At 40.7% G+C, this 269,370-nt stretch overlaps 11 protein-coding genes across 20 annotated transcripts; 7 read left to right on the top strand and 4 right to left on the bottom strand.

Moving 5' to 3' along the window:
- Positions 1 to 27,506: 27,506 nt before the first annotated feature.
- On the top strand, positions 27,507 to 50,019 carry calcr (calcitonin receptor). Its single transcript, XM_034545467.1, is given in 19 exon segments — positions 27,507 to 27,551; positions 29,455 to 29,602; positions 29,922 to 30,029; positions 32,956 to 33,068; positions 33,767 to 33,839; positions 33,957 to 34,067; positions 34,293 to 34,405; positions 35,323 to 35,488; positions 35,569 to 35,679; positions 35,884 to 35,996; positions 37,227 to 37,318; positions 40,013 to 40,139; positions 44,193 to 44,346; positions 45,193 to 45,253; positions 45,432 to 45,498; positions 45,650 to 45,868; positions 46,299 to 46,340; positions 49,803 to 49,979; positions 49,981 to 50,019. Coding segments are annotated over 19 exon segments (2,079 nt in total).
- Positions 50,020 to 64,075: 14,056 nt separating this feature from the next.
- Positions 64,076 to 145,818, bottom strand: vps50 (VPS50 EARP/GARPII complex subunit). Its single transcript, XM_034544669.1, is given in 30 exon segments — positions 64,076 to 65,615; positions 66,107 to 66,296; positions 69,822 to 69,915; positions 69,918 to 69,942; positions 74,885 to 75,043; positions 75,679 to 75,775; positions 77,795 to 77,943; positions 90,922 to 91,002; positions 91,463 to 91,540; positions 94,539 to 94,660; positions 95,743 to 95,849; positions 97,282 to 97,400; positions 99,823 to 100,008; positions 101,609 to 101,699; positions 103,133 to 103,231; positions 104,116 to 104,210; positions 104,454 to 104,545; positions 108,155 to 108,287; positions 115,848 to 115,988; positions 118,747 to 118,845; positions 120,235 to 120,277; positions 123,128 to 123,210; positions 123,864 to 123,899; positions 124,257 to 124,374; positions 124,982 to 125,052; positions 129,761 to 129,814; positions 135,307 to 135,378; positions 137,175 to 137,297; positions 145,091 to 145,159; positions 145,668 to 145,818. Coding segments are annotated over 30 exon segments (2,979 nt in total). The 5' UTR covers positions 145,701 to 145,818; the 3' UTR covers positions 64,076 to 65,495.
- A 2,279-nt stretch (positions 145,819 to 148,097) lies between these two features.
- hepacam2 (HEPACAM family member 2) lies at positions 148,098 to 157,315 on the bottom strand. Of its 2 annotated transcripts, none has more exons than XM_034546046.1 (9): positions 157,032 to 157,313; positions 153,825 to 154,184; positions 153,460 to 153,747; positions 151,640 to 151,939; positions 149,988 to 150,110; positions 149,669 to 149,690; positions 149,550 to 149,584; positions 149,091 to 149,164; positions 148,098 to 148,963 (listed from the first exon to the last, which is right to left on the bottom strand). In XM_034546046.1, exons 1-9 carry the CDS (start codon positions 157,087 to 157,089, stop codon positions 148,853 to 148,855), a joined length of 1,371 nt encoding a protein of 456 aa, XP_034401937.1. In that variant the 5' UTR covers positions 157,090 to 157,313; the 3' UTR covers positions 148,098 to 148,852. The 2 variants fall into 2 exon arrangements, with proteins under 2 accessions (XP_034401937.1, XP_034401936.1); XM_034546045.1 differs by having other exon boundaries at positions 148,104 to 148,963; positions 149,091 to 149,179; positions 157,032 to 157,315.
- A 14,791-nt stretch (positions 157,316 to 172,106) lies between these two features.
- cdk6 (cyclin-dependent kinase 6) lies at positions 172,107 to 205,684 on the top strand. The gene is made up of 8 exons (XM_034544498.1): positions 172,107 to 172,630; positions 173,464 to 173,821; positions 176,540 to 176,675; positions 181,500 to 181,667; positions 193,393 to 193,502; positions 201,604 to 201,654; positions 202,094 to 202,229; positions 202,356 to 205,684. Exons 2-8 carry the CDS (start codon positions 173,598 to 173,600, stop codon positions 202,506 to 202,508), a joined length of 978 nt encoding a protein of 325 aa, XP_034400389.1. The 5' UTR covers positions 172,107 to 172,630; positions 173,464 to 173,597; the 3' UTR covers positions 202,509 to 205,684.
- Positions 205,685 to 206,287: 603 nt separating this feature from the next.
- fam133b (family with sequence similarity 133 member B) lies at positions 206,288 to 213,128 on the top strand. 3 transcript variants are annotated; one of them, XM_034545136.1, is made up of 11 exons: positions 206,288 to 206,432; positions 207,280 to 207,377; positions 208,260 to 208,338; positions 208,759 to 208,923; positions 209,009 to 209,041; positions 209,254 to 209,325; positions 209,670 to 209,768; positions 209,946 to 209,987; positions 210,616 to 210,705; positions 211,991 to 212,041; positions 212,337 to 213,128. In XM_034545136.1, exons 1-11 carry the CDS (start codon positions 206,409 to 206,411, stop codon positions 212,430 to 212,432), a joined length of 849 nt encoding a protein of 282 aa, XP_034401027.1. In that variant the 5' UTR covers positions 206,288 to 206,408; the 3' UTR covers positions 212,433 to 213,128. The 3 variants fall into 3 exon arrangements, with proteins under 3 accessions (XP_034401027.1, XP_034401026.1, XP_034401025.1); XM_034545135.1 differs by having other exon boundaries at positions 206,310 to 206,432; positions 209,949 to 209,987; positions 210,616 to 210,708; XM_034545134.1 differs by having other exon boundaries at positions 206,310 to 206,432; positions 210,616 to 210,708.
- Positions 213,129 to 213,879: 751 nt separating this feature from the next.
- Positions 213,880 to 216,677, top strand: LOC117738941 (progranulin-like). The gene is made up of 6 exons (XM_034545133.1): positions 213,880 to 214,204; positions 214,483 to 214,626; positions 214,730 to 215,026; positions 215,116 to 215,289; positions 215,692 to 215,835; positions 216,130 to 216,677. The coding sequence occupies exons 2-6, from the start codon at positions 214,483 to 214,485 to the stop codon at positions 216,256 to 216,258; spliced, it is 888 nt and encodes a 295-aa protein (XP_034401024.1). The 5' UTR covers positions 213,880 to 214,204; the 3' UTR covers positions 216,259 to 216,677.
- A 121-nt stretch (positions 216,678 to 216,798) lies between these two features.
- Positions 216,799 to 222,393, top strand: LOC117738940 (zinc finger protein 564-like). 3 transcript variants are annotated; one of them, XM_034545129.1, is made up of 7 exons: positions 216,799 to 217,118; positions 219,256 to 219,360; positions 219,750 to 219,902; positions 220,035 to 220,160; positions 220,352 to 220,384; positions 220,899 to 221,063; positions 221,156 to 222,393. In XM_034545129.1, exons 1-7 carry the CDS (start codon positions 216,926 to 216,928, stop codon positions 221,779 to 221,781), a joined length of 1,401 nt encoding a protein of 466 aa, XP_034401020.1. In that variant the 5' UTR covers positions 216,799 to 216,925; the 3' UTR covers positions 221,782 to 222,393. The 3 variants fall into 3 exon arrangements, with proteins under 3 accessions (XP_034401020.1, XP_034401022.1, XP_034401023.1); XM_034545131.1 differs by lacking the exon at positions 219,256 to 219,360; XM_034545132.1 differs by lacking the exon at positions 220,035 to 220,160.
- A 321-nt stretch (positions 222,394 to 222,714) lies between these two features.
- On the top strand, positions 222,715 to 240,907 carry LOC117738937 (serine/threonine-protein phosphatase 6 regulatory ankyrin repeat subunit A). Of its 4 annotated transcripts, none has more exons than XM_034545125.1 (29): positions 222,715 to 222,858; positions 229,289 to 229,372; positions 230,525 to 230,603; positions 231,468 to 231,538; positions 232,451 to 232,651; positions 232,736 to 232,823; positions 232,996 to 233,138; positions 233,326 to 233,433; positions 233,535 to 233,639; positions 234,207 to 234,285; positions 234,382 to 234,496; positions 234,680 to 234,762; positions 234,844 to 234,907; positions 235,075 to 235,143; positions 235,264 to 235,404; positions 235,522 to 235,633; positions 235,799 to 235,825; positions 236,143 to 236,217; positions 236,358 to 236,559; positions 236,716 to 236,803; positions 236,933 to 237,050; positions 237,154 to 237,373; positions 237,461 to 237,548; positions 237,633 to 237,716; positions 237,819 to 237,967; positions 238,056 to 238,138; positions 238,377 to 238,459; positions 238,564 to 238,655; positions 239,511 to 240,907. In XM_034545125.1, exons 1-29 carry the CDS (start codon positions 222,832 to 222,834, stop codon positions 239,807 to 239,809), a joined length of 3,177 nt encoding a protein of 1,058 aa, XP_034401016.1. In that variant the 5' UTR covers positions 222,715 to 222,831; the 3' UTR covers positions 239,810 to 240,907. The 4 variants fall into 4 exon arrangements, with proteins under 4 accessions (XP_034401016.1, XP_034401017.1, XP_034401015.1 ...); XM_034545124.1 differs by lacking the exon at positions 222,715 to 222,858 and adding an exon at positions 225,772 to 227,460; XM_034545126.1 differs by lacking the exon at positions 231,468 to 231,538 and having other exon boundaries at positions 222,744 to 222,858.
- Positions 239,357 to 244,162, bottom strand: btd (biotinidase). Its single transcript, XM_034545128.1, has 6 exons — positions 243,733 to 244,162; positions 242,953 to 243,102; positions 242,315 to 242,463; positions 242,037 to 242,214; positions 241,378 to 241,944; positions 239,357 to 241,302 (listed from the first exon to the last, which is right to left on the bottom strand). The coding sequence occupies exons 1-6, from the start codon at positions 243,949 to 243,951 to the stop codon at positions 241,030 to 241,032; spliced, it is 1,536 nt and encodes a 511-aa protein (XP_034401019.1). The 5' UTR covers positions 243,952 to 244,162; the 3' UTR covers positions 239,357 to 241,029.
- Positions 244,163 to 244,609: 447 nt separating this feature from the next.
- On the top strand, positions 244,610 to 245,317 carry dmac1 (distal membrane arm assembly complex 1). The gene is made up of 2 exons (XM_034544970.1): positions 244,610 to 245,021; positions 245,099 to 245,317. The coding sequence occupies exons 1-2, from the start codon at positions 244,814 to 244,816 to the stop codon at positions 245,161 to 245,163; spliced, it is 273 nt and encodes a 90-aa protein (XP_034400861.1). The 5' UTR covers positions 244,610 to 244,813; the 3' UTR covers positions 245,164 to 245,317.
- A 489-nt stretch (positions 245,318 to 245,806) lies between these two features.
- On the bottom strand, positions 245,807 to 268,360 carry snx13 (sorting nexin 13). Of its 2 annotated transcripts, none has more exons than XM_034544969.1 (25): positions 268,191 to 268,360; positions 257,749 to 257,861; positions 257,531 to 257,633; positions 257,294 to 257,383; positions 255,692 to 255,813; positions 255,476 to 255,594; positions 254,619 to 254,723; positions 254,410 to 254,498; positions 254,004 to 254,087; positions 253,773 to 253,911; positions 253,052 to 253,140; positions 252,761 to 252,860; positions 252,073 to 252,266; positions 251,832 to 251,936; positions 251,470 to 251,640; positions 251,237 to 251,306; positions 250,685 to 250,827; positions 250,439 to 250,546; positions 250,216 to 250,326; positions 249,916 to 250,077; positions 249,461 to 249,532; positions 249,217 to 249,362; positions 248,938 to 249,006; positions 248,744 to 248,856; positions 245,807 to 248,373 (listed from the first exon to the last, which is right to left on the bottom strand). In XM_034544969.1, exons 1-25 carry the CDS (start codon positions 268,200 to 268,202, stop codon positions 248,138 to 248,140), a joined length of 2,865 nt encoding a protein of 954 aa, XP_034400860.1. In that variant the 5' UTR covers positions 268,203 to 268,360; the 3' UTR covers positions 245,807 to 248,137. The 2 variants fall into 2 exon arrangements, with proteins under 2 accessions (XP_034400860.1, XP_034400859.1); XM_034544968.1 differs by lacking the exon at positions 268,191 to 268,360 and adding an exon at positions 267,010 to 267,274.
- Positions 268,361 to 269,370: the final 1,010 nt, after the last annotated feature.

The following is a 269,370-nucleotide window of genomic DNA, read 5'->3' as shown; positions in this document are numbered from 1 at the left end:
TGAGATTTAAATTGAAACAACATACTCTTACGGTCTATTTTAATCACCAAAAGACATGACACGTGTGTGAGATGGTACAGATGGACACAGCTGGTTAACTTTTAAACATAACAAAGCTCTTTCTTGGACCATTAATGGGTTGCAATATAATACTGACTGTAACAGATCTGATGTAGTCCAGAAGGGATGAATTGATCCTGCTCAGGTTATTTCATTAGCTAAAGTGCATTGGGCATGCTAATTTCTTCTCTCATTCTCAATGGTGATTAATGGACGTTTACAAATAAGCATACTTTGCATTTAAAATGAGGTCAATTAAATTCAGTAAGCTTTAACTTTTTGTCAGACTGTAACATTGTTTATTTGTGATTTTAAGAGTTGTTATCAAAGCAAAACACTGACTTTAAAGTGTATAATGTTGTTGTTGTTTTTTATTGGAGATAAAGCATTGGTATGCTAATTTAACATTCAACATTATACCAAATGTACATTAAGCACACTGCTTCTAAGATGTCTCAACATACTTATGTGGTGCCCCCTGGTGGCATATTCATATTTCTAACAAGCTAAAAAAGTCAACTTTGACAATTACCTTGGGGTACAAGTGTAAATATCCTCTCTTTAAAATACAAACACAAACACAAGTTCAGTGTCAAACCTTGCAGTGGATAAGCTAGTTTTCTGACTGCTCTAATTGAAGTACTAAACTGCAGATACGACAGATTTTGCAGCCACCTGTAGTTACTTAGTGCTTCGGACTCTTGGAGCAACCCACACCACGCACCTCAGGTGCTGACTCGGCAGCATTTATTCTCCCACAATCTGTTTCCGTGGGTGGATCAGGTTTGCTGAATTGAGTTATGCAGAGTTTTTCTCACATAATGGGAGCATAAAAAAAGACCAGGTGGAGATCCGTACATGTTTTACAAGTTTCCTCTTTTTGTTGGCTAAGAACCAACTCATGTTTCTCATCTAAGAAAACTTGAATGGGAAAGTGGTCAAGCAGTAATTGAATATGTTAAAGACAGTTCCTCAGAGGAATACAATAACACAATCTTGTATAGTATTGGTTTTGCTTGAGACAAATCAATGTTGTCCAAGGTACCAGTGTCCCCAATGCCACAACAAGGACATACATTCAAACGTTTTGTGATATAATCAGCAAAAAAAACAGCCCTGTTTTTAGATTGATGGGTAACTTTGTTACTGCTCTTGAAAACGTCTTAACATAACACAATGTGAGTATAATGTTTTTAAATGTTGGTGCTGAATGGAACAAACCTCATTAGACTTTCACACTATTTGTCATAGGAATTTATGGCAAATCAAATTTCACAGGATTTAGTGATTAGTTTTAATCTCTTGCCCAAATGTGTTGGGAGGACCTAGCCCGCTCATATAAATTGAACAGGAGAAACATTCTTCATGCAAATTTCGGGGAGCTTCTATTTTAATTAACATACCATTCGTCTCCGTCAGAGTTTGGTCTTTTTAAACTGAAGACCAAACATGTTATGCCCCGACATGGCATCCGTTTGCCCGACATCCATCACCCTCTTTCGGGTGAAATAGGACACCTCACTCCACTGCCTCTTCCCATCACACACCTATTTTGATGCATCTGATGATATGAATCTGGGTTGTTCTTCACCGTCCATCTGGTTGCCAAACCCACGGTCACAGCCCCAGACTTCTGCTTCTGAGATGTTTAGGAAGCCATCGCAGAGTAATGCACACAGAAGGAGATTCATTTGTCAAAGTGAGTGTTGCCTGTTCACTTTCATGTAGAAGAGGTTTACGAACTTAAAAAGTCCTAAAGTCATTTCACCCTGCTGTGGCTCCCGTAGTGGTGCAGTAATGGATTTTTGGAGGGGAGTTCTACAATCCCTGTGACCATCTTTTTTCTAACCTATTGTATAAGAGTTAGACATTTATACACCAACTATTGACCAAATCCTACCCTCTGTCCACAAGTCTTTGCTGTAACAACATACTGTGCTTTTGTTGTTAGACAAAACCACCGCACCACAGCAGATGGCTCATAGCTGTGAATAAACATACTGCTTTCCCCCTCATGCAAATGTGCCAGAACCCTTTTCCATCAGGGTTTGGATGATTAAAAGTGATTTGAGCAAAACAAACAACAGATTCCTCTTTTTCCCTCATCCCAATAATATTTTTTTTCTTCTTCCGGAACAGTTGAAAAGAGCTGAAATAAAATAAATTTAAATGAATATTTAAATTTCTTCCTCTTTCTCTGCACCTGTAAGCTTCAATACCCAGCTTCCCAGATACATCATCCTCTCGTTCAGCAGTTCTCAGGCACATTGGCACAATTGGATTTATGGCCTGATAATGGGTTTTTAATATATATTAGCCTAGATTTAGTAAAGCTGACCCAGCGCATGCTGCCCACGTTGAACAGGAGAGCTGAACATTTCCTGAATAGGCATGTTTTAGGCAAACTGGAGGTGAAGAACTAATACTCTGTCTTTTGTGAAACCTGCTGCAAACTAAATTGTTTTTGGTGACTGATCGAGGATATGAGCTTACTTGACTAGTTGCAATACAGATGTATGAGAATAATAATAACCAACTGGCCACAATGTTAAGGCATTAACCTAGATGTTTTACAAAGTCCCACTATCTTCATCACTTTGTCCATCTGCTGATTGGTGCTGAGCATGTTTATGGTGTACAGGTTGTTGTTGTTGATTATTTTAGATTTTTTGCTGAAAACAGGTGTCCTTCAGGCCCCGGGGAAGACCGAGGACACGCTGGAGGGATTATATCTCCCGGCTGGCCTTGGAACGCCTCGGGATCCCCCAGAATGAGCTGGAAAGTGTTGCGGGTGAGAGGGAAGCCTGGGTCGGCCTGCTGAACCTGCTGCCACCGCGACCCGACCCCGGATAAGCGGGTGATAATGGATGGATGGATGGAGGTGTCCTTCATGGCTGGAACTGGAATTAAAAGCAGTGAAAGTGAATCAAAACAGTAGACTTGTTAACATTAAAACAAATATTGACTACAGCAGCTTTAATTTCCAAAGATATTACCCTGCTATTGACATTCAAATATGGCTTCAATAAAGTTGCACAGCATAATCTCTCAACAAAGACAAAAAGTGATTATGTCACCTATTGACTATATTGTGGAGCTGCTCCACAGGAACCACGCAGCTTTTACTGAGTCATGGGCACCTTTCCTGATTCACCGCTAACTGCAAACATTTATGAATTAAATGTCACCGACAAACACTCCTGTGTTTCAGCCCTGAATTCAACTCCCGATGACATCACCCATTCATTCATCATCCAATAAACAGTGTGTTGATTCACAATACGGTTTCTTTTTATTTGATCCCTGGTGAACAATCAAAGATAAGAAACTGCATCATGATCTCTCTTTTGTCAAGATTAAATAGAGCCACCGTCTTTCATCTTCAGTGCTAACAATCATTCCAGCCTCATTTGTTGTTCCTGAATTCTCCCTCACCCTAACCCAAAAATCGCATTCCTTCATGCCAGAATGTGCTGCAATTAACTCTAGACTGTGCCCAGACAGCCAACACTGGCACAACACTTGCATGGCCCTTTTCTCCGGCATCATTATCTTCTAGTTTCACGTCACAGCATGTCCCACAACACAGGCAGCCCTCCAGCTCCATTTTCCTCATTCCCCTTCCATAGTCACCACAACTGACCATAATGAGGGGTTCAGTGAGGGGATTGCTTTTTCGTGGAAGTGTCCTCTAACCGCAATGCCATCTGCAGCACAACTTCAAAGTGGGTGGACTTGTTACGACGGTTCACAGTAACTTCTAACCAGGTGTGAATTACCTGTCGCATCGATTATCTTTCCCTGCCCAGAAAACACTGCTGTAAAATCACGCTCTTCATTATATGGCATGATTTAGAGTTAATCTAATTAGTGTGCAGATGTGCATGTCAAATGTAGCTGACATGGGCAATGTTGTTTTCCTCTTGAGAAGATGACTAACATTTTTCTAAGTAGATTGTGTTGGTCCACTCCTCTCTTCCTCCCACGTGGGTGTTCTGTCTTTTCTACTAGTTTGTTTGCAGATCTCCTAGCTTTAAAGAAGACAGCCTCATAATGCCTTTCACTGTTATAATGTCTTGTGAGTATGCAGCAACATGTACTGATTGTTCTCTCTCTCTCATAAAAAAGACAACAATTAGGAACACTTCCTGTTTTTTGGTACTCCCAAAGGTGTTCGTTCCCAATGATGTTCTGTTTGAAACACAACCAGCTATTCTAGTTGGCAGGTTTGACTACCAGGCATCCAAATACCAGGCCTCTAATAAGGAAATAAGCTGCTCGGTGAGTGCCTTGTGATCCACAATAATATTCCTACTTCAGGACTAAATTAAAGACTAAATAACGACATGTCATCTCAAATGTGCAGAAACCCCTATACAGATAACAACTTGCATCAACAGTCGGTTGTCAAGAGGAAATCTTAATCTGAAGCTTTGCTAAATAAATAATGAGCATGGGTGTTTAATTTCCAATGCTAATATGAGTTATGATAAAAAGCTGTAGCCTACTGAGTAAAGGGTGATGAGGTCTTGTCAAACCTTAGTTATCAATTATTGTCACAGCGATTAAGAAATACTTGTGTAAAGGCTTTCCTGTGTTTCCATCTCACCTGCATTATGGTCACTTTCATTTTGGAGGGACAACTGCTGATTATCAAATATGACCTTAAATATTCAGGATCTTGTTTAGAATGACTCTTGTGTTGAGGTCAATCCCTCCCCACTCACAGACACACATTATCTGTACTCATCTTAAAGGTGCAACACAAATATTGTAAACAGAAAAAAAGGTTATGTTGACATTCAATATGACTCAGGCATTATGTGCATCATCGAAGTCTTACAAATGTGTCTTCCTTACCCATAAAACATGAACAATATTTCAGATTGTTTACGTCGGTGTTTACTAGCTTGGAGTCTTCTTCCTTCAGGTCTTTGCTGGTGCATTGCAGCGTATCTTGTCATATTACTGCCACCTGGTGGTCAGCGGGAAGTGGGACTCCATTGGTAGGACTGCGAATCAGCCCCGGAGCAGTACCAGAGGTCTGCTTCTCCACAGGGAGCCGTTACAATATAAACGCGTAATGTTGGGAGACATCTTATGTCCAGCAGTTTAAATTCTAAAACGCAAACTATTCATGTAATTGTAGATGTTGTAGTTGTTTTCAATGAGCGAAAAGGATTGAATATAATATTACCTTTTGATCATATAATTCATGCATCAGCGACAAGTTGCACTTCTAGCATACTGTTTCATATGATTGAAAACATGAACATCGTTAAGGTTATCTGCAGAGAGTATAAACCGACACAATCTATTCATCACCCGATTGTGTGTCTGTGAGTGTGATGTGATTTGTGTATGATGATAAGAACATCTGTGTGATTTGTCTCAAATCCTTTGCCCATTACTCATTTTAGGGATTTTATTTATATATCTTTTTTTTATTTTTTTTATTTAAGATATTTATAGAAGAAACAATATGCCAATCAAAACCACGGTCACTTTAAAGTCACCAATGACTTTCACAGAACAACCCAGTGTAAATATAGTACAGTATATATAAACTCAATGTGTTGTTTGTTTGAATGCCGCTGTGTCCAAACGGAGCGCGCGCACACACACACACACACACACACACACACACACACACACACACACACACACACACACACACACACACGCCGCGTTGTCTGAAACACGCAGACTGAGATGAGGCGAGGAGGAGCTCCACCGCCTCGCGCCCGTCTCGCGTAAACCAGAGGCAGTTAGACGCACTTGGATTACCGGGCAGCCAACTGTCACCGCTCATAACGGCTCCGGACCGGCGTCCTGCCCTGCGCTCCTCTCCCGTGCGCATCGCCAGCCATTAAATAACCTCATAAAAAAGACAGACACCTGGGTGAAGCCGCGTCACCAGCAGCATTTGATAGATTTTTTTATTAGGGTTTATATCTCCGTGGATGCAAAGAAAAAAGAAAAAAAAGTTTTTATTGACGCTGCGTTAAAATAAGAGCGCAGAAGTCTCCGAGGACAGACACCAGCGGGCTCCTCTGGACCTCCTCAGCATCGGTGTCTTTCACCGGGGCTGCTGCTCCCAAAATCTGTTGCAGGAAGGTAAGTCACTGCGGTGTTCCTCCTTAACTTATTGAAGTCACTGCTGGTGTCAAGATTAGTCACCGATGAGGGGGGATCAGCACCTTCATTCATAATATTCTTTATTGTGTTTCACATTTTTGGGACTGATAGAGGATAATGAGAACGTTACGACCATGACTGTTGAACCAATTTCAATTGGATTTTCATTTTCTTGTGTTTACGCTGTAAATTGATTACTTGTATGTCGCCTGTAGAAATTGTGTTTAAATCTAAATTCCAGTTTAGCTCAAGATTATTTTTCGGCAAGTGAGAAAATGCTACATGTGACTCATACTCATGTGCACATTTGTCTACGATACTATGAAAAAACTAGTAATGGCTGAGAAGAGTCTTCCGGTAGATTTAGAGTTGCATGGTGCATCCACACACAGTTAAGCCTATTGGAGGAATACTGGGATACGATGCAGTGATCCACAGGGAATCTAAATTACACTTATGCTCAGGAATAACACAACGTGTGCAGGTTGGATACATCTTAGTAAATTAATGCAAATATATATATTTATATTGGTGGAGAACAAACTACCCATATAGCTTGGCTTCTTCTAAACCTGTGCTCCTTCTTCCAAAGAGATGCAAAGGGATCTGTGATGGATGAATCTTTTACGTCACACACACACATAGGCTGAACACACTCACGACTTACATTTTGACACACAAACATACATACACACACACACACACACACACACACACACACACACACACACACACACGGTTGTGTTTTATCCACACAGGAGAAAGTAACAGAACTAAAATGGAGAGCCATCTGTTAAGTACAATTTTAGAAGCTGATAAACACATTGAGACACACACACACGCACACACACACACACAAACAATCACGCAGCACACAATGCACAAAGGTATGAGACAGATTAAAGGTTAATGCATGCAACCTTTCTGCACTCGCTGTATTAATCATAATGGCCCACTTAGAGGACACGGCATCCGTGTAGAAGGCTTAAAGCTGCTTCTTGCTTTACTCTCAGAAGGAACTGTTGACTGTTGAGTTATATTCACGAGCCAAATCCACGCAGGACTTCCACTCTCTTCAGCTCTCCGTGCACATTTTTGACACCATGCACTTTAAACCACCCTCATTCATCCTCATATTGATTATATCAGCTAATTCGTGGAAAGGGGGAAAATAAGCATTCCCTCATGGACCCAACGGCTCGCGAGCAGGAAACCAAAGAAGCCAAAATCATCGCCGAACGCTGCATGCCTCAGATCAGTCTCCGTTTGTGGGAGAAACAAAGCAAAAAAGCTGAAGCGCCTGGAAGACGTCTGTGGCTAAATTGGGATTCTTCTTTTGGGGATTCCTTTGCTTTCACATAACCGTGTTTAGAGTAATGGTGAATGTCATCTGGCAGGTTTATTAGAGGCAAAGAGAATGAAGCTGATATGACTGCGAGGAACGAGATCTTCTCAGCACATACTGACATACAACCTACTGCGCAATACAGACGGAGACCAGAATAGCAACAGACACACAGTGAGGCTGTCAAAGAAGGAGAGAGACAGGAAAAAGGCAAAGAGGGAGACGGACAGCGATGATGAGATACATGCAGACAGACCGGCTGAGATGTGTGCAGAGCCCTGCAGTCAGCTGCGTGTCTGGCTGCTTTCTGAGTCCCAGAGATAAGTTAGTCATTCATCATCCCGCATGCTGTCGGTCTGGTCAGAGAGGTCTGCGTGAAAGGATGGAAAAGGGAAAGTCAGGCCTTAGATATATATATATATATATATATATATATATATATATATATATATATATATATATATATATGCAGCATCGTTGTGCTTTTGTATCTCATTTTGGGTTTGGACTACAATACTCCTGTGATTATGTGGCACTGAGGTCAATTGCTACATTGCATACGCACACACACACACACACACACACACACACACACACACAGACCCATCACTCAGTCAGCAGACACTGCTTGTTTTTATTCCTCAATATTAATAAAGCTAATGCTTCATGTTTTATTCATAGGTACATGCAATGACCCTAAATGTCACTGTTTCTGTCTGCCTGGGCTTCGTAATCATCGGGTTCATGAACAAGACGCTCTATTTAAACTAACACTGACACTTATCCTGCTGTGTGATGCTCCCTTAGAGGAACTAAGAATAATATAAATTCACATGATTGGCCCAGAGTGGCCAATGTGCAAAAGCCCTCTTCTTTGACCCCGGCTGTCTTAAGCTTTGGAGGATGATGTGAACAATTTATCTGTCACAGAGTTAACTACTTACATTGGCTGTGTAGCAAACCTTGAATGAGGAGAAACTGTATAATTTGGACTAACACTGAAATGTCACACATTGGGTGTCCCATGCTAGCAGGCCATTCATCAGGCTCAGACAGAGCCAACCTTTTCCATTACATAATAAATAGGACTGTGTTTTCAGAGCCAGAGGTCGGCCATTACTTCTTTATTTCCCGCTACTATCGACGTACAGCAGCAGCTGGGTCTGCGTAAAATGACATTTGAAGAGTAGCAAGAAATGCTCAAATTGACTTTGCTCAAACTATTGAGCAAGCTAGACTGGTTATAGGGTGCGATTACAGCTAAGTGTTGCAATATGTACAGCACAGCTGGAGCCGTCCTCCACAACTCTGTCCATCGTTCATGCGTGGATCTCTGCGTGAGTCAGATATGAACTCTATTCAGGCAAACGCTCCTGCTCGTGATTTTCCATAAAGACAAGGGGATCCGCTGTGGTAAAATTCAATTTCACAGTCATCTGTTGAAGTTATCTCTGCGCCGTTACGCTGTTTACCAAGTGCAGGCTGGATGAGCAGCTTTAGAGTAATAGAAGCTTGCAACATTAAAATGAACTCACTGAGGACTCCTGGAAAGAGAAGCACTTGCTATTAATGAAACAAAAATGACATCTGTATGTATTTTATGCAGCGATACATCCCCAGTAAATAGTGCTGCATCTACAGCCCTTCATGCAGCATCAATAGGTCGTGCTAGAATAGAGTAAATGGCCGATGGCTGAGTGAGTGTGTGCGTTTGACGAAGACAGAGATGCACACAGGCGCATTTCTGATTCTTCTTTGTGCATCAGAAAATCCCCTCATCTAATTCTTGAATTGAATGTGCAGCAATGCTACTCAAGACGCTGCAGCTGCACAGCTAATGGCAACACATGCTCCCTTGCGTCCGCGATCGGTCGGATGCTCCCGATCAGAAATTCTGGGTATTTGTTAGCAGAGCCCAGGAACGTGCATTCCTACATCAAACTTTTATTATTCCTACCATGTTCCAAAATTACGTTAGTGGTTGTGACACATAAAAAGCAGAAAGGTTAAAAAACATTTCTGAGGGTGTGATTCTAACTCAATGGACTGCTGCTGTGTTTGAGTGTGTGTGTGTGTGTGTGTGTGTGTGTGTGTGTGTGTGTGTGTGTGTGTGTGTGTGTGTGTGTGTGTGTGTGTGAAAGACAGATCCTCACAGCTGGTACATTGTGCTTTTAATGCAAATTCAGAGAATGTTTTCTGAAGGGGCTGATGAAGCTGTTAACCCTCTTCAGAAATCTAAAATATTCTATTCAGGCTTCCTTTTACAGGTGACTTCCTGAAAACAACAATAAACAATTACTCTGCTAAATGTTTGATGCTGATATTGAACTCATTTGCTTTAGAAATGACTGTTAATAGTGTGAAAGCAGGGTTGCTTCACATCCCCCCCATCTTTAAACACAACTTTGACAGTGAGTTGGAAAAACATTTTGGTAAAAAGTATCCAATTAGCATGCAAATGTCCAGCGCCACAAGAAATAAAGCACACACGTCTATTTTTCTATCTTCAGCTGGTTGGTATTTGCTGTGCATTCATTTCTTCTTTGTTTGCATCGTCCTTTTCTCCAATGTCTACTTTGCTCTTCTGTGTTTGTGCAAGCAATTTTTGTTCTCTGGCGCTTCTTTCTCCCTTCATCTTCATATTGTCAGCGGTCTCATTTCTTTGTTCTTTTTTCACCTGTTTCTCCTATTTATGAGCAGCCAGACCGATACACCAGCATGTCATCTTTATTTTTTATTTTCTCTGTCTCCGTCTGTCCTCTTGTCTCCTCATCTTTGTCCTCTGTTGTTGTCCTTTAACGTTGTCCTTCACAATTAATTGCATTCTCCATCTCTCCTGTTTTTTTTTGTGCTTGTTTCTCTTTTCCTTCCGTCCTTCCACTTTTGCACCGAATATTTTCACCTTCTCCCTCCTGTGATGTGATGGAAAACACTTTGGGTTATTTTCCATGCCAAAGTGTCAACCAACCCCTGACAGCTTTCTGTCGCTATAGGGGTGACACACAGTCACAGAGTCCACATAATTCGGAGCCACTGACATATATGGCGTGTCTTGAAAAAGTTCCTTTTTAATAGTTGAATAATAATAATAGTTAAATAGTTTTTTTCCCCAGCGTTTCAAGCTCACGGTTAAATTTTAGAGCAACAAAAAAGAGGATTCAACCTTTATAATGTCCTTAATGTCCATTGAGATAGCCAGGTATCACTCCAGATATGTACCTACATTTTTTTTTCATAAACACTGACATTTAGGATGATGCACTAAAATATTCTTGGCTCAGATTCTCTGGATTTGGTGCTCTCACACATCGCTGATGCGTCTGTCCGTGGACGTGCCTGCACAGTCTGTCAAGACGATGGCATTGACTGTGATCTTTTCATTAATGAGAACCTGCCAATGAATAGCTTTGCTGTTCTTTTTTTTTTTTTTTACATTTCAGTGTCTGTACAGATCAAATAAACAAGATGTAACATGGTAATTAGTGAAGTTTAGAGGAGCTAGCAGACATATGCCGACATAAGGGAGTAGATGCTTCTGAAATCCTTTGGAAGCCCATGCATATCTATCAAGAGCATGAGCAGCCCATCCGGCCTCTCTAGAAGACCCCTGCTGTTCAACATGGAAGCCTCACTCTCCAAGGAGCAAAGCCCAGTGTGGTTTGCAGTAATTAAAGTAGCTTACCCTTTTCCCTCACTGTGTGTGTGCTGGGAGACATGAGTGATCCTGATTTATTACAATATCCCCAGACTACCACACCACTCATTGATTTCCTTTGCCGTTGGGCTCTTTTTCCTCCTCATTTTGGCTCACACTTTAAGCCTCTCTATGACTCACAGGGTTATTTATACATACCGGGTGTAATCACCCCCTGTTAAGGTTTCTGTGATTGATTGGTGGCACCCTGGGAAGCCGTTACGCGGACTATGGAGGCTGTGTTTTGATTTTCTCCTCTTTCAAACTCATTCACTTTTGTTTTTCTGGACATTTAGAGGTGCATTTACAAGTTTGATGCGATGTTGACGCTGTTAAAAATGCACCAAAATGTTTCAATGTATTGCCATGTTATTTATCATCACATAAGTGTTTGCACAAAACATGCTCGCTGCATAATGTCTGTGAAACTTCAAATGCTGCTTCTTTTTCTTTTTTACAGCCTCAGCAATGACCACTATGATCTTGGCTATTATTACACAGTGGCGTACCCTCTTTTTCCTATATGCTATACTGGATTCTTCTTCTTAAAAAAAAAAAACGGTACATATCTGACGTCCACAAACTCCATATTGAAATAAAACACTTAAGGACCCTCATGTTCCAGTAACAGTGAGTCAGAGCAGTCGAGAGGCCCGGCTGGACTCTTTTTGATTCAGGGGCTTCAGAATGAGGCTTCAGGGGCTTGTTGTGCAAAGAGAGAATGATTTGCAGCATAACTACTCTGTTCTTGAAACACTCTCTTTTCACACTTTACTCCTTTTCTTCTTTGTCACTGGCTTCTTTTTTAAATTGAAAATTAAAATTAAATTCCCCAAAATCTTCTCTTTCCACTCCTGAAGTTAATTACATTTTTTATGTTGTTTATTTTCTTCCTCTTTAATTTCTTGGAATCTTCCAGTTACCCTTTTAGTGTTCCTGCTGGCTACCGTGCATCCCTGTGATAACGGCACCCATCTCTCTCTGCCTGCCTCTCTGTTGGTCTGTTTACAGCTTGCAGCCCACTCCCTGACCCAACAGACCGTACCAGGAACACTGTGCCCAAAGGGGAATTGTAGTTAATGCCCTTCAGCTGAAGTCCAGCTACAAAATACTTTTTTAATTGCTTTCCCATAGCCCTCCGTGCCTCTTCAATTGCCAACTGGGAGTGAGCAATGTAGGACAAAAGGCAGAATCCTAATGGGATCTGTATCGCATGCAGATATTCATCTTTTTAGACAAGTTTGTTGGGATCTTTAGGTTCTAACATTTATAGATCTAGGCAGATTCTATTATTATATCATGGTCCGTTATTACCATCCCGTACATTTTTTTCCCCTCTTTAATTTGAAAGGAATACTCACACTTTAGGAAAGTAAAACCCACAATGCAAAAACCATCAGCCTCCAGTTCGATAAAGGATGTTGTGTCTTGTGTGCCCACATGTTTGTGGATACGTTGATTGGTTCTTAATTTTTTTTCCTGACTAGCTCGGCTCGTCTCAGTGGCTGATAGAAGATTTAAATTCTTTTGAGAAACATATTTAATGTAGAAAGAACAGCGAAGCTTCAGAGGGGAGAAAGGTCCTCCCTCACAGTGATAATTTAGAGGATACTGTGGAAGAATGTGCACATTTATTTATTTTTACTTCTCTGGAGTTGAAAAGTAAGGTTATCTTTAAGATGTAAATTATGATCTGCAGATGGAGAGGAGGGATGGAGCATGCCGTACAGTAAGTCCCTTCGATGACAGGCAGCGGCCTTAGCTCTCAGCCCATCTGTCACCCTCTTTTCTTCACTCTGAAAAGGCTTTTAAGCTCTTGAATGGGGATATTTTCCAAATTCAGAATAGTTCGAAAAAGGGACATATGAAAATGGTCATGAGTTATCACACCTTGAAAATATTATCTTTGACTAACTGGAACAACTTTAGAATTCACAAAAATACTCAACAATTTTGAAAATAACAATTTTAGCCTGTGAATATGTGTATCGTATCGTGTCACAGAACAACAATAATGATTTTTACAAGTTTTGACCCAGTTGTGAGCTTTGTTAAGATCTATTCATGTAACTTTGTTTGTCTGAAATATCTGCTACTATGAGTTTTATAAAGCTTTATAAATGTCTGCTTTGCTTTAAACTTGTTTTTGGGGGCAGATTCAATTACAATGCAGCCATCATTTGCGTAACACCAACAATGGTAGATGTTGATAAGTTAATATATTTGATTATATATTGGTTATAAAGAGAACAGTTTTAATTTGCATTTTAATTGACTATTTTATAATAGTTAATTATAATTAACTATAATTTAATAATAATAAGTTGTAAGTCTTATACATCATAACTAATGACAAGTCTGTAATATATATTAGTAGACAGTAAATTGTGCAAGACAAAACTGCTTATATTGAGTTGTTATTCAGTTGTCAATTATGAATGTCAATTACTAAATGAATGTTTTGTAACTCATTCAGGGAAATGTTCACGAAGCAGTGTGGTAGTGGAAACAATTTGCATGAGAATTTTGTCATGCTGAAACTTATGACACTTTTGATACTAAAATTACTATGAGGCAGACTGTGATGGTGCAAAACATCCGGCCCATCAGTGAACATCTATCCACTGATTAGTTAATATGGTGCAATTTGCAGTGTACCTCTCTGGCCAAACTCTTCCTGGGCTCTAAATGGTCGCCATGAGCATGTCATAGATAATGGTAATGGTATCAGACAGAGAGGTAATGGGAGACTCTTTTCACCTCTGAATATATGTGACCTTGTGTGTGTGTGTGTGTGTGTGTGTGTGTGTGTGTGTGTGTGTGTGTGTGTGTGTGTGTGCGCGTGTGGATTGGCATGAAGCCAGCACCACACATTTCCTTTCTAGCCAACCCACATGTGCCAAAGCTATACCTTTTGGCCAGAGCAGATAAGGAGTTGAGATAATCCACTTTGACCTCATCAACGAAATGAGTGCACATGCAGATCAAGCATCCGGTGAAAGCTATTTAACAGATCCTTTACTTTCTATTGTATTCCAAAAGTCTTGAATAGAACATTCAAAGACAGATTATTGAAATCCGAGCCTGAAATAAAGCGTGATTATCTCATTTGGAAATATTTTTAGAGCAGTGACGTCAAGTTAGCCTGAGCAGACATTTTAATTAATTAACTTTGCATTATATTGCATGACAATGACTTTTAATCTCTATGCTGCTGTTTTTCCAAACAGTCCATCCATCATTTTGAAGAAATGATCCTCAAAGCATCTTTAAGTCATTGGCTGATACTGTGAGCCTGACAAAATGTCCTAAAAGCAACATGATTGATATATGTGGACTGTAGCAGACATGCCTGCACGTACCCACACAAGTCCTCTCTCGTTAACCACCATAGCAATCTGAGAAGTCCAAGCTTTGCACGCAGCCTATTGTATGTACCACACCAAATGTATAAGTGGTGTGGTGATGCGTTTCTTTGTATGGAGTCTAGTATTATCTGCCGCTACAAAAATGTGATCGTCAAAATATGTTATTTTCCATTAAATTGAAATGAATAGTTTGACATTTTGGTAAATAGAGTTAGATGACAAGAGCTATACGCTCCTATGTGACGTTTCAATTTGAAGCGACAGCCGGGAGATGGTTAGCTTAGCTTAGCAGAAAGCAGGGTAACAGCTAAAAAATAAGAATGCTTATAAACTTTGGCTTTTGTATTAAATAAATAAAATAACAATATTATATATGTTGATATATGTAATCTTCTGATGACAGTGAGACAGAAGAGCAGAGGATGTTCAGTGGGCCTCGTCAGTCAAGAGGGCTGTTTCACGTCTTACAGATAAGCGCTGCGATAGCACCACACTGCCGATATAAAACCACGAGCAGTGCTCCACCGTCTGAATTTGTCTGAATATGTCTGAATATGAATCAATGTGTCATTGTCAAGGCTGTTGATGCTTGCTCTTTCTGACAGAACCTTGTCAGTACGCTAACGGTTAGCTGCCAATGCCGAAGAGAAAGTTGGTCTTTTCTAAAGAGATCCAGGAGACTTCCATGTATGAAATGTGGTACACTTAAGTCCCAGTTTCGGAATCGATAAAATATGGTCACCCCTTACAAGACTACATTTCTAAAACATTTTGCGGTTTTGGCTAAATACCTCGGGACTGTGCACTAGGCTATATCTCTTAGAATCATGCCATTAAAATGAATTTCTGCCACTGAAATCGGTGCTGGAGAGTGAAGGACTCGGCTACTTGCACATGGAATAGAGTTTTGCTATCACCTCTGCTTTGAATTGCAGTCAATAATCCATACTATGCCAAACCCATCTTAATGTGGTTTTACTGTAGGTGCCAGGGCATGACCAATCACAGGGTGGGAAGGAAATTACCCCCCAATCTGACATTACATTTAGCAGCAGCCACCAGGGATGTAGGACTGCTAATACAGCGGGAAAGTATTGCAATATAATAGGTAGAATGGTGTAAATAAAATATGTACATTTAATCAATGTTATAGAGCCCATACACTTTGCAAACAGCTCTCAACATGAAGATGGAAGAATGAAGAAAACCTAGCACAGGGCTACAGCTGCTGGAGCAGATTATTTTTTTTCCAATGATAAAATGTGTGTCCTTGTGTAGTGTCCAACTGGGCTTAGTTTCGGCACTCAGGCCAGTCATTATTGTTTGCCTCGAATCAAAGTTATTTTCTTTTCACCATTTCTGGTTTTAGGACTTTTTGAGCTTTTTTGACAGACGATGACAATCTCACAAATCAAGTCAGAAATATCTAATTGAAATGCTTGTTATTATGGGAGATATTATATACCTGGTTTAAAGTGTGTGTGTGTGTGTGTGTGTGTGTGTGTGTGTGTGTGTGTGTGTGTGTGTGTGGGGGGGGGGGGGGGGGGTCGAGTAGTACTGCTCTGTCTGAACGACATGCAGAAGAAGAAAGCCTTGTTTTAACGTTATTTGCGGTCACCATTTTGAATCTGTGAAGGTTTGCATCAAGCAGGACGTCATGTTTGGATTGTATAGACTTGATAATTATCTTGAAAGGACGAATGATGAATAGTTGAATAATGATCTGCTTGTCACTACAAAATATGAACTAAAATATTTTCTGTCATGAAAATAGCCCTAAATATAATAGGGCTATTATTGCTGTTCAATAACAAGACTTGACATTTTATGATGACACTCTGCATCAATATGAGCATAATGGGATTGGTCATTTATTCAGCACACAATAAAATGAACAATCAGAGTTCAAGGTAAGAGCAGAACATAAAGCAGTGAATGCAGTAGCACAAAGTACAAGTTAAGAACATTTGAAAGCAAAAAGTTGTTCATATGAGGTCACTTTTCCAAGTTCTATGAACCTCTCCCAAAAGAATGTTCTGTCTTTTTCCATCTCCTCAATAAAGTTTTGTCTCCCCACCATTATTTTCTTTAAATAATTGTAGACCTGTCCCCAAAAGTTGCCAGAGAGTGTATTCTGAATTCTGACTTTTTAAATTGAATGATTCATACTTGTATGTCCCTTGACAACTTTGTTTCATGTTGTCTTGGATGCATTTTCTAAAAACAGACTCAAAACATGTGTTATAAGATGCAATGTAGCAACTCTTAAAAGAACGAACAAAGAGGTCACAGTTTAGAATTTAATGACAATTTTAAATGTTTTTTGCTTTTTTTTTTAATGAGGGATCGTCATTGTGACGGGATTATTGCATCATACAACAATTTATTTGTTCACATAAAATATGCATTAGAAAAGAAATTGATTTGTTAATCTGTACAAACATTTTAAGTACCCTTTGTATTTTTGCATTACATTAATATGTCTTTATTATTGTTTAAAATGAACAGCAATGTTGTTTTCATACATGATGTCTTCCATAAGCTTAAGTGAGAGAAATGCTTCCTGAGATGTGATGAGACATAAGATAACAGCTATAGGACTCTTTTTTTCTCTCTCTCTCTCTCGCTCTCACACACACACGCACACACTCACACACGCACACACACACACACACACACACACACACACACATACACACACCTACATACACTGGCACCACCTCTGAGTGATATGTAGGTGGTTACACTTCAGCATTTACTCACACACAACTGCAGCCACACACACACACACACACACACAGCGAGAGAGACACTAATTCCTCTCATTCACACTCGCTCTCACACAGCCTGAGGAAGAAATACTCGCTAACGCTCCATCCTCCTTCTCTCTCCTCTTTTTCTGCTGCTTCTCCGTAACTTGCATATAGTTTATTGATTTACACCATCTGCAAATAGGCTACTGTGCATTAGTCAGCTGAAGACATGAGCGATGCAATTAGCTTTTGTTTGAGTGTTTTGGACTTTTTCCGATGGATGCCCTTGGCATCGCGTATTGTTTTCCTGACAGACTGTCATGGTGATATTTACAATACAGTAGATGTTTTGTGTGGAGGTTGAACTGTCTTTTAGTTTAGGGAAATGCTTCCTGGGTTTCTTGGAAATATGTTTCCATAGCTGCTAATAATTTTCCTACATGGAAATACGGTTGTAAAAAGGTTACAGAGAGAACCAGGATTATATATCCATTAAATGGGATTTCTTTCAGAGAGTCTATGTGCATGTGTCATTATTTTGGAGTCTTATTGGATGAAGAAGGAATTAAATGCCTTCTGAGCCTCGACTGAAATGACTGTGTTGTGCGTCTAATGTGCTTTTGCGGTGCCTGCTGACAAAACTATTTCTGTCAACCTATTTCCTCTCACCTCGCCTGATACATTGTCGCCTGATCCATTCACATCGCAGAGCATTCAGTTGTTCCAATACGTTGTGATCCTTTTCCAGCCTCATTATATTCTTTTTGAACTCTTTTCTTTTCTTTGAGCTTGAGATTGAGTAGCATGATAAGGTTTGATCTCTGCCCTGGGGCCTCTGATCTCATCCTCGGGGTCCATTTTTTTTCTGATTGCACCTCTTAATTCGGAGGGGCTTATTGTTCATGTTTGATTTGAAGCACCTCTTTTCTACTTAATGGTTCTGGAAGCGGCTCTTTACAGTCATATTGTTCACAGTGTCCACCTTCTTCCATTCAGCTCTCTGCACTCACAGTTGCATTTTGATCCCTTTCATCATTTAGTAATACTGTCAATGTTGCGCTTTAGAGTAAAGATACAACCTTTGATCTTGCAGACAAAAAAGACCTCTAGAGGGCTCGACTTGCGAAGCCAGGCGTGGGATTATAATGTCTGCAATGGGAAGGGAAACAAATATAACATTGCCAAGAATCTCCAGATGAACATCAAGAGGAACATCCAGTCGGTATACATGTTGATAGAATTCTCAGTTCTCCTGAAGTAACTTTGCATTTATAACATTTAAATACGGCTATTCCCTGTCCGGTACCACTTTGAGTGTTCGGTTGATGTGAAGCCACAGCCAGCGTGTGTAGCTTGTCATGAAGACTGGGGAAACAGCTCAATAATCAACACATGCACAATTCAATCTATTTTTTTTTTGAAAAAGAACATGGTTAAACATACTTTCCAAAATGTTATCACAATGTTTTTGAGGATTCAGTTTTAGGTATTTTGTTGAAATGAACCTAGGAGAGGTCATATGGCACTCGCCATCTATTCTCTGCTTTTGGGCGATGAGACAAACAAACGTCGTTGGTCAGTTGACAGATGAGATGTATGAATGTCAAGAGGAAATGAAGGCTGGGGAAAGGAAAAGTTTGCCAGATGAAAGGACTTTGATCCCCTGAAAATACCCTCCATTCAGTGGCAGATGTCCGTAAGCATCTGAAGCTGTCCACACTGCTTCTGAGCGGCTGAGAGTGACTTAATCGGTTCAGGAAGTAAACAAAAACGTAGTGGGAAGATGTCAATGTCAAGGAGGACGCTACTTCTTTGACAGAACAAAGCCTTGACTTGTAAACAGACTCCTTTGTTTACCAGTTTCAGGAGGAGAAATGGTATTCAGGAGATTATTCTAAGTGGATATAGTCAATAAAACTGACAACACAGCTGATTGGAAATGTTGCGACTGGGATTGTGAATGTGTATATTAATGCTCTTAAAATATGCATTTTAACAGTGCAGGACAATTGTTTGTACGTTCTGACTGCCTCAGATTCCCATTTGGAAAGTATGGAGGAAATGAAACCTTGTAAATGCAGATGGGCATTTTAATGAAAGGAACAGCTGTCCTCAAGATTGCCTATTGTTAAATGATGATATGAAACAAAAAACTAAGACTTCAATATGTGATACATGTCAGAAAGTTCCCTAATACCCTACAGGGTGATTATATTACTATGAAACTAGGTCTTTAGCCAAACATCATCTCAGAAGAATTAATCACTTGTATGCAAATCAGCTGAAGTTTTGAAAGCAGCAATCACACCAGTATTGTTCTTTTGTTTGCCAGGCTGGTTGCATGGCTCACACTGTTTAACATCTGCTGGGTGTTTTCGTCTTTAATGATGTAGTTATGTTCATTGGCAGAGTTGCCGCTTTGGAGAAATCAATGCGGGAGATTGTGATGCAGTTTTGCTGTTGCCGAACAGCACGAGTAGAAACGCGCTTTTCCAAAACCTTTTAAGAGAAAGAAGTAAATATAAAGCTACAAAATATAATACATCTCTAGATAGTGGTGTAAACAACAGCATCAATGTGCAGATGAGCTTGAAAGTATTAAGTCAGACACAGTTGTGAAATGATTTAGATTTTTTATGGTGGAGATTGATTCTGGAGGTTGATTAAATTATATATTATAATATTAAAATTATATATATATATATATATATATATATATATATATATATATATATATATACACACACACATATATAAAGTCTATTTGTAAGGCTCTGTCGCAGAGTTGTATTGGTTCACACTGCATTGTAAGATCTCAGAGACACTGTGTTAGTCCTGCACTTCCATAAACTTGGGACAGACTTTTTGAGCAACAGATGAGAGTTAAAGCACATCAGCGCTGCAACGATTACATTATTAATTGATTAGCTGATTATTAGCTCAACAATTATTGTGATATTTACTTCTCATGCAAAAATGCAAACATTTGTTTGATCAAACTTCTCAGATGTGAGGATTTTTGACTTTTGGTTGGTCAAAACAAGCAATTTGAAAGGAAGGGTCTATTTTACAAACAAAACAATAAATTGAGAAGAAAATGGTAAATTAATCATTAATAGCAGCCCTGCAACAGATTACACACAGAAAAGTATTTCGAAGCTACAGATGCCAAGATATTCTGTATTTTAGGTTTATAGTATAGATCAGGCTCCGATAATGCATCTTCAGAGTATCTTTTCTTTGGACCCTCCCTGCCGCCTACTGTAAACGCAAACTCCTATGAAAGTATCAAACCCCCCCAGAGATAGCTGGTGACAGCATCAGGCTGAGGACTAAACTGAACCCCATGAGTGTTCTTTTAAGTTGTATTCTCCAACGCCGACTAGAAATGCATTTCTGTGATTCTACTTGTGCCATTTATTATATGAAGCTTTCATTATCTTTCAATTGTCTTATTGTCATGGGGCAAAGACTATTACTTCATGGCATTTGAGAACAGAAAACGCTTGTGTTAATAAACAATAGCCAGTCAAACAATGGCTTGGGTCAAACAGTCAGTTGGTTCAGCTGTAAATTGGTCTGAAACTAATGGGGAACACTCTGGATCTTGTGGCTTTAGAGTACTGGTGGTCCCTCTGCAGGTTAATGCAAAGGCCACCATGACTGTGACCTTGAGAGACAGATAGAGAGGAGGAGTACAGTAGATAGAGAAAGATAAGTAGGAATAAGGAGTGGATGAAGTTTGGGAATAGCAGAGCATAAAGGGTGCAGGTCCTGCTAGGATGCCTTTGAAGCATGTAATTGAATGCGGGGAGAACTTCCCTGTCTGCGATCTAACTGCTGACTTCATGTATTACAGCTCAATTTGAAGCAGCTTTTATCACTATTTTTTGTATCAACAATGGAGCTCATGACTACTTGTATGTGATGAATCTACAGAAATGATCACCAGATTGCAGTTCCTCACAGTTTTCTTTAGCATCTATCAGTGCATTGTTTTTTGTTTTTAGGGCTATTTTCCTGTGTTGTCCTTTAGCAGCTGGCAGAAGGGCGTGAGGCAGAGTTAGCCCCATTCAGCTGGAAACCAACCTGCTGAATGGGGATGTAATGAATCTACTCGTATTCTATTTCTAAAAAATAAAATGTTGTATAATTTGTTGGGGGTTAAAGCTGACCTTTTTGTTTGGATTGTAACCAACCAGTTTCCATGATCAAGCCAGTGAATCTCTGCTATCTTCCGATCTGCTGCTCATTGTTTTCTGTCCTACACGGTCTTGTTTCTTAGACTTGAACAGGGGCTGGATTTAAATAATGTGTTATGCTTTAGAAGTCATACAGCACAGAATGAGAGAGATGCACACTATATTTTATTCATGCCAGGCAATATATAAAACAATACAACTTTTCCAGACATGTTCCAAACAGTTTGCCAAAATAACTGTAATGCCCAATTTAGACTAATTTAGGGATGTTACAGAAATGGAAAAAGCATGTTCACTTTGTGATGTTTTCTAACGGTAAAAATGAAATGGAGTTATCCTAAGATGCATGGGCACACGTAAGGCTGTTAACTGCAGTTGAATTATTAGCTGTTGGAGTGCAACCGGTTCCATGTAGTCATAAGTGGAGAGAAGGAAACGGTCAGACGGCTTCCATCAGTCTGCCTGGCAAACGCTGAGTAACACTAATTTAAATATGATATATGTTTTTAAGTACTTGAAAGGAGTCCATGCCAGCGAGAAGAATAACGAGATTAATGTATCTGGATGAAGTCTAGACGACGACAAGATGATTTCCACAAGAGTCTTGCTGTCCATGATCCCCGTCCCTCCCCTGTCTGCCCGTTCGGTTTCTTTCTGGTCGAGCGGAGGAAGTGTGTGGGATGTCATGGCGTTAGAGAGCAGGTATAAATCAAGTGTTTACACAGAGTCTGGGACAGTCCTCTTATTACAGCTAGCCCACAGGTCTTGCTTCAGCGCCCCTAACCATATTCCTGCCTCATGACTGGTGAATAACAGGCTGGTGCTTGAGCTTGAATGCTGGAAGGCAATATAGCTCCTTAAGGGTGAGTTACTGCACTGAATGTCTCTTCTGGGGCAGAGCTTTTAATAAAGGGTCTGGGAGCTGCTGTCTTCCACCGCAACTTTAAAAAAATCGATTTCACTTGAGGCTATTCATTGTTTAAAATTTTGAGAATTAAATGGCTTAAGAATGCACGACATGCACGTTTGTATTTACAATTAAATATGCTCACATCCTGAAGATGAATCACATTGTGCTGGAGGAGATAACGGTCCAATCAATCCAGACTATGAAGGCTTTGTGTACTCAGATGCATCTTAATTTGTTTACTCATCATGGAGATGAATTTCCCTGTCAAAATGTCTCTGGTCCTCCGCTGGTCAACCATCACCACATTCTTGGAGTGTTTGGGATACTAAGACTAAATCAGGCTAAGTCAATCCTTTACTGCAGGGAACCTCATTGTAGTCACCAGTGATCAATCCACTGCCATTGTTTTGAGCTAAAACACTATTAATTGCAACATATATTAGCAGAAGTTGACACATTTTCTAAATCCCTATTATTACCAGCGTGGGCCTGTAGCTATGCTGAAAGACGTGTGGTGCGCTAAAAGACACCTCTGATTATTTAAGAAATGTAGCCCTCTTTTGCTCAAACAGGACAATGTATGAGGCTGGACATGTTTTATGTGAAGGAGGTGCAGGTTCAGCTGGGCCTTCAGGTCTTCTCAAACACTAAATGAATCGTAACAATTGCAGATTCTTTTGATTTTCTGTTACGCTGCTTTTCGTTAAGTTATTTAAACATTTTTGCAGTTTGGTGTCTTGTCTGATTGCTTGGTCAGTAGATACAGTCAGCAGGACTATGACTCTGGAGCACAGACAGCTGAGTTGAAAATAGGATGTGTCACCATAATGGAAACCTGTTTTAAAGGATGTGCTAGCTGATGAATCTGTTGGATCTTCCCAGAGAGTCAGAGAGAAAGCTTTAAAAATGTAGCCGGAAAAGTTGAGAAAGAGACGACTGGAGAGGGACAATGAAGAAGGAGAAGGAAGGGAGAGACGTGGGAGGGGGAGTTGGAGCGAAGACAGGGGGATGGGGGATGGGAGAGAGAGAAAGAAAGATAGAGAAACAAGGTGAGAAGGGGACATAGATTAAAAGGGCAGACGATATATGGAAGTGAAAAAGAAATGAGGCCTGAGAGGAAATGAGAAAGCAGAGAAAAGTGTGATATGAGTGAGCATGGGGAGGGAAATACATGCTAGGCAACAGACGCAAACTTCTTATTGTGTACCTTAATTGGAGAGACTGGCATTCGGTATATTTTTAGATGCACGACAAGGCCAAACGACACGAAACTGCAGAGCTTTCACCCGTTTCGCCGTTCACCTGTTTCACCTCAAACGAGCTCGACTCAAACACAGAAATATGCTTGCGGGCTGACAAGAGAACCGGAGCAGAGTGTTATAACAGACGGATCAGTCCCTGTGAGCTTGGCAATGTAAGAGTCTTACTCCTTTGAATGGTACTTTATCACAATGGGTCTCTTTTTATGCCTCGGCAACGGCGACAGCCGTGGCAGGAGGCAGGATGTTTTCCGGTTGTACGTCTATCCGTCAGGTCCATCCTCGTGAACACGATGTCTCAGAAACGCCTGCAGGGAATTACTTCAAAACTTGGCAAAAACATCCACCAATGATGGACTGATTCAATTTTGAAGATCAGAGGTCACCGTGATCTCCTGTACTTCTCATTCATGTGAACGCGGCATCTCGGTAACGACTTGAGCACATTTCTTGATATTTGGAACCAAAATCCACTCACGGGTGAACTAATTCGATTTTTTCAATTTTCTGGTGTTATTTATATATCATATTTTAGCCCATATACCTCCATACTGCATGTAATAGCCTACAGAACATACTATTCATTTTCAGGTAACTGTGTTGCCACTTATTTCAGTATTGTTTGAAAATCAACTTGTAGAGACTTGAAACTATTTAGTGATATACAGTTTGTGATTATCACATGATGTTGCTGGTTATCTGAGAACACATTCACAAATATCTCCTACCTCTTGGCGCTCTGACATCCAAGTTTCAAAAATCAACCAACATAGTTCAGTTCAATTAGAAATATGCGTGAGTTTTACCAAATTACATTTCTTTGGACATTTCAAAAATACATTGAACAAAGATAAGAATTGTTTGTTAGCCCCATGCCTCTTTATACATATTCCTTCATTGTGTATATTTCCAGAAGGCCAAAGAGACCTAATAGATGTGTTGTTGTAGAGTTGTTAAACCTTTGTTGGAGTAAGCAGTATAGTAGTAAGGAGTCCTTCAATATAAAATATCATGTAGCTTGTAGGTCAGTGAAAGTATTTTCGATTTTAGACAAGACTTGTGCGAAAGCTGTGTGCATAAAGCCCACAATCTGTCTATTTGTCAAACTAATCCACATGAGCTTGCATTGTAGTACAGCTCATTTGTCGTGGCCCGGGGAATGGGACACCAAATCACGTTCGTGTGGCTGCTCCTTTCAGACTGAGTGATGGGCTTCAAAGTGGTGAGATGTCTGAAGCGTGAGGAGGGGGGGGGGAATCGAGCTGCTACATCCTCCATCACTCATCGTGATGTCAGCACAGATCTGTGTTGTCTGATGACTTAATGAGAGAGAGAAGAGAGGATTCCCATTTGAACTGGTTGACTTCTCACTTGATCTACAGAAGACTTAATGCTGAGCAGCATTCTTGGAGAGGATCGAGTGCTTTGCATGTATACTACGTACTATGCACTCATCCCAGTAAAGTGCTTTCCCTTGTCTCCCTTTATGTGGGGTCTCTTAAATTACACATGCTTCAAGCATTGCAGATCATATCACATTGGACCTAATGGCTCTGGGGACTGTGTTTAGAGAAGTATGAAGAGCTAATGGGTAGGACAGAAAGACACAGTAGAAAGAAGCCAAACCTGTTAGTCAAATACAGACTTTAAATAAACGTATCACATGTGCATCAGAGATATTCAAAAGTTAAACTTGCTTTTGTCCAATGCATTATTGATGGACTGAGAGTGTGTTATAATGTTGAAATGTTCCCGATATTATTGGTGTCTCAGACACAGTTGCTACCCCAACTACCCGCACAGACAGCTGAGATGTTTTATTTTACTTTTGGAAAGAGGCTGGATAGCTGTTTCTACCTGTTTCCAGTCTTTATGCTAAGCTAAGCTAACCATCTGCTGGCTACAGCTTAACATGTACTGTACAGACATCAGAGTGATATCAATCTTCAACAAGAAAGAGAAAAGGTGCACTTCATAAGATATTGAGCTATTGAGTGTTAACAAATGGCCAGTGCTTTTTGTGTCTTTGGTGTGGAAACCTTTTACATGTTAGTCCTCCCTGTCCTCAACAGTTAGTGAGGAAATCTCTCAACTGACATATTGAAGTGATCACTATCAGAGAATATCACACTTTTAGACAAATCACAAATCACATGCTGGTACACGCCCATAGGCGATTAGCTGATAATTGACTGGTGTGAATTCTCTGCCTTGGCCTTTCCTAGAGGCCAATTTAGGATCCATTCTCTTCCTCCAGTTTTTCCCTTTGTCTTTGATTGGTGTCTTTGTGCACTTCTTCTCACACCAGAGATACTGACTGAGCTTTCCAGCATGCTGGATTCACATGTGTATATTGTATCTTCTTTTCTTATAGTGGAAATATTGAGCGGTGTTTAGGAACGGGCTGAACATGATTGAATAGACAGAGTTTTGGATTCAGGCTGAGGATGAGGTTTACAATGATAGGCAATAAAATTAAATATCAACAGTTTTTGTTTTATGTTTCTGTCGATACATCTTGTTATGGAAATATAATCACTACCAGCCGTAAAAAATATATTTTCAGTTTTATATTGTTTTGCTGCAACAAACGAAAGAAAAGAAGAATATTATTTTTAGATTATTATTTAATCTGCCGATTATTTTCTCAAATAATCGTAGGTCTATGCAATTTCCGAAAACAGTAGAAAATGCCAACAAAACAAGAGGATTTCATCAGATTGCTTTTTTTGTCCTATATAATCAGTTTACTGTCACATATTACAAATATAAGCAATTTAGAAGCAAGAACAATGTATTCTCCCCCTAAAAAATGACAAACAATGAATACATTTTCTAAATCAATTGACTGATAGATTAATAATCTAATAGTTTTAGCTCTACTCTATTGTCTGCATAATGAAGCAGATGTTAGGTCTATATCTAGGCCTGGGACAGATCATTAGAAGCAGTCTTATTCTGAGGGTGGATTTAAGAAAGAGGGATGACTCGGGCTGCCATTACTATCGATTAGAAATGAGAAATTTGAGAGAAATTTGAGGGGTCAGAGGTCATCACTCCGAGACTTAAATTCTTGGCAGATTTATATCCAGGTTTATTTGTCATCCTAATGCTAAATAGCCCACCACATCAGTGTGTGTCTGAAAGCCAAAACAAATGCTATCAATCCTGCGAAGCTTTCACAGTGATTTATCGCACTTGCTCATGGATGTCTATCTGTTAAAAAGTCTGCCCCCCGGGCCGCTGCGGGGTGTAGACACCTGTAGGCGGTTCTAACTGTTCAAACTGCAGAGTGATGGGCTTACAACAGGGACTCTGAAAGCCAAAGAAAATAGTTTTTTTTATCTCACATGCACTCGGTTACTAAACAGTGCAGATCGCTGCTGCCGTCCTGCAGGAGCTCAGCACAAGATGATTAATGACCATCAACTATTTTTGTCTGACTGTTTTTCTTCTTCCTCCTTTTGCTCACACAATATAACATTACTCTCCCATGAGATTGTTTCACATTTTGACGGGTACAATTTCTCTCTGTCACTCAGACACAAACACACAAACACATAGATAGAGGAACCAAGTGAAACGCCATAAACTGCAGCGCCTTTGTTTCAGTGTTTTGCATTTCAGATTAATGACTCCTATTTCCTGCTGAGGCCATAATCCTGATTTGAAACAGCCATCGGTTTGTTCAGCCACTTTTACCGGTTACAATTTTCCATTAGTTGTAACGTGTTGTTCTCTTCTCTCTCTTTAGAGATTTGCCTTTGACAAGAAGATATGAAGTTAGCAGGCCCCAGTTGGATCCTTTGGTTTCTCCTGGTGGTAAGCTTTACATTTTTTAATTCAAGGAATGCTGTAAGGTAAACCTTCCCTTCTTTTTTTACCCATTATGTATGCTGCACATGTGTGTTTAAAGATTGAACTTTCATTAGAGGGACATGTAATATGATGGGGTCTAGTGGGTCTTTCTTCTCAGAAAAAAATCTCATGATTACATTTTCACTCACCATTTATAATTGATAATTATAGTCTATAGTTAGCTCAGCGTGTTCTTTACAAACTGGATGACCCAAAAGAGAGTATGTGATCCATGACTGCACATTTCTGCATGTTCTTACTATATCTCATCCTTTTATGCAGATCATGTACAGTCTACATTGTTTGGCATTTTTCTTACATTTAAACTTGGTTTGGATAAAGAGTATAATTGTATACCTGTAATACCTCATTGTGCATTGGAAGTGGGTCTATAACTCTGCATTGTGTTGTATTGTGGACACTTCCTGGTACCAGACATGGCAGCAGCATAACCTCCCTGCACCTGCAGAGGAACAAAGCATTCACAGGCTCTTTCTTTGTAAACGGGTGATATATAGATGACTTTGGCCCAAAGCTGAACCTATTTTAGGACGCGAATTGGGAAAATTGTATGTCACTCATTTATAGCTTTAATCAGTAATTGGCTAAACTGCTTCTTAGACCCGTCTCTTCTGGGCCAAAACGATTCGGCCCCAGCTCAGCTGAGACATGCAGACAGGTGGAGAGGACGTGCAGGAAGTACAGGAAAAGCATTAATTTTGTGCAGATATCCTATTTTACAAATATCACTGGGTATATTCCATACATCCAAAACACAAATATTGACAATTTGTATAATTTATGAATATAATTATTATAATTGTTGTATACTTTTATTTTTTTATTTTTTTTGTGGCTCAAGGTGGGTGGGGCCAGGCCCCGTGGCCCTCTATTGGCCAGCCGCCACTGATCATGTCAAATGTTTTAAACCTGTTGTATCTACACTGTTTACCTTTATGTGTCTGTGCTTTCTTTTTTGAGTGGTCTTGTCATTAATTCCAGAAGATGAATGAATTTTAGTAGGCGAGGAGAAGCCGTAACATCTTTTTTCTCATCTGTTGATATTGGTGGTGGCCTAGTGGTCGTATGTATGACGTCATTTACTTCAATGTTTGGAGTGACATCATATGTACGGCTGCTAAACTGCTACATGGGACATCGGCATTCTCACACAATTTTCTTTTTTTAAATGTTTTGCAAGAGTTTATGAGACAGGTAAGAATGGTATTTTTTATCAAAGAGACGTTGATAGGAAGTTTGAATCTCAATTATGATAAAGCTTGTGGTGAGAATATCACACGAAATGTATTAACATTCCTTAAAAGATTCATTAAATGCAAGTGCATGAGCCTGACACTCTAAGAGGCTTAAGTTTTAGCCCAAAAAATTTGCGAGACAAGTCACACAAAAATGGGCTCTTTATCATTCATTAAACACTATCAAAATCAACATTTTACACTCCAGGCTTCTTCATTACTAATGTTACCTCCAAATACAAACAATCGAGCAGAGATAACATTCATTTGGAGGAAATAGGCTGCTTAACTTTTATTGTGAGCTCCAAAACACACTTTAATGACTTACATGAACAGTCAGTGACTAGAATTTCAAAGCAGAGTTAAATCCTCATCAGATCAGCTTTGCATGCGTCTTCTTCTTCTTTTATCTTACATGTGTGTGTCTTTATCTAAGCATGATGAAACTGTGAACTATTGCAAATTTCGATACAATCATCAACCAAGATAATATGTACGCTTTATCTTTCACCGAAATGTCGATCAGAGCAGAAACCACCAGCTCCCTGTTTACACTCCATAATGGTTTCTTCCCCCTTTCTCTCACTTCTTATGTCATGTTGTCTCCACAGCGCAGGGTGGTGGGAGGCGCAGAGTCAATCTCAGATCCATCACTCAGGCCTGGACATAGCATGACAGATGGACCTGGCCAGATGCTGAGCAACGGTCAATATAAATGTCTTGAGCTGTCCCACAAAGAACATCAAGATAACAGAACCGGTGAGAGGCCCAACTCATTTCAAGGCTCCTTAAGACCAAATAGATTACCTTTTATGATTCCTTTGGCAGAGCATCACAAGTGTAATGGTGTTGTAAGGTGATGCATTGGGAGCAGAATGCAGTTGATATTCTTGTTCAAGGTAATGGTAGTGTTGCCAGCAGGGGTTCAACTGAGCTGTTGTAGTGGAAGCTGTAGCTGTTGGTAATTTATGTTACTCTGACATATACTTACATGACATAAAAAACTAAAGACACAGAAAAATGGGTGTTTGTAATAACACAGAATAGGCTTTACAATTGTTTCCTTTTTCTTTCCAAGGTACCTTCTGTAGACGCATGTGGGATGGCTTATTGTGCTGGGATGAGACACCAGCTGGGACGTCTGTAACACAAAACTGTCCAGATCACCCTGACCTGGACCCGACTCGTAAGAAAGATGAGCCCTTCTCACACATATACACAATAACAAGCTCCATGAAGTTTTTAATTTCAGTACAGCAGGCAACGGAAGTCAAAGGTCATTGGGCTGACTGTATGAAAAAAAGGCCCACTGGCACAGCATTGGGCTTCAGGAAGCGATGAGGATTTTATTTTGTATTTGATGTATAATGAATGGGTCAGGTGAGAGATGGTTTTGAGATTGTAGCAACTCATACTGCAAGAACTGCAGGTGAATGCCAACTGGTAACATAATATAATATAGTTTTTAAAATGTAATTAAACTAAGTTGGTTTTAGCTGTGTTATACATGCTTAACAATCACTGGCTCATTCGTCTGCTGTGTGCCAACCAGCTGACCAGTAATTCCCAATAAAATCTATTAATTATTACTCTGCTGATCCACTACCCCAACCTCCTCCTTATATTTAGGTAATGTTGATTTAAATAAGATTTAATGTTCACATGTGTATTAAAGAGGATTTAGTTCTGGAAGTAGAAATTGTGTTGCTGCTCAGATTCTTTAGATTTGTTCTGCTCCCTCAAAAAGCACTAAATCTAATAACCACAGTATATAACCATTTACTATGCATGGTCAATTCCTTAATACACGTGTCTCTAACTAAAGTGCATAATGTAATTGCATTTTATGCATCATGTTCAAAGCAGATAAAGATTTATGTTGAGCTGTAAGTGTATATTTTCTAATTTAAAGGAAGATTTTGTGATCAATCATTACAAAAAACGATAACCTACCAACTTCTCTGCTGTAGTGATTTTTGTCTGACATTAAAATAACAAGGCCAGTACTGTGACATATTTGTGGGTGTTTTCTGTTCTGTTCTGTAGGTCATACTCATGTGTTGATTGTTGTCCTTTTTAGTTATTTTATTTTTTAGCAGCCACACAAATGTTTGCACGATGTCTGTTGATCAGTCCATCACTTTGGTCCTGACTCAAATATCTCTTTAACTATTTGTTGACTGTCAAATGTGGTCCAGATATCCATTGTGCAGAGAAGGATGAATCCTAATAACATTTTCACTTATGCAGTGAAATAGCCTACCTCAATACCTACTGGATGGATTGGCACCACATTTTGTACAGGCAATCATAGACAATCACGGTTCCAGAAGATGTAACTTATTCAATGATCTCGGCTTTTTCTTTAGTGCCACCAAGTGTGCATTTTGGTTTTTGAGGTAAATGTAAAGTTGAGATTTGATTCTGATATTATTTTGGTGTAGGCCTATGACCAAATACCTGCAGAACTACGACATCCCCATTAGCCTCAGCTGTGTTAAGTGTGTAATATGCTAAATTAAGATTGTGAACATGGTAAATATTTCATCTGCAACCTCAGCCCGTTAGCATTGTCTTTGTCAGCATGCTAGCAAGCTAACCTTAGCATTTAGCTCAAAACACTGCTGCTGGCATGGCTGACTCTTCATCTTCTTAACAAGGAGGAAGACTTACACAACAACAGTGAGTGCAAAGGACAGCTAGAAGATTGTGTGATATCGGATTTCGGTATACTATGAGAAGTTTTTTACATTGTGAGGAATGCATGGCTCAATAATGTCGTTGAAGAAATCCAGAGTCGAGTCATGTCTGATTTAGGAGAAGCAATATGATGGGGGGGGGGGGGGCCAGAGACAGACTCAAGGGTATATAAAGAGAAAAGGCAAAGCAAAGAGAAGAAGGCTTACAAAAAAAAAACAGAGGAGTCAGAGTCAGAGAGATGGATGGGGGGAGAGAACATGCATGGAAGAGTGAGGTGTTTTTGTAATACTGGGCTCATAAAGGATGAAACTGCATGTGATGTTAGGAGTCCCCTCATGGCTCCTTATTTGAAAGCGGATGCTGCTGAGATGAGGCTTCAGGGGGAATGCCGAACAGTTGATGAGCTGTCGAAGAAGACGAGGCAGTCAGGCTGCGGATGCTGTTGTCAGGACGAATATGATGGCATTCTTAGCCCAGTCATGTATCATGTACAGTAGGCCTACATGTGCACTAAGCCCAACATCTGAGAATTTGCCAGAAGATTTCTCCAAAGAGGGTATTTTCTGTTTGACATAATGTTTGATGATGTGTGCCAAGTTAAATCAATCACAGTTATTCAGTAATGCTAAGATTCATGTTGCAATATTTCTGTTTGGATGATGCTGAAAAATGAGAATGGAGAAAAGAACATATAACATATAACCTAAAACAGAACAAATAATGTGCCAATAAGTAATTTAATATATGGAGCTTTCAGGATAACCGTTGATGAATTATTCTGTTGTCAATCTGCCATGAAATAATTCCATGTTTTGTTATTCTTTCCATGTTACGCCCGGCCTAGGGGAGCTGGAGCGTAGCGTACGGATGGGTCTCCCCACCTCCCAAATTAGGACCAATGCTGCAGTTTGTAATGAACAATGGTTGTTTATTGTGCACTCGGTGTCATAAATTCTTCAGGGTGAGCATGGCCCAAAATAACAAACAAAACAATCTGAGCAAGTAACCTAACTTCCCTGGACCACAAAAGTAACATAAGAAAGTACAGATGTCTTACCTATCTACCCGAAAACAGGAGAAAACAGGGTTAAACTAAAAGGCCTTCTCACCCTATCTAACCCCACCACCCAATAATCAGTGCTGTGCAGCAGGGCCTGGTTGGAAGATGGAGAGAGAGCGCCACCCCCACAGGTTCCCTCTTAAGTACCGCCGTCCAATCACCTGCAATGAAAAGAAGGCACAACATATCATAGCACCCCCCCTCAGGCAGGGGGGTGAACAGCATTAAGGGGAGCCATAACATTCCAGAAAAAGCAACCAAATAGTAACACTCACATTTAGAATTCCCCTTTAATCCTCTGTTGACTGTATTTAAAGTAACTGGACTTTAATCACATAATTGTTCTTTCCAGAAAAGGCGACCAAGTACTGTGAAGCAGATGGTGAGTGGTTTTACCACCCAGAGTCCAAAAGGATTTGGACCAACTATACACTCTGCGCAACCACCCATGAGAAGAGACTCAGGGTAATGTATTTTTGATGAAATAAACTTTAGATTGTGCATTTATTATACAGATATACTCTGCAGTAGTAGATTAGTAGGTACATGGTTTCCAATGCTCAGACCATATGCAGGATAATGATTAGCCTTTCAGGGGGTCAGCCATACACACAGCAGTGGTACAGTAAATCACAACAGAAATACAGGTCATGGAAAGGTTTGTTCTGAAGGCATGTAATGGGAGCAGTCATTTTTGATCCATTATAATGGTACCAAGTAGTTTTAGGATACAACATTGCATCACTTATGTAGTTTCTAAAGTGAGAAACATAAAGTGGCATACTAATTGTGAAAAGAATATGTGTCTGCTTTAGTATGAACATTTGTCTCCTGTATTAAAGAACCCCAATTTTGCAGGGCTAAAATAAAATGATGCTACTTGTGCCTTTTAAATAAAGGTAGTACTGCTATTTTCTATCTAAATAATCCATAATAATTATACCATCGTCTGACATCACCCCTACCTACTGAGATATTATTGGATTATACTAACGCAGTCCGCTATCTCTCCCCGAATCAAAACGATTATTGTAGTATAATTCATCCAAACAGTTTGATCTGCAGCTCTGGCCACAAGAGATTGTTGTTGATCAGGAATTGAGTCACACTTTTGGTTAATTCTATTTTTTTCTGTATATATATATTTTGTTTTTTGTTTGCAGAAACTGAAAATGCTTGAAAATGAATACACTTGCCTCCAAAAAATTATTCGAGACCCACCTTTTAACAAATCAGGTACTGATACCGTTTGATTTAACTACCGTACTGTGTTTATCTGTTTGAGAGGTGGCATGCTGGTACGACCAAGAGGCCGGTAAACATTTGTGTTTGTGTGGGTTTGTTGACATGCAGAGCTGCACTGCAGTCGTTCCTGGGATGGCCTGCTGTGCTGGGACGACACTCCAGCGGGAACCTTCGCCTCCCAAAATTGTCCAGATTATCTTTTTGACTTTGACCCCACAGGTGAGCAGTTTGTCTCAATAATGTTGCTTTTGTTTTAAAGGTCTGCGGATAGCTTGTTAATTTCTTCACACCATTTTGTCCTGTTTTTGGAGAAGATTGACTATAAAGTTGCTGTGAGGATTGATTAGTAAATATAATGGGAACACAGCTAGACAGATTTGTAGTAGTAGGAATGTATAGAATTTGTAACATACAGTATATGTATCACATATTTGTTCCTTTTAGAAAAGGCCACTAAGTACTGTGGGGAAGACGGGCAGTGGTTTCACCATCCAAGGAGCAATACGACTTGGACTAATTATACACTCTGTGCTGTCAACACGAAGGAGAGATTGAAGGTAATGTATCCTGATGTACTATCATAATTATGCATCCAGGATTTATTGTACAGATTAGGATTCTTGGTAATTAAACTTGCCAATACATTACATTACATTACATGTCATTTAGCTGACGCTTTTATCCAAAGCGACTTACAATAAGTGCATTAAACCATGAGTCCAAACTCAGAACAACAAGAATCGAGAAAGTACAATTTCTTCAATAAAGTTAAACTACAAAGTGCTATCAGTAAGAGCCATTTAAGTGCTACTAAAGTGTTACCACGGTGCTACCTTCCCTATTCAAGGTATAGTCAAAAAAGATGTGTTTTTAGTTTGCAACGGAAGATGTAGAGACTTTCTGCTGTCCTGATGTCAATGGGGAGCTCATTCCACCAATGAGGAGCCAGCACAATACCACTGTGGTTTTCTGCAAGTTGGTTACAAAATCATACAAATGTAGTATAAACATATATAGTACCTAGTTCCTTCATAGGGTTACCATACATAGAGTAATTAAAGATGTAAATTCCATAGCCTGAAAGGAAGATGTGCAAATACTCCCAAGGAGGCGAAAAGGCATACTGCATTGTTTTTTGTGTAAATAATAATTGTATTTATATTGTCTGTCATTGAAACTTAAAATGATTTAACTAGGAGGAGTTAATTAACAAAACTGATTGACAATCAAAATGATTAATATCAGTATAATGTGATTCGCAGAATTAGCACTCACATAGTTTATTTTGTTCTTTCTGTCACTGTCAACCAAAGAGATACAGGGCAAGCATATTATTGTACCTAAAGTAAAATGCCTTCAATTTTGTGTGTCGTGATTTTTTGCTCGATCCTGACTGATCATGATTTTGTCCATGTGCGTGTGTGTGTGTGTGTGTGTGTGTGTGTGTGTGTGTGTGCGCGTCACTATAATGAAGACAGCCACGCAGCTCTCAGGACTCACCGATGTAGAGTCCGCTGACGAGGCCACAGTCAGCCCCGTCGTTAACACAGAACAACAGGAAATTGTGAGAAAGAAAATCCTTGACAGCCAGTACAAATGCTTTGAGAAAATGAATCGGGATGTACCTTATAACAAATCAGGTAGAGATATTTTCTGCTCATTGTCATCATGGTCACTTCTCCTCACACAATGTATAACTGTTGCTATGTTGGTGTTGCAGGGCTGCACTGCAGTCGTAACTGGGACGGCTGGCTGTGCTGGGACGACACTGCAGCGGGAATTTACACCTCTCAAAACTGCCCCAATTATTTTGTTGACTTTGACCCCACAGGTGAGCAGCACGACTCAAGAGTGTCGCTTTTTTAAAGGTCTGCTGATGCAAAATGAATCCCTCTTTGTTGACAGTTTTTCAAGAACTATTAAATAGGAATTGCTTTGAGAATGAATCATTCACCAAGGCCAACATAACCTGAATGCATGGACACAACTGTATGATTTGGATAGTATCCATTTATTAATGAATTGTTACTTTCAGAAAAAGCTACTAAGTACTGTGGAGAGGACGGGCAGTGGTTCCGTCACCCGGATACCAACAGGACTTGGTCCAACTACACACTCTGCAACGAAAACACTCAAGCAAAGTTGAAGGTAATTTATTTAAGATAGAGTAGCCTGATATCATAGATCTACTGCATGATGGTTGCAATGGGATGTCTCAGCATTATCTTTTCTTTTTCTGCATGGTGTCCTCGGGTATTTGGAACATTAGGCAGATGGGAGAAAATGTGGAAACTGGAAAATACTGTATGTAGTCTGACGAAGTTGCCCATAAATATTGTATGGCACAGCAACATTAACATGCATTTTATTCCAGAAACACATTATTTACATATACTGAGCTCCCCAGGTTTGGAGCTGGAAAGCAACTCGTAAGCCCTCTGTTCCTGCAGCTATATAGTAATCATAAAACAGAGACCTGGCATCGGAGTCTCCCTACAAATAGTCTTGTGTTGACACCATCACATATTCACAGCCTTCTTATCACCAACAGCACCAGGCTTCTTTACCAAGTCATTAACGATGTTTCCTACATGGAAACCAGAACAGGAAACCATAGAAAAACCATTGTTTCGCTAGTAGGGACATCAGAGACACACTGATGTGCACTTACTCACATGACTCTTATTCAGCACTCCATTTATACACTTCTTCACAGATTAGTTATACAATTGAATCAATATAATCTTTTCTATGTCCTATTGTTTGTGATGAGAGAAAATGGTTCCTAGAGGTTGGCGTGGCCATCATTATTCTATATTAATCTTGTGTGTTATGTAATCATTACCTTTACATCCATCATCATTATTTGTTTAACTTTCCAGTATTTTAACCAACAACTTTCAGCTGTGATGCCAGAGGTCATGAATAGATGGTCAGCCGCTCCATCTGTCATCACAGAAACTTCATCTTTGCTGACTCAGCCTCCAAGCTTCAGGAAATGTCTAGAATAAACAGCCCCAGCAGTAGGATCCCAAAGAGAAATAAGCCAAACTGTCCACGGCTTTAACTCTCTACTGAGATGTGAAACCATTTGTGTAGTTTTATTCTTTGCAACAGTCTGCCTAATCGCTCTGGGTTTATCAAAACTGAGTCTTTGTGATCTCATGTTACTATCATCAACAGCAGATTATCGTTTATTTATTGAGAGTTGAGCCCACCTTAACACATTGAACTATTGGTGCATTTGAGGCCTTCATTGGGGAGTTCATATCGGCCCAACATGCTGATGTTTCACAAAATACAACAAGTTACATCTCATGGACTTATTTTTCCAAGTAGTGATGCAACTGTTTTTTTCTATCTTGTTTGTTTTTACAGTCAGCGTACATCTTGTTTTACATGGCAATCGTGGGTCACGCTTTATCCATAGCCTCCCTGCTCATCTCTCTGGCCATCTTCTTCTACTTCAGGTAATGGATTCATTGGTAATTTAGCTGCAAATGCAGGGCCTGGTTTGATTATGCACATGGCAATGAATGTAATACATATTCAGGACGGTTGTACCAAGATGAAAGCTGATTCATAATTATGGGATGATTAATCAGTGATAGCTTTTCAGTCAATCACATAGTCACCATTATCAATGGATCTGACAGACCCAGATGATATTAGGCTTTCTCCAACCATGTCATTACTCATCAGAGGCAGTAATTTAGTTTCATCTTATGTGCAGTCGGCGACATCAATTCTTTGTCCACACCAGAGTTGTGTTGATATCACTTTTTAAAATATATTTAAAAGGGCTGATTACTCGTAGAGCTGTTCAGGGTTGAGTAACATGATTAATGAAATTAATGAAATTAATACAACTGTAATAAATTATAACTGAAATAAGTAATAAGACCATTATTACCATCTAAGCTTCAGTCACAAATTAGTGCAAACTTTCAATTTGAAAACATTTAATACCGACTGTAAATTATACAGAACTTAACTGTCGCTAATTTCATGCCAACTTGGTTTTCTTGTGCTACACATTTATTTCATGGATATTTAGGATTCAAAACTGGACAGCTGTGACATCTATTAAATGTGTCAGCGCTTTGCTTTTGTTACAAACCTGCACCTGAGCGCATTGCTCATTAAGGCTGTTCATCCCGATGAGCTGCTTAATCCCAAAGGGAAAAGGTGTCACAGTTCAGCTCCACACTCCTCTATTTTTCAGTCACCTCTTCAGTCTAACTCCCTTCACCTGTTCACTCACCTGCCTCTGATCACTAAGCAAGTCCCTATTTAGGCTCCTGCATTCCAGACACACCTTGCCAGATTGTTCTTCGTTTTTTTCATGCCAGACTCACTTATTCTCAGACCGATCTTGCGTTGCCTACCCTGCCTGTGCCTGTTTAACCCGCTAGCCCGACTCCCAGTGAACCTACCAGCCTTCTTTTTGATCGTTACTCTGCCTGCTGTTTCCGGAGCTTTAAATAAAAGGTCAAAGATCCCTGGAAGTCGTGTGATTGCATTTGGGTCCAGATACGAACCGTTACAAAAGGTGCACAATTAAAGGAGATACTTCTGGTGAAAGAAGGGTATCCTATTCAGTTAATGTTTGTGAAATTTGGAAGTGAGAAAGCCTGAGAAAAACAACGTATAGTTTAGTAAGGAAGGAAGGAAGGAACTCAGCATTGTTTTTAATGATGCAGTAATGGAGTTAGTTCTACAGATATATGTGAAGAAACCTGAATATGGAGCCAAGGGGGAAACTTAGATTTATGTTCGTTAACAATATTTAGAAAAGTGTCTTTGTTGGCACGGTGGTCCATGAACACTGCAGTTGTAAAATGTGACAGGGTTTTGACCTCCAACACAGCTGTTATCCAAAACCGATCTTGTTCGAGAACCTCAGTTCTGCATAGTTTCATACACACTCGTAAATCTAACGGCCGTGTTTAGAGCAGGTGCATTACTGCAAAATCTCATAACCCGCTGAGAGTCAAACTCTTAAATAGGCTACACAGAGACTCAGCGGGAGCACAATTCATCAAATTCAAAGTCCCGACAATTAAGATCTCAATAGAGTAATAAAGTTATTTGCTCAGAAATTCATTTATATTTTGTTTCTTTTGAACAATGACCTAGTTATAGCTGAAACGCTTGAAATATTGGAGGCTTATGTTATATTATAAGATCCAGATGGGAAGATTATAGTGGTATGCAATGGTGTACAGCTGCACGACTGTTATTTACAACTCGACATCAACACTGTCAGGGTTCACAGATAAAAATACTCCAGTTTGCCGTGGAAAAAACGACTTGGTTGAGCGGCGCTGAAGATGTTAGGACTGTCCGAAATCGCTGCCATAAGGTTCAGCCTGTGTTTTGACATAACATTTTAGATAAAACCCTGAATATATAAACTTTCAGCAGCTCCTGCCTTTCCTTTTATGCCTGGAGCTAAAACTAAACTGTTCTTTGTCTGCCTCTGAATAAATCAGTGAAAATGTGAAGTTGTTTAAGCTGTTTTCTCCTGGCTTGAGGAAATGTAGCAACCATGAGTCTCTGGGTTTTGTTATGGCTCAACAAAGATAACATTGTCCATGAGCAATACAAGGATATACCTCCCTAAACTGTAGAGGGCGTTCTGAGCTACAGAACATTTGATTGCTACGCTGAAATTAGAAAAACATTATTTAACCATTACCAACAATAAAGCTACTGGATATTAATCACTTGACCATTTTGATTCCAATACATAGTTTCACTTTGAATGTCAAGCATGTCATTGTGCTATAAGGTAATTAGAAGCACCCTTGGGATCCATTATGCATTGGTTAACAGCGTTTTCTGGCATGTTCGGTATAGAGCATTTAGAGGCAGCTCATTGATCTTTTTTTGTTCCCAACTACAAAAGATTCTGTGATGATCATCAATCAATCAATCAATGATTGATTGATGATATACAATAATTTACAGACTGGAGCAACATTTAACAACATCGTTAAACTATTAGCCTGCCAGTAACTTTTTCTCCTGTTTATTTCATCAGTTGTTTGTCCGATTTAAATGTTGTGTTATATATTCTCAATTTGTAGATTGTCTTTTTTTGATAATCACATCATGTCCTGTATGTAACAAAGTCAAACATGGCATCACTCTTCACACAGGAGTCTGAGCTGCCAAAGGATCACCCTGCACAAGAACCTGTTCTGCTCCTATGTGCTCAATTCAGCCCTCACCATCATCTACCTGGTAGCAGTGGTCAATAATCCTAAAGTGGTGGCCAGAAACCCGGTGAGTACAGCCTCTGTTGAGTATCTACCAAATTATTAATATTAGCATTGCCATACATACATACATTAATTTAGGAGAAACAAGACCAAGAATCCCAGTCTATTCGACTAGCTAAAAGCTAACATGCTCACAACATGAATGCTAACATGCTTGTGTTCAGCAGGTATATTTACCTGCATATTAGCCTGTTAGCATGCTGATATTTGCTAATTAGCATAACACATATAGTACAGTGGAGGCTGACTGGAATATCCTTAGTTTTGCAGGTATTTGCTCATAATCCCAAGTATTGTACCTGCTAATGGCACAAGAGAAGTGATTATAATAATAGTATTACAAATCATACATGACTGTCTTTATAATATGTTATAATACAATATTTGTAGAGTGCCTACCAAGCCACACACTGCACAATGAGACGAAGATTGAATACAGGTATTCAAAAAGACAGTTTGAGAACTAATTTGTTTTTTGAACATTAAAGCATGTAAACATGTTCTTTTAGAAACTCAAAAAGTATAAACCTGAAAATGAGCATGATATGTCCCATTTAATGTGTCCTATTAAGAAGATATTGAGCTGGGAAACACTGGACCCTGCGAACATAGAAACGCTCCCCCAAAAATGCTTTTTAGCAGAATATAGTGTGAGCAGGAGAATTAGTTCCACTGTCTTGAAATGAGATACAAATGCATTCATAATTTATGCTAAACCGTAAAAAATGCTAATGTAAAAAACTGCAAGGAAGAATTTCGCTGAACTTTTAAAAATTAATTTGCAAACCAATGTCTTTACGTAATTTGCAGTTGCTCTATAGTTTAAATATTTTTAAAGTTTGTACAACAGGCTTTTAAGTAAAGTATAATTAGGATTAATCTCACTATGGCATATCTTGGCAGTGTTAATAAGTCAACAGACAGTTTTTGCTCTCTTCCACATTCTCTTGTCAAGAGTTTTGGAGCCACACTGAATGCATTATGTGAATTCTTTGAAACCCCGAGATCTGCTTTGGTAGAGATGATAAATCTGTCTCGTAGGAATGCCTCAGTATCAGACCTGAACATAAATTCATGTGCTACTTTTCAAGAACCACTCCTTTTTGGAAATAAAAATAAAGAAAATCAGTTGACTCTGTGTTTGCTGCTTCTTAAAAGTTGTTATTGGAGAGTCTTTCCAGAAAAGTATCACATCTTTCCTTTTTATGGAGAACTCCATCAAATTAAACAGGTTACAGAAGTTCAAGTTGAAAGTGCACAGAATATTAATGTGCAAAAACTAAATATAATAAGAGAACTACCGATGATCAAAGTGCCCTACAGAAACAACATATAGGCTTTTAGAAGTTGTCTGGCAGTAAATACAATCCCATCAGACCCCAGACAGTTAGCTGGAGTATCTCTGGCACGACAAAGTACTAGAAACATCCAGGAGACAGTAGAGGCTTCAGCTGGGTTTGGGTTTTAGTCTACGTCCTGCTGCTGCTTCTTTTTCATGTATTCACCAAATCGGTCATCCCATCTCTGAACGTATCCAAGAAGCAGCCTGACAGCCATCACCCTCGGTGTCAAAATATGTTTGGTGCAATGGCTCGCTTTCAAATCTTTCCTCCTCGCCATTTATCAAAGAGGTTTGTGTCAAAACTATTACAATCCGACGTAGAAATGCTTATGCTAACTTGCTGCAGCATTTCAAAACACAATTGGTCACCGTGGCCCCGATTTTCAAGAGGATGCAGAGAAAGAAATCAAAAGCCTTATTGGTTGGGCATGCATGTCAGTTCAAATGTACAGCTCCCAAAATGCGACTTATGTCTACGTTGGTGATTTAGAAAAGGTGGATTGTAGTGGAGATTTGCTCTCACAGAGTTTACGAGCAATGTTGGGGGAGTGAAACCCCAAAGCTTATGTCAAACCAGGGAGGAGGCAGAAAACATGAGAAACATCTACATGATGTATAGCAGCTTGATTTGTAAACCCGAGCTGTCCACAACCAACCAGAACAATGTCGGTAACTTTAGACAAACCTCAGTTAGCTGCGATAAAAAACCTTTGTGAAGTAGAAAAGTGCATTTGGTAGACTGTCTGCAACGACCACCGCTGTAATGTGTGATTAAGTGAATAGAAACCACAATTGGCCCGTGCCTGGACAACAACCATATTAGACTCACAACACATAAGCCCTCATTTACATCTATAGCTGCAGGTCACTGCGTAGCGCTCATGTTGACTGTTCAGCGTTTCCTCTTGAGAGAAACTTTTAGTCTGGCTGTGTTAATTTCGTTAGCTATTAGTTCTGTTAGCTCTGTTGGCCAAACACATGGCAGGACTGCCAATACCTAACTAGCGAGTCTTACTGTTGTCAGCGCTTTGTTACTTTTGCCATTTGCTAATCAATAGTTATGCATACAGACATACATACACACATGTGAATACATACATACATACATACATATACTGTACATATACAAGCTCCTTACCCTGGTGTGCAATTCAGGAGAGGAAAAATTCAGAAATAAGATTCCAAACTGAAGCAATTGTTGATCACTGATTTTAAAATTGTGAATCAGTTGAACCACGAGGGGACCGTAAGCAAGCATAAATCAGCAATAACAATACGTATATTAGGGCGATCGGTCCAGCTGTATGCAAGATTAGCAGTAGATAGACAGACAGAAGCACACATAACACATAATCAGGCTACGTCAGGCAGAGAGAATTAGTAAAAAGTGATTGAGTCCATGTCTGTTATAGTGTAGATTCCTCGAGTGGAAAGAGAAACATAGGAAACTGAGGGAGAGACACATGGCTAAAGGATTAGAAGTGAATAATTGTTGTGTTGTTTTGAGTGAAGACCCCTGAGAGGAGCTGTTCATAGCAATGCCAGCATCTTCACTAAAAACCAGAAATCCGGATGCGAATATAAATATTTATTCATTCCTTTTGCAAGAGAGACCTGACAACAAATATTCAAGATCATTTTACATTTCAACTACATACAGAGACATACAAATTAAAACAATCTTTACAAATATCAACACGCATAACTTTGTGTCTAACTTTAATTAGTTTTGTAGTACATTTCAGTAGTGGGGAGCATATTACATGAAACCAGTCTTCCCCATTTGAGTTGCCATGAGGAGCTTTGATATTTAAAACTCCTGCTTCTTCACGTCACACTCAACAATATTGACTAATATTGATCCTTGTGGAACAACTTTGTCAACTGATTTGAAACCATCTGCATCAATCAGATGTAAGCAGAATCAGCAAAACATGAAAAGTAGCTTATTTAACATAATTTTGTAATCCATGGTATCAAAAGGGAATATAAAAAAGTCCAGTATGATGTTGTGCTCAAGAGTATAATAATGTGTTTTTAAAATAATTACCGTAGACTCAAGACAAACATTGGTGTAGCAATGTACTTACAATATTCACATAACTGATTTGGTTGTACCACTTTCAGCCATCTTGGCTTTTATTGCATAATCCAAATTTGCGGGAGATCATCTGAGTTGGGACGAGCAAGCTGAAGCCAACAAATAGAGACAAGTTTAAAAACATGTCTCCTTAACCAATCTCCTAATAATGGATTACTTAAAAGACCAGAACACATAATGGGATATGTTGTCATGTTGTCATGTTGCCGCACTTTGCTGAAGGCATAAATAGAAAATTGGGTAGGGTAGTAGGGTAATAATAGGGTAGTAATAGTAGGGGAATAATATGCACTTACAGAGCAAGTCCTTGTGAGACACACATTAAAAAAAAGAGCACTCCTTTCTTTGTATTTGGTGTGCTACTTTTTGTGTTTGGCTTACTTCCCATCTCAAATCATCTCCAGAGAGGGAGAATTAATACACTTCCTCTCTGCAGAGGATAATACTGGCTACTGGTTTTGTGCCATGAGTGCAGAAACATCAATTGTAATAATTGAATGCATACCGTATGCAACAGTACGTACTACTTTGTAAGGGCAGCTGGAGCACTAAATGTACTAAAAGTAAAGAGGATACAAAACAAATAAACAGTCTGGTTTTGTCTCTCTTTGCAGGTTGGCTGTAAGGTGTTGCACTTCTTCCACATGTACATGCTGGGCTGCAATTATTTATGGATGCTGTGTGAAGGCATCTACCTACACACGCTCATTGTGGTGGCTGTGTTTGCAGAGGAGCAGCATCTGCACTGGTACTACCTCCTGGGCTGGGGTGAGTCCGTCCAAATTTGTAGTGATCTTTCTATTTATTTATTTATTGTATTCTAGATTGTGTGTCTTTGAAAATAATGTGTAGTCCTTCAATGGACTCTCACAGCTTAAAGACTTACTGAAAACAATTCAACAAGACAGAACACAATCTCGAAGCCAGAATTGACTCGCATTAAGCCGTCTTTCAACCCGGACATGCTGACAGCTGAATTGGCTGTCCTGTCGCTTAGTGCTGTCTTTTTTTTCACCTTGTTCAAAGCAAGAATAATGGGTGCTGTCTGTCAAACAAGAAGGCGATGACGCCAAATGGATGGTCATCAATAAAATTGGGAGACAAATCTTGAGGCCGCTGTGCGTGTGTGTGTTTGTGTGTGTGTTTGTGTGTGTGTGTATGTGTGTGTGTGTGTGTGTGTGTGTGTGTGTGTGTGTGTGTGTGTGTGTGTGTGGGCAACTTAGGTCCACCTGTGGTCGATATGCTGCAGTGCCTCAATGGTGTCTGAAAATGGACCACATTGATTCATGTGTTTATATCCAGATGAAAAATAAAAAAACTGGTCTGAGCTCAAACTCTTGATTTTGACATAATGTTAAATTTCACTGGACTGTTACAAGAAATGTACCATGTGGTGTTGTTTTTCAAGCTGGAACAATTGCAATAGGAAAGTCCATCCACTTTGTTTCTGCCTTTCCAAGAATGTATACAGTATTTGTGAAGAAATAATGTATCTGATGAGGAATTCTAAGACCAGGAAAAAAACTGTTGATTTCTACTGTTGCATAAATGACAAATGAATTTCCCTAAATTCACTCAAGACCTCACATGGCCACCATCTTTTTCCCATCCAAGGCTTTCCTCTAGTGCCTGCATCCATCCATGCCGTGGCAAGGAAAAAGTATTTTGATGACAAGTGAGTAATGTTCCAGAAACTTCTGCAAATAAACAGTAGGTGTTTACATACGTGCTCGTCTGTGTGTGGCAGAGAGCGAAAGCGTGCAGATCCCTACACGTGCATGTTTTTGTATGTCTGCGTGCATGTGTATTTTGGGCCACAGACATCACTGACTGATGTGTTTTTCCTTCTGTAGCTGTTGGATGAGTGTGGAAACCCATCTGCTCTACGCCGTCCATGGTCCCATAGTGGCAGCGCTTCTTGTAAGTCGGCTTTTCCACTCTTCCAGAGAAATACATTTATATTGTTGGTCCGTTATTCTGGTAGTAGTTCTAAATTCTATTAGCAAACAAATGTCCAAATGTTTGTTTTTATTCTTTTAATATATATATATATTTTTTTAACTTTCTGCAGGTGAACCTCTTCTTCTTACTAAATATTATTAGAGTTTTGGTGACCAAGTTGAGAGACACACACCGGGCAGAGTCCAATATGTACATGAAGGCAGTGAGAGCCACCTTGATCCTGGTGCCCCTGCTGGGAATACAGTTTGTCATTTTTCCCTGGAGGCCAGAGAACCGCCTGGCTGGCGAGGTCTACGAGTACATCATGCACATCCTCATGCACTACCAGGTAGGTACTGAGCTGACAGCAAAGGGCTGCATTCATCAGAACTTCTGTTAAAGCAAGCTAAGTTCAAACAAGAAAGAAATGAAGAAGAAAGAAATCAGTATCAGGATGCAAGCAGAAAGGATGCTGAACTCCCACAGAGTCAGGCTTGAGATTTAGAAGTTAGACACTTGAAGGTTTCCACCCATAAATGCCTTGTTTTATGACTCGTTGTTGCGATTGATTGATTTGAGGCACTGCTGAATTTCATTTTAAAGAACCAATTAGACGCTCCATTTATGTTATTTAACTACCAGTTAGGCACTTAATTAAACAGGAAGGCAGTCCATGAAATTCCCAGGTGGGCAATCAGTTCATTCACTTACATTAGGGATTTAATTGCTCCACCAGATATGTTTACCAGAATGTTTACTAATTGTGTTTTTATTTTAAGGGATTACTGGTGGCAACAATATTCTGCTTTTTCAACGGAGAGGTAAGCCTTCATCATTCATTTATATGTATTAGATGTGTGGCTTACCTGCAGTGCGCTGCTACAGCACAATGTTGTGTAAAGGTAACGGAAGAGTTTGACATTTTGGTACTTGTGCGCTTTTTTGTCAACAGTTAGATGAGAGGAGCCAGTTGACAGTTAGCTTATCTTAGCATAAGACTAGAAGCAGGAGCAAACAGATAGACTTTGGTCAGAGCCGAGCTCGCTGTTTATCCCGGGTTTCCTCCAGTTTTTGTGCTAAACTAATAAACTAAGCTAACCAAGCTTTATATTTAGCAGACAGACATGAGTGGTACAGTATATATCATTTCATGTAAGTCTCAGCAATAAAGTGAATAAATGTATGATTCTCTAAATGTTAAATCTTTCCTTTAAGAATATTGTATTCTGAAAAAGTTAAATTTTTGGTGCCATGTAGGATGAAATAACGCTGAACCTTTGATTGAGCAATTGCCCTTTTATGGACGTCAACCTGCACATGTTACTCTTGAAGCTGTTCAGCCATGATGCAATAAAACCGCTCATTACTTATGTCATCAAGTTTGAGACATCAGACTCCATCAGGCAAAACATTTGTATATTTGTTTTTTCCAGGTCAGGTCTCTGGCATCTTACATTTGTGCCTGATGACATATCAAGAAGTGACCCATACTCTGACTCAAAGTTGGGTTTTGGCATTGAGTACTCAAGTAAAACAGTTGTAACTTCACAAAGATGGTATATCTGCCAGAAGTTCAGATGTAACGTAACAGATTATAAAGCATTGCGTTGCTTGTCTGTTCTGATCTAGTGCTGCCGCAGTAAAAGTTGAAGGGTCATATCAGGTGAAGAGTAAGACAGTTTATAAATGATTGTGTGGTTTTCAAGCCCAGCTGGAAATTGACTCTCCTTTCAAGTCCTCCCGTCAGCCTTTTTAAGTCTGTCAGCAGCTGTCTGACAGAGAGCATCCTTAACTTGGAAGCTAGATTCCCATTAAAGCCCAGATCTAAGGTTAATTATGTTGTGGAGGCCTTGCAGCTCCAAAGGCTAATTGTGTGACAGATGCTTTCAAACCCAACAGTCTTGGCAAAATAAAGCACCAACAGTACATGCTGTAAGGTTAAATTTGACATTTGTAGCCGGTCCCCATGGTGATGTGAATTTCTACAGACAGATCAGGCAATTATAGCCAACCTTTCTGTGTTTAAAACTAATATGTGTTAAAATAACAAATGAAATTCACTGTCATTCAAAGAGACAATGAGGTTGTTTGGATGGACAGAGACAGGGTAGAGATGCATAAACTGACAGAGCAGCACATTTAAATTCTCGCCATGGGGTGTCTGGAACCGAGGTACAAGCAGTGGAATTCAGCCTGGAATACAGGTCAGGTATTAGCTCATCCATGAGCGGAGGACGCTTCAGCTTATTCGTAAACAATGCTAACAATGTGTAGAGCATGTGTTTAAAGGTCAGTCTACTTTCAGGGTGATGTGGGGTCAACTAACACAAACTATCAAAAGGGAATGAGAGGGTTTGCTTGCTTCACCCGCATAATGACCAATTTAGCTCCCTTAATCAGGACACGGGTTTCTGGGGCAGGTTTCAATTCAGTTCTTTGATGTAAAGGCCAAACTGCACAGACCTGCCTTGTTCCCCCAATGGGCCCATTGTGATATCAGGTCAGTGAGACAAACAGTTTGCATGCTGTTTTTGTGACATCAAGCAAGATGTTCTACATGCGAGCTGTGAGCCCATACTGCTCTTTTGTCTCATTAGAACAATTACTGTCATAATTCACATCATTAGATCATTAATATACCCACAGTAATTATAGTAGTATGTGGGAGTTACAGAATAAAATGATTGACGTCGCATTGCTGGAGGATTGAAGCTGTGGTTTCCCTCCTAGGAATTCAACACACAGTTCTTCAATCAGTCAATAAGCACATTCTGTTGAATTGATTGAGATATTTCCCCTACCCATAATGTCAATTAATCAACTAGTATTTCATACTTCCCTGTCGCAGGTTTTCTCTATGTCATTGTATTAACTGAAATATTGAAGATTTAAAAATGTTTGACACTATGTAAAAAAGGAAAAGAAGATTTGGTAAAAATGCAGGACTCCCCTTCTGGCATTTACCATTTCAGTTTTTAAATAAAGTAATTGCAACATTATTTATTGAATGCTCAGCATGAGCAGTTGGAGTTCTCTCAGGCCTTTCAGCTTCTGGAGGGTGAAAGGTTTGTTGTTGTCATTCTGACATTTACTAATGTCTGAAAAGGTAATCACGTTACAGGGGATTAATTAAAGGGACTCTATTAAGCATTCAGTGCATTAATAAAGCAGCAAACAACTATTAGCTATGTACAGATGGAATGTCTACCTGAGTAGAGAATGAAGTCACTCTTCCTTTGTGTGTGTGCAAGCTTCTCCTTGCTTTGTTGACGTAGCCAGACAGGTTGCACATGCCTTTAGTGCATGATAGTGCATGTGAGCGTGCCCGACTGGTTAGCTCGCATGGCACGGCTCTCTAATGATGGTTACAGCTGATGACGTCATCCCTACAGAAAGCGTTGTCACGAAAGCCTAGAGCCTACCCTCCAGTTCCCCCTCAGGTGCACTGGTGCACTGTTAGCACAGTTAGCACTGTTAGAACCGTTAGCGCTGTTAGCACCGTTAGCACCGTCACCAGCTCAGTCGTCTCCTAGTTGAGAGCTGTTTAAAGGCAAAAACAATGCTCCCAATCTCGCATTATGCACTCTTAAGAAATAGAGTTTGTCCCAACTACAATTCTTTCTTTAAAAAAAATACAAGCATGGGCAGGTATGTCACATTTGGTTGGTCCATTTGACTTATATATATCTTGATGCCTTTGAATGGCTAATGAGAATGTTCCTCATACACCCCATGAGCAGTTGTAGATGACAGATGTACTGTGGGGGAGAATTTCTACGTAATTACATGATTAAATAATGAATAAATAGCTAAATATAAATTGCCTTGACTTCCCTTCTAAAACATGATGATCTGGTCATGTGCACAACTTTTCTAACTGGCTTATGTTAATGTGACTGAAAGCTGAGAGATCTACATATGCTGCAGCAATTATCATTGCATCAGTTAAGATCACCGTCAGTTGGATTAATATTGTCAAAAGAGGGTGTTTACATGGGCTCCGGCTTACGCACATTTACCTGTTGCCGTGTTTTGATTTGCACTTAAATCCTTCTGGTGGAATCATTTTGTGGTCAAAGTAGATCAGAAAAGCAAAACAAAATGGAAGTTTGGAGAAATGTTTGTGATGCGTAAACAAAACGTAGCTCAAGGTGACAGCACTGAGATGTGATCTTATGAAGTATGCAGAGACAAACATTTCCACAGTTATATGAGAGATGATGAAACTACTACTATAAGGACTTTTTCATCCTCTCTTTTCCCCGTGTTTGTGTGTCGCTCAGGTGCAAGCAGCTCTAAAGAGACAGTGGATGCAGTACAAAACCCAGTGGGGTCAGAGACGAAAGGACCACTGCTCTACGTCCTACACAGCCACCTCCATCTCCGAGGTACCCTCCTTCATTTACCACCCTGACTGTACCAGTGAACACTTGAACGGCCGCCACGCTGAGGACTCAGCGTGAACTGGTGGCACTAAAGGCAGGAGAGACGTACGCTTGAGCCACTGAGCCACAACGGAGGATAAAGAGTGTGGTGTTGGGAACAGCTGACGAAGAGCAACTGAGCAACAGAGATGTACAGTAAGAAAGGAAAATCCAGTTTGCCCGCCATCTCAGTGATTCTCAGAGACTGATGCTCAGGACGATGACGGAGGTGCTGATAGAAAGAGCTCATTGAGATGGTGATGGATTAGCTTCGAGGCTGACTTTTCATTTGACTTTACTTTGTTGTTGCGACGGTTTTCTGAGAACTTTGATGTCAAGAACTTGTTTTATGAGACAAGAGCTGCTTCTGACATGTGTCACTACCTAAAGCTGTGATGAAGGTGGCAGTGAGGATGGTCTTTGCTCTGATTTACATGCGGTAGAGGTGAATAGTGCGTTTGATGGCATCATGGTGATGATATTTAAGGTGAAGTAAAAGAAACAATCATTCCAGCTGAGCACAGATGAGGTAACCTGAAGCTAAAGACACACATAATAAAACAAATGTCCCAAACATGATCATATGTTCCCTATAGAGGTCAAATGAAAAACAAACTCTGTTTAAAGCTCTGGAATGGTGAACATAATGTATGTTTTATTTGAAGAAAAAAAAAGTGTTTAAATGTTTTTAAAGGATTTTATTTTTGTTTCTATTAATATTCTATTCTTGCCAATTACTAAGTATGTGCTAAGTGTGTGTCCTGTGACGCTGCACTACCAACTGCTTTGTTGTTTTTGCAGTTGCTGTATTTGTGCCAATTATCACAGGGCTAAGAAGCAAAAAAAAAGCTAAATGCACATAACAAATATATGAATAAAAACATTTATTTTTAGGTTGAACAGCCACAAGAGTTGTTTCACTGGATATGACTTAAGTGTGCTATCAGTTGTGCCAATGGTTCTGACAAACAAGCAGTTTCTCTGCAGTGTGGAAGCTGCACCGATCTTACTCACGATCGTCCTTTGTCATGCTCACGAGGCCTTTGATCTATCCCCCTTTGCTTTCTTTTTTTATATTCTGTCGTCCATGCATATTTATCCATGAATATGGTAGCATTTTCAGGAATAAGAATCCGGAGCAAAGTGAAAGGCTTGCTCAAGATGAAATGATGAAAAGATCACATCATACTGAAAGAGTCAACACATTCATTACTTATAGAAATGTTCACATCTTGCTCACAATTTCTGCACAGACAGCAAACATGAATAATTTACTATTTGTCCTAAATACATTCATATAAATCTATTGTAAATGTGTTGTTGCTTTGTCAGAATTGTGCCATAGGATTTGGGAGGATGAAAGTTTTTTTTAAATCACCAGTTGAACTGAATTCAGTGTCTTGCATATACTGTATCTATAACATTTACTTAGAAGCCCAATGAGCTTCTAAAACTGCACATTTAATAGCTGTCATTTAAATTCAGCCGGGTAAAAACATGTATTATCCTTAAGGCTACAGTCAATAAAGCCTCTAGCTGATCATCTTTGAGGGTACGGCTGGGGATATTCTATTTTTCTGTATTTAACAACCAAGTAATTTTCTGTAAGAGCTGTGCATTGTAGTTTCTAGCAAATGTCACACGCAAACAAAATCAAAGAGTGTGTTACGTTTTTCATTAATACACATTGGTTTCTCTAGTGAGTATTTACAGCAGCAGGACAGTGTATACGAATGAACCCTGGGTCAACTAATAACGAAAAAGAAATTACAAGACGGCTTGAGTTGCAGAAATTGGTTGAGATGCTTTTTTTCACAAAAATAGTGAAGAACAAAAACTTTGACCACAGAAAGACCAAAATGATGAATGCAGTTTACAATAGACCAGTATAGTTATGTAGGATTAACTCAAAGATATTTTACAGTGCACAGATAATAATTCATTGTTGGGTTTTTATTAGATTTGCTGACATAAACAAAGATAAAGATACAACTATCACCAGACTTTTAGAGGTAATTTTCAACCTAATCTGAGATGACGTGTTTTGTTGTGATCACATTCTCTGTCTACATTGATGCTACTGTGTTGCTATCAGTTGAATGTCTGGTCATCATATACGTGATTATCTCTATTCATCATCATTGTCAACTGGAATAACAAGATTTGTGTGGGACATTAGAGAGTTATTATGAAGTACAGTTTAAAATGTTTTCTTTCCATGGACCTAAAGAGTGAAGCTGGTACAATTTGCACATTTAGTCAGAATGAGGCTCTGAAGTTGATCTTTAACGTATTTAAGTAACTCCACGTTGTAATAATTGGCTTATTAATCACTATTAATATATAATCAACTATAATTAAAGATACATTCTGCTTTCTGCTTTGACAATATAACCAGAAAAAATAGAGCCATACAAAAAAATCAGCATTACATATCCAATGGAGGTGAACACCAATAACATTGAATTGGTCTAATTAGATTATCAAATACAATCATATCAATCCATTTATCAAGAATGCAGCTCTTTACACAATGTCAATGCTCATTTACCAACAGGAAATACATTAGCCTCACAAGCTGAAAGCAGTCAATTCTTATTTTGTATCTTAATTTAGCAATCCCCCTGATCTCCTCCTGATGGAAACAGAAAGGAGACCAATTGCAATATTATGTTTTAATAGCTTTTTTGTTGCGAGCCAGGTATAAGGAAGAGACGGAGAGAGACAATCAATATGAGAGACTGACATCAATGTACTATGATGGAAGAGTTTGGTTTCCCTTTTCCTCATTTTAAAGTATCTTAGTTCTTTTGTATGAATTTCATCTTTATCACGGTGATTTGTCACACTGTAAGACATAATGTACTATTAATCTTTTGGCTTTGGGGAAGACAGATTCTGTATATTTTGTATGTAATGCCATGTAAATACGAGCAGACACTGTGTTTATGATAGATTTTTGCACTGTGAAATACTCTAATTGCTATTTTTGTTATGTTCCTTTCAATTATTTTGGCTTGTGTTGACCTCCTCCCTCTCAGCTCGGGCCTGCATCATCTCAAAGCTGATAAAAAAAAATGCATTTTGTAAAACCAAATGATTAATGTGTTTTTTAAAAATACTATTTAGTGCAAGAATACAGACATAAAAGACTCTTTGGTGTTACTCTTTATTTTCTGAGCAAAGAACAATCAGAGACACAAGCTGCAACATGTGTTTGTAGAGAATAAAAGATGAAAGAATTCAGACAACAATGGACAATTTGCACCACTTATTTGATGATAAATGGTACTTTTCATTTTTTAGGTTTGAAGTGATTTAATGAGATTATGGACTCTAAGTGTAGTAATAAGTTGTTCTTTTTGTAAAACCACCACGACACAAACGTAGTTTTTAAGCATTTCTGCAACATTATCTGATGCAGCAGCTTATTCCTCGCCAACACTATTTTTTTCAATGTTTCAGGGTTGAGCGATTTTGTATAATGAGTGTGCAGGGAAAACAAAGGAATTCTTACTCCATTTGGGTGTCTTTGTTATCCCTCGGTCTTGGCAATGTCACACGGCCCCTTTTAATTCTAGAAGTCCAGCTCAAATCACATACCAGCACCAGATGTGTGGAACAAGACAGAATCGACTGACACAAATGTCTCAAAGATGGATCGCCGCTCTTTCCCTTCGACAAATGGAAGTTGTTATCACACTAACAAGGCAAAGTTATCCTCTTTACATCAAGATACTTTAGCTTTTCTATAGGCAGCTCTAATATGCAATGTCAGGCTCCGCTGAAGGAGACGTAATGTCCTCCTGCATATTCTGAGTCCATGATGTTATAATAATATGATGATCAAGTTAGATGTGAATGCAGCCATTTTGTAATTCTTCTGGTAAATATTGTCCCCTGCCAACTGCATAACACCAAATCCATCAAAGGGAATCTTGAAATGAAAATAGTCAATACAAAGTCTGAAATTGGATGCAAACTGTATTGCATATGAAGGCAGAGATGGAGGAGTCATGCAATAATGAAGATACAATGAGCGGGAAATCTCCATAATTGCCATAAATCCTCCTGTTATGGGATTTTCCTCAGCACATTTGAGCAGGAAGTTAAAGGAAGAAGCCGTAAATCGCATTGAACGGCCTCCACCTTGAGAGCACGTTTTCCTGGGAAACTTGAGGAAAATGTCAGCGGCTGGCTATTTCAGCCATTTGAGAAAAGTTCCCTGACGGCGACAGTCTCACAGGACACTGGACAAACCAAGAATGTGTCATGTGTGCTCAGAAATCGGCTTGTGCTTGGTTTTTTATATTATATATCTCCATCCATAATGAAAATGAGTCCTAAGGCCGGACCAATTCCCAGATTAGAGAAGGCACCTGTTGCCATGGCCTCGTTCTTTTGGCCCCTGTCCTCTGTCTCTGTGGCTCGGAGTGTTACAGGTTTGTATTTGAAATTATCAGTGAGCATGACAACCTTTTTTAAATGCACCCTTAGTTTACAGCCTCCTTTTCCATCTCTGGTCGGACATGCCGGCTGGAAATATTGTATTCTGTATATTCTCTCCTCCCCGGCAGCTCTTCCCCTGCATATTTTTTTTATTTTTGGTTCCTAAAATAAAACCTTTGGTTCATTTACAAAACACCTCTTTCTTATATCGTTAACAAATATGTGTGAAGCATCAATTTTCAAAACAATATATCAGGTTCTTCAGTCCGTATTTCCTGGGGTGTAATTCCCGGGGCCGATTGTCGGTTCCCTCTCCTTCTCCCTGTAAGGCCTTGCCCACGTAAACAAATCTGTATAAACTAACACCCAAGTAGCTAATCTACATTAGATTATCTTCAGACAGAAAACGTTCACGTTTTGTTTTGAACTGCATTATGTGTGAACCTAAACAACGATATCCAAAGACGGTATTGCTGAAAAAACATCCAATGAGGTATCAATTCAATTCAGTTTATTTTGTATAGCCCAAAATCACAAATTGCAAATTTTCCTCAGAGGGCTTTACAATCTGTACACATACGACATCCCTGTCCCAGGACCTCACATCGAATCAGGAAAAACTCCCCAAATAATAGAAAAAAAACCTTTCACAGGGAAAAAGGGAAGAAACCTTCAGGAGAGCAACAGAGGAGGATCCCTCTCCCCGGATGGACAGAAGCAATAGACCCCTTTTTAATTAAGAGTTTGAAACCCTTATCGAAAGCAGCCGACTGTATGAATGTGGGGATGCATTTGCCGGTATGTGTGAGCCAGCTACAGTATTTTGAGCATAATGTGAGAGTAAAGAACCCCTACTGTGTTCAGTGCGGCTGTCTTAAAGGAAATAAATCAAACCATCAAAATCTCTTCTCTCTCAGAGAGTAATCTGCAGCATCGTCTGTCTGCTCAGATATGGTGGCTCCGTTCAGGCATTGAAAATTGCAACTTTTGCAGGGGGGCAGAGCAGTGCAGGAAAGAAAGGATGAAGAGGAAATTTCACAGGAGAAAAAAAATATGCGCTCTCGACACAATCCAACATTTTAAAGTGCAATTCAATTTAATCACAAACAATCCAGGTTTTTATTGAATTTTTAAATTGCAGCTTCAGGAAATTGGCATCCCACCGGAAGTCTACGTCATGGATAGATAACTCCAATGCAACACATTCATAAATTACTATTTTTAAATGAGCCTTGTGTTTTCAAACCCTTTGATGTATTATTGGAAGACAATGCTTTCTGCGTGATGATTATCAAGGCCCTCCTAATTTAAACCCTTTGATATTAACAACATAAGCGCAAAAACAAGGCCTGAAGCAGATCACAGATCCACATGCGTCATAATATTTCCTGGCACATTCATCTTATTATCTCGTTTTTATCAAAGCAGGGGAATGAGAGACCTGAGGCAATGTGGTGGCCATGATCTGTAGAGTTGCAGATATGAGAGAGATATTTATGCATATTTCCCATACGTTCAAGGAATGAAGGATTCATCCATGTGCGTGCTGATGGCTGCTGTGCATTTTTCCACTCATAATGCAGCTTCTGACCCCACTGAACTGAGGGATGTAGTCTGAAAAGAAACCCTGAAAGAAACCAGTGTGTATCTGTTTAATCGCCCAACACAACCTGATTACATCAAGGAACACAGAATGTTTGTCAGTCTTCCCGGGGCTTAAAATATGTCTTAGACAATAACCGTCTCACTAATATCCCTTGTTTCCTAATTGTACACTAATGCGATTTGTGAAGCACATTATTAATTATCAGCACCCTTGATAGAGTTCATGCTGTGGTAGTGGAGAGGCTTTCCATTAAACAATTTATTTCTGCCCATCCTTTGTTTAAACTTACATTTTGCTCAAAAGCTTTACCGTGTTTCTGTGCAGGTTCATTTCTGCCAGATGTTTTAGCACTCCTCCGTACGTATACAATGATTCACAATGTCAGAATAATTACTCAAACAATGCAATTTTCTAGATATTAGGAAGGCAAGGCACATCTTTTTTTTTGGGACTTTCTTTTTTGTAGAACAAATGAACATGTTTATTCTTTTGGCATTGCTCAAAGTCTGGTTCATCCACATATTTTTCTCTATCCTCAAATGGTCTTAAAAGAGGTTTTACTCCGTCATGTGAAACACAGTTTAAACATTCAGTGTACATTTACACAAACCAGGAATACAGATTGTTATGATCTTTTGTTTGGTTTTAAGAGTCTATAAAGTGAATTTTTCAAGGATGTTCCCATGTGGCTAAAATACAAGCATCCAACCTTTGAGCCACACAATTTCAACATCTACTCTGCAGTAATACGGATATTCATCAGTGTTGTAATTCTCTGTAAAGCGACACAGGCGAAAACCAAAGTGCTTAAAGTTAAGGGACCACGGAGCCTCGTTAAACGCAGGGTTAACAGCCAAAGTTTCTCTTCCATCCAAAAGCTGTGTGCTCGGATTTTCCACGGTGCTCGAAGCGTTTTATGAGGGGTCCCACCACAGCGGGTGAAGCACTGACTTATTACAGTTGTACAAAAACAGATATGGGATTTCAGCATTAATTAAAATGCTAAAATACTTATTTAAAAAGTGAGTGAAAGCAACCTAGCTTTGTTCCAACAGTTACATGTAGGTTTTATTTGCGCTGTTTTGGTCTGGTAAGCAAAGCTATGTGGGAGTGACAGGAAGTAACCCTTCACTGCAACACAAAACTGAAACACTGTCCCTAGAAACTCAAAAAGGACATTTTGAAATATTGATAATACCATGTTAATCAGCAAAACTTGTTCTTTTTACTTTTTGCTATTTTGTTTTTTTGATTCCCATACTAAACAGAGTGTATCTCCTCTACCACAAGGGCTATTTTAATAATTTTGGTTATAATAAAAAGGAAAAACTTGTAAGAATAGTTCAGATGTTCAAATATATATATATGTTACTGGTTAAGATTAAATGAAGATGGCACACGGCATAAATAAAAAAAGTTTCAGGTTCGCCTCGTAAAAAGCACATAGCACAATATATGAACAGTAACTCTGCAAAGTTTGACTTTGAAAAAGTGAAGCAGAACAGAATTAGAGCGTTGTAAGTAAAGACAGTTTAGGCGAGGTCTCCAAAATGGCCCTTCGGGCACAATCTGTGCCATTTGAGTTTTCTCATGTACAAGACTATATATCTCACTTTTATATTACTAATGAAGTTCAATACATGCAAATACAACATAAAAATAAGTTATTAATGTTTTATTATTTTTTATTATTTTAGTATTGTGTGAGTTTTATTTTTTATTTGTGCCTTCGCCCTATGTCAGCTGGGATAGGCTCTAGCACCCCCGCGACCCTAATGAGGATAAGCGGTATTGAAAATGGATGGATGGATGGATGAGTTTTATTTGTACAATTTTAAAACGGCTTACTAATTATTGTAGATCATGTTGTGCTGTTTAATTTGATGTGAAACATCATTATATTATTTTGTGATTATTTTCCTGGTTATACCTGGTTAAAGCGTGCGGCAGCAGGGGTGCTAATAATGCTGAGCTAAGATAATCAGCTGCTGGCTCTAGCTTTATCAGAAATACTGGGGTCGAATTTGGTTAGTTGCTCCATTATAGAATAATAAAAAGTATCTATACATGTGTATATATATACATATGTATACATATATATACAATATATATATATATAAATATATATATATAACACACCATAGAGAAGTTATAATACTATGTCACACACCTAAAAGGAAGTGTGTGTTTCCCCCTCAGGGTAATATGCCTCAGCAGGTTGTGAGGGGACAGCCAGCCACTTTCCAACCACAGATAAGGCCTCGTTTACTGTCATTCAAACCTGCCTGTGGCGCTCTAGCCGGTATACCTAGCAAGCTTAAATCAAGCCCAGATAGCGCCAATCTGTCTCACTCCAAAGGTGTCTCACTCCAAAATATCTGCCGTAGTGGTAAATAAGCATCAGCTGACCCTAACCCCCCCCCCCCCCCCCCCAATCACAACACACAGACATGACCATTGAAACTGAGACATAGTAGACCAGAGCATCCCATTGTTCCCTAAACCCTCAGGATTGCCAACATCGTGATCAATAATGGTTAATCAAGAGGGGTTCTGGTCATCTTGTTTAAAGGGCTTCAAGGCAGGTGTGAGGTAGGAGGATGGAGTGGTAGAGCCTCCAAATCTGTCCATATTTGTCGGGATCTTGTTTTTTTCCAAAAGCAATGTCAACAGACTGAACTCAATAAGATTGTGTGTATCTTCCGGGGTGCCACTGGGTGGGTGTTTCTAATATAACCGTTCCATAGTCTATTAATAAAGGATACATATGTTTTATTACGTCTTTATTACTATCATATTTTCATACTTAAAGCCCTCAAATATACTTCATAGTGGTGAGGATTAGTGGAAACCTTGAACATCTACAGTTCCTTGACAATCTAGAAAGCTGTATTTATCTAGGATCAAGCATTTCCAGCCAAAATGTATGCAGTTGAATGTGACTGAAAAAACGTTGCTTTTTGAGGGCGCTCTCAAGGAATCTGAGCAGCAATGCAATTTCCGACGGGAGAAATAATAAACACACATGAAAAGCGGGTTCTTCTTTTGCCCCATCGGACTTCACTGTACCAATGTCGCCCCACTCCCAGATCTCTGCTTGATGACTTTGGTGACCATGATGGCAATAACTACGAAATTTATTTATTATCTTTCACTTAAATCTTTAACGTCCCTTCTTTCACCCAGCGAAGAGAAAGGCACACTGCAGGGGAATATACACATTAGTATGTCATATGCTTTAATTTAAGAATATAGTATATACTTTGTATTAGCTCTCCCCCTCTCAATCTCTTTAACACACACACACTTACACACTGTGAGTATGGAAGCAAAGCACAGGCGGTGTGTAATTGCTGTTCAAAGAAAAGCTGTCACGGTATCAGGCGAGCTCTGGACCTGTTAAACCTTCATTTGCGTCGCCTTCAGTCTGACGTCTCTAAATTCCCTGATGTGCCGGCCATGACTTGCCTCTAATGAGGAACAGGGAACGCAAAGAGGAGCACGCAGGGCCTTATGATAAGCCAGTGATTGAAATGGAAGGTACAGTGCACAGATTGTATTACTAAAAGCAAGGGGGGGGGGGGGGGGCTTTGACAAATCGGTAGGTGAAATATTGTTTTATATGGTAAAAGTGGGTGTGAAACGCATTTCCCACAGAAGATGAAGAATGTGAGCAGGTCTACTTTCCCTTGAAAGTAGACCTGCTCACAAGATGAATTGCTTTCATTATTTTGCCATCAAGTAAAGATGAAAATACTGTAAATATTTCTGGGTCACTGTTTGGAGGCTCTATTGTCAGCTTCAAGTGTGAAAAGTGAAGAAGTGGCCTCTTCCTTGTAATGTGATCATGTTTGTTGTTTTAAATGTATTACAGTGGAGGTTGTAGACATTCATTTCAGCCATTGAGTTGTCACTTTAAAAAAAAAAGGTCAAAACATGTACTCGAAACAAAAGAGACATAATCTAATCAAATACAACATTAGTGACCTTTTGCGGGGACATTACAGTTTGTTGTGCTCCGTTCTGTCTGTACGCACGTTACCTGAAGGGAAAAATGTGATTACAGTACATGGATAAAAATTCTTGTTGCATCTTTTCCTCTGAGCTCAGGATCTAAAAGGTCACAGTTAATGTCATTTAAACGTGCAGTCATGCTGAGTCTGTGTGTTTCAACCTTGGTCAACCCTGCAGATTGTCAATATTGACCCATATTGTATCTTAATTTAACCTCACAATACATCACAAACATGTAAAGAGCTCTGAGGACAGGGCAAAGATAACACGGCCCTTTTACTTTATACTTTAAGTCAACAATACATTGGAATACACATGACATATTTGCATATTGTGAATCCATGACTAAACCGGAAACACAATTAGATTTATGAGATTCTGTGGCGGATGGCATACAAATACTCTCATTTGTTATCTGTCTCACAACTCAATAGTCATCGCTGTTTGCGGTGTTGTGAAAGAGAGGACACGAGTGGGTGAGACCCGTGAAATTACGTTCATGGCTCACTTATTAGGCATACAGTAGAGTATGTGAGTCATTTGTTATCAGGGAATTATGCCAATGTAAGAGTATTAAAATCTAATAAATCTTCTGTGTTTTGAAAAGAGGCCTCAGGACACCGATGTTTTAATTGTAAAGCCATGCATGTCATAAATGCCATGAAGAGGTGGGATTCAAGGATCATTTGTTGTCGTTGTACAGAAATCCATTCAAACGTGTCAGAAAATGTTGATTTGTAGTATGTTGTAAAAAAATTCAATGAAAATGTCAACGGAAGGTATGCATCAGAAATGTCATAAAAACCTCATAGTCTGCCATTACAGTCTCTTATTGTTGCTAAATGTAGCACATAAAGCAGTTTAGAATATTCTGAAGTTATTGGAGGTAGTTATGGACCAATTCTTCAGCTTAATCAATGTCATGTAATGGTACTAGATTTCTTAAAGATTTGCCTGAATAAAGAACCTACATCCTCAAAGCTTTTCTTCACAATTGTGCCAAATAAATACATATTTTTGATAATTCTTCTCAGATTCAAAGATATTATATTCTTATGATCTTCTCTCCATACTAAATCCTACAAAAGAAGCTAAAATGAAGAAAGACTTTAGATTGAGTTTTCGCGACATGTATTCAATAAACACTTGATCACAACAGGAGTGTTACAGCATGAAATTAATGTATCACAGTTTTCATTTCAGAGTTCAGTTGAACAAGAAATGTTTATGGACCACCTTTATTGTTTTTGTATAAAGTTTCGTAATCAATGAATGGGCCTAAACTGTGCCAACATATCATCATATATAACCCTGAGTAAAACTAATTTCTGTAGAAAATGTCTGTATAGGCTCTAGATCTTTTTTTTTTTTAATTATTATTATTTGAATCCATGCACCTACGGGACATGTTGAGTCTTTGGACTGTGGGAGGAAACCGAAGAACCCAGAGAGAACCCGCGCTGACACAGGGAGAACATGAACACACCGTCCAACCCGTCATCACGTCTTACTTATTTTTCGTGTACAGAGCTTATCTATCCATAAAACTCCCCTATTCTATTTTCCCATACTTTAACAGACAGCCAATGACCTTGAACTCTGAATGGACCGCCCCTTCCTCTGCTGTATGAGGAGCCCTGGTGTTTCTTGAAAGGTTTTCTCGCCCTGCTCATGTTTACGACCAGTCACAACATTATTTTCCGCTCAAGCACAGCAAGTCAAGCAACAAATTAGCAGCGACTAGTGGAACAATATCCTCAGAGGGCGGTCGTGAAAGTTCATGCAGCGAAGTCTGACATCCAATTAGCTGCTTCAAACCGTAATACCAGTCAATATGAAGGTAAATACTGGCATTATGTTCATTAAATAGAGAAAAATAACAGTTTGTATTGAATGGATTTGATTTGAATGAATAATGACCTCTTTCCTAACATTAAAAACCCCATATTTGCAAATGACCCGATGTAATTGTATTTTTAGCAAGCAGAACAAGTTTGTTAACATCACCAACTTGCACAATGCAATATATAGCTTACTCGTTTTGAACCACATGCCATGAAGATGTCTGAACTCCTTTCTGGGCACAGTGAGATGTGTGTGGCCAGAATCAATAAGAGTGCTTTAATAAAAAGCTGCGTGAATACACCGTGCTCTCATTATGACGGCCCCAATAAACCGTGCATATGTCCCTAGTTACAGTGTTTGATTCTGCTCTTACAGAGTGAGACACTGATATTAAAAGGTATTCTTTTGTGTGTCTTTGTTCCAGTTACTCTGACACCCCAAATGTGTTGTTCTACCCCCTGATGAACCCTCTCTTTCCTCTCTTCTTCTTCTTTTTCTTCTTCTCTTTTCTAGATAAGTGACAGCTGAGCTGACACAGGGGTGGTCGAAGCTATTCAGCCTTTCATTATATTTTTACTCTTATCATTTACATTTTACAAGTGAGGGAGTTGAACGAATAAAACGAGAATAGAACTAAGAATAAAGAATTAAAGAGTCAGGTAAAGCTAATGTCTATGAAGACGTAATATTTTTGGAGCAGAAGTAAGAAATACTGTCAAATGTACTTAAATAAAAGTAAAAAAGTAGATATACTCTGAGTTAACGTTAATGCATTACATTTTGGTGGCGAGGGATATGTACTACTGTTAAATTAAGGAACATATTTAGGCTTTAATTGCATTGAAAGTCAATGTAAGTGGAATAAAAATATTTTACAACACTTTACAGCATGTTTATCAACTAAATAAATATACAACACACTTCTTCAGTAATGAACCAGAATGGAGACAAAACTCAGACACTTGTGGATCAATACATAAAGTGTAGGACACCACGGTGGGCACAACATGCGATATTAAGTGACTAAACTGAATCAGCCCAACACATACATTAGAATAATAGACAGTAGAATAAGGTGTATACAGAGCTGTATAAACAATATACTACTGCAATCCATAAAAGCAAAAGGAGAGTCTGCTGTTTCTATACACCATGTAGCGCACTCACAAAGCGGTAGTTAATGACGTTCTCATCAGAAAAGAGAATAGCCGATACTGAAAAATTCATTGCTTCTTTAGCAAGTAGCCTAACAAAAAAAATCAACTTTGGTTAAAGTTTCGGGACATTTTTAATCAGGTGATTAAAGATAAGTGATTATCAGAGACTGTCCTATTCCTGAGAAAATATACAACTTTTTTGTCCTAGATGATGACGGTTGTTATAAAATAAAGCAGCATTCACTGAACTAGAACTTTTCTGGAGAATTCATGATCTAAATTCATCTGGTCATCTCCTCCTCAAGTATCAACTTTCTCTTTCATGTACAACCGGCACGTCATCAGCATCTCCTCTGGTTGCCACACTCACTTTGACTCTCCACCCTCGCACTGTCGCATCTCATCTTGTCAATCATCATGCAAAGTAAACATCACAGGAGGGGTACAATCCAGCTGGGCATGTGTCAACATGTGTCGGGCAAGGACAGCGGGAGCAGCGGTGAAGGTCATGAATGAAGTGTTGGAGAGTGGAAGGGGGAAGAAAGCTCTGGCACACTAGGTTAAAACGGTGAAATACTGCCACACAAACTGGCACTAGATCCACACAGGAGCCCCGATTTGAACTCAGTTGACAATCTTTGACTAGTTTGGTTCAGGCTTATCTGATGATTAAATGAAAATCTGTACGTGACAAATTAGGTTATTTTGCTCATCCGTGTGGATGGTAATCCACTTTAGGAAGAATAGCTTAAGCTTGACCACATAGTTGGTAGAAAAGTCGTATTACAGTGAGTCCTTGAAAGCTATTTCAGTTCAACCTGATCAGCAGGCTGCTCCTGAACAGGGAGGCCGAGTAACCACATGAATTAATCTGGCAGCGTCCTGCTCCTGGATGAGGAAGGCATCATTAGGATGGACAGCAGCACTGCTGGAAGGTAACGCTCGTATTCTGATGGACAACGGACTCTTTTAAAGCTGCTGCAGCTGACATTTTAAAGGTTGGATATGACTTTATTAAGTTTATTAATGACACTAAGTATTAATGGGTCAGAAAAACAGAGTCCATTGTTAGTGTGTTTATTATGTCAGAATCATTTTTTGCTTCAACCTACAGCTCTTACACTGATTACTGATTTTCACTATAGTGTACTTGACCCTGGTCAAGATTTTAAATATTTGTATTAGCTTCAGTTGATAAGTTACACGATAGGTGATAAATGACAAAATACATAATACATATCCAACAAATATCATATAAAAACTCAAACAAGACACAAAGCAAGAAATAAATACAGACATTGTTCCAAACATTCACATTTACAGTATTTTTCTTGGAATAGTTGCAAACAAAATTTTTAGCCATATCAAAAACTGTTTGCCCCGCCTCCTCCACTTTTGACAGTCAATCAATCTGCTCTCTTGGCAGGTCTGGTCAAGTTAAAATAATAGAGATGACTGGAGCAGGGGAGCCTTGTAGTTCACACGGTTCAACTACTAACTCGTGAGAAATCACATCATCAGCACCTGACCGCACAAACCCACAACACAGATTTCACTGCTCATCAAGAAGGCCGGAGAGAAGCTCTTTCACAAAGACTTTCAGAAACTCCTCCTAAGATATGACAAATGGCACACAAACAAATGCAGCTAGTGCAGATTTAGTCTAGTTTAACGCTCATTACAGCAATTCAGAATCATCATTATATTAGATTTATGTAACTCAGTCAAAATTAAACAAAGCAAAGAAGCGGAGCATCCAATCACGCACAACAAATACCCTGAAGGGAAATAAGATACAGCAAACTAATCACTAATAATGAATGATTAAAGTTAACAATAACCTTGATTTACTGTATCTATCCATCAGAGATTCAATCAAGCTTTATATTTGATAGTGGCGGTTTATTACCACTTCAGACTCCTATTGGGTCTGCACTTTGGATTAAACACAAATCTTTACAATATTACAAAACTATCAAATTTAGCAACTCATAAATCACCTTTAATCTCAAGATCATGGTTATTGAGCACTTTTGGTGAAAACGGATGGAATGCCACACGCGGTCACATTGCACTGGTTTTGTCGTCCTTATGGTCATTGAAGAGATTAAAATTTATGGCGCGGGAGACAATTTGCAGGAAAACTTGAGTGGCTGAAAAATGTAAGGGCATGCATTATGGAACGTCTACTGTAAGCTGTAACTGCACCACGCTGGAGAGTGAAGGTGTTCGGCATGTGTTTTGACCACATCAGGGCTGGATACTAAGAGGCAACTAGCATTTGGCTAACATTGGAGCTTTGCTGTGTACGGTAGCTCGACATCTGTATGTGCTGTACAGCTTGATGAACACACCACAACATTTATGCCCTAAACAGAATATGAAAACATTCAACGCTGGGCTCCACGGTGGGAGTTCCTCTTCTGGAGTGTCCGTCTCTGTGGCTGGTTGATGCGTTCAGGGTCCGCTCCGTTCAGCAAACTATCTCTTGGGTCTGTCAATGTCATCGATGGCCGCCAGGAGTTTCTGGCGAGCCTTCTTGTTTATATGTGAACCCAGACAAACGTTCACCAAGTTGGCGAGCTGCTTCATGGAGTACTCCTGCACAGAATCAAAAGATGTGTCAGCAAAACAGACACGCTGCCTGTTAGCATGAGGCTAAATGCCAGTTAGAATGAGGCTTTCAGAGACATGCAGGGGTTCACATTTTGCAGGAAAACAAAGCAACTACTTAAAGGAACAGTGCGTTGCATTTAGGAGGAGCTATTGGTAGAAATGTAATATATTTCTTTAGTGTATCATCACATGAAAATAAGTGTTTGTTACCTTAGCATGAGCCGTTTATATCTGTCCTTTTCACGCAGCCAACCACCAAGTTTCTACCGTAGCTCAGCACGGACTAAACAAGCACTTGCCCTAGATCGACACTAGTTCTCCTACACACCTGGCACTCTTTCGGTTGGTTGCTGTTGCAATCTGCAACCTCACAGCTAGATGCCGCCAAATCCTACACACTGCACCTTTAACTTTATATTAAGTGTTGCAAAGGAGCGAACGCTACAATCCTCCATCCACCATCTCTGCCTTCTCACCCTGTGATTCTTGATGAACTGCTCCATGTCATTCTCAGTGAGGTAATAGGCTTTGATGTAGGTCTCAACAAACTCTTTATCGGGAATGGGTCGCAGGTCAGTCAACTTCTCCAGCTTCATGAGGAACTGTTGGAAGTCCAGCTGCATCAGGGCCCGGCCCTCATTGCTGCACTTCTTCACATTAGCGTAGCTAGAGGACGAAAAGAGGAGATTAGCATTGTTCACAGTATTCAGGTAGAGGTAGGAAATGACTCGAGAGCTAAAGCAAGTTAAATTTTTCTTTTGATTCATGAAAGTCACAGGTCTTTTTTTTTTTTTTAACAATTTCCACCCTCAAATGCAATGCCTTCATTTGCCAGCAAACTTGTCTGTGTCTGTATATTGACGAGAAAGTCGTGAGGAAATGTTTTTAAATTCTTGGGCTCCCTACTGTGAATTTATTATGCATTAAAAAATGTCTAGTCAGATGACAATTTGAATCAAAATGAAAATACTGTTAAAGCTTCAGCAGCAACGTAAACAAAGAAATGTGGAGTCATTTAAGTCGTGGGAGCGCTCTGAATCCATTAAAGCTTGGAAAAGTAAGTTTTAAAATGTAATAATGGAAATAAAAAGAGGAGTGATGCCTGAATGTACTTAATATTTTGGTAAAAGTGCTATTCTTATGAGGAATAATGACATCTGCATGTCACACATGTCAGTGAAGTCTGTATTAGAGCAGTCTACATTTACTTTTGTAGTTTTTAAATGCTTAAATTGTATGCACACCAACTTTGTGTTACATGTTATTCATAATTTGTTTCATTTGATATGTTTTGTCTTTGCATGTGTTGGATTGAATCAGTGTTTTTTGTTTGGTTTTCTTATTTTTGTTTTTATCTTGTTTCTTGAATATTTGGACAAGCAGGTATGTTTAAGACCGTATCAACTCAATAATAATAAAAGGTTCAAAATAAAAAGTAGATCCTTATATTACATTTCAAGACTTGCAAATGCAGTGTGTATGTATTGAAAGACCACCATAATCCAATTACATATCTGGCTGTAATGGGGTTATGTCTGTCTCTGCATTTGTCAGGTTGTTCCACACAGCTGTGTGTGTGGGCTTGATTACATATGTATTTTAGTGTGTGTGTGCGCGTTTCTGTTTGTGTTTCAGGTGTTTGGCCGAGCGGACTGTTGGCAGGTCAGTGTCTGTGACATTAGTACATTAACACACCACACAGACAGGTCTGCTCTGTCTCACACTTCAGCTTTTCTCTTTCCATTTTCAGTCTCTCCCTCTCTCTCTGTCATCCTCTCTCTCTCTCTCTCTCTCTCTCGCTGTCATCCTCGCTCTCTCTCGCTCGCTGTAGCTTGTCAAACCTTGCTGCTGAGTGTTGAAGCTTCAGCTCAGAATGCGAACAGAGCCATTTCTGAGAGTCTAAGGGGAGACGAGCGCTGGACAAAGAAATTGAATAACAGGCTGAGCGAGTCGGAGTACAAACAAACAAATATGAATACTCGGCCTCGGTGTGCCAGGAGTGGGAGACATGCGTGTGTGGAAGGAATACACTGGTAGGATCAGGCAGACAGCAGAAGTCTGCAAAAGCAGCTTAAATGTGCTGCGCATTGCAGTCGTAATGGACCATTTGTTCACTGGAAATGGTTTAAAAGTTCTTTAATGCAACAGGAATAAAAGTGCTCAGCAAATGTGCTGAGAGGTAAACATATTTCATATTCTCAGTGGTGAGGTCCAGTCCTCCACCTCCAATGTTCTCTCTCCTTCTGTGTACACTTTGCCAGCACTTAACAAGCATTTGTTTTCACCCCACACAAACCCACCAACACGATCCCAGTAACGCAAACACATTAGCAGATCAGAATGACTTCAGTTTCAAATAAAATGTGTGTAACCTCATGATAATTGTCAGCTGTTAGCGACTTGCTTCGTCACCATCCAGCTAGTCTGACTGGTTTTCTTCAATCTAAAAATCTACTTCGCACATTCACTCAACACACTCTGAGGATACAGGTGCAGAGGAAAGACACACTGGGGTTCTGTCACTTGTCATAATCCGTATGTCTCCCTAGCGAGGGAGAAAGTGGTGAAATGCATTACAAGGGATGTGTCAAGAGCATTTTACAGTTTGTGTGAGTGGCCTGTGTCATGTCCCTGATGCATGCTGAGTCAGGCAAGATGTCTGACTGGCACGAGGAGTGAAGGTGGCAGAAGGAATTTAGAGTGGTTTTCTTTGGGGATTACTCCATGTTTCTTATGTAGTGTAGGTCATTTCCCCCGGTCCTTATGGTGCTTCACTACATGCTTTGGAAATATTTTTTTAATTTATGATGTGCAGATGTTCAAACAGAGGGATAAACAAAGACAGACTTAAAGAGAAGAGAAAAATTCCACTTCCCCTCGGTCATTATCACTGCAATGCAATGACTCACACATGATGCTATCAGCTCAGGGACTGAGACATTTTAACTCATAATAACACTCGACGATGGATTTTAAATTTCCCATGGTTGCGAGAAATAAAACACTATTATACTGTATTTAGCTTAGTTACGTTGTTCCTTCTGTACACATCGGTTGCACTTCTGTCCGTCCTGGGAGAGAGATCCCTCCTCTGTTGCTCTCCCTAAGAATTCTTCCTTTTTTTCCCCCATTAAAAAAGGTGATTTGTTGGGGGGGGGGGGGGGGGGGGGGGGGTGGGGGGTCCTTGTACAAAATAAATTGAATTGAAAATTGAATTGAAATAATACATAATGCTACAATGGGGGTTGAGCGACCTTTGTGTTTTGTGCACATTTATTTCCTCCCTACAGCACAATTTCCGTCCAACTTGAATAGCACCGAATTGCTTTTTGAAGAGCTGCTGATATTTTCTAAATAAAGATTGAATAGACAAACCGTACTGCTGACTGAGGCTTTTACTATCCTGTTAAACTACCTATAATTATGCTATTCAATGGATTTAGGAGGCTGACTTTTAATATAATTGTATTATTATTAAATCATAAATAAATCCATGTATTCAGCTGAGTAAGAACTGCAAACAGGCATCATTTCAACAAAGCACCACAATTTAAAAACATTTGGGCAGGACTACATCACGAATGTGCATTCATAGCATGAGGGATGTTTACCCCTACATTGAGCTTTTTCGCCTTAAATTTGTTGGGTAGAAGTCGACTGTCCTACTCAAGTCAAACTTGGATTGCACATGTTATTTGTAGATATAGAAATGACTGTTACTTGTGTGGAGGCGTAACAAAATCAATGGAGGACAACTGTAGTCGGCTTGTGCTCTTACTCTACAGAGGAGCCATCATGCTGTGGTTAAGTTACAGGGACTCAACTCCATGCCTATGAATGCGAATAAATGCTCTTCGTGGCTACAAAGCTCTATCCAATCACTAAGCGATATCAAGTCAATTGTCTTTTCATCAGATATTAAATATTGATATTGACGCACATACAGAACTTCATTTAAACTTACTTCAATTATTTATTTTCCGGATAAATATACAACCATTGTACAATTGAAGTGTCAAACTGCTCCTCTGAGACATTGACAGATGGAAAATATTAAACTGTGTTTTTCTACAGAGGTTTTAACAATAATTCATAGTGACAAAAAAAGAGCGTTGGCTGCAACTTCACCAGAATGACGCCAGACTGCACAAACAGCCCGTTGATGCTGATGAAGTGTTTTATGATCCTTACCCTTCGACCAGAGTCCTGTTGGCCAGGCGGATGCAGTGCTCCCACAGCACGTGGACACCGGCAGCGGGGATGCGTACATGTCTGGAAACGTCCTGCAACGCTTGTTAAATTGCTCAAACTCCTGGAAAGGTAGAGGAGAAAGCACAGGTGAACAAACACCTTCAAGAGTTGACTAGAAGCAGAATAAAAAGGAGCAATAAACAATAAACAATAAATGATGTCCGAAATTGGATAACAGATTTATTGGATAACAGAGGCTAGCGTTAGCCTCTGTTAGCTGTCCCCCGGCAGCCCCGAGCAGCCGGATGGCTGGGTGACTGTTCGAAGGGGTTTTAAGTCTAAACAGAAGCCCACTGAGCACCGCCAACCTCTTCACGTTTCGAACCAGTTTTCCCCACTCAGCGACGCACCCGCTGAGAAACCCACTCTGGTTATAGGTAGCTCCATAGTCAGAAACGTGAAGATAGGGAAGCCAGGGACCAAAGTCATATGCACACCGGGGGCCAGAGCGGGCGACATTGAATCTTGTTTAAAACTGCTGGCTAAAGATGAGCGTAGTTACAGTAAGATTATAATACACGCCGGCGGTAATGACTCCCGACTGCGGCGGTCGGAGGTCACTAAAATGAATGTGGAATCGGTGTGTGCTTATGCCAAGACAATATCGGACACCGTAGTTTTCTCTGGCCCTCTCCCCAATCTGATCAATGATGACATGTATAGCCGCATGTCGTCATTCAACCGCTGGTTGTCCGTTAATCACGGAGTTCCACAAGTTAATCACGGAGTTCCACAAGGTTCTGTGCTTGGACCAATTTTATTTACCTTATATATGCTTCCTTTGGGCAACATTATCAGGAAACACTCCATAAACTTTCATTGTTATGCAGACAATACTCAATTATATCTATCGATCAAACCAGAGGAGACCAACCAGCTCGCTAAAATTCAAGAATGTCTTAAAGACATAAAAACATGGATGATCTGCAACTTCCTGATGTTAAACTCAGACAAAACTTAAGTTATTTTACTGGGCCCTGAACACCTCAGAGATCAATTATCTGGTGATGTGGTTTCTGTAGATGGCATTGCCCTGACATCCAACACCACTGTAAAGAATCTCGGCGTTATCTTTGACCGAGACTTGTCCTTTAACTCCCACGTTAAGCAAATCTCAAGGACTGCATTTTTTCATCTACGTAACATTTAAAAAATCAGGCACATCTTGTCCCAAAAAGATGCAGAAAAGCTGGTTCACGCGTTTGTTACTTCCAGACTAGATTACTGCAACTCCTTATTATGCGCCCCGCCCCTCTTCCTCTCTACCTCCTGTTTCATGGATTGGAGTTCCATTCATACATTGTCATATTCATGTAATGTGTTTATGTAACTCTGTAATACTGTTCATTCTGTACACATGACATCTATTGCATCTGTCCATCCGGGGAGAGGGATCCTCCTCTGTTGCTCTCCTGAAGGTTTCTTCCCTTTTTTCCCTGTGAAAGGTTATTTTTGGGGAGTTTTTCCTGATCCGATGTGAGGTCCTGGGACAGGGATGTCGTATGTGAGCCCTCTGAGGCAAATTTGTAATTTGTGATATTGGGCTATACAAAATAAACTGAATTGAAAACTGAATTGAATATAACAGATTTATAACATCTATCGTATTGGTAAAAAAATAAATCTAATCTAATCTTGTATCGGATTAGATTAAACTTGTAATATGAAGACATCAATATTATTGTAAGATAAAACATGTTAGTAGCTTGTGCAAAACACAAAGCTATGTACTATACAAGACATGTATTAGTACTAATATGGTTTCCCAGCTGGAAGTCATGAACGAAATACATGTATTTATGAACAGCAATACACATGTTTTCCCTCTGACTCTCTCAGCCAACAGCAGCTCCCCAAACCCACCTCAGAGAAGTGGAACAGTGTTATGAAACTGCCTCATGCTGTGCATTGCACAACATACTTATTTACAGTCTGTAAAGAATAAACTGTATATGGGGCTGTACTGTATCTTTTTATTTATGAAGCCATTTTTTCTGTATGTATGAGTACATCAAATCAATCACGGATAAATCATATTTCCCCAGCCTACAGTACATCTGCTTTATTGTACAGCTGCTCTACTTTTGCTAAGCATATCGAATTATTTTACAGTCTGAACGGATGAACACAACATCTGAAGAACTGAGCAGATTGGGACAGGAAGTATGAATCCACCAAGCCACAAATCATGCGTAAAAAAGAATACAATAATTTGTGTGCTGCTGAGCCCTGTACCTGGTTTTGCATCACAACTGGACGCATTCATTAACGTTTTGATGTGCATAAAGGCTCACACCGTCAGGACTTGGGGCTTTTAAAATTCATATCTTGTAATACAGTCACTCAAAAACTGGTTTGGGACCCACACACGGGTTGCAGGAGACTTTATTACGGTCACCAAATAAATTAGCTGAATTTCCTCCAGTCTTTAATTGAACATTTATATCTGCAGGACTCCTTTGAGTCACATGAAGGTACCTGAATGTTCGTATGGTGAAGATACTTGTAGCCTACTTTCAGAATCTAATCGAATATCTAAAGGATAGCAAACATTTCGTTAGCTTTACTGATGATAGGCAATGAAAAGAATGCATTCATTTAGTCTCATGTGTAAAGTATTTAACGCGTGTATATATTTAATAACATATTCATGAAACAAAGTTGTGATGTATCTCTTTGAAATGGCTGGTTTACCTATTCATAGTTACAACAGGCCTCTAATTGTTCTTTCTTTTATGTTTCAACACAAAGAAAAATGGGAAATATCTCAGAGGAAGGTCAGAGGACACAAAGATGTACGACACAGTTTTGGTCAGAAGTGGCCTACGGCTACCATGTTTTGATGCTTCTTGTTTGTTGCCATAAACACGACACGTTCCATTATGGATGTTATCATATAATTATGATATTATTTTGCCATTTACAGGGAACAAATTGCAGTTGCATAAATATGATGGCTATGTCTCAGGAGAAGTATGTGGTTTTCCAATTTCTTTACTACTTTAATTCAAACTGCGTCATATAAAAAAAAAATGAGGCTGAATTTTAGGCATATATAATAACTGCCATTAATTTTGCATCCAATGATGAAATGTTATTCATTCACAAACAGCTCCACAATAGTTTCTGGCTTTTGTCAATGAAGTCATTCTGCGGCTGGCGCATTTCCTCTCCACTTTATATGCAAATCACTGCCATTGTTGAACATTAGTGATCAACCTGAATTCATGAATAAAATATTCTCCTGTATGCAGTTGAACAAAATGTAGCACACCCTTTTCAATCAAAGCACATAACGATGTCTATGCATTATGAGCGTCTGACAAGTTGGCAGAGAGGGCTATTAGCAGCTGATGAGGAAAGTACATACGAGGTGTAATGTGCACCGTGTCATTTAAACCAGGGCAGTGACACTGAGTTTTAATATGTTTATTCGCTCATTAGTTCCACTTAAGTGCAGCAGAGCCAAAGATCTTCGAGCCATTCAGGAATTCAAAAGGTGAGTGTGAGCAGATGACTAAACGGTAATTGAAAGTGTATATATTTATGTATCCATGTCAACAACATCTCTGTTTTGAACTGTTATTTAATCAACAGCTTTCAAAGACGTGCTGATGCATATGTGGGGATTGGTCTTGGTTTGGTGCTCATCTGTTCCGGATTTCAGACTGCAGAGAGACATTCAGACCTTTGAGTCTCTGAACGTCAGAGGTGAGAAAACCAGTGGTGTGTGTCCTTACATCTCATGCAACATTTATAATGGGAAGTGGCCAGCATGCATAAAGACACAGATTTAGTGGAACACGTCCAATTCCAAAGCTACGTCAGGAACTAAACTGAGATCTGCATTCAACTCTCAACAGCTCCCCCACCATGTCTTAAATTATTCACCCCGTCCCAAAGAATACATTTTAAAAGTTCTTGAATTGAAGTGGAATAAAGAATTATACTTTATGTAAATGGAACAGATGTTAAAAGGATAAACCCAGATTGTATTTCTCAAGTACAACGAAAACATTGTGAGGAAAATCCCGGCTAGATAAAAGCAAATCTATTACAGCTGCCTTCTGTGTGTTCTACTTCTCGTTATTGTAGATAGCGCCAGACACTGAGAGGGCCGCAATGGACAGCATTAGTTTGAGGTAGATGAATAAAAATTGAGACAATTCAGTACATTACTCAATAAATAATACACTACAACAAAAATAAAATATTTCAACAAGGATACCAGTCGTCTTAGTATGATCACTCATACTCAGCCTACAAAGAGTGTTTGAGGCAAACATTGTGCAGCAATCTTAATGTGTTTGAAAATGATCTCCATGAAATGTGAGAAATGTTTCCATTAAGTCTCTATTCCTGTCTTTGAACATAATCTCAATGCACACAAGGGATTAAAATGCACTGTGACTAATCAATATCTTAATATTGACAACAGATGAAATGACTACATGTAATGTGAAACGGGTCAATTATAGTAACAGATGTAAAGATAAGCATGAACTGATTCACGTTAATGTTTTAGGGGTTTTCAGCTCCTTGTTTTGGTTTTCCAAGAAGCAACTTTACTGTTTCGGTTCACTCTCACCAAGTTCATCACCTTTCAGCTGGCTGTACGCTACCTGCCGAGCACCACGTGTCAGACAAAGTTAGCGACTAAACTAAGTGGAATGATATTATGAATATATGAATATGAATGATGATACTAAATACTACTGGTATCCTTGTTGAAAGATTAAGATATGTTCCTTATGGAGTTGCTGAGACCAAAATAGGAGCTAAAAAGAGAGTGTGAATATTGAACGTACATTTGTTTGGAAGTGTAAATTAACCACTATTTGCCATGACCATTTTAAAACATGATCATGCCACATTTACAGCTTGTTCCAATGCCCCCAAGTGGCAAAACAAACTAAACAAATAAATAAATAATGCTGCTTTAATGATTCAGCACATCAAAGATCACTTCAATGGTAACCTATACATTTCTTGTGCAACATTACCTGCAACAGGACGTCCACATACACATTATGCTGCGACATTATCTCCCTAATGTCCCATTTCACGCCAGCCATCAGGAGCAACATTTGTTCGTAGTCGATGGCCTTTGCTGCAACAATCCAGTATATTGGTTTCCGAAGTTCACTGGCTGTAGACACCGTCTGGGAGAAGGAGGGAGAATACACGTAAGTCAGTTATATTCAACATGTTTTTGAGTGTTATGTGGGCATTACGAGGCAAAGACAAAGTAAAGGTCTCTTTGATTTTGCTTCAATCATCATCAATTCCAAGAGTGAAATGATAGGACATGACATTTCATTTGCTAAATAAAGACAGGGAAGGTGCCGGCGAGGTCATGAGTGATAGACAAGTGTCTCCTTTGTTGAATAAGAACACCACTCAGCGCTGGGTTGCAGTTAAATGGACACTTATCTTTACACAGAAATATGTTTTTTACCAAAAAAAAAATTAAATAGTAAATTGGAATACTGTTCTTTTTTGTTGCAATTATCAAATCAACGACACTATGCATATGTGACACTATGTTTTAACGAATGCACAATGAGTTAAAAGATGTGTGTCTCTTAGTATCGTATGATAGTATTATTCATCATGTAAGAAAATAGACGGAAACAGATTTTTTTTTAACGCTTTTCAAGCCCCAGAGAGGCAGGTACATGATAAAAGGTCAAATGAAAAAAAAGGGCTTGCTTCCGCTGTAGTCAACATGATCAGCGACAACATGATTGACAATTATTGTAATTTCACACACTTTAGAGAGCAGGTGCAAGTATACCTGGGAATAAAACTGTTGCAGGAAGGGCTTCTTCGCTGCAGGCATCATTGTGTCCAGGTGGGACTGGAGGGATTCAAACTGTTCGGCCAGAAACACACTGAGCGAAAAGAAAGAAAGCCATTTAATTTGATGCAGTGGTGTCATAATGTGGGCTGAAAAATGTTCAGGCACATAAAAAGAAAATTAGTACAAGTTGTTATGGTGCTACCCAAAAGAGACAGAACTAAAGCGGATATTACTTTTGATTTAATTTTGGTTTGAGGACATGCAAATTTATTTACCTGTTAATACAATGGTGTAAATAGTTAAGAAATGCTCATCTGCACGACTATTTCTGTACAAATGTTATCTCTGCTTACCTTTGCTGATGCTAACCTGTACCAAGATGTTGCACTTCTCCGAGTGGAATTACTTGCAGCAATTTAATTTATCCCCTGTGATCATTACAATTGAATGTGATAAATAATTAAGCTTAACAGACTCCAGTGTTGTCACAACATAAACTGTGACTAAGTGAAGTAGCAGAAAAACAATTACAGGACAAAACAAAATCAATGAGGACAGAAGTAATACCCCCATATTCCACTGTGACTAAATAAAGACCTTTTGGCTCACGCTGATCGATGGTCTTATAGTTTTACATTAAATGAAAATCGAAAGAGTTTGGAGTCTGGAGGTTAATGAGTCGAGCGCACCTCACACAGAGATGTCTTTAGAGCTACAACAACACAACAGATTGAACGGTGCAATTTTAGAGACTTGAGCCTCCACATGCCGTCCTGCCCCTTGAACCAAGTTCACCCTGAACATCTATCCGCCTGTGCCTTAATCAATTAATATGCAATCTGAGCCACAGGATTGTTTCAGTTTTTATACCAACCAGAAAATGTATCTCCTTCTTCTTTCTTTATAACTAGAACCTCAACACAAATCTTTATATTTAAAGCAATAATATAAATAAGTACCGTCTGGTTAACGCTGAATCTGAAAGCACTACATTAAACACGGTCAGTACCCCATAAATGAGGACAGTGGACATTTATTTTCTTCATGGGGCAGAGAAAATCGAATTAAGGTTCACTGGAACAGCTTGTGTTTACCTCGGGAACATGCAGTCTGGGAAAGAAAAAGCCCACCCTGCAGTTCACACGTATCTGATCACACTCGTATAAATAAGACACCTGAACAACAGCAAGGTGGGCAACTAACCAAGCTCTTATCTTTACTTTCTGTTCATTGGTCTGTCCACAGTTTAAAATGGCACATGCTTAAGATGCCAGAAGTGCTCACAATACACACTACGGTTGGCTTCCTTTTTAAATAACACTATTTCAGACTGAAAAAAAAAATACTTTCCATGCCGTTCTGCCCAGAATAAGTCTAAATCCTTTCACACCAGGGGACCTTTTCCTTTCATACTTTACCCAAGAAAGACATTTCTTCACCTCTGCACTTTTACTTTCATTATTCTTCTGAGATTGTTGGCTGCCTCCGACACATGAAGAGCTGTGTGGGCCTATTCAGCATTTCTACGGTGGTGTCATCTGGGCTCTTGGTTTACAGACTTTCATTATAAAGCACTTGTTCACAGCAGACTTCTCAGGGTCCAAGAGTTGTTTCACTGACAATAGTTTAACCTCATTATGTACGAGTTTGTAAGACCAAGATACAGAGGGAGAGTAACTACACAGGCGTAGCAAGAGGGGAAAGAAATAATTTGTAAGTGAGCCACTGATTGCAAGAGTCAGACAAACCCATGGCAGATTATAGGGAACGCACTAAGAATTATAATTAGGGGTAAAAGAAGTCTCTCTGCCTTTCTTTCTACTTCAATAATCTTTTTAGGTAATGCAAATATTTGATGGGTGGCTTTATAATGAGCTTCTTTGACTTGAAAAGAGAAAATGCTTTGATGAAAATAACTGACAGATTACATCACACGGCCTGGACACACAAGTAATGACATGAAACAAGCCGTCATAACCTTCTCCGCCATACCTGAGCAATAACGACCAAAAATGCTGTGTGCTGTCTCAGAGTGTAACTGCATAATGTATTTTTTAAATCATGTACAGTGTTGCATGGTTTACTGGAGTGTTGTGCAGAGAGTACTCACAGAGACTCAGTGGCCACCACTCTCTGAGCTAGCCCATAAAGAGTCCCACTGTTAGTGAGGACCACCAGTTGGCTGAGATGGGGGCTAGGCACCTTCTCCTTTCTGTCCTCTGCTGCACTGTGGACTGGTGCATTCTCCCCCACTGCCTCCTGGAAGACACACACATGTATATTCATCATATTATTGCCATTTTATTGTTTCCATAGACCAAAGAGACACTTTATAACTTGTGAACGAAGCAATAAATGGTTCAACGTCTGCTTAAATGTGTGGGTTGCTTGCATGCTGTCATATTTCCACTGAAAGTCTAGTTATCGTAATTAGAAACAGTATTGACATGTGCAATAACCAGGGAACCAAGTTAGCATTGGATAAAATACTGAGAAATAATGTAAATGATTTGTAACCATCGCTGGAAATCTGTTATGGTTTCCGAGGAAGAGCATTGGTTCACTGTTACTTTAACAGTTAACCTGGCATAACAAATGGTGGTTCACTTGCAAAAATGAAGACCAAATGTAGATGTATGCTTGTAAGCATAATCTGAAATTCAATCAACCTTGTGGAACTCAGTTACATCCAAAGCACACACACTCAGAAATTCTGCTGACCGAACACAACTCAACAGCAAGCATTTATCTTCCTTTTGATATATTCCTCCACACCTCTCATCCAGAAAGCCCTTTATCCCTTCATTTTAAAAACAATTGAAATGAAAAAAAGATTTCAACCTAAATCACAATTCCCATCAATCACAATAATCTATATCTGCATTCTAAGCCATTGAGATTCCATACAGGAGGTTAGGTTATAATATTTTATATAACGCCATGATGAATCACATTGGCATGTAGCTGCAAAGGCCCCTGAAACCGCATCTGAGGAATCAATAGCAATCACACAGGTAACGAAGGAATGGGAGCTGTGAATGCTGTGCCATATGACCACATACATACTGTACTTTGCAATCTGGGTATAATATTGTGTAAAAGCACCATTATTCCAGACAACCAGTGAATCAGCTTGTATTACTGAGGCTGCACAAAGCGCAGACTAACGCAGTGTGTAAATGAAAGCATAATGTACAAATACATGGTTAAAAGCAGAATAAAAAGCAGAAGGGAGGTAGAATATCTGTGCTGAAGACAAAGCAGTGATGTAAAACACGCAGTGATGTGCACCGCTTTAAGAATATGTCATCTCATCTAAGTGTAGTCCTGGCAACGGGGACGCTGGCGTAACTTAACGCCGCTCCGTCTAGGACTGTTTTTATTTGTTGTTTTTCTACAATTTAACATTAATTTAAAATTGTATTTAACTGTGTAGCCATTCTTCTGACTTAATTATTCTGCAAATCTTGGATTATTTTTTATTTTGTGATTGCCGTTGGCTCCTGCTCTCCACCACTGCGATCTGGTCAACTGGCATTGGCTGGCTAGCCGACAGTCTCTTGCTGGCTGGCCGACGGTCTCTTGCTGGCCGGTGGCTGCGGGCGAGCCGGCCGACTCCCTGCTCCATGCTGTTGCTCTGAGGCTGGTCGCCTCAGGGGTCCTGGTGCTCCGGTGGTCCGGTCCGTGGTTGGCGATTGCATCCTCCCCGGCATGGTTCTGCAGTGTTCCACCTCGCAGCTCCTCGGGCTCAACAGCTTCTCTGCTCCTCCGTTTGTCTCGGCCATCGGGGCGCTCAGACTCCTTCGTCGGCCCCGTTGCATCCACAGAGCCTCCCGCGGAGGGTTTGTTTGCTCGTGGCCTGATCGCTCCACGCTTTCCATTCCCTCCCTCTGGTCGGCCGAGCGCATCGCTGCAGCTCGTCATCACAACAACAGTCTCCAAGAGCGAGATGGTGGCAACGAAATTAGGAACTGTTACAGCTCCCCCAGCACCCTCTACTCTTCCTGCTGACTCCACTCCCCAAAACCGGACTGGTACACTCCAAGATGTCATCCTTTTATGCAGTTCTTTGGTTCCCCTATTTTAGTTTGTCTGTTCTGCTTTATTTTGTATTTGTAATTTTCTATTCCTCTATTGTGTTCATTGCCTATATGGCATTGTCTCCTTTGCCTCATGTATTTTCTGAAATGTTTACTTGTATTGATGTTATGTTTTTACCTTGCTTCTATGTAGAGCACTTTGTAAACCCTGTTTTTAAAAGGTGCTATATAAATAAATGTATTATTATTATTATTATTATTATCTTATGTTTCTCTGACAGCAATATGTTCACTTAAATAAGATATAAGACAGACCAGCATACAGAACAAACATGCACAGTATACGCAACCTTTCCACAACCTCAATCTCTCTGCATTCCATCAAATCAATGTCGCAAAAAACATTATCAGTCTGAAATAATATGTCATCACATTTAGATTAACACTTACGGGATACTTTTAGAGTTTAGGGAATCTATAGCTTCCCTACGGAGGAAGGGCAACTTTCTGCAAATAGACAACTTACTATTTAAAAGCCAGGAAAGTGACTGATATAAGACACTGAATATTACAAGCCTTAAATAATAAGTGAATTATAAAAGAGTTACTCAGTGAATGAGATATCAAGAGCATTCACAGCACAGCCTCATATCCACACCGTGACCTTTGTACAGCGGAAAGTGTATTTATTCTGAGAGAGAAAGAGTTTTGTTCTGAATAGTAATGCTATCCTTTGAAGCCTGTAACACGTTTAATTAATTAATTAATTGGTTTTACTCCATTCAACAACTTTACAATTAAGTGTATTCCATTTTCTCCAGTTATTCTTAATAAATGTGTTACTATCTTTTAATAAACTAAATGACTAGCAGGGCAGTGGTTATGAAGTTAATCCAGAAAAGCCAATAGTACCCACTTTCAATTATGATTTGCACCACGATAAAAGCTTGAGCAGCAGCAGCAGCCGGTGTCATCATTTGTATGGATGACGTATCAGTATTTTTAAAATAAATACTACATTCGACATATTAGAAGAGTGGATTCAACCCTGTGACCAAACATGGTCTTTTCTCTTTCTGCTGGGGACACAAACACAATGCACTCCGGGGAAGAAAGCAAAATATATGAGTTTTAATACGGTTTCTATGTACACGGTTGCTTTAAGTGTTTTGTATTTTAACTCAGATTACAATTTATGCAACATCCTTCTTCAGGTTAAATAAATAGTTTTTTTTCCCTTTTCTCATCTTCAATCTTTCTTCTCTTTCTAACATTGCAGTGTGCTACCAGTAATTAACATTACACTGACTTCAAACCTTAGCTTAATATAAAGTCCCTGATATATTAGTATTTTAAATCAGCCAAATCAATTTCACGTTGGTTGCATTAGTCTGACATCACAGCAAAGTCTAGTCTATTTTTAATCCCTCCACATGAGCCTTGACCTTTCAATGACTGCGCCCCTGCAGCGTAAACACTTTGTGCAAAAAAGGAAAAGAAATCTTCTAAAAAGAGTGGAGAAATATCGGCTTTCTTTTCCAACAGAATTTAACTCTGCAGGGATTCTTCAGGTAAAATCAAAGACTAGACTGAATACAAAAGGTATGAAGCCAAACAACATCCACGCATTTGCTTTCTTCATGTTTATTAAATGCATCATCTACTATAATTATATGCTCAAAATGGACAACATTACATTATGGAAAAGCTTAACATAATTTCCCATTGCCCTTCAATGACCCTGAAAATTATTTCATTTTGAATAAACATGCAACATCTCATCGGATACTGAAACATCTACCAAGTTACGGTAATATAATAGAACAATTTGAATGCGTCTGACTGTTTTAATCTGCAAATAAATGTAAGTGATGCTGAGATGAGGAAGCTTGTTTCTTCCCATGAATTTCAATGAATTCCTACAAATGAGCAATGAAACTTTTTTTCTTAACTGTCTTCTTAATTATGGCTCACCGTTATCTTCGTGGTTGTTGGCAGATATGCAACAACATGAAGCTGCTGAAATCCTCATTTTTTTTAATCAGAAAACAGGTACAAATGTAATTTAATGATTCATACAAAAAGCTTCATGTATAAAGATGACTGCTAACTCGATTAAAAAGACAGTTTACTTCTTGCTCAAGTCATTTATGTCCGACCGTCTAATATGTTGCCAAGTACGTGCAAAACAATGCCATATTGTTCAAATTAAATGTCTGTGATAGATTTTTCAAAGTCATACGAGGGCCAGAAAAAGATCGGGGACGAGGCAAATCTTTCCATATAGAAAGACTTATAGTGAAGAGGTCATACGTCATTTGATTTACACTCTGCAGCTGTTTAAAAAGGAGTTTCTCTGCTATCCCCCTGAGAGAAATATGGCTTTTTCATTGTGAAGTGTAGTATGTTACGTAGCCAATACAGGCTGATGAATGTTGTTCCGTGGGGATTTAATGCAGCATGCAAAATCTTAAAAAGTCTGCATGTGTGTACAGTATCTATATGGGGCTATTGTATATAGTGTAGTTCTGTATAGAAAATGTTCTCCCAAAAAAAAGCAGGATAATGCAAATAATCATTTTTGTTGCTCGAAAGTGTGAACGAGTAAATGTCACACATTGAATCTTTCATACACAACCTGCAATCATGCTGAATACTTAGTTTAAAATGAACAAGTTGAAATTCTAGTCATTCGCATGTGACATTAGACAAAAAAAGAAAATGGAAGACAATAAATAAAAGTTTTGACCAAGCGTTACGTTAACATGAATCCAGTATAAGCGGTTGCGAGACGCTGCATTGACTTTATTATCACAACCATATGAATTATTTCCTCTGGGAAAAAAAACAAACACATAATGTGTGCCCAAGCATGTTAAAACAATTCTACAATGAAATGCTCTCAAATGGCATTCGTTGCTCTTCCCGGAGCGGTCTCTGATAGTCGGAGCCAACGGCTGAGCACACACTCGTCACTCAGCAGATACTCACACAACACTTTTCAAAGGAATTTTACAAAAAACATTTCGCAGCTTTATTTATGTACAACTATATATCACTCTGGCAGATTATGGAAGGGAAAATATGCCTGTTTTGTCACTGTGAAGATGATCACCTGAGTGCAGTGATATAAACTATCATCAACTATTGACCAAGTTCAATGGCACTGAGTGACCTTTGCAAAAACAAAATAAATAATTATTCATCAGTGTACCGAGCCTTGGCAAACAATAAGAGAAGAGAGTACAGAAACTACAAATATTTTCCGAATAGAATCTACTTTTTGGCTCACCGAACTGAAGAGGTACTGATATGGTATGAGTAGCACGTCATATTAAATAACTACTTACTCTAAAGACCAACAGCCACATAAACAAGTCAGGCCAAAACTACATTTAAAGCCTTGCGGGTGATAATCGAGGTTAGCAACCTATCAACACAGTTACGTACATTATTTAATCAGGTCGGAGGCAGGAGGAGGTCTTCACTGATGACACAATAATCATGGTTTCACATGCAAAACCACCTGAAGCCAATTCACCCTAATTTAAATTGTTTGTTTGAGACAAAAGTCATGACAGAAAATATTAAAGAGTCGACCAAGATCAAAACAAATGTTCAGCATATGAGAAGTTGAAACTAAATGACAGCACTGTCAAATATATTGAAACAGTGTTTCTCTCTTTAAAGATGAACATTTACTCATCCTTGTAGAAAATACAACGTATGCTTTATTTTGTCTTGCAGAACTTGTCACAGCATGGCTGATTCATCAATTAATTAATTACAGTGCCTTAGCCTCCTGCTAGGCTAGCCATCAGTACTTTGCTGTCATGGTTATGCAGCAGCTGATGAGCCTCACGTGCCGAGGAACAGCTAAGATCTTTGTAAGATTGCAAGCAGGTCCACATCAGAGCACTTTTTTCATCCATATCAACAGCCAAGTCCTCCATTTCGTTACACTTTGAATACTTCACATGAAAAATAATCGAAGTTCACAGATAACATTGGAATAAAAGCTGTACTTCTGCCCATTGTATTGGATAACATTAGATATCTGTGTGGGTGTGTGAATCCTCAGTATAATCTGAATTGATATCACAAACTGGGGGCCAAAAAGCAGGACTCCAGGAGAAGAACAATACTTTTCTTTGTGAGCTCGCCATTTCTTAATTATATGTCTGGCGCTCAGACAGAAGTGGACCTTGAGTTAATGAACCATTTTAGGACCTTTGCTAAACGATGAGGACAAAAGAGACTCAAACTCTCCTGTGACAGACAGAAAATGTCAGTCTTTTGTTAGTTTTTTTTTTATTAAAAGAGCTGTGATCCTGGATAACACTTACATGACAACATTATTCTTTGGTGTACGTGACAGGATGAGTTAAATTATCAACACAGAAATGTTACAATTAGGATTTACAAGATGTTACCAAAGAAAATTATATTTTTGAAGAAAAGAGGACAATTAATGGAAAACACATGAATCACATCAACAGATCCAGAATGTTCTTTCTTTATCACTTTTTTGGACTCTGCTCTGTATTATTTAAGCATAATTCACTGGACACACACACTCAATACACTTAACACAAAGTTGGCCTTCAATGTTATTATTCATGGCGAGACCATTATTGAAAACCAAATGTCTCCGGCTTGATACAAAATAAGTTTATTTTAGCTTCTGTTCCATTTCTAACCAAAAACCTCTTCCTTTCTTTGGTTAAGGTCAAACTATTATGTTGCACTCTGTGTTCCCTCTGTAGTGTTTGTGTCCTTACCATCAGGCACTAATACAAACTTCATTGATAATCAATAATAACTGTGACTTTCAGAGAGAGTTTCTATATAAAAAGATATACAAACCCATTCATGCCAAAAGACAAAAACAAATGGGAATATCAGCGCACTGCATTTATTCAAAGCAGGAGCAAAATTGTATTAGGAATTTTGGAGAGCAGCACCACCCCAACGCTTTCGGGAAGAATTTCCTAACTTGATTCTGTCAGCTTTGCTAACATCCAGTAGTTGAGAAACAACAGCTTGCCTAAGAGTGCTAACATCAACTTAAATGTCCTTCAGGGCTTTTGTATAGTGTGGACAGGCGAAAGGGAAAACACCTTTTGTTTGTCTGTGAGGTACATCTGCCCAAATAGTTTCCCCATGTGGACCAACAGCATTGTTAATCATGAAGACATCAAGCATCAAAGCCAGGGAGCTTATCTACACTTGTGTAATGATTAGAAATAAAGCCCTGGAATTCCCATTGAACAGAAAACATACACAAATGATCATCCACAGAGGGATTTGAAAACAGATAAGAGCAAAGCTTTGAATATAAGACTAAAAACAGGGATAAAGCAGGAACTTGATGACTATCAATCCCTGCTGATTTTCCTCCAACAGATCAAAGACGAGAGGCTTAGATATTTAGCGAGCTGAAAGTTATTCTTAATGAGGATGAAAACAGATGTATGAGTGTGGGTAAATGTACAATAATTGTGTGTGGTAGGACTAATGAGATGCTGCTGCGCTTTATGGTATTCATATGGGACATGTAATCTATTTCGCATAATGCCTTGGGGAGAAAGTGGCACTGAAGCTTTGTATCAATCAGTGTGAAGAGTGCAAGATTTCAGACCCACAGGGAAAATCCACCCAACCTCTGAAGGATATTTCAGATTTTATACAGACCTGACTTTCCAACAAAACGTCCTTGCAATTTTGTTGAAAACAAAACCACCCAAAAGCTTGGTTCTAGCATTTCTGATACAACACTACTGCAAGTAGCGACTGGCCCCCTCATTACTTAGCCACAGTCTTATGCATGCCATGGGTTTTATCTTGGCTTGGACAAATACTGGTTTTCTAAAGTGCTAAGTCAGGCCCACCTCTGCTGGAGCATCTATTTTCTTATTGGATTTTCTCTGCACGACTACTGGGTGATTTGTAGTGGGCGGCTACATTTTGAGTAGGAGGAGTTTTGGAGGTGGGGATGGGGATGAGGCCCTATCAGTCCTCAGCAGTAGGCACCTGAGGAGGGACAGGAGCTCCCTCTCAGTATCAAACTTTAAAAGTAATGCAACTTTTAAATGTTATTCCCCAGCAAATAAAAAATAAACATCCTTAAATTGAAAGGTTCGGTGAACACTAAGAGCTTGATAATTCTGTAATCGCCCTGGCCATGAAGGGAGCTTCCAGCAGGGGAGTTGAAAAGTGATCTCTGAATTGAAGTGTTGCACTCTGTCGTGATTGACTGCTTATTCCTCTCAAATCCATTCCATAAGGATTTATGGGCAAATCGAGTAGTCTGCCTGCCAGGCAATTACTGTCAAGTGGATCCAATTGCACCTCTTTGTCACTCTAATACTAGAAATTTGGTTCTCATTAGATGAATGTCAAATAGAATTAAGGCCTTCATTTATTTTACAAGACACCGTCCGCCACCTTTGGCAACTTCTTTTCCCATCGCTGCTGGTCCAACCACCTGCTTTGGGATGACAACAGTCAAGGAGTACAGGGAGAACTCTAGAAATACAGGCAACCAATTTGTGTTTTTGCATCCATGACTGTCCAAAATGTCACGACTTCATAATTTGACCCTATTAGACATCTGTGTGAAATCTTCAAAATGAAGATGATGAATTATCGAGTTAACACCTCGGTTGTCCTCATGAATTCTCCTTCCCAACTTTCCTTGACCCTGTGACGTTTTCCACAGGAGGTCAATGAAAAGTGGTTAGGGTTAGACGTTAGGAGGTCATTTTTGGGACTATTTGACCGCAGTCTGAGTTATGGCTAAAAATGCGTTTATTTAGGTCACACTGACCTTTGACTAGCAGGTGGACATTTAGGCCAAATTTGTAGAACTTTCTTCAAAGGCTTCTTAAGATATCTTGTTCACTAGAACGGGACGGACAGACGGACAACCTAAAAACATATTCACTTGCTTTAAATAATTGAGTTAAGAATAGGAATGAACCAAACTGAAGTGTATGGAGAATACAGAATACAAATGAAAGGCTTTGTATTAAAGTGTGTTACTCTGCTCATCACACTAGATGTAACACAGGAAGCTGAGTTACAGTACCCAGGGGGATCAACTGTCTGCTCATCACAGAAGAGGAGCATGACCTACAGCTGGGCCTTTCAATGAAGTGTGTTTGAGCCTCCCACTGAAACCCCCGACAAAATGTCAATACTTGTGATATCCTGACAACTACAGTATAAACAGTCACACCATGGAGCTTAATTGTGATCTATAATCCCTGTCAAATGACAATCCCCTCTGGTGGGTCGCACCATTCACAGCGAGAGACAGCAGGCCACACCTGAGAGGCCAGTCTGGACAGTGATGTGCCCTTGTGAGACGTCGAACTAATGACTAATAGGTACACCGTGCCATGTGTGTGTGTGTGTGTGTGTCATTAGCCAGTATCCATGGGTGTGTTAGCTGTACAAAGACAGAGTAGCAAACCACAACCACAACATATGCTTCCGGATTGTCACTCTGCTGCTAACAGGAAGAGAGCGTGAAAATGGTTTTCGAGTTAAGTGCTCAATGCCGTAGAAACCAACAGTAGGACTGCATGTCTGTCTGTGTGTTTGTCTGTTAAAGTTCCCATTCTCTTTATACATGTGTCTGTGTGTGTGTTCTTGTCTGGGAGCGCGTGTGTGTTTTGTGTGCAAGCACCCTCACTGCCAGATGGCTGCTGCCAGCATAGAAATTACCCGGCTTCTCATTCCTGTTTCAGTGCCAGGCATGAAAAAGGCTGAACAAGTCCCATTCTGAAGCTGAAGTGGAGTACCAAGGAGCGGATGTCAGCAATTAAGACTCAATCAAAACATGGAAGAAAAGCATGATCTTATCTTCATGCATGGGCCGATGATGAACACTGAAATAAATACACATACTCCATTGTATATTCAGTCAGAAGCACCAATAAACTGGGAGCAACAATACAAGCAGAGCTGAGAGGTGTGTAATCACTGGAACACCGCTGGTGAGATAGGACAAACAGATAGCAATGGAAGGAGGAAACGTAAGGGAAGAAATGAGAGAGAAAAACAAGTGAGAAAAATAGAGCGACTGATTGAAAGAGTAAATACTGGTGGTTTGCATATTGAGAGAAGGAAAGGGATGGTGAACCAGAGGTGGACTTCATTGCACATGCTGTGTCAGCTCTTGCCTGCAGCAATGGCTCGCAACAGCTGCCGCAGCTGAACTTTGTGGAGGTGTCAATATGGCCGCAGACGGGATTCCTAGCACCGTCGTCATCCGACACTGTCATCTAACTTGCCCCAAGCAACATCACCAACGAATTTGAATTATGTCTTCAAAGCAAGGATTGGAAGTAAATCATTATTTTATGCGACAGCTGATTCTTCTCTTGTAAAACAATTCAGTTTTTGAGCTTCACATTGACGTTAAGATTTGACATTTGAAATAGAAAATAGTGTTGATGTCAGCACAAGTGTTTTGTGGTAAATGAATATGTGAACAAGGCAATTACGTCCCTGCCACTCTCAGAAGTTTCTTCCTAACCTCACAACCTTCCAAACACTCTCAATAAAATATTCAAAGTCAAAAGGGAGTGAACTCGAAATGAAAACTGTCAAACCCGGAGAAGCGACGGGGTTTCAGAGAGGTAATCAAGAATAACACAGGCAGAGACAGCGAACATAAACGGAGGGATGATCTTTTACTGTTCCCCCGTGGAGCTCCCAATTTAAGCTGAAGCTCCTCTGTACCTGAGACGCGATGAGAAAGAATCTCGCTGACGTTCACGTGGGACTCGAGAGTCATTACTAGCACGTTTGTTTTGGACTCAAACAGTTGCGATGGCAAATCAGGGAAACAAAACCTCAAGGATTCGGCTGCTCAATTGAAATGCAGTGTGCAATTAACTTTAGAATCTGTTTACAAATGAGGTCTACCCTGCCTCAATCTCTGGAGTGTGTGTGGGGGGGGGGGTGTATTTGTATGCAGGGGAGTCTCAACGTGAATATATTCTCACTTTGAGTGAAGACACCTATATTAAAAATGAGATTTATAGTCCACATTGTTATAAATGACAATATACATTAGCTGTGGAGCTGTGTGTGTGTGTGTGTGTGTGTGTGTGTGTGTGTGTGTGTGCGTGTGATTTATGTGAGCAGATTATGATGTGAAACAGAGAAGAGAAGTGAGAGAATGAGGTGAAGATCAACAAAAAAAAGGGAGTGCTCTATAAGTTTGGAAAATAGGGCATTTTCTCCAAATGTGAATGATTTATCGAGATGAGCTAAAATAGTTTGTATATGCGAAAGGAGAGACTAAAAGCATTTGCCAATACATTAGATGGAATGGGTGTAATTACAAAGCGTCAGTGTCCTCCGTCTGATGTGGTCTTAAATAGATCTAATATCACGCAGCCTGTGATGGCCACAAAGTGATATGATTATTCTCATCTGAGATGCGTGTGTGCACGCACGCGTTAAAAGGTTTAACATTGTTTTGTCTCTTGAGAGAACAAACGCACGTCTCTGTTCTCGTTCTCCACCCAGTCCGTCCATCTGTTAGTCGAACAGCTCAGATGATAAACATTTTCTCCTCAGCTGAGCACCGAGCTCTGCTGAATGGCCAGGAAATAATTGGGGTGTAAATAGTGGCTCTATTGCCCTGAGGGAAGACAACTTGATGCTGTAAATCACCGCTTACTGCATTTTAAAGTTTTGATAATTGATGATTCTTTTCTGACTTTTATCTATTTTCTCACCTCCGCCTTACGGCTTTATTTCGTTTTAGCTTTCTCCTTCTCGTCAACTCTACCCCGACCTGACACATCACAGCAAAATGCCAATATGCTGCGCTGTCAAATGAATGCTTTGTTCTAATAAGGTGCTTTGGATGCTGTGCACTCCCTACTGTGGAAAACTCCTCCACTTGAAGAGTAACGGATGACATTAATATTAAAAAGGGTAAATACAAGAGAAAGTTATGCTAATTGGAGAAAACTAAAAATCACTCTGTTCCCCTTTCGAGATTGGTGTTAATGGTTGCCACTGACAGTCACCTGACTGCTAATTACAGTCAAAATTGGTGATCAAGTTACTGGCGGCTGTTTCAGAGTCAAAAAGAAAAACTGTTCATGTCACATTTAATAATTTGTCCTGTAGCATGGAATGTGGTGTTACGTGAACAGATGAAATTAGAAAGGATATTTGAGAGGGATAGAAAGCCCCAAAGGTTCTCAGAAAATGAAAAATAAAAACAACATTATACAGGACTTCACCATGGGAAAATACTATGTATTGTGAGTCACAATTTGTGACAAATGATAAATTCTAATTGAACTATGCATAAGTAATATTGTCCTCTTTGTTTTTCTTATAACGGCTCTGGTTTCCGGAGCTTCTGAATAATAATATACATTACAGACACATAAATAACTAAACACGTTTTTAAATAAATAAAAGCTGACTTTTTAGAATACTGATTTGAATTCAAGGCAGAAAGACTACAATATGAGTTCAGTGAACCATTCCCTCACATATCTACCATAATTAGACTCAAGTGACACAACTCATTGTTTTTTCTCATTAAAAACAAAAGACAAACAAACACAAAACATCAACATAATTATATGTTTGCCTCCATAGGAGTAACACTGTGGTATTGCAGATTGGGGCCAGACTAAAGTCCAAGTATGGTTCTTTAAACACAGGCAAAAAGCCTGACTGATATGGAGACAAATGAAAGCCGGGAGTGGGAGATGACACATGCGTCATCATGTAATGGAGGAGAAAGAATGGAGAAAGATACGCGATCAGACACAAGTGTAGAAAGTGTTGACTGCACCAGACTAATTGTCACTATGTAGTTTTACAGAGGGGAGTAGTGATTGAGAGCCCTAATGGAGTAACATACACATCCACACTGGTGCAGCCACTTTAACAGAGAGGTGTGTGTCTGTGTGAGTTACCACGGGCCAGTTAATGATGACCCATAATGCATTTTGTGGCGATACGAGCTGTGAGATCAGACATGTGTTCAGGGTGGATCGAGAGGATGAGCAAAAAAAATAAATGGCAGAAATAGGGGCGAGTGGAGAGAGCATGTTTGTGTCAGACAGACGATGAGGTAACGTTGGTAAAGGTGAAAGAAAGAGAGTGATTAGAAGAGAAAGTGAGACAGGGAGTAGAGTTTCAGTCTTACCATGTCTATGAGGCTCTCCTGGATCCGGTTCAGAGTGGTTCTCAGCCTGCTGCTGATAAGGCCCAGACCCGATGACTCATACTGTAGAATACACAAACACACACTATATATATATATATACTGTATATATACACATACACATACACGATTAGTTTCTGCACCGTGCACAAACACCTTCCTCTATAAGAGCACACTTCAGCAGTGTGAAAGCGGACGCACGCACACACGCACACACACACACACACACACATCTGCGTTCATCTCACGTAGTCACAGACAAGAAAATCTTTACTTTCTGCTTCTAGCTGTGTCATATCCAAAAGAGGGAGGAGTAAACTGGAGGAGCAGACATCAAAATCAATCTCAGTGTGGGGAGGGAGAAAGCACAGCAAACTTAACATCTAACTGCAACTGAAATCCCTCTCAGATGCGTCTGATGTCACGTCAACCACACCACAAGTGTTGACCAGCATTTTGGAGTCGCAAGGCATGGGGATAACGTTGTGTATTAGTCATAATGCTTCCAGAGATCTCCTCTTACCAAGCAAGCAGGGCCCACCACCCTGGCAGGACCCGCGTCTCTGCCACCGTGAGTTGGCAGAGACGGGCTTGGGACAGGCTATGGATGACGAATGGGCAGCAGACAGGAAAAACAAGAAGCAAAGTCTCACATTAAAAAAATAAAACATGTGGATGAAGTATTATAGAATTGAAGAAGAAGAAAAAAATACAGAGGTAAACGCAAACAAAGAAACATAACTAGATTAATGAAGTAATCATTAACACTTTCTTGCCCCACATTAAATATTACACATCTCTGAACATGATACAAAGTGTGGTGATGATTGAGAATGTCTTGACACGTCACTAATACAACAGTTGTATAGTGACTTCTGTGTCTCTGCAGGAAGCTTTCGGAGGTTTGAGAAACATGTTTTTTTTTCCATCTCTGTATCTTCAACAGAAGGCTTATATTATATATATTATATTGGGGTTTGAAGAAGGTGGGCACAGGGTGCATCAAATGAAAGACGCTATTGAGCTGCCTAATGGGGAACCAAACATTTTTGTATTTTTAATGTTGTTTTTGTGCAGTAAAATAGCCTTGTTCAGCCTGATTCACAGATATCTGAAGAAGATGTGCAAAAATTGTGAGGAACTTTCTGTGGGTCAGGAGACCGAGACCAAATCTCTCTCTCTCTCAAAATCTTCACTCCATCTCTCTGCCTTCTCTGCTTTTTCTTACTATGTCTGTCTTTCTTCTGTCTCTTATTAGGAAATCCAGGTTAATCCATTGAGGCTAACTTTCCATAATTCTGAAGCATTAATCACTTTTTCAAAAATAGTTTATGCTCTCTCAGTCTGAGAAGTTAAAAGTTGGGTTATTAATGGCAATGAATCTGTGAGCATGGCACATAATGCATCTTTCGCATGCGAGACAAAGTCAATGGTGCAGCTTGACTTGACAGGGTCAATATACACAGATAATGGGGTATTTACCCTTTTTAATATTAATGTCATCCGTTACTCTTCAAGTGGAGGAGTCAAGCAGGTCCATCTCGATTCCAGTGTAACGAGAGCAAAGCCTAGGTCAAATACCAGCATATGTGCATAGCAATTTTCCATAATCTTTTGAAAGATTCATGGGGGCATTTGCATTTTACTGTAGGTGCCTCTTTGAATAAGACTATTATTGAAATGGGCCTGTTCATGATATCACATTTAATGAGGACTTGAGGTACACGGGATGAAGAGTCAGAGTTTCAGAGAGATGCAGGCAGAGAGATAACAAGTGGAATGGGAGCAGTACGAGGGGGAAAAAAAGAAGACGAACGCTGCTATGGAAAAGGAGCCGTGCATGCAAGATTAAGGACACTGTGGCACAAAAAATGTTTAAAAAAAGAAGGGGGTGCGGGGAGTCAGAAAATATGACTTATAGTCCATGTGTGAAGAAGGAAAAGAGAATTTAAGATGAGGTAGCCAGTAATACACAGAAAGAGTGAAGTAAATAAAAGCATGGTGACAGAGGTACACACACACACACACACACACACTGTACATTAACCGTTAGTGGTCAGATTACGAACTCCCAAGCGCTTGACAAGTTGTCAATTCACAACCAGTGTGTCACCTTCCCTCATCTCCCCATCTCACACACACACACACACACACACACACACACACACACACACACATCAATAATGTGTAGTGGAGCGGCCCCTGCGGAGCGTTCGTCTTCTTTATCTATTCCACCTCGATGGGACAGAAGTCATTTTGTTGCTATCATTATCACTTCCCCCGAGGGCGATACTGACACAAATGCTGTTTTCTTTCTTTGTGAGGCACGATAAATGACATAATAGTCTCTCCATGGAGCGAGGGAAAGTAGGTTCGCAGACTGCAGCCTATCGTTCAACTTAAATTTGTACTGAGACAGAGAGCAATGCCAAAAGACGGTGATTATGTATGTACTGTATATTATCCAATAAACATAAGAATTCAAAATTCTTAGAAATAAATGAAGGCAATTTTCTTAAAGCACGGTACAACTGATGTAGCACAAGTAATATGTTGTAGCTGCAGGCTTTGCAATTTGGAAAAAAAGGTCCTCTATACTCCTATTTCTGTAATTGTTGTAGCTCAGAGATGACACAACAAAAGTCCTGTTAGTATTGTTTTTGTGGACCTTTTCATGCCTTTATTAAAAACATTTTTTAAAAGCAATAACAGTAGAAAGATGGCAGGAAATGAGGCGGGAGAGAGGAATACAGAATGACAAGTTGGACACAAATCCGGGATGTTGTGTTACAATGTTGGCTCCTGAAATCTCTCGGCCACCTCAAACGTTTCCGATGTCAGCTCACACACTCACACAGCGCTCGTAGACTCATCGGGATATAGGACTGTACAATGAGCGCGCCGCTGTGTTTTATAGAAGTCCACTGATGCACATCAAATAATGCGAAATGAGCAGAACGAGCTCCCCACTGAAATCAGGACAGAAGAAAGTCTCTACATCTTCCGCCGGAAACTAAAAACACATCTTTTCCGACTATACCTTGTATAAAAAAAAAAAAAGATTATCACTTCAATGGCACTTACTATGTATTTTTGTAGTTTGGCTTTCTTGAAGAAATGTTACTTTCTTGATTCTTGTTGTTCTGAGTTTGTACTCATGGTTGTATGGACTTATTGTAAGTCGCTTTGGATAAAAGCGTCAGCTCAATGATATGTAATGTATTAAAGCAGACTATTTCACAGCGAGTGACAGTGGAAACATCAGTAAAATTGACACAGTTCATTTAAATCTTTCTGGAAGGGTAACTGTAGCCAGTCTAATAATCCTGATTAAACCTGCAAACTAGAGGTGACATGCTTTTTCTCCACATCCTGTGAAGCAGCAATGTACCATGGCACTATAATACCACGCTACATCACAGCTGAGTGTGTCTCAAGTACAACAGACCACACCTGAACCACTCCCAGCTGTGACATCGGCTGTGGTGGAGCTTGTGCTTTTCATCCCAGTCAACGTCTAGTGTGGAATTACTCTAAAACATGCGTTTTAATAAATTCAACATAAATATACAGTGTGTTGTGATTGAAAAATACTGTACCATGTCATTGCGTCCAAAGAAAGTGTATACAGCGTACAGATAGTAGTCGAAGAGCTGTGACACACAGTGGATGACATCGAAGGCGATCGGCTTCAGAATGTTCATCATCTGCATATACTTCCCTGTTGGGAGATGACAGTTAGTAAACAGTTTGTTTGGCTCACACATTGGGGTTCATTTCAGAAGAGTTGTTGTTTTTTAACCCAGTATCAGTATATAATAAATGAAATGCTTAAAGTACATTGTGTGGGAGATTAAAAGACTTAAACTACAGGAAGTTAATCATGGTGGAGCCACATCCTTTAGGGAAGAACTTCAGCAGGAACACATCGCATTTGCATACACTCAAGGGCAATGATTCAGTTTAGCAGGAAGGTAATAAAAGCAATAAGAACAGAGGTACAGGGCTGTAACAAGGTTACCATTGACTCAGAACTGATGAATGGAGGGGAAAAGAAGAAATAAACTCAATCTAGCTGGCATTGCCACTGAGGCAGCACTATTTCTCTCACACTCTCATTTTTCACACCCGTTCTCTTGGAATCTGCACCAAGAACTCAGGGAGCAATCTAACTTCATCAAAGAGCTGCACAGACTGAATTAGTGATCGCTTGGAATCAAACTTTTGCTTTTCACTCAGGCTTGCCACAGAGCTTTAAATCAATATTAGCAATTTTCTAAAGAAAAAAAGAGGACGAAACACGTATTTTTATTTTGTACAGGATGAAAGTTTTGAAGTACGAACCGAAGATGGAAACAAAGACGACAACCGGTAGGAGGACCATACAGGATGATACAGCAAATCTGTATCATCCTGAATTATTAAATGGAGTTAATATGGCAGAAAACTTAATAACTACCACGTCCAATTCCTTTTGACACAAAGAAATGGCATTATGAAGGTCACATTACCAAGAAACGCACTTTGCCGTGGAAGTGCTCAGACGTCTTCAAAGCCACGTCACATGTACCTCTCTGGATACAAAAGGTCAGAGCTCAGGTTGAAGGATAATAATTATTAGTGCAGCTCAGTCACACAGATAGCTGCAGAGTGCACTGATCTCAAAAGAGCTGCTGGCTTCACTACTGAATAAATAGATGTCTCGGCAGGTTAGAGAGGACTCCCACTGCGGCCGAGTCTGTGCTGCTCTCAAGGAGCGCTAAGTGGCAGTGAGTACTGGATGTGTGTGCGCTGAGGACTCACCGACTAGCCGGATGACGTTGAGGGTGGTATTGGTGAGAATCGGCGCATTGGTCTTATTAAGGTTGTAGTCTGACTTTTTCTTGCTTCTTATGGTCTCTCGGGACGCACTGATGATGCATGCAGGATGTGGGGGGTTAACAAGAAATTAGGGCAGAGCATGAGGAATTACATTACATTACATTACATGTAATTTAGCTGACGCTTTTATCCAAAGCAACTTACAATAAGTGCATTAAACCATAAGTCCAAACTCAGAACAAAGGAATACATGTTAACATCACTAATCCTCAGTAATGATCGGCCAGGTTCAAAAACCTTAGTATCGGTCAAACTCTTCTAATTGATCAATCAAAAGCCATTAAACAATGCAGGAGACACAGAGCCCCGATGGTGAAGTTTCTGAACTGGTGATCCAGGAGCACCAGACCCCTGACACTGCTCATCGAGCTATATTAGCCAGCAATCATTACATGGGCCTTCTCATTTCCGGATGTGACCATGCAACCTATTCAATAATTAACCATCAGGGATTCCTGCTTATAATAATGGTAAATTAACATTTTAGTGACTATAGGCCAACGTCAGGTTAATACACATAAGTAACAGGAAATCTAATGTCGCGAGAGTTTATGCAAAAATATCAGGCCTCTTAGATGAGTGAAATAACAAGGTTGAAAACTGAGCCATTAATAAAAGTCATTGTAAATTGCATGATAGGAAATTATTATTGTAACAGTGCTTCTGTAATGAGGAGCTACTGAATAAATAATGGTGAATTGTATTCTAGTTTCCGATGCAAATTGGGTGTAAAATGTGATGGCAGCTCTCAGATATGCACAAACACACATATGTACACAGGTTCCTAAAATGTCCTTCCATCACATACACATGGAGACAAAAACATTAACTGAACAAGGAGGGTTATAAAATATAAAAACTCCATCATGCTGCATCAAAAGCGAAGACACGAATAATTACAGCAATAACTTGTTAATACAGTAACTGTTTGCATTAATTACAGTATATCACCCTTAGTATTAAATGCATCCTTATAATAAAATAAACAAAATACAAAACGTTGCATTCAAATATCTAATGTAAATGAAAATGAATAATTTTAGAGAAGATGCAGAGAAGCACGATTGCCTCTGCTTTTGTAAAAATAGCGATTCATCTTACTAATAGTCCACCAATCACGTAGGCGGAGGTTGGGAAGAAAGAGAATTTTCATGGGTAGACAAAAAGCTTTATTCAAGCTTTCTGCCTACTTATCAGGGTTAGACAGAGGGGAGCGAAAATTACCATTGCTGAATGCATTAAAAGTGGCATAATGCATGACTTCCCATCCTTGTTGAAAAAGTTCATAAAATGATTGTATTTTGGATCTGTGATTAACATGAATCCTCTTTTGTGTACATTCACTGACTTTCAATAGCCAGGAGTAGATCTGATGGACACCTGGATTTACCACTGTAACTTCAACGTACCCTGAGCTGTGTGAATTTGGAGCGGCGTAAAACCATTTGACTCGGAACTGACCTCTTGAGGGGGGCATCCCCCGTCTGCTCGTCAACATAGTCCTGCTTGAGCTCCTCAGGGACATCGCTGTCACTGTCGTAATCTTGATACACACTCTTCTCCAGCTCGTCTGACTCGTACTTCAATTGGGGAAGAGAAAGATCAGATGTCGGTCAATGGAAAATGGTCAAAGGGACGGTGCAAAGAAGAAATTCAGTATGGATGAACCGCGTAGAAGGGATAAAAACAAGATAAACACTGTTATAACATGCTGTGGAGTTGTTAAAGAGGAAGAAGAGTTGTGTGATAAACAATTATGCCGTTGGGAAATCTTGTCATCAATACAAAAAAAAAAAAAAAAAAAACTGTAAAACCAAAAGGTATTAAAAGGCTGTAATTAAATGATCAAAAAAATGTAACATTGCCCACCTTTTAGCCTTAATGGGTGCATAACCATGAAATGACAGCCTTGAGAAGGAAAGGCAGAAAATAAATGTTCCTCCCAGAGGAGAGTTTAGCTCCCTTGAAATAAGACAATACTGTCTTTGTCATTTACTGCGAGCTAAAGCAACACAGCAGCCATATAGAAAGGATTATAGGCTTAAGAGTAAGCCAAGCTAGGGCTTCTGTAAGCTCGACATGTTAGATGCAATATTGAGGTGCAATATTGCTTATGATTTGAGCCTGTTAGGAAAATATACCAATATATATATATATTTAAAAAAGTGTCAGGGCACCTGTGTAATTTCTTCTCCCCATTCTTGAAGAGTAATACTGTTTTTATTCAACAAATAAGCCTTGAAGGAACAACAGATTGTTTTACTTTATACCAGTCATAAGAGGAGCACATATGTATAACATCCACAGTACTAATATGGGCTGGATCAATGAATCCATGCATAATATATCTGGGTGAACCCAATAGTTAGGTTTCTTTCCTTCTCACCGTCACACCTTGTGGTGTCACATCAGCTGAGAAGTGTCAGTAGTAACGCACAGAGTGTTTGAGCTCCAGTTGCCCACCAATGCCTAGTGAAGCAATTTATAGGAAGCTTCAATAAGGATTAGCCAGTTACAGAGGCAATGCTGCGGTGTGTGATAGCAAAGACTAGAAACTTTCCTCAAGGAACAAACAGGCTTTGACATAGGACTAGCGTAGCGGCTAACAGTACCTTGCAAATGCATGTACGAGGAATGCACCCACCAAACTTTTTCCTGTCTCAATAGCGATTCCTGAGCTTTGGGTATCGTTCGATACCGAGTACCGATCCCATACCAGTGTTTAATTAATAGGCTGTATCCTCACTGTGTGGAAGTGACTGGGATCAATCTTCTTTGTGTAAGGCAACATCAGACTTGACCTAAATATTGCTTTCCTAACACCTAAATAAATACATATATATATATTTATTGAATTGTTATTTATCATAAGAATAATTACGGTAGTCAAAACGTAAAGACGAATTCAAATTCCAGTGTGTAATGTATAAAGTTTTTAAACATCGAATTTAATTGAAAGGATATGCCTCATTGTCACCGATATTAGAGTGAGTATCGGCATAATATCTGATATAAGTGTTGGTGCAGTACATACTGCAGGATGTTCATTTTTCACCGCACATAAGTAGCCACTGCTAGGCTGTTGTTCAATATAATGACAATTGTTGGACAAGACAAGAGGCCCACACTCTCTTCCCAAATGAAGCTTGGCTGCTCCTCTGAGTTTGAAGATGCAGTTGCACAAAGATCGATGAACAGTGAAACAGGCTGTCAAAGTAAAAGAATCACAAAATCTCTTCTCTGTCAATTATGTATGGCACTAAAGTGACTGGTAGTTTTACCGGACAACATCATGCTTAGCAGTGAAACATTTATATTTTAAAGGTAAAATGCTGCATATTTATATTGAACACAAGAGTAGAAATATGTTTCTAAGAAATAAAAAGGTTTCTAATATTGGAGGGCCTGATACATTACACAATAGTACGAAACAAAATAATCATAGAAAATGACTACATGGCTACATTATTACATGCAGCTCTACTATTACGTTTATTATTTGCTTTTACAACCCAAGGAGTCAATTTGGGTTCAGGAGTCAGTCTGTTTAACAGCTGATATGAATGTGTTAGTGTTATAATAATTATGCCCTTTCTGCAGCACGGCCCTACACCATTAATACAAGTGTGTTATGGCTGCTGTAAACCGCTTAATGACCCACAGTGATTATGTGCCAATTAATAAGCTTCATTAACATGTGTGGTGATGCCCCTCAACAAGTTGCTGTGTTAATTAGCCACTTAGGGAGTGTAACTGACTGGTGGCAAGGAACAACTTGACTGAATCTTCTAGTTATGCTCTGTACAACGCTCCACATAAGGAAAGACAATACAATGTATACAATGGACCAACAAAAAAAGAGCAAAACTATGTTCATGTGAAACTATGAATGCTTTTCCAGCCCTTTGACAGACCAAGCAACATGCACTTCACACTAATACAACTAATTTAACCATTTAGCAGGCACCAATTCAAAGTATATGTTTTACAGTTTCCACTTACCCCGTTAGATGCCAGCACATCCTCCGTCTCCTCTTCTTTTTGTTCAGCATGCATCTCAAAGGGGTTTCCCTCCTGAAGGTACTGCTGAAACAGAGAAAGCTCCCCCTGAGCCGGGCCAGTCGAGGACCCGGCCTGTCTGCTCGGGGAAATGGACGGAGAACGACACTGGCCCATGAACTTAAACTCCTGGATTGGAGAAGAAGGGACAGAGAGGGACAATAAACGTGTTTGGTAGCGTAGATGGACATCCCCTGTATCAATCATATTATCATACAAAAAGTATAACATTTAGCTAATCAGCAGGAAACAGTGGAGTATAGGAAATACACCGTTGTCATCTATGAACAGCAGATCGTGTCAGGTTTAACGTGCATGAAATATCGTGGTCAAAAGACAAAACAAAGACAAGTTGTCGGCTTGCAGGGCAACACGCTTGTTTTTGCATGATCTTTCTGCTTGTTCCCTTCTAAAGTCATTAGACTCCAACAATTTGCTCTCCTGAGGATGTAGACGGTTTATAATATGATGATAAGTATCAAAACTTCTTGTAAAATGAATTAATTGGGAAATACTCAAAAATAGTATGTAGCGTTTGAGAAGAACTTAATATATAAGAACAGCTGCATGTGTTTCAAAGATGAAGTGAGGAGGCGTCTGCATTTTCACACACACACACGCACTCAACAGCCACCACTTGGGTACGCTTATACTCGACCCGTCTGAAGTCAACAACTACAGACCTGTCTCTCTTCTTCCTTTTCTTTCCAAAACTCTCGAGCGAGCTATCTTTAACCAAGTCTCCTCCTTTCTCCACAGTAACAACATACTTGACCCTCACAAGTCTGGATTCAAGGCTGACCACTCAACAGAGACTGCCCTCCTTGCTGTCTCTGAGCAGCTTCACACTGCTAAAGCAGCCTCTCTGTGATCTGTACTTGTCCTTCTAGACCTTCCTGCGGCATGTTTCAGTGAACCACCAGATCCTTATTTCCTCCCTCCAGGACCTTGGTATCTCAGGCAATGCGCTCTCCCTTTTCTCATCCTTCACTCCGCTTGGCATCTACCAATCGACCTGCGAGTAAATCACTCAACAAAATCAAGACTGTCCTGGCTCCTCAGTGGTGGAATGAGCTCCCCACTGACATCAGGACAGCAGAAAGTCTCTACATCTTCCGCCGGAAACTAAAAACACATCTTTTTTTTCGCTTATGGTATTTTTCACTTATGGTATTTTTGTAGTTTGACTTTCTTGAAGAAATGTTACTTTCTTGATTCTTGTTATTCTGAGTTTGTACTTATGTATGAATGCACATATTGCTTTGGATAAAAGCGTCAGCTCAATGATATACAGACATGAAGGGAAAAACAAGATTGAAAAAGATGAATTTGAATCATTTCCTTTTATCTTTTGGACATTTCTTTGTTCCCATTTGTGCTTCTAGGTGAAGTGCTCTGAACATGTTGTAAGCTCAATTATCTTTTCTGTGAGTTGGTTATAGAATATATCCATGAGATACTGGATATCGATAAGTGATCTACATTAGCCTCTGAGATTCAAGGGTTTATTTTATAACCGATGCTGATAAGTGTAGGAAACAAAATGTTCCAACACCAACAGGGACTACAGCCATTTTATCTTCATCTGTGATATAAATCGTGCAGTGAACCTATTTCACATCATTATGCAGATTTTACAGCAAGGGGTGTGTGCGATGAGTGACAGTGGAAGATAAATGAATGCTACCGTGCTTCACTTTTGCTCCTCAGTGATGTGATTCTTACTCACATGGAGCTGGGCGATGTTAAAGTTAGACTTCACTGGGCAAAGTTCCCACGTCTCATTTTCCAGAAACATCCTCAGCTCTTCCAGTCGTGCCCTGTGGGGACGAGAGAAAAAGAAAAAGGTACACGGATAGATTAAGGCAAGAAGAAGTAGTTGAAAAGAAGAAGTCAACACGTGTCCATCACTGACTGTGTTCAGGTCTGTTTACATATGTTCTAATGGTCCAGATTAAGTGTGCTGACATCAAAAAGCCTGCAAAGGTCACTAATGCACAGTGAAAAGGAAGAGTGTGTGTGTGTGTGTCTCATATTTCCAACTGTTATCAAAGCTTAAGAAAGCCACCCTGATGGTAGGTCAATATCAAGTCTTGCTGTGTGAAATGTCAGCGCAGTGTTGACTACAAACACTACAGAGGCCTGTGTTATTTGTCTTAAAGATGTTTGAGAAGTGAAAGAATAAGGAGCGGTGGCATGAGACAGGGTAGCCTTATGACACAGAAATAAAGAAGGGATATCAATTGCATTTTAAGTCAGTCCATTTTGCATATGCTGGGAATCTTATCCTGCAGTCATATTCCTCTAATTGGAATACAATGAGATTAAAAGGACATTAGAACATTTCAATCAATCAGAGAAAATGAGTTGGAAAAATAAAAGCAGAAACTACCAATGGCTGAGCTCTTAGATATTTATCATGTCTGAACCCTGACAATGTCATTCTGTCCTCTGCACCCGAAGGCCAACAATACATCCACCCCGATGACTGAATGTGTTACTGCAGGCGGCTGGCAGATGAATACAGGCATCAGCCAGTCAAAGTTCACTGATGGGTAATCTCTTTGGGAATGACACCCGGCTGGAAAATGAATCAAACCTAATATAAAGATGATGCATGCTGGAAGTCTGCTGGCCACTAGTGCAGATGTGTGAGTATGTGTGCTGGTGGACACATTGGAGGGGTTGATAATATGCCATCATAATGCTGTCTGGTGTTCACCAAATCGGCTTCTTCTTTTTCTCTCCGTGAATCTGTCACCTCTAACGCTCCTCTTTTCACTTCCAGTTCACACTCTATCCCATCATGCCTCTGTTTTTCCCTCCTTTGCCAATTTGTGTCAACGGAATTAAGCTTATTAGCAACCAGATAGTCAAGAATCTTTTTAATGATTCTTGATGGCTTATGACAACACTGATCAATGCAAATCACATCTGATGATGTGTCACTGTCTGCTTGAAACCAATAAATATTCATGTTGCTGGCAGGGGGTTACATAATCAACAGATAAATGTGCTTCCAGCTCAGTGAGTGTTACCGTGTAATTACACATCTACTCCGAAGAGGGTTGCGCTAGCACGGTTGTGATTGTATGTAAAAGTTTCTGCCAAGCAACCTGCTGTCAACCATCGTCTCCACGGCTTTCTCGCAAACATATCGGTGGACTGGACGTCAGATCCATGCAAGAACAGAAGGTATCTCCAATTTTCACACAATCCAGGTAATGATCCAGATGCAACAAAGACATCTTACCTGTGATAGTTTTTAAAGTAGTTGACACTCTGGCGCTTGATAGACTCCTGAAGGACCTCTGACTTGCTGCCGCAGAACTCCTCACCCACCTGCATCAGCCTGGAAGAGATGGTTAAAAGATGAGAAAATACGTAATATTAGTACATAAATAAAGTATTAATTTTAAGGGTGTATTGCACAACATTTATACATTTAACTCTGTGTCTTTATAGTATGTGCTTCTGCATAAACAATCTTTAAAATGTGTGTGGTTTTGTTCGCAATCAAAAACAAATGGGCTCAAAAACAGCCCATTAGCATGAAAGCCTCTGGAGGAAGACCACTGTGTGTGTTTGATTGACAGCTGAGCCAGCGGGGGCATACAGACACGATGTAAACAGACTTGCTCTGGTAACTGTAACCTGCCAGTAAAGGGACAGACAATGTGTCTGAATCTGAAGTAAGCGATCAAAAATGAATTTATTTTGAAATGTTACGGTAGCTGAATAGACAAACAGCTGTTTCAGATGATCTCATCTACAGTTTGTACACAGATAACAACTTCCAAGCACAGGCTTCACTCCCACATACAGTAACGACCTGAGCAGAGCGCAGGTGGACCACAGAGGTCGAAGGTGTGTACACTTCCTTTTTCTTACACTGGAAAAAATACACTGGAGTATTACATTATCATAACCAGAGTTAATATAATCAAAGTGTGGCGTTTCAATGGTTTTGGATTTAGTGCCATTATAATTTCAATGTGCATGTTTTGATGAGCATGTAAACAAAGGCAAAGATAATTTTCGTATTGGACAAAAGGCTTGTGTGTTTACATGATCTTAGTGAGAGAGTGACAAAAAAAGTGAAAAAAGAAAGTATATCAACATGAAAAAAATACATTTTTTAAAAAGACAAGACAAGAGAGGGACAGCAACAGCAAGATAATGAAGCCGATTTAGTGGAAACAAGGATGAGCTGACTGCTCTGGTCTTACGACGTACCTGCTGATGACATCAAGCACCACAATGAAATCATCGTACTTGAAGTTAGACATGTCAGTCCCCAAGATGTAGGCCTTCACTTTCAACTGGACATCCTGAGGAGAGAAATGAGACACGTGGTTTGAACAGAAATCAGAGAAAATAAATAAATAATGAACTGAAAAGAGAAGCTAGGAGCGGAGAGGGTGGAAGAGACATGAACGACTAACATGAGGAAGAGGGAAGAAGCGTCATGCTGAGAGAGAGAGAGAGAGAGAGAGAGAGAGAGAGAGAGAGAGAGAGAGAGAGAGAGAGAGAGAGAGAGAGAGAGAGAGCGAGAGAGCACTATTCGTTCCAACCTGCCAAATCCGGGTCAGTCCATGCTCCAGCTTCTTCTTCACGTAGCTGCGGTCCACCACCGACTCATCCGACTCTGCCGCCGCGGCGCCATCTAGAGTTGTTCAAACAAAGACCACAGGCCGACTGAAAACTGATAACGAGACTGAGAAAATTGCATCCATTGCATTTAGCTATTTTTCAACAGTGTCGTTTGAGCGAGACTCAGAGAATTTCATTTACTCATTTCAATGCACATCTGCACAATGATACCAGAGCAGACTGGATCAGAAACCATACAAAAGTCCAAAAGGACTATTTTTAACGTTGATGAAGAAGCAAATGGAAAACATCCTTTTAATAATGATGAAATGTGATTCATCAGGTGTATTCAAATATTATAATACAGGGAAATGGACGTAGTTGATCCGCAGATCTGAAATGTGTGACTATTGCCCTTCATTGTTAGTATGGCCATGTAAACAGTGAGCTTGAAGGTTGACTGAAAACCGAGACGTTTTTTGTGGATGTCAGCCAGCGTTTGACAGGAGCGTAGGTCACAGAGTCCCTTAAGAGTGCAAAGACTGACAATATGACACATACAGGATGACACTTCAATAAGGTGCTGAGGACAGGCAGTCAGAAAATTAAACCAAAATCTCCATTGAACGTGGTTCCTCCTCTATCAGTTTGCTGTCCTCTATTTTGTTGGCTGTGTTTTTTTTTCTTCTTCCCACCTCCATCCTACCTCTCTCTGTAGAAAGGAAGGTCTCCCTACCCACAGCAGCAGCCTGATTGTTACTGAATAACATGTGCAGTGCAGTATATAATGACATATGACAAGTCCAAAAGCATATGTATAACAGTTTCTAAGCAGGATAGTTTTTTCTGGTTAAAAGCATTCTCTTAAAGTACTTGACAAGAGTGTATATTTACAGGCAAACAATCCAATCCAGACAGTGAATTGCCTATCATTAATCATTGAACCAGACAATGGTTAGACACATTAGTAAGAAGAAAACAAGACAGGCATGAATCATGGGTCTTCTTTTTCTTACTCTTTGTTACTCAGCAGCGAGAAGGTTGAAAGACCGAAAGCCTTAAACATACAAACGCATCATTTAAATCAGCTCGACTCAAAAATCTCCGAGCTGTTGTCGAAAAAGAACAACTGTACAGGGAACCTGCTCGGTGAGGTATTTGTTTTCTGAGCAAGACGATAAATATCTCTTGGCAGTTTGCCTGGTTTTATAATGAATAAAGTACATGCTGCTTATGTCACATTTTTAGAGCAACATTTTTTACTCACTAGTAAATTGGCATGTCGAATGTATACTTTATGAACCTGAGAAAAGGTGGCAGCAAGGGTGTTCTCATAATGACATACCAAAAAACACATCCATTAAAAAAAAAGTACAAACATGAATATTATTACACCCATATACTGTGTATATCTAATTATAAAAATATAATAACGGAGAGAAAGGGCAGGAAGATTTGAAGGAAGCCTTCAAAACCTGGATGCCGTAAATTAAAGGGGAAAAAAAACACGATTAAAAAGGATCTCAAAAGGTTAAAAAGCATAAAAAACCTAAACCACAAGACAGAAGTGAGATCAGTGAGCCTGGATTATTCAAAGCTCCTCAGAAACCTCAAAGTCTGTGAAGGTATTACTTTATATAGATAGAGAAAGAAAAAAAAGAGCAGAGCTTCATTTGCCAAAATGAGGTGTTTAAAAATGAATTCAAACTGTAAATGAATTTAAACTGTAAAAATAATTGGCAACTGCTTATTTAATGCATGCATTTTTAAAATATGCATTTTTCAATCAGCCAATCAAATAGCGAGATGATAGATAAGCCTTGTGAAAGGGAATGTGGTGTGTGTCCTCTACCCTGTGAGGGGGATCGTATCTAATGAAGGATGTAGAGGACTGTCACTAACCATTCAGGACATCTTTGTGTCCTCATCCATTCGCCAAATGAATTATGTACAGTATGGGAAAGGGATATGAGCTATCTTTCGATACACAGTAGGAAGCTACCAGATAATTTGACAGGTCTAATACCAAAGTATTTGGCAAGGCAAATACTCAAACAGTGGTGAGGTGAAAAAAAGTGCTATAAACCAAGTCAATTTTTGTTTTAACTGGTAAGAAATTCAACTTCTTGTGGAGCTTACTACTAAACCATAACGCATGTATTGCCTTGACAACTGAAGCTGAGGCTGATGTTTTCACATCTGGCTGAAGGCAGGAAGGATAGAAGCTGAGACATAAGTCAGACTTTTCTTGTTGATCCAGACATACGCTTTGGGTTTGGACAGATGTGTTCAGTTGTCATGCTGTTCTTAATGGGCTGGAACTTGAGTGAAGCTTTACCGAGTTTCCAGTGGAAAGTCTGTATACTGTTATTGTTACAAAATGTACAAAAATAAGGAGTTACTTGCTATTTATTTTCTTAAATGATAAAACTAGAGTTTTGGGATCTGAATATCGGAAGGTCAAGAATGTCAATGAGACGACATAAAACTAAACAAACTGAAACAGCTAGACATGAAAGTCCTGTTTGTATTATCTTAAAAAACAGAGCACACTCAAAGTCATGCTGGACACATTTCCATAAGAAAAATATGCATCACACATGCTTCATCACCTGTGCAAATATTTATCCTTGAAATCATACAGCTGGTCCACATTAATTTTGCAATGTAAATCCGACAATGTATACATATCATTTGTATTCAAGTAATTAGGACAGATTGTAAACCCAATTCATATTTAATAATGCTCTAAACATGTATACATACTGCACAACTGTATAACTAAAACATATCTTAGTATTATTGGAGAAAGGTGGTGTTTTATCAATAACAGTGTGATCAAACGCATATATGACCGCACTGACTCATTCAATGACCTCTACACTGAAAGGGAGCTTAATAAATGCTGAAAAATAGTACGCCTCTTGAGACCCGCACCACTTCACTGCACACATTTAATACTCTTTTCATATGCCAATCATTCCTTTCTGCAAGCTAAAAAGCTGATAAACCCACCGTAAGTCGATTTCCCACAGCCATGAAAGAGTGGGACTCCCGGGCCAAGCTGACCCCCAGTCACACCACGTCTTTAAAAACTCAATCTGCAAGTTACTTTTATTTAGCTTAGAGTTTATGTTTTGTGAGGCAATGTAAAAGAAAACTCACGGTTGTACACCTACCTATAAGTGTACATCCATGTCTGTCCAAAATGTCATAAATGTACCCTATTATACATTTGTGTGAAATTGTTAGAATTATCATATGAATTAATGAGTTATGGCAAGGTGACGGTGACCTTTGACCTCCGAAATCGGTTCAACCTTGAATCCAAATGGACGTTTGTGCCAGATTGGAAGAAATTCCCTCAAAGTGTCGCTGAGATATCACGTTCATGACAATAGAACGGACAGACAACCCAAAAACATAATGTTTCTGGCCACAGCATTCGCCGGGCTAAGACATAAAAAGGAAGGAGAGTTTGAGGCACCAAATATTAGTATTTTGCAAGACAAGAGGTTTACAAGTCATGGTGTGTGAGAGGTTGTTATTGTATCTTATATGTCCTCATCTGTGTGCTTCTACAAGTAGCTGTGCACCTCTTTGCTGTATTTGGCTGGTCAGAACAAATAGAGCAGTGTTGCTAAATATAAGGTCATAGGGTTAACAGGGCATCGTCTCATACCTGTAGTGGGTGTGGTCTCGTGTTGGTCGTGCTCCTCGTGCCACTGCATGGTGCGGTGGTAGCTAAGCATCACCTCCCACAATGCCTTGCATAGATCTGACAGGCAGGGAATGTAGCTGTCCACGGTGATGTGCTGCCAACAGAGAAGTGATGACAACAACGTCACTGATGCTCTTTTACACAGTATATGGATTTAATGTTGCATTACTCTAGTTTTGTGTCATAAATGTAGTGTAGTAACCTAGAAGAAAACATTATTGGAGCGATGAAACACAGTTCTGGACAACTTTAAAATTAATTCCACAATTCAAAAAGGAGACTGAAACCAAAAAAATAAGCTGATCAACTGTCCTCTTAAATCTAAATAAAGCCGGCTTGTACTCAACATTCAAGGAAACTGTGTTGGAAAACATCCTTTTTCTGCGTCACTCCAAACCCTTTCATCTTATGTAAAAGCTCATTAATGTAAGGACACATTTAAATGATGTTATGCACTTTGAGTTCAAAATTACCATGTACAGATGATTCCCAAATGTCTGTCACAGAGAGTACTGTAGAGCTATAACACGTCTATGCAGGTGGATAATCAACCACCGTCTTAGCGCTGATGTCCGTATGCCCTGAAGTGAGTCTTTGCTTTCAGTAGATGGCAACTTTATTATTTCTGCACACTATGAGACAGTGTTGAGCAGTACATTGGAGTATTAAGCATTCAAGATATGTTATTGTCTTATGCAGAGTTAACAGAGAGTTACTCCGTACAATAAAATAAAAAGTACTTTGCTCGGTCCTCCTTCCACACATTATTACAAATTATTAAAATGTAAGGCAAAAATATAATTTTAATTAAGAATACAAAAATAGGTACATTCTAGTAGTATAAGAAAGTATATTTAAAAAATATTATAAATGTAAGAACAGAAAATGTGAGGTTGCGGTGGTTGAAATCACCGACTGCAGCAAACACAGCGTCCGGGTGTCCAGTCTCTTGTTTACTAAGTATGACGTCACAAATGAAAATATTATATTATGGATAATTCTGCCAATAAACGGACTTATCTAATGATGTATATTAAGAAAATGCTATGTCGTTTTTATAGAAGAAAAATGATCTACACCTACATACTCATGCAATGACCCCAACTCCATTGAATGCTTTAAAATAGCACAAGAGGTGCTGAATCCAAAACAGCAAACTTGTATGATTGAAAATAGGGTCTAACAACTTATTCATGAAATCCTCTCTTACATGCATAGAAATTATAAAAAATTGATCAGATAATAAAATCATAAAAACTACCACCATAACCAGCCAGCAGTGACACATTTGACACGTCATCCAACCTGCATGTGCATGTTCTATTTGACGTGACTTCCCACAGCATAACCGAGAGCTGCCTATTAAAAATACTCTTGTCCATTTGTCTATTAATACGATCCTGAACATATGCAGCCCATTCAGATGGCAATGTTATCCGTTTTGAGACTTGGGGGTTTTGGTAAGATTTTCAGTGTTTTCCATGACTGGTAAATTGGTCAACTGGGAGGCCAAAACTGCCTGGAAAGATGTGTGTGTTAAAAGTGCAGCTGGCACACTAGTAGCCACTGACACAGTTCAGGGCTCTACTGAACAACTCGCCAACAGAGTCCTGTCAACATGACCAGACGCAATTAATCACTGCCAGATCAAACTGCTGTCGACAGCAGCCGCACTTTACTTTGTTGAAGTGGTTGCGGACCTCTGCTTCCTTTCACAAAAGCATTGTTAATGTAAACGACACAAAACTCACACTCTGATCATCGATTTTTAATAAAGACCTTAACTGTGTACAAACTAACACAAGTAAAGTCCCACTCCATCTTCTGGCTTTCGTCTCTGGCATGTCAGAGTCCCTGAGTGACAAAACCACCGCTTGCCAGGAAAACCTCTCAACAGAACAGTTCAGCGAGACAGCTCAGTTACTTTCAACACTGCAAGAAATCAAGTAACGACCACCATCTCAAATGTTGATGACAGGCCTGTTGCCCCAGACAGCTAAATTACAGAACAGCCTCCACCGCTGTCAAGCACAGATGTTAGAGATGGTGTGGAAATGCTTTTAATTTAAATGGAACAACACTAAAGATGAATAGGTCGGCAAAGAACCCTCCAATGATTACTATCAAATATGCATCTACCAATGTAATAAATCCTCATTTAATTTGATTTAACTGCACTAAAACCTAAGACGTTTTAATACCTTTGCAACAGTGGACATTAATCACTGTTTTCTTACTGAGAATGTATTCGTAACAACAATGAACCTCATCACCAAACTGCGTACAGTGGAACTAAGACTTGTTTAATACAAGCTTTAAAATAAGACATATAAAGTCTGTAAAGTACTGTGCTCTAAATACCAGATTATATGATCATGATGAATAATCATGATCACGCTGTCATTTTCTTTCAATTTGTGTCACTGCACATTATGTAAATCTACTGCTGTCTCATTCTAGTTCCTTTTCAGTACAGGGTGCATACAGGTGCCACTGTCTATATGGCTCTCTATTGGCCTGAGTACTACAGGTCCAACATTGTATATGACACAAATGTGGTGGTGACAAATTTATATTTTATGTGTGTGTTATATATATATATATATATATATATATATATATATATATATATATATACATATATATATATATATATATACATACACACACACACACACACACACACATACAATATTCTGGTTATACTATGTTTGTGTATCTGCTATCAAACATGAAATAAAATACTAGCACTAACAAACACAGCCATTATATAATAATAATAATACATATATTACTATTGTGTAGTTTCTACTATGGGTACTATATTACAATTGTAATTTCCATGTACAGTCAATGGAAAAGAATTGAGCAGAGACGAACCTGAACAAATACAGATAAACACAGCTTCAGTTACAAACCGGCTCCAGCACCGCCGGTCAGACCGGTAAGCTCATGAACCAGATTGGACAAAACAAGGCTTACATTTGACATCCCATGTTCTCCATCAGTCAACCACATCACGGCAGCATGTTGCCGGGCAACTGAGGTATGGGGAGACAATGAAGGGGCAAGAGCTGTGAGTATGTGTGTGTGTATGTGTGTGTGTGCATGTGTGTGTGTGTGTGTGTGCGTGTGTGCGTGTGTGTGCGTGTGTGTGCGTGTGTGCGTGTGTGGATCTTCAGTGGGTTTGATGAGAAGAAGTACAACTACACAGCCCTGCTGTATTGGTCAGTGTGCACGTATAAAATGCGACAACGGACAGAAGAGCATTTGCGTGTCACACCTGTGAAACAAATAATAAAAAACTGTTCTCATCGACCTTCCTGGACACGGCAGCCTTCTCAACAAGTACAGAAATGAGAGCCTGGAGGCAGGCTTGGGATCTATTTTCAGCTCTTTGGTTTTCTGAAGACAGTAAACCATCATTATGCACATAACATGTGCAAAGCGGTGTTAGGGAGGTTTTCAAAAGACAAAGCGCTGAGTGCTTTGTCTCCTTTGTGTGTGTGTGTGTGTGTGTGTGTGTGTGTGTGTGTGTGTACAGAAGTGCGCATGAAAGAAATGCCACACATTTTGGAAAAGAGATGCGGAAGCAAGGGCTGGTAACCACGATTTAGCTGATTCCATTTCTCTAGGAAAAGACAAAAACACCGCTCTCAATTAATTAGCAAACAACAAATATCAAAAACAGAAAAAACTGTAGACCTGCTGTGCCAGAAAAAAACACTAAGAACCACACGGCTCCTCCGAAAGAGGACTCTCACACAAACACGGTCTTCAACACTATTTGGTGCACAACATATCTGAAAATTGATGTGACTTGAAACACAAATCATATCATTACCGATTTGTTCTACTGGACACAACATCATTGTTGTTAAGGACTTGTTTCAGATGTTTTGTAGCATTCTGGATGGCATCTATAATTTAATAAAGTCCTCAATGTGACACACAATTATCATCTACATAAAAGTGGACAATCCGATTTCCTATTTATAATGTAAAGAGCCAATATTAAACCATATGGCACACCTTTAAAGAGTAAAAAAAAAAAAAAGATGCTTCCGCTTGAGTTGTTACTTACCGATGCTATTGCTAAGGATGTTTTTGATAATTCCATTAATAGTTTCAGGCAATGCGCCTTTTTATCTATATTACATTTCATGAAGTTGTCAAGTGCTTCACCACAGAGATGGAGGGACTTATTTATGATCATCTGCATGATCTTCATGTTGTACTTTAAAGTGATTAATCACAAAAACTTGCCATGCGCAGCAACATGGTTCATTGCACGTCAACTTTGTCAAAGGCATTGACCGTGTCTCTATGGAATTCAGAGAGAGACATTTTTCTTGCTAAACCACAGATTCCCCAAAAACACACAAGAATGATTCAGGCAACTAAAAAGAAAGAAATCTAGCGAATGGGGCATCTAGGCCTGAGAATCAAAAGAGAGTAAAACATGATCTTTATGATAAACAGCTGAAGTCTTAAGATGTCCATCTTTACTATGAAATTATTAACCACAGACAATACAAGACCAGTTTCTATCCATAAGAGGTGGGATGATATGATGCACAGGGTTTAGCAATGGATTAATTTCACTCTGTAATGAAGCTATCAGCCACCATGATTAACTCAACACAAAAAGACAGCATAGAATAATTAGTCCCACAGTTGGGACATTTACAGGATTACAGCAGCAAGGGATAACATGCACACAAGAAACATGGTCCATACTTCAGATATATGACTGCACTGAAGGTCAGACAATATCAAAATAATGGGACACTGCACAGTTGGGAGTGGGACGGATCACTATTGGTTCCTGAGCAGTTCTTTCTGTAACACAGGTAGAAAAACAAGACTAAAACTAAAACAATACTAAAACTAAAACAATACTAAAACTCTAGCAGCTTCTAGAGTCTGCGATGTCAATTACAGTCTATGACATGACAGACAAGGGGAATGATAAGGAGTGAGGCTGGCCAATAATGATGAGATGTGGATGTAAAATTAATAAGGCCCGACCTTTTTGAGTGTTCCCATTTCCCTTGAATTTTAAGTTGCATAACTAAGAGGCAAGTTCAGGAGGTCTAATGTGGCTCTAACATTTTCTTAACCTTTATTACCAGCAGCTGGATAAGTTTGCTCTTCTCCACAAACACCAAGTATCATATTGATACAAGTCCACAACATGAACACGTTCTCTCCTGTGCAGCTCCACTGGAGCAGCTGATGGTCCAATGCCTTTGCTCAACAGCAAATCATTGACATTTGTTAAAAGCACTGCTTAGATTATTTCCCCGAACACATTTTCTGCTGAATTGAAAGAAAGTTTGACAAGCGAGAATGTCTTTGGAAACTTTTAATAAATGCTGCTTTCGGAAGGACACGGAAGTGCCTTTCAAATACTCAGAAATCTCAAAAGGACAAGTTTAAAAAAAACGTTTTCAGCTTTTTAGCATCTCTTGAAAACCCCTTCTGTCTAGTCTGTGTGTGTGTGTGTGTGTGTGTGTGTGTGTGTGTGTGTGTGTGTGTGTGCGTGTGTGCGTGTGTGTGTGTACCACATCGGATAGACACATATTTCACATGGGTACTTCACTTTTACCCAGATACTAATTTAATAATCATATCAGCATCTGATGGAGCTTTGAAGTATTCAAACTTTTAAAAGAAAACAACCAACTTTTATTATGGATTTAAAATTCACTCGGCACCGCTGAGTAACAGGGCTCAGCGGGCGGACATGCTGCTCCACCAGAAACATCTCAAGCCTAATATTAGCACACACAAAAACACTGTGTGAATATGTTGGGTATGAGTGGGATCATCCAGGCAATACGGTGTTAGGTTAACTAAAACCAGTAAATATTACAATGCGTCTGTAACTTCTGAACCGTTGCATGAACACAATATCTGAGGGGATCCATGACACAGATGAAACTAATGACAGTTCAAGGTTCCACATTTGATCATCAGAGTTAAACTGAATATAAAATACGCAACATCACAAGGTTTTTGAAAGATACCTGAAGTATTAAAGAAGTCCATTCATCTTTGTACTTAGGTCATGTGAGGCAGATTATCTTATTTTGTGAAAAATTACCCTTAAACGCAAAACAAATCTGAATCACTCAATTTCTGTCAAATTGTGTTTTATCTTATCTTTTGAAATGTATTTAAGATAAAACAAGCGTGATTTACTTATGTACATTCTTTCACAATTACTCCCTGATGTTTTTACAATAAAACGTCTTTAATAAAAACTTTGATACTAAGAGCTGTCCGAGAGCCAACTATTCTCTTATGACAAGTAATGTTCCACCTTATTTACAATACCAGTACAAAATAAATATGGACTTAAAATTATGGTCATAAGCAGTTATAAGCAGATTGTATTTTTTATAAAGAACAGGTATTGCTATCAAGAATCCTGTAGTACATTCAATCAGTGTCATTGCTTTAATGTATTCATAACCACATAGAGGAAAGAGTGGAGTTGAGTACATCATTTATAACAGCAGCCGCTGGTGAAACTAACAAGCCTATCGCATTGCAAGAACGCTTTCACCCGACAACAATGAGACAGAACTCGTACTGAGAACCAATTAGTATGAATCAGCGGCACTTCATCACATCCACAGTCTTCTGTTTGGGAATCCGGCACACAATAATAATAAGCTACCACTAAACTCCTTGTCCTGGCCATCAACTTCAAGAAAGACCAATCATATTTTCCCATAAATCCCACTGAACATTCACTCTGTTTGACATAAAGGGCAGGGCATTGTAGATAACAGAGCTGCTGGCAATGTCCAGTAGTCTAGAACATGTAAATGTCTAGTAAAACCTGTGCAGTCGAACAACAAGGGCACACACACACGGAGCTAGAGAGTCAGGGAGAGGTACACATATATCACAACTGACACATAGGTAGAGGAAACAACTTGTTAACCTTTCCCTATACCTCCATGTACATCTCCACACAGAGCTGTAGGTCACAGTGAAACACAACTCCCTGGAAGAAGTAAGCTCCCTCCCAGCAAAGCTAATGATGAACTGACTGACGTTATGGCTTGCTGGCCATGCAAATGGGAAACATTTTGATCTGCAGGGAAAGAAAAGACTGAGAGGGAACTGAGGCGTGTGGACCAGTATGGAGAGCCCCTTCAGAAAGTACATTGGTTCTGTATTGTGAGCAAGATTAATTGTCTCATAGTGAGGGAATACAATGTACTTTTCTCTCCATCCTAGAAATCACTTTCCTCTCTACACCTTCATGGAGAATCTGTATAATTCTTCGCTTGGCTACGAGGCTATACAAGGAAGTAGGAGGCATAATTTGAGTAGCACATTGTTTCCTAGGTACTTTCATCACAGCACTCTGCAAGTGGTGTTATTTGTTCTATCGCAGGTTTTCACTTTGTTTTCCCTGTCATCAAACAAAGAGAACTGACACACACACACACACACACACACACACACACACACACACACACACACACACACACACACACACACACACACACACACACACACACACACACACACACACACACACACACACACACACACACACACACACACACACACACACACACACACACACACACACACACACACACACACACACACACACACACACACTTACCGTGCACAGGTCCTTGTACTGCATCTTCTGGAACTTGGTATCAGCATTGCCGGCACACAGCTCCACATATCCCAGCACCACTTGGAACACCGTGTTGTGGATGGCCTGGGTGAAGTGCATGTGAAGCTGGTCCATAGCGGTCTGCAGAGAGAACCATTACACTGTTATGACACCTATGTTTAAGATGTCACTGTCATCGGCCAGTGTGGATCTGTGAAAAGGCAAACAGCAGGGAAATTGTGACTCACGCTGTACTTGATATTTTGAATAATACATATTGTAATACGGCATGAGGGAGCATGTGCATAGTAGTCTCCTGGTTAAAGTCCAAGTGAACAAGATACATTTTGCCTCCAGTTTCCATGATTCACATTTCAGAAAACCAGCTCAGTTTGCTGACATTAATAAAGTGGTAACGACCATGAGCAAATAGAAAAACCCAATGGGAAAGGCATATTCCTGCCATGTTTGGAAGCACAACCAACTCACCTCACAATCATCTCGTGTGGATTAACCTGAGCTATTTCTTCAAAATGAGGAAGGAAAATGTCCAATAATAAAACACGCACATCCAATGTCAGTCAGGATGGGGTGCTGGATCATATCCAACACTATTAAAACCGATAAGTACTCAAAACTTTGCTGCAAGTAAATCCTTTAACAGGATTTATTTGATCTATGTGTTTTAATCCTTAAAAATGTCACATATACCCCAACTGTTAAATTAAGCATATGAAACATCATTAAAAAAATACAGACTCTCACCCCAACTAGCCTCTTCCTTTTCTACTTTTGCTACTTTCTACCTTTCCTCTTGAAACTGGATTAATTGACATTTAAAATGAATTAATATATGACAAAAACATGACAATAAAAAATAAATAATTGTGTTTTACTTTTGTACGTCCTTTAATATACTGTAGTCGCCTTCAGTGCAAAATGGAGGAGGCGTAGCGCTGTTGCAGCGCAGCAAGCTGTAATCGCAACATTGACACATTATCGCCTCATGAAGGTGATATGGCTAATATGTTGGAACGCAGTGATTTATTTACAAACCAAGCAAGACACAGAGCATTTCTTGTTTCTGGCCACCTGATGAATAAAAGTCCAATATTCACTCTTCTTCTAGCTGACAATGCCCTAAAACTCCCAAAATTGCTTCTTGGAGCTGAGGGGAACTGCAGTCAGGTGATCATTTTCTCTCCAGGCCACTCATTTCACATATTATAATTTGAGCGAACTTTCTAGCAAAATAAAATGTCTTCATCGTTTAATTTATCATTGATAATAAGGGATTTCATTTAGCAAGTAAAATTGCTCTTGACCATGATTTGACCCGTAACATCTGCACTGAACCCTGTGACTTTTCGATTCAAGTCTCAGTTATTCTCACAAGTTACCAATAGGAGCCAATGTGCTCGCATTGAGGACACTAGAGACGCGGGCACAGACAGTGCAATTAGATTGTCTTACCTACCAAAGAATGGTGGCCCCATCCATTCTGACTGCCTGCTGCAACAAAAGTTATTTAAACATTCCTTCCCTCCTTTCTGAAGGGAGTTGCACTTTATCTGGCTAAAAAAACACCATAAAAACAGCTGGCTGTACAAAGCATGGACTGTAGACAAGAAAAGGAGTCAACTGGAAACTCATATTGTAATAATCACCATCTTTAGACATACTTATCAATCAAAAGCAAACAGACTCATTCATCTGCAGCTCCTTATACTAAACAAGCAGATGTTTCCTTTAGACAAATGGAAAAGCAAACTGGGTGTCAGGTTTATTAGGCTATGGCCGTTAGGTAATGAGAGCTAAAGCCAGAAAATACAAATACAAATGGTCTGAGCTGGCATGCTACTGTAGGTCAAGAGCCTAGTGATGCCGATAACCTCTTGGATGACACAGTTCAATTACGTATCCAACTGAAAGTAATGTCAAGAGGCATGCATTTTATTTATCAACAGGGGCTCAGGTTTCACAAAACAAAAGACAGAATATGTTTGTTGTTGTGCAATTGCCAGGATGAGAATGAGGCTTCAACAAGGATGCTATGGTACTTTTTAATGGAACCTGGCAAAAAAAAACAACTCAGAAATGCTGCCAAGTGTACGTTGGAGAGGAAGAAATATTTTTCATAATTTAATTTCATAATTGAGACGACCAGCATTTACTTCTGAACGGTTCACATTGTACTTCGGGCAGTTTGGGAGCGTAGTGAAAAACATGCTGCCTCCCCATTGTTAAGAATTATCATTCATAGTTGGATGGCTACTCATTTCAGCAAGTTGGAATAGAAAAGCAACAATTATTATTATTATAATAAGGATGACAAAATATTGTGGAAGCACAAAGTGTATAATTCTTGCTTACAACTCAAGCCTTGAAGGATTACCCAGATCAGAGAGCACTGAGAAACCAGAGTCGGGGGTTTTACACCAAAGAAGAAAGCATAAGATTAGGACTATGAGAAAGGGAAGAAATGTAATTCAAGGCAGAAGAAAGAGATCAGGGCCAAGTGAGACGTTGAAGATGGTGATGGAGTGTGTGGGTTATTAAACAGAGTGGCCTTAGCTTTTGAGATCAATGCTTTTTCAGACAAAATATAGGACTGGAATGGGATTTGAGGAGTAAGGAGAGTAAGAAAAGAAAGGCACTAGTGAGTGATAAAAGATCATGTCTTTGTCATTTATGGTTATAGTCCTTGATATCTTTTACAGAAACTACAGTATTGTGGTTGTTGTTGCTGCTCTTAACATAAATGTTAAACAGCTTCAAATGAAAGACCGAGAGTCAATCAAAAGGACATATGCTGTGAAGTGAGGACAACAATCAGACCATCACACCCAGTCATATTTAGCCCCACCCTGGTGCCCTGTCGACGAGTCAACCCACTGACCTGTGTCTTGCCCAGGAGCGTGTAGGCCAGCTGGACCTTGGTGTAGTGCGAAACATCAAAGTGCTTACAAGTCTTCGATAGGGCGACATCAAGCTGCTCCTGGAGACAGAAATAGATGGATGACAAAGGAAAAGAAAAGAGAGGGATTATCAATGTTAAGACCAGGGATTTAGAGAGATAGATGTGCAGATGTGTAGCTACCACATAAAGCCATGGTAATTGTGTGTGTTCGTCTTTGACAAAGAGCCAATAAGAGAGGTAAGAAACTAAGTCAAGGTTAGCACGAAGTTTGGATGTGTAACAACCTCAAAGAATATAGCGCTGACAAATGCTATAAGTGATCTCATGTCTTGCATCACAACGCCTTTTCTCACGCTTCAGAAGCTGTACTGAACATAACGCAATGACCACAGCTGACGTACCTTCTGAAACTACTTATTAAAATGAAAGCTTATAATACATTATCTGTATGTTTACTGTCCCTCATCATGCATGGAGTGAAGTTATAGGAGATGGTTAGCATGCAACGTACGTATGTACGCGTGTGCGATCAAAGATTTAAGTAGAGAACCGCCTGACGACGGATAAGCCTCTGGGGGCAAACAGGGCTACTTTCTTACGTAGTTGGAGTTGAGAGACGACATGTATGACCGAGTTGTTTCACAGGCAGCCAGTTTACCAGCTAATCTCAAACCAATAAAAGGAAAGATCATGGTCAGACGATAGCCAGTGAGTTTTAAAATGCATTTTTGCCGATGTGTTTCGCCTCCTTTGTTTATCACACGGACCGTTTACCTGCATTCAACCAAAGCCTGCTCGAAAATGATTGGTCAATACTACTTGGACTACAAACGAAGTACTGCATATGAATACAGAGATTACACACTAGGCTGACCGCCAGTGACAACTCTATTCTTAAAACTACATGGTGTATATGGAGCACACGTGTATTTATAGAGTGTATATAGTGCTTATAGCTCTTGGCATTCTTAGGATAAAGGTGTTGAATATTAAAATGGTGTGTCTGTGCAAGCGTTTACTTTTGAGATTTTAGAGTATTTTGCTTTGCTTATTCACAAACTCCTCGCGACAGAAAAACAAACGTGCACCTTGCTGTGCGGCTGTGTGTGTACACGCACGCCTTTTTCTTGTGTACAGACAAAACTGTAAGTAATTAATCTACTCAAGCGCAGCAGCAGCGGTGCAACGAAAATTGCTTTGCATACCTTTTATCACAACACAGCTAGAGATGAAACTAATATAATTCAGTGCTTGCACACAGACAATAATTACGTTCTGAATGTGTAAATATTGGCGGACCCAGAATGAGAAAGGCAAACTATCAAAATGAAGTATAAATTGCTTCTTTCAGATGAGGGCTTGTGAAAAATGACATGGTTAGAGCACAATCTTATTCACTGCTAAAAATCTTTTGACTGATATTGCTCTCAAATAACGTAATTAGGGATGAAGCAGGAAGGTTCATACCTCTATCTGCTCCAGAGTGTCTTGTAGTTTGGAATTCAATTCGCTGTGAGAAAAGGAAAAAGGAGATTATTGAGATTTAGCTAATTGATTCTGAAAAGGAATAAGTCAAATAACTAGTACCTTTTTTACATTTTCAATGAATTAATTCTTAAGATATTAATGGATTTGTCAATAAATGTCTCATGACTAAATTGATGGAAAATACCCAATCAAAGTTACTCAAAATGTCTTTTTGACAAATTCCAAATATACTTAATTTCCAATGATATGAAACACAAGCAAATTATATATTCTGACATTCAATATTGAAAATAGCCAGCAACTGATCTTCTATGAATGAGTAATATAGGAACTGAAATTACCAGTCATCTAAAATAGAACCACTTTGTTCACAGGCTGCAGCCTTGTGTCTCATAATTACTCTCCTTCATACAAACAGGGCAAAAAGGAATCAAAAGTATAAGAGATGGATGCATTTCCAACCAGAATATCACAAACGCAAAACGACTACACAACCTTGGACTGACTCAGATTTTTGCCTCATCCTGGGAAACGCTTTCAACTCAAAAGTTGCAACTGAATTCACGACTTTTGCCCGTCCCTGAGACATCAATTAAATTCCCTTGTGACACCCCGTGCACTGCGCCCATTCATAATCATCCTCCGTTCCACCGTTTCCCTGCCTCTCTCTGCTTTTTCAGGTCAGCCTGCACTTACGTTGTGCCTTGTGAGACCGCAGTCGCCCAAGGGAGAGAGTGTCCTCAACAAATTGCTAATTAGGCATCTTAGGTTAAATTGGGTATCGAGTGAAGGGTGTGAGAAGGAGGAGGCAGAGAAACACAGGAGACTGCAGAGTGAGTCCCAAAGGTCGTTTGCAAAACAGGTGAGAAAATGAGCATATGCCATTTCAAAACTTGATGCACTGTATCCTTTTTGTATCCGTCTGTGTGTGAGAGAGAGACACATTGTAGAGGTACGATGGACAAGACACACACCAACTGAAAACCAGTCAGTCAACAAATGTTGGATCAAAGTAAAAAAAATGTTGTTTTCACAACTGGAGACTAATATATGGCCAGTAAGCACAATGTGGAGAACTTTCATGAGCTAAGACATTAGTTTAAGAGTTTATAAGAAGCTACTCTCTAATAGAGCTAATCTCTATTTCTACCTCACGGTAACTACATCTAATGTGTTGGTAAGGACTACAGCATGATGAGACATGTTTAGCTACAAGCTCAGTGATAGCCAGTATTCTCATTCCACTAGGAAACCACAATTGGAAGTCAATAGAAATACAAAACACGCAAAGTAAGTAAGTTGGCTGAACTACACAGGGTTGAGCGGATCAATGTCAGGTCCTGGCTACGAAAGAAACACATCTGAATTGTTATATGCGAGGCCCAGGAGAGTGCTAAACAAAGGCGTTCAGCTCTGGCAGCCACACTGAGGAGACACAGCAGAGGAGCAGAGGCCAACAGGATAAATGCCCTGTTCATCACAGAACTTTCTTTTATACTCCCACGCTTCAGTGTGGTAGAGTAACCACAAACTGAACAGCATTGGAAGAGCATATGAGAGAAAAGAAACCATCCCACAAGACCAGACTCTCAGGGGCCAACACACCTGAGGTTCACATCACAAGCGACAAAGGCCGCAAATTGGCATGGCCGGCTCCATTGTCGGCAAGTTGCTGTTAAAGTGCTGCTGAAGTGCTTGTTGACTTAATCATGACGAGCACTTCTTATATATATATATATATATATATATATATATATATATATATATATATATATATATATATATATATATATATATATATATATATATATATATATATATATATATATATATATATACAGTGGTGAAGAGGGCAATCAAATGTCTATTCATCTGCAACAGACACATTTGACCGCATGTAAATACAGAGACACTAAAATAAATTAAGTGCTTCTTCTCATGATGACCACAATCACATTCCCTCATTAAACGGGCTGGTTGCAATGGATATTATCATTGGTGGAAAATGGTGAAGGATTCTGCACACTAACATCCCAGCACGTTCAGGGAGCAATACCATGGACGGGGAATGTAAGGAATGGTAAAGGGATGACACACTATACGTGATATCCAAATAAAAACAGCAGCTGCAAGTGAGAAATTTTCCGCGCCACAACAATCTCCCGTGCATGACGTTACCGTATCGGTCCTCATTTCGCAGCAGTCACTCGGCCATTCGAATGGCATTGTCACAGCCAGCTGAAGTGGATACAAATGTTGAGGTTTTGTTTGAAAGGTCTGTGTCTGTGAGGTTACCCGGACTTCTGTTGACATGGAGCTCAATGTTTTGTGACACCAGCACTCTTTTTTGGAAATAGACCAACACACACTCTGCAGTGCATGACAAAACAGCAAAGAATTACAGCAGTAACACCATGTATTTGTGTTTCGCTGGCATGTGTTGGGAGCAGCAGCGAAAGACGTACATTCCCACACACCTCTTCACAAAAGACTCCGTCAGAATTTGTACGTGGTGGAGTAGGAAGAGGGAGGAAGACAGCAGTGATGTGCAGCCTTGATCAATCCTTAATCAATACCTACAAAGGCCACCGCAGCACCCACCTACTGCCACAAATTGAGCACAGTTCCACAGGAAATCAAAAGGGGCACAGATAATTGCCCCTCAGGTATCCAATGTGGCCACGTTTGCATTGGTGCACATATACGCACAGAATATGGAATAGTCTTCTCTCACATAGGAGGAGCGAGAGAAGAAGAGGTATTATGTTGTGTTTGGGCTCTATCAAAACAAATGATTCAATTAAAAAAATCCCATGCCTGCTCTCATTTGGATACAAGTGAATCTTGCTATATCAATCTGTTCATAGTGTACCTGATGCAGCTGTAGTGTTTGAAGGTGCTGGCAGCTTTTTGACATTCCAGACAGAGCTGGATTGCACCTGGATAGTCTTCCTCCTACAGGAACAGAACATTGAGGTAATTAAATGTATGAAAAACTTAATAACACACACACACATATATATATATATATATATACATACATATATATATATATATATATATATATACATATACATATATATACACATACACATATATATATATATATATATACATATATATACATATATATATATATATATATATATATATACATATATATACATATATATATATATATATACATATATATACATATATATATATATATATATATACATACATATACATACATATATATACATATACATACATATATATACATATACATACATATATATATATACATACATACACACATACACACACAGTATATATCAGGAGTAACGACTGCTTCATTCTGGATTACGACAGTGATATGTGTAACTTTTGCATTTGTTTTGATTAATCTATTTCAAAAGGATTGTTACAGAAGATACACAGTGGATAACCCCGTCAAATCCATTTCACGTGCTACAACTGACCTTCACAAAGATATACCCATGTGTGGGAATGTCATGTGTTTGTGTGGGTTTGGCTTTCAATGCCGAATCCTGACGTTTGACCTTTCAAGTCAACTATAAACATATCTTCGTGCGTGCATGCGTGCGTGCAAATTAATAGAATACCTCAAGCATCTCGCTGAGTCTCACATCTGTTCTTTGCTTTGAGAAGAAGAAAGACAAGAATACATGAATACAGCATGAAATAACCATCTGGCCAAAATATTAAGAAATAACTAGTTCAACATAAGTTACATACTTTCCTGCAATGACCATTAATTTTAAATCATGTGTGGAGGACCAGTTGCAATGATTACTGTAAAATACATCGATTTATTTCCCAACAGTGTTACACAGACAGACAGCAGTAGGTCAGATTCCCATGGTGAATCAAAATAACTATAAACTTCCCACTGAACTAATCTCTAAATAAATCATGTTGCAGTTCAGGAATATATATATTAAATGAACCGCACAAAAATAACTATGAAATGTAAGTACAGAGAGTAAATTCTTTACCAGTGTCTTGATGGTCCTCAGTGACTTAAGCAGGCCTGTCAGCAGCTGTCGTCTCCTCTGATTGGACAAGAGACCCAAGCTGGCTTCTGTGAATCCTTCCTTCGACACGCTCAGTTGCCTTCACACAAGGTTGAACATAGCATCAACACACATAAATACGACTGGGCTTAGCAAGCATTTACAAGTCCAATACATTGTGCTGACCTCTAATGATACACTGTTGGAACTACGCTGTACGCTGGGAATGATCTGTAACAATGTAACAATGTAATCTGTAAAAATACACACTCAAACATACATGGTTGCTGGTTCCACCAGAGTCCGGTTTTATAAAATGTCAAATACTAATAAGATTTTTATATTTCAGACAAAATGTGCAACTGAGTGTCCGAATTTATAATCATTACAAAAAATGTACAAAACAAATATGTCTGAAGAAATTACAAGACAACAGTTACCATTACCAAACACTTGTCTTGTCACCCACTACAATGTAACACCAAATAAATAACATATTGTAGTGCACAGAGTGCCATGTAGAGTAGGGTGTGTTGTATTCCTACTTTATTTGAAGGAAACAAGTAAGAATCATTTGTAATTTGGAGCATTTTAACAGACACGGGGGAATGAACGTTATCCCGGGTATGAGGAAAGCACTTAATATGCAGATGCGGTTTGAATGGGCTGTTTCATTGACTGAATAGTATGTAGTGGAACAGCATTACCTCCTTGCATTAGTGCAAATGACCGCTGCCAGCTGCAGGTTGGTTTGCAACGCAGTCACTCGCTCCAGTTCCTGTGAACAAGAAAGAAATTAGTGGTAAAAAAAGAAAAACACAGCAGAATCTGGAAACCTTGGAACATTTCAAAGTTTATGTTTTAGATTCTAAAGAATTATTTAATATTTGCCACAAAAAAAACGATGAAGTATCTAACTTGTGCTAAGAAGCCCCATCACCTTATTGTAACACTGAGGGCTTTTAAAATCTATAGGACACAAAGATATGGTTAGACTGGTGCATTTATGTAGTTGCCAGTGAAATATACCTCTAATAATGCCATTTACCCAGCAAAGTACTGCGCAGACATGAATACTCACACACACAAAGACACATTTATGAGGGCGTTCTACATTGAGATGCATCCTGATGTGAGCATTTTATGAAGATAGATATTCTAGATAATGTCGTTATGGTAAGGGAGGCATCATCAGTGCCAACATGTAATGTAGATCAGAGGAACAACTTGCAAAACCACAGATAATCAGAGAAAAGCTTCCTTTCTTCAGAGCTTTGACAATAAGAAAAAGGATAAATAAACTCTCTGGTCTGAGAGTTCAGTTATTTTACCACCTTAGTGACCTCTGCTGAGAGCAAACACTAGGACTGTGCGACAAATTGCATAGCTGTTTTATTGAAGACTTTTCTATTCCTCTCTTGGTTTGTATTTTCTTGATCAGCCAGATGACAAGCCTGAAGTGGAAGATACTTGTTGTTTTTGTTATTTAAATTTGTTATGCTGCATCACCCTTCCGCAAAAGAAAAGGTCCTCCGTTCACAAAAATGTTCCCATAACACCATCATCCATCAAACAACCCCTTACCCACGGAATACAGTCGGGGGAAATTAAACTTCCACAAGCATAAAAACAACAACAATAGCACCAAAGTGGCACTTCAGCTGTGTGTACGGGATCAATGATCCCATTTAAACCAATCTGCCCTCATAATCTCGAGTGTTGAGACGATGACAAGCCCTCAGAACGGTTTTACAAGGGTTCACCTAACAGCCCCGGTTCTCTCTGAGGGGACATGCACCATGAGCCTTTCACACGCATGTTATGTGCTCCCTCTCCAAGGCTGCAGATCCTGATTGGAGATTAAATCAGCGGTAGAGAGGCATCGTTACCGATATCTGATATCAGTTCAAGACACTCAAATAGCTGGATTAGGAATCCCATACCATTATTTCAATAAATGACAATTGAGTTCATTTATATCCATGTATGCATTTGCTACATTTGAATAAAGCAATGTCATGCCTGTTGTTATGTGTTGCCACACATAAGAATGACCCCAGTCACTTACACACAGTGAGGAATATGCTTACTAATTAAACACGGATATCAAATGGGCATCGGTATGAGCCGATACCCAAAGCCCAGGAGTCGGTGTCGGGTCCGCAGACATCGGATTGGTCCATCTCTAATCAGCGGCATGGCATGCACAGAGGCACGAGCAGCCGCAGATCTTTGGGATAAGATTTCCTCTCAACATGTTTGCCTTGTGGCCTCCGTTTCCTTTTCTTTTGTTTTTACACTGACACTACTGACTTTACGTATTACTTTCATTTCTTTGTTTGCATTCTTTTGATTATATTCTGGTTCATGAATTACTAGATTTGTTCGAAAACCTGCTTTTGTCACAGTCTTCGAGCCGGGCTGTGACAGTGCATAGTGCTGGTCGGTTTTAATTCAATCAGTAATAGTCCGATTAGTTTCAAAATAGATGCACTCGGAGTCAAATCTGGTCACGGTAGGAGCCATTTAATTCCTGTATCTATCCTCTCTCTAAGCTACAGTAAACCTAACTAAATCAGCCCTGACTCTGCAACGGGAAATACAGCAACTGGGAAGACCTTTAAAAACATGGAATAAATCTTCAAGTGAAGACAGACTGAATTCCACTGAATAACAACACAAATGCAGGTGTGCTGTGGATCGCAGTACTGTACACATGGAAGCAACTACACTAAAAGGAAACTACATTCCAACAATGTCCAAAAACAGGCACTGGTGTAGGAAGTGTAGGTCAAAGAGGAAGAGATGTCAAAAGGGAGATATATTTAAGCTTTTAGATTTTTATTCATAAGAGGTCCTCCCTGCGACTTTCAAGCCCATCGGCTATGCACGGTCTCTGTTACCCATCCCACCCATATATTCTAATTATGCATACAGTAGGTTTATGTTGTTTCCCACACAGTCACCTAAATGGTATGTGACCAGACCTGCACACTCCCACCAATATTAACCTGTCAATTTCTAGTCTCCCAAATGAAATGGCCTTAAGACCCCCATGTAGGTATGACTGCCGAACTACGAATCTCTTTCAAAGAAGGAAACTGGGGAACACAAACAAAAGCCAGGAACTGTGACAAATAAGTGTTTCCAGTGGGAAATAATGTAATACTAGTCCAAGCCCCTTTCCAATGGTGTTGAAAGACATTGTCAGGGCTACCTGGGGCAAATTAACTACAACTTGGCCTCAAAAAAAGCAATCTTTCTTTCCTGGCAAGTGGTCATGCAGTTGGCCAATCAATTCTAACCTGTCTCTTTTCATCAGGAGAGATAAGAGTAGGATGGTATTTTAAATTGACACACTGTGTTTTAGCAATCCAGCAATTTAACTGGATCACACTTTGAACTCATGGACAATAATTTGGCATATGGTCACTTCAGAATACCAAATTAATTAATGTGTGTGGAGCAACAGTGACAAGACACATGGCCCAAAAGAAGAAAGGTTAGTCGCTACATAGCTGTGACTCACATCACGATGCTTAGTGGGCCATCATTTCAGGCACTGAGGCATGGGTGTGGATGTGTTAGCACAATTTATGTTTCCATCGATGCGTTATACCCAAGCACTGGGGAGAAGTGGCATTGTGCCTGTGGCTGTGGCTGTGTTTCTGCACTAGTGTGTGTTTCTGTGTACATGTTTGATAAGATATCACAGAGGCGATAAGGCGCTTTGGGAATGAAAATAAGGTGGAGAAACTGATGACGCCTCATCAAGAAGAAGGTGCACAGAACAGTGAGGGGAGCCTTAGAGATGCAGGCTAAGCACATTTGCCAGGCACTAAACTCCATACTACTTCTGTAAATCAAGTGGCCAGTACTAAGTTGGTCAATGTTGTTTTTGGTGTTTCTGAATGCTATAAAGGATGTAATAGTAAAACTCTGTTGCCCTTCTCATTGTGACATTGATGCAGTCACAGTTGAACTCCACAGGGCTTGTGTAGACCGAGTGAGGGGCTGAGACGGGTCAATGGAAATGCCCCCGAAATCCCTGGCAACGTCTGCTAATAAGCCCTGCTGTCATTTTGACTCTGCAGAGTCACAGGGAGGGTCACAGAAATAATGATCAAATTGCTATGCATGTACTTCAGAAAGCTTAACAATAATGGTAATTCCACTGCAATTTCACCACATACCAAATTTGACATACTCTACCAAACTTCAATATTGATGCCTCTGATGGGACTTCTGAAGTTTTGATTGCTAAATCAAATGAATCAAAAGAACAACTCCTATCCATCCAAGACACACTGGCTCATTTAGCCAGTCACAAATATTTGATCTCCTGCCAAAACACTTTTATTTTGAAGCACACCAGCCAGCCAGAACATCATATACAGTGACAGCAAAGGTCATTGTGCCTGAACCGGCAAAACAATATGAACAATGCAATTTTGACAGTCAATATATGAAAAAGAAAATGTAAAAAATAATTGAACTCAATTGACTTACTGTAGCTTAACATTAACTCATAAACCTTCCTCCTGGTTTGCATTGGACGTAAACTGGGTGCTCGCTTGTGTGTAATCAAACGCATGAAAGGAGATTGCTCCACAGGCGACTGGAATTAGTTTTTGCCTCGGACAGACGACTTCTCACAGGCTTTTTAATGTTGTTCCAACGGCTGAACTCGTGCTCTGCTGCCCCACTGGAGACTGAAATTACCAGACTTTCTAAACAGGGGATTTCCCTAACCTGCAAGCATTTCACTGAGGAAATCCTGCAGCATGTGCTCCTTCTGCACAAGTGGAGCAGCTGCACGGGCACTACTCAACAACCCTTAGTGCACAATAACATGCTTTGAGACCTGCAGTCCGTCAAAATGATATTTTACATCAAAATATGATGACAAAAGTAATTTGGTTCACACGAGCTCTGCTCTCAATATACTTCACAATTCATATTCAGTTCCTGCAAAGTTAATTTCAATTTAGCGAGGCACACGTGTGGGCCTTGAGGAAGAGCATTCAAGTGAAATCCAAAGTGTCAGAAACGAGAAAACAACTCGTGCTCCCTGGTGCTAACAGACTACTTTGCCAAACGGTTTGATGCATGGTTAAGTCGGGCAGTCCGGAATCAAACCTCCGGCCCCCATTCCCTTTACCGACGTTATACTTTATTTCACAAACTGATAACATTGTGAATAAAAACTACATTATTTCCTCCTTTACCAAATCTATGGATGGAGTCACATTTCCTATTGCCATGGAGACGGTAATTCTACCTTATCTTGTTGGTAGTCGACAGCAGGAACACATCCACTGACCTCAAAATAACTTGATACAATCATAAAGAGAAGAAAAAATGCCAAGCCCCCGCCCACCCCCCAAAAATAAATAAAAATAAAATGTTTTGGAATTACTTTTTCATGATGAGAAAAGACAGAATGGGTTGTGTCATGTGGTCGTCAGTGTTCACTGGAAGCTTACCTTGACATAAGCAGGCTGTTTCTCCAGAATAAGATCGGCGACCTTTTTAGAAACCTACAGAGGGGGGGGGGGGGGGGGGGACACATGAGAATTGGAACATATAAAAAAAGAAAGGCCAAATGTCACCCTACAAAAACAGGTTTGGCCACAGCTATCTTGCTACCAAGGATGGCGCTGGAATAACAATCACTGACGTCTGTATCCAGAGCTCTACATAGCCAAACCTCTTAAAAGAGCCTCTCTCTTTCTCAGTTTAAATTAATTTAATGTCTTTCTCAATGGCATTACTCCTGCGTCTTTCAATGTCCCTGTTCTCTCCGGCTGTGTTGTACGTACTAATGTTCTCTCCTTCTACCAACTTGACTCACATCCAAGGGGAAATTTTCGATCTAAAGAACACGGTCCTTGCTTATGGCATCAAGGACGACCCCCTGCTATGAGTGGTGTCCTCCATTGCTTTTAGTGAATAAGTAAAAAAGCTGAAGAAGACTGAGGGTTAATGGATATTGAATCAATCGCTGCCTCATCCACACTGAAGGACCACACAAACAAGGTCTTACAGATTGGAGAAGAAGCTATGGTTAAGTCTCACTCAATATTTGCGACATTTTGAAAAAGTTAATGTAAACAGTCCCATATTATGATTCAGTGTCATTGGACTGTCCCGGTCTGGTAAAACACCTCCATGCCTCCACTTTATAACGCAAGCTTTTTGTTATAAAAGCGTTGACTCGTAACTCAAGCGACATTAACCTTGATTACCTTGATCATCAGGGTTGATATTTATATTTTTGGTGTGTACAATTGGTTAAAACAGGATCACCAGTGTGACCGGACATTACATTCTCATGTATGTTCAGTAAGGGCTGATTTATAGACCTCATGTATCAATTACAAGGAAAACAATTAATTTAAATGTCAAAGTCAAGAGTGAATGATGCTCAAATGTTTCATATCTTACTACAAATGCATGAGCTTGAGGTGAATGTGCTGCTCATTATAGTGACAAAAAGTAGTTCCCTTTTCTTTCTATGCCCGTCTTGTGTTTTTCAACATCCAAAATGCATGAATAAGATGGTCACGGGGAAAAACGGATTCAGTACAATTAAGAAGAGGTGTAAGACATTGCACAGGGAAATAGTGAAGAAACAACAAAATAATAGAATTGTATTAAAGAAGTCAAAAACACTAGCTCAACCATTCACAGAGCTGCCCCAAAATTAGGCCATAACGCCACCTATTGGCAACCGACTGACTTTTACACTGAACTTTTTAAAAAGGAGTGAAAAAGTCTTAACACATAATTGAAGCCCAGCAGTGAGTCATCAAACCCTCCTACCTGAGCTACAAGGCCAAAGTCATTAGTTCTCAATGACACTCACACACATCATCTATTAGAATGAAAAAGCTAACAAATACAAACATTGATAACAGAGATTGAACATGTTTGGACCATTTGGTCATTAGCAGGAAGGCTGTGGTGTACAGATATACATAGACTTATAATACATGTGTCTGAATAGTTTGCTACTTCTTGCAAATGTTTACTGAGATGTATGAGGCCATTAGGTTTGGTAGCAGTGAAAGGTCTCGAGCAGCTCAGAAATAGTGATATTCAGTCTTCCTGATTAAGAGAGGTAAGGACTGAAACAGTGAGGGTTACCACTAATCATTGGCTCAACATGGATTGTTAATTTACCCTGATTTTAGTGCTATAAACAAGCTATATTATTGGGCTATTACAAAGTAAAACTCCTCTGGTTGGAAAAAGAAGTCCAATTGTATAGAAGTCAATGAGAAAAGCATCCTACTTCTTACTTGATTTAATACCTCTAAACATGGGTTTATGGTCTCAATCTTTAGTTTCAAATCTTCTTCATTTAGAGTGAAATAGATGATAAAGAAGGGAATACTTTAGGGCGTGCTACCTTGATTGACAGGACGCTACCAAAGCGTTACTTTAAACTTTTCCTAGTGTTTTCAGGTCATTAAAGTTATTTGTTTTGGTCGCTTAAAAAGGTCTTATTCAGTGTTCGCTCCACACTCTCGAGGTTGCAAAAACCAAGATGGCGATGGCCAAAAACCAAAATGTCGATGGCCAAAATCTATGAACAAAACTCGTATTCACTTTGAATGCGTTTGTCTTTTTCATACAATGATGTCATCTCCTGTGCTCCATTTTCAGTCACATGCACACAACCTGAAACTTCCTCTACACAGTAGAACTTTATTTCAGCCTGACAAACACAGGGACAAATGTGGCAGCCCGGGAAAGGCTTAGGGAAAGGTTGCATAAGCGTTACTTAGTTTGAAAAAACTAAGCAGTGGGAGAAAAATCATTATTGCTGCAGGAGGGATAGTCATCTCTAGCTTTCAAGTCTCATTAAAAATGCAATATGTTCATCCAAGTTACCGCTATCGCCTCTGAAGCCTACATCTCTGTGGAGAAAGTCACTTTGAGGTGGATGAGAAGGCAAAATGGTGCAATACTGCTCATAAGTTGTACCTACAAAGGCAGTAAGCACAAAATGTTGTAGAAAAAGTACTGGTCAGTAATAGTAAAGAAGTTAATGTTTTGGAACAGGTTTAAATATAAAATACATTCAATAAAAGCCTAAAGATGGAACACAAGCATGTGTGTTCACATTAATTAAAGGGCTTCTACCATCTGTGTGTCTCTATGGGCATTCTGGCAACAACACGCAATCAAACTCAGTTTCTTTTATCAAATGTGTCGAAGTCTCGCTGCACAAAAAGGCAATTCGTCCTGAAATGAGCCTCTGCCAGGCATGTTTTAAAGCTGCCAATTAAGCTTGGGTGCTGTGGCAGAACAACAAGTGGTTCTCTTCTCCGACACTACAGAAAGTATGTTCTACCCGACAGCAGATTGCATAGAAGGAAAGAAAAAGTAGAGTGACGGGATAGTTACGTGTCGAGACACCAGAAAAGGTGGCAAACAGAGGAAAGTACAACATGCAGTACGCATGGTACAGTACACACACACACACACACACACACACACACACACACTCTGCCAGAAGGAAAGGCTGACAACAGCCTCATAGTGAGAATCTAAAAGCTCTATTTCACACACTGATGACTACGAGCTCAGCGTGTGTGTGTGTGTGTGCGTGTGCGTGTGTGGGTGGTAAGAATGCAGACATATATATTGCTTAACTATAGAGATGGTCTTGAATAAGACCACGTACAATCATCCACACGTACGACTTCACAATACAATAAATATGTGTGCTAGATTCTTTTGCAGTATCTGTCAAATAATTCAGTTTTTTTTCAAGTGTGAAAAATAAGAATTCAGCAGCCCCTTTAAGCCATGCTCTACTAAAAGGCTTTAGAGTTTCTCCTCCATCTCATGTGCAATAAGACCGATATTAATGTAAATCAGGCCTCATAAAGCCTCATATTTGACCAAATCAAAACAGAAATCCATCACAGTAGCTCCCGTTATGACAATAGTGTTGTTTTGCCGATACAAAACAATGTGTATGTAATGTTTTATTGTCTCTTTCTCATCTCTCGTGATCATAGATCTATGGAACTTAACAACAGGAAGATGGGGATTGTCGGAAAGAAAGACAATAAAAGAATTGCTTGAAAAAAATGTACGCATGAAAGGAGAATACTATAATACAATATATTTTTCAAAAGCCTTTGGGCATTGAGCAAGACAAACAGGTAGAGGGTTTGCGCATTTAGGCTCAGGTTTGTATCGATGAGCTTGCTGAGAAACATAGATGTGGATTTTCTGCCTGACAGCACACTGGACCAATTACCGTAGCTATTCCATTGAGATGCCTGCGGGCTCACTGACAGAGAGAGAGAGAGACATAGAGAGAGAGACATAGAGAGAGAGACATAGAGAGAGAGAAGGCATGTGTGAGAGTATGTTTGTGTACTCTTGGACTTTGCTAATTTGTAGGTCTCACCATTCCATAGGCAACAAAGTCTGGAGCACCGTCTCAACTAGACAGATGGCTCTGTGGGAAACTGCAAAATGTGTTAAAGGTGGAGAGGTGAGGAAGGACAGGCATGTATGAAAAAGGAAGGTAAGCGGAAACGTGGAGGGAATAGACATGGCAAAGTACAAAAAAAAAGTGTGTAGAGCCATGGGAGTGATGGAGACAAACAGGTGTGCAAAGGTACACAAGCTTGTCAGGAAGAAGGATAAGGGGGCTCAATCTGCACCGGACTGTGACAGTGCAGGGTGCAGATGGGGAAAAAAACTCTCTACCTCGTTTCTATAAATAGAATGTGTTGACCGGCCAGCTCTCAAGTGTGAAACTGTGAGTACCTGACGGACCTCAGAATGACGGCGACTATGTAAATGGTCCTGATGTGTAGCACGATAAAAAAATGCAGCTACTGACATCAAAGCAGTCTGCAATGCACAAAGGACAAACTATTGGGTACAGGTCCCTTTTTAGCTGAAACGACCATCTATCAACAAAACCCATCAGGGGTTAATGTTCCTGCCTGGTTTCACACACACAACCATTGACTGTTGTGGACTGAAGGGTTGAATGTTTGCCATTGCCATCTTGTTCTTTTGGAACCAAGAGGGACATAAAAAAAAAAGGGTGTAGCTGAGTACAAAATAGCAGACCAAAATATCACAATTATCTCTGATGACCTGAAAACACACTGTTAATGAGTGCAAGTTTTAAAGTTGTAAGAAGAAAACACAGACAACTCTCGGAGGACACAACACAGTGGTAGGAACCTGTCAATCACAAGGAAGCCACACCCTAAAGCATTCACACAACATGGCTGTTGACTGGGGTGGGACACAAGAAGTTGTCAGACATTTTGGTGCTACGCAAATTCTAGGCTCCTGAGATACATTGCTAAGAGGTAATGGAGCAACCGCAGAAATGCAAGGTATTTATCTTTTGGGTAATTATTTGTTTACGTTTCTCTAATCTGCATTGCAAGCAAGTGTTTTAAGCCAGTTTCCTGTTCAAGAACAAACTTTGAACCTCAAGTTTTTAGCTTTGTGACCACACTGCTCACAGTGGTACTACAGTTGAACCTATATAATTAAATACACTTAGCAAACCACATTTTTCACAACTCCACATGTTTCATAATACCATACATGTCCTGTTTTAAGTCAATATACAGCACGTACTTTATTTCCACGAGAGACTATTTCCAAAAATTAAGGAGAAGGACGTTTATTTCTGCATTTTTTTAATAGAACCGATTTTCAATGGGTCAAAATGGTTTCACACTTTGGGGAAGCCTCTAGTACAAGATTCTGACAACACTTTGAGAGGATACGAGAGGCTGGGAGAGCCTGTTGACAAACTAATCGACTGCAAGCATAGGGATGTTTTTGAGAGAGAGACAGACAGACAAACAGAGAGAGAGAGAGAGAGCGAAACACACAGAGACAGAGAGAAAGGAGAAAGAGATAGACAGACAGAGAAAAAGAGAAAGAGAAAGAAAGAGAGGGACATAGAGGGACATAGAGGGACAGAAAGGGAGAAAGACAGACAGAGTGAGAGTGAGAGTGAGATACTTACTGCTGCCTGTTGTCTCTTCAGCTTGTCCCTGTGTTCCTCCAGCTCCTGCAGGTTCAGTTCAGGCGGTAGTTTCTATAATTACACACAGATACAAATGTACAACCGTGTTGTTTCTTACATTATATCCTCTAACACAGGTGAAAGCTTGTGCAGACACATCCACAAAAACACATTTTACTTCTACACAGCTGCTTTCTGTTCAGTGTAGTAAACGTCCCTGCAAGGCGTGTGTCAGACAGATAACTAGTCAAGGTAAAAGCATCAAACGGCATCCTTAATGAGAAAGAAATTTGTGTTTTAAAAGATCTGCAGGAGAGTCAAAAAACAAAACAAGGTAAGAGAAAGGTGAAACGGGCCATCATCCAAGCTAAAAACCCAGAACAAAAATACGATCGAGCAGAACTTTCTGCATGGCAACTACAGGGCAGTGTGGCAGGGATTTAAAAACATGGCCACTGTAAACACAACAACAGAGAGAAGACGGGTCTCTGCCCAAACAAACCAATAAGCTTTTACACCTGCTTCGAGAGGTCCAACCTGGCATCCGACATGGCGGAGCACAAAGCCGGCCTTATGTCATCTACTACACCCCCCCTCCGAAAACAGGATGTGCTGAACCGGCTTAAAGCCACTGTTTACAACAAGACTGCTGGACCTGACGGCATCTGTTGCAGGACTCTCAAGCACCATGTCAAGCAGCTCAGCGGGGTCCTCCAGCAGCTCTATGAATACCAGGGACCAAGAAGTAGTCCTGCTGCCATGGAAAACCTCAACAATCATCCATGACCGGCTTGCTCCCTCTTAAACTGTTTCCAGTTTGGTTACCGAACTAGAAAGGGCCTGATTCTTAACTGGTCCTGGCTCCTATTTGTAGACATTTCCTCTGCATGTAACGCCATGCAGCCTGTCATTACCAGTTCACTCAGTACAATATAGACCAAGGTTTTATTTTATGGATTATATTATTTCAAGCGACAAAACTCAAGAGAGCCCTTTACTAATGGCACTTTATCGGACACACTGATACCAGCCAACTGATACCACCACAAAAGTGCATCTTATCCTCTCTCCTGTCGACCATTTTCTTATTCATCTTGTGTCTTTCATTACCTTGTAAATGCAGTACCAGCATAACACAGTCCCAAACACTTATCTTGAATGTAATTATCTGTTTTCACCCCAAATCAAATTGCGTTTGTGTATTAATAAAGTTGTATTTAAATTTATTAAAAGCAGAACTATGGAAGTGTCGGTGCTCAGGGCCAGAGCAGGGATTTTATTGACTAGGCATAGCTGCAGCTCTTCCTCCATTAAAAACAAAAAGAAAACAAAATTAATTTCCTCAAGAAATACACCTTGCCAGATTAGGAGTAAGATTAGTCAAGAAGGTAGAGGGCGTTATTGAGTAAACACTAAACAAATTCTGCTCAGGAAAGAAGATATTACAAATCCATGGCCCAAAGGATGATAGGTAATTACTTTCCCCTTGACTGAGAGTCTCATTTCAGATGGTGTAGCAATACCAAGATAAATCTAATGAGATTTCACACCCTTCCTCTGTTGAGCGGATGCAATCCATAAATCCAGATGTCAATGGTGCGTATGCCGCTCAGCTGAAGTGTAAGAAACAGCAGCTCAGGTGAGAAAGAGTTCTAACTCTGCCAGTCAGGCGAAGTTCAAAGTGCAGGGAACCATACAATAACCATATATTTTCATATTAGAAATGCTGAAAAGTATTGGGTTTTATGGAATGAATATCTAATAGAGGGGGTGTGGGAAGTTGGGAGTGAGTCTCTCATCATCATTTTACAAGTGAGCGTTCCTAATTCAGTCAATGTGCTTGCTCATTCAAACAGAGAGTATCTGACCTCCAGTTCATGCTGCACCATGTCGAAGGAGTCGTTAGAGTAGTAGACCTCCTCAATGCTGTCGATGATCTCCTGCTCCGCTTGGGGGTCAATGGGCTGCTCCCTCAGCTCCCGCAACTCCTCCTGGAGGAGTTTGAGATAGATTGAGAGAGAAAGACAGTGACAAGAGAGAGGGAATTAAAAAATGTCCTTGAAGTAAGCACTGAAGACAGTTCCAGACACACTGGGACACAAACAGAAGAGGGTCCAAAACAGAGAATTACATCATTTCCTAAGTAAACAAACAAAATATAGAACATAAACATCAAGAAAAATACATCAAAAGACAGAAATAGGGTAATACACAGGGCAGAAAAATAGGAAAGATGCCGAGGGAAAGAACAATAATGGGGAATGGAGAAAGGATTAAAAGAAGAAGTATAGAGGAGTACAGGGACACGGGCATGGGTGAAGGACAATGTGAAGAAAGGACAGAATGAAAATGAGGTAGAGAACAATAATCAAGGAGAGGGAAAGAGGAGTTGTGTAGTGTGAAAAAAAGTGAAGTAGTAAAAAGTTCAGTTTAGGAGAAGATTGCCGCTCGTTTCGTTGGCTAGCTGTCATGGGGGATGCCAGAGAGCCTTGAGAGGAAAGACGAGAAGAAAGGAATGACCGGAAAAAACTCTACAGGGATTCCCATCAGAGCCGCATTGATTAACATGCTGTGCATCCGTCGTGGCTTATTGCTTCAGTGAGACTTTTAGATGAAGGGTTCTAAGCTCTTATTTCACGGGTCATGTGTACCTAACTAGGGTCAATAACTAAATGTGGGAATCCCACACTTGATGCCACGATTCTGAAAGCGTGCAGTCCTGCTTGGCTAAATGACTTACCGAGATTGCATTATGATGAAAAAAAAGTGTTGGCTGAAAATTATAACGTTATAAACGTAATGTCATTTGATAAAATCGCAATCAACCGATAAAAGATTTTTGGAGGTAAATCTGAACACTTGAATAGTTGTAAAATGCAATAAAAGCCACATCCAGATTTATTTTCTTTCCTCCGTTAATGTGAATGAGCCCGAGAACGAGGCTGGGCCGACGGCTTGGAGGCGCGGTTACAGAAAATGCTAGTCTCTTGCTCTATAAACCACATGAATGAGGAAGATCACCAGAAGATCTGGGTAATTTAATCTGAATCATATACTCGGAAGTCAACATTTTTTTGCTCCATGCTTCACTGAGTAACTTTTGGGGCGCAGCGTTTACCATCATCTGTTTCCATGCATCTTTGAAATGTGTCTTCAAAGAGTGTGGTCATTGAGTGTTCGCCCGACTAAAATGAGTTAACTAAATCGTTGCCAGATCTCGGGAAGAGATCTTGCTGAGAGTGAACAAGTACATTTTCTCCATTCTGACACTAAATGTCATTTGTGTGTCAGAATGGGGGTCTAATATGTACTGACTATGGTGACTATGGAGTGAAATAATCGGTCATAAACTGTGTTCACGTTCACTTCTCCCATTGGAGTTAATAGACTAATAATAGACTAATAGCTCTGTCGCTAGTCACAGAAGCAGGAAACTTTCTTTAATGTCTCTAATAGAACTATCTATATATTACATCCCATATAGGGAACATTGCATGCGAGGCGGATTTATGCCGTGAGTGTAAATATTTTATATAAAAAGGTAATGTTGAGTCTAACAGCCCATTAAAGCACAATGACACTAAGAATAGACAGTAGGCTTGAGAAGCATGAGAACCAGGAAGGATGTGGAATTCAAGGATCAATGCAATCCATATGCACCTTATATGCATTCATACTGCATCAAATATCCATAACGTATATATATATATATATATCTCTATCAAAGATCAGCACACATCATCCCATATCGACTCTCATGAGGTAGCAGACACTGATCAAGAAAACCCTGTTACACACCTGCCTAACCACAAATATGTTCCCAGCTCCTATCCGCAAGAAGCGTGCAGCAAGGCGATGAAGCCTGCCTCCCACGCAGCGGAGTCTGCCTCTGCGGGTGAGTGCGTCTTTCTAAGTGACATGTATACAGGAGCGCTGATGCAGGTTTAATGGTAAAATACAGACTCATTTAATTATATTACACAATCAGATTCCCTTTTATATATATCACGTTTAATTTTTATACAAGACAATTGTAAGGATGGTAATAAATAATTATAATGCGTCTGTGCTGCTGTGTGTGTGTGCATTGTGCACAGACCTACAGGCAAGTGTGTGTGCACTGCCATGTTTGCATGAGGTAAAAGGAGTGCGCAAAGGCCTCCGGGGGGAAGGTGTGGGTGAGCGTGTGGGATTGGAGAGGAGGGGTAGAGGAAAGAGATCCCACTCTGCCATCAAAGGGTGGGTGGCAAATCAGCTCAAATGAGAAGGGAAGCGAAAAGGGGAGAGGGGAGGATGAGGTGAATGACTCATTGGTAGCAAAAGTTACAGCGAAAAGAAAGCGAGAGGAATGAGAGAAAACACAAAATGATGTGAAGCCACTCCTGTGTGGTTAAGAGCAATCCACCTCCCCTGTGCCACCGTCTCTCTCTCTCTCTCTCTCCCTCTTTTCCTTCTCTCAATCTCCCACCTGCAGTGACGTACGAAACTCGAAACATCTTCAAGTGAATGACTCCTTGAGAGGCTACCTTGGGTTAAATAATTCCCTTCTTTCCCCGCGGCAGCGTGAGCACAAAACAAACCAGACACCCCTGTGCCACACATGTGAAACCCAACAGCAGCCGCCGTGAGGCTTTGATCAAATTTCACTTTGAAAGATGAGGGAAAAACAAACCACCCTTAGCAAATTAATAAAATTCTCATCTCGTTGCAGGAAATATATTTGCATCCAAAGTGTGGGACGTTTAACAAGCATTATCAAAGTGAATATCCGTGTGGAGCGCTGATGTTTAAATACAGAAAATCAATTGCAGAACAAAAAGGTGCTCCACATCACGCCACCTTGATAACTGAAAATGAAAATGTAATTAAAAAAAAGGAGATTCATGTCAAATACAGCGAGACATTAGGAGAGAAAGACAGTCCACCATGGACTCGTTCATTAGATAAACAAATCAAAACATCCTCATTGTGATCACTATTGAATATTTATATGCAAACCCAACTGTGTACCCTCATCTGCTCCTACAAAAGGGCTTAACACATGCGTCTTCTGGGACATTAGGACACAATCAATACACAAATATCCAGGATGCAATACTGCTGTCAGCTGCTGGGCTAACATGTAATACTGTTGAATACTGTTGCAATTATTTTTCCTTAACAGTAATTACCCAGTCTTTATCACTGCATCAAAAGCTAAAGTTATTTTGTTATACGAGTGAATGGGCAGGCTGCTGGACATATCATTAGAACATAGTATCTCACAAACAAAGTGTGAAATGTCAAAGTGAGCTGTGTTTCCCCTAAAGAAAGCCGGTATCAACTAATGACCTCCTGCAGCTTCAGCATCCATTCTTCAGAAAACTGCACATCGGAGGCCCTGAGCCAATCATATCCATCCTAAAATGTTAGGAAGCACTACAGCATTGAATAGGCGATGCACTCGCCGGTGTAAATGAATGCTTTGTGTGACAGAGAATTCTGATGAGATAAAACTGTAATGGGTGAGCTGATGGTGGCCCCTGCTGGTGGGAAATGGTAACTGCATGTACCTGGAGCACTAACAGCAGGGTTATAAAGGAACCATTTGCCTCAGGGAAACTGAAGCCTCCAGGAAAAACAACTGTTCTCTCAACAGAGTTAAATAAAACATGTTCACCATCACACAGAAACCTGTATAACGCGTTATACTTTAGGGCAACTAACCATTTTAGCCTCAACATATCAGTTGGAATATATTGGGTTTCCTGTGCCTCCGTTTATACAAAGGTTACTAGAAGTATGTGTTTTATACCTAGAACGTCTTGTTAAGAGATATAGCGCACCACAATACCTATACAAGAAAATCTTTAAAACTGACTCGCAGAGGGACAACAATGTTGAACAAAAAGGTTTGGAGTGAGATATATGCCGAAACTTAAACCATTTCCGGAACCAAGAGAAATTGACAAAATTAACAAAAACATAAAAGTAGCTTGGAGCCATTTAAATTATATATATTTTTTTATAAATAGTATTTATACAAATAAGCTTTTGTTTCACACTCGAAATGAAACAAATGACTTTCTGTCTATCTCATGGTGTATACCTGGTTCTATCAAAATCTCACATTGACATCTCAACAACGGTCAAACTTTTATTTGGCTCTTTGCCCACACCTACATGTAAATGTGTAAAGGTCATCAGGTACACAGCAGCAGGTGAACAAGGGGGATCAGATTGTCTTTAATAGAATGTTTCCCCTGAAGGTGAACTGCTGCTCGAGCAAAGAGTCTGACCTCGGTCTGCATATATCCAACCTGACATCTGTGAAAGCAGCCAAATGAAATGTGTGTATGTTTGCAAGAAGCTGGCAATACAATAATCATCATGATACAGGGGTTACCATTCAATCGATATACTGCTATACTACTGCAAGCAAGGCGAGGTATTGTAATAATGTTGTATACAATTTTAAGAAAACTGTAATATAATAGAGAACACACCGCCATATGAATACAATCTTGAGGAATAAAAGTTGATGTTTTAATGCAATCACAACAGTGGAAACTGCATAACTTCCATTTATCACAGTCCCTGTGATACAACATCATAGCACTATACCATTTGGGCAATCTGAGCCACTTTCTGCCAACGAAAATGTGCATGTAAACTATCAATGAAAAAATGTATATATAGTGTTTTTGGGATCACAAAACAAAATGTATAACATAGATATCAATACACTTGTACTGAAGTGTATTGATATTGTCTTACATCCTAGCAGCTATACGCACAGTAACATTACATAATAGAAACCATATCAGAATCAGAATCAGAAACTTTTAATAGCCAAGTAGGTTTACACCTACAAGGAACTTAGCGTGGACAACAAATAAACAATCAACAAAGTGCAGACGAGACATAGAATAAAATGTAAAATGTAAAATGTACAGTGTAAGATAAAGTGCAATTATAAAGTGTATGTAATGTTTAAGTTAAAGTGACGTGTGTTATTTAAGTGTGCTGGTATGTGCAGGAGTGACCGGTGGAATATGGTCCAAGGGATGAAAGAGATGAAATTACAGATTAGCACCTGTCAGTTTAAGCACATTAACTTTTGTAATCACCAGCATAGGGAGAACTAGATTTATTAGGTATATCTATTAAAAGTGACAACACAATTTCACTATTTAGCCTGTCAAAGATTTGACAAATGTCTTGACATAACATCATAACCAAACTGCTTCACCAGGTGCAAGGTATCATGTGGAACTAAAATAGAAATTGCTGAATATATCAGTCGCCACTTCCTGTTAATGACCACGGAAAACCAAGTGGGGTATCTCTGGTGAGGTCACAAGCAGAGCAGAAATGATTCATCCATTAACTGATTGGCCACTGGACTTCAAACATCCGTATATCAGTGTGCATGTGAATCGGTGCTTTGGATATACACGCGCTACATATATGCAGTCCATTTACCTTCCCACACACAAATCTGCAATTTCAGGCTATCAGGTGTATCTTCATGTTTTTCCTGCGTATCATTCATCCTCCATCAACCTTTCAAGTCATGTCCAAATAATGACTTGACAGCATCAATTCTCAATCATCCCCTGCATCAAGCCCCTCCCCCTGGATGCTGTCAGCTCCTGGCGGATGATAAATGATGTGAATCATGGATAAAATGGTTGGAAACACAGGGCTTGCACCAAGCAGTAAGTATTAAGTAAGTAATAAAGATACACGCATGCAGTCAGGTGCCTTGGACTCACACTCATGAACAGAGAAGTGGCTTAAGTAATGCAGTGTTCCCCAAAGTGGCAGTGCCCGGAACATATTGAGAGGACTATTCACTTTTAATCAAAGAGGCCGGTAGGTTTCGGTGTATACAAAGCCTGCGTGGGCTCCTATTTCATTTCCCTGACAGCTGAAAGGCCCTGCAGTAAAGTAAATAAAGCTCATAGTATCATCAAATAATATACCTGGGTTTTGGCTGAACACACAAGATGCAGGTGTTTGCAGTTCACACATGAGACTTATTTTTCTGCTATATCTCGAGGGAGGCTGATGTGCATATAATCCATATAATCTAAACTAGGTCTGCTTAAACTATTGGAGCCTCATATCACAAAAGCCAAACCAAGCAGGTGCAATAATATCAAAAGAAATTCTTGGGGGCTATGATTCCAATAAAGGTGCATATGTCAGGCCTAAAACCTTGGAGTTTGATGTCTGCATATCCAGTTTGGCCACATTACCTGTTACCAATCCCAAAGCCTGGGGGGAGACGTGCATCCAATGAAGAGAAAGTAATTATCCTGAGACATTCCCCTCTGTGTTCACTCAGGCTCTAATTACACCTGGAGAACAAAGGACTGCTTATCTAATCTGAGCTTGATCTGCATCTTTGGGTGTGTTTCTGCATTAACAGGTGTGCAACAACAGACTTGTATATTGTGCAAACCAATATGATACAATGACCTCAACTTATTAGATCATTAAATATCTTTCTTGTCAACCATGAGACTGTTTAATGTGACAATAACATTGAGCACAAGCCCCATTTAAATAAATATAAGTGATGTGAATGAGCCAATCAGAGGAAAGACTGTACTTTCCTTTAACTTTTCTCATGACAAGACTTTGGGAATACACAACAGATTGAATGAAATTTCAGAACTTCTCAGCTTCGTCTCTCTCAACTCTAACGGAAAAACGCTTCCTTTAATCTTAACTGTTGCTGTGTTTTTCAACCGAGGCAGAAAATACTCAAAGCTAAGCATACAGAAAATAAAGTTACAGTCACATTAAGGCCAAACTACAACAACAATCAAAACAATGTCAACCATTAAACGCCCAGTCTTTCAAAAGTAGAAAAATTAAATGTCTGGTTGAATCAGCCAAGCCGATATCACCCCGCACTGTGAATAATTGGAGTTGGACACCTTCCAAACTGTACACAGCCACATTTAAAGAAGGTCACTACTATGAGGCAAAGTCAAAACAAAGCCAGCTGCGAGCAGTGCTTTGAGGTCTTAGTGAGTAAGGGACTATACATTATATAGAGCCACTCTGCGGCTTCGCTCTGTCTGCCGGGTAATGACAAATGCTTCCTGTGACTAAGCATGACTGATTGCATTTTCAAACACTGCCATCCAAAAACTCTAAAATACTATAACAGCAGATATTCCGGGTGTTAGGACTGATGTAAAGTGCGTCCTCAAGTGACAGAAATGGGAGCCATCTGTGTCTTTGCATTACTGTCTACAAAAAGCACTAGGTGGTGTGTAACCGATTTACAGGAAGCATTTCAAAGCAAAATTTACTTTGTGAACAATGGTATGTCTAACTCACAAACGATGCAATAAGTCTAGTTCAAATTTAAAACCACCCTGACACATTCAATCTTATTGTATCATTACTGTAACTGCTTCTCAGTTTGACTGCACTTGGCTTCTATTAATAATATGCTTCGTCAAGTTGCCCAAAATAGTTACTTAGCTAATTCACAACAAAAGGACCGTACATAAGAGGACAGTCTAGAAGTCTGCTTTTTGACTTTACCTGTGTTTGAAAGGTATAAAATAACAGCAGCATTTGTTCTTCAGTTGTCTTCCAGAAAGCATTAATCTCCTCAGATCTAACTACACAATGGAAATAGGTCAACATAGAACAGGTCGATCTACCTTTTACTACTTGAACACTTCATTAGATGTTGTCAACCTGAGAGAGATGTCTGAGGAAATGCAGCACATATGTATCCACAACACAACAGCAAAAACTGAAAGCTGCAGCTTACCTTGCTCGGGATCCTCAGGTTCTCCACAGGACTGAGGTCTGTCATGCTTTCCTGGGGGCTCTTCAGGCCCTGTCAAAACAAGAGTCAATATTAGACTTCAAAACCCCCAAAAAAGTAACCTCAACGGTTTACACCGCTGTAACCTGCCCCTGTTCAGCACACTACCGCATACAGCATACAGTGGAAGCGACGGACAGATGAAGTGACAACGATATGCTCTGGTGTGTAGCTTAGTGGAGTCTAACATTACTGCAGTGCAAGATGAGAACTTCCCCAACCGCCCAGTTCCCACTGTTGTGCACTGTTGTTGTGCTCGTCTCGTGCTAAACTCTTACTACTGGGCATTCCCTGTCACTTGGCCTTCGCTGTCTTCAGGTGGGGGCAAATAGTTCGTGTTTGTGACGCAGCCGTTCAACACGCTGCCGTTACTCGGGCTGAATGTGCCCGTTATCGAGCTTCGCGACGAGCTGTCAAATCAGCCAGTTGGCCTCGCGAGCTAGCCTGCTAGCTAGCTAGCAGGTAGCTGTCAAAGACGAACCGGCTGGCAGCTCGGTTGTCGTAGAGCTGCCTTGCTCACCTGCCGCGCCATCAGAGACTTGATCTTCTGCATCGTAAATCCAACTTGTGGCGGTGGACAAATAAATGGACAAAGTTGCAGTTTTGTTCTGTTGTTAACGATGCGCCTCCATCACTACGAGAAGGAAGCCATCGTTGACCGTCACGTGACTGGTACGGCAGGAACGAGAAAATCCCAAACGCATGCTGGGAAAGGTAGTTTTTTAAATATTTTGATTAAATTGAAAATAAATATGGTGTTCTGAATACAAATAATGAACATTATATACAAAAACATTGTATAGCATTAATATTATGATACACGTATTGCTGTCTACTTCTCTGTTCTACCTATAGCTGTCAGGTAAGACATTTTGACATGTCACAGAAGGAAACAGCTGTAAAACTATGGCTGTAGGTCCTGCAACTATAGAGACCCCTGTCACACATCTTCTATTTTCCCAGCCAACAGTGGCATGTAACTGACTTAATTTAGCCCATTACTGTCCTTAAGTAGGCCACAATGTTAAAAACATGTCACCATCCTATAAATCATGATACAAAGGATGCGATTACACTTCCCAACAGTTTAAAGTAGATCAGATTTGATTATCTTGCACCTGCTACAACATTAAAATGCTGCTGACATGTGAGTGCATCAATTATAATAATCCTATATTATTATATACTGTAATGTTAAGGGCCATTGTACTACATCATCAGCATTTATACTTTTCTGAATGCAGACATTTTAATTGACTTTATATCTTCTTTTATCCAAGTTAGGGATATGAGTATACTTGAGCACATAAGTACCACAACTGTCTGTAGATTTCTCTATAGTTTAATATACCGTATATGGTATTCTAGTTTCTGTTATTCAGCATGTATAATTTAGTCTCAAACAGGTTAGTATGTATATATAACTTTGTTTTATTTTTATTTTGTGTGTGTGGCTGCATTATTTAGCAAACCACATTTCTTTTTCTGATCTTGTCATTATGTCAAGCAATGAATGACCCAATGTCATGAAGCTCTATCTCTGCTAAGTAATTAGACTTGTCTCTGCCTGGTTCAAAATAATTACAAAAATGATGCACGCAAACCCATTCAGCCTGTTTTGTAATTGCCTTATTGGGTGTTGTTGCAAGCAGCACTTGGTTAAAAGCAGGAAGCATGCAGCAGCCAGCAGGCACCGTGAGTTCTAGTTCCTGGTTAATAAAGCCTCAGGCTATTTCCCAGTCAAATGAAGGTAAGGTCTCTCTCCTCAGGTGCATTTACTCCACTGTTGTTTGTTAGGCAGTCATCCACAGTGCAGAACCTCCCTTAAAGCATACACTGAGACGGAACAGATGGCAACCTCTACCCAGAGATGCCACCACAAAGACACTGCACACTCAGTTGGTCAGTTCATCAGCTATAATTAGAGCTAGATTCATTAAAATGCTTGTAGTTTTGCAGGGGAGCATCATGCGAAGTATGCTTATGAACCTCATACTGAGGGCTGCAGCATTTTATGACTCTTATTTAGGATGTTTATTGTCCAGTGAACAAGCAAACAAACATATGTGCAATCATTTGTCTTCTAGACATACAGTATATTGTCAATATTCTAAAGTAATAATTTCTCCATAGTTTCGTTTATTTACCGGTAGATTGAACTATAAAGTCTTTGGAAACGAACCACACAAGGTCCAAATCAACTCTAATGTTTGTATTTTAAGAGTTTTAAAAGTTCCAATGTAAAATCTTAGCTTGTGAATTTGGATGTTTTTGTGCTGCAGCATTTGATATGAATTTAAAGAGAAGCACTCAGCACATGAGTGACACAATGGGGAAAGCACAATACTTTGTTAAAAAGCTAAATCATAGCAGAAGGCAGACTGCTGCTGGGAAAAATAACAGAAAAGTAAGAGCACAGGAATCTCTAATAAATGTGTAAATTGCATATAAACTCTGACCTATATTTTCTTAACCAACACTTTTGTGTTTGTGTCTATTTCCTCATCATTCCTCTACCTCTCTTTTACATACACACACACAGACAAGCAAGCACACACACTTTGAAATACTCGTGACAAGGTGTCAGCAGGAGCAGCTGGAGGGAACTCACGCTGAACCATCCGTCTGTTGCTGCCTGTCTCCATATTATGCCAGGTACACAGCAGACCAATGCAACGAGCACTCTGCAGCAATTTGAGACAACAAATACAACTCAAACACTTGCGAAAAGAGAGATAACTGCCAAGACATTAGACAAAGACTGACTGTTCAGCAGCAGAACAACTGACACCTTCGCTGGCTTCAGCTATTTTATTTTTTTTTTCTAGATTTGCGATTGAGAAAGTGTTCATTTCAAGCCATGCAATTGCCATTCTATAAAAAAAGACATATAAAGACAAATATAAATGCAGAAATGGCAGAATAAAGTATACATATGTAAAAATTAGTCAGAATAGTAAACAGTTATATTTATTTATATTTAATAAAGTACAAAACAAGCATGTGAATCCAAACTGTACAATAATTTACGAATTGTTCATTCTTTTCCTTGTTTTAGCATTTCATTACATCCAAGATGAGCAGAAAAAAATGCTACATTTGTGGAAACAGGGTTAAGTGTTTCTATGGGAATAAATAGGTTGGGGACAAACGTAGAAATAGACTAAAGAATCTGCCATATAATCCATGTACAATATTTACAATGAACCTAATTATATTTCATACAAGAGAACGCATTCATCATAACACTTGACAGACTCTCATTGGCGGGAATGTGAAATTAGAAATATATTATTGAGATGGCAAATAAAACCTTAGTAATTAAAATATTTTGACCAGTTTGGGTACCTTACAGGTACCTCATAAGATCATGCTTAAGACTAACTTGCTTGGTTTAATATGACCCAAAGTTTTGAACGAAAAAAGCAAAACGGTTTTAACTTCTGTTGTACTTTCACGTAAAAAGAAATACCAAAAAAACATTTAAGCCATACATACTTCATCTTACAATAATGTCAGCAAAAGTCATTGAACATCTGTCCCAAACTGTGGACAGTAACAGTGCACGATCTAATGGTGTACTCGCCTCCGTCATCCCTTGTGCAAAAAAATGGCCCACCAAAGCCAGAGTTTCAGGCTTAGATAGCAGAGAACAAAGCTGCTCTTCAAGTGAAATAACTGAAAGTTAAATCTCAACTGTCCAACTTAATTCAGTAAACTATGACTGGGGGTTTCAGGAACATGTCTGATCACATCGTAGATGGTGGTGTGCATATCCTGAACTGACTCGAGGCGAGCCAGAGATCTGCATGATGCCTGCAGGACAGAAGGATGAATGGGCACATGAAAAAAAAAAATACACACAACTTGTCAACAATAGACAAAAGCTGAAATTCTTGCTGTGTCATTACTGAATCCATGTGGATGTACAACATGTAAATACCTGTGCTGATTCCATTTTCCCAGGTATAGAGACAAACTCGTAGATGCCAAAGTCTTCTGTTGCATCTTCATGACCTGTTAATACACAGGCTTAAATGTCAGAACAATACAAATTAGTATCTATTATGAGTTAAACTTCACTTTAACATGATATATCACACAATGTAATCACACCATTAAACTGCTTTCCAGTTGGACTCAATTAGACAACCTGACCTTGTTTACTTTTCTACTTAAGCTCCTCCTAACTCAAACCTGTTTTTGGAATGAACCTGGAATGAATTTCAGTTTATTTTGAAAACAGAGGACTTGTTCATCCGTATAACCACCTCAAAATATGATGTAATATATATATATTATATATATATATTTATATACACATGTGTATATATGATGGCGAGAGGCATAATCTATAATCAAAGTGTCCATGATAAGCAGGTAAAAACAAGCATTCGCTCACCTGAACGATGTGGTCGTTTCTGCTCTGAAAGCGGTCTGCCAAAAACAGGCAAAGTATACATAATGTACATATGAAATGGAATTGCATATGTGTATTGATTTCATATTCAAGGCTCTTACCTGTTGTAAATGCTCATAAGCACTGTTGATAACGGTGAGAAAGAGACAGTGGGAAGTAATTATTTACAAATACAGAAGTGACACATTTCTTTATGTTACCTTGTCTTATTAAAATGCAGTAGATACTTTGCCATGGTTACCTTCAGTTTGACTGACATTTGCAAGTTATTTACATTCATGATTAACCTCAACATGTAAGAAATATATGCAGCAAGCCGTTAGCGTTGTTTCACTCATCTCATCATTGAGATTTCAAACATGGAACATGTTAAACAGGGTCCAAAACCACCTCTGTCAAAGCAGCAGAATTAGACATTACCTCTCTTCGGGTGACAGTTTCTACTGAGGAAGAACAGCAATATACAGCCGATGACGAACAAAGAGCAGATAATGGCTGCCAGAGGGGACACAGAGCTGCCATCTTGGGTGTGTTTTTCTTTCCCTGCAAACAAATACAGGAGGGACACTGATATTAATGCTCATTGTTAGCCAAGCTGGCTCGAGGGATGGCAACGTCGGTCCATTGGTCCACCACATTGTTATAGACATCAATAACTCAATTAGTATTAGTGAGTTGGAGTTGGATTTTAGTTGGACACAAAATCTTGTAATTGGTTTGTGAAAAATCATATCAACTGTTTGTTAGATTGATGCAAATCAAATGTGGTGCTAATATACAAGGTCTCTACCCTGGAGGAAACACTTGAATAACATTCCCATTCCAACTCGTCACATAGTTATGCTTTGTCCCTTGGCTTCATTTTCTAACGCACAAATGCACAATCACAGAATTCAAACACCAACACTTGTTACGGTTTAGGTAACAAACACACGTAGTTGGGTTTAAGAGAAACATCATGGTTGGGCTTTAAATAATTACGTAAAGTATGGGAAAAACGGGAAAAACGTCAAAAACATCAAAAACATCAAAAACATCCCTCGCAAAACTTTAGGACACAAACACTGATTTCTTGGTAGAAAGTGTTTGTTTCCACCTCGCCTCCCTCATGGAGCATTTTCTTTGAGCTTCTAATAATGGTTTTCATTGTAGTTACTAGAAAATCTCATATAAACGCTAAAGGGTGCCTGGTGCTTCAATATCAGATGCAGAGGACAATGTGTCGGTATTGGACGCACTGAGAATTAGAACGGGTTGTACTTTGTTTTATGACCAAATATCTGCAAAACTAATGACACTCCCAGCCTCAGCTGCACATTGCTAATAAGCTAAATATTGCATGCTATTTAGTTAAACTAAAATGCAACCTGTTAAATAGTATCTGTTAATCATCAGCACGTTAGCATTTTCACTGTGAGCATGTTAGCTTGCTCTTTTTAGCATTTAGCCTAAAGCAACAGGGCCGCATGCAGCAGCTAGCACATCCCATCTTATTAAAAGGTTAGTCATCAGAGGCTTCTTTGGTAATGTTCATGAGAGGTTTTGCTGCCACTAAAACATAGATGCTGTCATGACTTCCATTGACTCAGTAAACAGCATTTTAAATCATAGACAGTATCAGCAGTGGCCATCAGTGAGCCTTTCCCAGTATCACCAAGACAACAGATTAATGTCGCATTCGGCACACAGAAACTCCACATGCTATAAAACTTAGTCAACAAATACGACAGCTGTTATCCACTGTTTACTTTCCCAGCAACTGAGCTTTAATACAGGCTGCAAGCGCTGGAACCTAGCAACAAAGATAAAACGACTGTTTCATCATAGCCATGTATATGTCATGTTATATCCATAACCTGGTTCGACTTTTCACCTGTTATGGACACTCTGGTAAAGTATTTTATCCACCCACATATTCCAAAAGCTGGCCGGGGTGTTTGTCATTGTCAAGATAAATCTCTCATAGCTCAAAAACCTCTTCTGCTTTTGGCATGGCACAGTGTTTATCTCAGAGGATTCCCAAAATCTCCCCACGCTCTGCTCTTTCCTGCCTTGTTCCACCCTCTACCCACCTGTTCCCAAGCTGGCCACCACCAGAGTAAACTGGGCCTCGTTCTGCTTCTGCGTCACGTTGTTAAAGGCGCGGCAAAGGTACTCTTCTGCCTGGGCCAGTCTGTAGGAGCGCACCTCCAGCCGCGGGCCCTCAGTGATGACCTGGGTGGCGTTGCGGCTCTTAGAGATCCAGACATAGCTGTTGGGTGGGTTGGAGTCAGCCTGGCATTCAAAGAAGGCCAGCTCTCCAGGGTTGATGGTGAACACTTCTCCTGTCCGCAGGCCCTGGCTCGAGTTCACCTCCAGGTTGTAAGGGCCATCTGCAGGGGCAAGAGTGGGTCAGGGAAACATGACAGTTTGCTGCTGATATCATGCGTATTCTCCAGAATGGTTACTTTTCTATGATAAACAGGGTCATAAGGTCGATCCTCAGTCCAGCAGCATGAGATCTTGTGGGGGGGGGGAAGAAAGAGCAGTCCATGCTCTTGAACACAAACATGTAACCAAGAAAACAGCTTTGGTGGATATGTGATAGGAAAATATGAAAACAACTTTGCTTATTAAACCATAAATATCTCTTGCTACAAATTTCTTGCTGAAAAAACTGAATTTAATTTAGGGTTGAATTGGTGCAAATAAATCGAAATAAATAATGTCATACAATATAATTATAACCACAATAGATTTATCTTCTTTATTTATTTTGTAAGATTAGATAGACTTCACTGTGACAAAACACATATAGTGGCAGCCTAGATATTGCAGTCATAATGTGTTGCTTCCAAAGTGAATCGTTGGGTGACTTCAATCAGTTTTAATGTTTTTTGACATTTGTCAAACTCGAATTATGACTTAGAGAAAATGAATATGGCTTTGTCAGTCATACACTAACATTACTAAAAACTGAAGGAGGTATTTAATTAATGGTAATGGTTCTACTTTCCACAGGGTGCTACTGAAAGCCAACACGGACACACTCTGCCTATGCAAACAGGTTATCTCACACAACTGTTCCACATCCTTTACGCCCCATCAATACAGAAATATTAGTTTTGTGAAAATGAAAACACATTCAAATGAACCCATTGAATGATTATGTTCTGGGTGCAACTTCAAAAAAACAGGCCAGTTTATCAGGTTATCTACATGTTTTATGACAGAACAGAGGAGCTCTGTGAGATAAGTCTGCTCCCATGCAAATACCCATAACACATCGTGAGAAAGTAGTCTGATCGCACTGATATTTACATATGACCTACTGCAGTGCAAAGCAAGAGAGACACAACAATAGATCTATAGTATTGGTATTGCAGGAGCTTTGTAGTTTTGGGAGATAAATTCTCTAAAATTATTGAAACTGAACTTTCCACAGGCTATTCTGACCATGTAATGTTAATACATTTGGTTCCACTGTGTGTCAACTTATAAAAATAGTTATATGTGTAATAAATCACACCTATTGACTTACTTGTCTTTCTGGTATTTCTCTTCTTGGTTCATTTAGATTGATCCGGCATAATTACTGGTAGAATGAAGGTCATACCTGTCATGTTGGAGATTTTGACAGTCTAATTCCAGTCCCTGTAATATTTCCCGGGGATTAAGGACTTCATTTAGCTATAAACTATCATTTCTGGTGTTCATAGCAGCTACTAAAAGTGATCAAAGTGGTTATGAGTTTGAGAAGCTGCTGGCTATGAGACATCAACGTCTCCTTATATTAAATGAACCCCATTGCAAATCTCTGGGTACTAGTTGGGAACTACATTTGCAGTTTCCGGTCGTCTTAGTGCAGGGACAGACAAGTAGAAGGAAAAGGAGAACACAGATGGATACTCACAATAGACGTTGAGATCCATGGCCCTGCTGTATCGCACCTGGCTGACAGCGTTGCTGGCCACACAGTGGTAAGTTCCCTTGTCCTCTTTCCTCACAGGACTGATAAACAATGTAGAGTTGTCATGGGAGAAGTGGTGTCCGTAACTGGGACCTAGCGCCACGTTATCCTGTAGCCACTGGAACGTGACTCTTGTTCCTCTCTCCACAGAACAAGTCCAGGTTACATTTGCCTTGTCCTCAACCACCGCATATGATGGGCTCTTCTCAATGACTGGAGTGGACACAGGGACTAAGGAATGGACAAGAAGTTAGGCCTGAGTCCAGAGATGACATCCAACTGATGACATGTGATAGGAAAGTACTCACCGTCCACTGTTACGTGCACAGTTCTCTCCTCCTTGATAACCTGCCCTGTCTTGTTGTGAAACGCTATGTTGAGGTTCAGGTGGTAATCCCCCTCATCGTCCTGGTTCAATTTCCGGATTAGCAAAGACATATTGGGTTCTTTAAAGAGGAGACGGTTGCGGTACATCATGTCAGTGATTGAGGTCTCTTCGGTGAACGACACCAGCGTGGTTCTGATGCCGCTCGGCCTGATGTGGGACCAAGTTCCCTGGATCTCAACATCTTCCAGCGGGAAGCGAGTCTCAACGGACAGGAGCACAGACTTCCCTTCGATACCATGATGGACCGATGAAGGGACGTGGATGAGCTCAGGGCTGGCGTCTGAGTTGGTGAAGTTGGCAGTTATAAGAAGAGGAGAAGGAGGGAAACAAAGACAGTTATTGCACAATCACTGTAGGGGTGTGTGCGTGTAATTAGTTGATGATGATTTGGAATAATTAGGTAATTTTAGGGATGAACAGACAAGGCGCTGCCATGTCTATAAAATTGTCTGCTAGTTAGTCTTCTGAGTGTGTTTCTGCTGGTTTATCACATAGTTATTTTGTCTATTGTTAGTATATTGATTAATGCAGCTTTTTAAAAACCAAACACCCTATAGGGTTGTCACAATATCAGATTTTTACTTTGTGATTATTGTGGCCAAAATTATTCATGATAAAGATACAATCGCATTATTTATACATTATTTGAAAAATAATAATTATGACAAATTCATCTTTAACTTTGTTTATTGCATTTATTTATTTATTGCTTTGCAAATTAATTAAAAAGCAGCTGGGATAGGCTCCAGCGCCCCCGCGACCCTAATGAGGATAAGCGGTATTGAAGATGGATGGATGGATGGATGATAGATGGAAAGAGTCTGTAAAAAATAACTGGATATATGAAATTATTAAAGAGGAGCTGAATTATTTACACAATATTGTATGTGAATTATTCACATGATATGCAATACTTTATCTTTTGAATATGATGGTTAATGCCAATGCCAGTATATCTCAAACAGGGCTATTTTCATTTCAAGATGAACCCATTTTGGTTGTGTCTGACGAATCTCATAATCTATATCCTCGTCTTCAGATTGTCCAGGTCCTGAAACTGCCGTGGGTTAATATTGACTCAGCTCACTACAGATTGTCATTGTTGTCAAACAAGGATGAACCCTGTCTCTTTGATGCCGACTCGCTAAGCAAACACTTGGGCTGTCTGAAGTAACTAGATAACTGTTGACCTATTGCATCAGGCTGTCTGTTAAAGCACTGGCTATAGTTGCCAGGTCAGTTAATGTGCTGGTAACCAGCTCGAAACCACTTGGAATAATAACACCAAGAGCAGCAGCAATTGTCATTCCAGCTGGAAGTTTTACCTGTCATATTAATACGCTTACTCAGTATGTTGTACAGCTGAAATGATCCCGTCTATAATTTTCTACTATCTTCCATATATTACATTTCAAGGAACATAAATATCAGATCAGAGCTGCGACCTGGTGGTTTCATTTGACAGCACTGTTTTGACTCTTTCCAACTTCCCTTTCTGGGTATTACTTTTTGACAAGATAAAAGTGAGCGACTGAGTTTGGATACCAGGTTGAGATAAGCGGCAGCATGTGAGTAGGCAGAACTGTGAAACAAACTCTCTAAAAACCTCTCACTTTTCTCTAACTTGTGTCACTTCTGGTTGTCTATCCTCTCTTTCTCAGTTGCAGTATTAAAGGACTTGGGGGAGGTGGAAAATATTAATAAGAGACTGTTAATTTGCTACATGATTTCACGTCATTTAGGTGTGTTACATCTCGTGCCATAACATCTTGAATGAAACTAGAGGAAAGCTCAGAAAAGGGATTTTCATTCTCTCCTTCTCACCATATGTCCCCTCCCATCTCTACCTTCAACACACTTATCTCTTCTTTTCTTTGTCACCCACCCCTCTTCCCTCCCCTCTGACCCATCCACACTTCGTCCCTGGAGACATCCAGCTGGTGTCAGCCAGGTCCTTGGTCACTACTGCCCATCATGCTCATCACAATAGATTCACTGCGTGTCTGGTGTCATGTCCTAAATAATGCAGCCGCCCCATCGACATGTTCCACTCTTACAGGCCTGCAGGCCAGTTTTGTTTGTGTGTGTGTCTGTGTGTGTGTGTGTGTGTGTGTGTGTGTGTGTGTGTGTGTGTGTGTGTGTGTGTTCAGTAGCAGGAGTGTGCCTGTGTTTACACCAGCCTAGATCCAGCGAAAAGGCAGAATGAGGAGGAGTGTGTCGAGCCCGCTCCTTCCCTGTTGTCCCCAAACAACACGGATATTGTTGTGGTGATACCAAGGAGATTACAGTGCCAATGGCTGAGAGGATACCTTCATTTAGTAGACACACACATGGCACACACATTCAAACAACTATTGTGTGGAGACCCACAAGCACCTGCCTCTTATCACCCTCACACACACATCCGAGTTGTTTGGATACTAAATAAAGTCTCCCGCTCCGTGTCAAAACACCAACATTCGCCCGTCCTCTTTCAGATCAGACAAATAGTGCTACTCAAGGAGGGATGATGCTACAAGCATCAAAGTGAGTCCATGTTTCAGAAACTTTTTCTGTTATCAGGTCATGTGAATGTCTGAGTCACAGAGCTGTGGCATCGGCCACTTCTGCTTTCCACAAACACGCTCCTTATGTCTTCACTTACAGCAGACAACCAAATAAAAGCTCATTCTGTCAAGTCACACAGCGGTGGTTATGGAGAGGACATGCAAAACAAACTAAAATCAACTCTAAAAGGAAAGCTTTGAAGACTCAAACGTTGACATTCAAAAGGGCTGAAAAGGTATGCTTCAGTGGTTTTTCCAAAAGGTTTACAATATTAGGAGGGCACATTTAACTTTTTAAAATACAAAAACGCGAAACAGTGATTGTCCTTGAATGTTCTTCACTGCTTTTACATTTTGAAACCCAGTTTCATTACTGCTTCTCTGTCCTGTACCCTTTGAAGACAAAAAGGAGTTCACAAGTTAACATTTTGTTGCTGCGTAGCACAGAAAACTTCCTCAACTCACGCTCAGTTTTACCCTGCCAACCAAGCAAACACAGCAACCCAGTAACTGCCATAGCTGCACCAGCGCAACACTGACAACTCAAGCAAAACATGCCTCCACAACCACTGAACGCTCACCTGTTAGGAAGAAGAGAACCGAGCAGACATAAAGTGCTGTTCTTCCTCTGGCCTCCATGGCATCTTAGTCTCTAGGGATATGTGGGACTTCGGACAGGCAGACAGCGAGTGAGGGATATTGGAAGGAGGAGAGGAATGGAAGAGAAAGAGATGGAGGAGGAGGAGGAGGAGAGAAATGTGACTGGTTGTGGTCATAACATTTGCCAGGGAAATAAGAGGAGCTAGCTTTAGCCTGCATGCAGCCAAGCCCCTCCCATGAGACACCAGGAGGAAAAAGAGGTCCACCTGGCAGAGAGGCAGCACAGCATGGTCCTCTCTGTCTCACACACAGTCACACTCACACACACACACACACACACACACACACACACACACACACACACACACACACACACACACACACAGCTGTCCAAAGGCTGAGGGGTTTCTCTCTGTCAAAGAGAAACTGAGACATGCAACTGTAAAAGGATAATTGAGTCTAATACACCAGCTGTTTGCTGCTTTAGTCCCTGAGGCTGTGAAACAAAGAAAAGGCAGGCAGAGAGATTTGAACTGCTCTTGTCACTCCATTTGGTTAAGTTACTGAGCCTTCGGTGAACACAACGTTCAACAATTAGCTGTAATGTAAATGTCATTATTTTGTAGTCTAGAAATTCGAGGACAGAAAGACAGAGAGAAAAGTGACTGAGGAACGTGGTACAAACACATGTATCACTGACCTTACCTTCAAGATGCAGGCGAGACGCTGACGTAATTGTTTTCAGCCCCCGGGGAACATTGTGCAGACAACATCATTCAACGACAGAGTATTGGAGGGAAATCTGTTTTTGCATTGCTGCTTAACAAAGACTTATTTGTGTCAAAAGCAATGTCAATTTCATTAGTTATATGTATAAAATACTTTTTAAACCATATTCCTCAGAAAAACTTGTTTTTTTTCTTCATGTTGTAATCAGTGCTGGCAGATATCAAAGACAGTCAAAGGTTTGTCTCAATGTGCAAGAGACTAACACAAACAGATACTAAATTGTCTTGTTAAACCTTTAAAAACACACGGAAGACCTTGTTTAGTGACATTTATTCCTACATTGCCATCCTCTGAAAGGATGTGGTGAAACTTGGGACCGAACTGCCCATTGGATAAATTAAGCCATTGTAAGTTTTGTAAATGAGTGCCTAGTTTGGTGATGGCACCATTAAATGCACTGATTGTTATCACTGTTGTCGAGCACTCCATTGGATGTCCATTTGCTGAGAAATCTGATAAAACTGAGGTTTGGTCACATCAATAAGGTATTTGTTAGAGAAAACAGGATTTGTGGGAAACACAATTTGAATGAATACAGTCTATGAAATGTAATATTGTTTTATTAAAGGGAAAAGAGTCAATGTATTTTTGTACCTTCACTGTATGAAGCAGCGGCTCTCCTCAGAACCTGCAAGTTTATTCTCCACCTTTAGATGGGGTCAGTGCATCATCTATTGGACAACAATTGCTAAAGGCTTTTTTTTTTAAATGACATGTGTTCAGCAGCTTATAATAAGTTGAAGGGTTTGTTTGTATGTGTTAATTGTAACTATTTGTATTGAAGCGTTAGACTTATTTAATTGTGCTTACTCTGGCATTGCATGGCTCTGTGGTTCCCACACTTTTTGACTTTGAAAGGCCTGAGGTAGTTGTGTTTTCTTTAAACAATTAAAGACACTAATAAAAGTAATCAGAATTTGTAAACATAACAGATTATTTACCTTGTACTTCCACAAACAGTATGATTATGTATCATTATGCTGTTTCAAGTGAAAACAAAAAGCACCTCACAAATGTGGTGATTTTGAATTTTTCAGAAATGTTGTTGATTTTTATTCAAAGGGAACAACATGTTGGCATAACACTGGGGGGTATGGAGAAAGAGAAACAGCTTACTGTGGCTAATGGGCTAGGTTTATATATGACTTTACTGGGACCTTTTGACTTGCAAATCCCTGTGGTGAGTGATGAGTTATACAAGTTGATCCAGCCTTGAGCTGAGACATATTTATCAGGGTCAAGATGAATTGTCCTAGTTTGGATGTTCAGTAATGACAACATGACAGAAGGTTTCACATGTCTGCCCATGCTGCTCCTGTTTGCTGTCCTGGCTCCTCAGTGGTGGAACGAGCTCCCCACTGACATCAGGACAGCAGAAAGTCTCTTCTGCCGGAAACTAAAATAAACATCTTTTTCGACTATACCTTGAATAAAAAACGATTAGCACTTCAGTGGCACTTGCTTATGGTATTTTTGTAGTTTCTTTGAAGAAATGTTACTTTCTTGATTCTTGTTGTTCTGAGTTTGTACTCTTGGTTTAATGCACTTATTGTAAGTCGCTTTGGATAAAAGCGTCAGCTAAATGACATGTAATGTAATGTAATGTCGTGAATGAAACAATCAACGGGAGCTATCTGACATAATGTATCAATCTGGTCTGGCCTGAAATATGTAAGAGCATTGTATGGCCTGAAATGGCCTTTTTGGACCGCTTAAGACCAGGACAAAGCAGCTGAGTGACACACACACACACATACGCACGCACGCACGCACACACACACACACACACACACACACACACACACACACACACACACACACACACACACACACACACACACACACACACACACACACACACCACACCACACACACACACAACCTCATATGGGGGCCATCTTGCTGTGTTAAAATATGTCACATTTTCCATTTTCAGCCTCCAAAGCCCATGTGACTGTTGCCACACTTCACCACAACTACCCCTCTGTACCGTTTACCTCCCGCCGCCTCTCACTCCTCCACCTCGTCCTCATCATATTATCTCGTTGTCCTCATTCTTGTAGCACCAAATCATTTTCCTACTGATGATTTATTCCAACCCAAACCCCTCCTCTCTCGTTTTTCATGTCGTCTTTGCTCCTCTTGATCGGCAGATCCTCTTTTCTCTCCTCCGCAACATCTGTAAATATCTCTTCTCCTCTACACTAATCTTCTTCTTTTCCTTCTTCTTCTCTGTCTCTTTGTGATCTTTCCTCTTCTCCTCTTGCATTCCTCCTCTACTCTAGCAGCCTTGGCTTCCAGCTGCAGATACTCAGAGCAGACACAGCACACCAGCCCACATCAAGGCCACACTATTGGCACATGTGTGTGCATGTGCATGTGTGTGTGTGTGTGTATGCGTCTGTGTGTCTGGAGTAGTCGTTACAGTGGGGCCACATAGGGTGTCAGCAGCCTACTGTGATATACTTTGGGCTCCCATACATATTTCTGTAGAAATGTGGATTTAAATATAACTGTAGCTGTTTCATTATGTTTAAAGGGCCTTATATGTCGTCAGTGAGGGTGTTGAAGTGCAGGATTAACACATATGTCACCTACATGTAACACCAGTTCAAGTTATGGTAAAGAATATTTCACAGTCAACGCAAGCCCTCACACTTGGCAATCCATTACTGTGCGACTAAAAAGAGAAGCAAGCCTGTACAGTTGTGCCTTGAAGGTTTGTTGATAAGAGGATGACACTCCTTGGATGACAACCTGAAATGCTACATATGCTTTATATGAAGAAATGTTTGCCTATAGCTGAAAGAGAACAAGAGATAGAAAGTGGGGTTAAGTGGAGCAGTGAGGCAGCAAAGAAAAGGGGCGGGGATGTCTGCACGACCTGCGAGTAATTTGATTGGATGACAAAGTTTCATTCACACACAAAGATTTATAACAGTGGGAAACAGAATGTTGGACACACACGCTGCACTGTCTTTGTGCGTGCATGTGTGTGGACGCAGGCGTATGTTTTCCCCTCTTGCTTGTGAATAGCCCTTTTTTTTTTTTTTTTTTACTGCTGCACCGTTGAACCCTTCTATCTCTCTCTGGATCTGACTGTTGTTGCCTAAATAGCACCTTGACTTCACGAACCATGTGTTTGACCCAGAGCGCGCAGGTTGAGTCAAAGTGAATCTTTCAAAGAGATCTCTGCATTTTCAACAACAGTCAAAACATTGTATTTCCGTATGTGTGTGTGTGTGTGTATGAATATGATGCAAATGTGTCCCAAAGCAAACATGTAAATATGCTTCTACAAGCGACATCTTTTTTTTCTTCCTTTATTAAGTTGCAAATACTGCTTAGTGTGTGTGTAGGTGTGTGTGTGTGTGTGTGTGTGTGTGTGTGTGTGTGTGTGCGTGCGTGTGTGCGTGCATGTGCGTGCGAGTGTGCGTGTGTGAGAGAGAGAGAGAAAGAGAGAGAGACTGTGTGTCTGGTGGCAAGAGCCTCACCCCTTTAATGCATTCCACTATCTCGCGCCCACGCACTCGCCATGTGACCCGCAGTCAATGACAGGAAATAAGCCGATGTCAAATCCTGCTGCTTGCAACTCAGATCCTCTTCTGCTTCCAGTCAAGACTCTGAGTGCTCAAACCCTAACACACCCACAGCTGCACAGAGCTCAATGTACATCTATAAGAGCATAGCTGCATTCTTTCCCCAGTCTGTGTGCACTTTGGTTCCCCTACTGTCATTGCTTAATCTCAGTTGAGTAATTTCTTTCTTAATTCAAAAGACATGGTGTAAATATGATTCAGCACAAACTTCATATACATCTCCTGCTTAAATAATTCATAACATAACGTTTGCATTCACTGCAGCACATGTGGCATGGTATCTGTCAATGGCAGGTGTAGCGCTGATAAATAAAACTTTCCTCAACAGTTGTATTGACATAGTTGACACCCATGTGCACACGCAGACATATTATCTTGTTTCCTGTTCTCCAGTCTAGAGTTCCTTAGAGAGATTAAAAATAAAAGATTCATACTGTGAATGGGTGCTTTTCTGAAACATGTCATTCTGGGGGGAAAGAAAAACACATACTAGACTTAAAGTATGCAACGTGTCGACTCCAGACATGAGTAAGTTAAATGTCTCTGCTGTACAAAGTGTATATTTACTAAACTAGAGAAATGAAAGTTCACAGTTATTTCATCGCAGTAATGACTTTTTAATTAATTCCCTTGCAGCGTTTAGTCCAACACTCACACACACACACATACACACACATCCATGATGTGCACGTGCATGCATACAGAGTCGAGTGGACACAGCCACCTCTATGTTCTCTCCAGCAGTAAACCGTTGGCTGTTAAGACAGACCACAAATGCAGGCTGAAAGGCTGTACTCCCTTTGCTCAGGTCTGTGCTGGTCATCTTTGCTTCACACAGTCGTAAAGCGCAGAATATGGCAAAACAACACTACGCCTGCACCAATCACAGGTAAAAGGGAATATATAAACCTTATTTGACCAGCCTCACTGGCGTAGTAACAGCCTCAAGTAACCTGAGAGGAAAAGGTGGCATTTTGCGACATAATGTCAGACAAAACCATACATGTACTTTCCTGAAAGTAATAATAATAACTTTACTTATATAGAACCTTTAGAAATAGAGTTTACAAAGTCCTTTAACCACACACAGACACACACACACACACACACCTTTGGATCTAACAGAGACCACCTCATTGGCCTCTTTCCTGTCATGGAAGGTGTTGATGTTTAGAGTCACTCCCACAAACTGGTGCTGCTCATGTGTGCACCAGTGTACAGGCTATTTATCAAAAACATTTAACATCATGCTGCATCCTGCATCCCTGCTGCGATGCCCAACACCGGGTGGTCTCTCGCTCCCTCCCCAGAGGTGTCACGGTAAAATATTCCCTGCAGGTGCATAGAAAAGTATGAGATTACATAGTAGATTAAAGGTTTGAAGGGAAAGTTGGTGTGATACCCGTAACCACCCACAGCAAGAGGTGTGAAGTAAAACAAGCCATGGTCACCTGTTGGTTGGTTTTCTAGTATATTATGTTGAACCAAAAAGCAACATGTGTCCACTTTTAACAAAAGCCTGATAATCATAAGTGAGTTGTAAAGGAACAGTTTAGTCACTGCCTAAATTTGCAGGTAGAACTGTGTGGCAAGAGGAAAAGTCTCAAAATTCATCCAACAAAGTGGAACAGTGCACACAAGTAGACCCACAGCGACTAAATGAGAGCATAATTGCTTAGCAACAGTACAGCCTCAAGAATAACCACTGAGTTGCGTCAACGCCTCCAAAAGGCTGACCAAAAACTAATAATTATAAGCCTTGCCCCATTGGTATTCACTCCAAAGCTTTTTTTGTGTTGTTAGGCGTTCATACTATTTTGTCCACCCCTGTATGCATGAACACAAACACTGGAATGTAAAGTATGTGTTGACTTGTGCGAAGACCATAAACAACGAGAGAAAGAGACCCTCTTATTGAACAGCGTGGAAAACAAACATCATGTTACCAGTAATTTGATCCCACCTGTCTCCAAGGAGGGTTGGTACAGACACGAGGGAACGGGACAGTAAGACCATATGCTGTTCAGTACCAGAGCCCTATACTCCCACAGCATGCAAATACAGTATATGTGACCACTCAACTGATTACAGACAATATGGCCTAATTGTTCCCAGGTGAAACAATAACAATTCTTCACAAAGCAAGAGACAAGTTTTGTCTGGCAAGATGCCAGCAAAACACCAGCGGTGCCTTTAAAGGTCCAATTAAAGTCGGAAAGATAAACCAACTTTGATTTCTTTACTACAGATGTTATAAAACAATACAGGATGAAACAGGTTCAGATTGTTCGTTGGTTTGCTCTTTTTGCATAAATGCCAGTGAATGATGACCATCTGTGACTCCAAATATAGGTTGTCAACAACACGTTGCATGGAGCACATGTGTTGCAATCTGTCCGCCCAATTTAAATTATAGACACAATGACACTTAGCAGAAATATAAATTAGAGTATGTGTAATTTTTTATGTGTAAAGAATATGTGTAAAGTTTTCTGGCACAAGCGGCACCTTACAAGAGCCAGTCAAAGTCCATTTTAACCTTAATTTCTTGATTATAGTCAGATACAATAGATATGTTTACATCCTTAAAAAAGTTAAATTGATGATAAAATAACTCACCCCACAGTGATTGACACATTTTTACCATGACACTGATTCTGCATGTTGGTCACTTGGTTTGATGTATTTCATCTCAACCATAAAGTTGCTGAGTTCACTTGATTCACATCCCCTGAGTGACTAAGCGCAGACACAGCAAACATTATCTGTACCCGGCCCCCCCACCCCCCATCTTCCGCTTCTCTCACTATTACCGCATAGGCTTGACATAATCCTTTCCGATCCACCCTTTAATCGCCAATCCATCTCTTCAAAGAAGAAGACAAAAGAAATCTGTCAAATATTATTCATTTGCTCCTAGCCTGCTTCTTTTTTTTTTTTAAGAGTCTGCAGTTAATTTTCCACGGAATGTGAGAAACAGCTGTCACTTATGCACATGAATGGAGTCAGTTTAGTGGCCCAGAGGCATCGGACTGGATCAACGGCAGAGGAGGGACAGCTGGGCCCGAGGGGACAATAGCACTCTCAGTTAATCATTAATACTCTTAATGAACAGCAGCCAGGCACCAGAGGTTCACTCACCAGTCTCTCCAGAATATTCCGCCTGCAGCAGGAGGACGCAGGCAGCCTCGGTTTGCCGGCTGACCCCAAACTGACACTTGTTGATCGGGGCCTTTAAAGGGGCTGCAGGAGCTTTAAACTGCTGTCTGTTTGATGAAGTCTTGAGACGAATGACAACTGATGTATAACATGGTGGACACAAGAGATGTGTGTTCTCTTGTCAAATTACATTGTTTGTCAACAAATGTGTGTGTGTGTCCCCCCCACCCCCCACAGGTGAATAACGTCACGTTGAAAATGCATTTTGACTATGGTTAGAAGACATGACAGTAGGTTGGGGGAATGTAACATTGAGATGTTGGTCTTTAAAGCACAACCTCAGAATAGAGTCAATGACTCAGAAAAGGGTTCCTGCTAACACAGGGTTTAGCATTTTCAGGGCGCTTTTGGAGGTGCAAATGTATTGGAAGATAAATGGGTTTATGAAAGGGAGCAGATGTTAGCTAGAGGTCTCATTTGTTACACTGATCCTCTGTTTATGTTTGCGTGGGCGCGTGTGTGCGTGCCTGTGTGTGTGTGTGCGTGTGTGTGTGTGTGTGTGCAGGTCTGCATTGGTGACCACATGAATTTGTATGTAAGTGTGTGTCTGCTCGTGGCTCGGGATCCAGCCCAGCCCTCCCCGTCAGCGGAGGTGGCAGGTGTTCCTGTGTCCCCTAAAAGAGCAGGTTTTTATGTAGCCTCCTCAAGTTAGTGGCTTGGTTTCCATGGCGATGCCCCAACAGAAAGAGGCTTGTGTCTGGGGGCCGGTGTCGGGGAGAAGAGGAGGGCAAGGGAAGAGGAGAGACGGGGCTTTACTTGCACCACACACTCTGGACCTCAGTCTAGCTTGACAAGAAAGAGAGAGGAAATCAAGTCAGAGACACAAACAGGCTTGGTTTGTCTGCTGGAACCACGGCTGGTTCTGTCTTCGCACTGAAAATGTCGCTGAAATATTAAGCTGCTGATGGGTGGATGAAAACACTGCGGACTAAGTGATGCTTCTAAATCCTGACAATGGGATTGGTAATTTAAAAAGGAATCTAATATCACACATCCTATCAGATTTCAGGTGTGACAGCTGTCTACCTAAAGACTTCAGGTTATTTTGACTCTTTGCCTTGTGGCATGGACACCCCCCTCTATTTAGGCATTACATGGCAGACAGGCCCACAATCAATCTCTCCTTTTCTCTGTATATGCGTGTAGGTCCTCTGCTGTGTGTGTGTGTGTGTGTGTGTGTGCGTGTGTGTGTGTGTGTGTGTGTGTGTGTGTGTGTGTGTGGTGTGGATGGGTGGGTGGGTGGGTGTAAGGAGATCTGGGACAGACTGGGAGTCACCTGTCCCTTCGTCCTCCTCGACATAATTCCCTCTTGGCTGGACTGATCAGCAGCTGCCATGCACCCCCACAAACACACACACACCTACACACACAAACACACACACACATTAAGGCAACACATTCAGACACACACATATAATGACTCGTCACACCTCAAAATCTGAGTGAAAGATTGGGCAGATTACCCACCTTAGTGAATACGGGACACCATATAATTACTGTACTGACCTCAAATTCGTGAGCAGCGAAAGCTAGTTCCATTTTGAAAAGGGAAACATTCATCAACATTCTCTTATGACGTGTTACATCAAGACGTTGCTCAAAAGGGACAACAAGAAAGATCATTTCACCTGGCTGTAGCTCAACACTTAATATAGCACCACACAACTACAGAGCTGCCAACTCTCACGGTTTCGGCGTGTGACACACGCATTTGCATGTGTTCACACGCACTCACGCCACACAACCAATTTCTCACGGCAAAAAAAATTCTGATTTCTGATTTGAGTGGGAGGTCTACCCGAGACGCGTTCGTTCCTTTTCAAAGTCCCCGACGATAGGTGGCGCTAAGGAGCGCATCTGTAACCCTGTTCGCTGCATCGACATCCTATTTATCCCAAAGAGTCCCGAAATTGGCAACAGAAGAAGATTTTCAAAGAGACGCTCTGGAGGAGCAGAGACTAAGGTATGTTAACTATCTTAAACTTAGAGACTAAGGTATGTTAACTCTCTTAAACTTTAAATCTTGAAAGAAATGATTGGTTGTGTTTTGTGCGTGTGATTTTGTGTGGTGAATGTAAACTCAGCTGTCATAACAAGCAGCAGGAGAGCACCTTGTTAACCTCTATACTGCATGCTCAAAACATCATAGCATTGTTTATTAAGGCTGCTCACATAGCATTTATCTTTTTATTTACAGGCCAAAGAAAAGAACCCTTTCAATAATTTTCCAAACAGCACTTTGAACAGGTAAGATGTATTCCAAAGAATTTAAAATAAAGACAGGACATTTGTGCAATAGAATTAGGCATGTTTTTGTAAGGTAGCAAAGATGTCTCGTAAAAGACCTTTGCCAGGCCAAGGACAAAAGCAACATTTGTTATATTATTTAAAGAACCATCCACTGTCAGAACAGCCAGAACAATTTATAGAAACAACAGAGCAACAGACAGAGGAGCAACACACAGGACAGAAAGAGATATGGACAGATATGGACAGCTTCTGGGCTGGAATGGCAACAAGGAAACATAAGGTATACATTTTTTTTGGCAGGTGTGGCTTGACTACATCTGTTGCTTTTATTGATGCATGCATATATTGTGTCATACATGATGCAAACTATGCATGTTGTATCTGAAGTTTGTTACAGTACACTTACAGTATTAATGAAAACAAAATATGGTATGTTTTTCCATTTTGTTCTTGGTTCATTTTCAATAGGTGACAGGAGCCAAATAATTTCAGTGGCTTGCTGCCGTCGCCAAGCTGGTCCTGGTGTTGCCCCATTCAAATGCAGATGCTGAGAGGGTGTTTTCAGTTGTGGGACTAAATAAAACAAAGACCAGAAATAACCTGGCATTGGATGGCGACCTGTCCTCCATCATGGCCATAAAGATGGCCGACCTGGAGCCCTGCTTCAGATGGGAGCCCCCCTCAGCGGTCATCAAGGCCTCCAAGAAGGCCACAAATCCTTGCCCACAAATCGTAAAAAATTCTGATACCTCATTTTTGGTTATTTTATTTATGTGTTGAACCATCGTTTTGGTTAAAAAGGCTACTGTTTAAGCACTTTATTTGTTGCACTTTTTTGTTTCATAATGAAAAACATTTCTCCCTAACTAATCTTGTGTCATTTTTTGCTTTTTTGCTCTTAAGAATACAATTATTAACAATATAGGTTAGGTTTCAAAATGTCAATCAACCTACCTTGGTCAAATCTTAAACACAGGTCTATTAATTAGGCTATATTGTGGTACATAGACAGTCATTGACGCACAACAATAGTTTTCTGGTTGAATGTTTAGCTCAAGTCTAGAAGGCCCTGCAAGTCATGAGCAGATGAACATGAATCAGAATAAGTTCAGGTATTGCACATCTTTAGCATACCACCCAAAAATCCACTAGAATGCATGAAATAACATCTACTTAAACCAACATTTCCTGGAGACGGACCACCATGTCTTTGCTTCACAGAATGTAACCAATGTTGTCCACCTCCAGTAGGCCGCCCCTATCAACGACTATGGGCCCCACAAACCACCAGAATGCAGGGCACAACATGGGTACAACGCCAAATTAATTCCAATTTCCTGATATGTGAGCCACCAACGTGTGTGGCTGCGTGCGCAGCAACATTTTGGTCACCCCCGACAAAATCTCACTCCAAGGTTTTTTGAAAAGTTGGCAGCTCTGCAACTATGATCTAAGAATATAATGGAGTAATACATACCCGAGTAGAGAATTAATTTGGCCGTGCATGTCAGCGTACTCTAATGGCTAGCTAATGTCCGCTGCTATGCACTGCTCTCATACTGCGATTACAGCTGATAACCCCGTCCAGACCGACAGCGTCGTCTCGGAAGCACCTACTCTCCAGTAAACACTCTGGTAAACACTGTTAGCTCTGTCAGCACTTTCACCGTAGTTTGCACTGTGAGCATTGTTAGCACTGTTAGCTATGAGCCGCTCACCATTGACATGTTGAGAGGCAAACGAAATGCACCCAATCTCGGATCTTGCACCTTTTATGTTTACAGAGAGACACAAACAACACAGAACAGCTGTCTCCTGGGTGAACGATCTGTGTTTGTTAAACCTATCTTATGTGGGTTTTTTGGTCTTTAAACTATGTCATCACACCCATTTTACGGGCTGCTTAGCTCTACGTTTTAGTGTCTTTTAGCACATAGTATTGGATCTCCTGGCCCGCAATGGTACTCTTTTGGCTCACTTTCACCAGTCTCAACCTGGTGTCCAGCTACAGCAGATTACAGTTTCTAGCAAACACTAAAAGTTAGCAACTAGCTGGTGAACATAGTGGAGCATTTAGCAGCTAAAGGGCCGGACATTTCCCTCATAATTTGGTGGAAACCACAACTGACCATAAAGAGTGAACATTGGATTTTGATTGTTGGGTGGACAGAAACACGACTCCAGCTGAATGCTGATGTTGCTCTGCTGGATGTTTGAAAAGGCTACTTTACGGCGATAACGACGTTATTCAGTATGATGTGTCAATGATGTGTTTACAGCTTGCTCTGCTGCCCTAAGTGAACATAAAAATCAATTACTGGAGTTTTAACTGCTTTGGGTCTAAAAATTACGTTTTTGTGTGTAAAAAGATTTGATAAGAGATTTAAAGGAATTTGCCTTTGATTACAAGAGTTCATCCAGACAAATAAGAAACCCACAAAAGCAAGCTGCACTGTCTTCACAATTATAATGTTTGCTTTCTACTTTTCCCCTTATGCTTGATCCCTAATCTTGAACCTAAAGAATGAGCAATTCAGCTCCAAACACCGTGCACAGATTTATCACAGCAACATTCAAATATGCTGAAAGAGCTAATTACTGGACCTGTACACATGTGAGGAACTGTCTGAACAACATTTGACCTCAGTGTCAATAAAGCAAACATGTTCACTTATGAAAAAACTGTCAGATTACCTTTTTTAGAATTTTTTCTTGGTCAAATATAAAGGAGTGGCCCTGTTAAGCAGCATTGCTGCATTCTCAGGAATACTGAGCTGAAATGACAGTTAGAGCATTTGGCAGGAACTTGTGTTGTATTTCTGAACTTGTGTTAAGAGTGAATATGATTAAATCTCTGGGAAACTACAGCCACCTGCTATAATCACCAATTATCACAAATAACCACTATATAATAATTAATTTCAAGGTATGTTTAATTAACGTTAGCATTTCCATTTCATGCTACTTTATATTTTGCAACATTTCAAAAGGAAGATTGTGTACTTTTTACCTCACCTCATCTATCTGACTGCTTTTGTTTCTACTTAACTTTACCAAATTAGTGTTGTATAACTTTTCTTATTTCTCCCATTAATCATTGTTTTACTCTTTTTACTAAAGGATCCACCACATGACTAACAAATCGTATCTGTATAAATACACAACATTAAATAGCAGAAACATCTGCAGCTAAATTAGAAATGCCCTAATACTCTGGGAAATGTGCCGTAAATCACCAAAATCCACATAAGCACATCTTAAGCAACTATTTGTGTCTAAAAATCAAGACGGACCGGTTCTTGCCCTGTTCACTGTGACTGCTTCTTGTAAAAGTTACAAAATAAGGTATCGCTTTTATAAAATTAGTCAATAATCATGATAAAAATGTATGTTTAATTATGTATCAAATAATTGTTTACGCTTGTGAATTATTATTGTTCAAACTGCAACTTCAAGAACTCAAGAAAAGAACAAGATTAAATATTAAATTACATGTTGACCATATTGCTCCACAACAGGATGTTCTTGATTGATCTTGTTGCTGCAACGTCTCTAAAACGACATGGTCAACAGACAGTGGAAACTTTTTTTAAAGTATTTTTTGTCAGATACTGACTAACCAATGAGTGTTGCAGAATGAGTGTGTGTCTGTGTGTGTGTGTCTCATCTCTATACCGCACACAACAAATCTAATTGGTTTGTTCTCCAGCCAAATAAGAAGTATGCATGCTAATGTATTCAATCTGGGCGATGGCTCTCAGAGCTGATTTCACAAGAACAATGATGATGAAAAAATGTAGATGGCCACATTTACAGTAATTGGTCTGGGAAACATTGTCTGCATTGTGTGTTTTGTAATGCAAATGCTTTAAATTGGGGGTTGCCTATAAAGTTGGGCAGGAGAGATTGTCATACATACTTCCATGTCATTATTTCCCCCAACCTACCCTTTCAGTGGAAATCAGTGGATTCTACAAGCAGCATGCAAAACAAGTTTTTTTATGTTAATTGTGGCACCGGGGGAATGTCCTTCCTCTGATCTTCTGTGCATCTCTAATACAGCCTCCCAATGAAGTTATGATAATGCAGCTTAATTACACGCCTGTAATTGGCTATTCATTGGGATAATCTGACATCAAGTCTTGTCATGTCTATACCGTGTCCAGCATTAAAGAGAAGAAAAAATGTGAAATACCAACTTTATGTCGGAGTTGGTAGAACTTTCAGACAGCGCATACGGTTTTAAATGTCTACATCTGATACACAATGAAAGTTAGTGAGATATCGTCTGTGTAAGTGTAAGCACGAATCCTATTACAATAAAACAAAACGAGTAAAAATTCAGTAAAATATGAAAATAAATTGGTAAAAAACAAGAATTAAAGTATACAATTTCCACAGATTAGATATGTAAATGCAAAGTTTTAGGTTTTAAGAAATGTTTTTTCAATATTGCAGGCATTTATTCATAATTTACCACAATAGGCTAATTCGTAGGATACATGTATGGTTACATCTTTGTTGAGTTGTAAATAAATTAAATACATTTTAATTGAAGTCAAATTGTCTTTTATTGTAATTTTGAGTTTGTGTTAAACAAATTATGAATTATTGTTATTGTCGTTATTATTATTAATGTTGTAAATTGACATACCGAATCTCATATTCTCCTATCTTTTGCTGTGAAATGGAAAGCTATACCATGAGACGATCATGATGAAGATGCTCTGCAGTATTTCCCATATTTTCCACTAAAAAAAACGTTGCTATCTAGTCGCCCACGCGGCCATCATCCATGCATGGAGACTTACAGACGACCACCCGAGCGAAGGAGTCCCCCTGCCAACGATCAAGCCCCCGGGCCTTGAACCTGACCCCTCGGGACCATCTAGGGCGAGCTTGACACATTGCATCCCCGCTGGCGCATTGTTGCCGCAGGAGTTCCTCAATGGTTTGAAGGGAGATAGATAGTGTGGCCGTCCATCCAATAAACGGCCTCTCTCCCCTCTCCGATCCCCGCGGTGCTCCCAGTTTTGACACAGGAGACAAAACCCGCGGAGGGGACTATGAATGGTAAAGCGCCGAGGAGGCCGAGGGAGAGCAAAAAGGAGGCGGTTTGCCTTTGTAGTCGGGGAGGAATGCGGAAATGTCCTCGCTCCGTGTCAAACCTCTCTGAAGGGGGTCAGGCCACATTCAGCCGGCGTGGGAAAGCCAGGCAGAGACGGAGCTCACACAGGCGAGCGGGGCTGCAGTTGCATGGGCCTATCCGGGGATATATGGCAGAAAAAAAGAAGAAGAAAGAAAGGAGAAAATCCAAAGAAGAGCGTGGTTTTGGAGGGCCGTATCACGCTTTTGCCTTTGTCCTATATGACCCCCCCATCCTACACCCCCTACACTCCAACACCCCCCACCACCCAAAGTTGCAGTGAGAGTGTGGGTGTGTGTGTGAGAGAGTTTTCGTTCAGCCCTCCGCCGCCGCCGCCACCTCCTCCTCCTCCTCCTCCTCCTCCTCCCTTGTTTGAGCGTCTCTGCCTGGGCTGGTGCAGTCTGAGGGATGGGGGATTAGAGCCTGCACCGTCCAACTACCTGTGTGGCCCCCGCATGGAGGACAGTGGACAGGGATGCGTTTGATGCAGGACATTTTTATCCGAGACACGAATGCCTCCTCAGCATTTTCTCGGACATGACGAAGTTACGACATTTTATTGACAACATATACCAAGGTAAACACTGAAAGTGGGGATATTTATCCAGAATTGTGTGCCGAAAAATGTATTTGTGAGGCTAGAAATGTTACTTTGCAATCCAATAACATTTCAAGAACGGAAAAGAGCAATACCCGGACTTGCCAGGATTTAAATGAGCCCATTTGAGACCACGCACAATTAAATTAGAAACAATTAGAGGAAGCTATCTAAGCTAATGAAAACATTGTTTAAACCCGGCTACTGCATTGTTTTACACATTTACAACGATTTCGGATGTGAAATTTGAGTTTTACAGTGTTTTAAATGGGCTGTTGCTGTAGGAAGTTCAGACAATGCAATCAGTAGACAGCCACGTGCTCGCCAAGTTTGTGTCGCCTCAAACAGAAACTGATAAAACCCGACCGAAGAAGCAGTTCGCTGCTTAGTTTGCTAACTTAACACAGCGTGGCGTGTGCGCTCTGTGCTCTCCGTTTGCGTGGTCTCTTTAAATGTTTAATTTCCTTTAACCGAGTTAGACAGCCCACATGAACAAACTCCAATAACTCTGCATGCGGGGCGAATTTGCCGAACGCACGAGGCTGTTAATTTGGTGCAACTATAGCTTTAAAAAGATGCTAAATGTGGCTAATTTGAATTATTTTTACATTATGTTGTGTTAGTGGTAGGAGGACATGAGCTGCGGTGCGTAATAGGAGGAGGAGGAGTGGAAGTAGGGACGCAACGGGGCTCTTGTGTTGATAGTCGGAATAAAACATGATGACAGTCCTGTTATTGCCTACCTGGAGCACCGTTTGACCAAATCTGACAAAGATGGTGTCTTCCCCCATCTGTGTCTCCCTGTCATCTAGGCATTGCATGTGCCAACTTTTTTCTGTGAATATGCCTTTGTGAGAAACCCTCTGGCTCGTCACCCTCGCCGGGATTCCCCGCACTAGTTTCAACGAGAGACGAGGAGGAAAAAAACCAAAACAAATCTGCAAAAATGGACAAAGAAAGTACTGGTACTCAATATGAACCCGTGGCCGAGATTGGAGAAGGCGCTTATGGGAAAGTGTACAAGGCGAGAGATTTGAAGAACGGTGGACGCTTTGTAGCCCTAAAAAGGGTTCGTGTCCAGACGGAGGAAGAGGGGATGCCACTCTCCACCATCCGGGAGGTGGCGGTACTGAGGCAGCTGGAGGCCTTTGAGCACCCCAATGTTGTCAGGTAAGTGAGGGGTAGAGGTGGGTAGTCGTGTGTGTGTTTGAGAGAGGGAGAGGGAGGGGGAAGAGAGACAATGTGTCATACAGTTACACACACCCTTCTTCCCTTTTGATGGTCTCTGGTGGCAACCATGCTGCTTCATGAGACTTTTTTTAGGCCTATGCTCATACTCATTCTTTTTGTATCAAAAGTCCTCTTTAACGTTTTTCTGCTGACCATATGAAAATGTGGGTTGCATAACAAGTAGCCGCTTGGAGCCACTGTTAGCGGGCACATCTGTCGGATCAGAACATTATTCATTTCCCATGTTCTCTGTATTGTTGGTGACGCGTCCAGTTTGAAAGTACGCCTCTTATTCATTACTATTGGTCGGCTTCAATTACATAGTTTTCTCAGTTCGGCCTAAACGTGGATTTGCAAAAACTATTTTCATAATTGATTGGTGTGTGTGTGTGTGTGTGTGTATATGTATATATGTGTGTGTGTGTGTGTGTGTGTGTATATGTATGTATGTATGTATGTGTGTATGTATGTATGTATCTATATATCTATATATATATATATATATATATATATATATATATAATCAATCCCACTATGTAGTATGTAACTTCTTAGCTATAATATAAAATAGCTATACTACCCATTAAAAAGCATGTTTGATGCATGTCATATATATTCATGTTAATTTTTGCCCATCAATACTGATCTATGCTGTCCAATTGCCCTTGAGCAAGACGCTGACACTCAGTAAATCAGGTTGGATCAACTGAATACAGCCATTTTAAACTTAACTTAGAGCCCAGTTTGCTCACCTCTGCACACAGAGGCCGTTTTCTTTCAGTTTGTAATGAATTGTTCACTGCAAGGTCGGTAGGCAGATACTGCGTCATATGTTGCCTGTAGCCAAGGTCTGACCTTGGTACTTTTTTATTATGGAATATTGAGTGCTTTGGGATTGAAGGGGAAGCACTAAATGGACGATTCAGAAGCTTGGCTAGCGCCCTTGTGCCTCTAACAATAATTCCCCAGTGTATAAATGAATAATTGAGGATAATGGTTATGGTTTTCTCTTAATTTAATCACAATGGGTTTTTTTCTCACTGGAAGACAAATGCGTTAATGGCTATAAAGTTTTCTTGGGTCAGTTGTATTTAGTGGTTGAACACACTGTGTGCGCTACTGTGGAAGGGTTAGTTTAAAAAACATACAGGAGCATTTGTTGCAATATATCAGTTCAAGAGTGAAAACTGTCGGCTCTTTGGACTATTGGTGGAATTTCACTTTCGGCCAGTTTAGCCAACAAGCAAAACAGCTCAGGCCAGGAAGGGTGCATTGTGGGCCTTCTGTGTGACTCCAGGCAACCCCTGGATGTTTGTAATGAGGCCCATTATTCATTCCATATGTTCAGTGTCTGCTGAGAGCCCCCATTGTAGCCCAACAATCGAGCTGTGAGGGGCGTTTAACCCCAGCGCTTGAAGAGGAGGGTGCCGTCTATTCGGTGACCCCATGCACAGTTCTAATACCTTGAATGAATCGCCACTCACTGAACTAACTTAGACTAGAGCTACAATATATGTATTGACCCAATGCGACGATATGTAACAAACCCTGCTCGGAGCTTTTAATGGTGGTAACCTAATAATTGTCCTCCAAAGCTTTCAAGTCATGTCGACTGATTGATGGTACCACTCGATGCCAGCTTTACCTTTCTACCTCAAAATGCAAAGATCGATGGGAAACCTCTATCATTCATATCCAACGAGGCATCATTACCCCCTTGTAATCAGTGGACTGGGTATTGCTGGAGTAAGGGGAGACTATGCTTAATGTTTTGTAGCCAACACATTTAAACACTTATCACTTAAATTGCTCATTCACACTTAATGATAAAATATTTTACGCGATGTGACTACAATAACTCATTACTTTGTAACCCAACACGTCTTATGTAGATCCATCATGGCTCCCTTCGTCTCCTGTGTTGTTTTGATGCAAGATGCTGCCTCTGCAGCTACAGCCAGCGGCCACTCGCCTTCCCATCGAGCATCAGGAGTTGTCATAGTGCCGGTTAAGGAATGCTGCTTGTGGTCCCCAAGCTCTTTGAAGAGGACATACTGGATAGCTTTTTTCAGCTTTTCATCAAAGCCCGCCTTGGCAGGTCTGCTGGCATAATCTGGATTCTTGGCTATAGTTTAAACACCCAGGAGCCGAGAGTCCAGAGTCGTTGGATGTAATATCCAAGAATGGATGATCTATCACCTGATCAACCACAAATATGTGTCCAATTCTCAGCTGTTCAGTTTTCATGGGATAATTGTCAATAAAAAGAAGAATGCAAGATTGTGTATTTCAAAGCTTTACACGGTGGAATCAAAACTGTCAATACAACTGTGCTACATGGTACTAAAAGGGCAATGCAATGCTTTAGCTTTGCTAAATGTGAAGATGACTGACTGTCGGTCATCTTTACGCCATTCAAGTTAAAACAGTGCAGCTTTCCTTGATAGTCTGACATCTGCATTTACTGCTCACCATAGGGTAAACTATTGTGGAAGGACAGGGTGACTGAGTGATCAATGGAATTAATTGAAAAAGAAAGAACATGCAGACATAATAACAAAGAGATATTCATTTTGATTAGTTGTAATAAGAGTTGAGCAGTGCGGACCCCATCGAATCAATTGTATTGATCTCCTCCACCTGTTCCTCTTGTTCTAGGTTGTTTGATGTGTGCACGGTCTCTCGGACTGACCGAGAAACAAAGCTCACTCTGGTCTTTGAGCACGTGGATCAGGACCTGACAACATACCTGGAGAAAGCCCCTGATCCTGGAGTACCACCTGAGACCATCAAGGTAACAATAATGTTGTTATCTTGAAGTGCTGTGGAAGACGGATACTGATGGTGACTTCTGTTGTCCCCACTATTAAAGCACCAGTGAGGAATACATTTAAAAACAAGTAAGATGTTCATTTAAAACGATATTCACAGTGTTTTAAATATATAGGAAGCTATTTGCTAATACTCTAGCTTGAATGCTGCAAGACCACAGTCTGAGTGAGTGATTGTTCTTGGCCAAAGACAAGGAGGACAGAGTGCAGTTCCCTCCAACATCAGAGGTACCAGAGCATTTTGAAGGGCAACACATGTGGCAGATGGGCTCCAAATTAGAGACTCCCTGCTTTCTCCATTTTCAATCTGCCTTGTCTCCCTCCAAGTTTACACTGCATTACAGATGGAGAGAAACAGGATTTTAAATTTGTCCCTTTTTGGGTTTTAACAATTCTGTAATATTAAAAAACGATATATTTAGTACTCCATTTGATGCCAACATTGTACTTGACAGAAGTTCCACCCCCGTATCAACCATTCCCTTGAACAGATTCAATATAACCACAACTATCACATTCTCCAATTCATTAAACATATCCACTAAGTGTCCATTTACACTTTGACAAAAGGTCAGAAATTGATGTGGAGCCAGCTCCTTTCTTCTGTAACTGTCTCCTTTTTTTATTTTAATCTTTCCCACACTAAATCTCTTCATCGTGTTTCACCCCAAGGTCTGTGAATGCATTGTGTCCAATGTTATATACTGTATATCCCTACATTTTGAATATAGTCCTCAGAGTTTAAAGTGTCAATTTGAAACGGAGAAGTTGTGGCAGCTTGAGTAACCGTTGGTTTTCACCCCAGGGCCGGGTTCATGTGTGAACGTTTTGTGTCGAGCTGCAAGCGTAGACGAGACGGGTAGATCCCACCCGAGGCTTTCCCAGGGTTTTCGCTGAAGTCGATACAGTGTATGGTGCTCTGGTTTCTATGGAAATCTCGGTGCGGCGGTGATTGTGTTTATATTGTACCTCAACTGCAATACTAAAGCACATGAAAACTTGCCAATTCAAATTGTTATTCATTTTTTGCAATTTAGTCAGTTCATTTATTCGTTGACAGAAAATGTGTCAGCAACTAATAATAGATTAATTGTTTGTCATTTTTGCAACATTTATCATGTGGCGATTTCCTGGGTGCCTAGTTTTACACCATTTATTGAATATCTCTGGCTTTGCGCTGTTGGTCTTACAGAATGTCAATATGTCTCCTTGGACTCTTGGCTGTTTTCCGACTTGTTAAAGACAAAATGATTCAGGCGACAATTATTTTTGGAAGTTGAAGCAATTTCATTGTTCATACGTTATGGATATTATATTTATTCTAGGGCTCAAATGATACCCTGATTAATATAATATTCATGACAATTTTGATAATTCCTTCATTAGCATTTGCTAAATTTGGCGTGGCCAGTAATCATTAGTTGCCACAATTCTCAAACGTTTCACCTTTTGGAGGCAAAAGTGTTAATGGCTGGTTTTGAATGTCTAAACTCGATGGCGCAGCGAAAGCCGTCTGTCATACAATCGCTCAAATGTTGATAATGGCGCATACTTTGGGATGGTCTCTTCTCAAAAGCATTCAGAGTTGCATTTGATTTTACACACAAAAAGTGGAGCTGAGGAAGTAAAAAAGACAACGTGAGACTTGGATGGATTTGCCCGAAACCACGGTCATATAAGGTCACAATTAAATAAGCTGTATTATCTTTGAGGTGTACCCCTTTGTTTGTGTGCGAGAGTCGTACCACTCGCATGAAGCGTTTAGAACAAGAGCTGGAAAGATTTAAGAGAAAAATGTAATTCCAGCCTTATATCTGCCAAAAAGTGCCTTTTAATTTGCTTTGTAGGAGCATTTTGGATGTAGAAAATGACCAAGGAGGCATGTGAACCGCGGATTAGTTACAGTTTAACCATCCGTTTACTGACGATCATTGGCCTATATATTCAGTAACAATATGCAATCTGGGGATCGACATTAATCGGAATGTAACAATTCTGATGTTGGAAAACGTTTTGGGGAAGAGGTTTTTAACAATGTTCAATGATTCAACAAGCACTTTTGAAGCATACGGACCCCTTCAGGCACCCCTCCTTTTGCTTTCGCCTAACATCCCTGGAGCCTTGAGGGGACAAAAGGACAACGTTGGAGTGACAAGATGACACAGGCACCATCCCCTGTTATTTCTAGGACAGTGGACACTGCACAGTAACCCCCCAATTGCACCCCTTCCTAGCAACTTAGTTTGACCCCGTCTATACCAGATGACACCAGAAAGTGGATCTCAGTCCAGCAATCCCAGATTTACCACACCTGTGCCCACCTCATTAAATTCTAACCTATTCAAGAGCAACCGCCTTGAAAACCAAAGAAAAACATTCACCCTCAGCTAAAGACCCAAAACCAAAAAGAACAGGCATTATTTTCGTTAAAAATAATCTACCCACAGCATCAGACAACCCCACCCTGCTCCTGCCTGTCTATTTAAGCCCCCCACCCTTCACCACCCACTCAGCCGTACTCAGACTCAAGACCCACCACATGGTCATTGATGAAAGCGGTCCTCCTCTAGGAATCAAATGAGCTGGAAGGACATCAAGGAGCCTGGCGGCCCTGGCCTCAGCGCTAGTCAGTCGGGCCAGGGCTTGGGTCTCACCCACCCTCCTCCGCAGCCATCATCCAACTCCATTCTCTTGGCCCATAAAGGGGGAGGTTAATGAAGCATGGGGAGGGAATTACACTAACGCTAACCGGCAGATGTCCCATATTGTGCCTAGCTACAATAAACAATATGGCTGCCTCTGGTACATTTGCATTAGAAAAGGAGGCACACTCAGAAAGACATGTTTTGACTGCATCTTGCAGAGGGCTGACTACTTTTTTCCTGATCTTCCGGCTTTTTCAGGGTCAGATCTGTTGCCAACTTTGTGTGATTTTGTTTCCTCCTAGCCAAGTTGTTTGTAGGCTTTTTGAAGTTTGAAATGCTGACAGTTGAAGACGGTTATGTGTTGAGCAACTCTTGTGAGTCTTATTGCTGCTGAAATCAACTTTGTGTTTAGTGACGGCTCACAGTAGCTGTCCGTACCACATGTGGTCTTAAACTTTGTGGTAGTGTGCTAATTTGGCGCTTCTAATTTCTTTGAACTTGGCACTCCTATTTGCAATGCAGCCAGTTATGGTGTTAAACATAATTGGAATATTTCTCATGGTAATTGATACAGCAGAAACGGTGGCACTCGGGCCAAGGGGGCCAAGATTGTTTGTGTGTTTATCCAAGAGTCACACTTCTGAGATAATTAGTGTTTACTAAGAAATGCTGCTGAAAGGAAGCACAGTGAAATGGCTATTTAAAGCAGAGAGGAACTGATGGGCGTGAGGGGGGTGCATGCTATTGTGTCAGCCCCCCTACACGCACACACACACAATCACCAACTGCCTGCCTCTCTCCTATGGCCCTGTCTGCCTGCTGCCCTCCTCTCTGGGTCATGGCTGGATGGAGATGTAGAAAGGAAGGTCTGTTTATGCATCCTGCCTGCCCTTGGTCAGAGGGCACACACACATGTGCATGCTTACACACTCTCACACACACACACACACACACACACACACACACACACTAAGGCACCCTTACACAGTCTGGAGTGCATACACACAAATGGGAATGTAGATAAACACATATTATGTTAACACGGACCCAAAGGGACATCCAGTTTGTGAATCTAAAAACACACACATCACTCCACATCGCCACAGCATTGTGTGGGGCGTCCTGTCTCCTCCTCTGTGGCCAGCACAGCAGCCAGCCCCACGCCGTTTGCTAATGTTTTCTGCTTGAGTGTGCAGACCCCTTTGACTCACTCACCAGCTGGTGGGCCAGTGAATAGAACTGCGGGCCCAGGTCCATGTCACTTGTGAGGTCTTGGCGGAGGCTTTTGGGGGTGTGTGTCAGGGTTTGTGTGTGTGTGTGGGTGTGTAGGATGGAGTGTATGCAAGTGTGGAGTTGGGTGCACAGTCCAGGATGCAACACACCAACACATGTCCACATTGTCACCTGAGAGTTTCTAACAGAGTAATTATTGGGATTTATGTTTCTACCTACATATACTCCATATTTATTAATTTGCATCTGTTATTAATTTGAAATAGCTTTCCCTAAACTTCATTTTTTCCAAACCAAAGCTCAACCAAAACCACTGCACCACAATCCTATGTAATGACTTGTTGTTTGTTTACGGTTGCGGGACCTGTTTGAGAGTATTTCGGTTTGAAAAGAACAAGTCTAAGCTGGTTTAGACATAGTTCATCCATGTTACTTTTGCTAGTGTGTCATGGCTGCAGTATCTATGGCCAGTTCTGAGGTCATAAAAAGAGAACGGGTGCCAATTAACCCGAGCAGGACAGCTGCTGAGAAACAGATCCATAGTTGTACCGAACAGGGCCGCTGTCTGCCGTGCGTGTCAGTTATCAAACATCTGTCACAAGAAAAGACATATGCCTCCTCTAGTTAACTCCCTCCATACCACAATGTCTCTCCCTTTTTACTAAACTTCTCACTGCAGGGTCTTGTCATTCAGGCCTTTAGTATCCTGGTTTGGCAGAGGAATACATTACGATGTTAAATGTTGAAGTGTTGGGTCATAAAACCATCTAACTTCATCTCAGAGCCACATCAGAAAAATGTAAGCAGACTTCAACCATGTAGTCTGTGCTGAATGTCCCTGTATCGATTATGTCTCCTTGTCATGTTTACATCAATCATCTTAGTTTTTTCTGTTTCGTTGTCCTACAGGATATGATGTACCAGCTGCTCCAGGGGCTGGACTTCCTGCACTCGCACCGCGTGGTACACCGTGACCTGAAACCCCAGAATATCCTGGTCACCAGCGGAGGACAGATCAAACTGGCTGACTTTGGGCTAGCCCGCATCTACAGCTTCCAGATGGCGCTCACCTCTGTGGTGAGTCATGTTGTTCATATCTCTGAACTCGGCAGGGTTCATCCAATAGTTCCTTACAACAGGGTGCCTCAAAATAAACACTCCCAAACACTGTGAGCCCATAGCTTCACAACTGATGAAAATAAACCCAAAAGTGGGTCACAGGATGTTTAACTGGGTCATAGACACAAATAGACTTGGATTGGAGAATAATACATGATCTAATATATTGTTGTTTGATGTCCTATGGAGTTCATAGTTGGGCTCTTCTGCACCTGTTTACTTTGGTTAACACTGAGTAGTACATCTGTATCCTTATTCCTTTACTCCACTACTTCTCACTGAAATCTACTCACAAAAAGTCTGAATGATGAGTGATATTTTTATTGAGGGAATATACTAGATTTAGATAATTTGGAACTCATAGCCAGCAGTCCCCTATTTTTCTTATAAAGTGAACATATGTAACATACATAACAAAAAGTGACAAACAAACAGAAAATATCAACATAAACAAGTGAGGAAAAACACCAACTCAGAAAGAAACGTCATGTACCTTCTTTCATCGATTAATTGCCGTCGGTTGTAGGATCTTTTTGAAAAGCTAATGTGTGCATGTCTTTGCACATTGCTTATGCTTTTCTCATTGCACATTTATATTTTTGCCTTACTCAAACTCACGCCGTCATTCTCATCAAGGCACACTCGGATACACACACACACACACACTGGCTTGAACTACCCTCCCATCTCAAGAGGGCTAGATAAAAAGCGTCTAATGTGATGTAGCGGGCACTGGCATCGGCGGGTAGCGCTGCAGCACGGAGCCAAATGATAGGGTTTCTCTGTGTAAAGTGAGAGGCCCCCGTGGTCCGTCTCACGAATCCCTCTGTGGCTGTTGCAGACAGGGATGGGACAGATGAGGAGAGACAGACACACCTCCCTTTCCACTGTCGGTACTTTGATGTCCAACTGTTGAGCTCTGGGCTCTGATCACCAGATAAAATAGAGAGGGAGACTGAAAGGAGTCTTTGGGAGAGATGAGACTTTTTAGATTAAGGTAGCCAGCAACAGTAGCGCAGTACCTTGTTATGAACCTGTATTTACCAGGAGAAGGTTTTCTCACATTCACTCGGATATATGCACCCATGACTTTAGCTCTTTTGCTAATTACCCTGATTTACAAACCTTGTACAATTTGCGTTTGTTTCATTTTAGAGGGGTTAAAACGTATCATCACAGAAGGGAAGGAGGATGAGGGTTGTAGGAGAAGGCCGTTTTTGTATTATGCCAAGTTGGCTAAGCTCATGGGAACTTAAATCAGGCTCTTCTAGTGGAGCAACAGTAAATATAAACATCCTTTGGGAAAGAATGCAATGTTCTTGTGTATCCATTAAGCTCTCAGCATCAGATGGACACATGCAACTGTGTGTATTGTCACTGCACAACAAGAGATGAGCAGCCGGGCGAGTGGACACACGCTCCTATCTCCTAGAGCTGACATATATCACCATAAGCATGTTGAGAGGCAATCAAAATGATCCCAGTCTAGTATCTTGCCACTTTTAAGAAGTACTGATAAATGTTTGTCTAAGAAAAGTCACAACAGATTGTTTGCGACTGATTGAGTTTCAAAGTTTAGTATCGTGGGACTCGTCCCAGCCCTAAACTGTAATTTTTCTTCATTATTATCAATGGACATTTTTACGACTCTGATATAACTTCTCAGTATTTCCTCCAGGTGATTTCTACAGTTTATCACTTTAATTGATGATGATGCACAGTTGACAATCAAAGAGGAAGATGTGCCTAACCAGATCATCAGTGTTACACAATTGTGTGTGTGTGTGTGTGTGTGTGTGTGTGTGTGTGTGTGTGTGTGTGTGTGTGTGTGTGTGTGTGTGTGTGTGTGTGTGTGTGTGTGTGTGTGTGTGTGTGTGTGTGTGTGTGTGTGTGTGTGTGTGTGTGTGTGTGTGTGTGTGTGTGTGTGTGTGTGTGTGTGTGTGTGTGTGTGTGTGTGTGTGTGTGTGTGTGTGTGTGTGTGTGTGTGTGTGTGTGTGTGTGTGTGTGTGTGTGTGTGTGTGTGTGTGTGTGTGTGTGTGTGTGTGTGTGTGTGTGTGTGTGTGTGTGTGTGTGTGTGTGTGTGTGTGTGTGTGTGTGTGTGTGTGTGTGTGTGTGTGTGTGTGTGTGTGTGTGTGTGTGTGTGTAGTGCTGCAAAGGGAGCACAGGATCTTTGGTTCTACATGAATGTTCCTATCTCTGGAATCCCCCTATCAGTCCAACACACACATAATCTCCATTCAGTGTTTCCTCTTGCTAATAAAAGCAGATAATCTACGCTGTGTGCAGCGCACATGTACACAAATACAGTGTTTAAGAGGATCTTCCCCTTTGCCCAACAGAGCAGCAGTTGCTTATTTAGTCACCTAATGCCACCGTTACTGGTAGACAGATGGGCTTTGGAGAACTGCTGTTGCTTAAGAGAACAAGACACTTCTCTCTCACTTTCAAAGTGATTCATTTAGCACTTCGAGAATGACAAGATGGCTGCATTTACATAAAGTTCTCAAAAAGAGTCCCTTGCTCCTCTTATTTTTTTCCCAGTGTTAATGACTGAAAGTAGCGCTCTTGTACTTTTTGCTGATGATTTACCAGTTGTAAATATGTCATTGACCAAAAAACATGTGCAATGGCGTCTTGGTGCAGTTGCACATGCATGGTTGCGCGTGACTGATGGCCTCGTCGCAATCACCCACCTACCATGTTGCACATATTTCACCCTCCCTGAAAGAGAGCGAGGGAGGGAGACCACCCATTGGGTTGGTACTGGGGTCCAGATTAGGCTGCCCTTGGCAGTCCCTGGAGATCCGTTGCTTTGTTGATGGTTTTTTAATGACCCCAGTCTGGCTACAGGCTCATTGTGCAACCTTGAGTGACAGGCAGATGGGAAAAGCTGATGGGTTAATCTGACATTCCAGAAAAAAGCGGAGAGGGGGCTTTTTCTGTCCATCTCATTGAGATCCAGTTCTGTCAAACCACTTTAGAGAAAACCATTTCATGTTTTTGAATTTGGAATAAAAGCAGAAATATACAGCCCAAGACTGCCAAGAGACTGAAATCCCATGTAATACAGTGTTAAAACATGACTTATTAACTCAAGTTAGAAGGAGATCTTTCATCATCTGACTTGGACCCATCCAATCAAAGTCAGGGAACGCATTCCTAAAACATCCTGAAAGCTAAAAGTAGCATCCTAACTTAAGATAGTCTTTTTCTCCGGTGCATCAGGCATTGTAACTTGTTGCACCAGCGTTTTGGAAATGTAATCATAAGGTGAGTTATCTAAAGTATTAATGTTGGCAGCTACTTCAGATCTTTAATCTTTCACTTAATAAGAAAAATCTCATATTTAGTCACATTCGAGCCATTTTTAGCCTTCATAATTTTATTCGTTTCATTTGACAAGAATTTTAACATTTTAGTTGACAAAGTTGGTTAAAAGTCCTTATGGCGAATGTGCCCTTTTAGTCATCAGATTATATTTAGCTTTTCAGTCACTAACATCATTTAGAAGTTTTAGTTTAACTTATTTAACAGAGGATTTTATCTTTTAAACACGTGAGATACGGACAAAAATAAAGACTTTTGATAACGTTTAGTTTTTTTTTTAAACTTAATTTTAGTTAAGATAAAACATGTTGATCTTCATAGTTTGTTTAATGGCGTCTGTGCCGTCTTGTCATCGCTTTGTCGTTCTCATGGGGGGGGGGAAGGATGTTGGGAATATTTTATTTCTCATTCACTGACGCAGATCGGTCTCATGTCATTCAATCACTGTAGACCGTGTAATTCATGGCTAGTAACGTTTACCTTCATCTACATCCTCAAACCTCAGACATAAAACATAATCAACCCAGAATTAAGCACACAAAGGTGTACTGAAACGCTAACCTTCATCTTCACCAGCCACATGATGGTCCTATGAAAGCCATTAGCTTCCACGCTCATGCATGCTGTTGCCTGTCAAATTGGATTTGGGAAACTCGAGGGGAATGCCACTAGGCTATTGTGAAGGCACTTGGTATCGAACTTGTGTGTTTATCTAGATCAAAACCAACACAATTTGAGGGGTTGCCATAAATCACAGGAGATGAATTTATTTGTGGTGAAAATGTTTTTGGTCTTGCCTCCGAGCTTATCTTAAGTGAGTCTTTTATTGAGTAACACGATAACCAAAGGGAATTTTTAGACTCCTCAGGTTTGCTTGCCCTTTTCCAGTACATGAAATGTCTTCTAAATGTCCATTTTTATATCATCAAATGAACCAATAGTTTTTACTGTTATTGTTAGCTTTTTAAAAATAGAATCTTGTAACACGGTGTGTACAGTCACAGTCATAGTTTCCTGTAAATGCTGTTGTTGCAAAGGAGTGAAATTGTTACCTGATCAAAGGTATTTTCCCCATTCTTCCCCCTCGTTCTTCTGCTTATAGCCCTCCCACTACGCTTACCAGAATTAGACACCCATCTCTCAGACAACATTAAACAAATTGAAACCAGATTTCCTGCCCTTGCTCAAACAGCAGACAGACTTTTACAATACAGAGCTTTCAAGAGCAGTCGACTCTATTCAGTCTGGATTTGGGTTTTCACTATGAATTGTAGGGCCCATGTTTGACTATGAATATGAGTTAAAATCTTTCGGTATGGGTTAGGGGAATGTGTGGATTGGTGGGTTCTTCTTTATTACAGGTTGGGATAAGCAAGATAGTGATGAAGATGAGCTGTCTTTAAGTCAGCAAACATTTTTAGATGCTGGTTCTTTTTGCCCTTGATTCAAATGAATTAAGCTTTTATTTATTAACAGTTTCAAGACGATCATTTAAAGAAAACCTCTTTGCAGAACAAACGTGCAGTCTCAAGACTCCCGTAATCCTTACGCTACGATGCTATACATGCAAACATCAGTAACTCGCTATACAACAGGGTTCAGGAACGGACCCAATAAAACTGAATTGACAGTCGTGTCTTTGAATCTCTTTTGCCAGACAATGCGTTTCTACTCTGGGCAGGCAGGCAGGCAGCAGAAGGGAGAAGGGGAAAACCCTTGCACTGCACGCAGGAGAGCACGTGCAGCACACTCTGGGAATGTTTAGATATCTCCTCAAACAGCTCTGCATGGGAAAAAAAGGAAAAGGCATCCTCTATGCTTTGACTGCAGCCGGCTGGAGCAAAGGGGCTGGCCCCAATTTGACATAGGCAAACACACACACACACACACACACACACATAGTTTATACACTTATATGAAAAGGGACATACTATACATGCACACATTCAAAGGCAGATGACTACATTGTTTAATAATGTTTGTACGACACATAAAGTAGAGATGCATTTCACATGCACACTGCAGGTTTTGTACCCCTAGTGAAGTGTCTGAAAGAGCAGTGGTATCACCACTCTACACACACACGCTCACTCTCCTCTGCCCTTCACTGCATTAATTGTTGATGGTCTCCTGGCAATGCTCCAGGTGGAGGTAAAAGGGGGTACTGACGTGTGAGTGTGGTGCACGTGCGCACACCGGCATCTGAATATTAAAGCCTTGTCTGTACCAGCAACGGCAAGAGGAAGAGAGGGGGGGGGAAAGAAATTACAGCATATATCAGGAATTTTCCAGCTAATGATGTGCGGATGTGGTAGCACTGGGGAGAGAGAGCCCCTGACTGTGCTGTCTTTGTTTCGCTCGCCGAGGGCCCCATGCTGCATTCCTGTCCACTGTGCATACTTTGGCAACAGTTGTAGTGCCCCCTTTTTCTGTTTTACTGTGTACAGTTTGTGTGCTGCTCTTGCACTTTTCTTTCCAGCCGCGAAGATCCCCCTCCCCCCCCCCCCCCCCCCCCCTCTACTTTTCCCGCTCATCTCCTTTTTAAAATCTTCTTTCTCCTTCCTTATTTCCTTTCTTGGCCTGGTGTAGCTGTATTGTTGGGATTGTAAATTGTTCTTTTTGCAGTACAAGACAAAGAAAGAGGGAAAGTGAGGGAGGAGTGAAATAATGGTGTTTACAACATGGCTGACTGCTAGAGCTTCGAATGGGGCCTCTCTGGAGACACAACATTACAGCCGCAACTCCACTGTACTCTCTCAGTGCATAGTTGTGCTCATATTATTATTATAACATCCGCTCTCCCTCTCCCATATGGGGCTTGCCTATACACTCTGAAGCCTTTGTCCATTTTCCTCCCTTAGATTTATGCAGGAAGACATTAATTTGTGACTAGTTGCTTTCAGGAATCTAATCAAATTCTAGCTTAAGACTTAGAGCATCAAACAGTCGAGCCTTTTCCGGAAGGAGTTAACGTGCCTGTACATGTATTCCCCTTCATTCAGTAATGGCTGAAAAGTTAAAACTTCCAATCCTGCTCTTATTGACTCAATTACACCTATAATTTGGCCTCTGGTGCGTCCAAAGTACTTGTCTGTTAAGTGTGCATATGTGTGTAGATGGTATGTGTCTGTGTGTGCAGTGGTGCTCTTTCATCCTGGGCTTCCTCAGTGAGGGGGAATGTAAACACGGGCCCCCGGCCAAGCTCCATCAGCCCCAGTACCTCTGGCGCAGCAGCCTTAAGCCCCTGGCCTCATCCTCATGGCATCAGGTCACTGTGACGGTCCCCCTCGAAAGTCCACATGGAAAGTGACGGGAAAATCTTTGTGTCAGGTAGCGGTGATGAGAGTTGAGGAGGGCGCAGGGATGAAGAATGTACATAATGTGCTCATTATTTATTCTGGTTCATTGCAACCTGGGTATTATTTTAGTCATCATTTCTATGGGTAATTATACATTTTGTGCTCATCGAAGTCATTGCTGAGATCTGGGAACACGGCAACATTACTACAACCAAATCTGACTGGGCCAAAAACCCAAGTGGGGAGACAATCAACAGCTTGTAAAAACAAGGCAGCTGTTTCAAGGAAAGTGATTACGTGTATTTCTCAGACTATAAAAGAGTTAGATAAAAAGATTGATACCACCCTGATGGCTATTCGTTGAATATAAAGCTACTACCGGGGGGCGATTAGCTTAGCCTGGCTCTTTCCAAAGTTTAAGAAGTCCACATACCAGTAGCACTATTGCATAACTAACACTATATGCAAATAAGTTGGAATAAACCAGAATTACCCTTTTTAAACATCAAACGCATGCTATAGATAGCATGCATACATTTGCAGGCACACAGGCCAAAGCAGTTGCCCACTTAGTCACGTGCAAGTACTCGCACATAACGCAGCCCAAACCAAACGCCCCGCGCTCACATGCAAGCCGCCCATTGTCATACTCCATGCACGGTGTACTGGTGGTACAGGTCCGGATGTTGCAAGTCAGACAAGTTTGGAGGTCCGGCCCAAGAGGTCAGGAGGTCCACTGGGGCAAGAAGCCATTTCCTCCTGAAGCAGAGCAGGGATCCGCAGTGAGGAGGATGGTGGTGTTGGTGAGGGGGAGGATGCTCTCAGCAGAAAGGAATTCCCAGAATGTTGTCCTTTAATCTGGAGTCAGCCTCTCTCTCTCTCTCTCTCTCTGTCTCTCTCTCTCTTTCTCTCTCTTTCTGTCTTTCTTTCTTTTTCCTCCCGAGGCTTTATCTGACCTCCTATGGCTTTTCTGTTACCATGTGGAAGAAAAGAAGGGTGTCAGAAAGTCGGAGAAACGGATTGAAAATTCAAAGCAGCTGACCTCAGAGCAAAACACTGCATTGCACAGTTAAGGGCTGACTCACTCTCTTGTGCCTGATTGTCCTACATACTGTGTGTGTCTGTGTGTCCGTTTTCATGCAACCTGTACAGAGGCAAGCAGGAGTGGGTAATGAAGGGATATGTGAAGCAGAACAGAGAATGAGAAGGGTGAGAAAGAGACTAAGAAAGAAGGAATGCAAACGTGGTCGGAAGGAAAGGACAGAAGAAAGCTCAGAACCACATTGCAATTGGGGAATGTTTCTTTTTACAACAGTCTGTGTGTAGTTATAATCATCTCCATGAAAACTGTTATTAGGTTGAGTGTTACAGCCATGACTCGGAGCATAGTCCTTTGTAAGAGTATTAGTTTTGAGATATTAAGTATAGCAGACTTGAGACTTCCTTAACACGGAGACAGTAAAGTATTTTATGGAGAGTGAAACTATTCAAAATGCAGTCATGGATATTACAGGCTCTCCAACTGTTTGTTGTATATAGACTTTACTGCATTTCAGAGTGTTTTACGGACTCATGGGACTTTAGAAACAGACGGAGAAAGAGAGGCAGTTGATAGAGAGCGAGAAAAGGATTAGTGTGCTGAGTACAGCAGGATTGACATTGGTCTGTTTGGAAATTAAAAGGAGTACCTTGTTAATAATTTAATGACCTCACATAATGATAATTAATAATTTCACAAATGCTTAATGGATTGCACTTTCTCAGTGGTGTGAGTGGATGGGGACAAACAAATCATTTGTCAATCACATTGTTAAAATGTAGGATATTGTAATTCTATTCAAAACCAAGAATGTATTGAGCATACTAAAAATAACCTGTGTTTCCAAAGTCTGACATGGCATATTCCTCTCTGTCATAGACCTCCACTGTTGTCCAACACTAAGTTACATGTTGCTTTATTATGATAATCATGGGTGCTGTAGACACTGTAGCAAAACAAATAATAATAATAATAATACATTTTATTTGGAGGCGCCTTTCAAGTCACCCAAGGTCACCTTACAATAAAATAATACAGGATGATACATGAATAATACAGATGCGCTCGTGAGAGTCGAACATAGCGCAATCCAAAGCAGCAGATTAAAACTCCACATGATGTGAGATCGGGAGTGACGTACTCCAACGGTAGATGGTCCAGGTCCAAATGTAGACTACTGTAGCACAACAAATGTGTGTTAGTCTAAAACTGAAAATATTTACCAAAAGCAGCACAAAATAAGGGAAAGCACCGTATTTGTTTGGTTTGATGTTTGTGGTCCTTTTTCCAAAAATAATTGTCCTGAGCAAAGACAAATGTGATTGAATGGGTCAGAAAGTATATTGAACGTACTATTTTATCTTATATTTTTTTCATTGTATGTATTGACAACATATACAAAATGTTAATGTCTCTCCTATCCTATAATGCATGTATAGATGCACTGCTACAAAAACAGTGGCTTACAGTGCAAGTTGCTCGGGTGTTGCTTAAAACATCTATTTCTCTGTGTGTCTGTCTGCGAGTGCACGCATGTGTGATATAAAGGTCTCAATCTGCAGATGCGGCCAGGTTTTCGAGTAACTCGGCATCGCAGGCGGATATACCCCGAGCTCTAGCTCTGTGGTTCTTCCTAGAAGGCTGTACGTGTGCATTTGGGTTCACACCAGCCCTGACTGTTGATTCTGCATGCCTGCTAACTCATGCAGCAGACAGAAGTCACATATATTTGAGCCTGCAGCTGCAAGTGTTAGAGGAAGAATTTGATTAGGGCATTTGTCCCTTCTGCATCCATCCACATTTAAAACAAATGTTTCAGTTGGTAGGGGGGATGGAGGTACGATTATATCCTAACTAGATATCAAGCTGAACAATTTCAGAGAACCTAAAATTATAACAAGTTCCTACAAAAGTGAAAGCAATGCAGCCTTTTCCTACGTTAACAAAGCATCAGTACCTGACGTTATGCGCAGCTCTGCAACTTTCATTCATGCTTTTCTTTGAGGTTTCACTGTTCTTAAAATCTTCAATGACCCAAACAGTCAATCTGTTCATTCTCAGCATAGGTCTCATTTCTGGTCACGTGACTCGGCCAACTAGCCTCAACTTCCTCCCTATTTCCACTGAAGCAGGAAGCTGGAGACGAGAAAGTATCACACATCTGCAAAATGCTGCCCCGGCTCTATTAATAGTGTCATTCAATTTAGAAGAAAAAAAATGTGACCAAACTCTTTATTCCTCTTATCAGTCTCTGTTGACGGCCTTGCTTAAAAATTCCAGTTCTGAGTTTGGCTCAGATGTCCAACACTTCCCCTTATTCCATTCATGAATAATGCTCATTTTGTAATGAATTATTATTATTATGGCTGGGTTATGAAGTATTGCAACCAAACTAAAGTCATGGTTTTACACTTAACACTATTAAGAGTCCACAGCTCTGTGAGGCTGCACTCACCATGTTGGTGCTAACATCAGCATGCTAATGTGCTCACAGTGTGGAGCAGCTGATATTTATCAGGTGCATTGTAGTTTAGGCTGATGGCGCACGAACATTGGCTGATTGGACTCCTCGTCGGTCTTGCAAATATTTGGTCATGAACCAAAGCATTGGAGAATTGTTGGCCGGATCATGGCACTACTGAACAAGTTTGGTTTAATTTATCCTTTGGGGACCATGAATATTTGTTTTTGAGATCTCTGGAACAAAGGACTGAAGCATCATCATTGACACCACACAGCCACGCTGCTATCATGGCTAAAACAACATTTTTAACCAATGGAAATGACATTAGGCATTAATGAACAAGTGCACTTACTGAAGTGCAGGGAGGAAAACCACCGGGACTTGTATTACTAAAATCTACCTCCCAGTCAAGGAAATCCTGTCCAAAAGTCTATAAACCATGAAGTTACTTGACTGCTTAAAGTAATTTCTCAGAGCACACTTCAGTTCATATTTGGCTATCTACATCATTTGAAGATCATTGCGCTCATATTACACATAGAGGCTTGTGAACGACATCTAAAAGCTCAGGGTATTGTTTCCTTGTACTCCCGCAGAGTGCAATAAAGATATCTCAGTGACACCGCACTTGTTTTGCTTACAAACATTTGCCTCAGACTCTAGGATCCCGATAAGCACTCTGCAGTGCCTGAGGGAAGAACTGCAGCCAAAAGCTGTTGGAAAAATCTGGAGTTTAGGAAAGCACCTGGACCCAGTCCACTCTCCTACTAGGGGTCACTGAGTTTTGTCTGGAGGCTTTCCCTACTGTAGCTGTTAACAATGCTGCTGCTTTCCTGCAGCCTATGGCTACACGCGCACACACACACACACACACACACACACACACACACACACACACACACACACACACACACACACACACACACACACACACACACACACACACACACACACACACACACACACACACACACACACACACACACACACACACACACACACACACACACACACACACACACACACACACACACACACACACACACACACACACACACTGAGCTCTCAATAGAGTTACAGGGACACATTTGGAAACCAGGCTTGGTGTGAAGTGGCACAAAATGGCTGCTGTAATACCTCAGGTGGGTGCAGGGTTGCTTGATGCAAGACGGAAGGAAGAAGGAGGGGGTCGTTATGACTTCACGAACATGAGACATGTGCCAGGTCTAATCCAGTGAAACATTGCACTGTTTAGAATTGTAACGGGTACTACTGAACGTATAATACAGTGTTTTGTGTCACTGGTGGATTGCTGTGGAAAGATTGTGTGATGCGAGCACACTAAAATGGGAGCAGGGAGACGTGTCCTGCCAGATATGATTTCATGTCTTATGTAAGCCTAAAATAAGGGCAGAGAAGTATTAACCCTGCGTGTGTGTGCATGTGAGCGTGAGCCCCCCCACACACACACACCTCAATATGGTGACATTTACTTAATGCTGCTGGCAGGTACATGCAAAAACCTTTAACCTTCTTAATGTATGTGTGTTGTAGGTGGTGACATTGTGGTACAGAGCCCCAGAGGTGCTCCTACAGTCCAGTTACGCCACACCAGTGGACCTGTGGAGTGTCGGCTGCATCTTCGCTGAGATGTTTAGGAGAAGGTGAGAGCAAAGAGAATTTTAATGATGGGCTGGACGATAAGTTCAAAAATCTTCCATCACGATTTATAGGCCCCTTTGATTCTCAATATCAATATATATATATATCACAATATAGGACGTTTTCTGGTAGTTCAATAATAATATAAGAAATAACCACATGGTAAAGCCTATTTTTGTATACTGCTGTGTGAATTAAGTAGTTGAGTGTATTCTCATTTAATCAAGAATTTTAAGAGTTTCAAGTGAATTTGTCTGCTTGCATGCACACAAATACAGAATAATCTTATTAAGACGGTAGTTTGTTTAGATTTTCTGAGAAATGTCTACTTGTTATTATCAGTTCAGTCAACGTAACTTTGTCTCTACGATTTCAAGACAATACGATTCCATTGAAGGATCATAAATGACCACAGTGGATTATCACCCAGCCCGAGTGTAACCCTCATACTGGATGTCATTTGACAATCGTACGTGGAAACACACTCACTGACATGCAACGGCACAATATCAAAAACCAGCCCTTTATGTACCACATACTGTGCTTTTGCGCACTAATTGTAGCTCAATGTTTTGATGTCAGTTTAGTATGAATTGTATTATTGAACTGACATTGTGTAACCATTTGTCTTTTTAGTTGTCATACTTAGGGAAAAGAAGGTAAACTAAAACCTTTAAACTCATTTTGACTTGTTTGTAGAACACAACTTGCATGTTCAAAAAGATTTACCCTGCTGTATCAGTGTTGTGTATTAAACTGAGGTCAGGTCTTACCGCAATATCACTGGTGTCGTATGGATTATAAGGGCAATCGGAGGTCTTTACTGGGGTTTTCCATCATTACTGTTAAACAACAGATTATGATCAGTGACCTACATGGATGTGCATATCACCGTATATATATATATATACACACACACACGCTCACATCCTTGTGACTAGGTCTCCATAAAGAGCTGATATCACTTAAAGCTTTCTGACATCTTTCATATGAAGTGTTTTACAAGTATTCAAGTGTGCAGAGGTGTCCCAGAGCAATGACTGATGTGGTCTATATTCAAGCTTTATCCCGGTTTCCCTTTTCTGGCCATCATCAACAACAAAACTGTGACCATATTTCCCATTTGTATTTGACACTACTCTTGGATGTCCACCTGGAAACGGCAGTGCTGTGTAGATCTTCTGTGCTGCGGGGTTGAGGATGTGTATGAGGTGTCCACGTTAATGTGAAGATTCTCTGCAACAGCAGCACAAGAACTTGACACAGTCTTATGTAGTCATGTGTCACAAATGGCAAATCTGCTTCAAGGGGCTTCATCTTTACAGCAAACGACATCTTCTCTGCTTTGGCCTCGACTGCCAGGATGTGATCTTTTCCTTCTGCCAACCTGCCACAGCTCGTTGTAGAGAGGGTGAGAAGGGCTACCCTCCTCTCCACCATCACATCCACACTGTCCAGTTCCAATCTGATCACCTAGCTGTCTTGATGCCACAACCACAGCACACCATGAAGAACTGGCTACTACCGACTGAAAGAAGATCTGCAGGAGCCTGTGGCACACACTTAAATTCTTTTCAGGATGAACAATCTGCTTTGTGTCTGAGTCCAGTCCAGATTTTTATGGATACTGGAAGCTACTTGGGGTCCAACTGTGTGAGACCACCCTGTCACTTCCTCTCTGGATGACAGCCAGGATAGAGAGCCTCCTTTTCCTCTGGTAGTCCACAAGCTCATTGGTTTTGTTTATATTGAGCTTTATGTGATTGTTGTTGCACCATGGGGCTATAGACGGTATATAAAAAAGTGGACGCAGTCACTGTGATTTCACCAATAGTTTTTTTGGACTGACGTTTTGACGCCTTGAGTCTTCATTTTGGCCGTTAACATCTTATTCTTTTGGGACCCGAGAGGGTACAAATATACAGGACGTTGAATAAGACATTTTTAGGCCACTATATACAACAACCTATAGACTGTACAACACTACAGTAGGGACTTTTCAATCACATGGTAGCAACGCCCTAAAGGATACCCGGCTTTATTGTCTGTTTTACTCTAAATGGGACCATAATTTACAAATGAACATCTTGCTGCATTGATGAATACTTGAAACTAGCGATTGAGACCATACACTCGTATTTACAATGCCTACTGAGGTATATATCAAGTAAGAAGTAAAGTCAGTTTCTCATAGACATCTATACAATCAGACTTATTTTTACCCTGTTGGCCTTTTGAAAGAATGTAAGTTTAAAACACTTCCCCATTGGCTTCACTGCTGTCGGCATGTGACGAAGCTCTCTATCGGTCCTCTGTTCTCCTCTGTAAAAATAGTCTCTCAGTGAAAACAGCATATTTATCACTGGAATAATTCATGTCAATATATTTATTACTTGGAACTTTGGCAAAAAATACACTTACTTTTTTATTAAATCTCTTCAAAGTCTTCACTACACATTAACGTCTGGACAGACATGGATTTAAGATGCAACTTGCCCTGTTGGCGAGGCAGTAATTGTAATTTGGGGTATAATCCACAAAAACCTTCTGCCGTCGTTACAGAATCGGTTATGTGGGTGTTTCTTAAACTCTCAAAATGGCACCTGTCAGCTGCGTTATGCGCAATCACATTTCGGTTGACTTATCATACCATTACAGAAATGACAGGCTGCTGTGGTTGCAGCATGCAAGTCAAGATCCTGCTTCTTGGTATAGGGGATTTGTCAGTTTGTGGTCTAACGAAGTCCACACACTGGAGAGCTAAACTAATAACAAAAAAACAAAAACAAGTTTAACTTCCCCTCCTATGGAAGAAAATTAATGTTTTTCCATGGCATAAGGACATATTTTAGCATCTAATATTAATATGTATGCGCAATAGTATGTTCAGAACTGTGTCTTGTATTCAGCAGTGAACTGGGCTCTAGCCAGACTGGAGTGGTGTGTGTCGTGTAGATAAGAACAGTCTTTCTGAGGTAGGGCTGAGTGCCAGAAGGAGCAGCCTTGCTGTAATTTATGCTTCCTTCCCCAACCGTCCTCACACCCCACCATGCACAGCCACACACAGCGACTCACGCTCTCATGTGGGACTTAGTGGGGCTATACAGGCTCCAGTGGCAAAGGGTGACACGGGATGAAGAGACTATGGAGTCATGTGGTCAAATAACAGTCATACAGAGAGCTGACTAATAAATAAGAGGAGACATATATTGAAGGGAGATGCTTCCCTACAGGGAAGGCGGCCACTGAATGGTTTCATAAGTATAAGCATAGGTATATATGCTATGGCGACAGATTCTCACCCCAATGCGTCAAACACTGAGGTTGGTCGGTGCTCCTCGGCTTTAAACTATAACGCTCTCCGTACCCCTCTAGCGTCAGTTATGGACATGTCAGGAATCCAGCGATGGCCATAACTGATATACCAGTACTGTATTGTCCAAAAAGTGCTTTAGCAGTCGGGGAGTATTCTGGATAATAAAAAATAACGAGGCAGTCGGTGTGAACTGGGAATTATGACAGCTTACTGTGTAAAGTTTTACTGGCCATTGTAATCGGACGCTAAGCTGTGCCTCTGCATCGAAGAGTCCTGATCACACTTCGTTATTTGACACGTTGGGACTGAGAGGGTTGGCTATGGCTTCTGCAGTCACCCCATGTGGACTTGGATACCACCATTAAGGGGAGACCTCTCCTGGACAATAGAGGCAAAAACATTGTATTTCATAGACTGATCAATTTTGAGATTTTGGTCTATTTTGTTTCCATAACATGTCTTCTTTCAGACTAATGGAAATAAAACATCCAAAAAACTAATACAAAAAGTATTAGTTGCTAAATGTGTATTCACTTGTAGTGATATGATGAACAGAATTTTACAATACATATCTTTTGAAGGTCCTTTTTCTTTGGGCCAGAAATCTCCACTTTCGTAGCACTTTACATCAACCTAACTTTTAAATGTAATTCCTGTCTATTCTGATGGTTTTCACTGAGGGGGTTCCTACATTGTTCATAGCCTGATTTGTAGAATGGTGTATGCCTAAAAAAAATCATGTCAAAATGTATTTTATTTTTTATGCCGTGGTGCATTTGAGCTATTTGCAGGTCAACCACGACTTCGTAACAGTGAACACGTTATATATAAACTCCGGTGGTTTTGCGTCTGTCATCTTTAAACGTTCGGTGCATGTGTGCTATACGTCCTGTGTTTAAGCTTTAGTTGGTAGCCTGCTGTAAACGGGCTAACGGGAAGGTGCTGGACAGGGTCTGCTTTGTTATTTATTACGGAACTTTTACATTACATTACAGTCATTTAGCTGACGCTTTTATCCAAAGCGACTTACAATAAGTGCATTAAACCATGAGTCCAAACTCAGAACAACAAGAATCGAGAAAGTACAATTTCTTCAATAAAGTTAAACTACAAAGTGCTATCAGTAAGAGCCATTTAAGTGCTACTAAAGTGCTACCACGGTGCTACCTTCCCTATTCAAGGTATAGTCGAAAAAAAGATGTGTTTTTAGTTTGCAACGGAAGATGTAGAGACTTTCTGCTGTCCTGATGTCAATGGGGAGCTCATTCCACCAATGAGGAGCCAGCACAGCAAACAGTCGTGATTTTGAGTGTTTAGCTCGAAGTGACGGAGCTACAAGCCGATTGGCAGAAGCCGAGCGAAGTGAACGAGCTGGGGTTTACGGTTTGACCATGTCCTGGATGTAGACCGGACCCGATCTGTTCGCATGATCATTACGCTCATGTGACTTTATGTAAAGAAAGCACTTCCGCTGTCCTTTTACCATACATAATGTTTTGCTCTTTTAAATGGGTGTCTGTAACTATTGCTGATGGTTTTCTTCAATCTTCTCAGGTGCTCAGTCTTTGTTGCCCTATATTGGTCTTTACCTCTTTATTTTCTTTCTGCAACACATTTTTTTTAATGATTAATGAATTGGTCAGTCGACAGAAATAAATGGCAGCTCTTTTTGTCCATATTTTAGTCACATAGAAGTCAAGCCTTTGACTCTTGAGGTGAATGACGGTTGGATGTCCTTAATGCCATACTCAACATGTGGTAACACATCATGAGGAATCACAAATATCAGTATTTTGTGGCTGTGTAAAATGTTCAAACATGCACCAAAGAATTTGTTATTACAATGTAATTGAGCATCTTACCACATAAATAACCATTCACCTACATAAAGTAACATGCACCGTTATGCATTATGTGCAGAGGATATTGTGTTCCTTTAAAACCAGGCACAATCAGATAGCAGTGAGGTGTGTGTGTGTGTGTGTGTGTGTGTTTGCAAGTTGGCAAGTTGGCCAAGTTAAGGTACTTCTTCCCTCACCCTGACACAATAAGCTGTAAAAAGCTTTGGTGTGGATATGTATGTGTGTTTTCACAATCTGGCACCTGTCCAACTTTGCCTTAAGGTGGAAGGCAAGGCAGAGCCCTTTGATGGCAATGAACAGAACATTCTCTCTCTCTCTCTCTCTCTCTCTCTGCAGGTGATTAAGATGGCTTTTTAAAAGGCCACCTGTTAGAGATTAAAGGGCACCTGGGAGAAACAGTGAAAGAAAGCGTGATTGAGGGGAAAGTGCAGAACAAGAGAGGATGAGAAAACGCTGTTTATTGGTTTGCAGTTCAGGCTAAACGAACCAGACATCCCCACTGGTGGTTTAATTACCTTTTGGGAATAGTTGGAATAGTTGGTATAAAGGTAATTTGTTTTCTTTCTGGGAATAAAGGAGTATGTCGACTAAGAAATATCATCTGCACAATCAGGCAATTGATCCTTCCATCATTGTGGACTCTTGGCCAGACAAAACGAGCAATCTGAAGACATTACCTTGAAAAAGTTAGGCCCTAGTTGAAGCCTCACTGAGCCGTGATGACCCTGTTACCTTATGTTGCAGGTCAGAAAAGTGCAACTCCAACCTCAAAATGTCTGTCTCATGAGTCATGAAACTTCAAAGCTTCTCCTCGCTCCACTTCATTGTCAAAGATGCCATTGTAAAAAGAAAAAAAACTCCTTTTAATGACTATCTGAAAAGAGTTGGGAACTGGTTTTCTCAGGAATCTGAGCAAATATCGTACAAGTCTGCATCTGCATGGCTGTGATAGTGTCGGGGTGAGTCATGGTTCAAGTGAATGGGGGAGAGAGCGCCTGCTTGTTGACATTCCTCCAATCGAAAAGGTTGAACGTGTTGTGTTAATGGTCTGGGAGAGGCCCCACATCCGTGTGGACTTTCTCACAGTTTGGAACTCAATTGATGAATCCTCAAAGAGACAAACTCATACCTGCATATACAGGACGTCCACATTTTTGACAGGCACACTTGCAAGTCCAAGCAAATTGCACCGACACAATCTTAAACACACTCCGTTGCTCTCCCTTCGTTTCCCACCCAGTCAGATTGACGCTCTCACGTGCAAACATGCACACACACATTCCCAAGGTTTTTTCGGTGGAATGTGGGACAGTTCCTCGCTGGCACTAAAGGAAGCGTGACTCAGCAGCCTGTCCCAACTCAGTCTCAGTCCTGCTTTCGCAGGACCTCCCCCCCACGCTTGTGTACGTTGGTGTATAGGTACGTATGTGCACATACAATGCCCAGAGGGGGGAACAATCTCTTTTGTGCCTGTGGGCATTTGTACTCCCTTAAGGTGTGGACCTACTTGAGTGTGTGCAAATGTGCATATGCACTTGACTGTTGACTGTGTGCATGCCGGTGGTTAGCTCTGTGAATCCAGTTATCCCCCTCCAACAAACCACTCCAGGTTTAAAAATGGACCTCTTGGAATTATCAGCCCTACTTGTTGTGGCACGATGACTTTGCTCGAGGTGATTTATTTCTTCTTCTTTTGCAACAGTCAGAACTGGTTTGGTTTGATCTTGAATAGCTTTCGAACCTCAGCGCAGTACCCTGAACTACCCGTGTGGTGTGTTCCTCGTTCAGTTAGATGTTTAGAGCAACACTGAGAAGTTTTGAACAACTGAAACAAACGTGTATTTTAATTCCACTTCCGAACAAAAGCATGTGGATGAGGTTTTGCCATCACTGTAAAATGTGCAAAATACCCCTGACTAATTTCCCAGTGTCTGAGTCGGTAGGAAAGTGTGGGTGTTGAGCTATGCAAAGCTTCCTGCAAGTGGGAAAACACAGGGAGCACATGGTAGCTAGCCATTCTGTTGACTTCAGTGAAGTGGGGTGCACTTGAACTGTCTTTGTGCCTGGATACCGAATGCGTACACACCTATGTGACAATATCCTACATTACATTGACATCTGCTGGTGACGAATCAGTTAAACAAAGTATAACCAAAAGCTTCTCTGACCCTACTACGTTGTAATTTTGGGAGTGACCCATTTAGAAAGTAATCTTGTTGCCCTTAGTAACGTTGGGGAAAAGACTTCTCCTTGAGAGCGACACACTCATATCCTTTCAGAGGAACTTCAGGTCTCTCCTGCATCTTTCTGTTGGAATAATTCAATGTTTCTGTCACACGTCTCTCCCTCCCACTTTCCTATTCACACACAAAGAGCGCAAAAGTAGACGCACATGAGGGATAAATAGACTTTATTTTGCACCGTGTGGCGGCCGGTTAGGCTTGTGCTGATGATGACTACTGGAATTTGTGCGGATGCCAGGGCCATGGCCGCCCACGGGCATCCAAAGACTGCCCGAAGCCACAGGAACCACCAGCAGCCCTGCTGCCACTCTCCTCCCTCCTTTCATCCCTCCCTCCCCCTTTCAGTGGTACTACCAACCCTGCTTCACCACCCTGGCTACATGAGACGGAGCTGCCAGTGTGGGGCTACTTCAAACGCTCGCATCAGAGTCAAACATTCCTCGTTGCCCTGAACCAATAGCTTTTTTATCTCAGAGCTGTTTGTCTGCAGCATACCGTGGGATAGTGAGCATTGGGGCTCATATCGAAAGGTCAATAAGAACATAAAAAACACTTTTAATGCATTTAACCTTTTCCTGGACTCATAGTTTACTTGTACAACACAGTATTTGAAGATGACATCTCACGTAAATGTTGAAGCACATTAGTCAAACTGAACTTGTGTTTTCTTTCTGTTTCCCAGACCGCTATTTCGAGGAAACTCAGATGTTGATCAGCTGGGGAAAATTTTTGAGTAAGTATTATTAGCTGCATATCCTGTTACGGTTTCTGAGATCCTGTATGTTACATGTTCATATGTCTGAATTTACAACATGGGGAGAAGCCCTCAAAACTTTATTGGACTGTCCATAAAAATCAGTCAAGTCAATCCAATCAATATTTTGAGAACTTAAGTCCAGTGTGTGGATATTCTCAATTGTGAATTCATTGAACTTATTAGCATACATATATCCTAAATATAGAGCAGGCTGTGCTGTAAATAACGCAGAGCCTCCCAGACAAGGCCATGCTGCTCTGCTAGGGTGAACATCCCTCCAATGCTTTCCAACAGACACGCAAGAAAATAGTCAGTTGCTTTATCAGGAGGATGTTAACAAAGCTTTGAACTGGAGAGGCAGTGAATGCTAAACATTGCTGATGTGAAGGCACTAATGACGATTATCATCCCACAGTGTTGTTGGGGTACCTACAGCAGAGGACTGGCCCCAGGAAGTGGCCCTACCACAGAGTGCTTTCAGCCCCCGGCCCCCTAAGCCCATAGAGGACTTGGTTCCAGACATGGATGAGCAAGGACGGGCCCTCTTAATGGTGGGTAGGACGCGCCTCGGTTCAAACCAATCCACATTGATATACGATACATTACATTCTAACCACACATCATTCATATCAGAATATTGCAGTTATACATTCATTGACCAATCTTCTCCTTTGCAGCAATTCCTTGCCTTCAACCCCTCCAGGAGGATATCGGCCTTCGCTGCGCTCAGCCACCCCTACTTTCAAAGTGTGGACAGCCACAGTAGGAGTGTGTACGCGGCCCAGCCAATCCCCAGCAACAAGCCCACTATGGAGGAGAGGACTGCCTGACTGTCCTCCTTCACCCTTAATCATCCCATACAGTGTCTATAAAAAGTATTCTGCGCACGCCCCCACCTTGGTGATTTTCATTGTTCATTATTTTTACAGGGTTAAATCAAAGGTTGTAATCAAGCTTCTTTGGCACTGATATACAGATAAATCTTAAATGTAAAATTTAACATGAATCCGTTCAAATAGATTACAATTTAAGTACAAATATACAACATAGTACATTTGTCAAAGAGGGATATAGATAGGTATATAGTTCTTAAACCAATTCTGTCTGGAATGTGATTTGGTCAGTTGGGGGTTGTACTTTTGAAGAAAGTCCTGTGCAGCTATAAATCTGCGTGTTGTTTTTCTGCCTGGAAAAACAACCTTCTCCCATCAGGACAGCAGGTTTCTTTTGTATTCTGCTGCATTAACTTTACCCCACCCCCACCCACCATTGCTACAACATGATGCCACCAATATCAGGCATATCATTGAGTTTGTGGGGCAAAAAGCTTGATTTTAGCATCCTCCCGCCATGGAGCCTTCTTTTGATCTTGCATGCCTTTGTGCAAATGCAAGCGGCCATGCAATTTTTTTCAACAGTGGCTTTCTCTTTGCCAGTTGGCCGTAAAGCTAGAAATGCAGAGCACCCAGGCAGCAGTGACTGTGGAGTCAAAGTCCCCTATCCCAGTAAGAGAGCCTTGTACCTTGTCCACAGGCCTCCATTGTGGCCTTATGGCTTCTTCACACATAACCTTTAGTTTTTGAGGATGCCATACTTGTACTCTATACTCAAGTGCCCTTGTTGTAGGTTGTGTTGGTGTTTCGGTTTCCATAGTATTGTAGTTTATGCAAGCTGTTTAGCTTTGCTAAACTAAAAATACCATTCTAGATTACATTCGTTCAACTTCTAAAAAGCAGCTGGCTGCACCAGTGAAGCAGTCATTTAAATCAATTAATCTTTTCTCTAACTTTAAAGTGAAATCTTTTAATGATTATCAGTGTCAAAAAAGCTTCATCAACAGAGATTTTGTGTTGAATGACATGAATTCAACCAATGGGGCGCATGCTTTTTATAGTCAATGTACAAAACTTTAGGAAAGTACTCCTGAAGAGAGGAAAAAGTGACGAAAGAGGACACCAACGCTCTCACCCACTGAAAAATGCACAAAAGCTATATTCCTTCCATGAACTGATGGATTGTAATTGCTGCTTTTAGGTTGTTAAATGTTGATGATTGTCTGCGTTAACAATGCAAAAAGACTTGCATCTCACATAGACTGGTAGTAGTGGGCAAGCAGACTGTAGAGGCCATGAAGCAGAGGCCTCTTTATGACCAGTGTTTAGCCTCGCATGAGCCCCCTTGACTGGGGGGCCGGACCACACAGGATCCTGGGTGGACAGCGTGGATCTCACCTGCCGTTGTGCTTACTGTAGGTGTGTGCAGTGAGCAGATATACAGTAACAGATATGTACAAACCATTTAGTGTGTGCACTACCACTGACCGTATGCTTATGTACACACCTACTTATTGAAACGTTATTGGGCATCACAAGCCAGCCACTCACTGCCATGTTGTGTCTTATCATTCCAGTCCTACGTGTATTATAATACTGCCACCCTGAGGATGTCCTGAGTAGCTGCAGACCAGTAGCAGGATTCTAATGGTTTCTGCACTCTTCTAGGAACTCATCATAATGGGCTGATATCAGTGCTGAGACAATGATGAAAAAGAAAACTAATAGAAAGGCTCCTGCCACTCACGAGTCTACCATCATGGGCTTTTTGTCATAAGATACAATTATTATTTACTATCCGAGTGTTACAGTAACGCACAGGCTTGCAATAGGTGGAAAACGTCCCACCAGCACTATTCAACATGAATACATTTGGCACAGAATGGTGTCGCCAATATTCTGTATTTAATTTAAATTTAAAGTCTTATATGCTTATTTTCATCAAGTCGTTACTTGATTTAAAGATGCTGGGGGCATACAATATTCTTACACCAATTACACCAACTGTTTAGATGAGTATAGAATTTGTGTAAGAATAGTTTGACAGTGTAAGAAATGTATAAAAGATAGGCAGTGGTACTGTACAGTATAGAGTGCTAAAGACAAGCTGTAATGATAGAAAACTTTTGATACGCGCATCGTCAGCCCATAGATATGTCATAAAAATGGATAGGCATAGAGAGTAGCGAGGGTCTGTGGAATGTTGTTTGGCAAGAGTATTTTGTCCATTGAAAATGTGTTGTGGGCTCTGTGGGTGCTTGTTGCATTTCATTTGCTTTGGATTGAGCGACTATGAATTTTACATAGCTTTTGATAATGAAATAATGCACAAATATCTAGTGTACAGTTTTTGCTTATTTTACCATCATGTCCAGTTACATTCAAGTTCAGTTATTTTTTACCAGAAAGGAAAAAGCAAGTAATGCAGAGTTGTATTTTTGTATGTAGTAGTTCTTTCAGAACAGTAACATATTTGAACACTGGTTTACGTTTTCTTAACAGGTAGTGCTGCTAGCACACAGACACACTCTCTGACTTTCTCAGGTTCTTGTTATGGTCGTCCGAACCGTTCGGGCACAGTTTGCACATCTCTGGGCTACTAACTGACCACATCACAACTCCTTCAGGTTTTCTTTCGAACTGTTCCATGATCATGTCATTGATCATAGTCTACTGTCATTCCTATTTATCAAATATATGTTACTGTAGTCATTACTGTCTGAAGATAACTGCCTGTATCGACTGTCACCCCCCCCCCTCCCCCCAGCAACTTGTAATTGCTAGATGGCGAACACAATGTAGATTCATGTATAATTGTCTGCTTGACTAAGCACTGTGTGAAATGTTCTATTTGATAACGACTTACATCTGGTGTCAGTGGCGCGTTCAATGCGTTACTGAAAATAATGACTGTTAATACATTTCAATCTCGGAACACAAAACTGAAGTCAACTGTTGAGCTTTTTAGAACTGTAACTGTTTTGAAACCAACGTAGCTTCATCCATCATATAACTCAAATTACACATTATGTTCCTGTGTCACATTTCTGATTAGCATATGGAAATGGTGACCGGGAACAACACAATCATGGCATTATACTTATGTATGAATGCAGGCATTGGTGTCTTATTATTGTGTTGCACCAGTTGAATAAAAAGCAGCTTTTTGTGAATGTTGTTTTGGACTCATTTGTAAGCGTGATTGACTGAGTCGTGAGTGAATGTGTAGGTATTCATTTTTGGAATGAGGGAGCATTAGAGGCAACACAATTGCTGTTGGAATTTGTCATAGTGTTCGTTTCTTTCATTCTGCTACACAGTCTTTTGTCAACAATATACTTCTATTTAACATTGGCACAAGTATAAAGATATTTTATTACATTTAAAAAAAATCTAATTTGTGTTAAGTCTGTTGCACTATAAGTGTAAATTTCTAAACTAGAACATACACTTTGGAGACGCATGTAAATCGATAGATACATATTTTGATAACGTTGCAATATACATCATTGACATCATCACTGAGTGGTATTTCTATGATATCAGCTCATTGGGATCAAAGGAAAGTAACACTAAATTTGCCAAAAAAGCCACCAAAAAGAACCAAATTAATGTCACGCTAACAAAGACTGGGGGAAAGCTTAACTATAGTTTTCTATAATTAATAGAGGTCTGAGAAGTACATTTATGTTATTGTATTTCATCACACTGACTAGTGTTAGCGGTGTTTACAGTCCCGATCTATACTCCAGACCAGTGGGTGGCGGTATTTCACCAAAAACTCAATAAGAAAGAGTCGTCAGCTTCCATTAACAGAGTCTGGCGTGGCTCAATGGTAGCAAGGTAGCACTAATGGTCGCCCTCTGCCGTGGATATTTCCCCCATCACTAACTCGACATGGGCAAGAGAGACAATCGAGTGGTGAGTCGTGTCACACAACCGCGGGTCATCGTGGGCGGTTGTATTGGGAAAGAAGCTCAACGTAACAGGAGCCGCACTTTAATGTATCCCTCCGCTGGTGGTTCTGGTGCTAGGCCCGGACGCGCTCTCTCTCTCTCTCTCTCTCTCTCTCTTAACACGCGCGTCAACATGGCTCACGAGGAGAGACGTCTGTTTGGGTTATTTCGTGTCACGGTTTCTAGGGTCGAGTTTCTCGGTGCTCGTTGTGAAGTAGACGTCGCAGATCGATTATTGATACCAGCACGAAGAAAACGCGTCTTCTCGTGGTGACGTTGGGAGTGTTTTACTTTCTGTATACAGCCTCGACATATACGAGCATCCACCTATTAAACTGATTGCACGTCGCCCAGTGTGTTTACGTTAGCTAGTTAGTTAGTTCACGTTGTTTGCTAATGCCAATGTAATAATGTTGTCACCGAAGCGCGTATTGTTTGCAGCGGACGGCTAACTATGCATATTTAATAATCTATGACGCGAATAGGATTGGTTGCTGACATGTCGGTTATAACTGTAACGTTACACATCGTCGACAATTTGTTTAGATAACAGAACATTACACACTACTGAGGCTGTCGTAGGTTAATACAGCCGCCCAGCACTACATTATAATTATAATATTAATGTACACGATTAAGATGTGTTGTGTTTACTTTGATCTGTTTGAGAGGTGCTGTGTGGTTACATTGTGGGTGTTTATGTTGCTGCGGGACTGTGTTGCAGGGTACTGTTTATCTCAGTGTCATCTGGGTGTACTTCAATAACCTCCATTAGAAATGTATGACATGCTTTCCTCTGCTTGGTGTCCCAGGCTTACATCAACCCCATCGCTGCTGCACGAGCCAGGGGACCGGCAAATAATGCCGGACCAACGATACAAGATTATTTAAGCAGACCTCGACCGACATGGTGAGTAAAAGACAGACCTCCTCACAGCCCTGACATAAAGATCTGCTCCTTGGTGACTAAAAGAGACTGTTATTCCCCTGTTATTCCTTTGGGTTGTGTTGCGTCCATGTGGATCAATATCACTGCTCGATGTAGATATAGAGATGTGCAAGGTTTCATCCTCATGTGATTGTGTTTTCCCAAATGGATTTGAGTCGATGTAGTTGCAACATCAGCATCATTTTATGAAACGGTGCTCTCTCAAGTGCCCTGCCAACGAGGATTGAGAGCAGAGAGGGAGGTCCTCTGATGTGTGTATTTTATTGCCCCCAATGGTCAACAGCATCATCGAACGCTTTTTACATCCATATATACATAATTTCCCCCCCATGAAACATTCAAGGCATATGTACTTGCAAGAAAAAAACGCTGACCATAAATAATGTAGCCTTCTGCAGACAAAGAGGTTCCAGTTGTCTTGTAGAAAGAAAACAAATTATATTTGTCTCAGGAAAATATATAAATTATTCTGTAAAGGTTTTACTTTTTTGCGCCCCCAGCTCCTATGAAACTTCCATTTGCATTACTCAAAGAGCAACATGTTTTCAATGCACTATTTAAAGGTAAAGGTGGCATAAAACACCCATTACTTCTATTACAAAATGAGTTACAGTACTTCAATTCATCTATCTTTATTTTACTTGATAACAGAATAATCTTGATTCATTAAACAATTGAAATTAATAGAATTCGGGAGGTATGCATTGTTAAAATGAGTGGCCGTCAATTAAGTGGCGAGATGAAGAGCTGCAGCTGACAGGTGGATTCACCCCTTATTGCCGGACGTAATCCTCTCCAATGTCTGCTGAAAATCTTACAACTGATTTATTGTCTCTTCATCAGGGAGGAGTTAAAGGAGCAGCTGGAGAAGAAGAAGAAGGGCTCTCGAGCCTTGGCTGACTTTGAGGACAAAATGAACGTGGTACGTTTGTATTATGGAGACCTTAATTATCCCCAAATCTTTCATTATATTTCTTTCCAGCTATGAGTGTCAATAATAATGGCTCTAGTTATGGTAGTCTTTTTTAACTATACTACAAAACTATGGATCATGTTTGGATGAATGTGTAGCTGCATATGGGGAACAATCTGCAATAGGGCGACTGTGGGTCAGTAGTTACCAGGTCTGTCTTTCAATCAGGGGGTTGGTGGTTCAATCCCCGCCCTAGTCGATGTGTCCTTGAGCAAGACACTTAACCCTGAGTTGTTCCCTGTAGCTGTGTCTACAGTGTATGAATGTAACATGATTGTAAGTCGCTTTGGATAAAAGCGTCAGCTAAATTACATGTAATGTAATATAGTAGATTAATACTTTCCCCCCAATATGTGCTTCTGTTTTCAGAAATGGAGGAAAGAACTGGCAAAAAACAGAGTGAAGCTGTTAGCTGGAATTGACAAAGACAAAGAGAAAGACAAAAAGACAACTGACAAAGAAAAAGAGGAGAAAAAAGAGAAAAAAGAAAAGGAGGAGAAAAAAGAGAAAAAAGAAAAAGAGGAGAAAAAAGAGGTATGGCATCTCACCTTCATCAGACATTTGAATGACCTCTCTCAAATCCTCATCTTTTACTGACTGGCTTTTCATTTGTGCTCAGAAAAAGAAGAAAGAGAAGAAGAAATCCAACAGGGTGAGGAGAGACCTCCAGTATTTTGATAGCCAACTTTGCTACAGCCCTGTCAGACGCCACACACACACACACACACACACACACACACACACACACCACACCACACACTGTCTGCGTGTTACTTTCAGATGGTCTCTTATTGTGTTCCAGTTCCCAAACGAGTAAATAACCTCAAATCTAATGAACCCTGCTTTCATTGTGTTTTGGTCAAGCATTCTTCATCTTCCTCCTCCTCATCGAGTTCTGATTCCCCTAGCAGCTTCTCCACAGAATCTGAAGACGTGGTAAGTCAAAACTATTTTATGACCCATAATCAAACTACTGCATGGTGCTCTTGAAATGGAGACAACCCCAGATGTTTCTCTGCTGGATGTCACTAATTGTCTTGATTGATTACTGTTGGCTGCTGTTTGCTTGTGTTGCTCTGTCAAAGGTACATTCTATTGATAGCATCCTGTGTTTTGATAGTCTAAGCGAGTTAGTTGACGTTTAACAGCTGATCAGAAATATATGGACTCGATGATTTGTTTCTTGAACATTTCTGTATAATCGGCTCGACATCTCTATTAAATTGTCTCACATAATGCAGCACTACACTGTTTGATTGCTTTTGTATTTGTGTTTACAGGATGAAAAGAAGAGTGTGAAAAAAAAGCGGAAGAGAAAGAAGTCATCAACTAGGAGAGCATCCGACAGCTTCGAAGGAGAATCTGATGCTGAAAGCAAGGTTTGTCTTTTTTTTAACAGCACAGTTGGCTTTCCGTGTTACAGTGCACTTCAATAGAACCAGGTTCTGGTGTTAAAATATGGGCAATTAAAACGGTTGTCATACAATTACTTCCATTTAAAACATTTAAAAATAAAAATGCCAGCGTTTATTCAAATTGTTGTTTTTTCCCCCAAGAAGAAAAAGAAAAGAATAAAGGAAGATGGGGACAAAGATAAGGTAATTAACTTTTATTCAGTAACCCACTTGAAGTTACTGTTTGGAACTTCTAACTCATTTTAATACTGATTCCTCTTTATGACTGACATAAGTAAACAAGACCATCACCAAGAACACTCTTCTATTTCTATATCATTATTTTTAATGCTTGTCATCGGTGCCATCGGGTCGGATTCCGCGTGAATACGGACATAATCGTGCAGGATCACCACAAACTCCTTTAGCTAAGACTCCAGTGGCTCCTCCTGCCAGGAGCAGAGTTGTGCCTCCCTGCTCCGCCAACACTGACACAACGCTGCTGGGGGCCAAGGCCGTATCGCTGGGTCCATGGACAGAAGAGAGACACAGGAGAACCGGGACTGTCAGACCCTGCTGCAGTCAACTGAGAGGTTTTCTGAAGGGACTCAAACACGACTGCTTTTGGCCACAGGAAACGTCAAAGTCAACACAAAATGAATCGTATTAATTGTAATCATCATAATAACTCTATCTTTGACGGTGTTAGTTTGTGTATATTTCCACAGGTGAGGTTTTTGAAAAACCTTTTTATTACTTGACCATTGTTCTTGCCAGTCAAACAAGTGTTATAAAGCATTCATAATTGTGGTGTAAATCTTGTGTCTGTCAGGATGACAAGAGTCGTAAAAGAAAAAGGAAGGCTGAGCGAAGTTATAAAGACTCCTCTTCAGAGTCATCTGCAGAATCTGAGGGGGAAGAGGTAGTAAGTATTTTTCTTATATGCTGGTAGACTTTTCTTTCACCACGTACTGTTGCGTAACAATTTAATTTAATACTTTATTTAAATCCCTCTGACTCCCAATAGACCTTCAACCTCCTATGTCCCCTTTGTTCCTCCTTTTATCCCATTGTTCCTCTTTTTGTTTGTGTGCTACCTCATGCTGAAATCAATGTGCCAGAATAATATGTTTGGCAGCTTTCATTACATTTATTAAACTTCATCCATCAAATATTTACTAAAAGATAACATTAGACATTGTCTAGTTTTAGTCAGCTAGACGCATGGTATTTTAGCCTTGTTCAGTCATAAATAAGTGAACTTTATGGTGTCACAGTACAGGCCGATGGACAATCAAACATTGTTCATGGTAAGCATCTGATGGAACAGTTGGACTCAGTTTAAATGGTTGACTCATTGGTTTTGTTTTAGTTCTGTTCCGTAGATGAGGTAGACTTCAGAGTTGGACCCATTAATATAGTACTGATCTCTGATAAATATCTGGTTTGTCATCGTCACAAGACTTCCCTTTGCAGTGTCGTTGTGTAAACTTAACGGCTTAACGATATACCTACACACCGTTCTATTACACAATTTCCAAATATATTAAGTTTCAGTTCTCTCTGCTCGCTCACTCGTCCAGATGTGCAGGCTTTCTGTCGGTCACGCTTCACGTGAAGTCTGATGAATAGTAGTAATTTCAGTGAAAAACTCCTATTTACCGAAGGCTGCCAGTATTTCACCTCCATCCAAAACCTCCATCAGGAGGAGCGTCGTGACCCCAGGTGTGCCCAGTCAGATTAACGGCTACTGCAAGTTGGCGCTCTAAATGTCGACTGCGTTCAGCAGCTCATAGCAAGCAAGTGACAACAGTGGTAGAGACTCAGACCAAAGTAGTTTCATTACACATGAACCAACCACCGTCTAAAAGCATAGCCCTCACCTTAAAGGTGTAAGTAATTCAAATGAGTCCAACGATCAGATTTTTTTTCCTGATTTAAACCTTATTTTATTGGATGAAAATTATTGTAAAATGCGGCAAACTTAAAGTATAAGGAGGAAAGTTGATAGCAATATATCATAAATTCAGCGTGCTAAATAAAATAAAATGTTTAGTCAAAGAGGAAACTATTTGGCTAAACCGGTTGTAAACCAAACTGTGGATGCTTTCACACACTCCATAATTGTAATAAAAAAAGGGACTTTTTGTTTTTCGGGGATACTTCCCTCTTGTTCATATTCTCATTTCCACCTTTCCCTCATGCAGGCTGAAGCCAAGAAGAAAAAGAGAAGTAGCGAGGAAAAGGAGAAAATAACGGTGAGAAATTGACTCATTTTGTACTCCATAAGATTTTGGTTTGATCCCTTTAGCAAAGACAAACGTCAGGGACGTATTCATTTAGTAAGTAGATAATATTTAACTGCGAGTTGAACGATTTTTTTTGACTGGTGTACATAATGGGCAACTTAATAACACAGATCCAATATGTATTAGAAGTGCCTCAAAAACGTGTCTGTATAGCTACATCTCCTAACAACAAATGTGCATTGTCTGCATGTACATTTAAGAGAAAATTACTTGAACACTAACATCAAATGTTTTGCGTTCTCAGGACAAATCCAAGAAGAAAAGGAAAAGGAAGCACAAGAAACACGGCAGAAAAAAGAAAAAGAATCCAGCCTCTCAGTCAGACTCGGAGCTCGATTAACAAACCGCATCTTTACGGTTCTCTCATCCTCCGGACAGTTCACATGTAGCGTTATTTTGCTTTTGACCTCCGACCTTCTCCCATCCAGCTTTCGTCATCGTGCTTGAACGAGGGGCCCACAGACTCGTAATGCTGTGGTTCTGAGAGTGAAGTGAAATGGAGGGAGGCACTCGTGCCTCGAAGCGGCAACTACCGGTACATATCTTCTGTTGATTTCTACCACCATGCTTTTTTTTAGATAAGGTTTCTTTAAACCACGGGACTGAAGTGAATTCTCATATCTTGGAGATTTCAATGTGACTTGTTTTCATCTTCAGAAGGCTGGCCCTCTCGGAGCCGCCCTCTCTGCTTAATACCCGACATCGTGCATGTCTAGTTGCTAGATGATGCCGTCATGTCGTGCCTGCGTCGTGCATGTAGACCAGATGACCTGATGTCTCGCCAGCCTCATATTGAAGTTGGACTTATGATAAGAAATGTGAGCTTCACAGTCAACATTTATACAAGGGATACTTGTTCTGATAGATGAATTGTTACACTGCAGTGTAAATGTATAAACAATGGGAATTCATTAATAAAGTATTGTTTTAGCCTTTAGTGCTGTTAATTAGCTACAACCTTTATTGAGAGGCTCTTTAATTTATGTTGCGTGTATGAATGGTTACCCTGCCCACTTAATACAAACTGTTAACAATATGGTCCTCACTGTCTCTCTTCTTTAACACTTAAACAGAGATCTGCAGTGCCGTGAATAACCAAATAATATAATTACATCCCTTGTTGATGGTTGCAGACTGTTTCCTTGTTCGATGGCTATTAAACACTAGATTACGGACTTGTCTGATATTGAATGTGCGTTTCACTTTTGAGGCCGTTTGCGTCCATTAATTGGTGGAAATAGTACTTTACATAAAGAATGAATACTGCTATACAAATGCATTCAAAGTTTAAGAAAAGAACTCATCAAAATTTACTTTTTTAGATTTGGATAAATTATCTGATTATCATTTTTTTTTCTCAAATGTATATATTTGTTTTTTAGTACACATGAGTAATATGATAATCCACAGGTTTTCCACATATTTATTTAAAAACATTGAATATGGAACGTCATTTTATTTTTTAAGCTGATCATATGTATGTAAAGTCTTTATCTGCAAAATAACTAAAGTGGGGAAATAGCAGAACATGGAAATACTCGAAAGTACATGTACCTCTAAATTGTACTTGGTTCACTTATTATGTATTTTGACTTCAATACGTTCTGCATCTGTTAAACTATCTTAAACACGAGTTAATAACTTGAAAGACGTGCTTGTCTCGCTCAATCGCCCACTGAGTGGGTGTGAAGGCAGGTACGGTTTGAAACATTCAACCTACTTCCTTTTTTTAAAAATACATTTCATTCCATTCCTTTGAGGTGCTACAGGCAGGTCTCGTGATGCTGAACAACGTAAAGATATCAAAGGTCAACGTGAGCAAGTAAACTCTGTTTAATCATTGCGGTGTGGGGGCATGTTTGCAGTATCATACGATGATAACGAAACTCTTTTTAAATTCCAAGCGTGGTCAACGGGTGTGAACTGGTTCCAGAAACACTACTGGGCCCAATCTGACAGTAAGGGACACACTGGGCGGGATAAACTGTTTGACTTCCATATTTTGATCGGTGGGAGGGCCTGATCTGCCATATAAAGCAGTGCATGCCTGGTTCACTTCAGAGGAAGTGAGACACGAAGGGCAGTAAGCTGTTGAATCACTTCACGTGCAAGGTAAGTGATAACAACTATGAATATGTATCAAATCCTTTTCTTGACATAATTGTATGTACTGTTTTATAATCAGTCACAACTTCTATTAGTACTTTTCAGGGATGTTTTGAGTGAAAGGAAGATCCTTATTCAGGCTAAAATGAAACTGAAAGCCACAGTTTCACAATTAAGTCACAACGTCTAAGCAAGAAATCTGCAGGAAGTTTTTCTTTTTTAAACGTCACAAAGCCTCACATTCAACTGATTCAAATAGGTTACATACTACTACTCTCTTGCAGATGTTGAGGGTAACTCTGTGGTTACTAGTGGGAGTGTTTGCGTGTGCGTCCTGCTCAATCACATGTCCAGATGGGAACGTCTGCTCTGATTTCGCCACCTGCTGTATGACTAAAAATGGCTTTAGCTGCTGTCCCTATCCACAAGTAAGTCATGTCAACATATAATGTAACTTGACCTGTAGTTGTTAACATTTTGGAATGGCAAAGGGTTGCAAATATTCCACCCTTAATCTCTGTGTGTCTGCAGGCAGTGTGTTGCTCTGACTTGACCCACTGCTGCCCCTCTGGGTTTCATTGTAACATGGTTACCAAGATGTGTATGAAAAACCCGTTGCTGATGATCCCCATGGTGAAGAAGCAAGCTGCAGAGGAACCAAGCCCTCCTGCTCTACCTGTTTCTCCACTTCAGGGGCCCGTGAACAACCAAGTGCCAGACCAACAGAAGAGTTCAGTTGTTCATTGTGACCTCTACCACGTGTGTCCTGATGGGACTACCTGCTGCAGACACCCAGCGGGTGTCTGGTTCTGTTGCCTTTACCCTTATGTGAGTCTTTTGCAAAAAACAACTTACAACGTAAGACAACACTTTTTTGTTGGCATGAAGTTGTTTAACCTGGGATTTGTAACTTTTAGGGAAGGTGTTGTCTGGATGGCATTCACTGTTGTCCCCATGGCTTCAACTGTGACCTCACGTATACGCACTGTGTGGCGCAAGGCCTGAGATATCCGTTCTCCCCCCACAAAAGTATGTCGTCAATGCCTGCCTCTCTCATTCCGCCTTCAGAGGGAAAAAGCAGCTTGCGAGAGGTAGGACATACTGTGAATGTGCCTTTTGACTGTGTGGTGTATTCGGTGATTGGTTATCTGAATCCCCAATATTAACATAAAGTTATAATTAAAAATTCTCAAACATGAGCACTCTGCATTTCGGTTCTCATCCTGGCTTTTTCTTCCTGGTTTGACGTTGACAACAACATCTGATCAAACTACATCTACAAAGTGCTGAACTCTTGATAGGGACACATCTTAATATATAATAAACCTATTTTTACTTTCAGATTTCAATAATATGGAGGAAGGAAAAACAGCTTTTAGAGCCTTTAAATATCTATTATTTCGAAAAATGTAGATGACAAAATAAACATGTATCAATGATTTAATATATTATTAACCAGGGTATAATGGTCAGTATGTATTTACCTTTTGCAGACATCAATGACAGCTCTGACAGAAGCCAGGGGTGTCATCACTGAGGATGGACCCATTCGCTGTGATCCCAAGTTTTACTGCTCAGCAGGGACAAGTTGCTGCAAAGGAGCCACAGGCCGATGGAACTGCTGTCCTTTCCAACTGGTAGGAATAGGCCATACATTTTTAAAGCCATCAATATGTAATGATGCAGTGATCGGAAGGAGAACAATTGGACAAAAGTGCTTAGACAAACTGGAAGATACAGTGTTGAATAATTAAATGATCAGCAGAGTTTGAAAATGTGTCTTTTCCCATTATAAGCACCACAAACTGATGCAACTCACAAAAGATTAAATGTTTTTTGTTTTGACTGTAAACCTTTAAATTCACACCTACTGCAGTAATGTACGAGTCTATACTGTATTGTTTCTAACATCACAACTTGTTCTGATTCAGGGCCAGTGTTGTGCAGATGGGCGGCACTGCTGTGATTATGGATATACATGTGACCCCACCTCCATGTCATGCAAGAGAAGGTACTCGGAGATCCCCTCACGAGCACAAGAAGAAGCCAAAACAGACTGATGACAAGTTTGTGGACTGTGACAGTTTTACCATTACGTATTTCCTTACATTTTCCTGATCAAATCTAATGCATCATCATCAGACCTATAGATAACTGATAATTTAGTGAATAATGTGCTTATAACTTTAAAAAATGATTTCTCTCCGTAGTGAATTCCTTTTAGATTAATGTTATCTGTATTGGTTCTCACAAGGGATGGGATGTAAACATTTGTTCTCAATAACCAGCTTTGCAAGATTCCATACAAAATGTAGTAGCCAATCCATTGCTGTGCTTTCGGAACTATGTTGAGACTGTATAATCAAATGATCTCTTTAGCGATAGACAAGTCATGGAAAACAAAGCAGATAATTGCATACTTACAAATATATGAACTTTAAATAAAACGTTAAATAAAAAAAGGGAGTTAGGAGTGTAAGACTTTTTTTTGTTGTATATCTTAAAATAAATATATATTCTCATGTTGCCTTGATAGACCAGTCACGCGCGTGCAGACATTGATATTATTTAACTGTAGACTGTGGCAGTGATCAAAGGGCTTTTACTTTGAAAGCAATAAGCGGAAGTGTCCGTTTCCATTTCCGACTGTATCACTTCCTTGGTTTGCCTGCCGCTCGTTTACATGTGGTTCCGGGTGGAGGCGAGGAGATTTCAAATGGTAGTAAGATGAGCCAAATAGAAGAACTAAAAGTGTTTGTTTCCGAGCGGCTATATGCTGCTGCTTCTGAAATATTCGGTGCTGTAGAAAAAACCATAACGGATTACGAGGAGACGGTCACCCGTTTGAAGGAAGAAAACGACCGTAACCGTTCTCTGTTGGACATCATCCTCAAAACCAAGTCACCACCACAGAAAGAAGGTCGGTTCATTCGAGAGCAAGTTTAGTTTGTGCCGGTGAACACCGACAGAAACAGAGCTAACGTTACTAGAACTCAAGGCAGTGAAGATTACATCTCTGCATTGCTTTAGATAGAAGTAGGATGTGGAAACTGACGTCAGCTAACTAACGTTAACTTGTAGCTGTCTGTTTAGCTCAGGGTAGCTAGCTAGCTACACCGAAGATACGGGAAAAGGTCTCACGTCATTGTTCAGAGTTTTGTTTCAAGCTATTTTCTATCGAGTACTATAATGTTATAGTATTAGTTATTCGTTATGCCAGTTAAGGTTAGCTTAAACAACAAGGGTGTGAGCTGCTTACGTTTCACAATCTAGCAGGGACATCACTGTATGAAGTAAGAACCATAAAGGTGCTAAGCTTTCTCTCTCTGTGTCTCATGTCTCATCTCTCACACCTCGTGATATTGTTGACAATGTGTGGTCCAATAGAAGTTGCGATCTCATTGCCTGGGTTGTGGAGAAGCCAAAGTACTGACAAATCAGTATTTCTTTTTTTTCCACACTGCTCTTAGCATAGTCATTCTATGGCCCTATTGCACGTGTGTGTGTTTGTCAAAAGACAATATAGACTGATGGCATGCCTCTTATCATTTGGGCTGTATAAAACCCTAAATATGTAGAATCATGTTTCCCCTCCTTGCAGTTGGAGGACATTTTGCCATGCCACAGGAGGAAAAGCACAGGTTTAGATAAAATAATTAACGATGGCTGATTTCCATTTTGCTGAGGACCGCCTCCTGTTAGTCGACTAATTGGTCGTTTTGATCTGTCTCCTAGGATTTCTTTAGACGTCTAGTTTTTTTTTTTTCATGCATTTCTATGCAGAATTACTTATTTCCAAGAAACGTATTCTTTGGCAAACACAGTATTTAAAAATTGGTTATTCTGTCTGATTCTTTGTGGCGAAACTTAGTTTTCAAGATCAATTACATTACATTATCTAATTGACTCGACGACAAAATCGCATGACTCTTAGTCTACTAATACGTTTTTAGTTGAGGACAGTCCTGGTCCTGAGCATGCACCCGGTCATGAATTACTGAGACACTTGAATACAACAATCATTCATAATGTTATCAACTAAAACATTTGCTTTTCAAGACCGTCAAGTAAAAAATGTTTTCGGCAAAAAAAATTCAATTGCATGCTGTACAAAAATGATCCCATACAACTTATTTTCATAACAACTTATATTTGACTGCTTTTTTCCTCTACTGTGTTAGAAAAGATAAAGCTAACACTCAGTCTGGCTGCTGCCAGCAGCATGTCATAGGACATGACCCCTTAATGCCACAACAATGTGTTACATATGAGACAGCTGCCAGCAGCAGTATTGACATGCAAATGACTGCTTCATTTCACAGCTATTCTATTCATTAGATCTCCAATGTCAGAACCAGCGTGGGTCCAACACAAAGTGCGATTACTGACCATGGCAAGACAGATCAGCTGCCGTAAATCATATTTGTGATTTTAGTTGAGTCAACTGAGCCCCGTTCTCTGTATACAGCCTTCGAGCAACCTTTTTTTTGTTTATCATTCATTTTATTTATGTATGATTTTGCTGGTTTTGAAACAAAATATACTCCTTCCAAATAATTATTGTTATAGTCATTTACAACAATCAGCTAAAAAATTTTTTTTTAAATCAGCCCTTTTAATATAATTAGAAACTATTTATCAAAACGTTTTTTAATACAAGTCGAAAAATATCTCCACTTTCTCTCCTTATATGTAGTTAGGTGTCGGTAGGTGCCACGAGCTGCCAGTGGCAATAGTTGTCACAGGAGTGCCACTAGTAGCCGGAGACGTGCCACCAGTAGGGGTCAAGCTATTGCCACCAGTAAAGATGTGCCACTTTTTGTCAGAAGTGCCAGTAGTTGTCACAGGAGTGCAACAACGGAGACTTGCCACACCTGACTGACGCTTGCCACACAGTTGCTACTGTGGTGCCAGAGCCACAAGGAGGAGCTCGGCCTTGCTGACTGTTCCTGTGTTTTCTGCAACATCATCATCTTGATGCCAATAACTCAAGAAAATGGCAACGATTTTTTGATTTAACACAAGTTTTTACTTTCGTGCTTCTCTTTACTCTCCAGGAGCTTGCCCTGCCAAAAGTACCCCTGCTGCTGCTGCTGCTGCTCCAGGTGCATCAGATTCAAGTCTTGCTCGCAAGGCCAGATATCCCCCCCGCAATTCCAGTGGTAGGATTTAAGTCTAACAATAAATACTTCTCTCCAGTAAAATCAGTCTATTAAAACCCTCTATAAAGCAGAAAAAAAGACAGACGTTGTGTTTTCAACATGGACACCATTAACCACTTTTAGTCACCCAGGTATAGTGCGCTACTACATCAGTCATTATGTTGTAAACACAATATTATTGTTAAGTGCAACCTGGTTTTCCAGTAAAAACATGATGCTAATGATTTACTCGAAATGTCATTTCTCTTGTTCCTGCCTGGAAGGGAATTAGGCATTTCAGTCATTCTGTATGAGGCCTTTGTTGAAGTGTGTCATAACTCTAGTAATTCTATGAAATGCCATACTATCTCGTAAAGTATTTAAATGATATCTTGATTTATTTTTTCCAGACTCGCAGTGCTCCTTCACCTCACGCACCGACTTTCTAGACTTTGCAACCAATGACAACTGCCGCTACTGCTTGAAGAGAATTCAAGCCACTGAGACACATTTGACGAGAAAACATTATCTATTTGCTGTCCATTTTACTGAGTGTGGCGCTGGTAAGTTTTATTCACATTAAAATAACAATGTATGATAATGCTCAAGTATGCAAGCTGATGAAATACTAAATGATGGTCTTTGAAGCTTTCAGTCATTCAAAGTGGTAAATAGTCTATCTTTTCTCTTTTCAGAGAAATTTGTTGTACCATGTACGTGCAAAGACTTGATCCAGGGCAGAAGTCACTGGCATTGCCCATATTGCACAAAGATCATTTATCGGAAATGTAACTTTGAGGTGCACATATCTAAACAACATGGTACATACTTTTTCTTGGATTTCTCATGATTTAATGTTGCTGTTATTTTACAATTGCTTTGTTTTGATGTAAACGCACGTTTTTAAGTTCTGCTTTAGATAAACACTGTCTGCCACCACTAATAATGGTAATATTTTTCATTTTCACTGTATAGATGAAGTTATTGACTACACTAACTTTTTACTTTCCAGGTTATCCAATACTGCAGCAAAGCCAAAACACAGGTTAGTTTACAAAATGCCTGATGTCCCTCTTTAAAAAAATTAATATTAACCTTCGCAATTTGACAAATTCGGTGCGTCAGAATGATGCAACCTTTTCAACTAGAAATTGTTTTTTTTTAGACTTGGAGACCATTTTTGTTTATGTTTTTTAAATAAAATTTAAAAAATCACCGATCATGTTTATACTTACTCTGAGAAACTCTAGGACATAATAAGCGTGTCAAAGCTTTTTCTCTTGACTTAATGTTACTTGAAGCATATTCTGAGCCACAATGATGCCCTGTTTACTTTAAACCAGCAGAAAGCTAATATTTTGAATGTGTGCAAACAAGAAATCAGTTTTGCGGTGAGAATATGAAGAACAATGTTGATGGGCACTAGGGGAGGTACAGCCACAGATGTGCATTCATAGAGGCTTAGAAATAAATAGTTTGAAGTACTGGCCATAAAAAAAAAAACGGACATTTGGCGGTCTGTTGTATAATAAAATACATTGCTCTGTCGTCCCTCTTAGAGATGGATCAGCCCTCTGTCTCTGCCATTGAGGAGGATGTTCCCCTGAGTCCTGCACCTTGGTATCAGCAGGAGCTTGGCAGCCTGGACCAGGAGGACCAACAGGCCTCACTGCTGCTTCATGTTAAAGAAGAAGAAGAAGAAGAACAAGAAACGTGCAGACAAGGTCTGGTCGAAGCGCTTTGCATGCATAACTTCACTTTCACAGCGTGTACAAACTTGTGAACAACTGACATTTTGTTTTCCTTTTTCCCCCAGTGAGTCATCCTGAATGGCAGAACTCAGTGCACGTGAAGATTGAAGGCGAGCAAATGAGTGTGGAGGAACATCACGCTCAAGACTCTGAATTCAGCATCGTCTGTGCAGACAGTTACATTCAAGACCTCAGCGTGGAAAGCAGCAAGAGACATCTGCTTCCTAATTCTTCAAATCAACCTCTGGAAATGCTGCCTGATAGTGGGGTTGGTGGAATATACAAGCCGGCTGAGGAATCTCAGCACACCACACCTCGTACTAGTTTAAAGGCACTCGGTATCAAGAGGAAAGTGCCTGTAAAAAGAAAAAAATCTAATATAAAGACATCAACACTGTCTGTCAGTCAGAATCCTACCGGTCCTCATTGTTGTAAAGCATGTGGAAAGACTTTCGATTACATGTACACACTGAGGACACACGTGCTAACACACGCAGGGGATACAATCCATATTTGTGGAATCTGTGGAAAACATTTAGAGTCTATGGAGAGTTTTGTCCAGCACATTCAAAGCCACACAACGAGGAACAAATGTGGTATATGTGGCAAACAATTTTCTAATAATTTCCGTCTGAAACGGCACAGGAGATTTCACAGACCAAAGGGTTTAAATGTTATGTCATCAACTTAAATAATGGGTACAATCCTACAGATGTCATAAATGCATCAAAACGAGCTGTGATACTGTAAGTATTCTCAACAAATCTTATAACTCAGCTCATTAAAGAAATGCATTCAGTGTAATACCTTGTTGTACCGCCATGATTGTGACTTATGTAATGGATCTCTGTTACTGGATGTATATGAGAGTGTAATAATAGTGAGTTGGTGACAGCAGATGCTCATCGCACCAACACATAGTCACATGTAGAGAGAATGGAATGTTATATTCAATGTTAATCGCAGCGACACCTCGATGGAAAGACAAAGAGACGGGGGTTTCACTTGCCACGAAGCATGGACATGCTGTGCATCAACCTGAAGAACAACCCTACCTGTGTTTAGATTATGATCCAATGTGCTGCCTGTATTCTTGACCAATGTGGTGAAGTCACTCCTTCTTTTACCTGTATATTTACAGTATGCAATTACCGGTTCAGGAGTCGTAGGTTTGCTCTGCAGACAGGAGAACCACGATTGTGGACTGTGGCCCGGAGGAGGCTTGCGAATCTCTCATCTGAGACTACTCTGTATCACAGCGTTGTTTTTCACTTAATTAAATACGCTTTATTATAACTATCGATCCAAAACGTCCCTTTGTCCTTAAAGAAGATTTCTGAACACAACAATACCCAGATACCAAGTGGACATTATTGGAGGGATAATTCAATCCTAGAGCTGAGCTTTATTGTATATAACTGTATTTCAAGAAACTATTTTGTAGACTCAAATAAAAAACATCTTTGAAGTTAGAGTTATTCTCTGTGTATATTATTATATAACATACTAACTTAGTAATTGTTTAATTATATCATATAACAGCTATCCCAAACTCCCCGTATTGTCCTTTCTGTCCCACGATGAAGTGAGTGAACACGACAGGAAGGAAGAGGGGGGGGGGGGAGAAAGCTACAGCGGTTCACTCCGAGAGTCGCTCCTCGTTCAGCCGTAGAATTACAGTAACTGGCACGAGCGAGTTACCAATAACGTTACTGCCTCCTTTCGGTTTCACACGGGGAATATGGCTGTGTTGAAGATACAAGACCAGGTAACGTCAACAGCATCGAACTAACGTCTCAATAAGCGGTCACTTGTGTGTGACACTGATGAACGTTTCTCTAGTTGTGTGTGTTTGTGTGTAACTTTAGTCGACACCGTGCCATATTGACTGTTCATCTGAGCTACCTGCCGTTCATTCGTGACTGAAACCAGCCTGGTAAACTGCTTTCATACGGCTACCTTTCTTACAGTTAACGTTGACTTGACTTCCATCGAGCTAACGAGACACTGTTAGCTAGCGGTAACCAGTTAAGCTCGCTTACTCACGTCACCTGTTACGTTTAACGTTACGTCACTTCGGTATAAATGGTCACGTTCGCGTAAAAGCAACGGTCACGCGGCCGTTTGTCAGTCTTCGGTGTTATCGACTGTTGAGGTTTGTTTCCGTTTCTGGCGGCGATGGACCGGCGAGCACAGCTGGATATCTTGGAGGTTAACAGGGTAGCCTTGATCTGCTAATGCTAGTTTGCAACTTGAACTCATGCCAGACTCCGTTATTATTTTTATTATTATTATAATACCACGCTATTATAGGGCCATTAAAGTAAGTGAAACGTGCTTTCCTTAAATTGGAAAGCACGTTTCCGATTTAACTGGCCGCCGGGGCCGATTTCCGAGGCAGGGAGTTTGCTTCGTCAGCTGTCTATTTCAGCTCCCTCTCCGGGGCAGCTGTGGGCAGTCACCTGTTGCTGGAGATAAGAGCCGCTGTCAGACTAAAATAGCAGGTGGTGCTGGTTCTGAACTCTCCAGCTGTGTTCACGAATTAGACGGTTTCCACAAGCGGCTATAGACTGGGCATTGCAGTGGATGCATGCATCAGTCACGAAATAGTGGATTAAAACATTGTTGTCACACACGTTATGTTGTTGGGCTCTATTCATTACATTTTACATTAAATGTTTACATTTTACGCAAAATTATTCATGAATGAATATGAATGTTAAATAATGATTAAATAAAACGACTGTTAGTTACACTCATTGAAGATACTTTGACAAACAAGTGCTTAGAAATATAAACTATTTTGGTTTAGAATTGGCCTGAATGGTTATTGTAAGATTTCTTTCAGTAAAAATATGAACTGTGGGTCAATGATAAAGCAGCTCTGTGGCCTGTCCCGGTCTGACTGGTCTTCCTGAGAGGCAAACAAAAAACGAAAGTGTATGTGGATGGATCCCCCTCTCTATTTTCCATTGTTCTCTGTAGTGCTTGCTGACATAACTGGACTAAGGGACAACAATAGTCCAATTTAGAGGGACAGAGTGAGTGTCCCTTTTGGCAACAAACTTCGGGTTGTCCTCTAGAGGGCATCCTGTACCTTGCATGCAGAGTGTCCTAACCACACTATGGTCCTGCCTCAAGAGAGAGATAGTAGAGACATTTAAGAAAACTCAATCAATGAAAGCAGAAGGTCAAGCACAGCGGAGCACCTTCACTGTTTTGTTTTTTACATCAGCTATATTCTGTTTGCGTTTGCTATTAACCAAAGAGCCTTAAAGGACAATGTAACATCTTGTTTGTGCACAAGTAAATTGTGCATAGTCTCCACAGAACAACTGGGCTGCTGTGGCTCAGAAGGTGGAGCAGGCCGTCCACTAATCGGCAGTTCAATCCCTGGCTACTCCTGTTTTTATGTTGTAGTGTCCCCGGGCAAGATACTGAACAAGCTGTGCTGTGAGTGTGTGTAAATGAGCATTAGTTTATATCCCGATGTAGGGCAGCCTCTGCCATTAGTGTGTGAAAGTCTGTGTGAATGCGAGAATGTTGGCATGTAGTGTTCAAACTTAACTCGTATGAATTTTGAACCATGTAATGTTAATGACTCATCCTCTCTTCAAGTAAAATATTACTATATACTATGTCTATGCATACATTATAGTACATGTAATACCAAGACAACAAAGCTTTAGTACCGATCACCCTCTCTTGAAAATGTAGATGTTACCATCGTCACTGCTGCTTTCTGTGTTAGTATGTGTCCCAGCACACACACAGGGTTATATGGACTGGGGTTATATTACACACAGTACATCCTGTCGCAGGGTCAGAGCATAGGTCAGTGCAAGCTGCATACTGTTACACATGGCTCACGTTGGGCCTCTCACATGAAGTATAGCTCAGGAGTTGTATTGTAATTTTATTTGTGGGTATTTGTGCTAATATTGGGCATGAACCCTCTTGGTGTTGAAGTTCACCGCCTTTAGGTTTTCCTTGTGTCCCATCTCATTAATGCAGCATTTGAGCTCTCTCCCCGACTCAAGAAAGCACATCACAAGATGGATTATTTAGGTTTTGTTGTCAGACAAAATCCTGCCTATTCTACCTGCTTGCCTTGCTTGACTATGCTCCTGATTACAACTTTAAACACATGCAAACTCTGCACACACTGTTCACACACAAAGACAATATCCTGGCAACCAATCTGCTCTGAAAACATATTTGGGCTACGTTCCTGAAAGTATCCCCAGATCTCGCAACTGGGATAGACCAACCATTGGTTGTTTATATGCTTTGCTTCCCAAACATTCTTTGTTTGTGCCTTTGAGGCAAATCTGTAATGGCAACTCAGTGATTGTTGGAGAAGAACAATTGTTAGCCTGTGTTTCATTTTCAGTTTATACATGTTAAGTTAATGAGACTCAAAATGTAGGCCTGCAGAAAGACTCCATCCAACTGAATCACTCTCTCTCATTCGCCCTCCCTCGCATCGTCCCTCCCTTTGAGTTAATGGGGTTGTGTGGCTTGGCAAGATTGCTCTTTTTAGGATCTGTGTTGAATATGAAGGAGACTGACACACACACACACACACACACACACACACACACACACACACACACACACACACACACACACACACACACACACACACACACACACACACACACACACACACACACAGACATGCACATACAGACTGGTCTTGTTCACTACCCTCACATTCTCTGGCAAAGCTAGTTTGTTCCAGTTTCATAATGAGGAGATGGGGACTTTTGAAGCTATGCCAATACACCAGAGACGATACTGGAACACACACACACATACACAAACCGCTCTGGTATCCATTTTCTTTTATTCCCTGACATTTGAAAGTAAAAGCCACTTCTACTATAGCAGCAACTTTATGAAGATGCAAACCACTAAAATCTTATTTAGCAAATTCCAAAAACAATTCAACAGTGTACGCCACATGGTTTTGTTTTTTTCCATGCTATGTGTGTTAAAGCTTATAGATTTGGTCATCTCGTGTATAAGTATAAGGAGACCACCGGTGCTTAGTTCATACCGATACTTCAATGTCCAATACCAAAGAACAGAGCGTTGTTGAGTGTATTACCGCGGGTTCCATAAAGCAAGGATCAGAAAGTCACAATGCAGTAGTAAACATTCAGATATCCTGTCAGTATTGAAGCTCTCAACAGACAACAAGGCGTGGTTTGCTGCAGGTAGCAGGGCTTTCAATAAAGAATCAATAGTGCTGCATCGTCATTCTCTACTGTAGCATCATCTCTCCACTTACACTTTTGTTATTACACTTAAATGAACTCACAGGGGGCTCGTGGATCGGCACTGGCCAGCAAGGGTCCTGATAACATTCGGGCATCAAAATATGTATTATTCCCTCTTAATCTCTAACCGCTTACATTCTGGGTTTTAAACCAATTAGTTTCTCGGTTAACCTTCTGTCGTCAGTTTGCAGCCATTGCTGTCTCTAGCACCCTCTGCGACCTTTGCCCTATTCTTCTCTAGGTTTCTTTGTGTTTTAGTGCTCGAGGTACCTACCTACACTTATTCTAGCTCTGTCCTCTTCTATTCATACTCCCCTCCCTTTTCCATTCACTTTCTCCCTCTCTCTCTCTACCCTCCCCCTTCTCTCCCTCCCTCCCTCTGTCTCTTCTTTTGAAAGAGCTGGGTTCAGCAGTCTGCCTGAAACGAGCTACGCATGCCCACACACATTGGCTGCTGCGGTCCCCGTCTACGCTAATCACAGGGTCTCTGTGTGTGTTTGCATCTGACGTGTGTGTGTGTGTTCCTGGCTGCAGCACAGCAGTGAGGATATGCAGCTTCCTGTGCGCTGCTAGGCAGCCAAAGCTCATTCTGCCGCATGCCGCTTACCGCCACCATTACGCAGAGGAATTCCCTGCTGTCTCCACTACTGCTGCTCACGGAGAGGGCAAGTGTTGGATAGAGAGAGGAGGAGAGAGGAGACATGCTGCAAAGAAACACCTACAGATAGAGGACAGAGCTGGATCTCATTTGGATTTTACATGAAGATATGCAGCGTTTGTTTACGAGGAAATTACTCCGTTTATGGGATTTATTGCTGACCTTTGTCCCCCTGAATTGGGCATGTATGTAAGAGGGAACACTGTGTATGTAGGTGTGTATGCGTGAGAGAGAGTGTAAGTGAGTGTGTGTGAGTGTGTGAGTGTTCCTGATGCGGTCAGAACGGGCAAGTCGTGTGTGTATCGTGGTGCTGGAGGAGGTGGAGGAGGATGAGCCCTCCTCTTCACCCCCACCTCCCCGGCCCAAATCATCTCCAGACCGCAGATCCCATCATGCTTCTCGAAGGGCTGCTGCTCAGGAGGAGAAGGTGAGATGGGTGCTATTGTTTGTCCTCATTTAATTAATTTCAGTTTGTTGATCCAGCGGAGGTTTTGCATATGCTTATGTTCTACAGTTTCTTTTGAGAATGAGAGCATTCACCTGGGTTTTAAACAGACCAATGCTCTTGTCCTACATGGCATGAAGTTTAGACCTGTGCTGACGTATGTAGTTCCACATCCCACTGCATAAAAACACAATGACTGCCAACACTTGTCATCCTGTGCTAAATATAGCACCAAATACAATCACCAATATAGCCTGGCATGTGAGATGACTGCTGGTTTGTATAGATTATCAGTAAGGCCTGGGCCTTTGTCGTCTGCAGTGTTGACTGTACAACGGGCAAGCCTCCAATTGAAACATGGTCGTAAGTCTTTACATCATATGAAAGCAGCTCTTTGAAGATGGGCGGGGGGAAGCCAGAGAGAATGACCCTGGCCTGATGACGGGGTTTGCTCTCCTAATCTGTGTCTACCTTCTCCGATCTCTGACATAGTTGCGGTGGTCATCGGTGTAATAGGCATGAGACAGATGCCAACATGCCTGACAGCCCCACTTATTTTTAGTTAGGGGAAAACTGAGAGGCTGAGAGTAAGGAGCAGATCCACACCATGATACCAATGTACTAAAAAAACGTGTATATGAGACCAAAGCACTTCCACAGACTTGGGAGTACTTGAACGATTACAAAGGAGGGAATGGCAATATACTGTAAATTAGAGGGGCTCTCCAGACCTCCCCTAAATCAACAATATTATGCCAATGTTCTTATGTTTGTTTATTTTTTGTGTGCATTCTAAACATTGCAGAACAAAGAAAAACACTACTTATAGTAAATTGGGGATTATCAATCTTATTTCCTAGTTACAATCTTTTATTATCCAAACATATTGAAACAAGGAAACTGCTATAATTATCAGATATTAAAAGTAGAGTGTAGTTAATATAGTATAAATAGAAATACATATGTCTCAAGTTATGGTTGTGCAGCTTATTGTCCAGCAATATATTGTAATTGCAAATATAAACTGTGTGACAGAATATCTACAAAGTGTGCAGACTATCACATAAAGCAATGAAGCTATTTTTCAATGATCAAATATAAATACAAAATGTGGGCCAAAAATGTTCTGTTGTAGATTAACTAGTTTCACCTTGATTTTTAACATCAAAGTTCCAAGGTTATAATATAAAATGTAAGTCACAAAGACATCCTACATATAAAAACATTATAAGTTCTATATTTTGAACCCAGTACTGTTACTTCACCGTTATCAAGGTTATCAGGCCTGCTGAGCAACAGTTTACAAATTCCCACCTAGTATGAGGCACCATGCGCTAATGCTTGTGTCGCAGATCACACACGAATGGACATAAATGAAAATAGTATTAAAGAGTTGTTCCGAGATTTGTCATTCATTTTTAGCTTCTTCCTTCAGGGAAAATGCGCATCTCTTCCTTGTGTTAAAATTGTCCTAATTGTCTTTTGCAATGCTATTTACATTCCTATCAGCTGACCTCACACCATGTGGCAAGAGAGCATAGCTGTAACCCTTTATGGATTAACAAATGTACTTTGTGTACACGTGTTTGTGTGTTGCATGCTGCAGCTTTACCGTCGTTGTTGGTGATATTTGTAACCTATGGCTCTCTCCCTGCTCAGGATTATGGTGTCTCAGTGTGAGACTCTCCCATTTGTAACTGTCATATCTCACACTGATAACACGGCTGTCGGCACAGAAAAGGACTGCCTTGCAAATCGAGTATGTAGTCGTGTTCATCAGCATTTCCTCTTCTTTTCCTCGTCTCTGTAGCCGTCTCTGTTAAGAGCCATCTTCAATGTCGACCCAGATGAAGTTCGCTCCCTCATATTCAAGAAAGAGGATGTCAACATTCAGGTCAGTCACACTCTTCTTGCTATTTCCTCTGATATTCTCCCAATATAAATGTCTTTGTTCTGACCACACACTCGTGTATTTGCTTTTAACACTGTTGCGACACACACACACACCATGAAAGATAAAACAACAAACAAGGAGAGCAGCAGTAAGCCAGCAGTTTACAGTTGATCGATTGACTCAGAGTGCCTTCTGGCAGCTTCCCCATCTTATATAGCTGTCAATCAGGGCAGGACACATGACCTGTACATAACATTACCCTCTCTTATCATTTGAGGACATAACCTTCTCCTGATATCTTCCTCTTTTCCTCCGTTGCGCTTACTCTCTGTCCCCAGGCCTTCTGAATACATTTCCTCAGTTTATACCACATTCTTTTTTCCCAGTCTTTGTTTCTCTCTCTGTCCATCTGTTTTTCTGTGGCCCTGTAGTGCTGGAGTCATCACACTGAAACTTTTGGAGTCAGCAACACTAGCCCAGACCTATTGCAGTCACATGACTGTTTAGAGCCCAGGTTTATTGCTCGCTACTGCACTAAAAGAGAGAGAGAGAGACAGAGAGACAGAGACAGAGAGACAGAGACAGAGAGACAGAGACAGAGAGACAGAGACAGACACAGAGACAGAGAGACAGAGACAGACACAGAGACAGAGAGAGACACAGAGACAGAGAGACAGAGACAGAGACAGAGACAGAGACAGAGAGAGAGAGAGAGAGAGAGACAGAGGGAGAGGGAGAGGGAGAGACAGAGGGAGAGGGAGACACAGAGACAGAGACAGAGAGAGAGAGAGAGAGAGAGAGAGAGACAGAGGGAGAGGGAGAGACAGAGACAGAGGGAGAGGGAGAGACAGAGAGAGAGAGAGAGAGAGAGAGAGAGAGAGAGAGAGAGAGAGAGAGAGAGAGAGAGAGAGAGAGGGAGAAGCAGGGTGTATTGAATTGAACACATGATAGACATCTTTCTCCTTGTGGCTGGAGCCCCATGTTTCTTGTGGTCTGAAACAGTGTGAGATATATATAGAGATTTTGTTTGGGGCAAGCCATGTATGCCTTCACCCCCTCATGATGTGTGAGCCTGTGTTCCAAGGCCAATGTTTGTGTGAAAAAGAGAAATAATGCCCTTGCTTACATTCTGTATTGGGGATCTCTTCTCAGGACAATGAGAAGAGGACGCCTTTGCATGCTGCAGCCTACCTGGGAGACGCTGAGATCATTGAACTGCTTATCCTCTCAGGTAAACACTACAGTCAGCTATCCATCCCTTCAGTCATCCATTTGATTTGATATCCATCCACCTCTAGTATCACTTCTACTTAAAAGCGTACTTATCCATCCTCAATGGCTGTGAGCATCCACCTGGTCCTGTTTTTTATCTATGCATCAAGTTAGCTCCCCTAAATTTGAATTGTTGTTCCTAATACCTGTCAGTATCTTAGAGCAATTACATTTGTTTTTATTGCACAGTAAAGTGTTTCGAGGTATATGGAAGTAATGTATTTGTAAAATGGAAACACATTTATTGTATATATTTTTTTATTTGAGTCATAATGCCCCAAATCCTGCCGTGCTTTCCTTAACTATTTAAGGTTATTACCTTTTCCTCATTTCTTTCCCCCAAATGTAGCTCCCTGTTCCCCCAGTAGTTTCCTTGCCTGTGTGTCCGCTCACTGCTCTGTTACTGTCATCCTCTCTTGATGAATTTGTTATTCATCAATCATCTGATAGTCGGGTTTGACTTTCTGTGAAGTCCACTGAGCATCAGGAGGTGGGGCCAACTCTAATACAAGCGTAGTGTGTGTGTGTGTGTGTGTGTGTGTGTGTGGTCACTGTTTCGCAATAATGTGCAACAGGTGCAGCTTTAGAGCTATTTTAACACCAAGCTGTGCCAAAGAGCATCATGGGAGTTTTCTAACTTCCAGGCACTGTTGGCTCACAAGACCCTCTTCCCATAAGCGAAAGTGTGAAAAGCCTTTTAAACTATTAGTTTGTCTTCTTGGGCCTTTAACGTATCTTTCAAAGATTCCACCATGTTTGTCTTTGCTGTGTCTGACATATCTCTGATATCTTTATCTCCCTCACTCTCCTTCTCTCATCAAAGGAGCCAGAGTTAATGCCAAAGATAACAAGTGGTTGACTCCTCTTCACCGAGCTGTCGCCTCTTGTAGTGAGGTAACACATTATTACGCAAACACAATGTTAATGCTAATTAATATGTACTGTGATGACTAATTCTGTGACTATAACCGCAGTCCTCAGCAGCTATGGGATGAGTCTCATAATTAGGTACTTACAGCTTTTCAAACCTTTGAGAAGCCCCTGTTTGAAAAGACAAACTCAACCCTATGCTGGGGTCTTTCCCACTGACAATAGTACTCCAACAAAAATGCAGACTTCTTTAATTTCAGTGAGAAAACACAGGTTAGTGCCCCACGTTGCTTTCAGTGGACATGTAGAGGTGGATCTCCTGTAGACACACACAGAGGCACATACATATTATACATGTCAATATCTAGTTAATGTACTTTTCTGCGATAAATGGTAAAGTTGTTGCTCTTCAGAGGAGCCAACATTAATGCATTTGACAAGAAGGACAATAATAAGTCTCCATAGTGGCCCTCCCACTGACAATAGCAGTGTAACAAAAAGGCAGACCTTTTCCCTTAGAAAGATTAGATTAGTGCAGCAACACACATAGATAGAATACCTTGGAGCTACCTTACGGGCACGAGATACAAAGAAAATATTGCTGCCGAGATAATGTTTCCAGATTTGTACAATCTGGCCTTAAAGGGCTAAAATTGCATAACCACTGTGCAGTGTGTTGGTATTTGATAAACCTTCAAAATCTCTTCACCTATTCTGCTTGGCTTGGTCCTGGGCAATATGCCAACGCTAACACAGCCCCTTGCGTTTGTTCTCCTTCTCAGTGCTATTGTCGGCATGAAAGACCCTGAAGCAAAGACTTTTATAACCACCCACGCATAGCCACCTGCGCACATTGGCATGTACTTTGTTAGTACACTGAGGCATTTTAAAGAATACCTCTGTCTGCACACTGACCCATGCTCACTGTCCACCCAGGATGCAGTGGCAGTGTTGCTGAAGCACAGTGCAGATGTTAACGCCCGGGACAAGAACTGGCAGACGCCGCTCCATGTCGCAGCGAGCAACAAGGCGGTGCGCTGTGCCGAGGCTCTGGTCCCGCTGCTTAGCAACGTCAATGTGTCTGACCGGGCGGGACGCACTGCCTTGCACCACGCTGCCTTCAGTGGACACGTAGAGGTGAGTTTCCTGAAGACACACACAGAGACACTGGCATGCATGTCATGTCAAATAACATCTAGTTCATTTGCTTTTGTGTAATAGATGGTGAAGTTGCTGCTGTCCAGAGGAGCAAACATTAATGCATTTGACAAGAAGGACAGGAGGGCCATCCACTGGGCAGCCTACATGGGTGAGCCTGTTTTTATTGTATGGTTTTGAATGCTTTATCTGACTAAATGAAGCCTATCTCTCTCCCTCCCTCCCTAGTCACTTCAAATAGTACATGTCAAAATGAACAAGGCTTGACCTGCCGGTTGTTAAATTAACGTCACCATAACATTTTCTGCCTTCCTCTGTTTCAGGTCACCTGGAGGTGGTGAAGTTATTGGTGGCCAGTGGAGCAGAGGTTGACTGTAAGGACAAAAAAGCCTACACTCCGCTCCATGCAGCCGCTTCCAGTGGCATGAGCAGCACAGTGCACTACCTGCTCAGCCTAGGGGTCCACGTCAGTACAGACACACAAATACGCATGCAGTATATAATGTGCAATATATATACAATATATATTCAATATACAATTGAAGATTTAGCTGGGTCAAAGGGTCCTGCCCTTTGACCCAGCTAAATCTTCAATTGTAGCTATACAGGCTATGGCATCGCTAGAGAATAACACTACTTCTCACCTTGTATAGATCAATGAGGTGAACAGCTATGGCAACACGCCGCTCCATTTGGCCTGTTACAATGGACAGGACGTGGTGGTCAGTGAGCTCATCGAGGCGGGGGCCAATGTCAACCAGGTGTGTGTTTGTGTGTGCGTGCGTGCGTGTGTCCTTGTGCAAGATAGTATGTGGGTGATGATTGTGTGTGTTTAATGGTTTTGTTTGGTACCTTGCTTCAGGTGAATGAGAGGGGGTTTTCTGCTCTCCACTTTGCCTCCTCCTCACGCCAGGGGGCGCTGTGCCAGGAGCTGCTGTTGGCCCACGGCGCTCACATCAACATGCGGGTGTGTTCATATGAAGATACACTTTCACACAAACACTGAAACAGACAAATTTAGCTGATAAAAGGTATTTGCATTCTTATTGGTACAGTTAAATTGACTGTATTCATCAACTGTAGGCCTATATATCATCAAAAGAACAGAGATAAGAAGCCTGTGTCCTCATCTGTTTGCTGCCCATATCTAGTAGAAACTTGAAATGACAGTGTGGTTAACACTTTGGTAGCAGTGATGGAAACTGATATTAAGCCCCCACAGCCTCAAGATGCAAGGCCATATGGAAGATGACAGGGGAGGGGGTGGCTCCCTGAGGCTGCAAGCTGCTCAGGGAATATATGGGTGTGTGTGTGTGGTCCATAAGGGGGTCTAAGATAGCTTCTGTTCATGCTTCGCTTTCTTACACTACAGTATTTCATCAGAGTCAGCTTCCCACACTTGCACTTACTGTAAATGCCAATCTACATGCACTGCAGCTCTGATATACTGTACAGGTCTAAATTCAACAGACATCATGTTCATCGTCTTTGTACCGCTCGTCTTACCTCCACTGTCTCTCCTCCATCTGTCCAGAGTAAGGATGGTAAAACCCCCCTTCACATGGCAGCTACCCATGGAAGGTTCTCCTGCTCTCAGGCCCTCATTCAAAATGGTGAGAGCCCCTGCAGTGTGCTGTCTGCTTCAGTGAGTGTTTTAATGGAAATACATACATAATACCCTTTTTTTCTTTTTTTAAATGTGTGCGTAGGAGCCGAGATCGATTGTGAGGACAAGAGCAGAAACACTGCCATTCACATCTCTGCCCGCTATGGCCATGAGCTCATCATCACAGCTCTCATCAAACACGGAGCCAACACCGCCAAGTTAGTAACAATTGATATTTCACCATCTGTCCATCTAGCTTCCCACTGAATATAATATGTGCTTTAATGATAAGACGCACAAATAAAAAAATAGAACCATTTTCCTCATCGATAATGCACCCATGCTCTCTTGCATCTTACACCTTGTGATGGCTTGCCTTCTTTGCCTTCATGTTTTTTCAGGAGAGGCATTCATGGGATGTTCCCTCTACATCTGGCAGCTCTTAGCGGCTTCTCGGATTGCTGCAGGAAGCTGCTATCCTCAGGTACGTTCATGCTGACACCATTCTTGTCACTGGAAATACCTTGTTGACGTCCTAATTGATGCTGATAACATATTTCCGCAGGGTTTGACATGGACACCCCTGATGACTTTGGAAGGTCCTGTCTACATGCTGCTGCAGCTGGAGGGTGAGTCATCATTCCTTTAAGGCTTTTCTTTGTTCCTTATTCAACGGTATTCACCCTTTGTTTTTGTTTTTCATCTCTCTTCCGCATTGAAATATTATCTGTGCACTTGATTACAATAGACTGGTATGTTGGCAAAACATCACAGTTGAATCTGTCTCTCCAACCAGGAACCTGGAGTGTCTGAACCTGCTATTAAACATTGGAGCGGACTTTAACAGGAAAGACAACTTTGGAAGGTGAGCCAAGAATGTAGTTTAATAAAGGTCTGAAAACCGAGGAAGACTTTTGACCACAGTTTGGAGTATGAAGTCCTCGCTGGCATAAATAATAGCTGTTATTGACTCTGATCATTCTAGGACTCCACTACACTATGCATCAGCCAACTGTAACTACCACTGTGTGTTTGCCTTGGTGGGCTCTGGGGCAAGCATCAATGAGCTGGACCAGAGAGGCTGCAGCCCCCTGCACTACGCTGCTGCAGCTGACACAGATGGAAAGTACGTTCTACTCTGTGTTTAACTGATAAAGTTCATAGTTAAGTATCAAAGTGTAACACATACTCCTGTGTGAGACAATGGTTTAAACAATATTCTCCTCTCTTTGGTCTTTGTCAGATGTGTGGAGTACCTGTTGAGGAACGATGCCTATCCAGGAATGAGAGACAAACAGGGTTACAGTGCTGTGCACTATGCCTCAGCTTATGGACGCACACTCTGCCTGGAACTGGTGTGTACAGCTACCTGGTGACACATAGGTCGCATGTCCTACAGACGGTCAGAAAATCTGAACACCTCCATGTGCTAAAAGATTTTTTTAACTGATGAGAAAACGACAGCACACAAATACACTTGTCATAGTATCATAAACAGCCTTTGTCTGTGTTTCTTTCAGATGGCAAGTGAGACACCTCTTGATGTGGTGAGCCCTGACATTGACTGGTTTTTTTTGTGCGTAGCTCCCTCTGTTGGACAAATGGGGAACAGAGTGGTTAGATCATCAGCTACTGTGAAAACTCTTCTATCTTGTTAATGGTTGGATAACAATTGGCAGGTCAGCGTTGTATGCATTTGAAAGGCAAACACTTTTTAACCTAAAACTCCTCGTAGCACACACCCCAAATCTCTCCTTCAATACATTTGGACCAAATGCAGCAGGGTGACCATGACCTAATTTCTGTGCAACTTGCTATATCTACAAATGTATCTAATAGTAATATGGGAATCTCTCTGTTTCAGTTAATGGAGACATCTGGAACAGACATCATGAGTGACTCAGAGAGCCAGGCCCCCGTCAGTCCGCTCCACCTGGCGGTGAGTTCAAGATGTGGGTGGTGTCTTACAATACAGTGTGTCTGTATTTGGTTTGTTTGTCTCTCTCACATACAGGATTCCTACGTCTCTGCCATGGCTGTTACCATCAGACATAAAAGAATTGTCTTCCATTGGTTTAGGCTTACCATGGACACTGTGGAGCTTTAGAGGTTCTCTTGTCGTCCCTGTTGGAAGTGGATGTTTGCAGCCCAGAAGGCCGAACCCCCCTCAGCCTGGCCTGCTCCAAGGGTCACCAGGAGTGTGTCTCTATGCTGCTGCACCATGGCTCCTCCCCCATGACCAGTGACTATACACAGAAGAAGACAGCCATACATGCTGCAGGTATACCACACACATACAACCACAAAAACATGTTTGGATGCAACACCTTCACATGACTGAGGATTCTTTTCTGGCAATAAAATGGAAACATGCTGTTGCTTTAGAAAAAGAAAGTCACACAGTGTGTGTGTGCATGTGTGTGTGTGTGTGTTGTAGCTATGAATGGCCACCCAGAGTGCCTGCGCCTGCTCATGAGCACCAACGACCAACACATTAATGTGGATGTACAAGACGCCAATGGACAGTGAGTGTGTACACCGACAACAAGTGGCTTAATTTGCTATTCTTTTGTTTGAGAAGATTACTTTAACTTGTTTCATGAATATATAAATAAATAAATATATTTCATATCATATTTCCACACTGTGTACAGGACTCCTCTGATGTTGGCAGTACTGAATGGACACACAGAGTGTGTGTACTCTCTGCTCAGTCAAGGAGCCAGTGTCGACAATCAGGACCGCTGGGGGAGGACGGCCCTCCACCGAGGGGTGAGACATTCACATGCACTCACTAATATGACATTTTTATATATAATATTTTGTTATACTATTTGTACAAATATAATTTTCCGCTTTCTTAATTTTCACACAGGCGGTGACAGGCCAGGAGGAGAGTGTGGAGGCTCTCCTACAGCGTGGGGCCAGTGTGTGTGTCAGAGACATCCTGGGCCGCTCCCCTGTTCACCTGGCGTCCGCCTGTGGCCGTGTGGGTGTCCTGGGGGCCCTTCTGCAGGCCACCACCAGCACCACCTCACACACACACCTCACTGACAACCAGGGCTACACACCACTGCACTGGGCCTGCTACAACGGTACAGGGACACTCGAGAATCATGTCTGTTCTGTGTGAAACCACAGCAAAGCAGTATTCATGTCCGTCCCTCCCTTTGTTTTCCTAGGATATGATGCCTGCGTGGAGGTGTTGTTAGACCAAGAGGTGTTCAAGAAGATTAAGGGCAACTCTTTCAGTCCACTGCACTGTGCCGTGTAAGACGATGTGTGCCAATTCATGTTTTTATGTCGATAGCTGTTAGTCTGATGGTATGTGACAGTGTGGGTTGTGTATTTCAGTATGAGCGACAATGAGGGAGTGGCTGAGATGTTAATTGACTCTCTGGGCACAACTATTGTCAACACCACTGACTCCAAGGGCAGGTGAGAGCTGATGATGATGATGATGATGATGATAAGATGTTTGGAGGGAGCACAAACTCTGCCGGTATATTGTCAACTGTGTGTGTGTGTGTGTCAATGCAGGACCCCCCTTCATGCCGCAGCTTTTTCCAACCACGTGGAGTGTGTTTCCCTTCTGCTGAGCCAGGGAGCTCAAGCAAACATAGTTGACACACTCATAAGCAGCACACCGCTGATGATGGCAGCTCTAAACGGACAGACCAATACTGTGGGTCAGTACTCCCATTGACACTTAGATTCACTGTTGGCCGTTCGTCTCTAAACCTTTGACATGTAACCATTGCCATTTATGTGTTTCAGAGATGTTGGTGAGCAGTGCGAAAGCAGACTTTACACTACAGGATACAAACAGGAACACCGCTTTACATTTGGCTTGCAGCAAGGTAACAACCACTTACAGAGACAGGAAATGCGTTCAAGAAGATCCGTTATGCATACAAATAATATACATCCATGTCTTGAAAAGGGAATTAAAGATAAACCATGGGTACACATGTTAAATGTACAAAAGAGACAATAAATTAGGGACAACTCATGAATTTGATCAAGCCAGATTGTGCAAGACGGCCATGATTATACTTATTTTATATTTCTTACTTTGTTGCTCTCTGTTCCTGTGAGGGTCATGAGACGAGTGCCTTGTTGATTCTGGAGAAGATCAGCGATAAGAACCTCATCAACTGCACCAACACTGCTCTCCAGACGTACGTAGTGTTGCTCGGCCCAGGCGAACATTTAGCTGTGCTGTTGGGTAATCTACTCCGGTCGGACTGGATGCATTATAAAATCTCCCTCCCCTTTCTTTCAGGCCCTTGCATGTAGCAGCTAAGAAGGGATTGACAGTGGTGGTCCAGGAGCTGCTGAGGAAAGGAGCCAGTGTTTTAGCAGTGGACGAGAACGGTCAGCCATCATCTTTCTGCTGTGTCTCTCTCTCTCTCTCACACACACACACACACACTTTGATGATTTTATTTTACATACTACAGTGAATTTTTTCAACATGTTATATGATGACTTTTACTGATTCTTTTTCGCCAAACAATGGTCCTATGCTAATGTGACTTTTTCATGACTGTACGTATGCTCCGTCTTGCTGCTGTCAGCTGTTAGTTGGAGAAGATGTTACTTTAGCAGAAGTTTTATTCCTTCTGCAATCGCTGCCCTCATCATGACCATGTTGTGTACTTATTATCTGTATGTTGTCATGTGTAGGATACTTTTCTATCTGAATGCTGCTATGTATATTTGTTTCTGTATAATAATGGCTTTGAAAACCAATAGGGACACATTTACTGTATATACTATGACGTTTTCATAGCACACCATGACGTTTTTATGACTATATTCTTTACCAGAGGTTTTATGCTTTTGGGTTGTCCGTCCTTCTGTATGTTTACCATTTATGTCTCATGAAAGATATATTTAAAGGAACAAACACCCACTTGGGCTAAAGGATGAACTGATTGGAATTTGGTGATCAAAGGCCAAGGTCACCTTGACCTCACAAGAATTAATATGCAAATTATGCCAATTTCACACAAATTCGAGGAGGATACAATGATGATGTAATGACATTTAGAAAATATATGGGTATAAACTGCAACTTTTTAAAATGTATTTTATTTAAACCTTTATTTAACCAGATGAATCCCATTGATTACAAATCTCTTTTTCGAGGGTGACCTTGTGAACTTGACTTGTTGGAGGCATACGACCACGAGGCGGTAATTCTATTTTGAACTCTCTGATCCTTAGGTTACACTCCTGCTCTGGCCTGCGCTCCCAATCGTGACGTGGCCGACTGTCTAGCACTCATCCTCAACTCCATGATGCCCACCTCCCCTATGGTCACCATAGCAGCTTCGCCTGCGCACTCTCTCACTCAGACAGTCATCAACCACCACCCCACCAACAACCACGTCTCCAAAGGCGTGGCCTTTGATGCCCCTCCCTCTCTGAGGCCTGACCATGCTTCATACTGCAAACCGGAGCGGCCGCTGACCTCCGTCTCTGGCGATAATGAACTGAATGACTCCGATTCGGAAACATACTGAGGACATGTCTGCTATTGGACAGAGTCCCACACTACTGACAAGCTAGCCAGCCACTCAGGAGCCTTAATAGATCACTGACAAGGAACTAAAAGAGGGAGAAAATAGAGCCAGTGTGCAGATTATTTTTAGGTAAGCTTCTTGAAATCTAAAAATAACCTTTGTTCCAAAAAAGTGCATACCCACGGGGTGAAAAATAATAATAAGGTCAATACACACTATGTTTATCTCAGACACCATCACTGTAGGGTCAGTAACATGGCCAGTGTCTTTTTAATTTTCAAGCAATGTTTTCCTTTTTAAATTAAGTATCTCCTCTTTGCTGATACTTTTTGGAGTGGTTTTAAGCCTTTTCAGAGTTTTTCCTTCAATTAACACTAGAAGAGCGTCTACTGGAGAGACGCTCAGAGGACCGATTGTCTAAAGAAAGAAACAGATGATAATCTTATGGGACCAGGAGATTGATTACTGTTTTCCCTTCTGTACTTGAGTTTTTATTCATGGCAGACACTGATGGCTGTCACTCATGCACATTGCTAATGCTGCGTCAGTGTTCACCACTTGTCAATTCCTTGGAGAAGTCATTATTTAATCGTATAAATGTGTTCAAAGTGGAGACTGAATCCATGGGAACTGATCAGGACAGCAGGTGACTGTCAGACGCATTTACTTTATGATTGGTCCAGGAGTCATTTGATAGATGACCCGAATTAGCTGCTTAAGGAACTTTTAACTTGCAATGCTGTAACTACTCAATGACTGTGTACTGTACAAGAGACTGGGGAAAGTGGCTGACACTGTGTGTGTGTGTGTGTGTGTGTGTGTGTGTGTGTGTGTGTGTGTGTGTGTGTGTGTGTGTGTGTGTGTGTGTGTGTGTGTGTGTGTGTGTGTGTGTGTGTGTGTGTGTGTGTGTGTGTGTGTGTGTGTGTGTGTGTGTGTGTGTGTGTGTGTGTGTGTGTGTGTGTGTGCAGCGAGAGAAAATGGATAAATATTTACTTTTTTTTAAAAAGAAAAAGCAACTTTCAGGCAGAGGATGAACGCTACTGGTGAAGTTTGTAAAGATTAAGTATTGAACAAATAAAGGGATTTGTTTTTGATTTATAGCAGTTCTGACAGAAGACAAGTGTGCAACACCTGAGTTGTCATTACCAGTCTTGGTCAGAAGTTGTTGTTTTTTTTTATCAGTTTTTTTAAATGTCTGATGTTTTTCTCCTGGCATCAGTTCATTCATCGTCCAGGTGATACATTCGTCCGTACAGAAAGGCAGTGAGCAGCCCATCAGTCATCTTTGAGTGTTTCATGGTCACTCTGCCATCTGCAGTGGTTTCCAGGCGCTCTGGCTGCTCCAGGACCAGCTTGTTCACCAAAACTGATGGGTACACGTATCTGGTCCCAAATCTCCCCTCTAACAGGAAGTCCATTTTTGACTCTGCCTCTTCGACTTCCTGTCCACAAGAACTGGCGTCCAACCCTGCACAGCGGACTAGTGCACAAACCTGCAACACATGTATGACAAATGTGACAAGAGCATCATGATGCAGTTATGGAGCCCCAATTCTTCTCTTTCTTACCTGCAGGGTGTAACGTCCGTTTACTGTGTGTGTTCCCGCAAATGCTCCCAATGCGTAGACCTCTTTACTGCCACCCGGTGGTAACCGCTGGTATTGTAGGTGACAGCAAAAGGTGCCATTACACACGTTCACTTCGCCCCTTGTCTCGTTTAGGAGGACAAATGTGAATGAGTCGTACATCATGGATGCGACAAAGGTGGCGGAGGAGGGAAGAACCGAAGAGGCAGTTTCAGGAGGAGCAGAATCAAAACAGCTCTCTTTGTGACACTCACCCCTAACTGCCCCCTCCTCCATGAGCACGCTCTGCCCCATCAACAGTGGGTCTAAGACTGGCACCCTGGCTACGAGCAGCCTTCCCTCTTCTGGGTCTCCTTTCTGGGCGTGGTGATAAGTGGCAGAAGTAGGGGTGTAGATACCACTTCCTGTCATGATCAGTCGGTCACTACGAATGTTGGCCGCTAGCAGGGTGACATTGGCGCCTAAGCTGAAAGCCTGCTGGAACTGGATCGTGTCCAGTAGAGGGAGCTGGTTCATCCAGGCTGTGGGGAAGATCAGCTGACGAACATGCTAAAATGGGTCCAAGGAGAGGAGGATGTGAGGAAAAGAGGAGACGGACCACAGGAATGTAGAGTTGGGTGAAGAGTTGGCTATTTTTCTACCTTCTGCAACAGGGTAACTGTGGGCTTGTGGAACAGGATGTCAAAGCAAGTGATGAGACCAAATCTTCCGGCAAAAGGAGTATCAAATGTTATGATCTCAGGTTGTGGCGGAGTGTCGAAGGCCTCCTCAAAGTAGAGGTTGTGTTTATGGTAGCGCGCCACCAGCTGGCCATCTGACCTGAATGAAAGAATATTCTGTAAACCGTTCCCATAGACGAGGGAATTATGCATCCGTCCACTTGCTGGACTTCAGCTAAACTACTTTTATTGAATTGTACCTGAAAACCACGTTTGTGTTGAACTGCCAGCGTCCATCAGATGGACAGGAGGAGGGGGCGGTCTTCAGGGGGCAGGGCTGCAGGTCAGCCATGTTGGCCACCAAGTAGAGGTCGTAACGACGGGCCATGCAGCTCAAACGCTGGAGAACCTGTGAAACACAGCCACACTCAAATGTGATTATATTAACAGACTGGTGTTGCACGAGTGAAGGCCTGAGCAGCCTAGTGTTGTCTCCATGTACGTGTATCATGTCAGAATGCCTGTTCAATAATAATGTAAGCGACGTGGGTGTATGATAAGGAATAAATTAGTCCAACAAGTTCTGGGTTTTCCTCATAACTTTAGGGAAGTCCCAACCCCGAACCAGACAAGCCAAACCCCACTTGCTCCTCTCTCCTTCTCCGCTCTCCTTTTCTCTCCTCACTGAACCCTGTAACCTCCCGCTGCCTGAACAGCTCTGATTAATGGGGATATCTGATATCAGATCATCAACTTAACATGACTGTAAATGTGTAAACAAGATGATGGACAGCAATTGACTATCATACTAAACGTGTGTTTGCACATGCACAGGTTTAAACCGGTGTTCACGTAATTATGTTTACATCACACAATAACATCAAATGTGATCCTGCACCTCTGTGTTGTTGTGTTCGCCTGGTTCTGTGCAGGGGTTCCAGCTCTCCTGCTGGGGGTCAGGAATGGTTTCTAGGTAGCCAGAGATGGACGAACGGCTGAAGTTAAAACCCTGAAGACCATCTTCTGGAAACACCAGGATCTGGGCATCCTGAAGAGATGAGTGCGCAGTATGTGTACTCTACTGAAGTTCTGTACTTTAATGTGTGACAATAAATGTGCATCCATCTGACAGATGGATGCACATACAGAGAAATACAACCTATCCTGATGTCAGACTTAATTCTTGTTTATCATACTGACAGATGCTTTTTAATGTCACAGATCACACAGAAACTTACATATCAGTTAGTGGTTTGTCTAATATGAGAGATTTCTTTCTGCTGCCGGGGAAACTTTAATTATGTTATATTTAGTGGGCTCAGGTAACTGCAATATTACTAAAAGTAATATATATTTAAAATATATAAAAAGGGAGGAGAAAGAAGACTGCAATGTCCAGTATTGGTGCGAATGTTAATGACATCTGAGGCTTTACATCAACGGTCCACAGACTAATACAGTACAACGTTATACATTCACATTAATGTAATATTGTCAGGAAGAATTGTGAAGTTTGACTTTGAGTTAACGTCATTTGAAGCCCAATTGTGTTGCTTTTCTTCCTTACTTTCAAGGATATGGATGCTGGATAAACAGAAGTGTCATTTATGACGTGAACAATAAGCAAGAAGGTTTCTTTGACTGAAATAGTAAACATGTAATCCTGAGCAGCCCGTACCAGCTGAGCGGCCCGGGCAGCCTGCTCTTCGTAGATGTCCAGGTTTCTCTGCATGTGCCGCAGGGCAGCGAGGCGGGACAAGGGGACCCGGGGCTCCGGGTTCAGGATCACGTTGTGCTCATACACAGCGGCGACGTACCAGGAGTCCACGGCTGGCTCCGTCTGACCGACTGACGACGCCAGAGAGAAACGGACAAAAACGAAAACCAGCAAAAGCATTGTTTCTTCCCCGAGAGCCACGACTGATGTTATCCGGACGCACTAGTTACACCATCGCCTCTCAGGGGTCAGGAGTCCTTTTAGTGATCAGCTGATCCTCTGGTTTAGGTGATACACTCCCCATGCGAAATATGAATGTCTTCACTGTACATCTTGATCCACACGATCGTAATTTGTGCAGCAGGTCAAACACGTATCTACTTGTCCTGCCATGAAGGGATCCCACAAAATAATTAGCAACCTAGCGGCGAGAAATAAACTCACAAAGAAAAGGACAGATACAGGACATCATTCCTGCCCAGTGCAATACGACTTTATAATAAATCACCTCTGGCCAAATCCATCACTCAACTATATCATTAAATTAAATTCAGTTTATTTTGTACAGCCCAATATCACAAATTAGCCTCAGAGGGCTTTACAATCTGTAACTATTGTTATCCCTGTCCCTATATCATAACAATATAGTTTGTTGTTTGTTTATTAATTATATATTATTCTAATATATTTTCTGTATATAGTGCATTTTAATATTACTTTACTTGTTTGTAGAAATGCTGCTGTAGCGAAAGAATGTCCCCATGAGGGGTAAAATAACACATCTATACAACTTTTATTTTGAAAAACACAAGACAGGAAACACTAACATAACCCGGAACCTCTTTACAAATCTTGATGCTCTTTCTACAACCAGCATAACATTTTCTCGTGACTTTGTACTTAAAGTGAACGACTTGTTTAAACACACGAGGCTCATTTCGAGAAACGGACTAATGTTAATTTTGTTCTCTCATGTTTTCTGACGTCACCGTACGTGTTTGACCAGAAAGTCTATTCGCATTAGCACGCGCCCTGTAGTACAATGTCAACAGCACCAGAGGCGCCGGCAGCAGGAGGAGACGCCCCCGGGTCAAACAGCCAGAAGTTTAGGAGCTGCTGGAGCTGTCGGGTCATCTCCGGCGGCGGATTGATCCTGTCTGGAGCGTATGTGTACAACGCCGCCCGGAAAGTGATGCGACAAGGCGGGCCGACCTCCATGGGCACGGTGGCGCAGATCACATTCGCTGCTTGTGAGTTACCCAACGACGTTGCTTTAACTTATAGGTATGACGTCTTTTGAAGTAATGCACCGGATTGTACCTTTCAGGTTTGGCTGCGTGGGGACTCGTCATCCTCGCAGACCCGGTAGGAAAATCGCAGAAGAAGACGTGACGGCTGTTAACGGAATAAACCTTCAAACTGTCTCCGAGATGTTTATGGACAATATGACACCCAGTTAAAGAAGTGTGTATAGGGTTGACCAAGGGTCCGACCATATTGGAAGCTCGTGATTGGTTGAATTAAAAATATCATATATTTAATCAAAGAGACCATTTTAAATCTGTCATCATTGAACAATGTGTTAGTTATTTCTTACAGTTTAATGCATGAACCATTGTATCCATACCAATAAGCACAAACTTACTTTTGGAATCATTACTAGAAAACCCCCACTAAATTCTATTATTTAATCTTGAGTTATTGACATCTTAAGCATGTTAAACAAAGCTCTAAGAATAACTACACCATTAAGGAAAAAGGAATTGTGGAAGTAGGGACATTTGCTTCAAGTCCTTCCGAGGTATTAACTTTTTTTTTTTGCTCCACAAAAAACTAATTAGTAGAAAAGAGACCTGTTCTTACAAGATAAAGAGTAAATATCTAAACTAGACAGCAAAGAGATGATTTGATAGCAGTTGTCTGTCTAATATGAGGCCTTTTAGCTGCTAGGGGCGTTTCTTTCAGCTCAGAACCTGCAGATCTATACAAATCACAAATGCAGCAAACAAACGTACAGACACCAGCATCGCCCTCGGTAGTTTAAGTTACCTTTTATTAGTGTTATACTGATCTGAGCACAACAGCTCACAAGGAAGAGTTTGATAAGCATGATGCAAAAAACACCCTAAGTCATTTTCAGTCGCATAAATGATCATGACATTCTGATTGATTTTTTTTTTTTAGGTTAAAGAAAAATATGAAAATAGAGTTGACAGTACATTTAGGCACACTATTAACACATACTGTACACAGATATGCACAATTTTTCATAATCAGATTCATAAATACTGGGGTTAAAAAACAAAAAGACAAGCCTTCCTGTATGGAGAGATGTGCAGAAAGTTAGAAGTGACACCTCCTCCACCGTGGGAACAAAATATTCACCTCCCTGTAAGCGAGGCTCCAGTTCATGTTCTCCTATTCAGCCAATCGGAGTCCAGGAGGGCTGCTCAGTGCAAGCAAATCAATTAAAGCAGAGGGAGTCCCATCCAACGACTGCAGCAGAACGAGGCTCTGTCCAGCCCATGGCCCTCCCACAGTTGCTATGGTAAGTGCTCATGACAAGGACACGAGTCCCTCCAGCTGTCAGTTAACAACAAAGATCTGCTCACACTCAACAGAACAGGCTTGAATGCATAAAACGCCACTTATGAGTTAAAAAGAAGCCGTTGTCTGAGGCGCCTCTGAACTAGCGATAGCCCAATGAGCTAATCATCCGGCTGCTACACAGAAAAAACCCTGCCGCTGTCCAACTGATGCCCAAAACATGATTCTGTAGGAGTGGGCGAGGGGTGTAAAATACCCCCCAAACACCAAAAACAAAACAGAAAAATCTCAGACTTATAAAACAAGTCTGTAAAATAAACATTGTACTTTTACAACAACGGAATGTTAAGTTGTTGGGATAAGAAGACATTTCTTGGGAAGCTTCTTTCACGTTTTCTACTATTAAAACAATATGAATTACTTTTTTAAGTATATAATGATTCAAAATGCACATGCATTAAAGAAAAACAAATATTGCACAAAATGAAAGACATTTTCTCTGAATAAAAGTGGATATACCTCCATATCTCTATTGATTTCCTTGTAACGTTCAGTCGAGTGAAGGGGAGCTACCTCTAGCGAGTCTCTTGGTCAGTATATACTGTATGTAGGTTTAAGGCTGGTTCACTAGCTCACACTGGCACACTTTGACTGAAGAAGACTGCATCTTTGTGCTAAACACACTCGCACATGGCCATTCACACACAATTCTACATGAGCCAAATACACTAGACCAGAGTACATTCTTTGATAGTGAGTCGAGCCTCCCACAGCTGCGTGTCCTCACAGCCTCACCTTTTAGGTAGTTAAAGGTCAACTTTGCATTCTCTTTCTTCACATGATTAAGGATATGAAGAACAATAGTGTTCAGAGTATCCCAACACCAAACCAGTGCGCGTGCACACACACACACACACACACACACACACACACACACACACACACACACATACACATATGCAACAGCATGAGCTTTGGTTGTAACAGGTTATGACAGTAGCATTAAAGAGGATGTGGATCCATTCTTTGAGAATCATGGGTGGTACATTGGATGTTACACTTTGGAAAGAAAATAAACAACAACTTCCGTCTCAAGAGAGGCATTGAGGCTGGAAAAGATGCAGACAATAAAAATCTAAATCATCTCTTTCGATCCATATTTGTTCAGTCACATTTTAAAAACAATGCCTTTTTAAACCCAGTGCTATTGACATATTTGGTTGCGATGAACAAAAAGAAGTGTGCAGCTTTTGCAGAGAAATGTCTACAGCATGAGGGTAAGTTTGACTGAGCTGAGAGGCCAGATGACTGAGATGGTAGAGGGAACTGGCCAAAAGACAGAAGCGGGAAGGTAAGGCAAGGTGTGGGTCTATGCTATCTACTCCTGCAGTTTAAAAACAAGACAGTATTTGTGGTCTGCTCTCTGGACCAGGAGAAAGCAGCATTGACTGGCCCAGGATAAAGTTAAACACAACTAAAAAGTCCAAAGAGGAAGAGCAAAATATCTCAACTAAAAGATAAGACTGCCATGTCCAGTCTTGGTGCAAATTACAGGATTTGTGTTTGCGCATCTGTGTGTGTGTGTGTGTGTGTGTCACAGAGCGAGAGGAGGGCAGAGTGTCTGTTGTTCATCCATCAATTCTGTCTTGACAGAAATCATCAGTAATTGGAGTGTTTTCACTGAAAAAAGTGTGTGAGGGAAGTGAAAGGGCAGAAATCACACACATACCTCAACGTTCACATCAAGCCCCCCCACTCTGAGCTCTCAAGTCTGTGCGTTTCTAGTCGGCCCATGTCCTGTTGCCTCTGTCGTCTCCTGTCACCTCTTGAGGGAGGAGGATTTGAGTTTCTGGCCATATCTGTGGACGCGTGGCGAGCGGGAGTGCAACTTGACAAAGAGCTCGGGGAATTTGTACTGGGGGAACATCGTCTCCAAGAAGCCCTCCAGGAAAACGTAGACTAGCCGACGGTTCATGGGTTGGTACTGAAACATGTCGAAAACACGGAGAATGCCTTTTCTCGTGGTGTCCGCTCCGATGATGTGCTTCAGCTCGTCTGAGGTCGGGAGAGAAGTATACAGTCAGGAGTGAGCACAAACACTCAAGGAGGCAGCAGGAAATGACAAGAAGGAACCTTTTTCTATGTTTAGTTAGATAACAGAGACATGGCACTAAAGGGAAATTGGAAGTGAGCAAACAAACTACCAACTCTTTTACAAAAGGAAAGGTGAAAAGGACAGATGGAAAATAAATGACCACTGATATGATTTGCCTTCTGTGTGTCCATATCCAGTTCTGTGAGGCTCAGATACGCCCCTGTAGATTTGTGCTTGATCTGAAGTGTTTTCCAACAATGTTTCAGTAGATGAGTCCCAATTGGGGCTGCGTGATAACTAGATCAAGTGTGTGTGTGTGTGTGTTTTCACCTGGCATGATGCCCAACAGACTGGTCTTGGCAGCTATTCGTGTCCTCATGCGGATGCTCTTGTCCCGACGGGGTGGCGTCTCAGCCAGAATTCCGTTGGGCCAGTAGGAATCCCTGTACGAAGACAGAGCCACTGAGGGTCATTCATTACTCTTCTGACCAATCAGCTATTTCAAAGAAAACGGGAAGGGTCACCTGAACTTCTTGACGTAGTCTGCAACCTGCTCAGGTGAGGTCAAGTAGTCCACATGGTCCACAATTTTCCTACGAGACAAAGGACAGATGATTCAGGTTGTGTTCTGTCTGACGCTATTTACGCACAAGGGAGATTGTCTCTAATTTGTAGAAGTTTATATACATAAATAAAACCTGTCTGACTAGTCTGCTGTATGTGTGCTAAATAACTATATGTATAACATTTCCATAGGCCTGTGTACTTATTTCATTCTGCTCCGTGTATTTTATGTGTCTGACCTGTTGATGGTGTCTCCGTACGTGGCCCGAATGAGCTGCTGCAGCAGGTTCTTTATGTTCCTGCGCAGCCACTGGTTTTTCTCCTTGAGGTCAAATACTTCGTCCATGAGAAGCAGCATTACCCTTAGCGGGATGTTATCATCCACCTAGACACACAGATAAACATATGAATGACCATTTAAATATATTCAAAAGAATATGACAGAAAACTAACACGCAGCTCCCAACATGCCCACTGACTCACGTTGTCATCAAGCTGAGCAGAAACCCGACAGTGTTCAGGGTCGATGTCAGACTTTGGGAGGAGTGGAGGCACCTGGACAAAAAGAGAGAAAAATGTGTGAAGAATATCAGCCATCACACAGAAGATTTAGAGTCCATCACAGGCTCCACTGAGCAGGTGAAAGAACTGTTCCTCAGTGTGTCAAACTACTACATTAGAGTCTGGGTTCTGAGGTCTCAGTGTGCCGAGGTCCAACACTGAATGTAAAAGGTAGCGATTACACCGACTTCACTATATCCACTTTTCGTAATGTCTGCTGTGAAATATGTTTGTAGTGTTTTTGTTTTTTGATTCAGTGTTGTTAAATCAAAAAGATATTAGAACTTATCAAACTGAACAAAAGCAGGAAAAAAAAGCAGTTAATCGCTTTACTGTCTTCACTAAGATGAAGTACTTGCTCCATGTGATGGCGTTACCTTGAGTATGGACTGTTTGATGTCCTGACCCAGTCTTTCTGACATGCGGCCCATGTTGTCAGAGACCTTGGTCATGCCTTCAGCCAGACTGTCTGGCAGCCCTTTCACCGCGTTTGACACATTTCTCATCGAACTCCTCAGAGGATTTACAAATGTGTCTATCTGATGGGGAATAACAAAAAAAAATCATTAGTGTGATTAAATAAGTGAGTGTGTAAAAATTAAAAATATTCAGCAGTTTACTTTAGTAGTAAATAAATTAAACTGAAACAATTATTATTATTTTTTAAATGTTGTAACCTTGCGTGCAAACTCTCCCTTGCCCTTGCTGTAGGCCTTGTTCTCTAGGAAGTCATATACATAAGGAATCAGCGTTGGACAGGCCTTCACCATCTCTGGGTTGAGCAGCAACTGGCACAGACACACACGCACACAAACATTACTGATATACACTCAACAAAATTATGTGACAACAAATCCATTAATAATGTGAAAAGTCAACACTAAGATATGAAACAGTTACCTGTAGGTACGTATTGAGGTCTTTTTTTCTTTTCTCCAAGAAGTCTCTGTCCATGTTGTTGAAAGTCTTCTTCCCTGGCAGCTTGAGGATCGACGCCAAGTTCTCAAACTAAGGCAGAATATATGCCGCACTCAGAAAGAGACAACCAAGTTCATGAGATGTTGCTCCATGCTTTAACACTTGTGTCTTCTGGGATAGAAATGTTGATGACAACTGGTACACAAACTCCACATCTCACACACACACCTGTTCAATGACCCTCATATGGAAGTCGTGGAAGTCAGAGTAGCGGCGATAGGTCTTCCAGCAGTCCTCACTGCCGTCATGGCTGCGTCTGAACACGGTGATGGCGTACAGTGCGTAGGTCTTACCGTGGTCGTTGCACACCCCTGCAGCACCCCAGAAGCCGGGGAGACAAGCGTCAGCTACGGCGGCCGGAAATACATCCAAAATGGGAATGGAAGATGAGGGGATGAAAGGAGAAAAGAAGGACAGGAAGAGAAAAGAAAATATGCATGGGGGGGCGGGGGAGCAAGCAAAAGAAAAAATGACAGGAAAGGTAAGGAACGCAGGAGGGAGGAAGGAAAAAGGAAGAACAGAAAAACAGTGAAGGTGATAAAATGAAAGAATACTGGAAAAGTATGAAGTGGCAAAGCAAACATAATCAATGGAGCTAGGAGATGAAAAGTAGAAGAAAAAACATGCAGGGAGGGACTAACCGGGGTTAACATATACTGTATATATATATATATATATATATATATATGTGTGTGTGTGTGTGTGTGTGTGTGTGTGTACCTGTGTCAGAGATGAAGGCATGGAGGTGCATAGTTTCATCATGGCAGGAGTTGGACAAGTCGTCTAAAGACTGGAATGACAAGAAACAAGTTATCATTTAACTCTGTTGTAGTTTGCCAACAATAACAGTGCAGAGCTGCTCCACTGTGTATGTTTGTCAAAAAAAACAATGCCGGGCACGTCTCCACATCAGGATTGTTCAGAACCCTGACCAGGAAGTGAAGAAGACTTACTAGGTTTATGCTTCCTGTTGGAGAGCCATTGAAGGATTCTCCGTCGCCGTCATCAGAACCCCGGTAGCTCGGCTCTTTCAACATGTCTAACTCTGCTAGCATGCGGACATAGAGAGGACTCTGCTTGAAGGAGGGGTAGTAGCGCTCATCACGTAGCATCATGTCATACACCTTGGAGAAATATGTGTGAAACAATTTGTCAACAGGTGGAAAACAGGGGCAAGATAATACATACAACATTAAAAACATTAAATAAAATATAGTGTACAGAAAAACTAAAAGCTTTGCAAATAAGATATCTCCCGGAGTATCGGCATGATTCATAAAATACCCTCATACACAGATAGAAAGAGATTTAGTACATTTTTCTGGATTTCATCAAATATCTCTGGCGTGGGGTCGTCTTTCTGTAGCTTCTCCCCTAGTGTTGTGACGGGTGCTTCGTCCACCTGCACCCTGGGCGACGCCTGTCCGTGAAGAAAATAAATTAGAAAATTGATACTTTTTCAAAATACTTGACGACACAAGCTAAATAAAACAGCTGTATGTAATTAACCAAGAAATGAAAATATTTGAGTGTTACACTCCTTTGATCCCTCCCACCTTGTCTGAGAGGTATTGTTCGTAGACACCCAGTGCAGCGGCCTTCAGCAGCCCCTTGGTGGCGCTGGACTGCTTCTTGCCATCTGTCTGTTGGCCCTGCATGGCCTCCAGCTGCTGCTGCGCCGTCACCCTGTAGCCCTCCACAGTGAGCCAGAAGAAGAGCTCTGCCTGGGCCCCAGCTGCCTGCATGAAGTCTGGATCAAAGGACACACAAGTGTTGGTGTCTGCCTGCCATCACACTTTGGTTGCACATGCATGCATAGAAAGAAAGAAAGAAAGAAACATTGAGCACTTTTGGCTGCTTGTTCTGCTGCTGCATCTCGTGTTACACTTTTGGATAATAAGACATTATGACGAATTGACGAATGACGGCCATAATGTCTAAGTTGTTGGCTCTTGCTGATTTTCTACACCAGATCTGACACAACTTGGCTTGACTTTTAGTTTGCACACAAACACACACACACACTTTATCGCAATCTGATCCGTAAAGTGGAGTGACAAGGTCATTTGGGGACGGAAAAGGAGTGCTCCTGACGAGACAGGTGTGGGTTATATATTCTAGAGAAATGGAATAAGTTATGGATTATAAAGATGATTGACAGAAATGTTCAGGATTGAGGCCTTGGGAGAACTACAGTGACGTTTGGCATCCGTGGTTTGTGTGAAGATGCATTTCCAGAATTACCCATGAAGAACTGCAGGGCTATGTTGTGGATGAGGATGTGATCCAGTGGGATAACACACAGCTTGCCAAAGTTGGCTGCCAGCTTCAAGGCATCCACCTCCTACACAACATCAGAAAAAAGATACGTAAAGACTGATACACAAAGCAGAAAAGGTCAATATTTGTCTCCGTCTGTCTGACTAAAAATTAACCAACAAACTGACTTTGAGCAATTGCAGCTGGGACCTTTATCACCGTACCAACAATAAGTGATGTATGTCTTTACGGGATCCTCCAGTGCAAGTCTCTTACCTTGCCAGAGTGTAGTCTCTGGATCCTGGTCTCACACACCTTCTTCACAAACAGAAGACTGTTAATCTGGTTCTTGATCACATTGATATCTAAAGGACAGAGAAAAAGAGACATCAAGGGAGGAGATGAAAGCAATGCATTTATTTACATTTGTGTCTTCCTACTCTCGGGCAAATTAAGCACCTTTCACACATGCCCTGCAACCCGGACATTATGCAAACATTAGCCAGGAGCTGTATGTGCGAACACAAATGTCCCAATAATTTGAACCGGACATTAAAACAAAGTTACCCTGCAAGCTCCCATTGCAAAGTCTGTGTAATGTCCGTTTGAGCAAAAAAAAGAGATGCTAACTGACCAGAGAATTCATAGTGAGCCAGTGGGGGTGTTGATGATGTTTCTATCATGGCAAGAAGAGGGAACATTTACACAAAAACGCCACCGAAAATGTCTAACAAGGAAATTAAAGGAACTGCAAAAGACTATGTTGTCTAAAACCAAATTATGAACCGCCTGCTAAGTGATCAAAGTGTTTTGGGGTCATGTCCTGCCCCATGCACGCTCTACCCAGTATGTCCAGTAGGTGAGAATGCATCTGACTCGGACAATGTGCTGTTGTGTGCTATACGTGTGAAAGGGCAACTCTGGACAATATCTGGACCTGATATCTCATGCTGTGTGCACGTGTCTGTAAAGCAGGGAGAGAAAAGTGAGTGCCCACCATCTCCGGCAGTGTCCAGAGAGCGGAGGTACTGCAGCTCCTCTAGCACCTTGTCCTTGACAGCCTCCAGCTCAGCAGGCTTGTCTGTGAGCTTCAGGATGTTCATGAAGGCTTCATAGTTACAGCTGGAGTCCCGGATCTATAACAATTACATCCATTTTTATATCCACAACATACATAACCAATGCGGTTTCTGGCCCATGTAAAGTTTGGATGGGTGTCAACTCTCACCATCCAGATGACAAACTGGTTGATGTAGTCCGGGTCGCTAAGCTGGTTAATCAGAGGAAGTAGCACACCACGCGCCAGCACCTCCTTAAAAAACACAAGGCATTTATTTAGGTTCAATCTCTTTTAGGTTCAGTCTACACTACAAACATGCCGCCACATAGTCTGTTAGGGCAGTGTAGTCTAACCAGGAGCCTTTTGTTGGCTCTCTGGCAGCCGAAGTGGGAGCATTTGGCCGGCAGCTCAACCATGAAAAATTAACAACACAGGTTGTACGACATATTGTGTGACTGAGTGCACAACGTTGCGCCTCATATTCGCATCTAAGACCAATGAAGTCACGTGTGTTGTGATCGTTTGACAGACTGTAAGTGGGACTGAGATTTCGTGTTTGTTTGTGTGCACTCACCCTGAGGAAGTATCTCATGTTCTTGTTGTGGAAATCTCCAGGAGGTAGTAACAGATACAGAAGCAACTCACACAAGTCCCGAAGGAAACCTGCCACACACACACACACACACACACACGCACGTTTAGTTTTTACTAGTTACAGCATCACATTTGTGTGAAGAATTCTTGCAGGCCGTGTTAACTGGCACATTACAAAAGTGTGTTTACCTTCTTCATCTTTGTGTGAAGTGCATACTACGTCTCGACAAATCTTTCTTTCCATCTCCATCTCGGCCTCAAAGAAGGAGTCCACCAGCTCCTCCGTTATGTCCCCTGTTCAAACATCACTCTTCGTCTTTATCGACAATAATGTCTGAATTTTCATCATCTGACTTTATGGAAGAATGTTACGCAGCAGAATTATAATCAAATCTTATAATGTAGTCAGAGGATCAAAAAACTCTGAATGAAGGAATACTGAAAAAGATAATTTGAATATCAATTACTTAACCGTGTTACCTTAAATGAGATTATTAAGAAAACTTAAAAAAACAGTAAAATTAGCAACAGCTAAACTATATCAAAACATCCTTTAACAAACCATCACACAACTCGTGCAGTACAATCCGAGTCACATATATCCAGTTATATGCTTCTACCCAAACGCATGCTTTTAAGGTAAAACAGACTAAAACAGATACTCGTCCAGCATGCACAAGCGTGAGACATATTTTAGATACAGCCATGAGCACACGATTGGATGAATGAGACTTGGATTATTCTGCATGACGTTTTGCTTTTGTTAAAACAATGCCTCCATTTACTTAAATTCAACAAGGCTTTTCTCTGTTTTTTGATTATCCGTTCACCATGGAGGCGTGCATGAAAAGCATTACAAAACTTCAATGTAACGGTAGTTGATATACAAATGGTCATTTTGAGGGTGAAGTATTCCTTTAAGATCAAAATATACTTCATCACAAGCATCATTAAAAGATGGAATCAACTAAGAAGACAAGCCAAACATACTAATTATGACTACCGAGAGTGAGAAAGCAGGTGTGTGTATGAACGGGTTTGCTTACTTTTCTTGTCCTCTCTGTCAGCGAGGCGATCCTGGGCTTTTCTAAAGACACGCAAATGGGTGGCAAAGTCATCCACCAGGCGAGTGGTAAAGTAAGGCTGCCAGTCCACCTCTTTGGACCTTTGAAAATAAACACACAGGAATAATGTAGAAAGTTAAAAAAAAAAACATTTGGTTAAAACAGTCAATATTAAGACACACAAAGCTTTTCTTGTACCGTGTAGAGAACTGGACGAGGGCATTCTGCAGCGTCTGTCTGATCTCCAATAAGAAGGACTCATCCTCGCTCAGAGTGTAGTACCAGTACTGGATATAATCTCTCAGAGCAAACTGGATCACCTACAAAGAAATATGGAGGGGGGAATTAGAAAACATTTAGTCAAAACAACAACCCAATGAGCTGGACGGAGGGGTGGAGACTGGAGTGCGAGCGAGCGAGATTGGTAAATTAAGTCTCTTTATTGTCAGTGTCTAGTATTAACAACCAGAGATTACTGGACTATTATGGCCTAGGAAACCGTGACAAATCAATCATTTAGTTGTGCTCTGTTGCATACAGTAGAGATACAGCCGAGTAGTATAATTAAATCAAGCACACACATGAATCAATGTAACTGTCTGCTGTGCTTCTACATAAGCTGCAGAGGGAGGAAGGATTTTGTTGTAAAGGTATTTTTTGTGCATGTGAGAAAACAGAGACAAAAGAGAATGTGACTGAAAAATCAAGACCATAAATGTCTTTCAGAGAGCATGACGCAAGTTAACATGATGTCACGTTTAGCCGTGCTAAAGGTCTCAAGGTTCACATGCTGCTGAAATGATTAGTGTGCATTCCCAGAGAGGAAGGGAGAACAGGAGCACCATAGTCGAGCTGTTAGTGTCATCTGACCATCACAAACTGCTGTGTCTGCACTTTACTCTACCGGCCACGATGCTTTATGTTGTGTTGTAACTTCAGGATAGGGTGGAAAGAAAAACTGTGACTACCAGACAAAAGCCAGTGAGCTCATCTTGCCTCACAATCATTTAGAGATCTATTTACGACTCTGTTAAGCTAAAAAAAAGTCAATTACCAACAGGTTAAAAAATTAAAAGAGAGTTGGTGCAACACTGACAGTCCAAGGGTGACAGTGGTCAGTGGTTAGTAAAGTAGTAATTAATTGCTCCCTGTAGCTGTGTCTAGGGTGTATGAATGTAAGTCGCTTTGGATAAAAGCGTCAGCTAAATGAAATGTATTGTAATAGTACAGAAACTTTCAGTTCCACTTTCTGTTGATGCCATTTTAGAAGGCCACCCAAGTACGGCATCATCTGCTAACATGATTTAAGTAATCTTGAATACATTTACATATTGTTTTGTGCTTTTTATGACCATTATCTATCTATCTATCTATCTATCTATCTATCTATCTATATATATATATATATATCATAAACTCAGCTGTGTCACCTCATAAGTGGACAGAGGGACAAAAGATAATACTTTCACAGTCAAATTCATGATTCGTAATTATTGTAATTTATACTACAAAGGTAGTAATATATTGCAGACGTATTGTATTATGATACAATAGTTTTAGGGAAGTGTACTTAATACACTGGCCACTGAGCTGAGCTGGTGATACCATACAAGGGTCAAGATAAACACAAAAAGAAATGTAGAAAATGATTATTAACACAGAACATTGGTCATGTGTAATATCTTAATCTTAAGACTTAACCATTTTGATTGTCTGAGGTGCAATCGTGTTGCTGGTGAAGCTTACACACAGAGGCCAAATGCACAGTAAGACGCATACATATCACACAAAAACACACACCTGTTGTAGTGGTTCATCAATGAAACTGGATCCAGTCAGTCTTCTGTCAATTTTGATGGGCTTCATCTCCAGCTTCATCTCATCCAATGTCTGAAGGAGACAAAAAGAAAGACAACCAATGAAGACTTTATTGATCTATATGGTACTCTGACTTCAACACAGGAACTTGATGGACCACTAATTCATTCGTTTGTGTAGGCGAGGTCAAAATACATGTGCGCTTAAGCATGCTTTTACCTTCAGTATACCAATTTGTGTGGGTGGCAAGTAAGATTGCTCGCACTTTTCCAGGTGTTTCTCTGAGTTGATTTTTCCATAAAGCAGAGTGACCGCAAAGCCCCTGGAAAACAGAAGTGAGAAAACAGCTAAAAACTATCCATCAGATGTGGTGGTTAATGTGAGAGAGCATGCTTCTCTAAAGACATGGTGGGTGGTTTAGTGGTCTTCCTGCTCACCCTCCAATGAAGCAGAATATATAAAAAGCCAGGTAGAATATGGCAAAGGGTCCAAAGGTGACAAGGAACAGCACGACTCCAAGACCCCCCCATCCCCAGATGGACAGACTGGCCTGAAACACACAAAAACATGCAATAAATACTCTCTGTGCACTTCAGTTTATAATTGAACCAGTCTGGAGATCATTATAGTTGGTCAGAAGAAAGACTCCCTCAGTAACGCCTGATCAAAGACTTAATGCCAGATCTTTTAATATGCAGACTAAACATATAGTCCAAATATATATACACTTCATTAGTATTTTACAGCATGAATTTTTGTTTTGTTTACAATCATACTATTTGTATCTGGTGTTACTTCACTGTACACAGTAAGCAAACCTACAATTTTATTTAAAGTCTTCCGTTATATAAAACAATCCCCACATAAAATCAAATCACACAGCTTGACCACCCACTCTGTGAAGGAAAAGTAACAATGAATCAGGAGTCAGATGATTAGACGAAGGCACCGTACAAGGACGTCATCCGTCGATAAAAACACCATTCTACGCTTTAGACGTCGGCACAGGAAACAATTACTTTAAAAAGACAAACATTGCGGCGTGATGTATTGTTAGAAAGAATTAAGCATAGAGAGAGAGAGTGTGTGTGTGTGTGTGTCACATCCTACGGCTTTCCTGTTATTGTCAATGCAGGAAACCAAGCTCTGGTTTCCATCAAGCAGCTCTGTGTCCCGGTTCTCCACATTAGTTTCTTTAGTACAGTGGTGGCCAAATTATTTTCATTGTTGGCAATATTCACAAGTCAATAGTAAACGCGTAGTTTTCAACCAGTTACACTGCAAGGATTTTCTATCAAAGAAATGTAAATAAATTAGGCAACATCAAATTAGGATGTGCAACATACAATGTATTTATTAGATATCTGCTAAAGCAATATTCTAGTGTATTTTTTTCAGATTCACTGTGGGCCATTTAAAAACGAGCAGCAGGTCGCATTTGGCCAGCGGGCCATAGTTTAGCCAATCCAGCTCTCATTGCCATTATGGAACACAGACAACTTCAGTTAACTCCCAAATGTTGATATAAATATTAGCCATTGAACAATATAAAAAGTGTTAGGTCACGATTATCCTGGGCCAAATAATTGGAATCCTTTATTGTCCCTTCCCTAATCACTACTGACCTAAAGAAAAACACATTTTCAGTCCACCTACAGTGTTTATGTGGAGGGGTTATGTGAATGTCAAAGAGCACTACAAACTTGTTAAAACCAGCAAGTGCAGGCTGAAATAATGAAACCATACCAACCATAGCAAGTTCCTTAATACACAGTGTCATAAGTTAATGTGAGGAATACAGTCATGGTCACAATGATGTTTTAATGTGACCACACACACTGTATAAAAGTCACACCATGACTGGAGATATCAGATAGACAGACACCATGCTGACCAGCAGCAATGATCTTTGGCTTCCCTACATTCAGAACTAAAGTTTCTTAGATAAGCAGCTCCACTGATGGAGCCAGATAGACACTGAGGAGACTGAGATATTGTCCTCTTTGCCACAGCTAGCTATGGACAATAGCATGACACACACGCTGCTAACGAGGACATCCAGCTTACAATGTATAGCTTGACCAGGACACACAGGGAGGCTATTGACAATCAATGCAAAGCAAACTATTAGTGAGGAATATGGTCAGTATAGTAAGAATTTTTAAACCAGGTTAAGTGCAACCTATGGGTCGACATGCAAATCCACAATGTATTTATATAGAAAATGTATTGTAATGCAATAGTTTTAGCGAAGTGTGACTAATAAACTGGCAACTGAGCTGCGCTGGTGATAACATACAAGGGGCAAGATAAACACAAAAAGAAATGTATAAAAACTATAGAAAATGCCCTGGAGATTTAAGAGCGAGAAAGGACCTCTGAATAGGGACTGCTACAGCATTAGCCTCATGGAGAACTTAGATTTTAATTACCAATTCAACAAATGTAACAATTGGTGTAATTATAAATACTTAGTTAATTTACAAAAAAGGTAAAATAAGTTTAACATCAGTTTTAAACATTCAAAGAAAATCTAGAAGCTACTGAGCTCGTGCCAAAGCGCACATGCCTGCCTCATGACTATGATGTCCTGATGCATTTAGTTTCTTCTCCCAATCTGGGTAATTTTATATTGAGTATATTCACAAAGTATCAGCAAAAAATAATTAGTGGTTTGGCCACCAACTACTCAAAATATGACGGTGGGCGGGCGGAACGTGGTACATGACGTCGGTAACTATTTGCATAGGAGGGTGCATGATGTTATGAAAATTACCAGAACTATAGCATTAAACCTCTAAAGTAATGCATGTTTAACATCTCATCAAGTTTTTGCTGAGCCTATTTAATTCATGCAGGATCTGGATTTATAGTCATTAGGTGCTGCACTCTGACATTGGTCGTTGTGCCAACTTTGCTGTGTGAAAAGTCTCTTTTCCAACTGGCCACTATTCTTTGTGCTGCACCATGGTGTAACCAGTGCATGTTGGGTTACAGTGAACAAAGGATCTCAATCGGATCAGGCTTCATACTAATCAATTAAATAAATTACTGATTGGCTTTCAGATCTTTCAGATGAGCTTGTGACATACCTAAACAACTACCGGTAATACACAGAGTGTAAACAGAGACAGGACGGCAGAACGTATTTTAAACACATGGGTCTGGGTCATTACATTAAAGGGATAGTTAGGATTTTATAAAGAGTGGTTGTATAAGGTACTTACCCATAGTCTGTGTATTATCTACAATAGATGGCAGGCAACACACCCCCAGTTTGGAGAAGCCGGCAAGAGAAGTTCCAGCACAGAAGCTAAGCAATGTACTCCACCAAAATGTAATGAAGCCACCTAAAAGAAAGGCCCATCTATAAAAGTCAACATATGATGCATTTAGAATATTTCACCCTTTACCTTGCCATCAGACAGCCCTTTCCACACTGAAGCCGTTATCTTTGCTCTCTTCAAAGCCACAAGACTCCTTTGATAAAAACAGAAATGTTACCTCTCAGAACGCAGAAATTGCTGGTCTACCGCTGCCTCAATTGGTTAGTTACTTTGCAACTTTGGTAAATACGAACTAACCCTTAAGTTTTTCTTTGTTGAATCATCAGATTCACAGCAGAATAGACAACCTAAAATAAACCTTTCTTAATATAGAAACAAGCTTATTTAGATGGTTTTGTCCCCCAATTTCAGTCCTACAAATTAAATATTTTGGCTAAAAAAGAAGCTAATGTTTCATTGCATCTCTGATGCATTCACAGCTTCAAATCAAATGTATATCTTTAGCACATTTAAAACAACATGAGCTGACCAAAGTGTTTTAAAACAGAGAAAACAACAAACTCAATCGTAACACAGGCTGAGATTCAGATCAAATCCTAATGCAAAATTAATAAACAACCATTTAGTAGACACAGCTTATGTACAATCAAAAGCCAAGATTGTGTCTTGAGCTTTGCTTTGAATGACTTGGTAGACGGGGCGGATCTGTAGTGGTTTGTTCTACAGACTGGCGCCCAGGGGACCACCAGAAGTTACTGGTCAGAGGACCATACCAGATGAAAAATAAATCAGGTTATTGCAAAAAGCTGACTATAACAGAGTGTATTGCATGAATGTGATTGAGCGAAGGGTGTTTGGGCTGCAACTGGCTAGACTGCCCCCTCCCTCAAGTAATAGCTGGCTGGGACATAGTTGCTAATAGCAGGGTTAGCACTGGTGTAAGAAGGGACTATTATTGCAGTTGAGCTAGGAGTGGTGGAAATACAAAGGAATGCTATTCACAGAGCACGTTATACCCTGCCACAAATCATACATGAACTGCAGTGTCCTGAACTTTTAACGCTTCCAAGTATAACACAGTTATCAGCAACAATATTGTCACCATTTAAGTAAACTGGAGGTAATGACTTTCATGCAAACCTTAATCAACAACTTGACCTGTAGTGACACATTTGTTCTGTTTACCTTTCAACCAAACAGTGATCACAGAAAAGGCAGTTGCTTCACTGTTGGTTCAGAAGCTTTCAGCAAAACACTTCAGTCATCACTGACACATTTATTACCACCAGGCATGCGCTACATGCTAACAAGTGACTGTAACACGCGCGCACACACACACACACACACACACACACACACACACACACACCACACACACACACACACACACACACACACACACACACACACACACACACACACACACACACACACACACACACACACACACACACACACCACACACACACACACACACACACACACACACACACACACCACACACACACACACACACACACACACACACACACACACACACACACACACACACACACACACACACACACGGTCTATGCTTGCCAGAAGAAACTGTAACCAGTGTTTCAGTAATGTAAGGGCTCAGAAAGTTTCAGTGCTGATACGCAGGTTAAGCAAAGTTCACACTGCACAACTTTCAAAGTCATCAGATTGCACAACTGTTTCCACACGCCTTCCCCCTTTGTAGATCAATCATTATGCGTTATGTTTAATCATGCAAACACCCTATAGGTGCAACAAAAGCTTGTGTTGCCATTGCAACACATACAGTAAAGTTCCTATTGTTACACGCAACCCCTCCGACAGGTTTGCCCTGAACAAGTGCCTCGCCCTTTCATTGGTTTAGCTAGATAATTAGCATGCTAGATATATCTGGAATGTGTGTGCAATGAACCGGTATCTTTGAACAGTTCACGCGCACACGCACGCACACACGCGCACGCACGCACGCACACGCACACACACACACAGCACTTGAGCAGCGATATGCAAGCCCTGAGCCAACACTTTTGTCCCGGACCTCCATTATTGCTGTTGAGTGGAAGATCGGGGAAAAGTAGTTTTGTTGTGTGAACTAGGCAAAAGAGTGTAATTCAAAATAACAGTTCTCAAACAGCTTTTGAGTGAATAGCATTCATTGTTACTTATTTGGCCCTTTGCCTGGGTGTGAAGGCAATTTTCCAACATAAAAAGAAACACTGTCCGAGTCCAGCCCACCAAATACAATCATTGCCTGAGAAAGTATATCAATGTAGCTCAAATGTCCAGTCTGACGTCAGCAGTGAATGGGGAGGCTATCAGAAGAGCTGTGTGATGAGGCTGTGGAGGCTTGGCTCTGTAGGAAATACGATAACCGACACTCTTGAGTCATTACAGCTTACACAGGGTTTTAAACATGAACCATCTGCTCCAGTGATTAACACCCAAGCCCATCGGGAACGCGCACATCTAAACATCCAGGCAACTCTGCCTAACGCAACCCACACTGAACAGACACGCATAATAACACAAGCATAATAATACTTGGAGTCTCTGAGCAAGAGGTCTGCATGTGCAGATAGAAGGAAATATGGTTGTCTGTTCAAAAACATACATGTATAATATTTGTGTAATATTTATATATATTTAAATCACAATTCATTCAACTGTTCATCCAGTGCAAGTTCTATAATAAAAAGAATTTCTTGCACTGCTGTTTATATAATGGCCAAGGATCAAGTAGAGAAATATTCATGCAATGTTATTTTAACTCGACTACAACACTAAAATAACGTCAAACCTATATTTTACTTTGCTACTATATTGTTTCATCTGCCTGTTTCTCTAGCTGCCACATAGAAAGGTAAGGAAGCTACTCCAAGCTAAATCCATGCATCCCCCCCCACACCACACACACACACACACACACACACACGCACACGCACTTGCTATTTTTGTCAACTAGCGCTTAGCTGCAATCCCAATGAGTGTGGTCATTGGGCGAAAGGTCAACTCAGCCTATTAAAGCTCTCCTGTGGGAGATCCATGGTTAATGCCTTAAAGGCAGAGAAAGTGAGTGAGGCTGGCCTAATCCACTGGGACCACCAGAATACAAAGAGCTACCATATTAGCTTTATAATTTAAACTCTAGAATGAAAAGAGTATTTAAAGGAAACTATGCAATTCAATTTTAAGAGACAAACATTGAATATATTCAAAATTGAGAACTGAAATTGCCAGGATTATAAGAAGATGTAAATACATCGTTAACACTTTCCTCCAGGACTTTAATTACATTCTGTTGTTATCTATAAGTCTTTTCCTTAGAAAGACTCATCGATCAAATGGGAGTGAAAGCAGGGTCCAATTCTGGGGTTCAGTTTTGGTGCCGTTTACATTTGAAAAGTGAAGGTAACATGCTTATTACTTTGCGATATATTCACACAATTTATTTAATGAAAACATTGAAAAATCCCTAGACAGGTTGGCTGAAAACTCAGCAGCATGTCAAAGCTATTCTGTCATCTGAAGGTGTTCAGCCGTCTGCCGACAAATTACTGACAGCCCACACTAACAAACAGTCAGTGGAGCAGATACCACGGAAATTCAGCAACAGGTCAAATCTGTGCTGTGCAATCTACTAACTAGACTTCAGCTTTCCTTAAATTAACTAAATACACATTAGGTGGAGCAACAAGTACAGCCGGAGAGGCTAAATGAACCACTCTTCAACAGGCCATAATGAACATAGCACTTCTCACCTGAAAAAACACAACCGGAGATTATTTAATAAACTCTTCATCTTTTGTAATTACAGAAAAGCTGGTGTAGGACTTGCAGAGGTTTGATATACCAGTTAAAATGTAACAAGTTGGGTGGGTGAGAGTATATGACTACATACTTATCACTAACAGACATTTACCATAGTAACAATGGGGATTAAAAAAACCTTGAGGGTGGACTTTTACGATCAACACCTTGAACACACTATACTTGTTGGTCCTGCTCTAACTTTGCATTGGAATGCATCTTGACTTATCTGATCACTGCACAAGGAAGTACTAGACTTTCTGAAGCACTAATAGATGTAACATATAGTAACATATTTAGCATGGGTGACAAATTAAAGTAAGTATCTGCATGAAAGAGTGGAGAAACAACTTATCAGATGCTTTGGGCTGGAGGGTCCGTCAAAACACCAAATATCTTTTGGAGGAATGGTGTTCATCTTTTCAGTAGAGTTCAAGAAGCGTGTACACCTAGATGCATTTCTGGCAGTTTGTGGGCGCACATTTAATTTACTGTTTGTTTTTACCTTTGATTTGTCACCCAACTGTAGGAGATACACCCTACAAGCAATCTGGTGGCCAAGGTGAGGTAGCAATTTAGTCATCTACTCTCTAGCTGTGTGGCTGAGCACTACTTTGCTCCCCTATTTTTCTATCCAATTTGAAATGTCTGGTTCCCTCCAGCTGCAGTTTGGCACTGTTAACTCCACTGTTCCCCTGGAGGGGAGAGACATTTGCCACATGCCTCCTCTGATATATATTCAAAGCCCAACTACATATTTTCCCTTTCTAGTATGGGAAGCTTCTTTTATAAAGGCATAACTGGAGGTTTAGTTGATTCCCCTAAGATCCCAATCAACTAGGATGCATCACACTAACTGGAACACACAACACAGCTTCTGGGAATTGTACCCTCAGCAGTAGTCACCGTCTGTATTACCTGTGCTGCCACAAATGTGCTGTTTTGTTAAGTTTAGTAGCAGGAGCCGTAAAAGTCAAATTATACATAAACCTGATCCTCACAATGAAGTAAAGTACAATAACAACTGGTGACAAGTCTGAGTGTGATGTGATGTGAACTGTATTCTGACACACACTTTGGATTTACCCAAGACACAGGTCCGGACGGGACTTGATTCTTGATATGCGTCAGCTTGATTGGCAGTGCAACTGCTTCCATGTACTTACACTTTACTGTACGTCTCTTTTTAAAGAAGGAGGGAGAGGTGGACTAGATGACAGGCAGGCCTGATGTGCTATCCTTAATGTCTACCAAGCTTTGATTAAGACATCATAAGGAGATTTAGCCAGGGGTGAAAAGCACAGAGATAACTGTGTGCCTGTGGATGAACACACAATGCACTCACACCCCCCTTCATCAAAATAGCTCGGTGTACAAATGTGTATTCAAGCTAAATAAGTAAATCACAGTCCGACAGAAATAAAGTCTGTGCCAATGTCTAAAGACAAACTTTATGTTACTGTCCAAAAGAACTTCAAAACACAGCAGCAACATTTGCATCACAATTTTGAGTGCAAACATGCACTCAAAATTGTGATACAATTACTTAAAGAGCAAATGGGAGCAGAAAGGAAAATGTCCAGAGGGTAATCGGGTTATTTCTAAAGCCAGCTGCTTTTTATCAATACAGAAGAAAGCGCCTCCAATGAAAGAGAATGACGACAGCAGTGATGACTGAAATGTCCCCATTTGTATTGCAGCTGCAAATGAGTTGCAACATCTTCTGAAGTATCTCTGACCTCACTTATTGACATTAAAAAAAACACTACCAAGCTGGTGTGAAGCCCAAATGCATCACAGGATGTTCCAATACAAGCCCTCCATCGACTTCAGACTAAAGGTTAGCAGGACACAACATTTTGCAAAGATCTACTAAGCTGTAGTTTACCACCTGACTGCACATCACACAGAAATCAGGACTCCCTGTCAGACATGCAGAATAGTGCAGTGGCAGCTAAAGCCTTATTACCGAGGCTAAACCTGTACTTAAACTGCTGGAGAGGTGCCTATATGTTGCTAGGTCACCTGTCTCACAGGTGAGGTGGACAGTGCAGACGTCATGACTCTCGTGTATAGATCACAAATCAGGGAACCAGCGAGCATTGAGAAACTGTATCACGTGAGAAAAACTGTAGCAAAACTACAGTGTCATCACAAGTCACACTAACAAACTGGCATGTCAGGCTGAGTGATCAACCACTGACCAGCAACAAAAGACACCCTGTTAATAATTTAGGGGAAGCATGTGTTAGACTAGTTGTTGGAGTCTGATAAGAGGAACTTTTCTGACTGACAGTCACTGGAAAGTAAAACCTCCACCGGACCTATGTGTGTTCATGTCTAAGACTTTCCCTCAAGTAAATGTAAAATGAGCAGGAAATGCCACACCACGTAATGTGCTCGTTACCAACATACACGTTAGCTTATCATCACAGAAAACAGTTTAATCAACAGTAATGTCCACAGCTGTGCTTTACATCAACCAGGCTGATGCCATGTAGGTAACTTTCTTTCGCCTCCATTACAAGGTCAGGTTTCAGTCCCTCTAACTGTCCAAACAGCCAACGCTACCAGTCAGCTCACCTGTGTATGTTGTGATGAAGAAATTCGCTGTTGAGGGACGTTACTCATAATATAAATGTACTATCAACATTGCCTTTGTCGAGCTAATTCAAGCACGGTGTTGACAACGAGGAGCTCATCGTATTAACTGAGCAGTAACTGTGTAATCCTGGGCTGACCGCCTCTTTTAAAGGGCAGCCTTTCTTAAAGCCCAGCAGCTCCGTGTCTGGGTGTGTGTCGTCCTCTCTCTCGCTTTCTGGGTGCGTGTCGTCTTCTCTCCCTGTCCGGGCGTGTGTCGTCCTCTCTCTCTTTCTGGGTGTGTGTCGTCCTCTCTCGCTCTCTCTCTCTCTCTCTCTCTTTCTGAGTGTGTGTCATCCTCTCGCCCTGTCAGGCTTGTCGTCCTCTCTCCCTGTCTGGGTGTCCATCGTCCTCTCTCTCTTTCTGTGTGTGTGTCGTCCTCTCTCCCTGTCCGGGTGTGTGTCGTCCTCTCTTTCTGGGTGTGTGTCATCCTCTCGCCCTGTCAGGCTTGTCGTCCTCTCTCTCTTTCTGTGTGTCTGTCATCCTCTCTCCCTGTCTGGGTGTGTGTCGCCCTCTCTCCCTTTCTGTGTGTCTGTCATCCTCTCTCCCTGTCTGGGTGTGTGTCGTCCTCTCTCTCTTTCTGTGTGTCTGTCATCCTCTCTTTCTGTCTGGGTGTGTGTCGTCCTCTCTCTCTTTCTGTGTGTCTGTCATCCTCTCTTTCTGTCTGGGTGTGTGTCGTCCTCTCTCTCTTTCACATACCCAGACTGGGTGTCTGGGTATGTGTCGTCCTCTCTCCCTGTCCTGGTGTGCATCTCTCTCTCTCTCTCTCTCTCTCTCTCTCTCTCTCTCTCTCTCTCTCTCTCTCTCTCTCTCTCTCTCTCTCTCTCTCTCTCTCTCTCTCTCTCTCTCTCTCTCTCTCTCTCTCTCTCTCTCTCTCTCTCTCTCTCTCTCTCTCTCTCTCTCTCTCTCTCTCTCTCTCTCTCTGTGTGTGTCATCATCTCGCCCTGTCGGGCTTGTCGTCCTCTCTCGGTGTGTGTCGTCCTCTCCCTGTGTCGGGCTGTGTGTGTTTACCTACGGTGCTAACGCTAAGGCGCTAGCTGCTACAAGCTAACTAGCCGTGTCTGTCACTGGAAAACAAACTAAGGTTTACGACTCACGCGTCTTTTTCCCCGGCGGTAACTTACCTCTGCGAACATCGTCTAGCAGGCTGTGCGTGCGGTGGCGCTGGCTAACCCCACCACATCGTAACATGCGAAGAGGAGGTTATTTTCTCGGTTAAAAGCGGTCGTATTTCCAATCTCCGTACCCTCCTCGGAGCGTCGCCATGTTTGCAAGATTTACGTCTCGGGTGCCCTGTTTCTGGACGTCGCCACGCGATTGGCTGGGACGCGATGACGCAGAACACACCCGTGACTGATTGACGGACACGGAGGCAGCGATAATCACGAGAGACTGACCCAAATACAAGAGAATATGATTAACAATGTATTATAGATATCTTCCTCTCGCAGTGAACATACAAAGGGGCTTTTGCACGTTATGTTGGAGGTTTGTATGTGTTGTTTGGAAGAATGCGTGTCTGAATACTTATATTGTGTTGTTTGCTGTGAGATTCTTCGACATATATTGCAACTCCATGATGTTAAATTACATTTGAGAAATTATTTAAACCACCTACATTTTTATCAAATTGATGGTAGCTTACTTTTTAATTCTCAAAATACTTAGATCTAAAATGCAATATATGAGATATATTAAACCCCAAACATCATAATGCATTAAATGCCTTTTATGATTATTAGTATGTAGATCCAACGCTGGACCATACAGTTATTGTGATCTATTTCTTTCTTTCTTCTGCACAGATGTTATTGTTATTAAAATATAATTAATATTGTAGTATAATAAAAGATTTAAAAAAGGCATGAATGTACTGACAATCACGACTGTCTGAGCCGAATACAATAACACATTTCATCACTTACTCAGCTTTATCACAGTGAAAACTCCAGGTATCAAATAATCTACACCAACAGAGTGTTGATCAATACATGTAATCTCAATTTAACCTAATGGTGAGCTAAAAAAAAGGTATCTTAATGACAAATCTTTCCCAAAGATAACTAGAAATGGTGTCTTCCTGACAGACCCCTAGGTCAAATAAAGTGCATTATTGGAAGACTGCACAAGCAAGACCAAAGTGCAGCCTGATCACATGTTTACATGTGAACCTGGTGATAATGCATAATGTATGGCACCTTCATTAACCTGAGCTGTACCTGCCTGGCAAAGAGGGTTGGCAGAGACCTGGGGACTGAAACAGAGAAGCAAAGACAAAGAGTCCCAGAGTGACTGAAAAAGAGT

Source organism: Cyclopterus lumpus, chromosome 11 (genome assembly GCF_009769545.1).
Source record: "Cyclopterus lumpus isolate fCycLum1 chromosome 11, fCycLum1.pri, whole genome shotgun sequence".
Classification (NCBI taxonomy): domain Eukaryota; kingdom Metazoa; phylum Chordata; class Actinopteri; order Perciformes; family Cyclopteridae; genus Cyclopterus; species Cyclopterus lumpus.
This window is presented reverse-complemented; position numbering and strand designations above follow the sequence as displayed.

Coding starts and splice junctions, on each gene's coding strand:
- hepacam2 (XM_034546045.1), bottom strand. CDS start 157,089: ATGGAGGCCAGAGGAAGAACAGCACTTTATGTCTGCTCGGTTCTCTTC. Junction 153,748..153,824: donor TGTGCACGTAACAGTGGACG/GTGAGTACTTTC, acceptor TCCATTCCTTAG/TCCCTGTGTCCACTCCAGTC. Junction 149,585..149,668: donor CTTATGAGCATTTACAACAG/GTAAGAGCCTTG, acceptor TGTTTTTGGCAG/ACCGCTTTCAGAGCAGAAAC.
- LOC117738937 (XM_034545124.1), top strand. CDS start 227,305: ATGCGGTCAGAACGGGCAAGTCGTGTGTGTATCGTGGTGCTGGAGGAG. Junction 235,634..235,798: donor GCACACTCTGCCTGGAACTG/GTGTGTACAGCT, acceptor TGTTTCTTTCAG/ATGGCAAGTGAGACACCTCT. Junction 237,374..237,460: donor GCACTGGGCCTGCTACAACG/GTACAGGGACAC, acceptor TTGTTTTCCTAG/GATATGATGCCTGCGTGGAG.
- fam133b (XM_034545134.1), top strand. CDS start 206,409: ATGGGCAAGAGAGACAATCGAGTG. Junction 206,433..207,279: donor GCAAGAGAGACAATCGAGTG/GTGAGTCGTGTC, acceptor TTGGTGTCCCAG/GCTTACATCAACCCCATCGC. Junction 209,326..209,669: donor CCACAGAATCTGAAGACGTG/GTAAGTCAAAAC, acceptor TTGTGTTTACAG/GATGAAAAGAAGAGTGTGAA.
- cdk6 (XM_034544498.1), top strand. CDS start 173,598: ATGGACAAAGAAAGTACTGGTACTCAATATGAACCCGTGGCCGAGATT. Junction 181,668..193,392: donor AGATGGCGCTCACCTCTGTG/GTGAGTCATGTT, acceptor TGTGTGTTGTAG/GTGGTGACATTGTGGTACAG. Junction 193,503..201,603: donor GCTGAGATGTTTAGGAGAAG/GTGAGAGCAAAG, acceptor TCTGTTTCCCAG/ACCGCTATTTCGAGGAAACT.
- dmac1 (XM_034544970.1), top strand. CDS start 244,814: ATGTCAACAGCACCAGAGGCGCCGGCAGCAGGAGGAGACGCCCCCGGG. Junction 245,022..245,098: donor GCAGATCACATTCGCTGCTT/GTGAGTTACCCA, acceptor TGTACCTTTCAG/GTTTGGCTGCGTGGGGACTC.
- LOC117738941 (XM_034545133.1), top strand. CDS start 214,483: ATGTTGAGGGTAACTCTGTGGTTACTAGTGGGAGTGTTTGCGTGTGCG. Junction 214,627..214,729: donor GCTGCTGTCCCTATCCACAA/GTAAGTCATGTC, acceptor GTGTGTCTGCAG/GCAGTGTGTTGCTCTGACTT. Junction 215,027..215,115: donor TCTGTTGCCTTTACCCTTAT/GTGAGTCTTTTG, acceptor TGTAACTTTTAG/GGAAGGTGTTGTCTGGATGG.
- snx13 (XM_034544968.1), bottom strand. CDS start 267,057: ATGAGTAACGTCCCTCAACAGCGAATTTCTTCATCACAACATACACAG. Junction 250,547..250,684: donor ATATGAGGGTCATTGAACAG/GTGTGTGTGTGA, acceptor ATTCTGCCTTAG/TTTGAGAACTTGGCGTCGAT. Junction 250,078..250,215: donor AGGGAGAGTTTGCACGCAAG/GTTACAACATTT, acceptor ATTCCCCATCAG/ATAGACACATTTGTAAATCC.
- LOC117738940 (XM_034545129.1), top strand. CDS start 216,926: ATGAGCCAAATAGAAGAACTAAAAGTGTTTGTTTCCGAGCGGCTATAT. Junction 219,903..220,034: donor TTTTACTGAGTGTGGCGCTG/GTAAGTTTTATT, acceptor TTCTCTTTTCAG/AGAAATTTGTTGTACCATGT. Junction 221,064..221,155: donor ACAAGAAACGTGCAGACAAG/GTCTGGTCGAAG, acceptor TTTTTCCCCCAG/TGAGTCATCCTGAATGGCAG.
- btd (XM_034545128.1), bottom strand. CDS start 243,951: ATGCTTTTGCTGGTTTTCGTTTTTGTCCGTTTCTCTCTGGCGTCGTCA. Junction 242,464..242,952: donor GCGAACACAACAACACAGAG/GTGCAGGATCAC, acceptor TGTGTTTCACAG/GTTCTCCAGCGTTTGAGCTG. Junction 241,303..241,377: donor ACGGACGTTACACCCTGCAG/GTAAGAAAGAGA, acceptor CATGTGTTGCAG/GTTTGTGCACTAGTCCGCTG.